Raw genomic sequence first — 250,982 nt, forward strand, 5'->3', positions numbered from 1 at the left:
ACTGGCACAGACTGGGAGCACCCAAAATCAGTGGTGTCCTGGGTACCCAGGCTGTGACTTCTGAGAAGAGAACAGAGCCCAGAATGTATCAGAAATGTAAAACATTTAGACTGATTAAAAAATTATTTCTCAGTGGTTTGACTTCTGTATTCTTCAGTTGTTCATTTTCTTGGACATCACTGTTCTTCCCAAAAGAGACAATTTCAATTTCAGACCAATAAACCAGCACCACCAAGCAGGCAGGACAATGGAGAACCCTCTGCTTACTCCTTTACCAAATAACAAATCAGAAAATGAGTGCAAATTTGCACAAGCAATTTCCAAGTGCAACCCTGATTGTTTTTTTTTTTGATTGCTTTTCTCTTTTAGCTAAATTGTGCTTATCAGCTTGACAGAAAATGCAATGAGTGTTTTTCAGTAGGAATTTTTTACTAATTTAATTGAGTTGTCAGGAGAAATGCTATTATCCTCACCATGTGAAATTAATGTATCAGGAACTTATCTACTGTCTTGCATGTGTGCATGACATTTATATGGATCATTGCAACTAATACATATATATCTCTTCTGCTTTGTAAAATTTCACACAATAAAAAAATCTTCAGGACTAAATTTGTGATTGTTTAAAAGTCCTTGAATTTGGCTGGCTCTGCCACGGAGCTTAGCAGGAGACTTTGCTGGATTTAATCAGCCAGCCAGACCTCAGAAATTCTGCTGGAATTCTTGTTGCTATTAGAAATATGCACTGCCATTTGCTAATTCAGTTCAGAACTGATTCAGAAACTAAAAGCAATAAATCTTCATGCAAGCACTGAGCTCTCTCAAGGATATCCTGGAGCAGTGATTTTTTTTGGAGAGAAGGAATACATAAAGGAATGTAGAGTGTCTAGCCAAAATTTTATTTGAAATACCCTTTTCAATGAATCCAGAGACTTGTCCAAAATAGAAAACCTCTGATTTTTCCCAAATGCATTGACTTGGCTTTTCACTTCCAAGAGACAAGAAAGCAGGGGCAGCAGGAGATGAAACCAGAACACAAACTCTTGGACATCCTCTTTAAGTAAGGAGGATTTTAATCTCTGATATTAAACAGGAGTTTAATCTGCACTGTGAGTCACCAGGACATCTTTCTGTGCCTTAAGAGCTCTGTGGTCTCCTGAAATCTTATAAAACTGCCAGTTTTGAGAAAAACTGCAGGTACTGTGGCAAGGCCTGCCACAATAAGCACATCCTTCATGTTTGCTGGGCTGGGGTTTCATTTATTATTACTCTGGAGTCAAAGGAAAGTGTGAAACAACATTACCCGCAGGTGAAGCCTACCGACACTCCAAAATTCAATGTGTGAAACCTCCAAAATATCCCCAAGAGGCACAAACCCGACCCAGCTGCTGGGGCAGACTCTGACAGAGGCACAGGATGACAACCTGCCAGGACAATGAGCTCCAAAGATGAACTCCTGGCTGCAGAGGAGGGCAGCAGCCTGGGGTTTAACCTCAGCACTCCCAAATGCACAGCCAGGTCACAGGGGGTGTCAGCAGCTGAGCAGCTCAGATCAGAGCTCCTGCTCCCCAAAAACGTGAGTCTGAGGTCACAGCATCACAGAATGGTTTGGGTGGGAAGGGATTTCAAACCTTGTTCCAGCCCCTCTGTCACAGGCAGGGACACCCTGCACCAGACCAGGTTGCTCAGAGCCTCATGCAGCCTAACCTTGGATATCCAGGGATATCCAGAGAGATTCAGCAATAATAAAGTTCAGTAATATGGACGTGATTTAATTCATACAAAATTGTAAAATTAAGACACTTCCTGTGCTGTTTCAGGCTCTTTGCAGAAGTACCTGGTTCTCCATCTCAACATGGATTTGCTGTAAGGAGAAATCAATTTGACATTTAGGAACTGAAGCACTTATAGCATTTACTATTACATTTCCCTGATATATTAATAAAATGCATAAACACAAACTGTTCTTCAACCAAAAAAAAAAAATTTAAAAAGGAAAAAGAAGCCAAAGCTACCTTTTGGTTTTTATAAAAACCATTTCATTTTCTCATGAACAGTATATATGAATTTCTATGCCACTTTGACATCCCTCTCCCTAAGTCAGTGTATCCTCAGGACAAATATGGTGCTGCTGATAATCATTTGGCTCTTGGATTTATTTGTATTTTGCTCTAGTTTGGATGGGCAAGTCAAAACCCTGGCTGGTTGTCTATGACCTTTGCATTCTCCTTTAAATTCCATGCATTTGCAAGAGATGATGGAAGAGCTGATAGTATCTACTGTTTATCAGCCACCAAAATTAGATGAGATACATTTTTGATTGTAAAAATAATCTTGGGATGGATTTTTGTTTCTTATTTTTTTACAGCCTCTATTTCCAACACTTTCAGCAGTGCTCTGAAGATTTTTGAAAGTCTGTGTGCAGGAAGCACTTTGTCTCCTCCAGCTGACAAACTTTTCTGGGGAGAGAGGAAATACGTTTCTCTTCTCTCTGCACTGTCAGCCCCCAGAGCACGAAATCTCCTCTCGTCCCCTTTGCTGCCAGCCCTGGAGAGGCTCAGCTGTCCCTTGCAGCCCCCACACAGCCCTGAGCTCCCCTTCTGCAGCAGCCACAGCCAGGTGATGCTGGGCTGGGCACTCTGGGCTCTGCTGAATGCTCAGCTTCCCTTGATCTTGGTTCAAGGTGCCATTGCTAGAGAGAAAACAAACCAGGGGAAATGACAGCATTTGGCTGGAAATTCAAGCACAGCCACGTTCAGGTTGCCCATATAACTTTCTGCTGTGATGAGCACATTACTTACTTGATGACAATGATGTATTCTTGGAAGCACCTTTTATTTTCTGCTCTCAGCTCTTTCCAGGTGGAGCAGCAGTTCTTACAGAGCTGGCTAATGCTGTGTGCTGTTCTGCACTTTCAATGTGAAATCAAACTGAGAGACAGCTAAAAATGCATCATATCCCCCAGCAGCTGTGTTGGCCTGGGCAAACATTTGCTGCAGTTACCTGAGGAGGGTCATGTAACTCTAAAAGGAGTGATCTGGGCAGTCACTCCTGCCCCCAGTGCCGTGAAGGTTGTGCTCTACATCCCAAGGGAGTTTGGTGCCCTGTTAAGGAAACAGCTGATGTGTTTGGTTATGCTGAAATAGTGCTCAGCACAGATCAGAGAAGGTGAAACCACCACTGCCTCCTTTGCAGTCACATTTCCACCCCCTTGAAGGATCAGCTACTTCCACGCAACAAAAGCAAAAGCACAGCTCCAAAGAAAGGCTCCCAAAACCAAATCTGTGTTCTGTGGCTGGCTTTTACATCACTAATCCTCCATCACAGAGTTTTTTGCCAGTAAAAAGGGGCCAGGATGATTTCTTTATCCTTTCTACCAACACTGTCATGCCAGCTCAGGCTCTCTTTTTCCTGAAGTCTGGAGACACCGAGCCTGGGATCCCCTCACAGGCCTGACAAGGAGCAGAGGCTCCCTCCCTGTGCAGCCCTCCCTTCTGAGGAGGGAAACACCAGGGGAGGTTCTTCTCCCACGGGAACATCTGATGCCTTGTGGAGGCTGCCCTAGAACAGAGACCAGACAGAGCTAAAGAATAAAGTAGGGATTTATTAAGAGGCCTCAATGGATCCACCTTGGGCAGCACAATTCAAAATGGTCACAAAATGGACAACCAGTCATGGGGTCTCACACTTTTACAAGTTTTGGCCTATTAGCATATTTGAGCTAATTATCTAATTACAGCTTTTGGTTATGAAGTCCCATCCTTCTTCTTTTCTCTCTCCAGCCCACGCTGTTTGTGCTCTTGGGCTGAGATTTGGATCATTTGTCCTTGGTCCCCAGCCAAAGCAGGAATTGTTTTGTCTCCCTGCTCTGTGCACAGAGCTCTCCATCCCCTGATATGAAACCCAGACCCACACACTAAAGCAGAATAGAATCTGAAAAATAGAAAAGCTAAAACCTGAGGCATCACATCGAACATCGGCACTGGGGCCTCTGAGCAGACCCCAGGCTGAAGCTCTGCTTCCATCACTTGTGTTTGCATCCTCCTCTGAAACCTAACTCGCCCATGTCAGTCCCACCAGCTGCTTCCAATCTTCTGCACAGGGTTGCTCTGTGCTATAAACTTCAGCTTTCCAAACACAAGCATCATCTGTTAAGCCAGAAGCTTCAGATAGGATTGCTGAACACCAGGCTGGGAGTCCAAGCAGCACAGGGCAAATCTTCCCTGTGTCAGCAGACACCTCGTGTATTTTCAGTGCTGTCAGAAACAAACCACTCCTTGATATTCCAGAGGGGGGGAATGTCTTCTAGAAGTGGTGGTGAAGCTAATATTTTTAAAAGACCCTTCCGAGAACTTTCCAGCCTCCTGGGGGAGCTTGTCAACATCTCCCACATTAAATGAAAGCCACTTTAAAATCCACAGGGGTTTTGAAAAAAGCTGGAATGTATCAAAGCTGCTGGGATGGCAAGCTTCACAACGTGCACAATACATCAACACTTCCAGGCAGTAAATCCTCCCCAGCCTCAGGGGAGCTCTCAGCCCCCCAGAGTAAGCCCTTTCCTAATGTATCTCTCAAATGAACTGCTAATCTCCTCTCTAAACTTGACAGCTGTCCTGCGTGCACTCAAACCCCTCTGTGCTTAAATCCTTCTATCACTCTTGTTAAGTCACTTGTTAGATCATTTTTGCTTTGACACGAAGAAAGAAATCTTTCCTCCAGCCCCAAACAAAGGCCTCACTCACCTGCAGCTGGCACAGCCCCAGATTTCATACATATATAGGTGTGTGTGTGTATTCCCAGGAGCAATCTTGGACCTTACAAATTCCTGTGCCCAGTGGGAGCTCCCCCAAGCAGATTCCTCAGACCCCAGCAGATCTGGTGGCTCAGATCAGCTGGAATTTGTGACACAGTTTCTCTCTGCTCTGAAGGAGCAGAAAACTTTCCCCCTGGCTGGGCAGAGCTTGGTGGTGCTGCTGAATCCACAGTGCCAACAGCTATTTATTTGTCACTTCTGCTCCAGAGGAGAGTGTGCCAGGGTTGCTGTGCAGCCCTGCCACAAGAACTCACAAGAGACACCCCCAAGACAGCTGTGCTCCTACACTGCCCAAGCCCTGACAAGGGGTCCCTAAAGGGGACTTTGGCACAGTCAGAAATAATCCCAACTTCCAGCTGAGGACAAGGCAGTAGTTTCTCAGTGCTGCAAATGTAGAACATTTCAAAGCACACCAAAACACCAATCCTTCCCAGAAGCAGCTGCTTGTCCATTAGCTCTTCTCGACCACTTATTTTGTTTACTGCTTGAAACTGGTGGAGTTTCACCAAGACATTGATTCATTCCAATGTCAACAGTGGGATTCCTTGCTCTGGCACCAGCACGGTGCCTGGGTGACCCCAATCCGCTGGCATGAGCTTGGTGCAAGGCTGACAATGCCTGACAGCTCTGCAGGGACCTGAGTGGAGCTGTTGAGTCTTTGCTCAACACCTGGAACATGCAGGTCCGTGGGCAAAAGTCTGGACAAAGAAAATAATGAAATAACTCCTGTAACACACCCCAAACACTTGGATTGCCAAGGCATGTGAGCTCTGCTGAGCTGTGGGTCAAACAGGGGATGCTGTTACTGCAATGCTGCTGTCCTTCACAATATTTTCCCAGTGAGGATGTTTTTTTATGCTGCTCCAGGTTCTTCATCACTCCCTGCACTGGCAGGGAGGGGAACAGGGCCATTTTCCTCTCTGCCTGTAGCTACACACCCTGCTACAGCAGTGATGTGAAATTATTCACTCTGCCTCCTAAAATGTCTACAGAAGATGAGATACAACAATTGCTCCAGGAGGCGATGCTCGACCACTCTGACTGATCTCCCTGTGCCCTGTCACCCATCTGTCACCTCTGCCATTCCCTGCTGGCTCCAGTGCAAATCAGGCCCTGGAACACTCCAATGAAGAGGGCAAAGGTTTGTCACATAACTGCACCTCAGGGATGAGCTCTGGGCTCAGCCTGACACCCCATAACTGTGAAATGTCCCTGTGGTCACCCAGTGCAGAACCGTGTCCCACACGATGTGGTGTGGAACAGAACTTCCTCTGGGAATGTTCTCAGTACTGAAGGGAGTCCCAGTGAGTTCCAGACAGAGAATTCGTGCTCTGAAACTCTGCTTCCAGCCAGCTCTGCTCCCTGCAGCCATCCCTGTTGTTCCCTGGTCCTTGGCACAGCCACTTCCCAGGCACTTCATGTGGCTGGGGAGGCGGATCCAGCCCCCAGGGAGGGATTCCTGATACCTGAGCTTATGAAACCTGCCCATTCCAGATGCAAACAAAACACACTGGAAAGCTGCTTTACCTGCCAGGGGAGCATCTGTTAGACTGACAAATCAGGGCCGTGCACAGGGGAGATATTTACTCCTGACAAAACCCCACCCACCCTGCTCAGCCCAGCAGCTCTCACCGGGGGCTGGAATTTAAAAGGATCTTTGCATTGTCAACTCCTCTTGCCCAAATGGAAAAGCACACCCGATGCTTCCCAGAGGAGGTTCTGGTTTCTGGGTGGCCTGACAGGATGGGAACCATCAGGGGCAGCAAAGGGGGCTTGCATCTCCCCACCACGGTCCCTTGTCCTGCAGCACAGCACCTGCCCTGCAAGGACTGCCCAGAGGGGTGAGGGCTGGGCCACCAAAGCCTGGGCTCAGCAGGCCCAGCAGTGGGTGCTGAGGGACACTGCTGCCTGTCCTGCTGCCCAGGGTGTCTGTCCATCCTCCCACTGCACACACAGCACACGCCAGGCCCATCCCTTCCTAGGGTTCAGTATTCCAGACTGCTTCCCCACACCTGAGCAGCACTCCGGTGAGGGCTGTAACTCACCTGAGACCCCAGCCACACCTTCTCTAATTTAATTAATTAAAACCCACTTCTGGCAGAGGTGCAAAGAGGAAATCCCCTCTGCCCCACACAACTTATTGGCGCCAGTGGGAAGGCACCTGCTGCGCTATCTCCATGAGCTTACAAGGCTCGCTGGAGCCTCTTTCCCCCGTGCAGCGCTAAACTTGTTCTGTGCCCGCAGCCAGTGTCGGGCCCTGGGAGCGGAACCGCCCGGGCCTGCGCCTTGTCGGGTCCGGCTCGCACGGGCTGCTCCCGGGTCATCCTGCGGCTCCGCTCCCCGTCCCGGTCCCCATCCCCATCCTAGTCCCGATCCCGCCCCCGATTCCGGTGCCGGTGCCAGTCCCGATCTCCATACCCATCTCCGTTCTCGATCTCGATCTCGATCCCCATCCCGGCCCCGGCCCCCGTCCCCCGGTCCCCGGTATCCCGGTTCCCGTCCTCCGGTGTCCCGGTCCCGATCCCCATCCCCATCCTAGTTCCAGTCCCGCTCCTGATTCCAGTCCCAGTCCCAATCCCGATCTCTGTCCCGATCCCACTCCTGATTCCGGTGCCAGTCCCGATCTCCATCCCCGTCCCCCGGTCCCGGTCCCACCGCACCTGCGGGACCGGAGCGCGCCCCGACCGCGGCCGAGCCACGCCCCCTCCGCCGCTCAGCCAATGATCGCGAGGGAGCTCTGGCCGACAGCCAATGGGAGCGCAGCGGCCGCGCCCCCGCCCCCTACTTGAGGCGCTCCGCGCGGCCGCGCGCTCGCAGAGGCGGCGGCGGGAGCGGGGAGCGGGAGCGGCCGCGGAGCGCACGGAGCGCCCGGCGCTGCCCCGCACCGCGCCCGAGGCGGGGCCGCTCCTATGGAGGCATTCCCGGGCACCAAGCTGGAGCAGCACCGGCACCTCCCGCCCGTGGAGTGCCTGCCGGGCGCCCGCTACAGCGGCCGGAGCCACAGCGCCTGCGGGAACGTCTTCAACTCCTGGAACGACTACCTGGGGCTGGCCACGCTCATCACCAAGGCCGTGCGGCCCGGCAAGGGCTTCGGCCCCGAGCCCCCCTCGGTGGTGGTAGCGGCCTCCGTGCCGCCGGCCGAGGAGGAGGAGGAAGAGGAGGAGGAGGAGGAAGAGGCGGCGGGGCCGTACTTCGAGGGCGCGCTGGACTTGCACGACCTGGAGCTGTGCGGGCATCACCACCATCACCACCACCACGGCGAGGGGCTGCTGGAGGAGCGCTTCGCCGAGTTCAGCCCCTTTCCCGGGCGCGGCGGCCCCGCCGCCGTGGTGTTCGACTGCTCGGGGGAGCACCCGGGCCGGGAGGGCTCTGCCCACGCCTGGGGCGGCGTGGTGGTGGCGGGGCGGCTGCCGGCGCACCCGCGGGCCGCCTCCCGCCTGCTCAAGCCCGAGCTGCAGGTCTGCGTCTTCTGCCGGAACAACAAGGAGGCGGTGGCCCTCTACACCACGCACATCCTCAAGGGACCCGACGGCCGCGTCCTGTGCCCGGTGCTGCGGCGCTACACCTGCCCCCTGTGCGGCGCCAGCGGCGACAATGCCCACACCATCAAGTACTGCCCCCTGTCCAAAGTGCCGGCGGCCCGGCAGCTCCGGCACGCCCGGACCGCGCTGGGCAGGAAGGGCCGCTAGCGGCCGGGACCCCCGGGGCTCGCCCCGCGTCCCCCAGCGCTGACACTGCCCCGGACCCTGCCCCGGCCCCGGGGCGGCCGCTGCGCGCTGGAACGCGCGGAGCCCGGCGCCGGGCACGGGCACTGCGAGGCGGAGATGCGCTGTGTTTGTTTATTGTAAGAAAAAATATATCTATATGTGATTTTTATGGAGACGGCGAGGTCTGACTGGGTGGGGGTGCGCGGGGGGTTCGGGGGTTAAACCCGCGGCCGGGGAGGTGGCGGGGTCCCGGTGCCCGTGGCCGGGGGTCCCGGTGCCCGTGGCCGGGGTCCCGGTGCCCGCGGCGGGGCAGCGCCGCCTTCTGCCCCCGCCCGGCCCGAGCGCTCCGTGCGGCTGGAGAGCTGCTCTTCATTGCTAATAGCAGGGTGTTTAATTAGGGTACAACACGCCGGCTTTCAGCTCTTAAAGCAAACAGCCCAGCGGCTTCCTTCGCCGGTATTCAAACCGCTGTGCAGATCGCCATCGAAGCTGCCCTCGGTAATTCGCACCCGCTTCCCGGAATCGCAGCGTCCGAGCGGTCAGCCTTCCTCCCCTGGGCACCGATGGCGCTGGTCTCGCTGGTCCCCGTGTGGAATACGCGGCTTTAGGGAAGGTCTGAGGGGGGAAAAACATCCAAGTGTGTGTTTGAAAACGTGCTGACTCTGGGCTAGAGTGCAAACCGAGCCCTTGCTGCTGACAGAAAGTCAGTGGAGTAAGCTTTGATGCAGCTGTGTTTGTGGTGGAGAATGGGGGAAGCCCGATGGAGAGAGACCCGGACAAAGCAGAAAGCTGTGACCGTAGGAGAATGGAGGAAAGGGAGGTTGTTTGTTTTCAAGAGTTCAGAGAATGTGGCTTTAACTCTTTGCAAGTAAAAGAGATCTACCCATGTGGATAACAAATATCCTTAACTCTACACAGACTGTACAAAGCATAAAGATTAGGCTGAAGTCCTGGACTACTCTGGGTGATGGCAGTTCCTTGGTACTGAATATCAGCTGGGGCTATATCACTTCTAATCCCCGAGTGAAAAAAAAAAAGGGTGGTTTTTTTTGTTGGTTTATCTGTTTGTTGTTGCTGTTTTGTTTTGAGGTTTTTTTTTTGGTTTTTAGTTGGGGGTTTTTGTTTGTTTGTTTTGGGTTTTTTTGTTTGTTTTTGGTTTTAGTTTTTTGGGGGTTCTTTGTTACCCAGAGGTAGAACAAGGAGCAGCAGCAGTTGGGAGTTTGAGTACTCTGGAGCAGAGAGATGGGTGCTGGAGTTTTCAGTGCAGAGGGTCACACTGCTGTGCAGCAGGGAGGTGAAGAGAGCCTTGTGGAGGAACTGCTGGGACATCACCAGGAAGGTGAGAAAGGAGAGGGGACAGAAAAAGGGAACTAGGAAAGTGAGGAGTAATCCACGCTTGTGTGGTTTCCTTTTGAAAAGCTGCTCAGCTGGGTGGCAGATGGGGTCAGGAGAGCAGGACAGTCAAGGATGGAGTCAAAACATGCATGGGATAGGTTGTGGATGAGGACCCAGGGTTCATTAGTCACTGCTGTTGACTCCCAGCCACAGCAATTAGGAGGGAGAATCTGATTTTGTGTGGAAGTGTTCCCTTAAATCTCCATCAGATGGCTCCAAAGATGGTGTCAGGTCTAATTATCAAATGCAGTGGGGTTTGCATTAAATAACACTCAGTGGCTGCAGCCATCCTTGTGCTAAATACATTACGTTTTGTCTCTTGCTCTATGGGGAGTGCACCACAGGCTCTTCTAAGCTGTTAAAGTTAGATGTGTTTGGTTTTGTGATTCCTGGTCCACGTGGGTTTAATCTGTGTCCACCACACATTAGAATCGAGCTCCAGTGTGATGCTGTGGGAAGAGTTTTCTTCTGTACTTTTGTTACCTCCTTGTGGGAAGTTTGAAGATCCTTATATACATTTTAATGCAGTTGACTGTTCCTGGACACAAAAGCAAGAAAGATCAAAGAAAATCTGTCTCGGGTGTTTTCTGAGGGTTAACTGGGCTGGATTGGAGGTGTTTGCCATGAGCCTGCCCCTCCTCTCTGCTCTTTCCATTCAGCTGCTGTGCAGCACCAGCCCTGTAGCAACGCCTGAAATCCCTCAGGATAACAGCAGATCCTGTGTCCTGGATGGCACTGGCCTTCTGCAGAGCCTGTGTGAGAGGAAAACTTGTGTCCACAGCCTGTAGCTCCTGGTTCTGTTCTCCAGAGAGCTGCAGCCTTGCTCTGGAAAGGCCAGGAGCTGCCTGGCCTCACTGCTACCCAGCACTGGGCATCCCATCAAAGGCTTCACAGGTAAAGTGGAAGAGTAACAGCTTCAAGACCAGCTGGGGGTGAGGGAGGTAAAAAAAAACCAAAACCAACAAAAACAAACCTCAAACTACTGCAGAAAGATGACAGGATTCAGCAAAAGCCAGCCTGACAGCAAAGCTCTTCAGTTACCTTATGTAATCATTCAACAGGACAGCTTGCCCTTTAAAGATTAACAAGTGTGAGTCTAACAAAGACTAAACCTTAAAGGATTTTTGATTGGTTTTTTGAAGTGAGCTCCTGTGATTTCTGGCGTACCAGCACACTCCTTGTGGCACTGAGTGAGCAGAAAGATGCTTGTTCTTGGTCACTCTGGAAAGGTTATTGCAATAGACAGTGTTTGTATTGCTACTTTGACTCCTTAAATACAGGGAACTGTTTGCATTAGTAATTTAAATTCTAGGAACAGCAAAGAGCTTAATCTGAAATCTATGAAAAGTGAGATACTTTTTCTAGTCTTCTGCAGGCATTTGCAAATCAAAATATTATGGTCACCTGTTTAAACTTGTGCATGTAAGTCATGGAATCTTTTCTATAGTGATAGTCTGGCAAGAGGAGTGAACACAATATTGGAATATCATCCTCAGTTGAGGATTAAGGTGCTAGTCTTGGCAAAAAGCCAAAAAGCAAGCTACTTTTAATTAGAAACTACTTTCAGGTGTATAGGCAACTTAATTCAGCTGAAGTCAGGTAAGTCTGGGCTCATCTTCAGTGGAAATTCTGTTTGGGCAGGTTGCCGTCAGTCTGCTGACCAGTGCCTCAGGCAGATGCCATAGGACAAAACCACAACAGCTATAAAATGTCCTTTTTTTAAATTTATTTTTAATTTCAGTGCCAGTTTGACCCACCAAATATATAGATTAATTTTTACTGGAGATGAGTTGCTAAGAGTTGCATGAGGAGGAAGATAAAATTCTAAAATGCCTGTTTTCTGGACAAAACAAGTGATTCACTAAAAATGGAACAAGGTTTAGCAAAGCCTGCTGTCCAAGAGAGAAAGGGCTAACAGAACTTAAAAGTGCAGCAAGGGAGGCTTTGATTAGCAAAGTGCAGTGGAACAGTTTGTAAAATCTCCATTCTACTGTAATTAAATGCATTGATTTTAGTTAAGAGGACAACCAGACAAAGTACAGAGCATTTCGGCTCCAGCTGAAAATGGCGAAAAAAGGAAGAATTTAGTGTTTTTGTTACTCCACTTGAGTGCCTACTTCTTGCAATGCTGCAGTAAACCACAGGATGGGCACTAGTGCCCGAATGAGAGGCACATTTTGGATCTTGCATTTCACTGACCCAATGCTTTCCCTTTGTAGCCCAGCACCATTCAGCAGAACCCTTTAGCCACAGGAGGAAAACTTGCTTCATGCAGCAGCCCCTGCCAATGACAGCAGCCCAAGGACAGGGAAATGACAGAGATGTCTTTCATTTACAGCAAGACAAGCCTTCCAGTGCTCTTGGGGTCTGAGATGGCTCCTGGCTGCCCACCAGCCCACCCCAACATCCTCCTGGCCCTGCTCATGGCCTCACTGAGGTCACCAAAGTCATGACATGTCCTGGGCTGCAGTGGTGGCTGTGCCCAGTCAGGAGCAACACCACTGCACCCTGCCAGTTCTCATAAATATGGATTTTGTAAGAAAATATTAGTTTTTATAGGTAAGGCACTCTAGAGATAGCCTAAATATAATGCCAGTTATGTCCCCCTTCTGCTGAAGACCCTGCTGGCCCTGCCCATGGGCTGGGTCAGTGTCTGGAGTGCTCCTGGTGCAGGAAGGAAACAGCACTTTTCATACCTGACACTGCCCTGCTGGAGTTTTATTTTAATCCAACAACATTTGCATCCATTCAAACAGCAGCAGCCTTAAGTTCTGCTTTTTAAATACAGCCTGTCACAGTTTGTGTTCTTCTAATGTTCACTGAAAAATTTAGCTGTTTAAGGGAATGTGATTCAAACAAGGCAAAGATTGACACAGAACTCATTTGGCAACATTTTCAGGTAACCATATTTTGTGTTCATGTTTAATGATGGCAGGAGATGGAGGTTTGAGCTGTTGGATTTGGTCAGCAGGGGTTTTTGATCACTGTCAGTATTGTGTCTAAATGGATCAAGCAATAAAATAAACACACTGACATGCCTGCAAAGCTCACATCTCCCCAGCCTCTTCTCAAGCTGCCCAGCCCTGAGAATGTAACACTCACTGACAACATTACCACAATCTCAAATAATTCAAATTAATAACACAGATTGGGACGCAGCTTTAGCTGGTGCAGGGATGACTAACACTCATCCCTGTGTGAAAGTGTCTTTGTGTGGATACAATTAAAATTGTGCAACTGAAGGTATAATCACTATTTACATATTACAAGGCTGCAGAAAGGCAAATGTTGTGCCTGTCGTTGATAAAAGCCTGAAAGGACCATCTGAGAAAGCACAGGCCACATGGTATCACTTCAGTTCCTGGGAGAATCAGAGGAAATCCTTGCAGAACATCTTTCTGGGGACATGCAGAAGACAACTGGGAACAGCCAGAATGGAATTACTGAGGGTAAGCCATGCCTGGCTCACCTGCCTTCTACAATAAAACATCTTTGTGGATGAGGGAAGGAGCACTGAATGTTCTTCATCTCAGCTTTAACAAGGCTTTCAGCACTCACACGCACTGTCCTTGCACCCAGCTCAGGATGCTGCAGCCCACATAACAAAGGGGGCAGCAAACCTGGCTGGGTGTCCAGGCACAGCACTGTGGGCAGGGGCTGGGCTGGAACCATCCTGCAGGCCTGGAGCAGCCACAGGAGGACACTGAGGTGGGACCCCAGCCCTGGGGACACAGCTGGGACAGGGCTGCTGGCCAAAGGGATGGACAGGAGCCTGCTGAACTCCAGAGGGAGCAGGGCAGGGCCCTGCCCAGCCAAGGAAGGAGCCCTTGCAGTGCCAGGCTGGGGGCACAAACAGGGGAAAAGGGGAGCATCAGCCAGCAGAGCCCAGGCTGTTTGAGCTGGGCACTGAACTGTTCCCAGCCTGCAGAAGGGAAGTGTCCCCCTCAGTTCACCTCATCTCTCCTGCGTGCTCTTTGGGGTTCCATTCCCCCCACACAAGGACGCAGCCAAATGTGAGTTCAGCACAGGACCAACACAGTGCCCAGGGCTGGAGCACACGCCTGGGAGGAAAGGTTAAAGGGACAGGGCTTGTCCAGCCTGGAAAAAGGAACACCTCACAGCAGTCATCCATTTCCCACTAGGAAGTTATCTGGAAAATTCCAGCTTCCCACAGTAGCACACAGTGAGCAGAGACACACAGGGCAGAAGCCAAAAGTGAAAGGTTTAAACTTTTTGAGGGCCACAAAAATGACCAGAGAGCTGGAGCATCTCCCCAGTGAGGAAAGGCTGAGAGCTGGGGTTTTTCAGCCTGGAGAACAGAAAGTTCCACAGAGCCCTAACTGTGGCCTTTGAAGGGGGCCTGTAATGTTGTCATCATATTGCAAAAGTCCCATACCTTCTTGGTGATTTCTCATGGACAGCTCCTCACAACACCGACAACAAACTCCAACTCACTCCTCACCCAGCTCACCCACTCTTTTGTAGCACTCATCATTATTGGACACAGCTGTGGCCTGTTAAGGGCAGGAGGCCTGTTCCTAATCTTTGGTGATTGGTACAGCTGCAACTCCTCAGGTGTGAGACTACCTTCTGCACTATTTTCTTACATTCTACCCCACCCCACTGTAAGAAGGATGGGCACAGATTTTTTGGCAGATTTTGTTGTGATAAGAAAAGGGGTAATGGTTATAAACTGAAGAATGGTTGATTCATATTAGATACAAGAGGTTTTATAACAATGAGGGTGGAAAACACTGGCACACATTGCCCAGAGAAAGGGTGGATGCACCTTCCCTGGAAACATTCAAGCTCTGAGCAACATGACCTAATTGAAGATGTCCCTACTCATTGCAGCTGAAGGTTGGACTGGATGTCCTTTGAGGTCCCCTTCCACCCCAAACCATTCTGTGACACTGATTTTTCACTCTGGAGCAGGCAAGCATTGGAAGAGGCTTCCTAGAACACTTGTGCAGTCCTCAGCCTTGGAGGTCTTCAAAACCACACTGGACAAACACAGTTCTAAGTACCACAGGAATTCCACAGCCAGCAGTGGAGAGAGCTCCTGGCTCCCCTTTAACAGCATCCAGTGACACAGAATGCAAGGACAGCAGGGGGTGGCTGAAGAACAGCAGCACCTCTACTCCAGATCCAGTAAGCACCATAAGTGGATGGCTGCTGGTCTCTAGTTCCATCCTTTTTGGGACTGTATAAAGAACAAAAAATACAGGGTTTTTTTCTTCTTTATGCTTGGAAAACACTACTTGTCTGAAGGAGTCCTGTGACTCAACCAGCAATGACAGGATCCAGAGACACAAAAATCAAGCCCTGAGAAGATGGCTCTCAGAGCAAGTTTTTCCCAAGAAAACTACTGGCCCTGGATAAGCCAGAAGAGGGCAGGAAAAGGACAAGAGGAGTATTACAAGTTCTGTTCACACACCAGGTTTCTCAGGGAGAAACTAGCCCAGGTCTTTTCACCTCCTTCAGCTGGTACAGAACAGATCTGAGAACAGAAAATGGTTGTTAATAGCTGTTCTGCATGAACACATGGTACAGGACTCACCAAAAAGTCAAGACACTGCAGCAGCTAATTCCTTAACTTGTTTATTTATCATTGAAGAAACACACAGCAGCAAGTTCTGTGTTGGCTTCAGTGTGACCAGATTGTTCCTTGTTGTTACTGCACCCCAGCTTTAAAGTCAACACAGCCATTACTACAAATCACTTTTTTGGAAAGGGAAAGAATTGACCCTGAAGACAAAGAATTGGGGGGAAAATTGAACAATTTCTCCAAAACCACACATTTTAAATATGACAATATTTATAAATCCTTGAAAGGCATGAATTATCCAGTAATGGAAAAAGCAGTTGTGATATTGGCAACAGAAAGTACATAGCCATATGCTTACCAAAACACAAATTGTAAAAGCTGCAAGTTTGATTTGTACACTGCAGCAGTGTGTACATTACTGGAACAATGACTGCAAAGTGGCCTCAGAGGCATTATGGATTCAAGTAAATCTACAGAAAATATCCCAGTGTAGCTAATTCACAATGTTTATTGTATTCAATTCAAATTTAAACAACTTACTGAATTTAGATAGTGATAAAATATCTCAGAAACAGTCTGCCCTCAAAAATACCTATGTAAAAGAGGGCTTTTCTACTTTTTGGCTAATTATGCAAATTCTTTTAGCTCTGCTTTTTCAATAATTCCACTGTGTGAACAGAGGCGTTTTCAAATGCGTGTCCTGTGACAATAATCCCCCATTCCAAACTGAGAGAGACTAAAAATAAAAAGGGCAGCCTGTTTTTGGTGCGAAAGAGAAGCTGTACTGAAGACAGCTGTTGGGCTTGCTTCCTTTTATTTTAGCAACAAATGACCCATGAAATAAGCATCATTTGAAATCTCAAAACCTGGCATTCAATTTCCAACCTTCTGCTGTGAGTTTTGTGCATGATCAATCTATATGAGTAAGTAATTCATGCTTTCATGTTACTTCAAAACATTGGTTAAAGAATTCCAATTCAGAATGTTTATAAGCACAAATATAATCTGTGGATTCCATCAAATCAAAGCTAAAACATCGGTTAAACTCTGTGATTCCCACTTAACGTCGTACAGTGGTCCACCCTTCTTCGTCTGTCTCGTTTTTAGTGCGGCGTGCGGGCTCACGCTCCTTCTCTGCTTTCCAGGATCCTTTCTCCTTCTCCCCGTCCCTTTCTCTCTCTTTGGATGCTGCTGGGGGAGCAGCAGCTGGAGGAGCAGCAGGAGCAGGGCCTGAGCGCCGCGCTGGTTCCCGCTCCTCGCCGCGCTCTTCCCTCCTGTCGTCGGCGCGCCGCCACGAGCTCGCTGTGGTGCGGGGAGAAAGAAAAACAACTCAGTCACGCTCCAGCAGCAGCCTGCAAGAGTTCCAACAAACAGCCCCGACCCTGGCAGTGGGATTTACTGATCCTCAGCCCTGCCAACAGGGAATACCATAACAATGGCCAAATACAAGTTTTAATTTTATATAGCAGAACTACTCAAACCTCTTCTCGGGTTTGGGATTGTGGTGAGCAAGCCCAGCGTCATCTCTAAAACACAGTAACTACAACAAGAATGTTCTACTGATGTATGTGGTTTTATGGTGTAGAAATATATTCTTATATTAGCAGAATTAAAATAATGAAAGTGTCTCCTTAGAAATGACTGAACCCTGAAAACAGAAAAATTCTGACTTAACATCTGTGGAAAATTTCACTGTTATTAAAAGAGAGGCAATTGCTCTTCAGCCTACTGGAATCAGAGGTAAAATGGCACTGAATTACATGACTCCACTGGTAACAGCATCCACCACCCTTCACTGTTCCTTTTCACCAAAAGGATGCTAAGAGTGCCACCCTAGCTGTGTGTGAACAAAGCTGTGGCAGATGCCAAGAAGTCAAATCCCAAAACTTCTTGATACATTAAAAAAAAATCTCCACACTGAGAACACTCTGCCTTTCTGCCAGCAGCACTCCTGTGTTTGATGCCATGTTCTGTTCCAGCCTGCTCCCAAGTGCAAGAACACCCACATATTTGGGGCAGAGACAAAATGAGATTCTGAAGAATGCCAGAAATGGAAGATGTGGTGGTCCCTCCAGGCTAAATGGATTTGCTGTTAGCGTATTTTTAGAACACAGCAAAGAATTAATAAATATATGAAATTAATACAGGTCTGTCATCAAAATTAATACTATCACTAGTGCGAAACGCTCATTCAGAAATATTTCTGTCACATTTTAATGGTTTTAAGGAAAGGGTTTTAAGAAATTACTTTCTGGGATGTCTGTCTTGATAACCTGAACACAAGGACTACGTACACCCAGAACACAATCCTATGAGAAGCGCATTCTTGAAATGCTATCCTCCTACTGTAGAAATGAAATGCTACTAAGATAGAAAACAACACAACTACAAATAGTTAAGATTCCCTGAAGAATTCCCTATTGTGCCAAAGGTGCTTTTTATTATTTTGTTTATGGAAAGGCAGATTAAACACAGGCTGAAAATATAACCCATTCCCATGTGAGCCCTCCCCAGCAGCGTCAGGAAGAGGGAGGCTCTGTGCAGGATGCAGGACTTTAGGGACACCAAAAGGAACGTACGCTCTTCCCGCTCGGATCGCAGGGGGATTCCTCTCCTGAGGGGCGGCTCCCTGTCGTCACCACGCCGGTCTCTCATGTCACGGCCACCTCTGTCCCACTCCTCACGGCGACTCGAATCTCTCCAGCTGGAAGTTTCCTCAGCTGGCCCTCTCCTCCAACCGCCTTCATCCCTTTGGCCATGCAAAACGTAAAAACGAAATGTTGGGATTTTTATCTTTGCTATGGAAAGGAGCGGTAATAAATCACAACACGGATATTTACAGACTTAGTGGGTGTCTATTTAACATACTTCCAAAATTGGTTTTGTTTTCCCAGAGCCTAACATGAAATTCTCTTGATAATAGGATAAAAAGAAAAATTTAAAAGCATTTTAAGCATTTTGGAATTCCTCCTGTAAACAGACATCATCCTAAAAATAACAAACCAAAAAGGCCCCAAAATGCCCCTATCCATTTGCTGCCCTAAAGTGCTTAGTTTCACACAAACTAACTCTTGTTCCTTTCACTCAGCAATTCCACGTTATTTCTGTACCAGCAGGGCCCATTTTTCTGTTTGCAGAAACATTCTAGAAGTACTTAAACAGAGCAGTCAGACCTGGGACGCCTGAAACGATCGTCTCGATCAAAATCTCTCTCCCTGTCGAATTCCCGCTCCTTCTCACTTTCATCCCGATCTTTGTCTCGATCCCATTCACGGTCTCCTGAAGGTCTGGAGTCTCGGGGAGGGCCCCAGCTGTCCTCACGAGCCTTCTCTCGTTCTCTCCACCCCCCTGGAAGAAAGAAACACAGTCAAAGGAGTCTGTGACTGACCTCTGATCTCTCTTGTAGACAAAGAACCCTTTACTTCCGTCACAAAAACTGGTTCTTCAAGTTCTGACTCCTGAAGATGCAACTCAAGATGTTTGTAAGAAGTTTGCACGAGGGAGGCACAGAGAAAACACTGTGCAAGCTGCTAAAAGTAAAGCCAGTAATGCACACCTCATGTCAGGGCTGCCTGCAACAATCCAGCAGAGCTGGCTGCACCCCGCAGCTTTCAGCCAGAAACCACAAGGGTCTGGTGCAAACCAAGTGCAAGAAGCAAAGGGTGTAGCCCAGACAGCAGATTCCTTTGTGAAAATCCACAAGTGAGGAGATTTTTAAGGAAGCAGATTTTTAAAGGACTTACTACTTTTTAAAGCGCTACCTTAAAATATTACTTTTGTTACCATCCGCTTAACACCCTGCAATACTGCTCAGTTATTTATGATTGGGAGTTCTTTATTATGTAGCCTGCTTTGGCTTTAAATAGGAAAAACTGGAGTGCAAGTTTTGATATTCACAGTAAGTTTTCTAAAGGTTTGGATTATATTATTAGTGTCTGTGAAAGCTGACATGGTGCCTGCCAATACATAAGTGAAAAGAACCAGGAAATCCAATTCACATCTAACATTAAATGTCATCAACAGTTCTGAAAAGAATCAGAAACAGCTCTAGACACCATCAATGACACTTTAGAAATAAACAATACAAGAATAGGATAATTCATATTTTAAGAGACCTCAGAAGGTCATTTAATCCAAGCTCTGTTCTAAGCAGGAATGTCAGTAAGGGTTAAAAATAAAAAGGGAATGTTAAAAACGTTATCTCTGTACACACAGGAAGGGCTTATCAAAACCACACCTACTTGAATGAAGTATCAAAATCTTCCTTTAGGAGATTAACTTCAGACACATGGAAGTGGTAGGGAAAGAGTCCAAGGTGTGCTAATCTTGTGAGAATGCTCCCAGCAGAGCATTCAACTTGCATATTTTGCTTTTGCACACAGGGAAGTGACCAGTGTTAAGTGTGTGACCATCACGTATCTTCCAGACAAGCAATTTTTTTTAATTAAACCAAATGAAAAGGTTTAATTATGCTAAGTGGAGAGTGTGTAGCCATGATATTTTCTGAAAAATCCTTTCCTTAGGATTTTTTTCTCCTGAGAAACTGAGAGGCCTCAGGAACAAAATGTAAACAATGATTATCTGCTGCTGTGGAATGCAGCAGGTGCATCTGTGATTGGTCTCATGTGGTTGTTTCTAATTAATGGCCAATCATAGTCTGCTGGCTCGGACTCTCTGTCCAAGCCACAAGCTTTTGTTATCATTCCTTCTTCTTCTATTCTTAGCTAGCCTTCTGATGAAATCCTTTCTTCTATTCTTTTAGTATAGTTTTAATAAAATATACATCATAAAATAATAAATCATCCTTATGAAACATGGAGTCAGATCCTCGTCTCTTCCCTCATCCTAAGACCCTTGTGAACACCATCATAGGAGTGTCCACAGAAACCAAATTAATCCAGATGTTTTCAGAGCTGATTCTCCTACCTCTGGCATCAAGTATGTTACACCCACTATCTATGAGGGTACTTTGAAGGGAGGATTATTGTTCATATGTTTTACCTGGTTTACCAAACGGTCTCCAAGGGCCTGGCCTGGAGTCCTCACCGCCACGCCACGGGCCCCTGTCATCATCTCTCCTGGAGAGCCTGTCATCGTCCGCGTTGCGCCAGGGTCCCCTGTCCTCATCCCGCCGGGCCATCCTGTCATCATCCAGCCCACGCCGGGGCCCTCTGTCATCATCCAGCCCGCGCCGGGGCCCCCTGTCGTCATCTGCAGCCCTCCAGCTGCCCCTGTCATCATCCAGGGCACGCCTGGGGGGCCTGTCCTCATCCAGGGCCCGGCGGGGCGGCCGCTCGTCATCCAGCCCGCGCCGGGGCCCTCTGTCATCATCCGCCGCGCGCCAGCTGCCTCTGTCATCGTCCAAGCCGCGCCGGGGGGGCCTGTCGTCATCCAGGGCACGTCTGGGTGGTCTGTCGTCATCCAGGGCACGTCTGGGGGGCCTGTCATCATCCAGAACACGTCTGGGGGGCCTGTCATCATCCAGGACACGTCTGGGACCCCTGTCGTCATCTGCAGCTCGCCAGCTTCCTCTGTCATCATCCAAACCACGCCGGGGCCGCCTGTCCTCATCCAAGCCACGTCTGGGCGGCCTGTCCTCATCCCCTTCTCGCCTCGGGGGCCTGTCCTCGTCCCCTTCCCGTCTAGCTGGCCTGTCTTCTGCTGACTCTGGAGGACGCTCCTTGTCATCTGCAGGACCACGCCTGGGCAGATCGTCCCCTCGCCGAGGCAGATCGTCCCCGCGGCGGAACGGTCGGTCATCGTCTCGTGGATCTCCTCGACGCCAGTCTCTGCAAAACCACAGGGAACGAGTGAAAAGTGGAATGTGATACCCAGGAAAGCTTTGCATCAACAGCAGCAAACCCCTCAAAGCCATTTCTGACTGCACTTGGGGAGTGGCTCCAAACACCAAGTGTGCAGTTTCAAAATGCACCTTTTAATGCCCTTCATTGCTATGGGAAAGCGGAAGGTCACTGTCCCTACAGCTTCAGTAAGGACTCAGCAGTTCATCATCTCATTTCAAACTACAGTTTGGACAGTCCCCTGTTGGTTTTCTGCTGCAACACCACAGAGAAGAGGGCTTGCTTCTACACCAAGCCTAATTTGGCATACTTGACCTAAGACTGAAAGAATCAATGCTAAAAAACCCCACAACCACCAATTAAGTATCCCTCTCTCCAAGCACATGCCAACCCTACACACCATCAAGTCTGCTGTCTACAAGATTTTAAACACACATATAGACCATAAACCCTGGTTTTGTCACCAAATTAGTTTCTTTATTTCAGGAAATTAATCTTCCTCAGAAATAAAAGAAAAAAAATCAAAAAACCAAGAAATAGAACATCACAGAAATGTACTGGTACCTGCTTCTTGGCAGGAGCAGAGAAGCTGCACTGAGGTTGAATCTCATGGATTTAAAAAAACATAAAACCCAAACCAAAACACAACAGAAAGAACACCCCAAGGTTTAGAAATCCACAATCCTACTATAATGTAAACAAAAAACTACCAATGACTTGCTACAAAACAGCAGATGTAGGACTTGAAGAGGTGAGAACAAAGAGACAACAGTTTGTGACAACTCAAGAGTCTCAAGAATTTTGAGGAATTTCAAGCAGTGCATTTCCTGGGTTTGGAAGAATAAGGGAGAATGCAATTATCATTGATCTGTGAGGTAAAAACCAAGACATGGAGATTGTTAATTTCCATTTAGACTCAAATTGGATAATCTTCCCCTTTGAAAAATCTGATTATTTTAACATAAAAGACATGTGGAAGAATGGTTATAATGTTTATCAGATGAACAAGTATTTAATTCATTCAGATACTGTCTCAGTGTCTTAGGATTTTTAAATCTAATTTTAAACGATTACTTTCAAGCTACCTCTACTCTAATCCATCTCTAGGAAAGTTGAATGAGAAATGACTAAGACAAGCTGCATCACTCTGTGTGGAAAAAAACAAATCCATTGAAGCACACAAATAAAATTAAACACTTCACAAAATCACAGAATGGTTTGGGTGGGAAGAGACCTTGAAGATCATCTCATTCCACCCCCTGCCATGGGCAGGGACACCTTCCACTATCCCAGGTTGCTCCAAGCTCTGTCCAACCTGGCCTGGAACATTTCCAGGGATGGGGCACCACAGCTTATGCAATATATTTGCAGTGAAAGACTTCACCCAGCAGTTTCATCCAATTGTTAGATTCTGCAGTTCATGACAAAGTGGATCACTACCAAGAATGGCAACACAGCTTTTAAGGAAATATGGAATTCTGTTTTATTTATAGAGATCATGCCCTTCTAAAACATTATAAGAAATTACTAGAGAGAGAAAGAGTCAATAAACTTGCTTCCACTGGAGTCAGAGTAAGCAGTAATGGATTTAAATTGCTGTACTGGAAATTAGGGTTAGACATTTACAAAAATCTATCTACCTGCAAGGCTAATTAAGCAATAAAACACACTGCCAATTGGAATCAGCAGTGTTATCTCCATCAGCACAGGCTTTTAAGAACAACTAGATGTACACCATCAGAAATATTTTTAGCTACAGTTCATCCTGATGTGAAGCAGAAAAACAGACAAATGTTAAAAATGTTGTTTTCTACAACTGTATAAACAGTTTTCATTATTAGTGAACATATCCAAAATAAATGTAAACAAGTGTGGATTTTTTTAATATTTTTAAAGTTCAAAGTACATTCATAATATTTTTCCTTCAGAAATCTATCCCTCCCTGTTCAATACAGCTCTTCAGAACTTAGTTTAATTTATGACATGTGTTTTCTGCTCTGTTACTTTGGGACTTGCACAGTTACTATCAGTTTTCTAAATGGAAAATCTCAGAATTTCATCATCCAGCAACACTGTACTTGCTTGTCATCCTTCTCCATTCTGTATTTACAGAACTGACACCAATGTTTGAGTGGGAGAGAAGTTGTTAATTTAAAAAGGAATCCAAGGAAGCAAGTTGTTTATCACACACAGAAGGTGTCTGCTTGCCATCACATATCTAAGCCAAATAAAACAGGAATGTTATCTGAGCATGGTTCCAAGATAAAACCTCTCTCTCACTCCGAGAGCCTTACAAAGCAAGTTTTTAATAGAAGGTAACTTTCAGAGATGTAGAGGCATGAGATATTACCCAGTTAATGCAGCTTTAGCACCAAAATGGGAGCCTATATTGATCCCAGAGTAACTGGGGCTTGGTAACCCCTGATTACCTCTCCACTGGTGCTCGACGCCATTCAGATTCCGGCTCCCCTCCTCTCTCTCCAGGAGCTTTCTGACTCCCTGTCACCCCAACGAGATTCCTGCCAAGAGAAATTAGGAACATTCTCTGTGAATGTTTAAAGCAAAGATTTTCAACATATAATTCACTCTTGAGCATGTTATGTCATTAAAAACTCACTTGTCACACTGCAGAACACAGAAATGTCAGGAGTTTGAGTAAATAAATACCAGACTTTATTGTTTTTGCTGCAGTTCAAACAAAAACATGGTTCCTCTTGTGCCACACACTTTACCAGCAGGGTAGGATACATGAAAATACACTAAAACGTATATGAGAAGTGTATGAACAATTGAACAACAGCTACAGTCAGCCACAGCCACTATCTGTTGACACAAAAGAGATGTTCTAACAGTTTCACTTTTCCTGGGCCTTTATAAAACAGGAATGAACTTAAATAATTGTTTGCTTTTGTGCTTTCTGATCTCACCAGGAAATGTAACTGAATACACTGAAAGCTCTCTGTGGCAAGAACAATTTTGTTCCCAATACTTCAGTGCACAGAAGAGGTGAGGTATTAGTGATTCACACAGGTTGCAGGGCAGAGCAATAATCAATCTGTATTTTTTAAAAATACAGTTAAAATGTCTCTCTCCATTGCCAGACAAACATTTAAATGGATTTTTATGCCTTAATTCCACCACACGAAACTAGTTAGCTAAACTATCCAAAATACCTGATTTCACATAATCACACATCCTCTTTATAAGAAGGGTATTCCAGTTTTAAACCCTTCTTTGGAAAGTGTTTTATTTGTCAATATGGGTTAACCAACATCTTGCATATCCACTACTTTATCTCCTTAAATGCTTTTGAAATGACCCCAAATAACAACGGCGAGCAAAGAATTCCAAAACTGCAAATGGAATTTCTGGAGTGGTACAGGTATCTCTCTCAGAACCTGAGTCAGCTTTTCCATGTAATCAAGTGCCCACAGATAGGAGACCTCTTATGTGAAAAATACCCATCATGATTATTTACTTGACAGACTGTCAAAACAATTTATACAAGCTGATAAGTTAACTTCATGGTGTTCCTCAATGAAATATGTATTAAACAAAGAGAAAGGCTGTGGGGGATGAAATTTAAAACTAGCTCTCTTGAAAGGTAAATTCTGAAAAAGTGGGAGTGTAGAAGGCTTATGGTACTTAATTACATTCTTTTAAACCATTAAACATTTCCAAGTAACTTTTGTTGTTTTACTTCCTGTTGAGTTGGGGTAACGAGTTCTCCCAACCCAAGTTATATTTGTAAAGAGAAAGTTGCACACACATCTTGGTTTTATTTTATTGCATATTTCTTATAAAATACAAAACTATGCTTTTATGTTTAATCTGGGGAGGGTTTTCCTTCAATATCCACTTGAATTTCTGAGTTTTGCATGAGTCACTGCACTTGCTTCCAGTAGTTTTCCTTCCTTTTGTATTAAAGAAAATTTTGTCCAATATTAATTTTGGTCCTTATTAATTTAGTTTTTAAACAGCTTGGAGATCTTAGTTTCCAAGTAATTTCTTTATTTTGCTTTATTGCTAAACTAGAGTTTCCAGATCCTGATGCTGAGCTGAAACTAAGTGACAGTAATTTATTATTAATTTAGCCACTCACATTTTAACTTAGGAAATAAATAAATAAACCAACCTATGACTTTGCAATGCTAACACCTTATTTCAAAGAAACTACTGAAGAAGGAGCAGTCAGAAAGAAACAAACCTGCAGGTGTTACCCACCTTCCTTGAGAATGGGTCATCCAGCCCTCTCCTCTCCTCCTCTCGGCGGCGCTCTCTTTCCTCTATCTCCATTTCTCTCTGGCGTTTTTTCTTCTCCAGCTCCTCCAGTTTCTTGACCCTCTCCTGGTACTCCCGCTGCTCCTGCTCGCGCTTCTCGCGCTCGATGCGCTCCTTCTCCTCACGCTCTGCACAGTTGGAAACACACAGAGAACTCGTTACCAACACAATTCCATTGCTTTGCTGCAGCCACAGAAGGGTTCCACAACACAGTGTCTCCCCTTGGACTCTATAAAAAATAAACACTTAAAAATACAAGCATTTTGTATGATGTGTTTAGCTAACCACATCAACCTGTTTTCTGCAAGTTGCCTAACTCAAAAGCAACAGGAAAAGGACCCCTGATACATCCATTAATGAGACATCTTGAACAGTTAGCAAGAAAGAAAGAGTTCCAACACCTGTATGTTAATTCAATGTACAGACCACAACAGTAGCAATTAAAATATAACCAGCTACCTCAAACACGTTAAAGGATCCCTCCCTTAGAAAAGGTCAAAAAAAACCAGCTAACAGTACCAGAGGTTTGATATTCATGGCTGCTTCTGGTTTTGTTTGTTTTTTAAATACTACATTGTGATGAACTCTGATACATAAAATCTTCAACCTCCAATTGACAAATAGGGCAGAAATTCATCCAGCAGTTTGCTAACCACCTCTTCTCCTCTAAAGCCTTGAAACAGGCTATTAGGGCTATCAGACACAACAATTCACAAAGAAAGATGTGAGTCATTTACAATTTTGGAGTTCTTGATCTGACACCAGCGTTCCTTTCTCTTTAAGATGCGCACAAATAAGTGGCCAGAACTGCAACTATAGGCTAAAATCAAAGACTCATTTTTTCATTAGGCTCCCTTACTTTATCTCCTCCTTCACGCATGTCTAGGAGCTACAAAGCTCTACCTTCCTGTCTATGCTGCACAGGTAAGCAAGGAAGGTGCAACAACTGGAAGTTGAAGAGACTTCCTCCAAACTCACGAAACAGGAAAACCAGAGACATAAACTGTGTTACAAAATGGGAAGGCTCAAGGATGCAAAGGATGAAATAGTCACATTCTCAATCCCACCTTTAAGCAGCTGCTCCTCCCGTAGCCTTTGCTCCTCCTCCTCCTTCTCCCTGTAGTAAGTGATGCGTCTCTCCTCTTTGCGCTGCTTCTTGCGTTCCTCCAGACGGTTCCGCCGCTCCTCTGCCAGCCGCTCCTGGAACTGCTTGAGTTTATCCTGAAATACCAACAAGACACCTCAGAACACCACACTGTAATGTCTGAGACCTAGGCAGTTACACAATTGGTAAATAAAGCTACACAGAAACTCAAAACAACTGCAATATTAATTTTGCTCCACTGAAAAATGACCTGTTTGCCATGCCAAACTCTTCTGTAGTTGATTTTGCGTAAGAGAATATACCCAGTGTAGAAGTAAGACACAATCAAATCATCGTGTACAGTACTAGTCCTTCATCTGCTTTTTCAGAAAGGAATTGCCTAAATAATATTTTATCTGTACTTAAAACATATTACCCAAAATTATCCCTATTATTGCAAAGAATCATATGCAGTTACTAAATTATATTTATGTAACATTTCTTCTTCTTTTTTTTGGTAAAGCCAGTCTTTACTGCCACATAGCCAAATACTCAAAGCTATAAACAGGCAGATGCAGCTGCCTGCCTATATGACACCCAGTGATCCCTTACTAACGGCTGTACTGAAATAAACAATTTACCCCTCTTTTATTTTCCATATAAGCTATTCCAGAAACTGTCAAAAATTTTAAGGGATACTACCTAGGAACAGGTGTGAGAAATTTAATTTAAAAGTCAAAGCAGAAAATAAGCAATTCCACAGTTCTGAACAATTTTAAATACTAATTTGTTTCTACTTTGATGAAGAATCAGTTTTAGTTCCCCACTTTAAGGGTGTACTTTGTTAGTAATGCCACATCTCATGTACCTCATAAACTGTTCGTCGTGATGCCTTGAGCCTGGCTTCAAATAAATCTCTATCCTCCAACATCCTGGAGAGTCTGCTCTTGTGCTCAAGGGCTTTCTCACGCTCCAGCTGCAGGGTGGTGATCTGAAAACAGAAAATATACAAAGTATAACTTCACTATACATTTGGATTCAACCTACCCCAGCCACTAGAAGGTGAAATTTTCTCTTCCCCCTTCAAAGCAGACAGAAGAAATTGCTGTCCACTAAAACAGTGATATCACAAAGCTAACAATTTGTGAATTTGTGTGAAGATTTCAATCTTTCTCTTTTGGAAAGAGCTGGGAGAAAGAAAACAGTGCAAACCCCACTATTTTTTATGCATTGCTAAGGTACTTTATCAACTGAACAAAAAAATCTTACCCTTTCTTCTTCCTGTTGCTCCCACAGCTCCATATCATGCACTCTTTGTTCCTCATAGGCAGTCTTTATTAAAGGAATTTCTTCCAAGCGCTTTGCTCTTTCAAAGTAGTCAATCTGAGTAAAGATAACACGTCTTTAGTGTGACATAATGCACACATAAACCCCTGATTTCTGGAGACTTCTCCAATATAGCTGATATATTATGGCAAAATATCAACAATCACACTGGACCATCTAAGGTCAACCTAACCAAGAACCTCCCTCTACACTGGCAACTAAGTGTACTCCCAGGCAAGGATGCAGGAATGGAGACAGGCACATCAAATTCTCTATCAGCATCATCCATTTTCAGCTCCCAGCATTTTCTGCATTGAAAGTATTTTTGTATCTTAAACAGTGAATTTCCTCTCTTGTCCTGAGCTCAAAGCTTTTCATATACAACAATGTACTTTGGAAAGAACTCCTGCATGTCTGTGGCTCACAGCATGAATATCCAACTTCTACCTACAAACAGCTCTGAACACAGCTCCCGCTGGCTTCATTTGATGCTTCTCACTCCACTACCCCTTGCAGGCAGTGCAAGAACAATTGCTCCCACCAGCAGCTCTTACAACAGGTACACTCTTACAGACTGGCACCACATCCTCTCTCTAGAAATCTGACAGAGGGGAACTATTTTACAAAGACAATTCCCCCACAGAAGTTAATCTGCATCATTGATAATTCTTGCTGGCCTCCTGTCAAACTTCCAGTTCAGCCACATCCTTTTAGACATAAAGAGACCAGAATTGCAGACAGTACTCAAAACGCAGAAAAACCACTGCTGGCAAAGAATGTTAAGTTTGAAGCCCATCATTTAATATGCAAAGCCAAAGACTGAGGGATTCTTTCCCCAGCTTTCCCTCTATAAAGTTTTTAAATCTATCTAATTTAAATCTATCTAACCAGAACATAATTCAAAGACTTCCTTTTGTCACACTACTAAGTTGGGTTTTTTTGTGAAGAGCTTTGGAAAAAGCTTTTTTTTGAAATGCAACTTAGTTGCACCCATCAGATCAGCCTTAGTCATATGTTTGCTTTGACAGCTTCAGAAAACTCTAAGAGGAAGCCCTTGCTAACATTCCTTTTACAGAGGCTGTGCTGACTTTCCCAGGTAGATCATATTCACTCAGGTGACTACTAATTCTACTTGTAATGTACTTTCTGCTGCTCTGTCCAGTGTAAGCAACAGCTCTACAGGCCTGCAGTGTCCAAGATCCTCACTGGAACCTTTTTAACTAACCTGCCACCTCCTATTTGCCATTTTTCTTCAAACCAGTTTTAAGTGACCCAAGTCACCAACTGTACCACAGAACCCCTGTTTCATTCCTGAATAGAGCAGGAAGCCCTGGCTGAGTTTCACCTTGCCCAGGTCACGTGTTTCTATTTATTATGACACATTTCTCACACTTTTATAGCTACCCACGTTTCAGACAGATCCTTTTCTATCATCTAGGAGGGCTCTAGCAGTGGAGTTTCCTCTCTTCCAGTGAGGACTAACACCATTAATTAATTTTGCTTCTCCGTAATGGTCTTCTCCTTCTCTGAACATTTAACCTGTTCTGAACATTTTTTAATTACAAGTCTTCCCAACTAAGACTCAGTTCACATCCAGCTTAGGGGTCCTTTTTCAAATCAACTCCATTAATCAGAACACTAATTTTTGCACTGAAACCAGAGACCCAATTGGTATATAACACATTTACCTTTCTTGAGTTTCAAACATTTCCAATACCAGTATTAAATATACATGTGTATGCACATATATGTATCAACACAGATCACATTCACTAAAAAATTCTATGGACATTTTTACCCTTCCTACTTTGTACCTTTTTCTCCTGATTCTTCAGTCGTTCCTGAAGTTCCTTCTTTTCTTTTTCCAGCTGTTCCACTTGTTTAGCCATAATAAAGTCAGGATCCAATTCTTCAAGATCCTACAACCAAGTAAAGTTATCAATACAAAAAGGAGAAAAAACTCCCACAAAAGGTGGTCTTTATTCCCCCAGGTAAAAACGGTCCCATCCAAACCCAGAAGCGAAGTTTACTTAATTGTCTCATTTTTAAGAGAGACTGTAAGATGAGTTGCAGTACAAACCTATGAAACTCAGGCAGCCCAGCAGTGTAACACTGAAATAACAAAATAACTCCCCACTGCAACAATAAATCCCCTACCTCAATATCAATATCTTTAAATGCTTTGGCTCCCAGTTCAGTCTTCTTAATCTGCTCCAAGCGCTCCCGAACAGTTTTCTTTTTGATCTGCTCATGCTCCTGCAGGATCCTCTCCTTCTCCCTCTCCTTTGCCTCCTGGCGCAGCCTCTCCTCCTCAGCTTTCCTCACTTTCTGCAGTTCTGCTTCCCTTTGTTCCAGCTCCTCCTTTTCTCGCTGGATGTTCAAACTTTCCAGGCGCTCCTTTCTCTCCTCTATGGTCTGACGGCGTGCAAGGATACGCTGATGCTCCTTCCTGGAATTTTTTAGGAAGGCAGTGACTGCCAGCTGATGCTGTTCTTCCTTCTCTTGCTGGATTGAAATTGAGAATAAGACAATGATGTAAACAATCCTTCTTTAAAAAGGCAGTAAGCAAAGCAAGTGCTTCTCAAGGAAAAATATGAAGTTAATTCTATTCTGCCAACGTGCCAACTGAATGGAAGTACAGCTGTAGTGGTAAATCTAACCACTCATCCACGTGGCGTCCCAGGCAGTGCCAACTGCCCAGGATCAAGTGCACATGGAGAAAGTTGTCTGTAAAACACAATATTCTGCAACATAGCTTGGGTACGACAGTTGTACTTTTCCTGTCCAAAAATATTGTACACCCAGATGTTATTGATATTGAAATCTCTGACTGGAATGTGTGCATGGGCCAATCTTGTTTGTCTCTGTATGTGTTTACAAGCATATCACCGCAAAGCTGTGATTTTAAATTTTGTTATTTTCCAAACATACCAACAGAAGAAAAATGTATCCTAATTAACACATAACACTACTTGTGAGATGATAAAAAAGTAAGTCAACAACTTAAACACTGTATTTAAAAGCATTTTCATTACCTTATAAAAAACACTAGGATTCTAGACACTAGAACACAGACTGCTCTTTAAGCAGCCTTCCCACCCCCCAGCACTGCCCAGAGCGCCCCACAGTTCTTGGTGGACATTCATGCTGTACACACAAGGAGGTGTCACTGTGCCAGCTCAGGGAGCTGCCCATTTCCATGAGTCCAGCCAAGCACTGCAGCCCAAATCAGCTCCCACACTCCCCCAGCCATGCTACTCCTGAAATGTGAGCACCCACAAGGATATTTTTAGTAGCCTGTCACTTCTAGGGCATTCAGCAAAAACACTGAAACATCCATACTTTGCTGCAGATCTGCACACATTTAAAGCTAAATGGAGGGGCCAGAAACACCACAGTAAAAAGCTTTCGACAAATTTAATGTTTTTGTGAATTATTAGAAATGTGACAAATTAAAAGCTTTTAAGCAATTGACAAAAAGGGAAGGTTTTGACCTGAAGAGTGAAGGAAAAAAGGATATCAACTTGTTCTGTAGCTTCTCTAACCACACAGATTGATATTAACCTTGATACTGTTCTCCAATTTTACAAGTGTAATGACCACTAATGAGTTAAATGAGGACGATTTATGCCTAATTCAGCTACTAACTGCACTTGACATGTCAAGTGCCAAGACTAATTGCCATTTCTATCCATGGATGTATAGTTAAAGCATATTTTTTCTTTCAAAATAACAATCTAATACACATCACAAATCAAATAATTTTAAGGGAAAACCTATATAGAAATATTTTTACCTTAAACACTATGAAACCACTAATATATGTTCAAGTTAACATAAGGAAGGGAGCTTTGAGTGTCATGATACAGTTCTATTTTCTGCATTTAGATTTTAAGAATATCACTTAGTATTTCAGCCTATAGAGAATCTAACATGGACATGTTGCTATCAGCCTTTTTTCCCTATGGAACAAATATCTGCTGTGTCAGCTATGAAATCTTTCATAAACCTGAAACAAATGAAAAAATTACCACTGCTCTAGTAAAAGAAGTAAAGGTTTAATTTGCCATGACCAAAGCATGCTAGAAATTTGAGACTGATTTACACCTTGTTGCTACAGAGCTCTGGAAACCTGAAATATAAGTCTGACCTTGAAGTCAAGAGCCCCAGGGAGGAGGAAAAGAAGTGACAAAGACAGGTCAGTTTTGAGCTGTGGGATGTTTTGTTCTATGAAGCTGCATTCCAGGTTTTTCACAACAGCAGTTTCTCCAGGAAGAATAGATGAAGCAGGCTCTTGGATTTTCAAAAATGCATACAAAACTTTAAACAAATCCGAGTTCTGTAGGCTCACATATGGGACAGTTATTATTTGTTATATCCTAAACCTGCTATTTGCAAGACTCGAAATTTTAAACTCAGGCCTCTTGTGTACATTTTGTCATATTTTGGTTATGACCAGAAACTAACTAGCTGAGTGCTTTTAAGAATGACTTCTTTAAAAGCACAAAAAACTGATTACCACTAAGCTGAAAAAAAGGAAAGTAAAATGTATGTCTAATCTGAGAAAACACATTCATTAAAATATAAGCTTTGTCAACACTCTCTCCTAAGACTTTAAATGACTTACCATTAAGTGAGGAGGCTTAATGACTGCAAGAGCCTTAGCCAGAGCTGAGGACATGGCAGTGAGCTGGTTTCTGATCTGCTCAGAAGGCATGCTCTGCAGCTGAGGGCCCAGGGGAGCATCCTCTCTAGTACAGTAATTCAAATCTGAACCAAAACTCAGTGTCCGGGTTGTGTGATCAAGGCGAACCTTTGCAAAAACACAAAAAGGGCAGAAAAAGGATTGTATTTTTTATTGAACAATTTCTCTGTTGCTCTGCCTATGACCTCCATGAGTCAACAGAGGCTCTAAGCAGAAACTACTTGAAAAAAAATTTTGCTATACCACCCAAATTGTAGGAGAAAAACAGCACTGTCAGTGAAGGTTTGCTTTATTTCTATGATTTAGAAAAAAAACCAACCCTAACAACAACAAAACCAAAATCACTGGAAGAGGCTGAACTTTCAATGACTCAATGAAATGAGCACTGAAAGACAAATCACTCTTGTCTCTTCCTCCACATTGTCAACCAGTTCCTTTTTATCACATGCAATACACATGACCCCAGAAATGACACAAAGTCTTTGTACAGCCCTCACCTGTAGGTCACAATGCCTGGCTGCATCCACGATACAACGCTCCAGCTGGAAAGCATCCACAAAAGGAACCAGGGTGCACAGACGAGCAAACTCAATGCTTTGATAAATCTGGGCCACCTGAATGTAAACAAAAACATCAGGTATTTTCCCTCAATAAAAAGAAGTCAGAAGTAGAAGTTGTTTTAGAAGCCTTAAAGTTAACTCACTAAACTGTCAACAAATGAATGCATACATACGAATGCAGTTGCAAATACTGTATGAGGTTTCTATTTCTGTACTGTATTCAGATTAAACCCCATTCCTGAATGGCTGCTTTGTATGAAGGAGACTGGCAGCAGTAACTACATCCAGCTATGCTGCTAATTAGCCTTCAACTATTTCTTTAGCACACCAGAAATAACACTGCTCATCACTGGTAACGAAAGCAGGTCAATGAAATGTGCATTTTATAAAAAACTTAGATACAAATATAAAAAAAAAAAAAAAGAAACTAAAAACCCAAGTGAAATACTTCCCTCCCCGACCTTACTCCTCTTCAAAGAGAAGTAATGAAGAAAATCTAGAGAAGAGACTACACCACTGTACCCCACTATCAAGCATAGCTACTATAGCTGTATTTAAATTATGCACAAACTGAAGATTATGGGTTATATATTAGAAAAATGTATTTGAAAATCAGTCTTCTATTTGATAGAAAGAAAAATTATTTCAGCATTAAAGTTTTCAACTTAATCTTCCTCCAAAGCATCTTCTAACTTATGTATACTGAGGAACATACACTATCTTTACTCATACCTGCTGCAGAAGGCGAAGGATGGTGTTGTTTTGCAGGTGAGGAATGTACAGCTGCAGCTCAGGTTCCTTTTCAGCTTGGTCCTTCACCCAGTTCAGAACCTATCAAAAGTCTGAAAAGTTACTCTATCTGCATTGACCTGTACAAACTTCACCATTAAAGTTACATTTCTGGTTTACATTCTTAAAACAAGAGCACTTCTGTCCAGATACTGTTTTACTGAAGTGCATCCTTTGATCAGAACACTTACAGTTACAAAGGAGAGCTGACAGTTTTTGTATGAAGGCGACTGACAGTACTGGCAACATTTACCACACTGCTAATTTACCTTCAAGTTTTTTTTAGCACCTCAAATATCTTTGTTCCCACTATCAAAGAAAAAGAACATGATGTGCTTAATCAACTGCAGAATTTACACTAATCTAATCAACAGCTCTCACATTATTCTACCTCCCAACACTCTACCTTTTAATAGTAAAACCAGTCATTGGTTCATCTTTCCACTTAGCATACAACCCACTTGCCAGCATATGCCCACGTGTGCACACAGTATTCTTATTTTGCACCTTTAAACAAAATTAACTCAGTATCATCTCCACCAACAAAACCTTCTGAAACATTCCCAAAACTCTGCACCTTTATGGAGCCCTCTGAATAGCACCCAAAAGACCCGAGTGAATTTTCATTCTATTTCAGCAACCTGTGCACATGCCATGTACATGTCATGGTGATGGAACTTCACCAAATCAAGGCTACTATTGAAAAACCAGGCAACAGAAAAAGCTGGTTGATAATTACCACAAATCAATATTGAAACAACAGACTATTAGTCAAGACCAATTACTACACACACAGAGCTACAAAAAACTTACCTTGCTGACACGGGCACTCAACTTGAGGGGGTGAAAGTCTACTTCAAGCCAATTGTAAAGTTCTTTCACTTCTGGGACAACATATTGCACTACATTGAACCTGACCTACAGTCAACAGAAAAAATCCAAAGATTTCAACATAGATACAGTATTAACCAATAGTTAATGCTTTAAGAATTTCATTTCAACAAGTTAAACAGGAAACAGATGTGGTTTTTAATACAGGAAACTATGTATTTTTCATTACATTCTTAACTGCAGTGACAGTAATTCCACACTACATCACTTAAATGTAGTTAAAAATGGAAAAGTAGACAAAAACAAACAATCTAAACAGACTAGAGTATCATCCTCAGCCATTTCTAAGACACAAGCCAACTACACAAACACAGGCCCACATCCAAACTAAAACCACACATCTCTGTTCATTATTAAATTTCTGAAGCCTTAAATTGTGGGTTTGAGGCAGACTGGAGAGGTGCTGCAAGAGGAATTAATTCAAATTGTAAAATGAGCTTTGAACCTAAATTTTAGATATGAGTGCAAATGACTGCAAGAAATTCAAACATTCTCTGAAAATACTCATTACTTAATGTCTAATTTGTTTATGAGCATTGGGGGAGGTCTGAGGATAGATAAATCTAACATCCCTTCAAATTAAACACAAGGAAGTTTTCATAATCACTTAGATCCATATGGTCCAACATTTGACATCTGGCCTGTGCTTATCCAAAACACACTTAAAACAGAAAAATAAGCACTTGGTTCAGTTAATTACACACTTCAGAGTCAGAAAAAAACCCCAAAGTTCTAGATCACAACATGTTTCAGACCCCCCAGTGTTTCAAATCAGTATTTTTTGCTTGGGTGACATAAAGGACTACGCTGAACTGCACACAAGCGTTCATTATCACTGCCATTTCCAAACACTCCTTGTGAATCTGCAATTAAGTTCCAATTACCCACACAGCTGTTTCAGCTATAAAATTGCCATCCCACAGCTAAGCAGAGTGCTCTAGAAGGAGCAGGACTCAGCATTAAGAAGCTGCTGACTTGACCCCCAGTACCCACCATGTCATTGATGAGGCTGGCCCGGGTAGGGGGGGCCTGCAGCCCCAGCAGGGTGGCCAGGCGCCGCTGCTTCTCCACGATGATTCCGTCCATGTCCAGGAGCCGAGCAATATCAGTTCTCTCTGGAGTTATTGGAATGGACAACGTGGCCAGAAGGACTCGAGTGGACATCCTGGTGACAAAGCAGAAGTGCAGAAAGAATGCTTACTAATTCCTGTTCATGTATGTAGCAACTCAAGAGAGGAATGGGGAGCATCCATGAGGCAAAACTGTGAAAAAACACCAGAAATAACAGAAGAGACACAAACTACAGCATGAGAGGAAATAGTGAAATCTTGTGAGGAAAATACCACCACTCAAAAAAGAAAAAGAAAACAAATCCCCAGATATTTAGTGACTTTCATATCTTCTCAGTAAAGAGAAGGAAGCTTAACTAAGGTGATGCTAATGTTCACAATACTTACACTGCAGCTTTGTAAACATCCTCCTTGCTCTAGATTTCTTTTGAGGCAATTAGTACTGGCCAATTTAGGCAGAACTGCTCATAGCCATACATGTCATCTGCTTCTTTTGAGGTACAATTTAGTTTATTTTTGAACCTAGGGGGTTAAAAGCAGATTCTAAGATCACAGCAAGTATCTTTCCCCACCTCTGCATCTCCTCTTGTGTGAGATTCTTTCGCATTTCTCTTGATAAGTGATAAAGGCGGTGAAGGGTGGATGCGTGAAAAAGAGCATTTCCTGATTTCCAGAAGACAGTTGAAACTTTGTGGTAGTAATTTGCCATCAGCTGTGGTTTGGGTGGCTTCTTAGACAATGCAAATAGTCCATGAATATCTTCAACTGCTTTGAAAGCTTCCTAAAAAACCCCAAAACAACCAAATAGACCATTGTTAGGAAGACTTTTGCAACATCCCAAAAAAAGAAAAATACAAATCTATTAAAGGTTATAAGACTATAAAATATTTAATACTACTGAAAGCTGTGATCTTCAGTTTTGCCAGCTACATGACATTACATACTTCTTTCTTAATAAATTATTTGGACATACTCACTTAAACTATCTGCTTAGAAGTTGGTATTTTTGAAAACTACTTTCATTCCGATTTTCAAGCTACAAACCAAGGTGGGGTGGGGAGCCAAACAAAAAATCTTTCAAAGTTCTACCACCAAAGCTTGGTTTGAAATGCTGCACAGGAACACCAGTCTATGCATTCAATATTCTAGCTACTAAAACTTTATTCTTTAGCTCTTATCCTCTCCTCATCTTGCTGCATGTACCATGAGACATGACAGCTTGGAGAAAATTCTAGAAAGGCTGCAGACCAAGCATGATGGGGAGCCCTGCTGCATACCTGCCACAGCTCCATGCTGATAGCACTGTCCAGCTGCACCAGCCTGGTCTCCAGGTGCATGGACTGGCTGTCAGGGTTGTTGAGGTTGATGGCTGTGCTTTGGTTGTGGTGCCGCTGGATCTGCCCCAGGTGCATGCGCAGGTTATCGCAGAGCTTGCGGAACTCCGCTTTCCGCGTGTACTGCAGGCAGAACTTGAAAGCTGCAAAAAGGAATGATGGAAATGGAAAATGTTCACTAATGGTGACTTCATGGCAGTTCTAAATGGGATTCAAGTATGTAAATCAGTACACTTAAAAAATCTTCATTTGCAGTCAAAAGACATCTCCAACATGATACAATCTGTCACACATAATGAGTAAGTGACAATGCAGCGCATTTTCATCTTGACCTCAAAAGATGAAGATGTTTCCACATAATTAAGATTAAAGAGCAAAGGGAATACTTTAAGTCTCTTTAAAAATGTTCTAATTTATGTAGTGATTCCAGCTTTTAGTCTGAACTAAGAGCACACAGAATCCTGTGAATGGCATGAATTCAGGTTTTGGCTTTGTAAAATGTGGGGGAAAAATTCTTGAGTCATCTAAAGATGGTAAAGTCAAATGAAGCTTTCAAATAACTGGACATTACACAGACAAAACCCCTGTCATTAATCCCATAGTTCTCAAACACCAGTCCTTGTTCTGGTTTCCAGAGATAAGCACAACACAAGTGCAGGAAAGAGGTCAAGAAGAGGGGATGGACTGTAGAGGGGGATCAAGACCACCCAAAACCCTGGAAGGCCTGCAACCCATTTCCAGAAAGGTCCAGAAGAACAGATGGAGCATGAGAACAGATTTGCATAACAAGTGAGAAACTAGTCTATAGAAAGGTCAACCCCGGGTGTGTGCATACCCCAGGACCCTGGACACCCCCATCGGCTAGATCAACACTGGAGTAAGGACTGGTGATTTCTCTCTTTTACCCTCCCATTCTTTCTCTCTAACCCTCTCTTTAATTCAACCCTCTCTTCTTCCATCCTATCCCTTTATCCAAAACCCACTGCCATGTGCTTATACTGGGAGGTCAGGGATTAACACACCAATTTTCATGCCAAGCGTGTCATTCACTACTAAAACTCTGTAAGCTTTTGAGGACCCTCTGATTCTTGTTGTTCCTTTTGACCACATGCACCTACAAATCTTGATGCTCCCCTCCCCTTAGGGGGGACACACCACATCATTATAGTTCAAGTTTCCATCTTTTGCACCTACCTTGCTGTGCAATGTCATGGTACAGGCGTTCTACTCGAGAATTATTTCGGAGAAGATCCAAACACTGTCTATAGGACTCCCACAGAAATTTAACCCAGGGTGTCAAAAGCAGGCGGTCAGTACGATCCTGAGTGTCTTCTCCACTTACAGCACTCAAAAGAACACTTCAGTCAGGGCAGCGGGGTAAGGAAAGAGAAAAAAGAGAAGTGGTTTATTCCCTATAATTCTTTCACATCAATTTTTCTTACCAGGTTCTAATATGAGTCTGGACAAATCTGAACAGCTAATTGCTGCTAAATGGTCTATTGCTTATTTTCAAACTGGTCCCTCAGACTGCTCCCTTTTCCTTTAAAGGATGTAGATAATTATTTCAAAGTTTTAAGTTTCAAACTTTGGCCACTGCATATATGACTGACATGTCCAAGCTCCAGAGGTAAGACATCAGCAACTTGTATCCTTCAAAGGAAACTAACTCCAGGATTTTCACCTTCCCTTTCCTAGCAGGGAGCTGTGTCCTGTACCTCTGTTAGAGTCAAGTATCAGTGCCAATGTAGACACTTTAGTACTTGCTGACACTTCCCTTTTAGTCACCAGCAGTGCTGCCAGAGTTCACTTCATGTTGACATGTGACACAAATGCTGTGTTATGATCTGCACACATCAGAAACCAGAATACTCACATTAGCATTTCAAATCCTTTACAAATTCTGACATGAAAAAGATTATTAAATACATCAGAAGACACAATAATCTTGCATTTAGAGCTTCTCTCATCACAGGAATATAAGATAGGGGAAAGAATTCCCAAGACACTGAGACCAATTAAGCACTATGTCCCACATGGCCCCTTTCTGCTAAGCAACACTCAACATGTTAAACTCACAAAAAACCATTTCCCCCAAGAATTCATTTTCAAAATTCTTTTTGAACTATTTTTAATATAAAGTCTCAACTCTTGTAACTTTTCTGCTACACCATTTGCAGTTCTACTTCGCATCCTTGGGTACTACATATGCTATAAAACACGACACTTCACCAGTGCTTTCTCTAACAGATCAAGAGGAGAATCCAGCAAAAAAGCAGGAGAAGTCTAGAAAACAGGACCTAAAAAACACTAAAGAAACTGTGCTTGTTTAGAGAAGTGTGATTGAAAAGATCCATTCTCTAGTCCTCTGTTATAGAAAGGAGAACAAGGAAAAGAGAGGTCAGTCAATCTTCACTGTTTAACTATAAGTGGATTCCTCTGTAACAATTTCAGGCACTGAAATAACATGAATGGCACTGCCCCCTATTGAAGACATGTCTGTCACCTTCTCTTTTTTGCAACCAACTTCTACTAGAGAGTTTCACTGTTCATATGTAAATACAAAGCCTTCTACTCCAGGTCTTTATGAGTATTATTTGACTACTACAACTCTATTCCTACACAAAACAAATATTCAGTAATTTCTTCCAATTTTTTATCATTTCTATCACCATTCTATGTTCTCATTACCTATCCTATTAATTTTCTCTTGACTGTACTTATCATGTTCTTTCTTCTATTATCTCATCACTTAACCAAGCAAGTATAAAGTAACATTTCCTTCTGTTTGTATGTGCACAATGTGGTCAGAAGAAATGGAGGCTATCACACACAAGAATTACATCACATTACACATTACATCTGATATAATTAACAGCATTTCTATATCAACTAGTAATGATCAGTTTACCATCATAATCTCTCCAAAACCACTACAGATGCAGATCTGAGCAGACACTGGAAAGTGGTGACACAACCCCCAGAACCACTCTCATTGCACCTAGATTTTCTACTCCTTACTGCTTGCTTTCTTTACTCAGGATTTCATCCAACGTAAAATTTCTGCTTTTATCCCTACCTTTAAAACCTCTAGAACACCACTGGTATTTCATTTCAAGTCTACCACATTTATATCTCAGCACTGTGAATGAAATTAGGGATACTTTCTGTGAATTGCTACATTTTAAAGACAGGCTGCATACCTTTCTGGAGTCTGAATGTTATCCAAGTCTTCTATGTCCAGTACCATCTGCTGGGATTCCTCCTTAGCTGCTTCTGTTTTTTCTTCAGCTAATTTTAAATAGGCTCGAACAACATCCTCCAAGGATTTGATGTTAACCTACACCAAAGGCAAAAAAATGGGAAGATGTTTCCACCCACAATAGGCAACATATCTTTTAAAATGTAACTGCTACAAACTCAAGAACATCTAAAAGGCAGATTAATCCTAATTCAGGACAAATCAGTTACTGTTAGATTTTATCAGCTGACAGATACCACGCTTGCTATAAATACATACAATAAAAATTCAAAAGCCATACCTGCTGGCAAATATTCTTGTACTGGTACAATCCTTCTTTTGCCAGGTGACTCTTGCGCAGATCCACGCAGAGCTCCAGGTACTTCAGCATAATTGGCTCGTGGATTTTCTGCCATGTTCGGTGTTTCTTACTTTTCATAACATCATAGAGAACATCAAGGGCAGGCTGCTTTTTGCCAACCTCAAGAAATTCTGAAAGTAAAATCCCAGTTAGCAAAAACTTGCACACTAGAAGATGCATTTTTTTATCCTTAACACAGGAAACATTCAGTATTTAATTAACTCTACCAAGAGTGCATTGATGGTTTGATTTAGTTGGCCAGATCAAAAACGTTGGCAACCCAGTGCCAGTTGTTCAATGACATAACTGGCAAACAAATGTTGACCAGAAAATTTACATGGGAATTTCAGGATAGCAGAGCTTGTCTCTCCATCCATCCAGGCATGACTGAGCACCTCATACACATGAATGTGTATGAATGCACACATCCAGTTTTAACCATCCTGGTTTCATCAAGGACAAGGAATACCCACCAGGAGGCTTGTGGGTACAGCACCCACCAAGGGCATTTAACAAGGTATAAAGCATACCACAAATGTGACTGGAAGTCCTGCTCTCAGGTGAGGGAGGGAGGAAGGCAAAAAACTTCACTCAACAAAGCTGTTCATTTGTCGTTTTTAAATCCTGAGTGGTTTAGCACTTCAGTTTACAGAAGTTACATCAAAAGCTGCAGTTCAGTTGAAGGGTCAGACACTTTTTAGATCATCAGCCTTGCTGCTGAAACCAGTGCCCCATTTATTCAGCCCTAAGCAGCTGCTGTTATTAACAGGAGCTCTCAGCATCACAGCAACTCCCACCTCTGACAGCCCACACATTCTGCCTCACAAAACACAGCAAACCACCCACTGGAAACAATGAAGCAGCAACCCACATACACACAGTCCCTACTCTGAATGTACTCTGCACTGCAGAACAGCAGGAGAAATGAACACACAAGAATGGGAAGCAAACAGGTTTAAAAGATAAGGGAGGTCAAGTACAGCCAGTGGGAAATATGCCTGTTCTTAAAGGATGAGGGGCGGAGTCAGTACTGCCATGAAGTACCTTGGAAAGCACTCCATTCCTAAAGAAATAAATGGCAAAAATTGTTAAAGTAGGGGCCTGCTCCAGGGGCTCAGATGTCATAAGGCTTCCAAGTTTTGGAATCTCAAATGTGAAGTTAAACATGGCAAAAGGTTTAGACTGAAAGCAGCAGAGTGGTTTTAATTTAAGGACCACAACAGCTCATATTCATGGATCAGTTTATGTAAATAATGAGCCGGCAGAAGATGAGCAAGCTCCTTTCTAGAGAAAGCACCATGATACAACTGAAGATAATCAAAGTTACGGTGTGGCAGTACCCAGCAGTACTTTACTCACCACGGGAATTCTAATAAAGCTACCCTCCATCCCATAATTTACACTGCTCTTCTATCTCAGAGCTGCTTTTGAGACAATTACCATTGAGCTTTACACTTTATTTATGAAAATAAACTTGAAAGGCAAGTTTGATCCTGCAACAATGCCAGGGCACTCCAAGCACAGCACTCAGTGGTCGATAACCAACTGGACAAAGCACAAAATTAATTTATGTTGTTTTGAAACTTTTAATTAACTCTGGCCAAGCAGGTTCTTACAAGTAAGTCAAATAATTAAGGCTAATTTAAGAGACACTTCAGCAAAAGCACAAAATGAACGTGAAGAACAAAATACAGCACACAATGCCAAGCTCTGCAGTAGGAACTGTAAGTTATGGAAACTCAGATCTGTAACATGTAAACTGTAAAGCTGAGTCCATAAGTAGCTGTAAGAGTTACCTTCTACTAGTTTTGTTCTTTTATACTATTTAAAATGCTAACAGGTATCCAGAGTAGTAACTGAAGCTGAGTGGTCAAGAACCAGCTGATACACATCAACTCACTGCTGCTAACCCCAAATCCTGAATTAAACTCAGTTTTCAATCTGAGAAAACATGTCACTACAAGAGGTGACAAAGATGTCAAGTGCTTTACAGTATCTCCAAGAGTGAGCAGGCTTAGTATCTGCAACAATAAAACACTCTTTAAGGTTGCATTACATCCCTGAGTACAAAGAAATGCCAAATACTAACAATAGCTGAGGGTTGGCCTTGACCTACATTTATCAATTATAAAAACACTTTTCTTACATATCTGTATATACTTAAAATCCTTCATGCTCTTCGTATCTCCAAACATCACCTCTGTATGTTGAAGTCGCTGAGAACATGAAGTGCTTCTAATGCTCACTTGAGCCTTTCTTATAAAACACACACTGAAAGTCTGGAAACTGCACTGAATGTCCCCATTAAAAATGCCAATTTAACATTAAACTGCTTCCTGCAACACACAATCTGCCTTAGGTACGACCTTCCACCCTTTAATATGCTTGGCTGTGGTAAGATTGAGCCCCTGCAGTTTCTAAGTCTTGACACTGCTTGTCATGTTTTCCATTCAGACCACTGAAATTCAGGATTGCCAGCATCTGTCTGGAGAACACCCCCTTCAACTCCACTCCTTCACTTCAACACACCTTAGCAGACTTGTAGCAGTATAAGAAATGTGAACTTAAATACCAGGAAAGCATCAATAACAATAATAAATGAGCAGTTTAAAGTCAATATTCCAGAAATGTGGACTTGCACATCAAATACCACTTCCTCCAACTCAAGAATTTGCAAAGATAAATAAAATTTATACATTATGGTACATGCATCTTTTCCAGTGAAAGGACTGATACAACACATCCCTGAAAGCTGACTGAAGCTGATTTTATCTTTCATCTTTTTATCTTTGTGGGAAAGATTTTTACAATGAATTTTTGATTAAAAATCTTGAGGATGTGCAGTACTTTCACATTTTCTTGTTATACTAAGTACTTGAATAATGCACAGTCGCCAGACCACACAGCCTCTCCTGCTGTCATTTAAAGACCCATAAATCATCTCTAAGTAGTGGATGTCTTTAAGTGTCATCTTTCGATCAGCCCTGTGACAATGATCAGTCTAAATGGTCTTGCTAAAGGCTTAAAATAGGGTACTATAAAAAACAGAAGCGTCAAAGCCATACGTTTGGCCCGAAATGAGCCAGCTGATAAACATAACCAGTCCAGCTTTTATGTGGCAGTCAGCAAACAACGGCTACAGGGCTGAATTGTCTCCCTTGGTCGGTCTTCCAGGGACAAACCAGTGTTACCAGCCCGTGCAGCACTGAGGGAGTTTTACCATTTGCGTTCTCACCGGAGTCACGCGAAGGACGGGATACAACACACGGAGCCCACAAGGGCCCGGGATCGGCCCGGGTGTGCGCTCACCCCGGCAGGGCAGCGCGCTCCGGCCCGCTCATGCCCAGGCCGGCGGGCTGAGGCCGTGCCAGCCCCGGCCGCCGCGGCTCCCCCTCCGCCCGGAGGCGGCCGTGGAGCCCAGGGGAGCGGGAGGCGGGGCCGGGCCCGCTCCCCGCGCCCGCCGGGCCTCCCTCCCCCTCCGCCATGCGGCGCGGCCGCGCCGGCCCTGCCCGGCCCTTTCCCCGCGCCGCCGCCGCACCGCCCGCTCCCTCCCGGGCGGGTGCTCGCGGGCGGCCTCCGCTCAGCGCCGGGGGATTCCGGGTGGGCTCTCCCGGGCGGGCCCGGCCGCGGGGTCCCGGGGCGGGCGCGGCCGGGAGCCGGGGGAGCGGAGCGGGAGGCGACCCGGCGCTGCGCGTGTGTGTGTGGGCGCGGCCCGCACTGACCGTTCGCCCGCTTCAGGGCGTTCTCGGGCCGCTGGAAGTACACCGGCATGATGGCGGCGGCGGCGGCTCCTCACGGGGGCGGCGGCGGCTCCGAGCTCCAGCCAGGCGGCACGCGCGGCCGGAAAGGGAGGGAGCGCCAGGGGAAGGGGAGGGAAAGGGCCCGCGCGCGCCGCCACGGCCGCGGCGGCGGAAGCGGAAACCCCGCCCCGCGCGCGCGCGGGCCGCCCGGCCGGACCGGCACCGGGACAGGGACCGGAGCCACGGGGCATTGGGATCGGGACCGGGAGGGGATCGTGGGGAAATCGAGGAAAAAGCGGGAGGGTGATTGGGACCAGGACCCTGAAGGGATCGTGAGATGGGGTCATGGGCAGATCGGGCCCGTGAGGGGAGCGCGGGGCGAACTCCACAAAGCCCTCTGCCCGGATGAGCCTTAAACGATACCGGGGGACACAGGGGGTTTGCCAGGGCGGCGGTCGGGTGGCGCTGGGTTCTGCGTGAGTGGTTCGCCTGTCTCGCACACTCTGTTATTAGCATTGTTCTTACTGTACGTTTTCCTATTCTTTATCTGCCTCTAGTAAATTGTTCTTAGTCCAACCTGCGATCTTTCCCTTTTTGTTCTCCATCCTATCACACGGGGAGGTGGGGGGGACGTGAGCGAGTGGTGCGTGGTCTGGGGTATTTCAATGGGAACACTAAATTGGGGAATTCTGTTCCTAAACCATGACAGACGTGTGTTTTAGTACAGTATGCATTAAATACAGTCATCACTAAGGTATTTATAGCGCTGAACAAGTGCTTTTCTTGTGTTCATAAAATTAATTAAAAAGTCTGCCGGGTGACTACTTGAGGTCAGGATGGCAGCTGTGCCCACGTCACCGGAGCCAGTGGCTGTCCCTGCAGCCTTCTCATGGGGGCAGCTGTGCTCTCACGGGAACTGCAGGTGTTCTGCCTGTATTTATTGCAGGGCTTGCTGCTGGGCAGCCCACTCCACGTTTTTGGATCTCTAAAAGCCCTCATGACAATTTTGTATCATCTGTCTTGTGTCTTCCTACTAATGTGTTTACTTGATGACTTCATGAAAATCCTATGGCAAGCTGCCATTTAATGTGTTCCCTAGCCAGGTTGGGACAGGCCTGGCCTCTCCCAGAAATTCACACATTTTTTAGCAGCTTCTGATGCTCCTCTGGTTACATCAGGTATTTCAGAAGTTTCTTCTCCTTATCAATATCATGGTATTCCTAGAAACATTTAGGTTAAAAAAGACCCTTAAAGTCATGGAGTCTAATGTTCAGGTGCCACTGTTCATCCAAACTTGCAAATGAGATCACGTTCTTGCAAATGAGATTTACATTCTCAATAAACTTGCTGGTGCACGGAGTTACTCAGGAATAGTTGTTCAGCTTCCATGACTGTTCCTCACGCCACTCAGTCCCCACTTGGGCAGGAGCCAGCCTTTATCCATGCTGTGTAGAAACACAGGGATGGTTTGGGTTACTAAGGGTACAGCTCCTGGCCGTGACTCCAGGAGGTGGTTGCCAGCAGGGCCACCCTCCTTTTGTGTAACATTTCACATGAACTGTGCCCCATGGCTTACAGAGGGCTGCAGAGATGATGATGGCACTGGAGCTCTTCCCTTTTGGGGAAAGGCTGAGGGAGCTGGGTCTGTTCAGCCTGGAGAAGAGACAGGGGTCTCATCCATGTCTGTCACTATCTGAAGGGAGGTGTTAGATGGACCAGGTGGTGTCCAGCAGTAGGACAAGAGGCAGCAGGCAGAAACACACGGAATTCCATCTGTATTATGCAGTGATCACACACCGAGACACTGCCCATGGAAGGTTTGGAGTCTCCCTCCCTGGAGGCGTCCAGAAGCCGGCTGGACGCGCTCCCGAGTGCCGTGCTCTGGGGACCTGCTTCAGCACGGCGGTGGCACCGGCTGAGCTCCATGGTCCCTTCCAGCCTGAACCACCTAGGGATTCTGTGACGTAAACAACAAAAAACGCCCTTTTTTCCCAGACCCATTCTTTTTTCCCCGGTTCGCGCCGGAGAACGGGCGGGCGGGTCCCTGAGGAGGAAGCCGCCGGGAGCGCTCAGTAAATGGCGGGGGGGGCGGAGCGGGGCCGTGAGGGTGGAGCGGGGCCGGGCGGGCGGGCGGAAGGCGGCGGAGCGAAGATGGCAGAGCCGGAGGCGCAGCTGCTGCGGGCCGTGGGGTTGATCGGTGAGGGCCGGGGCAGCTGGGCCGGGGGAACCGGGCTGGGGCGGTACCGGGGCCCGCCGCGGTACCGGGGCCCGCCCGCCGCGCTGCGGCCGCGGGCCCGGGGGTGCCGGCTCTGCCTGTTGCGGGGTTCAGCCGTGCACAACTCGGCCGAAGTGTCTGAAATTCGCGGCTTCCGAGGTTGCTGTTGCGAAATCAGAAACAGGGAAAATCATAAATGAGCTGGTCGGGGTGTTTGTTCCTCAATACCGTGCTCATGTTGAATGTACATTCAAACTTGATGCTTCTTGGACCTCGTGAAGCAGGTCAAGACTAACATTAAAAAAAATAAAACCCGTGTCAGAATTCCTGCCTTAAGGCTTAAACCGTAATGTCAGAACTGGATGTCTAGGGTCAGGGTAAGGTGGAATTTTAATCTGATTCCAGGAAACAAACCTGATTAACCCATCAATTCACTTCCTTGCTGCTGTTTGGCATTCTCACAGTGAACATCTTTCCACCATAGAAAAAGACACCAACGGAGATGCTTTGTGGGTTTGGTGTTATCCGTCCGTAACAGCGGAACTGAGGACTCTGCTGCTGCGAAAGTGCTGCCTTACAGATGAAAACAAACTGCTCCATACGTTTGTGTTCGGCCAGTATAAAAGGTCTTGGTTCTACATCACAACGGTAGAAGTTCAAGATTCTCCAGCCTTGAAGAAGGTACGGATTGGTGGGGTTTTTCAGTGGAATGCAGGGAGGGCTTCTGCAGAGTTCTCTGTGGGTTAAGCAGTGTTTTCCCATGGAGGGAAATGAGAAGGGATTTGAGGTGTTGTGTGCTCACAGATGCAGCTCTGTCCAGGTGTCCAGCCAATCTGCATTTCATTTGTCACCAGGACATGGAATTGCAGAATGATTGAGATACTCAGTCCCCAATTCTTCGTGTTAACATACAAATGCTATTTCATGCTGCTGTTTGTAGTTAATTTGCATTTCAAGTTCAGCATTTTTTTCTCTCTATGGAGTTTGTTTCATAGTGTCCAGAGTCTTGTTCCCATAGAACCTGCTGCCATTTTTCCCCAAAGGATTGAGTTTTGTGGGTACTTTCTTTTCCACTGCATTATTACTGGAAGACAGCAAATATAGTTGTATGTTCTATCTTTTCCCTGATATAAAAATCATTAAACTGTTGGTTAAGTCTGTTCAGTTTTCATGTTTCATGCTATGTTGTTAAGTAGCAAGATAACATGGTAATTTTGTATGCCCACAGCAGAATGTTGCTTGCCTTTCCTTACTCAAAGTTTATATTTTCCATGAAGTAAAATAAAATTAAATGTCACAGTGCTGTCTTCAATAGGTGCAGTGGGAGATGCTATTTCAGGAGAACACGTGAGCCTGGTCATTGTCTGCAGACTTTTAGTCTTGTACTGTCCCAGCCCACAATCATTTGATTGAGGAAGTTAGAGTAGTTCTGTTTGTGGGCCTGCTGTCTGTGTATTTTTTCCAGTCTCTTTCTAAATATATTGATGCTGTCTGCCTCCACAGCCTCCTTTGGCAACAAATTCTGGAAGTTTCCTCCCTGCTATGGAGAAGGAAAATACCTTTCTGTTTTTCAATAACCTCATGTGGTTAGAGGAAAGCAACTCTTGTGTGTAGGTTAAGCAAAAGATAGTCTGTACTAGAGCTGAGTCACATCAGAAGTCCTCTGTCCAGGCCATTCCTGCAGTTAGGAGCTTGGAGCCTTGACAGTGAAGTGACCAAGGCTGTTCCTGTGGGGTCATTAACTGAGCTCTGTGTGTTTCTGTGCCTGTGTCATGTGCAGGTGACCCACTTCTCCATTGTCCTGACAGCCAAAGACTTCAACCCAGAGAAATATGCAGCCTTCACCAGGATCCTCTGCAGGTCTGTATAAAAGCTGGCCTGAGGTTCTGCATGCTTAGATCTTGCCAAAGCGAAAGGTTCAGTTCACTGTGTTGCATTTGTTCAAAAAATTGCTGGCAACTCAGCCCTACAAAGGAAATCCGATTATAAAAATCCTTGATTTGAGCTGTCATATACAGAAAGTGTTGGGTGAATGTCAGATGTTCATTGGGTTTTAATCTGTATCTTCTCCAGACACACCACCACCACCTTCACACTCATTTTTTCTGAGAGTATATTTTTTAAAAAGTGTAAATGTTTGGGAAGATGTCAGCGCTGGATTTAAAGATCACCCTGTGTATGGTGAATGACTTGTATCCCTCCACAACATCTTTGTAAATGCTGCTCGCAGCTCCTCTGAGCCAAGCACAGCACCCAGGGATGGTTTTTGCTTTTCCTATGGAGAAGTGAGAGCCCTCTTCCAACCAAAAAACCTCTTCTCATTTCCTTCTCCTGTTTACTCACTTCCCTTCATGTCCCCATTCTCTTGCTCTCTCTCTGCTTCTTATTGTGCTTTTCCTTCAGTTTCCAAATTAGTTCAATCCCAGTTCTTGATACCAAGAGTATTCCCTGCGATTTTGCAGCTAATTGGGTGAAATTATGAGGTTATTGTGCTCTTGGGACTTACTATATGTAATGCAGACTTGGAAAAGCTTTCAGACTTACCAGTTCTGCAGGGTACTGAAAAACTGAGATGTGTTCTTTTTTGGTGATTTAGATTCACTGTGGATCATGTTTCTGCTGACTTACCAGCTAATACTTCCTTTCAAATCTAGAATGAATTCTTCTAAGCATGATAATAATTGAGTTTCAAATATGCTGTTGCTTTGTGCTATAGCTACCATGGAAAATGGGTCGTTGACAGCTTCAGTGCTATTCCTGAAATATCTTAACCTTAAAAGAGGTTACAGTGTCTCTGTGCTTCCTGGAAGACAGCTGACAATGCATGGTTCTCTCAGGGTGTGCTTCCTCTGTGTCATTTTGGGGTTTTATTGAGTATCAAGGACATGTTTATATTTTTCTTTCATTATTTAGTAAGAGTACAGAAGAATGGTAAAAGATAGTGCATGTAATAACAGGAGTTACTGTGGTAGTTGCTTTTTCATTAAGCAGACACCTTCCAAGTCTACAAAGAATCCTTTGTCTGGACACCTCCCTACACCTTTGGGGTGTGTTTCTATCTTAGTCCATGCTGGTTCATTCATAAAATAGAAAGCTGAAATAAAAATACTGGGTTATTGTAAGTTCTAAAAGACAGATGTGTTTGTGTGCATGTTGGAAGACTTGCACACAGTCAGGTGTCCAGAATAAGAATTATTGCCAACAATATTGCTATTTGTAATACTGATTTTTAATTTTTAATTTTTTATTACATATATATGTATGTGTGTGCACTGATTGCAGTTAAAATAGCAGACTCTCTCCTTTTCACACAGGATCTACCTGAAGCATGGAAGTCCAGTTAAAATGATGGAGAGTTACATTGCAGTCCTCACAAAGGGCATCTGCCAAAGTGAAGAAAATGGATCTTTCCTCAGCAAGGACTTTGATGCTCGGAAGGCTTACCTTGCTGGCTCCATCAAAGGTTAATCTCTGCCACAGTCTCTACTCTGATTTCTTTCTTGCAGCCTAAAGTACAATCTTGTTTTCATGTATGCTTCAAGTAAGCTGTGCTGGCACTGTTACCTGTGCTGTTATTATTAAGCTTTTTTAAGAACGTGATAATATCAGCATAAATATCTTCTATAAAGTAATTTCCTCTCTTTTCTAGATATAGTGTCTCAGTTTGGAATGGAAACAGTTATTTTATATACTGCACTGATGTTAAAGAAGAGAATTGTAGTGTACCATCCTAGAATAGAAGCTATCCAGGAATTTACCAGGTACTTTATCAGTTCCTTCCTTCCCACCCACCCCCAGAAGTCCAACAAATTTTGAACCTTCATTGAGAAAAAGGCCTGTATTTTAAGGGAAAAAAAATCCATCTGCATCCATCCATTTCTGTTCATAGAAATTCTGCTAAATCCTTCTTAAGGTTTAACTGCATGTTGCTCAACTCAGAGAAATTTAATGGTGAATGACTTGTAGAGTGATAAACTCTACTTGCATTGATAAGTAGAAATTTCTACAATTCATATATAAATAAATAAATAAATACATACACACACCCCTAAATAGGATCTAGTGCTTATTGTTCTTTTTCATGGCATTCAGTTTTTACAGTGAAGCTTTAGTTAGTGTAAGTAAAAATGTACTGTGTCTCAAGTTGCACCCTGATCTCCCTAGGACTTTGCCTGCTTTAGTGTGGCATCGACAAGACTGGTCAATTCTTCATTCATATGTGCATCTAAATGAGGAGGAACTGGAAGCCTTAAAAGCCTGCACAGGTAGAGATGATTTCTTAATCAAAAATACCAGGAAAATTCAATGTCAGCTTCTGTTGCTGCAAAGTTTTGCACCAGGGAACTTTGGAGGGGAAAAAAAGGATATTTTGCTATTAATGCTGTTTATCAAAGTTAAACAGAATTTTCTTTGGAAAAGGCAAATCAGCTAAACAAGTATGTGGGAAGATAATCAGTTAATCTGGTGGCTTTGGGTGGATCCACATCAGTCTATCCCTAATCACAGATGCAAAGCAGCCTTGAGACTTGTTTGATGCTTTGATTGGAGGGATTAAAAGTCTTGTTGTACAGAACCAGCTCACTTAGATAAGCAACATTTTCTTCCCAGCTTCTACACATCACTAGTAAGGGAATGTTGGGGTTTTTTAATTCCTAACTCTGAAGTCCCAGACTTCTGTTTTGATGTCAGTGAAGTCTCAGGCTCCTAATCACAGGTGAACTTTACCTGTAGGAGTTTGGTCTGTGTGGCACGGTGCTGTGTGTGCACAGTGCTTAATGCATAATCCAGGAACAGGCCCAAGCTTTATGCAGAGGTTCCTGTGACACATCATGTGGCCATTAAGAAGCTTCTTTATACAGAATATGAGCAAGGAGACTACTCATCTTCAACATTGCTACAGCTCACTAAGCACCTTCCATGGAGAAAAACTGCTCCAAGTTTGCTCATCTGACGTGCTATAAATAAGCAAATCTGCTGGGTTCATTCCTCTGTTCCAGTCTTATACTGACTTTGTGATAAGAAGCTCCAAAGTGGAGATTTTGAGAATGTAATGAGAAAGTTACAAATGAGTAATTTTAGTAGGAAGGGAGGAAGAGAGTTTAAAATGTCAAATTGGTTACTTGGTGATATTGCTGTAGTGTTAGCAGTTAATCCATGCTCAAGGCAGTTTTAGAAGTTGATTTTTAAGCTCCTTGGAAATGAAGCATCTGCTGAGCACTTGTGGAATGACTGATAATATCAAGAGAGCAACCTCTTGGGTCCATTGGATATTGTGTCAGATGCTCTTAGAACAGACTTTAGGACTGTCATTTTTGATTTTATTTCTGAAGATCCTAATCTTGCTCAATTCTGTGCTCTAGGTTACATTGCTGGATTTACAGACTCTGAAGTGAGCAGTAGATCAGACCTCTATGATGTCTATGTGAATTTGGCAGACAGTGAGATTACAGTTTCGCCTGTAGTAAAAGGTTGGTTCCTCTTTATATCTTGGATTTAGAGGCAGTTTACTCCAGAGTTGACAGTAATTGCTCAACCTTGCTGTAGATCAAACAATCTTGATCCTTCTTCCATCCAGGTTTTGAAAAGTCAGTGTGTAAATTTCTGTCTTCATTTTATTGCCACCCTGGAAGACCGGTTAAAGTTGGAATTTGTACAAAGATGTGCTTTGTTTTCCAACAAATGCACAATTGAGATTTCATAACATCCATGTTAGACATGGAAGAGACTTTTAGCTGAATGGAGAGATATATTACATGAGTTTTTAGAAAAACATGGCACTAAATACTTGAAGACTGGGGGTTATTTGAAAGAAAACCTTGTATGTTGCTTATCATCTTGCTGCTCCTTATCACTGCTTTGGGCCACTTCAGAGGTACTGGCTGTTGATACAAGGTTATTGCCTTTATCAACCGATTTCAAATGGCAGTCATGAAAAGATTCCTCAGTTTGGTGTGTTACTCATATGCATTTCTAGGTATCACAAAAAAGGTGATTTTCTGTGTATTTTTATAATTTTATGTGTTTTGGTTTTTTCCTTACACAGAGGCAATGACAATGGGAAAACTTCACAAAGAAATTGGACAACTAATTGTTCAGTCTGCAGAAGATCCAGATAAATCAGACAGCCAAGTCATTAAGGTTAATATTTTATTTTTAAATCTAATTAACCTCTATTGCTGAATCTTGGCAGAAGGAGGGAGTAGGAGGAAGAGTGGCACTGAGATAGTAGTCTCTTCTACCTTCTGCCTTTTTACAAATGAGCATTTTTATTTATCATGCAGGTTTTTAAGGATAACTTACTTAGTTTATATTATCTCTTGTGTAATTGCATTGCTGAAGAAAGTTCAGAAATTCTATTGATTGTAAGACTGGTTTCCCAGTTTTATTCCACAAGGCATGGATTTTGCTCAATGCTTTGTCAATAGTATTGGCAGTACCTTGAAAAGGTCCTGCTAAATATGGCTTCTTAGCTATAAAACCTGATTTTTATGATGATGGCATTTTATCACTCCCTCCCCCATGTAATATTAGACATTTCACAACTGAGTGACTAAGTCACAGAGCTCAGTAAGGTCAGGAGAGGAGTGGTTGTGCTTCCTTTATCCAAAATGGCACAAGAGCAGGCTGAAGAACTGTTACAAGTGGGGTCTTGGTTGTAAATGAGCTATTTATTTACCATTGCTTCCTTTTTTTGTTCTGTATTGATTGTTTTTTATTGTAAGTGTATGTGAAAACCTTTTAAAACCTAACACTATATTCATGGTTGCTTGTTTTTCTGTTCCTTAAGGACATTTCTCTGAAGACAAAAGAAATCTTGGCTACTTTAGCCTCACTTACTGAAGTTTCTGATGGCAGTGAAAAACCAACCCTTAATGCTGAGGCCCTGAAACAAAAGCGATTTCCACCAGCCACAGAAAACTTCCTTTTTCATTTAGCAGCTGCTGAACAAATGCTCAAAATCTGATTTTGATGCACTGCGGTGTTACGGACCAATTCTGAAAAAGCTGTCTCTGCCATCCAGATAGGTATACCTGGTATTTTTTATGAAAAACTAAAGGTATGAGTCAATGTCCTAGTTACTGATGTAATGCAGAATATTGGAGCTTGACTGGGAACATATGGAGACATATTTGGGAGCATTCCTGGTGTCATTATCTCCCCCAACTCTAACTGTGTACCTATGGCTCCTGTATTTCACCCCACAGAGTGAGTGGATATACAAGTAGCACAGGCCAGTGTGTGCAGGCTCCATCAGTGTAGTGGCTGTTTGTCCTGCACATTCCAGAGGCTGGACTTGTCTGCCTGGGCTCTGGATTACAGCTGCAGCACAGCTGGGATGTGCTGATCTCTGCACAGGACACCCTGAACATGCAGCTGCTCTGAGTGCTCCTTCTGGGCTTCCAGGGATGCCAGCCTGGTGTCAGATGCTGCTCTTGCTCTGGACTGCCTGGTACCTGGAAATCCCAAATAAATGGACAAGTTCTCTCTTTCAACTTGAAAGTGTCTAGGTGTGAATAAAGGATGTCTTGGAAAATCTGATGGGTAGCCTTAGTATGAAAAGGAAGGGATATTTTGAAGCTCAGGTGTGAGTTGAGCACCTTTTTTGGGCCTCTTGCCTTAGAGGTTTTCCCTGTTTCACTCCATCCCATGCCTCTGGTGGAGGGATAAGATACAGGATTACTGTGCTTGGAGTGGGGCTTCCTGGGGGTCATGGACAGGTGCTGCCTTACAGCTGGAGTCACTGGAGAAGCTGTTGGGGCTCTCAGCTGAGAAGAGACCTGGCCATTCATTCCTGATCTACATGACAGAAATTCAGATGAGTCAAAGCCTTATGCACCAGGAAAGCTGAAATGGCCAGGTGCCACAGGAAGAGCAGCAGCTTCTTGAATGACTGGAGCTGGAACACAGGTACTGTCTGATGGTGCTCTGTGTAAATGAAATCTAGATGGAACCTTCTCAAGTCATACTGAAACTGGGAAAGAGTTAAGAGAAAATTAAAATTTGCCTACTTTATCACACCAAATTTTTTTTTATACACCTAAACTGCTTCACAATCTTCTGAGAAGAATTTAGAGTCGGAAATGCTCTGAGCCAAACAATCTGTATTTGTTCAGAAATGTCCACAACAAATCAATCAATTCTGCAGTAGCACTTTGTTACAAGAAAAAAATAACCATTTTTCCTGGCCTTTGTACAGATAGGCTGTAGCATGTGGTTTTACATAGAGATTTTATACTTATGATAAAAACTTTAGTAACCAATATTTATATTATTACATAATTGGATGTTTGCTATTCTGAAACTGGTAGAGCTCATCAATAATTATGTGCAAGCAATATTGATTGGAGAAAGAATTGTCCTTCTGCTATGTATGATACCTTAAGAAAATCTATTTTAGAATGTGATTAAGGAATGTGGCATCTGTGTATACAATGAATGGTTATTACAGTCAGGAAATGAAAGTGTTTCAGAGCAGTCCCCTATTTTCAGGGGTGTAAAATTCTGCTTTAAACACTTAGTCTGAAGTTTAAATTCTGAACACAGTAGCATGTAATTTTAACTTCTGAGAAAAATACTGCAACTGCCTTTGTTTACCTGTAAGTGCTCTACAGCTTTTTTCCCCATTTGCCCATTCATGGTTTTTGTTAATGGTTCTTTAATATTGCTGCTTCTTTAATATTGCTGTTTTGGGGCCTATAAAACAGTCAGATTAGAAGAACTGCAAAACTATGCTGAAAATTCTATTCAGGACCTACTTTAAAGTCCACTGAAATGGAATTCTTTCACCAAGGAAAATCTGAACCTGCTTCAGCCAGCTGTCTTAACACCACAGTGTAACTGAGAAGAAATTCCCATTTTTTTCTTATTAACAAATTGCCTTAAGGCATATCTAGAGACAACCACACAAAGCAGAGGAGCTCAATTGCAAACTAAACCTTGAATGCCTGTTTTGATTTCTGTTCTGGAAATGTTTCAGTTGAAAATCTCAGTGTTGTATTAGATCTCCTGCCGTTTGTGCAACACAGATGAAATACGATTTTGCACTTAAGGAACTGGACTCATAGCATGCTTATGCCTATTAAAAAATTCCTAAACAGTCTGCCCTTTCGTTTATGTAAATTTATTTTTGAATAGTTGTGACCACGGAGCCACAGGCATTAGCTCTTAATTTTGCAATACTGGGATTGAGCTATGGTTTGGGCTTTAGGTTGGAAATGTTCAAACACTTCTGTCATTGCTGATTTTATCATCAGCACTGTACAACATTCATTGGCCTCTCTCAGCTTCAGTGAGTTCAAAGGATTGTCTTAATGTTCTTGCATTTTCTTATTGCCTTTTGACACTGTTTTTTTTCAAAAATGTTTAAAATAAAATAGAAAAATTTGCAAGGTCAGGACAGGAAAATATTTCTACTTATTTCTTGCTTCCCTTTCCCCAGGATGCACACAAGCAGACTGTGGGTGCAGTTGCTCTTTTGCAGTCAGATGACATCCTTTCTTCCTCCTAGAGGCAAAGGCCATTTCAAATGGAATTTTTATTCATACCTTTTCATCTTTTTACCTTTCTGTTCTTGGAGAAATACAAAATGGTGAATGGCTCCTGCACCATAACATCTCCACTATGTTAGCAGAAATTGGAAGGTAAAGGAGTGAGCAGGGCAGAGGCCTGGAAAGGGAAGCAGGATAAACACTCAGTCCCTGCAGCTGAGATTTTGCTGAGTAAATTGGGTTACTTGCTTTACGGCTTTCATCCCTAGGGTTTTAGTTCCTGGTAGGAGCTGCCCTGCCCTGCTTCCCTGCAGGCAAATGTGTGGAGGGGGAATGTTCAATGGAGAGCAGTGTAATGCTGTTCAACCTGGAAAAACTTGACATGGGACATGTTACAGAATCCATCTTAAACATCCTGGCTGCTTCTGCCTTCAGCCTCTGACTGCTCCTGAAATGGCTACAGAGGGTTAGTTCCTTGTGTGGTGTGAGATGTCAGTTGAAGCAGCTCCATTTCTTGATTAAAAACAAGCCATAAAGCTCAGTGCAGGGAGTTCCCAGCTGCCTCTTAGTGCCTTACATCCTTCCCTAGGCAGCTGGCTGCAGTCTGAGTCAGAGCATCTCTGGTCAGGTGAAATCATTCCTTGGAGCTGCTGAGTGATGTGGGATAGGAGACTCCAAAGCTGGGCAGCAGCTCCTTGCTGAGTGCCACGGAGCAGCACGTGGTGTTTGCTGTCTGACGGGGAAGGAGCTGCAGTGCAGGACTCCCTCCCTGTGTCCTTCCTCCTGCCTTCCTTCCTGCCTACCTGCCTGCCTTCCTCCACCCCCAGCATGTGGGGAAAAGGGAAAAGCAGCATGGCTGGGTTACAGGCCTGGGGGAAAAGCAGGGACACAGCTCCAGCTGAGAAAGGCTTTGATCTCAGAATTTCTTAACATGAGAGTGGCTGATTTTTTTAAGCTACATTAAAGGAGCCTGAAAGCCTCACTGGATTTTCCTACATTTCAAGATGACAAGCTGAGTGGGTGAGGCACAGCATCTTGTGCTGTACTAAGACTTCTATTTTCCTTGAAGCTGAAAGCTTCCATCTGTTATTCACCACAACTTAAACTGGTTCCACCACTAATGCACTGTCACTTAACACCAGGGCCAGCTAAGGCAGGATTCAGACCTGCCTTGGGCTGGTGTGTTGTTAATTTATTCCACATTACAAAGGGGAAGGTTTCCTCTTCCCAGGTCCCTCAAACATGCTGCTTTGCTGCTTGTCCCAGTCTTGTATCTCTGGATTACCAGGTGTCTGCTCCTGGCAGTTCTCACCTCAGGGACTGGTTCAAGGCAAGGATGCCAGGGCCCTTTTAGCAATGTCATTTCCCTGCCCTGATTTGGGAAGCAGCTGAGTCAGCCAGACTGACAATTTAAATGGCAGGCACCTGCCCTCCTCTTCTCGAAAATTCTGGTTAGGGCAATAGGAACATTTATGAGAATGAGGGAAAGGGGTATTTAATAACTCTAAGTGAGCTGGGTTTAATATGGCAAATTTCAGCTCAAGTATTCAGTAAGGAGCTGGTGGAGTTTGAGAAGGGGCAGCTGTAATAACAGACTCCATTACCAGACCTATTCCAGAAGCCTTACTCATGGAGTTGTAATGACATCAATTTGCTTAAAACATCCAAGTGTGCTGCCAGTGAATTTATAGCTTGTCTAGTTACCATGACAATCCAAAGTTCACCAATATATTCTCTTCTATTTGTTGGCTTTACTCTACTCTTAGGTTTTGGGGTTTTTGCTTGTTCCCACTGTGGTTCATGTAATTAGCATTTACTTTAGCCATTCTTAAATTATGTTTAAAACAGGAGTGGGGAGAGGTGCAGGTCTTCACTGTAGTGCCAGTTACTGTTTACTGAGAGTGGAATCAGACCCCTCCTGCATTTGCCTTTGGTATGTGACTGAAATAGGAATACAGAAACATCGTTTAGATAATTTAACTGCAGGGTGTTATCTGTACCTCTGCTATTAAAGCTTTGCAAGGAGACAAACACTTCACCCAGAGAGGCAGGCTGAGGCTTAAGCCTGTTCCACCTGACCCTGTGTTAGAATCATGGAATGGTTTGGGCTGGAAGTGACCCTAAAGATCATCTAGTTCTAACCTCCTGCCATGAGCAGGTGACATTTGGTTCAGCAGACCCTTTGGTCTGACACAACACAATTATCTTCTTGACCCTGATGAGATTTTACCACATACTGAAGGACATCACCCTCAGAGGCTGAGTGAGCCAGCAGAGTTCAGCAGGTGTAAACAATCCTTTACGTTTAAAAATTCACCACAATTCTCCAGTGGAGTAGTGCAAGCTCTGCCAATTACGGACAGTATCCATATGGTCTTCCTGGAACAGCTTTACAGCATGTTCCCCTCCACTTCCAGGTCCTTAGGATGTGCTGCTGCTCCTCTCTCCTCTTCCCTTGTCTGACCTTCCCCTCCAGTAAGTTGGTAGAGGAAGGCTCAAAAAAGGCAGAATTCAAATAAGAAATTAAACTCAACCCCCAGCTTCCTGCTTTTGTTCAGTGCCAAAAGCACAGCAGGAATCTCTTCTTGCAAAAGCCCAGGCCTGCTATTTTTCCTTGCTTTGCTCTATGCTGCTCTCTTCCTGTAGGATGGATTGGATTGGGCAACCATTGTTTTCCTCACACTGTGAAAAGAAATCCAATCCTCCAGCAACAGCAGAGCAGTGACCTGTGCATTGTGCCCTAAGTTAAATTATGGCACACTTTGAAGGCTGCACTTGTGATAATCACCTTCACACAAATAATTTTGTACTATTTAGTGCATTTCCATCCTTGTCACACAGCCTTAGCAGCACCTCACATAACTATAGGCAGGAGTTGTAGTAGAGGTAGCTCAAAAATCACTGAAGATGTTGTCACAATTAGAGTATCCTGTAAGCTCTTTCTTCACAGACAGCTGAGGATAATTTCATAGGATCAGCAAAATGTATTACGTTGCTGATCCACATACAAAAATGATGGCACATATCAAAAGAGCTTTCTTTCTTTGGATAAATACAGCCAACCTGCAAAAGTGGAATTCCTCACTGTCCACCACAAGGTCAGAAAGACATGGGATCTCCTCATGGCTTCAGTGTAAAAACCAAGTTCTAAAGCTCAAGGGCCATCAAGCTTCACAACTCCTTCAAGGACGTTTAGAAAAACAGGAATTAACTGGTAGTCAAGTTTGTCACCCATTTCCTGAACACTTTTTAAACAACTAAATTAAACCAATATTCTATTGCCATCAGGGTTGCTTTGTCTAATATCACTTCAAGGGCTGCCTCACTCACATCTCATCCTCAAAAGGAGCATTGTTAGATCACTGAAAACATGAAAGTGTTCTGAGAAGAACCAGCTGGACTTTACCCACAGGAGTACTGATGTCAAAGCCTTCACCAGCTGGGTTCCTGGAAAGAAGCACACCAAAAGTTGAAGCAGCAGAACAAACTTAAGTACTCAGCAGTCATATAATTAAGAAATCAATCATCTGGGGAAGCACAGAACATAGCTTGTGACAAAGGCTGAGTTACAGTGCTTTTCTAGCAATTCTCAGCATCAGCTGAGGTGTGTTTATGTGCCTCCAGGCTGGGCTGGCAAAGCCACATTGCCAAGTTCACCATCGTACACCAGATCTGGCACCTTTGCCACACAGAATCACAATTCAGTCACAAATGCCAGTGGTGCATTCAGGATTCACTTGGATCAGAGCACACACTTCTGTATAAAAGCCAGGCTCTAAATGCCCCTGTTGTAGAAGAACTCTGTTTCTTCTGTAGATGACAGAATTTCTGGTTCAAGGTCTGCTCGCTTTATCTGCAATGTAGGAGAAAAGGGAATCAGCACCACCATGGCCTGGAAAGTGGAGGTTAAGTCCTTGTTACTCCATTGCACTTTGCACAAATTCAAGTACTGCATTCAGGATTTGGGACTTGCTCTTTGTTTATTTGGGGATTTGAGGGAGTTTTCGCTGTTGTTTTGGGGCTTTTTTTCTCCTCCAGCATTTTCTACATGTGCACACATACTGGAAAAAATACTTATTTTTTTAAAATAGTGACATTACCCCTGTTCACTATAGAATCACAGAATCATTTAGGTGTGAAGAGATATCACCAAATCCAGCTGTAAATATATTTGGGTGACACATAGGAGAACTTCTGCTGTGGGATGAGCCATTGGGAAGCCCAAAGGGCATCAACCAGCCCTAATCTCAGTACATAATTCCTCAAAAGTCCCCTCATTTATGTTCAGTTTGCTTTGTTGTAGTAAGAGATGAAGAAATATTAAAAAAACCCAAAAAACTAAAATGCCAGAAAGTTTAGACAAATAAAAGAAACAACTGAAAATTGCAAGAGTTAGTTCTCCTGACCTTGCTTGCTTCAGACTGTTGTGAAAGCCTGATAAATCTACATTGAAAAGTGTAAATATAAATAACACACAATGGAGCTCAGACCTTAAAAGTCCTGTGAGCCTCTGCCTGCTGCACGGGCCTTCACAAGCAGCCTCTCTGCTGCCCCATTTAAGATGTACCACATTAATCCTGTTGATTTTTTTAATATGTGGCCTTCAGAGTGCTGGCCATAGTTCTGAAAGGCTGATTTAATGTCACAATAATCTTAAATCAATTCCTGTGAAAGGACTTACCTCCCCACACTGTGGGAACATACTAAAGGAGACTGGCAGCATCCCTGCTAGGACTGACATAATCACAAACATCCTCACAGGACCCAAAGCACGAGGATTTTTAACAAATCTTCCTCTGTCCAAGACATTGAAAAAAGTATGTCAGTGTATTGAAAACTAATCTGACAGTGACACAAAAAGCATTAGCTATTATTTTACTGAAAGTAGTAATAATCTAGGCTTATGGTTCCTAAACATGTTTCCTTATTGAATTTCCTATGGTCTTACTCTTAACTTCCTGTGCTTTCCCTTTGTTTTGTGCTTGCCTGCAGCATTTTCCAAGCTCAGACTGTCAAGATTAAGAAAAAAAGCAGCAAGAACAAAGTGACAAAAGGAGAGAAAGTACATTCGTGCTTTAAAGTGGCTCAGTTCCTTCATTAAGATTTTTCTTGCATTACCTTCTTTCCTTACACATTCTGTTCCTGTGGGCAGCCCTATTTTACCTTGTGCAAAAATTTTTTACTTGACATATAGATATAAAATTTTATTTTACATCTGCATTTGTCTTCTGGTAACAGGAGTCCCTTAAGCTGATAGGGAATCAATTTAGGCAATACCAAATTACCTGACAGAGACGATCCCCACCTGTATTATTTACATGACAAAAAGCTCAGGGCAGGCTAAGAACCCTCTCATAAAGCATACAATGTATTCTTCTTAGGATACAGGGATTTAAAATGTTGAAAAGCAAGAACATGTTTTACAACAGGTGGAAAACTATTAGGAAGTTGGGATCCAGCTTTAATTGCAAATTCAAGTGCCAAATTACCTCTTCAGAAATACAAACCTAAGCTAAGTGCTGTAAACAACCTTGATACAGACATTGAAACTCAAATCTTAAATTAGGGAACTGGAGGTGGGTAGGTGCTGGAAAAACAGCCTGTCAGGAGAGCACAAACATGTTTGTTTGTGTTTTTACTGCATGGAAGCAGAGAGGAAAACCTCATTCCTACAAACCCTGGAGCATGGGTTAGACATAACCAGATTCACTTAATGATCTCAAAGAATCACAGCAGCTGAACAGCAACTTCCCACATCATCACTTCCACCAAGGCAAGCAATACTGCAAACCCAAGGGAAAACCTGGCAAATGGTGACAGCCAGACTGAAAAGCAGAGTCCCACTGCCCAGGCACCCCAGCCCCTGCAGTGCCTCTCACCTCTGCAGACAGTACATCAGCACTTCTGGCAGGAAGAATGTTGTCCCAAACAAGACTGCTCTGGACAATGCTGTTTCCATAACAGCCTTCAGGGAGAGAGCAAAACAAGTGGTGTCAAAAGAATGTTCTGGGCAGCTTCAAGCACTGCCTGCTGCCCTGACTGCTTTTTTGTCTTACACTCTGGACTTGAAAGCAACAGGTTAATGAGGGATAACAACAATTATTACAGGAATTCTTTCTTAAATGGAAACTCAGAGACAAATACTCTGCTTATGACTGAGAAATTCCTTTAAAATAAGGTGAAACTACTGATGAGATCTCCTGCCATGATAATAATTTTGCTAAGACTGGCTTTTGAAAGTTGTGCTGAACTTCATACAATTGGTTATACCTTCTGGACATCCCAACTAGCCTGTGTTAAATCTTAAGTTCTCTCTCCAGCTGTACCCAAATCCTTATGCTCATGCAGTTCTTTCCACAATACAGGGCTTTTCTCTGAGGTGTCCCTTCAAAAGATCCAAGAGTCTTATCTCCTTCTGGAGGTGACCAGAGCAAACAGAAATGTCTGTGCCAGTGTCTCTGGTCCTTAGTATACTGGTGTGGGGAGGCAGTCAACCCTTGGTGACACTGAAGTTGTGGAACCTGGTTCCAGAGACCTAATCCAAGCCTGCCCAAAGATTCAGCACCTGATGTGGAATTCCTTATTCAATATATCCAACCCTATCTAGTCTCAGCATCACATTCTGCTCTTAGCAGGGAATGAAAGGCAAGTCAAAAAAGTTCTCCACCCCCTCACCTACCTTCTCACCAGCCTTCTTAGACACTCCTATAACCTTGCCATTCCTGTCCATCACTTCTATCCCATTATCAAATTCTGGGCTTCTCACCATCGCCACGGTAAATGCACTTGTCAGACCTGCAGGGGTAAAGGGCACTTTGCTTTAATAGATCCCAAAGGACTGCCTCATAGTAACATTCATAATGATGTGCATTTTACATTTCCAGTTCAACACTTCACATCTGAATAACATGACAGCTGAAAAAATACTGCCCCATGAAAATCTACTCGGGATCTGAATCTCTGTTTCAGAAGCTTGAGAGAGACTGCAAGGCTTCAGACCTAAAAGATGCTTTGTCATTATGGATTCAGAGCTTTAAAATCATTTCCATCCAGCTCAAACCACGAGTGCTTTGTCTTAAGAGAAAGTGGAGGGATTTCTGTTGTGGTTAGGTTTTGTCCTGCTCAGCATAAAATCCAGCACAGAAGACAAAATCCTGAAAGGAACAAACAGCATTTCAGAAAAGGTTGCATCCTGCATTGAAAGGAAGGGCACAGACTGTCAATCTGACCTTGCTTGAAAGAAGAGTTTGCTCTTTTTATTAGTTTTTGGTAGAGCTATTCCATAAAGACATTAGTGTACCAGAGGACACTTTGCAAATGGCTGGACTAACACTAATCAATTACCTTCAGGCTTTTCTCTACATTTAAGAAAATGGAAGCACATTTAACACCTGCTCCAAGGAAACAAGCCAGAAACCTCTAATGTACTTCAGAAAGATCTGAGTAGGCATCTCACATAACTTGAAACAGAGGAGATGATGCATTTTAATTGTATCAATTTTTCCCTAAGAAAGGCAAAAAATTTCTATTATGGCAATAGAAACATAATTAATGACATTAAATAGTTAAACTTGTCCTGGTGCAACTTCACCCTGGCAGCAGAGCTGTTGCAGTAATGAACAGCTCTTTCCTTGTAGGATTAATAACACCCTGCTGGAACAAGTCTCCCTTTCTGCACTCCCAGAGCGATGTTGCACTCTGGTGTCACACATGTGCCACACCAGGTCACGTCAGTGCCACTGCTGCTGCCCTCCTGATGTGTTCAGGTGCTTTCAGGTATGTGTACAAAGCTCACAGGAGTGCTCTGCAGCTCTGAAACTAAAACCAGTAAGAATCCAGTGAGGTCGGGGATGCTGCACAGTGAGAGTTGTCTCCCACAGAAAGGAGGGGACCAGCAAAGGCAGTCAGAGAAGAAACAGAGACCACACCTGTGCAAAAGCAAGAAAACTCTACAGTCAGACAGGAAAATGGTGCACAGTTTGTTCCCACTCACCAAGCAGAGGAGCAGGCAGCAGTTTTCTGACCACAAGCTGCATTAATGAGTTCTTCAACGCGTAACGATTCATGAAGACAAGAGGGAGAGCCTAAGGCATGAAGAGGAAACAGGCCACTGAAAAAATGTGCAGCATTTCAGTGTAACAGGTTAGGAAAATCAATCTGTGACTTGGTTACCATCTATGAAAATAAACAAATGCTTTGGTTTAACATTCCAACAAAATATACAACTTCTCTAGTTAATGAAGGTGCTTGTAATCACTCTTTTAGATAAGAATGCAAAACATTGTGATAAAAAAAGCATTCAACATTATTATGTAGAGGAGAGCAGCAGTGTGAATACAAAGACAGAAAAAAGAAAATTATTACCTCTGACTAATATTCCTTGGACATTCATCCAACTGCATTGTGTCACACATTTCTCTCTCCCCCAAACAGGAAATCTGGTTTACTTCTGTATTTTTCCTGCTTCTCTGCAGTTTCAGCCCAATTCTATATTCCCATAACACACTTGCAGGAAGTTTCATGTAGGAATAAAGGGCCAGGACACCAGCTGACCCTCAGAGACTGCCCTGAAGGACAAAGGGAAGCACTCCCATGATGACCCACAGGCAGGGCTGCCTCCCCAGGTTTCTGTAAGGCCTGAGCAATCCTGGCCAGCTGTTTTGCCCTGCAGTGGGCAGAGGTGAAACTCCTCTAACAGAAGCAAGAACAATCCCATTTTTCTGCCAGAAGCTTATGAAAATCACTGCTTTGTGGTGGGGGGTGAGGAGAGGCATTACAGAGACATCTACACTTGTGATGATTGTCATGATGATTCCTGAGCTCATTCTGATGTAACAAACTCCAGAAACCAAAACCTCCTATTCCAGCAGAGAGTACAGGGTCAGCTCCCTTCTGGAAGACTAATTTCCCTGCATGCAGTGCAGTATTTTTATGGCTATGTTCCTGAGATTTGAGCAAACATTGTCCAGTACTGATGCTTGCAGACCTCACCACTTGTTTGGAGTTAGATCTCTTCCACAGCACCACATGAAAAATCAGCTACAACAGTGGCTCACCCTGTGTTTATGAACACTGGCCAGCTCCTCTCACTCCTCTCACTACCTGTTTGCTAAACTTGCAAAACAACAAAGAAATTGACACAAGAGGAAGCATGAGGGGAAGCCAAGCAAAATAATGGCTGACAGATGATCAGAAAATATTCTTATCCTGAACAGTTCTGTGGCAAGACATCAGAGCAGAACACCAGAGCACAGTCCTGAAGGATATGTGGCACTGTGGATATCCTGAAGGATATCTGGCACTCAGTGCCAACTCCTTCTCAGGAGAGCTTGTAAGGAAAGCAGTCATTGAGCAAATACTTACACCAACACAGGCTGAATAGGAAATGGCTCCCAAGCCAAGCAAGAGCTGCTTTTGCGGAAGTGAGTATTCCTAAGGACAGAAAAACCACACTGCATAAATACATTGTAAAACACTTCAAATCAAGTTCAAAATGGCATCTGCATAATGAAGAGGATTACAAAAATAAAAATCAATACTCACTTCAGCCTTTGGGGTGCCATTTCCATTTACCAGAGTGAATGCTGTGGTGTATGTGTGAAACACAAACTGCAGAAACAAGAGATTGTAAGAAAAGTTGAATTCAGGATTGAGACTAGAAGAGCTGTAAAAGTAGAAAGAAAGAGGCAATTACCTGCCAAAAAAAAGAATGTCTTGCGTGGCGCTGAACAGATGAAACGATGACCTAAGAGGAAAACGCACAAGAAAATGAGGCTTGAAGAGTGTGGAGGTTTTTGGTGCAGGAGCACCAGGAGAACTGCTGAGGTACCACTGGCAGCAGTGCCAAAGGCCATCAGCCCTGGTTCCAGGCTGTAACATTCTCTTGTTCTAGATTTTTGAGGCTGAACAGACCACACCTTGCCTTGCTCTCATTGCTGAGTGATCTCACCTTGCATCAGAAAGCTGTCCTCACACATGAACAGTCTCTTGGAATGCTGCTGGAGAAGGGTAACCAACAGCTTTGGACTTCCAGGGAGATTCTTTAAGAGCTCGATTTCCAGGTTACTTCCCATACAACAGATGTCTTTCAAACAGCTTGTGCTGAAGCTACAATAAAGCCCCAAAACTTCCATTCCCTCCCTCCAACCCCTGGCTATGGACAACGGAAGCCTTGCTGGATGCACACTGGCATCTGTCACTATTACTCACCAAGGGAAGAGTTATGGGCATGAAAGCTAAAAAGAAAGAAAACTTTATTTCAGTAAAAATAACATCTCTGAGTGTAGATGGATGGTCTAGAGCAGAAAATTCCCCTAACTTCATCTCCAAGTAAAACACTGCCCACAAACCCCAGCATCACCATTAACTTCAGCCCTAAGCTTTATCTCTCACTCTTGGCTCAAGGAAGCCACAATCCCTGCTCAGATTTCACAGCCAAAAGGAGCCCTCATGAATTCCCCTCCCCAGGGCTGCTTGGAAACCAAATAACTGAAGACAAGTTCAGCCCTCTGTTCAAAAAGAGAGGTGTAACAAAAGCTGCCACAGTTTTGAGTGGAGATAATAAACAGGAGATAATGAGTACAGAGCCTCAGTGTGGTTCTCTCTGATTAACAGCTGTGCTGCCTAAACAAACCCCAAGCACGCCTGATCTGTCACCAGAATGTAAATTTATCCAGCAGCCATCAAGGGAAAAACTTAAATTACAGCAGACAGTTAAACGTGGAGGGATTTGGGAACTCATTCTGCAGTAACAAGAAGCAGAGACTGATCAGAGTGTTTCCATCTAGATGAGCAGATTATCCCAGGGAGAAATTCCTCAGCAGGACCATAGGAATAAATCAATCTTCCATACATTTAACAATGCAACTAAGAGAAGAGTCTGCTTGCTTTTCTATGTGGAGAAGAGTGTCACTGTGGTATCACAGCAGCTGTTCACCATGAGCTATTCCTCCCTGATGCTTCAGTCACACACATAAAATTAGGGGAACCCACCTGGAGGCCTAAACAAAACAGGAATTATCTTGTCTGTGTCAGGATGTACGCTGGACTTGGAAAGAAAAAAAAAAGCAAATTAGAACATCTTTGCCATACTTGAATAAGGGGAAAAAAATAATCTAAATATTTTGTAAACTTACCAGGCTTAGCAAGAAGGCTTTTTTAGTCTACAACAGTTGGAAAATTAGGTTAATAATTAAATTTCAGAAGAGGCAGGGTAAAATCTTCTTTCTAAAATTATTCTATGTCTTTTTCTAATCACTTCCTTTTATACAAAGTATATTTGTATATATATATATTTGTATAATACATATATTTATATATTCCTTTAATTATATTCTTCCCCTAAAATTTCTTTCCTTATACTCCCTGTTGAATATAAAGCATTCACATCCCATGAGCTGTGTAACAGCACCAAAGCACACACTAGGGCAGAACAGAAGGTTTATTTTAAAAAGGTAAAACTAGTAAACATTTTAAACCATAAAACAACAATTGAATATGGATAAACACTTATGTTAAGACTTTAACTGCAGTCCAAAATACCTGATTATTCTGTATGGGCTCACTTAGGGTCTTCTCATTGAGTAGTATTGATAACCTGGTTCTTTGTATTTCATTCTGTATTTGAGAGAAAAAAATAAAACAAAACAAACAAAACCATCTCAGTTTCAATATTTTAAGTGCAATACATCAGCTATAAAACAAACCTAGAAGCTAATGATGTATCTGTTCCTTGCAGTGAAAGCAAGAACACTCCTAGACACAATGAATTCACGATCACAGATTTTAAACTATTGGGATAATTCAACTGCTGGCACAGCAGGGCTGCTGAGATGGCTGTGCCTAGAAATGTCCCTTGGTTTATGTAATCAGAAGTGCACACCCGTGGGTTTCTGTTTATCCTAGGACTGTGGAATGGTCCGGCTTGGGAGGGACCTTAAAGCCATCCAGTGCCACCCCTGACAAGGGCAGGGACACCTTCCACTGTCCCAGGCTGCTCCCAGCCCTGTCCAGCCTGGCCTTGGGCACTGCAGGGATCCAGGGGCAGCCAGAGCTGCTCTGGGCACCCTGTGCCAGGGCCTGCCACCCTCACAGGGAGGAATTCCTTTCAGCTACACAATCTGAACCTCCTCTGACACTTTAAAGCCATTCCCTTGTCCCAGCACTCCGTGCCCTTGTCCTAAGCCCCTCCCCAGCTCTCTGCAGCCTCTTTAGGCAGCGGAACATGACATCCACCGCTACATTCCTCATGAATTCCCTTCTCCACAGCAGCCCTGCGGTGATCCCATTCCACCCCCGGCCCAGCCACAGCCCCTCAGGCCGCCCGCTCATCTCGACCTTCCCGCGCTACTCACGGAGGACTTGAACAGCAGCAGCGGATCCAAGGCGTCCGCCCAGAGGAGAAACCTCTGGAAGAAAGACTGAGGGAGACACGTTGGAGGCGTTATTCCGGACCGTCCCTAACACGACCCGTGCCCCCTCCCGGCCGCGGTGCCCACCTGCCCCTCCGCCCTCCAGAAGCGCAGGTTGGCGTCCATGGAGCCGCGGCACCGGAAGCGCCGCCGGGCCCGGTCCGGTGCCGCACGCTCCGCCCGGCCGCGGAGCCGCCGCGCCGGGGCCCCGCTCCCCGCAGCGCGCTGGCGAGAGGCCCCACGGGCTTTTCCCTTCCCAGCAGGTTCCCGGGAAGGCAAGGCAAGGCCCCACGGGCTTTTCCCTTCCCAGCGGGTTCCCGGGAAGGCAAGGCAAGGCCCCACGGGCTTTTCCCTTCCCAGCAGGTTCCCGGGAAGGCAAGGCAAGGCCCCACGGGCTTTCCCTTCCCAGCGGGTTCCCGGGAAGGCAAGGCAAGGCCGGGTGAAGGTCGGGGTGTCGCAGCCCCGCAGGCACAACCCGGCCACTTTGGTGCGGCAAATGAAATAAACAGGGCAGGAGATCTTTCTCCTTTTAATGCCTTTATTAAAAATCAGCTCGGGTGGGAAGAACCGACACGGCGCCGCTGCTTCCAGGAGTGGCACGAGGAGGAGGAAAAGTGCAGCTGTGACCGCTGGTCTGCAGGCAGAGCTGGGGCTTCTGTTCCTCACGAGAGCACCAGGAGATTCCACTTTTTCGGTTTGACATTCGAGGTCCTCTTTCCAGCCGACATCTTTTTAGGTTAGGGTGAGGGCTAAAAAGGGTCTTAGCGGACACTGGATTCTGTTCCTCGCGTCTAGACATCGCTTCGATCCCTCAGTTCTGTTGTTTCTAGGGGGTTTTAGCTAGGTTTGGTGAGGGGCCTCTTCATTTGCATGCCAACCCTGATGTCCCCTCCTCTTCACTGTCCTGGGCGCCATCCTCCAGGAAGCAGCAAGGTCTTACTCGACAAAAAAAGGAGAATTCCCAACCATCAACAACAGGTAGTTAACGAAAAACTATTAACAACAGGGACTACAACAACAAACAGTTAGAACTCCACCCTGGCAGCAACTGGCCCAACCTGTGAACTCTGCAATCTTTAAAAAAAAAATGGGCAACTTTTCTACTCATAACACTAAATACCGGGTTAACTGGGAAAAACCCATGGTTACATTCCCAAAACAACCAAACACCCGGACTGAAAAGATTTGCAGCTAGTGGAACCCGGAGCATCAGCACCAGCACCGCTTCAGTCTCAATTTTACATCCTTTGTTACAGCATTGATCCTTGTTATAAAGCTAACTCAGGGCTCAGCCACCTTGTGCTTCTTTGCTCAGAGGGTCAGAAGATGAAAAACAGAAACACACACAGTGTTGTATTGATCTGTGCAGCCCCCCAGGACTTTATGTCCATGGGCTGCTCCCCATGGCACCTGTGAGCTGCTGTCGGAGCTGCTGAGGCAATGAACACATTCAGTTCCTTCCAGAGAGAGAGAAAGAGAAAGAAAAGCAAAGCACCACGCCTGCTGCTAGGCCACGTTAAGATTATTTTATTATAGCTAGAGAGATGCTACATCAGTTTCAAGCAGTACAAGAGTCAAGCAAATTCAAGTGAAAGAAACTTTGCCATTACGCTCCAATAAGTGCACTACGGGGGTTCATGTTTTTACCATCTCCCAAACAAAATTAAAGTTCATGCTTGTTAGTGCTCCTGAGTAGCTGCATTTCTGTTTTAAATGGCACACATTTACATTCTTTCCATGTTTTAGTGCATTTACACACAAAACCAATGATTTTAAAATTACTTTTACTTATTACATTCATCTCTTCCTCTGCAAAAATCATTAAAAACAAACCATGTATCAAAATTCTATCCTTGTATTTTTTCTTTTTTTTTTTTTAACGGACTTTTACGTTGTGTGAGAAAATGAAATGCAGGAATTTTTCTGGTCCAAAACTAGATAAAGGGAAAAGCCAGTGGAAGACAACTGTAACTTGTGTACTCATCACATTCAGGAAGATGATTAATGGTCACAGAAATCCATGAAACTGAAGTTGCAGAAGGCAGGGGGGAAAGCCTTAGTTTTACCCTTTTTAAAGCAAGACAAGGGAGTCAGTAAATATTTCAGCATTTAATTTCTTCTTAAACATGAGAAAATGACAGCTTTTATTTTTATTATTAATTTTTACAATCACAGCTGTTTTCCGAATGTCTTCAGTAGACAAAACTAAAGAATTTTATCCATATATTTGAGTGTTTAGTAATGCACTTTTTCAAAATATTCTTTGGAACCTTCTGGGCTTGGTTTGATCTGTCAAGAAAAGAAAGTTAAGTTATTACTTGGAACAGGTATGATAAAAAAAACACAGATTTGATACTTTATCCAAGAAAATACATGCATACTTTATAAAAACAGTGATCTGTTTATTGATTGGTTGAAAGTTGGTTGGAAGACAAAAGCCTAGATCATGTACAAGTCCTACTTGAAAATTGTAAGTATAAACCACATTTTTCCTCTTAAAGTAAAAAGTAAGTAATTAAGTAATTAAAAACTCTGAACTCAGTTAACGTATAAACCACATTTTTCCTGTTAAATTACAATGCATTAAGTAAATAAAAAATCTCAACTCAGCTAACATATAACCCATGTTTTTCTGTTAAATTACAATGCATTAAGTAAGTAAAATATCTGAACTCACCTAACATATAAACCATGTTTTTCTGTTAAATACAATGCACTAAGTAAGTAAAATATCTGAACTCGGCTAACATATAAACCACATTTTTCTGTTAAATTACAATGCGTTAAGTAAGTAAAAAATTTGAACTCAGTTAATGGAGAGTCCAAGTCAAGTTTGGAGTTTTGAACACAATTTGCATCTCCTAAAAGGAAACCAGTAACTTTCTTCACAGAAATCCCACACTTACTATCAGACAAACAGACTAAACTGGCCCAACCGATAACAGCTTTGTGTTCAGACAACAGGCACAGGCACAGTGAATCACCTCACATCCGAGTGGATCCAGCCCTCCAGACAAGCACCAGTGGCTGTCTTTAGGAGGATGCATTTAGCCCTGAGCAGGCACTCACCGTGGGGGAGTTTGGAATCCAGTCAGCCGGGCACACCTCGCCGTGTGTCTCCACGAACTGGAAGGCCTTGACCAGGCGCAGAGTCTCGTCCACGCTGCGCCCCACGGGCAGGTCATTGACACTCAGGTGCTTGATGATCCCGTTTGGGTCAATGATGAACAGACCTCTGCAATGGAGCAGTTCAGGCAAGGCAAATCAATTTCCCAGGCCAAACACAAGGGACTGGGCGCACAATTTCAGCAGTGACACACGTCAGTTAGGAGGGAACTGCAGCATTTGGTATCTTGTTTGTCAGCAAAGCAATCCACCACTGCTGTGGTACTGGGAAATTACAAAGTATGTATGGAGACTATTCAATCTAGGCAGAGGGAACAAAGGGAGAACTCAGTGTTCCACCTGTACTTCAAAACTGAAAGCTGACATCCTGCCCATGTCTTTTTGGTCAAATCTGTAGGTGCTGAGTGAAGAGCTGCTTGTGCATTATGCTACTAAATTAAATCCCGTTGGTTTTCACAAATGCTTGTATGCAAAGTCCCAATCTTACCATACTAATTAACTTAATCTCTCAGTAAACAAATGCCTAAAGTTCCTGATCCAAAGAGATCAGGAACTGAAGGTCTCCAGAAGACTCCTATCCAATCAACTGTTTCTCAGGGACTACTATGGAAAAAAATTATCAGAAATTGCCCTTCTATGGACATGGAGTTAGGGACATGGAGTTCTCTGGCTTTTCCCTCACACATTTTCAGAGAGGCCTGGAGCCATTCTCAGCTTCATGCCCAAAATGAGCAGGTGGCATCCAGCCTTTCCTCAGGGTGTCATCCAGCCATCCTGCAGCAGAAGACATCTCCCAGTCTTCATCTGCCATTTCCCTGCAGGAGGGGACAGCGTGCCTTATGTTGGTTACACTGGGTTGTGTCCCAGCACAGCAGTCCAGCCTTACCTCAGTGCTATGCCAGGTCCTTCCAGCAGCACCCCATAAGAACGGGAGATCTCCTTTGTGAGGTCTGACAGAACTGGAATATTCATTTTGCCCAAACCGCCGCTCTAGAGGACAGAGAAAGATTTCCCTTGGTTACAAAAAGCTCCATAGGATGATCCTCCCTGAGTGCTGGATTCCATGTTCTTGAGGGCACAGTAACAACAAAACACAACCAAGGCATCTGCTCCATGAAAAGAACCGAGTGTGTGTGGTGTTGCTTGGGTTTGTTTTGTTTGTTTGTTTTAAAGTAGTCAAGAACAGTTTATGTCTTTAGAAAGTGAAAATTTCTCTTGCACTGAGCATTTTAGAATTGCTGATTTTGGTGGTAAGAGGCTACCAATGGCAACAGCCATACATTTCCAGAAAAACTTCCTTTGTATCTTATTCAGGAGCTTTGAATACAAAAATTTCTACTGCATATTTAAGTGTTCAGAATTAAACAGGATGAACATGGTGGGGAGGGAAGGGAAACAAACCTGTGAACAAACAAACTTTGGAGCACACATCTGATGAGGAGCAGCTGAAGATATGTAGCCTGGAGAAAAGGAGACGCAGGAGTGACCTCTACAACTACTTAAAAGTGGGTGTAGCCAGGTAGGGGTAAGCCTATTCTCCCAGGTAACAAGGGACAGGACAAAAGGAAATGATGTCAAATTGCACCAGGGGAGGTTTATATCGAATATTTTCAAAAATTTCTTCACAGAAAGGACTGTCAGGCATTGGAAGAGACTTCCCAGGACATGGGAAAAAAAACATGTGAATGCAACACTTGAGGTCATAGTTAGTGGTGAACATGGTGATGGTGAGTTCATCATCTCTTCATCATCATGAGACTACATGATCCCAGAGGTCTTCTGCAATCTTAAAAATTCTGATTCCAAACACAATGCTCTTACCCACACACTAAGTATGTCAGAGTTCTGCTGCTTTATTCAGTGCATATGGTTATTTTTTGTTTTGCTTCTCACAAATCAATTTAAATACTATTTGAAGAGTCAAGCAAGATTTCTTTCCATTTTGCCACAGACTGAGACTGCAAGAGAGATAAGCTCTCTAACCTTGAAACAAGGCTGGAGTTTATTAGCTTTGCTATTCTTGGCATCATCAGTGAATCACTGTGTAATCTCAGCCACAGACCCAGACCCTGCAAACACTTGTCTGCAACAGAGTTCCCTACACAGAGCTTTGAGCACAGATGTCAGACAAACCAAGGCTTCAGCTTCTCTGGGTTCTCAGTTTCCTGCCTATGCCACCATGGAATTCTTTCCACCCTGTGCAGGGTGTTTTGAGCTGGGCCTTGTGGGTCCCTTTCAACAGTCTGTGCATCTGTAAAACACTGAGCACAAGCGACATATCCTGAACAATTTGGGATAAAGCTGGGAACTCAGGCCACAATTACACTGCTGAGCTTTGAACAAAGCCTGCAGAACAGAAATACTCTTGACAGGCTCAGCCAAGGTGTATTAAATGCAGCAAACTCTCCTCCCTCCCCTGTATGTTCCAGTGGTGCCAGAAGGCACCCAGCCTGCAGCCCTACTGGACAATGCTGTCCATACAGGCTGGGACTGCTGGCACAGGTGCTTCTGTACCTTCCTGGGACAACTGTGGCCCTCTACAACTACCTAAACCAGGGAGATGCTTTATGTCATCAAAAGCAGGTGTTTTTTCATATCTGAAAGAGGCTCCTCTCCAGTAAAAGTCTTTATCACCTTCTTTCCCTAAAGAAAGCCAAAAGCCTCCATTTGTACTGCAAGAGTGGAGCCCTTTCAGCAAATGAGAATTAACGATACAAGTGCTCCAATAAACTGGTGGCTCCTCTGCTTCCAACCTGAAGCCACCACTGTTGGGTAATTGTTAACAGTAACGACTGAACAGCTGCTGCTCCTTTTCTGTGATAGTTTCTGTGCATTATCAGCTGTCACAGGCACTTTGGGACAGTGACATGTAAACTGAGCATTTGTCTTTTGAGATATGTTATCAACAAGGCTATCATCACAGCTAAACAAGTTAAAAACCCAAGCCAGACAATTATGAAAAAGAAAACAAAAGACAGAGGTCAGAATTATGTCATCAAATCTAGAAGTTGATTGCATATGACTTTAGGAAATCTACTAAAAATCAGCGTTGGCACAATTATTTATTCAACTCCTCTTCTCTGGAGCTCTTGTGAAAAGAAACCAAACCAAAAGAGAAAGCCCCAAAAAGATACTCAATTCCTACCCTTCGTGGTGTGTTTATCCATGCCAGATGAGTAAAATGAGAGTCCACTGAAACTGCCACCACTTCACAGTTCACATCACGAAATTCTTTCGCTTTGTTGCTGAAGGCCACAATTTCCGTGGGGCAGACGAAGGTGCTGTGGGAAGACAGATCAGGCTGTAATAATTCTGCCATCTTCTCTAGAGAAGACTCATGTCTGTTTCTAGGCATTTTCTTTAGACTGATAATTTTTTAGCCATGTTTCCTGCTCAAAATTAGTTTCAGTCTCAAACCAACAGTCACAGCCGCACAGCTGGAACACCAGTTACCATCTCCAAGTTCTAGACAGATTCCTTACAAAGATGGAGAAACTGCCTCTGCTAGACACTCTCTGGACAGAGTTTTTGGAAACTATAGCAGAAAAATCTGCAGGTTAAACCCTTCTCCATGTGCCCACATGCACCAAGACACTCTTGGCAATTCAAGTCTTCCGAGCAGACTGACCCCCATCCTATCATGTTTTGCTCTAAAGCAGTCTAGCTGCAGTTCTCCTGGCCTTGTTTCTTCAAGGACAGAGTCTCCAAGGCAGTCCCAAATTGCAAAGCAATGTCCTCAACCCTGGGATCTGAGTGTAACAGGAACCACAGCCAGCTCCTGATGCAGGCCTTGCAGCTAGAAGATGCTCTCCAGCCACCCTATCCACTGCTTTAACACACAATGGCCGCGTGCCCTCAATCTTATCACTCACGCTCTAGAAACAGGCACATCTGCCCTGCAAGACTGGCTCAAATCGAACAAACCCAGAACGACTTGCAGCGCTTGTGATGACCTTCAGCAGGACCTTCAGAAGGCCCATCGGGAAAAGGGAGAAAGCCGCACTCACAAGTCCAGGGGGTAGAAGAACAGAACAAGGTATTTCCCCTTGAAATCATCTAGGCTCAGCTCCTTGAACTCTTCGTTCACGACAGCCGTTCCCTTGAAGGCCGGGGCGTGCTGGGTCACCGCCACAGCGAACCGCGAGGAGCCTGCGGAGGGGAGAACGCAGAGCTGCGGGCCGGGCCCGGGGGCGCTCCCGGGGCGCCTTCCCCAGCCGCCCTCCCGCACTTACCGAGGCTGAAGGGGCGGCGGGCGCAGGCCGGGGGCCGTGCAGTCCCTCTCCTCCCGGCGGCGGCAGCCAGGGGCACCTGCGGGGACAGAGGGGGTCAGGCCGGCGGCGGGGCCGGGCGGGCAGGCCGGCGGGCGGGCCCTCACTCACCGCGGCGCGCAGCAGCCTCCCCAGCGCGGCGGCCATGTCGAACGGCGGGCGGAGCGGGGCGGAGCGGGGCGGAGCGGGGCGGGCCGCCGCGGGCGGGAACCCCGGAGGGGCGGTGAGGGACGCACGGGAATCACGGAATCGATCCGGTTGGGAAAGGCTTCTCGGACCATGGAGTCCGACCTATGGTCGAACACCAGCGGGCAGCCAGACCATGGCACGGAGGGCCACGTCCAGTCTGTCCTTGAAGACCTTCAGGGACCGTGACTCCACCACCTCCCTGGGCAGCCCATTCCAATGTCTAACCACCCTTTCTGCGAAGCAGTGCTTCCTAATGTCCAACCTAAACCTCCCTACGCACAGCTTGAGGCCATGTCTTCTTGTCTTGCCCTTTATTACTTGGGAGCAGAGCCCGACTCCTCCTGTCAAGGAGTTGTGGAGAGTGGTAAGGTTGGCCCTGAGCCTCCTCCAGGCTAAACATCCCTGGCTCCCTCCCCTGCTTCTCACAGGTGCTCCAGACCCTTCCCCAGCTCCGTTCCCTTCTCTGGACCTCCTCCAGCCCCTCAATGTCCTTCCAGAACTGCGGGGCCCAGAACTGGGCACAGCACTCGAGGTGCAGCCTCACCAGTGCCATGTCCCCAGCGCCGTGCCCACTGATACAGCCCAGCTTGTGCTCAGAAACCTTCCCCATACACCCTTACAACTGGCTCTGACTTTGTTGAACTCACTGGGATTACAGTTACAGAATCACAGAATATTCTCAGTTGGAAGGAATACACAAGGGCCATCAAAGTCCATCTCCAGGTCCTGTCCAGGACACCCCCAGAGTCACACCATGTGCCTGAGAGTGTTGTCTAAACACTTCTTGAACTCTGTCAGGCTTGGTGCTGTGTCCACTTCCCTGGGGAGCTTGTTCCAGCACCCAGTCATCCTCTGATTTTTCTAAACCCTGGTGGTTTTTCTAATATACAACCTAAACCTCTCCTGACTCAACTTTAGGCCGTTCCCTCAAGTCCTATCACTGATCACCACAGAGCAGAGATCAGTGTCTGCTCCTCCTCTTCCTCTCACACAGAAATTGTAGACTGCAATGTATTGTCCCTCAGTCTCCTCTTCTCCAGGCTGAACAGGCCAGGTGCCCTCAGCTGCTCCTCATGCAGCATCCCCTCAAGGCCTTTCACCATCTTCGCAGCTCCTAGCTTCATTCTTTGTGTTCCTTCATCTAAACACTTAAACCAAGCTGAACCCAGTTTCCCTTCTGGGTTTTAGTAACTTCTAGTTTCATATATTTATTAATATCCACAACATTTTAGAAAGGGCGGACCTTGTGGACTGGAGAAAAGTCTGGCTCTGGATAAGCTCAGCCATCAGCATCGGGGGGCAAAGCGAAAGGCAGCCTGAGAAATGTCAGCTACCCCTGGGATGAACTCAATGAATGCTAAATCTACGCTTCTGAACTTATTCCTGGTACTGATCCATCTGCATGGTCCAGTCACCTCTGTAATAGTGAACCTCTAAGCCTTCAAAAGAGGGAGGATTGTGTTCAACCTGCCTGTTAGGGTTGATAACTAGCTGGTATTAACTCCCTACTATGCCTGGGAATTGTTTGGGGCAATCTTAGTTGGTGTTGTCCAGAAGTATGCTGAGACCTTTGTAGACATTTAACATAATGGCAAATTTCAGTCACTGGCACCTTGAATTTATTAATTCAGATGTAGCCAATGACAGCTGGAAATGTGGCTCTGAAAATCTTCTCAAAAAGAAAGTAATTCCCAGCAGAGCAGCCAGAAGAATGTTATCTACTCAAAACATGAAAGTGGAAGTGAGTAACCAATTTGTACATTAGAAAGTATGTCAGGTAGATTGTGGGTGAACTGTGCCCCAGCCTGCAGCCTTGGATTAGGAGAGGGAAGGAGCAATTGTGGAGATTGTGACCAGGGTAGAGGTGTGGGAGGTCTTTGTGCTGCTGCTGAGGACTGCAAGCAGAGCAGTGAGCAGTGAAGCTGAGCCTGGGACACCTGTGGAGCTGCAGGTGAAGAGCAGCAAACCCATCAGCCATTAGCTGGGCTGATGCTTTTCAGAGCAGTGCAGGATGGCATGACTGCATTTGTGTCTGAAACCTGGCACATGCCCTCAGACACAGAGATTTGTTTGCCCAGATGAGTGCCCTGGGGCTGGGCAGCAAATTGTGTGCCCAGGGGTGGCTGGGTTCCTTTCCCTCAGGTGTGGGAGCTGCATTGTGGCAGCCAGAAAAGGGCTGTTGCTTGGATTTCCTGAGGATGGCTGTCTCATCCACAGATGATTATTCACAAAACTTCTAAGTTGATGTATTCTAAACCAATGCCCTTCCCCCCATCCCCGGAAAGTTATATTTGTTTAAAACTCTTTGTTTAAACTCTTGGCTTGCAGGTGGGGAAATATTGCTCATGCTTTGTTATGGAGGCAGCGTAATTCAGCTTCTCAGACTTCTGTGCAAAAGCTTGAACTACTGCCATTTAATGGGGAGTATTTTCCATTTTGCTTTTGCAAAATGAGCATCCCTGCAATCTGAAGATGAACCTTGTCACAGCCAAAGTGCACCTGATAAAATTGTTCCTTTTACCTCAGCTCTGTCTCTGGCACAGGCTCAAGCAGCTGCTAAACCTGGTTCTTATTGACATCCAAAGCTCAAAATCAATCTACCGAGTGATACCATTTGCACATCTTTTTCCAAATCTTGTTGGTTGTCTCCTTTGCTGTCTCTAAGTGTGATTCAAATTGACATGTGAAGTTGGTGAAAGACTCTCCAGGGATTTCAGCAGGCTTTAAGGAGAAGTTGCTATACAAGGTGCAGAGTAGTTCATAAGGCACTTGAATAGATAATGGGAGATGTGAATGTTCTTTTTGGTGAGGATACTTATCTGCCTGCTCCCATTTTGTGCCTCTCTTTTCCTATCTGAAAATAGTTAACTATGTCTTTCTGGTGAAAAACTACAGTATGGGTTCATAAAAAATAGAGATAATGCTTGTTATTTCCATTATTGTTTTGTAAGTTAGATTTTAAAGAGCCCTTTGAAAGATATCGTTCACACAACAAAATTTTAGGAGAAAAGTAGCTGTTTCTCTCTAAACTTGATGAAAAGGATAAGCAAATCCCAAATCAGAACTGCTGCTGTGGATCACTGAGTGGCAAATTCTGTGCAGAGTATGGGATACATATGTCTGCTTGTTTAAAAATAAAATCTGCTCAATTTCTAGAAGGTTATGTTATTCCATGTGCTCACATGCTGTAAAAATCATTTGTCCTCTACCTTGAGGAAACAGATAACTGATAAAGAAGCTGGGAAATGGGGAAAAAAAACAACAGAGGCGTAAACGTTTTTATCTAAACCAAAGCAAAAAGTTTGGCTTAGGCAACACGATGCATCACCCCGTGACTGTTGGTAGATGGCAGCCTCTGTCCTTGCACACAGGGGCGCTGGAAAATCTTCCAGCTGCCTGCAAATGCTCTCACAGGCCTGTGTGCTCCCACCTGCTGATACCCAAGCTCAGCAGGAGGAGAAAGAATTTACCCGTTCATAGCAATAAGTTTCAGAAGCGATCCCAAGCACAATCCAGCTTAGGGCTAATCATGAACGGGCTTTACTGCATGAATCAAGTGTTAGAACATGGATTTAGGAGATAGCTGCTGTTAGGGTATGTTTCCAGTTGATAACTATAGGTAAAAGCCTTTCTGACATCTGCTCCACCGGGGGTCTTATCCTTGGCTGTGGAGGCGGCCGTGCTGAGGCCGAGCGGTTTCTCTGGAGCCAGGATAAAACTGGGTGTGTTTGGCTGTGTTTGGCTGGAGCTGTGCGAGCCCACCCTGCCGATGAGTCATCCTTGAGTGGCTCAGAATATCACACTGTGCCTCGCTGCTTCCCTCTTCCTATTACACTGATGCATTTGGGGCTCGCTCGGTGTTGGCGTTTCATTTACAAACCTTGCTTTTCCCATAAAGGAAAGATGGCTGCCAGCCCTGCTTTACCCTGATGTTCAGCACTTTTAGATTTTTAGGAGCCTCTCCTGAATGACTTCAGATGGAAATTTTAAAGCATGTTTTTAAAGCACCTTAGAAAGTACATTCTTCAGAATATGAAATATTTTTGGGTAGCCTCTCCTTTTTTATTTTTTCCTTCCTATACTGGTTGCTTCTGCATATGATTCAGACTAAATTTTCCTTCTGCTCCTTCCAGTGTTGAATTAGGATATTTAGGCCAGGAAAAGAGACCTGTATTCCTTCCCTGCATTCCTTCCCTGCCACCCTGTCTTTGAGTCCATGTATTTCAGCACCATTTTACAAGAGTGAATAGTCAGATAAGTAGTGGAACAGATTTACAGGTCTCCTGTTTCCTTCTCCCTCAGTCACAGACTGTACCATTAAATCAGGTGCAGACATAGCTTGAAATTAAAGGACTGTGTCACCACAAGACAAAATGGATAAAAATAAATCTACCTCTTCCTAATTTTCTTTGTTGGTTTTGTGAACCAGTTGTTCCAGGTGACATGGGAATGAAGATACTGACAGCTGTGAAGCAGTCATGAGGTAAGAGTCCAAATGCTGCAGTGGGTTCTGCAAAAGCCAACTGATGGACTTTCTGTGCAGTGGAAACACATGGGGGCCACGTCCACGAAAGGGGCCATCCATCTCAGGCCTGTGTCATATACCAGGGGTTTAATCAGGCTTTTAAAATGCAGTAGAAAAGAGAGATGCAATGAGGACTAATCACCTTGATCTTGCTTTTCAAAGTAGTGCTAGTGAGTGCTAGTGAGCACACCTCCCTCCATGTCCTAGTGTACCACAGTGAGTCAGATTTATTATAAACAAGGGGGGGTTGTTAGTGAACGTAAGAATATTGAAAAAAACCACCCTGCATTGGTCTTCCCAATAGGCATGGAGTCAGAATGGCTGCTCTCCATGTAGATGTGTAAGTCAGACACACACATTATTGCAGACCCTCAGCAGCCTGCTAGCAGAGCTCAGCCATCCCCACTCCCTGCACTCAGCCATGCAGGAATAACCCCTGTGTCCCAGCAGACTCGCTGCTGCCTGGCTGTCCCTGCTCCTGCAGGAGCTGGAATAACCCTGTGTCCCTGCTCCCACAGGAGCTGGCTGAGCGTGCCTCCCGTTGCCAGGATGGTGAAGCCTGCGGGAGCTGCGCCGCTCACGAACACTAGGTAGCTCCGTGGGATTTCCAAACTCCTGACAGATCTGTCGTAACTCTTTTGATAAATAGGTTTGCCCTTTCAAAACTTAAATATCTGAAACTATACAGGGCAACATCAGCGTGCTGGAGTCATGCTTTTGTGCCACAGGGCAACACTGTGGGTGACTCCACATATCTGGAGGTACATACAGATATGAGATAAGAGGAGCAGTACAGCTGTTGGGTGCACGTGCTGATTTCCGGTGCAACTCATACTTGAGCTCTTCAAGATCTGCCCTCTTCATTCAGGCACCTCTATAAAAATAACTCACCAAACACAGTCAGTGCTCCCTGTGGAGTCTCCCATGAAGGTAAATCCCACTGATCAGTCATCCTGAGGCACAGCAGAAACAGCAATATCTCAGTGCTGCTGCAGTGAGTGGTGCTTCACAAAGTGGGCACTTAGACACATGCCTTCATTTGTCCTCTGGAGAGAGGAGTTGCTTGTAGCATTAAAAACATTCTGCATAATAAAAGTTGTCTTCCACCGACCATCAGCCTTGTTGTGATGTTTGCATTGTCCTTATGATGATCATTAGTGGGAGGCTGGGCAGGGATGTGAAGTGCACTTAGAACTGAGCATAATCTGGTCTGTTTACATCAGTGCTTGCACAGAAGAGTTCAAACAACAAGCAGGGCAGATGCTCCTTAGGAGCCTCATCTCTGTGCTAAGGCTCTGGTTTCCAGGAAGCAATTTCTCCCTCAAGAATTATTTAATCAGAGAAAAATCTTCCGGTACTTACTGACACAACTGCTGCTGTATAGAACTTGTATTACAAAGAAAGGAGCCACAACATGGAATGGCTCTGAAAGCTGAATGTTCTTCTGAAGGTACAGGAGAAAGGCTGTGGAAGATTGTACATAGCAGTGCCACCTGCTATGCAAAATAACTTTCAAAGGTCAAACCTTTGACACTTAATCAGGTACAAAAGGCATTTATTGTAGCAATTTTACCTGCAAGGTATTATTCATTAAATGCATTTCTCATCTATTTCCTATGCTCAGAAAATGTGTTCTAGGCAGTCTGCAAGCTCTGCTATTGCAGGCCATTTCTGTGTGGCTGTGGAAAGAAAAAAATTGGTACAATAAAAAAAAAGAAGAAAAGAGTAGTGTCTATGCTCCACTTACAAGAAGGTGCACGTTAATTTGATTTTCTTCATGTGGATTTAATCAATGCAAATATACATGGAGGAAAAGTGTCAGTGGGAGTAATGGGTCGTTTTTATTTCTCTTTCATTGCTTGACCTGATGAATCGATCTACCCTGTTGCTAGGAAAATCAGAATCATGCTGACATGAGCATCTGTCCTATGTAGACAGGGGAGAGCTTATGTTGTGATCTAGCGCTTAAAATTCACAAACTTTCCACAAGTGGCTGATGCTTCACAGAGTTCCTTACAAGGATGAAAACAATGGTGTGGCGGAGAGATGGGGTTCCCTCGGGTTCTTCTGTAGGGGCTTTTGAGATCCCGAGAAAAGCGAGAAGCCCCAGCCCGAGGAGAAGGGCGGGGGGCAGCAGACGTCTGTCGGGTGTCGGCGACCCCTTCCCACGAGCGTGGGCACCTGCCAGGGGGTGACACGCACAAAGAGCCGGGCCGGGGAGCCCTGGGGACCGCGGGCAGGACAAGCGGAGCCCCGGGCCGCCGCCGCGGGATGGAGCGCGGCACCAGGGCTGCGCCGGGGCCGGGACCGCGGGAGCCCCGAGCATCCCCGGCGGCGAACACGCATCCCCACGGCCCGGGACGCTCTGACCGGCCCCTGTGCGTGCCCCTGTCCGTGCTCCCCCCCTCCCCGAGGCGGACAGTGACCGTCCCTCCCTGGGGACTCTGCGCGGTTGTGGCACCGGCGCCAGGTGCGGCGGGGCCGCCCCAGGACTACACGTCCCGGCGTGCCCGGCCCGGCGGGGCCGGCGCCTGCGCGGGGCTGCGGGGCCGCTCCGCGGTGCCACACCCCCGGGGGAGGGAGGCAGGAGCGCCCGAGCCCTCAAACCACCGGGGGAGCCGGCGGGGCGGAGGATGGAGTAGCGGGGCGCGGCGGAGCCGGCAGTGCGGGGAGCGCCGCCTCCGCCCGGGGAGCGCGGGGGAGCGGGCGGGCAGGCGGGCGGGCGGGGATGATGCGCGGGGGGACAGCGCGCTAGGGGCAGGAGGCGGGTGGTCGCCCGGAGACTCCGCACCTCGGAGTGACGTCCTGCTGCAGTGCCGCTGCCTGCGCTGCCCGAGCTCGTCAATGGAGCTGGAAAACATCGTTGCCAACACCGTTTTGCTGAAAGCCAGGGAAGGTGAGAGAGCGGCGGGAGGGGAGAGGGGGCTGGAGCATCCTTGTCGCAGTCGCCCCTCCGCGGAGCGATGCCCGCGGGATGCGGGCGGGCACCGGTGGGGATGCGCGCCGGTCCCGCCGGCGGCGGCTGTCGGGGTGCCATGTGGCTGTGCCGGCGTTGGAAACGGCTTGTTTGAGACGGAGCCCCGGCGAAAAGGAAAATACCGCTGTTTTTCCCTGTGCGCGGGGGTTTGGGAAAGGAAGTGAATGAGATTGCAGAGATTACAATATTCACCCATCTCTTCCTTCCCCCTTCCCGCCACCCCCCCTCAAATCTGGTCCCACAGATTGTGCTATTTCAGCGTCTATTGTTAAAGGTCAGCTGCAGATGCATTCATTCAAAAGGGCTTAGCAAATCTGCAAATAGCTTTCCGCGCCGTGTGGTGAGACCGGCAGGATCGTATCGCTTCCCCGTACAGTCATTGCCTTATTCGGCGTTATTAGGTGAGATCATGTTGCTGCAAACATGCCCATTGTTGAGAGCGTGTTTGTCCCCGGCCGGAGCCGGCCGGAGGGGCTGGGGGCTGTCCCCCGCCCGCGGCTGGCGCGGGGGTCTCCGAGCGGGGTTTGTCCCCCGCGGCCGCCGCCGCGCTCGGGCAGCACCGGGGATGCTCCGGGCGATGCCGGAGCCGCCGGCGCGGAGCCGCCGCTGCTCGGCGCGGGGCGCCCTCGGCTGCCGGCTGCCCTGGGGGCTCCGGCAGCATCCCCGTCCCGACCCCGAGGGCTCGCAGAAGCGAACCCCGACAGCCGCCGGCGAACCGGGCTCCCGGCGCTTTCATTCCCCCCGTGGGGAGCGGACGCGGTTTCCTCTCCCCGCGCTGGCGGAAATCCTCCCGCGGCCGCGGGGCGCTGGGCACGGCGGGGCCGGGGCTCGGGGTCCCCGCGGAGCCCCGTCCGCCCGGGAGCATCCCTCCGGCTGGAGCGGGAGCGCCACGCACAAGCAACACGTCCTACGGCTGCGGCATCGCTGCCAAGACGCGATCGCCTTCTGTCTGCTCCAGCCCGTTTTTATGTTTGTGTTTATTTACTTGCTTGCTGCTTAAAATAAGGCATTTTTCCAAGCCCTTGGTCTGAGTTTCTTCCCTGAGAGCACTTGCTGGAGCAGGCGTTTCTAGGTGCGGTACAACCTGCAGCCTGTTCTCCGCCGGCGGCCGGAGCGCTGGAGCTGCCTGCCCGCTTGGGTGGGCTTCAGCTCCGGCCGCTCCGAAGCTGTGGAACTGCGAGCAAAGCAGCGTTCATTTTCTAAGAGAGATCATTCAAACAGTCCGCCCCTGGAGCGATCCTTTTGCTGGGAAAATAACTCAAATAGTAAAATAGTGTTTATATAACTCACAGGCTGTTGAACTTTTGAGGCTTAGCTAAAGAGTAAAGTCCTGAGATCCTCCCAAAAAAGCTCCACAAATAATAAGGGCAAAGGTGTTCAGCAAATCAGTGAATTATAACTTTTTGACTTCTGATGGAGATCTTTTATTTTCTGTTGTAATTTTATATGTTGTTTAGGATGCAGTTGTTGCTTCCAGTCATACAATACTGGTTTAGTAGACTTTAGGAATACTTTAAAGGACTGGTATTAATTACAGTTATTGTGTGTTGTTTACAGAGAGCTGATATTTTGCAAGCAATTTTAAATGTGCCGCTCAGTTTTATGGTCCTTTTCTACCATTCTCAGGAAGATGGTTACAGTCATGTTGCTTTATTGTGTTAGAATTGCATTAAAGAAGCTGTTAGCTATAATCCAAATGGCAGAAATTTATCAAGATTTCCTCCAAACTACATTGCAAGTGTTCTTTAAACTATGTATGAAGAATCTCCTACAACATTTTTGGAGGCCTGGTGCTAATTTATTTTAAATTTATTTTATTTGAGGGAATATGAAATTTTTTTAAAGGAAGAACAAGGGCAAATGATGTATCTGACAACAGAGCCACAAGTAGTATTGATGTATGAGATAGGTTGCCATGCGTTAGTTATTGTTGCAGGCTGCTGTGGGTAAAGTTGTTTTAAAATTTGCAGTGAGTAATGTAGGTGGCTTTTATTGCAGATGAAGAAGGCAGACAACATATGTAAGACCAAGAGTAAAAGCAAGTTAATATATTGAAGATTACGGTATCTAAAAATAAGTTTGTTCCAGGTTCTGCAGACTCCATCAACAGATTTAGCTGGGTGAATGTGTAGCCTAAGCCAAGTATGTGCCTGTGTGTTTCCACTGGTGAAATCAAAATCAAAAGCTGCATTAGCTCAATCACATGCTGGTTGGTGTCTGCAGTGTGGTTCTTCATGTCAGGAGGAGAAAAATGATGGAACCACTCCGCAAGTGTTAGTAAAGGCAGAAGTTTTGTCAGAATTGCAAGGGGAGCACAAACCTACTCTCAGTAGCAAAGGGAGTGTCAAGGAGGGGTTTAGGTAGAGCTGCAGTCTGAAATGCAGCAGTGAGGACATTTGAGGGAGTCAGAAGTAGGGCTGAGTGGCCACCACAAATGTTTTATAGCAAATATTGGTTTAAATTTTGCAACTCTTTTGCTCTGGCCTTGGCTTTTTTTTTTTTTTTTTTTTTCCCCTGAAGTCCCTTGTCTAAGTTCCTTCACCCCTGATGTAAAGTGAGCTTTTTAGCTGAAATACCAGGGGGCAAGTTTTATAACTGCTACACAAATACTTGCACTTAAATCCTGATGATCACAATGAGAAGCACACCCAGAATTAACTGGTGCCATGTGATACATGAGTAATCTTATTAGAGCAACAAAAAGAGTAAATGTGGTTCACATACAAAAAATGCATTTCAGTGAATAATTTTGAGCAGAGAATAAATTTCAGGAAATTTTAATATTTTTGCAGAATATGAAGGTTTTGACACAAAATTACACATAAGTTATTTGTTATACTCAGAAGTCTGTCAGTTTGAACATGTAAGAATGGAGATTTACTGCATTTGAAAATCCATTCATTATTTATTAAGAGTAAATTTATGCTTTTTCCTCCACTGTAATTTCTCATTTCTTGAATGCAAAGTCCCATTTCACAAATCACTAATCCCTTTTCAGGCTGAACAGAAAAATACATCTGGTTTAATTATAGGAACCAAATAGGTATTTGGGAACTATCTAGCATTGCCTGGGGAGAAGAATAAGTTAAGAAGGGAAGGCAAGAAAGATGAGAGTCATAAAAAGAAAATCAAAACAATAACAATTACAGTCATTTTGGGTTGAGTAAGAACCCCAGATTATGAGGTGATAAAATATTTATCTGGATCTTCATGGCATCATAGAGTGGTTGGGTGGGAAGGGACCTTAAATCCCATCCAGTGCCACCCCCTGCCAAGGTCAGGGACATCTTCCACTGTCCCAGGGTCCTCCAAGCCCTGTCCAGCCTGGCCTTGGGCACTTCCAGGGATTGGGATCCACAGCTTCTCTGGGCACCCTGTGCCAAGGCCTCACCCTCCTCCCAGGGAACAATTCCTAATTCCCAATATCCCATCCAACCCTGCCCTCTGGCAGTCTAAGCCATTTCACTGCCCTTTCTTTTCATCAGCCTTCGTGTTCCTGAGTCTCAGCAGTGGTGGCACTGGAGATCCACCAGCTGCCAGTCCAGGCTGGGCAGGGAGCCCCAGGTCACCTTCCAAATTTATGATTTGACAGAGGGCATCATCAGAAACAAGGAGCCAGGAGAGACCAAGAACTGAGTCTCCCAAGGTCTCAGAGGAACTTTAACAATCCTAATCCAGAATTTCAGTTGTGTCCACAGAGTCTTGAATCTACCCTTGCCTGTCAAAAGCAATAAGCTGATACAGGACAAGCCTTTCAAAGAGGCTGATAATTAAACCACAGTGTTTGTAATAAAAATCAACAATAGGGTCTGAAAACATGACTGAGGCATGGTGATTACCTGAATACTCTTCCTCATGAACTGTTCCTTCCCAGCCATAAGATCAGCCTTCCCTGGTGTTTCCTGCTGCTTCTGTGGGCATGAGCTTCCTCAGACAACCCGAAACACATTTCAAAACAGAAATATAACTTGACTCTAAAATTGCAAAATCCTTAAAAAATTTGTGCAGACAATTCTCACCACTTTCAAGTTCTCATGATAACTTTGATGTCTAATTTAGTCATTCGTTTTAAAGCAGCCACTTTGGAAGATGAACTGTGGTTTTTTGTCAAACCTAGAGTTTCTGAAGCACAAAGTTTACCACGTAAAGGAAAAATAATCTTCAACCACTGAAACACAATGCAAATGCTTTTTTCCCTTTTTAGGTAGGCTGGAATTCTAAAATAAGCTTAATTATGGCACCCAAGCAGAGCCTCCTATTGGCCTAGACAAAAGGGGCGACCTTTTATACACTCAGTATCTTTTGATGTGTGCACACTGATGCCATATAACATGCAAAATGTTCATAAGTTGCTGTATTTTTAGCTTGCTTTTGCAGGATGATCACAGGAGAGATTGGTGTGTGTCCGTACTGGCAGAGGACAAGCAATAAATCCTAAACATGAAGCGTGATTGCTTTCCAAGAACTTGGCTGAGGAGCAGTTGGAAAAAGGGCAGGAGAACAATGAAAAGCATATTTTGAAGGAAAGAAGGTGGCTGTAGTGGCAGCCAAAACTCTATGGAGAGTATGATTATTGCAACTTCATTAACCAGTGCACTGAATGCAGAATCTAAGGTCCTGTCCTCCATCCCTTGAAGTAAACCCAACATTCCTTGTATGACAAGCATTGTGAGCAGAGGAAGCTTCCATTTAGTGTCTCAGTTTAGTTTTCTTTTTAGAGTTCAAGAGAAGCTCACCACTGTAATAGCTTTCAAAAAAAAAAGTATTTCAAGAATGGAGTCAGCCATTGCTTCAGATGCAACAGGGTGCTTTCAAGCAGTAGTTTAAAAAAATTAGTGTCCTGGAACCATTTCTTCCTGGGGAAAGAAAGGTACCCAGAAGAGGCAAGACTATCTCATTGCATTTTAATTAAGGAAATTCAGAAAAGAGGATTTTTCAGGCCTTTCTGAAAAGTATGTGCAAGTCTGATTCACGTCAAAGGTTCTTTTTAGAGAAGGCAAGCAGTTGAGTAGCCACACCTGGTTTAGGGCAAACGTGTGTACATGTAGAACTGGCTTGAAATATATTTCCTATATTGGTTTTTTTAACATTTTTTCATAGCAGGGCTGATGCAGAGCAAGGTAGAGCTGTAGCTGTGCTCTTGGTGGACACTCTGGGGTTCTCCAGTCTGCAGACATGGGCAGCAGGGCTGGGGATGTGGCAATGTTGGAGAAATCAAGAGCTCTTCCATCCAAACTTTTTCACTGCTCCTTCCTGTGTTGTTGGTGGAACTGTTATGGCCTGATTGCTATCTGTCTTGTTGGGTTTGTAGGCATTTAAAAATATTTAGTAGTGAGCCAGGTTATTAACACAGAGAACCTATTATGTAGTAAAACTTTTAGTACAAATGTTAACTGTGGAGGTTTGAGTGGAACTACTTACATCTGCTCCATTAATCTCATGGGATTGCTTTCCTCAAGTGCAAAATAATAAATCTAAGAAGAGACTGCCTGTCTCTGTTATCAGTATGTTCTTTTTCTAAGAAGGTTTTAACTTGGTGTTGCTGAAATTATCCACTCAGAAAAGAATTTTCAGTACTTATACAAGACATTGACATAACTTTATGACTCTTTTTTTGTCTTAGTTAAGAATACTCTGAGAACTTAGTCAAAAACACCCAAAAGAGGTGGTTTTAGTGATATTCTGCTGAGTGTTGCCAGAGCAGCAGCACGTGGACCAAACCAACCCACGTGTCTTTGTGATAAACAGCTCCAGAATGACAATTTTAAACACAGTCGTGCCCCTAGATGAGCCCTACCTGTCCATGCCTTTGTCCCCAGTGAGCTGGGTTGGCATGAGCTGCCCCATTTTGAAGGAGAAAATGCTTAAAGAGGAATTCAGCAGCTCTGACTTTGCTGCTTTAGGCACTGTGGGTATGTTACATCTGCTTGGTGGCTGATACTGTTTCCTTTTTCCTTTATACCTGTGGGCAGCACAATGTGCTACTCCTGGAAAAAAATACACAACAAAGACCCCACAATTGCATCCTGGCTTGGAAGATGAGCTCCCTTTCCAGGTACTAGCTGAGAGCTGCCAGTGGTCTCTTCCCAGCTCAGAGGATGGAGACCTGTGTGCTGAGGACTTGGATGCTTGCAGGGAAGGGTCTGAAGCCCCAGCTGCATAGTCAGACTTACTGCAGATGTGTTCTGATCCCCACAAACCTCAAATCTGACTGCCAGGATGGGGCAGGGTCTTCCTGCATGGGTAGAGATACCAGTTGTGGTTTTGTTGTTCAGATGACTGATTCTTCTCCCACACTGGTTTTCTGCCAGTGTTACTCTGTGGATGACTTCTGGTTTGTATGGATCCAGGGAAAGCTACAATACCACATCAGGATCCATATTGTTGCACTGAAAAACGTTAAAAGCAGATTGTTTTATCAAAGCAGTTACTGTGCTTATGTAAAAATTCAACCAAATAAACACAGGACAGAAAACTGGGAGTTAGGGATCTAACTCATGCTCATCTGAGATCTTCCCCTGCATCTTTATTTTGAAAATATTCTGTGTGCTGTATGAGTTTTTGTGTGGCAGAGGGGAAGAAAATAATTGGTTACCCCCTATTTTTACTGGCATGTAATCTAAACAATAACAAGATGATATAATCCTAATATTTCTTTAAGACCACAAGATGTGAAATTAAATTAAAAGGCCAGGAAAATAAAGAACCCTGCAGTTTGATTACACTCAGCTGGATTATCTTTGTAATTATTTTCCTTGGAAGATTTAAAAAATGCGTACGGCTTTGTGAAAAAGATTAAGTAGGGAAACCAAAATTAAAGTAAACAATCTAAAGAAAATATTGCAAAGATGATGGGTATTTTACTTAATTTTAAAAAAATGCACCAAGTTGCCTGTTAAAAATGAAAGGATGGAACAAAACACAGGTGAGGAGGAAGATGGATGAGGCTGTTCCACTGGCTCAGCTGCTTCTAGCTCATATAATGTCCTTTCAGACATAGTTAAAAACTGTCAAAAGCAGTTATTTAGGGAAGAAGGGCAGGCTGAAAGGAGCAGAATTACACACAGGTACTCGAGCCTCAATTCAGACCTGGGAGCAAATAATACCAGTAGTGAAGGTTGTCTGTGTTCCAGGATGAGAATAGTTATTCACAGAGAAGTTTCTGGTGGTACAGCCAAGGCTGAAAAATGTCTCTATCCATCATTTCCAGCACCTAGGGATGCGTTTGCTATGCATGAGTAGTCCCATGGACTTCATGGGCTCTGCTTGCTGGTTGGAAATGCAGCTTGTTTGTGCTCAGGGATCTGCCAGCTCTCACTGCAGCAGAGCTGTTCCAGGCAGTAAAACCACATGGATAGAGCTAAGGGGAAACTACTGGAAGCCACTGGGAAAGGCCTGCTACGTCATCTTGTCCCTGGCCTGCCATGTACTTTTTAAGGTATGAAACATTTTGGTGTAAAAATGACTCCATTTATGGGTCCGTCTCTCTAGATTTTTTTTAAATAAGCCCAAGAAATCTTGGTTATATATTTTTTTCTTACTCCCATCTCCTTTACTCATGCAATCCCTTTTGTATAGTTTTCATTTTTCCAGGTACTTTCTGTTCCTCACCAGTTACAGTCTTTGCCAAGTTGAGCAGGATTTGTTGTTTCCTTCTCCCAGCCTGTCAGCTTGGATGGCCCAGCTCAGCTTTTGTGCGTTCAGCACTGGAGTTCCCTGCTGGTGGTGGCTTCCTTGGCCAGGCAGGGAGGCTGAACCTGCTCCTCACCCTGCCCCACCTCAAAACCAGCCAGAACAGCTCCTGTGGTAAGGACAGGCCCTGGGGAAGGGGCAGGACCCCCAGGGTATTTCATCAGGGTATTTCTGGGCAGTTTCTCCCGCTGAGGTTGCTGGTGGAGCTCCCTGTTGTCCCCAGGATGCCGGAGGGGCGGTGAATAAGCTGGAGCAGCTATTTTTTGCCTTGCTTGAGTATTCTCTTGGGTCCCATTGAATGCATGATTTCACTATGAGCCTGGCTTTTCCTGGTAGGCTGAGGTTATGTTGCAAGTTCTAGAAGTTACCGTATTTTTTATACAATACCTCTTTTGCTTCACTACTCAAAGAGACAATCTTTACCTTGTGTGGGTGTGGAGAATGATGACTTTTTGGATGCTATTTGCTGGTTCCCAGTGCTCCTGAACCTATCCCTTTTTCCTAGTGAATAAATTTGGATGATTTTATTTCCTCTCCCTGTTGGAATAGTCCAAACCTTTCTAGACCAAAATTCCCATATTTTGTTCTTCCCACTTCTCTGTGTAGTTTATTTTCCCTGTCTTCTGTTTCTGACACCACCTTTGAATTTGAGAAGTCTTTGATGTACTGTTTAAAACACATTTAATTAGTTTGGATTAAATGTCAGTTTCCTGGCCACATGTAAGGCTTTATGTATTTACACACTCCTATTATCCTCGGTTGCTCTTTGGTCAGTGTTTAGTCTGCGTGACAAGGCTCCTGTCTAAAATTACTGAAACTCTTCTTTTTTCCCTCTCCATGCATGTGTTAGGAGAGACCTTCATGGCTCTATAGGAAGTCTTTATTTACAATGAAAGCTTTAGACTCTGCCTACCTCAGAGTTGTCCCTCAATTTTATCTTGTGTGTCCCAGGAAAGGGCCAACCTGCCAGGAGAATGGAAAAATTCTGTGACATTACAGCGGTGTTCAGTTAGCAGCATCTGCAGAAGGCACTGATGGAAGATCTCCTCTTGTGGGGAGAAAAAATGGTTAAAAAAGGGGAGAAATGCAGCTGGAAGAAGAGGAGCTTCAGAAACAAAGGGAAGATGTCAATGATGCCAAGTGACAACAGCACCAGCGAGTCCTCTGTGACACTTCCGTCAAAATATTCCTGCAGGCAGTGCAGGGGAACTGACACCTTTAACAAGCTGATGAGTTGGAAAGAATGGATGCCAGGCTAAATCATCATTTAGCCAAGGTTGCCAGAATCTCTGTGGAAAATGTAGATATGTGTAGATACATATTCATTCATACTGGTGTTGTTTAATGCTCGTCCTTAGCTTCTTGCTGATTTCATCTTCCTCTTCCCCCTCAGGTTAGATTTGGTTTCTTCCTGGGGATGAAGGTTATATTGGTAATCTCTTTCAGCCAATGTTCTCTCTTCCATCTTCTTCAGTTTTGGTTGTTATAGACATGGTTTCTTTATTTTCCCAGTGCTGTGGGTCTCTGTGAAGGAGGAGAGGTTTTAGTGAAAAGAACTCTGGAAATCGATAGGGTTGCTTTTTGTAGGGGTGATCTTGCTACTTGCTCAGCAAACCTTTCTCCTGCAGCAATCAGTGGAACAACTTGCTTTTCCTCTTTTGTTGCACAAAAATGCAACTCTCACCATGCAAGCTTTGCAGAGGAGATTTTACTTGGCTATCAGTTATGGAAAATTAAGAGAATCTAGACCCTCATCCTTAATCTTACTATGAGAGGAAGGAGAGTTGCCCAGTGCAACATCTGGAAGCTGTGAAAATGCTTACAAATACAGGAGTTTGGACTAATCTATGAATAAACCCTTTCTATCTCCCTCCTTATTCCACATCTACATTCCACCTTTGAATCATGGCTTTGTGTTTTCTGAGAATGCCAAATCACAAACCATACACTAAGTGAGAATTCCTCCTGAAGCACACATCTGGGAAAGTTTGTGCTTTGTTTATTTCAGCAGCAGCAGGGTTTTGGGAAGAACTATGCAGATGATTTACAAATGATGTAAGGTTCTCTCAAGGTTACCATACACCTGTCCTGGAAGCTTTGTGTGTTTAGTGTGCATCTCCTTTCACTCTTTGCTGAGTGAGAGACAAGGAATGGTTCAGGAATGAAAAAAACAACCCACAAAACTTTAGCACTCTGGTTTGGAGAGCTGGTGATAGAGCAGAAAATCATTTGAAGTAAATCTCCTTCTTGTCACATGTCACTGATGGACACTGAACAGCAGCAGGTGCCTGGAAAGGCTTGGATATCACAATCCCTCCTCAGGCTGATTTCTTCAGCCTCCCATTCAAGGGACTTACCGAGCAGAAGGGACCCTGTGGGACTTCACTATCCTTTGTGAATTTATTTAATCCATTTTTTTGGATCACATTTCTGCTTTTGGCCTGAGCAGCTTTCTGTGGTGATGAGTTCCATCATGTAAGAAAAGCATGCAAGCTTCCCCACATGTGTCCTTCATGAGGGACTTGGTCAAGGCATGACTTGTGTTTTGGCAGCCTCAGAAAGCAGTCATTGTGAACACGTGGAAGTGTCTTGGAGGGGGAAGAAAGGGAATTATCCACAAATCAATCAAATATTTCTGGGTTTTTGCTGCATTGGTTTGGTTTTAACTTTTTTTTTAACATGTTGATTTCATTGCTTCTGTGATTTATATTAGACCATCCATGATTTTATAACCTTTTATCATGTCCTCTTATAAGTAATGTATCTCCATTCTGAAAGGTCCAAGTCTGTCATCTCTGCATCTTCTAATTCTGTTTCCTTTTTTTGAATTGGGTGACCAAAACTACCTGGCACTGGTGTGCACTGTGGGCTGTGGCACAGTGATGCTGACCACTTTGCACTTTCTTCTTGTCACCATTTTAACTTGATGTTTGTTTGTGTTTTTTCCCCACTGCCACAAGTATTCATTACTAGGCCTATTGATGGTGACCTCAGAAATTTGTCTCCTGAGCTGCAATGTTTAATTTGGAGCCCATTGTTTGGTGGATATAGCAAGAGTCGTTCTATTCCATGAGCAATACTGTGCTGACACAGAATAAAGCTTTTTGTTTCCTCCTAATTTTCAAGTGATTTAGTACTGCAAAATGCTCCTGCAACTCTTTGCAGGCTGTTTTTGTTACAACTGTCCTGAAGAAATTCATCTTGGCAGCAGGTGCCATCTTGCTATTTATCTCTTTTCCAGACCATTTATAAATACACTGAATAGTCTGAGTCCTGTTGCAGATCTCCGTGGCACCCTGTGAGCAGCCCTGCTCCATTGTCAAATTCTTATCCCTGATTTTCCATCTTGTCAACTGCTATTGACTCACAGCAGGGCCCCCTCTCCAGAAACAGTTTAGTTTCTTAACAATTGTTGGGGAAGATCATGCCAAGAAAATCACTGTTCAAAAGTGTCAAAATCCACCTGCCCAGGCAGCTGTGAGCACAGCCAACTTCTTCCAGAGGTGGGGAGGAAAAGGGAATGAGAAATGTAGGAATTTGCCAGCTGATGGCAGTGTTTGAAGGAGCCATTCCTGAGACAAATGAAGATTGGCAAAGAAATGAGGGTTGCACCAAGGGCTGAGGGACAAGGTCCCAGGTGAACACTTAAAATGGGCACTGTGAAATGCACCCATCAAATCTCTGAGCCTGGTGGAAGGTCAGTGGTCAGCCCTGATGCCCCAGAGGAGTGTGATACTGCCAGTGGGCCACTGGCCACAACACACTGAAAAATGAACCCCCATCCCCAAACCCTGCCAGTCATGGGAACAAAAATAAAAAGAAAATGAAAGGTGTTTTCAGGTAATTAATTTTTAGGATCTGTACACTAAATACTTGCCTCTGTCCATGCATGCATGCACAGGATCAACCTCTTCCATCAGACAGCCTAATCCAAAATCTCTAGCAGGTCTCAGGACATTTGTTATTCTGGCTCATGCAGACCTCCAGCTGCAGAATGTTTATTTGGCTGTCAAAAGTCTATGAAGTAACAATCTTTGATGGATTCAGCATATTGTTTTCTCTTCCTTTTTTGGGATGCTGTTTGCCTCCAGCTCTCCTGGGGAACACATCTCTCTTTTCTGTGTATCATAAATACCAGAGGCCACGAAGGGCTGTGGAGGTGGCACAGGTAGGAGCCTGCACTGCACAGAGCTTGCCTACAAGTAATGCTGTAATCTGACTGCACAACAAGTTAATGTTTAACCTTGCCAGCATTTCAGGTTGCTAATAATTTATCCTTGCTTATTAGCAGCTTATGGCTTGAATAATATCACGGCACTGGGATTGTTCATGGAGGCAAGTGAAGGAAGTAAACTCTGGCTCGTCAGCGTACTTGGGAAAGCAGATAGGGAAATTTATTATTTATTGAGTGACCTCTCCAAGACCTCTGTGTGCTGGTTGATCTAAGCAAACTGGTAATTGCAAAGAGTGAAATAAGTAGGAGGCAGCTTTTAAAAACTTACGGGCGTGCTGTGGAAATGATGCTTCCAAGATGAAGCTCAAGTCTTTATGTTACAAATCTTTTTCAAAGGGATGGTTGGAATATATTTTAAAGCAAACGTTTACCAGCTGTGTGAAGGCATGAAGCTTGCTTAGAAGCCCAGAAATATTTTACAAGGTGAGCACAGAGCATGCTTTTGTTCAGAGTCCCTGGCCTAAATTTTAAGAAATACTTAGGGATTAAAAAAATCCTCACCAACTTTTAGATACAATGAGGTGAGAAGAAATTAAAATAGGGAATTAACTACTGGATATTAAACTCTGTTAAAATGTGCATTCTGTGCAGGGAAGAGGTAAATGTGAGAGGTCTGCCATGTTTCTAGGGCCAGATACCAAGGAGGGCAGGCAGCAAAGCTTTGACCTCTGCCCTTTGTTCATCTCTGCTCTCTGTTATCGCTCAGATCCTGGGATGCCACATCACATCTTAAAGGGGGAATGTAGAAATGCTGCCTGTGAGAACCTGCCAGTGCAGGTGCCAGCTGAAGATGCCATTTTATAAACACTGAAGCAGGTAATAAGTTTCAGATGTGAATAGTTCCATAAGGTGAACAATTTGTTGACAGAGGCAATTTGAGCAGTTGCTCATCAGCGAAATTCTTTACATTCCTGGCTCTTGCCTTCTTGTATTAAAAAAATCACATTTTGTGTTAGTAGTTAGAGGGCCTGATGCCTAATTCCAGCAGATAATTGTGGGAAGACTGGTTTTTAAGGAGCTTTTGCTTTTTTCATTAAAAAGGTGATGAGATTTGCAGGTGCTTTGCTAACATAGATATGCACTATTACTGTTATCTTTTCATCTGGACTGATTGCAAATCACAATTACTGTGTTTAAAAAAACACAAACAAGTGATGTATTAACTCCTCTAATATCTCATTGCAGATGGAGTTCCATTTGATCTTAGTAGATGATGTTCAGCTGGAGGATAAAGCTAAGTTTTAGGATTGCAAAGTTTTGCACAGGAGTGAATTTTGCTTTTTATAAATCTTACTGTTTTCTCTAGGGAGGGGGAAGAGGGAGAGAAATAGCTTGACAGGAATCAGTTGTTTTGATTTTAGATAATGTGAGGAAACGGTATCTTCCAATAAATACAGATTTTATTAAAGTTGAATACTGTGACAAATAGTTTAGACTTAGAACATCAGATTTGGTATGTAAGCAGAGCAACTCCACTGAGATTTGAGAGCATTGCTAAGATTAATGAAATATACTTTGTAAAGAAGGGCAATGATTCACTGAGTAAAAATAGGCAGCATCTTAAAGACCTTGTAAACACAGCTATTAATTTTACAACTAGAATCTTACACTCTTTGTCTTAGTCTGAGAATAATGCCACTGCATTCCCTGACACTATTCAGTGGGTGCAAATGCAGCTCTTAAATAGATTTTAAAACAGATGCTGACTGTGGCCACAGTTGCATGTTTGTTTGCATGCTCTGTCCATGCTTTGGAACAGCTTCATGGTACTTCTGCTGTATAAAATATTAATCTCTTCCCTCTTAAGCCATCACCCACACCACAAATCCTGCTTGATACACTTGCTGCAGACAGTAATGACAATACAAAAGGAGCCACAACTGACATGTCCCTACTTTTCTACCTACTTATTCCAGGATTTAGCAGTCTAGAAAGTACTCCTTGGTGTGAGGCACTAATTCCCATTTTTGATGGTGCTTAATGCTTAGGTTGATGCCATAGTTCACATTTGAGTTGAGGGAGGGGGAATCTCTTCCCCCTTCTCTTCCTCAGGCCTTGTAATTTTTATTCATTCTTTTCAGTATGAGAGAGAAGCTTTCTTTAGCTTGACACACCTTTGTGTTGATCTTTCCAATAGCTCCTGTCTTGATCTTCTGCATGAGGTGTATATTTGTTTTCTTTCAAAAGAAGGAAGCCTCAAAATTTGGGCAGGAGGCAAAGGCTGAATTCATGCTCAATGATATTATTTCTTTTTTAATGGAACATGACAAAGTCACCATCATTTTCCATTGAACCCACTGGCTGTGAGTGTCTTTTTTTTTTTCCTCTAAGCTAAAAAGCACAAGAAGGCATATTTGGTGCCAATTCCTTTAACTTCTGAGAAATAAACCAAAGGCTCAGCTTACTGCTCATGCAGGAATATTAGTAATCACTTTATGTCAATGGAGTAAGCACAGAGATCACAAATAAAATTTACTGAACTCTGTGAATTCTGTAGGGTTTTTAAAATTTCTCCTCACCCTTGTGATTTACTGGTTTTACCATTCTTGCAGGGTCCTGAACCTCTATTTTTAGGCTAAAAGCAAGAATCCAGTAATTCATGTCCATGAAAAAACAGTAACCTGCCTATAGGAAAAATCAGTCCAGTTGATCAGACTGGTATTTGAATATTTTAAATCAAATGCTTAGGCTTTCATGTCAATCTGTGACTACTGGCACAGACCTAAGTGTAATTTGTGCTCTGACTCCACCTTGTTTTTAGCAGTGGAGGAGTGTTATTTGACAAGCAGCTCCTTCTCTGGCCAGGGTAGCCCACATACCAACCACTACAACGTGACCTGTGGTGGTGAACACTGTCATTTGTAAATGTTCCTGTCCGTGGCCATCTACCTCTGCCTGTCCTCTCACTGCACATGCTTTTCATGGAGAAATAACAGTACTTTTTGGGTAAGGTGCAGATCCCTTAGAGGATGCTCTAGCTGGCCTTCTGAGTGGTGGGAATTACCTTCCCCCTGCTGCATCCCAGCTGTGCAGTGCCCTGGGGCTCAGCCCCCTTCCCTGTCTGCCTGGGAAGGGCTCAGGCTATGGCCCCTTCATCCAGCCCCTGGGAGCCAGAAACTTCCAGTCCTGGGAGACACATCAGGGCCTCACAGCTGTTTAAGAGGGGTCTGGGATCAGTTAGAAACTGAGCAATTTTTCTAAGTGTGAGTAAATCCTGCACCTGGAAAGAGGAAAGGACTCAGGAGACTGAAACTGGAGCAGAGCAGGCCACCAAGCACCATTCACAGTTGTGTGTCCCAGCACTGGCATTGAAGATTTTTTTTCCTGCCTTTTAAGTTGTGATGGATGAGGCTGGAGAACGGGAGAATGGTCTCTGCCACCAGTTAACTTGGTGCATCTGAGTCAACTGTTTAATCTTTCATGGTCAAAATCTCTTCTGCAACCGACCTGTGTTCTGTAAAGCAGCTGAACTTAAGGCTCTAATAAAGGAATATTAATGCAGGTGTCTCTGTTCCATGGAAAACAGAGTATGCAATGATATCCCCTTCTGCTGTGGAGCAGCATGTGGTTTTTATTTTCTATGTCTAAATCAGCATATTTTATTTGTTCTGTAGTAATTTGTAATACGTGGATCATGTAAATTCTACAGGAATTTACACTAATTATTCAGGAATGATCCCCTATTTAATTGTTAGGACTAATTTTTCATCCTGGTTCTTCCATTAGCTGTGCCATGTAAGCAAATTTTAAAAAATGCATGTCATCATTAATTATCTTATAGAGAAGTGATGAGTAATGCCACTCTGATGTCTGAGCAGATCAAGGAACATTCCTGTAGCTGACACCCTGGGAACTTTCCCTTTGAAGTCACTGTAGACTTTGGCTGATTGAAAACCTCAGGACTATGTCCAGGTTGATCTGTCTTCACAAGTTAAACCAGGTGAATTCTTTCTGCTTCTTCACGACATTTTTTTTTTGAGATGAGTGCATATCATGTTCCTCCTGAGACACTGAAACCAAGCATACCTCGCATTTTCTTAAGTATCTGTATTTGACCACCAAAATTTGTAATTTTTCTTTGTAGGAATGGCTTAATGAAATTCTTGGAAGTTTTCTGAAAGCTTTTGAAAATCCTGGTTTGCCTTCTCAGTTTTGGGCAGCTCTGTGCTGACATGTGAAAGGGAATATGCACATACCTTAAGGGTGATAGCATTACTCCTGCAAAGTTTATAAGCTTACAGTAAGCTCACATATATTGAATTCAGCAGCAGTTAAAAGCACATAGGTATGGAAAGCCTTATGCAGGCACTTAACCTTTCCTCACAAAGCTGGCTGCTACAGGCTGTGTCGACAGCTCAGTGATTTTACAGAAGTGACCATTAGTGTTTCCTGCCCTCCTTATGAACTTCAAAAATATTCAGTGTTTACCTCTGATGATAGTAGCACTCCAGATGCAGAATCCTGTAGTGCTGCTCAGTACTGGCAAGCACAAGGGAAGAGGATGCAGCCTCTTCCCTGAGCAGCATGAAGCTTTACTTTACTTTTATCCACGGTGGGCAGAGTGCAGAGTGAGGGGCAGCCCCTTGCTTGTGGTCCCACAGAGCTTCTGAGCAGGAGGAAGCAGCAGAATGGCCCTGGAGGCTGTTGATCACTGCACTCACAAATCTCAGCTCCCCACTGCAGCAGCCATTTGCAGCCCATGGGGTTAATTCATCTTGTTTCACCTCACCTCTTGGTTATAACCAGTTGAGAAAGTCATCCTCTCATGCAGCTTCAAATTCTTGCAAGAATTTGAATTTGAAGAATTGCGGGAATAAGAATTTGAAACTGCAAATAATTAAAATAATTCTGCAGCTGGGAGAGCATTTTGCCATAGCTGCCACGAGGGGAAAGTGTGTGTTGGTTGTAGGGCTGCTGGTTTCCTCCAAACAATTTACCCAGGCAGATTAAGATCTGAGATTTTCCAAAGTACAAGTGCAATAAAATCCAGTGGAAAACAAGAGCTCCTGCTATACTGTGGCTACCTGCTGAAGTCACAAGGGAATGGAGACAGCACATGCTGCCCATCCCATCTGACAGCAGTGGGATTCAAATCTTGGTTTGCATCAACAAACTCACAATAAAAACAAAAGAACCACTCTGGAAAGCATTGAAGAAATAACTGCTGTGTGGGAACCCAGAGCTTCTCGGGGGAAGGAGTGGAAAGAAGGAAGAGAAAATCCTGGGGCCTTTGCTCCCAGATGATAAAAGCCAGGACTCCACGTGTTCCCTGCAGGGAGGTTCACTCGTGTTGGGTGCGTGGTGCCAGCGCTCAGGGCAGTGAGTGGGGCTCCCTCTGGCTAAACCAGCTGCAGCTCGGTGTGTGCCGCTGCCACACTGCCTTCCCTGAGGCTGCCTCTAATACCAGCACGCATCAAAAAACCAGTGCTGATAGCAGGTTTTATTTGCAGCCTGCTCTTTTAAAGGGAGTGAAGGTTTTCAGGCAGTTTAGGGCTTGGCTAAGCTTTGCATCCACACAGGTGCCTCCCTGTGATCTGCAGAGGTTGTGAGTGAATGGCTCCCAGCAATAATTGCTGCCAGTGAAATATGGAGCTAATAAATGCCTGCAGTTAGCAGCAAACTGAATAACATATTCTAAATAGTAAGAATAGTGTTTGAACTCCCATAAGTGTAACAACATGTAGCTGTAGACTTTGTTAATGAATAATTACAGTGTAAAATTAAGCATATGGAAAATATTTCCATTTCTGTTTTCTGATTTATAACTTACTTTAAACACTTTGGGACAATGTTCTTTCCTGCAAAGGAAAAATCACTGGTGTATGGACAGGTTATTAAAGATATTTGATTTTCACCTTTGAATATGACTTTATTCCCCAAACCCTTATGTGTGGGGAAATGTGAGTAGCTCATCTTGCTTCAAAGCAGAACACATCTGGCTTCAGAGTCCACCTCTGGAAGGTGACTCAGAAGAAAACCTGTAAGAATTTCAAAAATTCTTCTTAAATCTTTGTATCATTAGGCAGTCATCCCCAAGTCAGTCTGCTTTAAGGTCTAGTCTGGGACCTGTTTCCAAAGTATATGAACACCAGTAGGTTTTGCCAGTTGGCAGCCTGGGACCTGAAATATGTTATTACTTAGTGGAAGTACACCATGCTACAGACTGTGATTTAGAAGGCTGGTGTTTGCAAATAATTTATGAAAACTTTCTTTTGTTTCCTCTTGTAAAATTTTATAATTCAGCTGCTGCCCAGGGTGTTGTTAAGCTTGAGGGTATTAAGTGTTGCAATATTTCTGGTTTAGAATCACAGTTTTAATGCATTTTAGGAGTTTCAAACTCCAAGAGCATTCTCAGAACACGGAACATTTCTCATTACCAAAACTGATGCTGAAATAAACTTTTCTTTTTTTTTTTTTTAAGTGAGTAACCCGGCTCAGTCTGTGGTGTCCTATAAAACCTTTCAACTTGGGGGATGGAGTGTATATGTAAGGAACAGGCTCCCAGGCTTAGGACAAAATGTTTTGAGGCTGCTGATGCTGCAGAGGGAATTCTTTCTTAAATACTTTAACATCAGTGTAACTGGCATTTTGGCATCACTGCCTTACATTGCTCTGTGTCAAGTCAGGGTATTATTTTATTTGGTTTAGGAAATGTGTTTGTGCAGCTCCTGTTTATGAAGGATACCATGGACTGGGCTCTTCAGCCTAAGACAAATACCAGTGGAATCTGGTGGAAAATGCACAGCCTTAATAGATGTGCTGGTATGCCCTGTTGAATTTTGTTGTTGTATTTATTTTGCTCGGAAAGAGAAAACAAGTAATTAGCCAAGAAAGCTCACAGCTGCATAGCACACTCCCCTCTCTCCTATATACACACAGTTTATTGGTATACACAAAACTGGCACTAATGAAACATAAATAGATCCTTTTCCTGTATGGAAAAGACTTTTAGCATTGAAAGGGAATGAAAGCAATGGGATTCTTTGGAAATCCCAGTTGTTTGGGTTCCCAGTTTGGGTGTTAGGCTCTAAAGCCCTCTGTGGTTCCATACATGGTATGAAGTCTTCCTGGGTTTCTTGGGGTTTCTTTTTTTCTGCTTTATGTATTTGTTTAAACCTGTTGGGAGATGGGCTTCTTTTTCTGGATTTCAACAACCACATTATTTGCTGCTTCCAGCAACAGCCCCCTCTTCCAGAATCAAAGCTCCTCCTCTTTGCAAGAGCCATGGAGCCTCCAGCTGTGTTCAATGACTTTCACCCCAAAAACAACAGCCAGGTCCCAGCTTCTTTCACTGTGTTCTGCTCCCATTTTAACTTCTTGCCTCAGCTGCTAAAAGCAGTGCTGTGAGGAGGCTTGGCAGCCCTGAGCAGTGCTGTTCACACCAGGCTGTTCCCCTGCACCTCTCTCTGTCCCAAGCTAAAATAGCCCCACTTGCAGACCTGGCTGAGCACCAGATCTCAGCCACTGGCTGTTTTGTCCTCTCCTGCTTCTCTGAGCAAAATTCCATCACGTCCTCTGTCCTTTCTTCACCTACAGCTCCTCTCAAGATTACTGTTTTGAGAAGCTCAGCAGCAATGTAATGAAGTCATGGCATTTATTTCTAGGCCTCCCTAACATTTCTGGTCAGAGATGCTTCACGTTCCAGGAATAGTAGGGTCTGCACCATGGTACTCTGTGCTCTTCAGGACCTTGAATAAAATTCAAAGAGACCTTCTACATTTTATTTTAAAAGGGGGAAGGGTGATATGGCTTCAAATAAGACAGGTTGGATTCACTTACACAGACTTCATGCAATGTGACAGGATCCTACCCTTCAAAATCCTCCCAGCAGGAACAAGCTAATGAATTCCCCATTACTGTTCTTTTAGAGCAGCTCAGAAGTAGATAGTTTTCTCCTTTAGTGAAACACATTTCCTTTCAAATTCTGTCCTTTTCTTACAATTACTTTTCTGTTCAGGCAGTCCCTTGACATCACTAGAAAACCTCCTCTGAACACCTTAAACCTCCTCTTTGAGAAGTTCATGCAATTGGTTAGGGAGGTGCTAGCCCAAGCTCAGCCCCACCTTTCCTGTTATCTAGCAGAATCCCCTCATTCGGACTTTCTGCATGTTGTGTGGAATTTCCTCTTCTGTCTGCCTGAATTTTTGGAGAGCCTTAAACACTGGCAGTGGCTCTGCAAAATTTTTCTGGGGAGCCTGGTAGAAGCTGAGCTGGAATGGTGAATTATAAGAAGAGTAAAGAAGACAACATCACATAATTCCCCAGGAGACCCAGGTTCTGCTCTCACTTTGCCAGCCTTGTGGCTCTGTGAGCAAACCTGGAGCTGCTGGACCCTCAGCTCCACAGAGCTGCTCTCAGTGTTTCCCTAAGGGCTCTTGAGTCTTAAAAACCCCTCACCTTTGTCTCAGAAAATCTTCCTTTTCCAGAATGTGCACTAGTAGATTGTAGCAGGAAGGTGGAGGGTGGCTTATAGACAAAGATAAATTTTCAAGGGGTTTGTTCTTCCTATAGGCAGAGGTATTGTACACAGGAATAATTTAACTCCCCCCCCAGCTGTTTGTGCTTCATGGTGACAAATTTGAAAGGTACCAGTGACTAAGTTAGATAAACTTTGAAATGCCTAATTGTTCTGTTTTTCGAACGCACCCTCGCAGTAATGTTCAGTGCTTTAATAACAGTTTCCTTAGAAAGTTCAAAATGTTTTATATGTCACGATGCCAGAAAAATCTGCTTGTAGGGAAACAAAACAAATATGTCATTCTTAATGGGAAAGGTCACTTTTCTATCCCTTCCTCCTACCTGCTGAAAAGAGTTATTTAGCTGTGTGTGTTTGGCCATGTGAAGTGGTGCCCCCTCAAGCTTTTCTGCCTGCGCCTCCCTGTTGGTGCGCAGAGTTTCAGCCTCTTATCACGGCCCTTGGCTCCTGTGTGTGTGTGGAAACAGCTGTTGCCACATCTTTATCGTGGAGCCATGAGCAGCCCTGGTGAGCAGCAGCCAGGGCAGCCTCGCTGGCCGCAGCAGATTGCAGCAGATCGTGGGTGAGTCGGTCCCTGCACGGCTCACGGAGCCTTATCTGGCCAGGACCTGGGCCAGGCTGCACCGAGCTCTGCCTTTGTTTTCTCTCCTCACAGGGCTCCTGTCCCCACCAAAAGTGTGGCCCTTGAGTGCAGAGGGCAGTCACGTAAGAAAAAACATCAGGGAATTGCTGGAGCAGGGATAAGAAGAGGACGTAGGCTGGTGATGAGATCTGAATTGTGCGTGCTTGGCGGGCTGATAAGGTGGCTGAGCCTAATCAGAGAGTGGCCAGGCACTGTTCAGGGGGACAATCGGTGTCCCCAGGAACACAATGGGAGGGGAACTACGTCCTCGCACGCACACAGAGGGAGGAAGCCTCCACTTGACAGAGGGGATATTTTAACTGCAGTTATTTTCCCCAGTTTCGCCGCTGCTCATTGGCAAAGAGGCTTCAGATCTCTCTCAAAGCAGTCAGAGGAAGTGAAGTTACAGAAAAAGATGAAAATGGGCAATCACTGGATAGCTGCATTTCCATCCTGTCTTTGTGTGACACATGTTCTTCTTACACCCAGGCACAGGAGTGTGCAGTCAGTGAGTGACAGTTCCAGAGAATTAGTCCTTTTGCACTAATGGCTGAAACCACTCAGAATTTGTGCAGGAGATGCCAACACTTCCTGGCTGTGATTGCTCTCCCTTTGCTGCAGCCTTTCTCAGCTGGCTTTGCTGTGATAAACTCTGGTTCTTACATTTTTATCTCAAGGTCCACAAGCTCTCCTTCACCATCACCCCATGTTTGCCTCATGTACAGTCTGACATGTACATGACCATCATCCCTGGTTTATGTCATTTGTAGCACTCAATTCCCATACAAAACCCCTCGTTCCTTATTTCCCCACAGGAGTCTCTTCAGGGAGTGTTTTTTTATCTTCTACCACTTAATACATTCACAAATTTAAAAGAAAAAAGTGATTTCTTGCAGAATGCTACAGCTACAAAAGGCCAGAAAGCTTTAGGATCTCTTGTAACTGTTTTATGATAAATACTGCTCAGCAGTCCTTTTAGCACACCTGCACTACATCTGGCTCTCCAGTGAAGGCTAAACTTGTTTTCCTGAGTTATTTTAATTTTTAATTACATACATAGTTTGGACTGTTTGTATATTATATTAGGCACTTAAGAATTGTAGGCAATTCTGCCTAAACCAGAGTCACATCTTGGACTGTACTACTGCCCTCTGTAATCTGGATTTTTTTTCTGTGACAGTAACTAGAGCCAGATGACTGAGGGAGGCGTAATGCTTTGACTGTCCCATGATAAAATATTTGGGAAAGGCTTTTTTTGTTGCTAGCCAGGGATCACTGGACAGCTGAAATCTGATGCTTAGCACTGATTTTTGATGTGTTTTGATCCAAGCACCCACGCATGCTTCCACAGGCTTCCTAATAACTTGCTGGAGTCCCAGCTCAGTCCTGCATTTCCCCTCTGAGAAGCTGAACAGCCACACCAAGTGATCTTCTGCAGGCACCTGGACAAAGCAGCTAGAGAAGCAGCTAATCCTATTCTTAGCTCGGCATGCTGGTTATCTGTAAGAGGACAGCCTGCCAGAAATGTCTGGTGACATATTTGTCCAAGGGAGGGAGGTCTGTGCCAAGATGCTGTGGGTGCTGCTGAATGGACTTGAGCTTAGGAGGAGAAAAATCTGTGAAATGTGAACTCAAAAACACAGCTGTTGTTAAAGAAAATGAGAAGCTGTTCCCACCAACACAGATATATTCAAGACACAGATATTTTTAAAAAATTATTTTTTAAGTATCAGGAAATTAAACAGTAAATGCTGCGGTGTCAGCCAAAGTTAACTCTACCTAATACTTTTGGCTTGGCCACCAGAGGTGGCAGCAAGCTGTATGCGCAGCTAAATGCTGGTTTTATTTCATTTCATTTTAAACTTAAAGCCCTTTATGCAGGTTAAACATTCTGGGACTTGTGCTTGAGTGTCACCCAGCAGTTTGGGCTGTGTGTGTGTGTGTAACCCAGCAGTGAGTACGTGTTACAGTCCCACCTCTGTGCCTGCTCTGCAGCACTTACAGATTTGTTCACAGCTCCAGCAGCTCAGCCTGGCTGGCCTTGGGGGTGTCCCTGCAGTGCCTCTGCTTACAGATGCCCATCAGATCCTTGGAAGCCACCAAAGGATCCAAACCAACCCAGCAGTTCCAGAGCAATCGCAGTAGCTGGCAAACAGCTGCTCTCTGTTGTCTGAAATGAGGCCACTCAGTCTGCCCCAGGCACCCACCCCACACTGCTGGGTCCTGCACCAGAGATCCCTGATGGGAAATCTTGTTTGCTTCATGTGCTTCCAACCACCCAAAAGTCAGGTGCTCAAATCAGGAGCCGCCCCTGAGGTGCCTGAGCCCACCTCCCTCTGTCTGGGTGCCAGAGCCTCCTCTGCTTCTCTGGGGTGAGGAGCTCTCCAGTGATAGCTCCATGGCTGGAAATCCTTTTTCTCCTATATTTTTGAATGCCAGGCAGGGTTTAGGCTAAGGCTGTAGTGGTCAGGATGACTTTGATGGGCACTGGAAAGGATTTGGCTCTGGGGAGTCCCTCAGCACTGTCTGGGCTGGGGCTGACCCTGGCAGGATCTGCTCCTGCAGTCCCTCAGTGCTCAAGCTGGAAATCTGCAGGTGCTCCTGCTGCAGACTGGTTGGGATTCCAAGGGTGACACAGCTATTCGGTGCCCTCTGAGAGAGCATCAGTGTGGAGACAAGAAGGGACTGTGGCTTCTGCACTGTTTGCTCTAACCACAGGCAGAGGTGGAAGCTGATCCCTGTGGACAGGTTTCAGCTGTGCTCATCTGTGCCCTTAAGAATAAATTGCTTTGAATTCCTAAAGCCATGAATTTTGTGTGTGAATATAATATAAAAAGTCACTTCAGTTCAGCAGAAAAAATATTGCCCATGAAGCAAGGAATTGTTTTTTTATTATCTGCATCTTGGGTAACAAATCCGTTCTGATAAATGCAGACGATATCAAGTCCATTGTTGTTGGCACCCAAAAATAACAGATAAGTTGTCTTGGGCAGTTCTAGTGGATGATGTCCAAAGATGACAGGCTTTTGCTGCTGATAAGTTCAAAGTAAATGTAGTTTTTAGGTATATAGGAGAATTGTTGTTACCTCTGGGTACTGAGTGTTCCTAGTCCAGTTACGTAAGAGCAAACAGTGACGAAGTTGGCTTGAAGCCTTCTTCAAGGTTTATTTGGATCACAAAGAGAGTTCCCTACTCCTTAAAGAGAGAAAACTGGGTTGATTTCACAGTTGAAGCCATTCACTATGAATGCCTGTAGCAACACCTGGCAGAGGTCCCACTATTACAGAATGAAGGCACCAAACTGTGTATCAAAAATACAAGAAGAGCAAAGCAGCCAGGCAGGACATCTCTGTCAAGGAAATTGACGTCCCATTCATTGAGTCCTACAGTATGTTTTCCTCAGACATCCTGTGCCTCCTTCAGGGTTTTAAAATGGGCCATAACAAGTTGTTCCTGCACACAAAGCCTGGTACTCATTTGTACTTGCCAGGTTAAGCTCTTTTCTTGCACGAGGGCAGAGACCCTCCACTGAATCAGCTTATTGCAGGGAGAGCTTCCCAAGTGAAAGCAGGATTTAAAAACTGCACTCCTGCTAATGTACCAAAATGGAATGTAATGCCAAGTGGTTAGGCTGCACAAGTCACAGTTTGTGCTTATTGATGAGAAGTTTTCAGGCAAGTGGCAGTTTTGTGGTTTACTTTTGTTGTGGTGAGGTCTCATCTAGGGCAGTCATATTGGTGTGTAGGGAAGGGGCTGGGGAGAGACCTGGTTCTGTTTCATTCCCAAACTCCATCAGTTTCCTGCTGAGCCTTGTCACCTGGGCCTCTGTTTCTGTTGATAAATGACGATGAACTCAGTTTCTCACCAGGATGAATGCATCATCAGGCATTTAAGAAGTGCTTTAAGATCTTCGTAGGCAAGCTTTGTTCTACAGAGGAATAAAATGTACTTATTTCTGCATGTGGTTGTTGCTGTGATACATTCTGCAGCTTTGTCTACCTCTCTTGTGCTTTTCCTAGCAATCCCTGCTGGTAGCTGTTTCTCCCGTTTGTGTCCTTGCAGGAAACCGGGCCTTACCACATTGGAAAGTCATTCCCTTCACCTTTATATGCAGTTTAATTCAAATTCAGTTCAACTGTGCATGATCTCTGCTCCCTTCCACTGCGTACTGGTAAGGCAGTGGGAGATGAATGGGAGATGTTTTCATCTGCATGGATTATGAATGGAAACTTCTGAAAGCAGGTGGCCAAAAGTGACAGGGTCAGGAGCAGGTTTGAATCCAGCCATGGCTTGAAGGTTCTTTGTGACACCTCAGAAACAGTAGTTAATAGGCACTTTTGCTCCAGCCTTTGAATTTGCATAACCTAGGGTGCAGAGACTGCTTGCCTGATGTGCTGTGTAAAGAGCTGCAGTGTTTGTGGCCAGCTCTGGTATCCACAGCACCATCCCTCATTCCAGTGTGTGAACATTTTCGGTGACTAGCTGGCAGAGGGAGCCCTGGCTGGCCTCACAGCTCTCCCTTGCTGTTTACTATCATTATAATAAGATATTTGACCCATACAATAACGGCATTAGTGGTGGGTCCAAACCAAAATCTTTGGATTCTAAATGCTCTAAACTTCGGGAAATGGTCAGACCCAAATTTTGTGGCTTGGCACAAACTCTGAATGAAATGAAACCAAACATCCCTAGGATTAGAACTCCTTTAGAGTCAGAAGCCTTACTTTATTTTGAAAGAGTTTGATCTCTGTTGTTTGAAGTGTTTCTTAAGACTTTGCAAAGTCAAGTCAGGTTTCTCTAGAGTTTTTTTTTTCACCCCCAAATCCTTTCATATTTGTGGATTATTTTCATAGACTTCTAATATTATTTTCCCCTTGATTTTGCCTATGTTTTCATCTCTGTAGAGAGAGGAAGAATTAGCAGTTGTAGCCTTGATGTTTTTAGGCTTCAACCTTTTTTTGATGCTATGCAGATAGATGTACACTTTTATATGCCATACTTGGAAAATGTACTGGTAATATGGTTTTAATTTGAAATTGTTCTGACATCTGAAGACAAACATCTTAATTGTCCATCTAATGCTTTCCCTGTGTCCATCTAATGCTTTCCCTTTGGAGACTTGTGTGCTATTGAATCTTTGATACACAGAGTGCCAAACTCATAATGTTACAGAGAAATCCTTGGATTACGTGTAATGCTTAGGGAAAGCTTTGAATGCTACCAGATCTCTAGAGAAGGACTCGAGGACCCTGGGCTGAACTTTTTTGTTTTGACACTGCTTTCTTACTTGACAGATGACAGCCTGATTTTCCTGACTGTTTATTTTCGGGAAGAACATGAGCATTTTCAGTGCTCCTCTCAGCAACTCACTTCTGCCTTCCCGAAAAGTCAGATGGCAGGCATTTCTCTTAACCTTTTTGTTTACTCCCTTTATAAACAAAGATTAAGGAGACCTCCCTGGGAAGTCGATGTTTAAATCCTTTAAGGAGCTCAGAGACTGGATCAGCCCGATGGGGAGGTGATGTGTGCTCACACACCTCAGCGACGTGCGAGGCTGGCACAACAAGGAAATGAATGGGGAGTTGGTTCTCCTTTCTCCTGCTGGCTCTGCTCGTGGTTCCCCTTCCCTCTGCTGAGCAGAGTCTTGTGGGTGCTGTGTGGCTGGCAGAGACCCTGGGGCTGCAGCTGGTGGCCTGTGGGTTGGAGCTGACCTGCAGCGTGGCCTGGCTCTGAGCCCGTTCCTTGGAGAGGATGGGGAATGGGCACAGCAGCCCCACTGCTGCTCATTTGCTGAAGACCTGGCCTGGGTAACTGGAAGGAACACAAAACATTCCTGAGCCTGGAGGGGTTCCACAGCTCAATCTGGGGCTTGGGAGCCTCTCCATATTCTTTATTGCAGTGTTTGTGAGGTTTGGATTTGTATTAACTTCAGCTCAAAAGGAGTGAGTGTGGTTGGTGCTTCTTGTGATGCTGAATCCAGGTGCTCCAACTTCTTGACATTATCAGCGCTGAAATAAAAAAGGAAAAAAAAAGGAAAAATAAGCTGAACCTGGAGTTTGGTACATTGTGTTGATAATGTGAGCGTGGTAGACATCCATAGGCATACATTCTAGACATACATTTATATGTCATGCCTGAGGAGAAAATTATTGTAAAAGTATGCTTCCTAATGCGTCATCCAGACCTTGCAGCCTGAGCAAAACAGTGAAGGCTTACTCAACTAATCTTCTCCTAAAGATAATTCCATGATATTTCACGCCATTTTGGGGTTGTTGTTTTTTTTCCTAGCAAGATCTGTATGCATTTATCATACATTAAAAGGCTAAGGTAAATTATTTTCCTCTGGAAAATGCCAGCTGCAATAAATCCTCCCCCCTCATCACTCCCGTAATGGAGAGCTTGGCATTTTAAAGCTGTTGATTCACCTTGCTTGCAGGAGTCCCAGCCAGCTCACCTTCCCAGCCATCAGCTCCTCTGCTGCTCCACTCTCTCCATCAGTGGTCCTGAGGTGCTTTTCCACATGCCCTTCCTAACCCTTCACATGGGGCTGTGTTCCCATCCCTGTGTTCTCCAGCTGATTCTCACTAGCACCCAAGGGGGGTATCTTGTCACTTACAGCTATTCAGGGGCTCTAATCTGTCCCCCTAATCTTGAGCATCTGTCCCCTCAAACTCCTCTCTCCCTACCTGCAGCCCCTCAAAACCGTCCTTTCAGCTGAATGGTGCCTGTTAGAGGTGCAGGCTGTGCTGTACCCAGAGGGTGCACGGTGTGTGTGTGTACTTTGTGGTATGTGCTGGTTGAGCCTGGCACGCTGCTCTCTGATACTGCTTTATGACAGTAGAAATGTCTGCTTGTGTGCAATGTCACGTCCTAGTTGTCATGTTTATTCTGTGGCCAGCATTGCCAGTGGGATCCAGGCTGTACCTACAGAAAGAAGTGCTTTATGCATTTGTACATTTTAAGAACCGAGGTTCATCGCTGTTTTTCCATGTCCCTACATCTCTGCCCAGGTCTCAGCAGCCAGAGCTCCCTTACACAAAGCTGCCTGGCAATCCAGGCTCATATTCTTTCTCCAGACTGGAAGCAAAATTCCCAACTCCTGTGTTTTGAGCCGCTTGCCTGGTTTCTGTTGCTGCACTGGGTTTGGTAGCGCTTCACGGACTCGCCCTTCCAGCTGTGGCTGGTAGGGACATTTCAGTATTACTTGGGAAAAAAAAGGAAAAAAGGAGTGGGAGTAAAACACTCAAGTTCTGCAGCGAGGCCGCAGTGACAGTTCTAAATGCTTATTTGTGCTTTCTTGTGCGTTAGCACTGGAAAATGAGAATGTGAGGGTGGAGGAGAGCACAGCGTTGTTCAGCGGCACCGCCTCTGCGCAGAGGCGGCTCGAGGGACGGGCACGGCGTGGCCCTGCTGTGGTGGCCCTGCTGTGGTGGCCCTGCTGTGGTGGCCCTGCTGTGGTTTAGCTGCTGGGTGTGAGTGGCTTGGCCACCAGCAGCCCCACGTTATGTAAAGGTCATCTGGGCCAGGGTTAATTCTATTGCCACCAGACTTTGGTGAAAGTAAATACGCAAAACGTTACATAACCCGAGGGGAGAAGGAGGATGAAAATTGTGCTGCCCACAGATTGAGTGGGGAGGGTTGTGGGTGTTGGTAACTAGTAATTTAGAACATCTGCAGACTTTTTATTATTACTTTTTTTTCTTTTTAGTGTTTTACATTTCCCTGCTTTGTGGCAGTACCTTTCTTAAAAGACCTGGAGGCAATGTTGTATCCAGCAGTAGTTGAATTTAAGGGCTTGGGTGACTTTCATTGAGGTTAGTGCTGAAATGCTGTGCTCAGAATCAGAATCCAGATGGTGCTAGGATAATCTCAGCTTGCCAAGTCTATAAAGAAACTTACCCCAGCTCTTCCCAGCACGTCTCCTCCTTGTGTCCCCCAAAACTGGGGTGTTTGTATAGGGAGAGATCTGCCATTTCCCCCATCAGCATAAGCTGGGGAAATGCTGTGTTCTCTGTTCCTTTGTGGGGAAACCACAGTGCAGTCACCCCTTCTACAAACCGGTGTGCTCAGACCCCCAGCTCCCCCAAGGCTCTCTGTTGGTATTTTTCCCCTCCATCCCCATAAGCACAGTAATATTAGTAGCACTTACAGTCTCCTTTCCATCCAGGAGTGCTTTTGGTTTTTATGGGAAAGCTGTAAAAAGAATAATCCTCTGCTTGCAGATATAGATCTTCATGCTAGTCTAGATATATTCCCCATGCTTGGGACAGGGCCAACTGAACCTCTTTAATGTTCAGCTTTCCCCTTTTTCTTTTTTTTTGAAGAACTTATCTTTATGAGATATTTTAGCATTTCATTCCTTTGTTGCTTTATTTCAAGAGAGGAGATATTTCTTCTTCCACATGCTCAGTTTAATCAGAGGGCTGAAAATAGGTGTTTGGGGATTCCAACCTTATTTACTTTTCCCTATTAGGAAATGAGTCACGAGGAAGTGACAACACTGTCTCCAATCAGAGGGAGTCAGAGCTTGTGGATGCCAAGGACTTGTCTGCTAAAGATGACTTTAAACTGCACAGTCTTGCAGCCTTCTCTGAGCCTCAGCCTGTTTCAGGTGTGGCTTTGGCCTTTTATTGTTCTCCTTCCCAGCACACTGAAAAGGACATTTCAGTCTCTGTCAGCGAGCAGACGTCCTGAGAGGTCCTGAGTGCTTTTTCATCCCAGTAAATGGAGGGGTTGTCACAGACAGTCAGCATTGCTCAGCACTCCCTCAAGTACATCACAGAAGCATCTGTTGGCAGAAGCACTCACGAAATTACCCATCAATATCTCTGCATTTCAGCTGTCACATACTCACTGCCCTGATAGAAAGTCACGTGTGTGGGCCAGGCTGGGATGGCTTTACGGGAAAGATGGCTAAAAAGTAATTTCTCTTCCCTGGGAGACAGGGAGTGCTCAGGATATTCTGCTTACAGCCAGGTACTTAAGTCCCATTCAGTTTAACACACCTCTTAAAATGTGTATAAAGTGCTGCCTCAAGAAGGTAAATATGAAAATTGAATGAAGAAAAATCAACTCCTGTTTCATTTGTTGCTCAGGATCTTTTCCTCAGGGTAGTCCTTTTTGTTATGATACTGCTCTGATATGAAGCAGTCTTCTCTCTTCAGTGCTAAAAATTAATTACTTTTAAGAGCAGAATGAACTCTGTATGTTAAAAAGCATTTACTTTCTACATTAAAAAGTACAACTGGCTCTTAAGTCCAGAGGACAATTATATTGGCTTTAAGGGAAAAGAAAATTAATTACAAATAACTGTCTGTGAAGCCAGATAAGATTGGCTGGATTTTGAGGAAAATGTATCTTAATCCCTTGATTTGACAGTCGCCTGGCAGTCAGGACAGGAAAAGAAAGTCACTGAGCTTTTTTTTCCATCTCTGTGAGGTGGGAAATGCACATCCTCCTGCAGAGATAGAAAAGGATCAAATAACTCCACAGGGCAGCATGACAGTCACACACATTATTTTCTGGAGAAACAGCCCATAGTCAGGGTATTCCTGGTTTCCAGTGACAGGAGCGTCACAGGCTCTGCCCGAGTCTCCTCCAGATCTCTCGTGTATGTTTACATAAGTGCTGTGGTGGTAAATTATGGAGATTTTTTGTGTGTGTGTGTGCTGTGTTCATCATAGCTGTCACTCCAAGACCTAAACAAAACTGGAGCCTTGCCATGCTGCTGCTGTGGCAACACAGGAATAAACTGTTCATGACCAAATAGTTTGAAGTCTGAGACAATAAAAAAAAAAACAGGTAGAGGAGAGGGACTGGTTCTGTTCAAGCATCCCTATGTGTGTGCTTTATGTGCATATGGACATGCTTTGTTTGCACAGAGGCACTGGAAATATATTGTTTTTTTCTGATTGTTATTTATTTTTTAATGTTCTTTCATAATCCAATGGCTTGAAACCATGGCAGGGCAAGGTGTGACACTGTTCTCTCTTCAAATCCCAAAGCATTTTATTACCATTCTTGTTTTAGACCAGTTCCTTACTCCCTAACCCCCAAACAGGGGACTGAATTGCTTCCCCCCAGTCCAGGCTACAGGCACTTCCCGATCCTGGATTGCTCCCACAGAATTAACAAACCCACGTGTGTTTGGGGGCTGCAGAGCTAATTGCCACCTCCTAAAGCTTCACTTCCTCTTGTAAAGACTGAGGCTGTGGTCAAACTGTAAAACAACAGCTTGAACAAACATGTTTGAAGTTTTTGATGTGCACAATAGTTGCCTATAGAAACACACCTAAGGAAGACGCAGGTTTCCAAAATTCAGGGTGATTTACCTGGGATGCTTTCCTATGTAGCTGAAGTCCACAGCAGCCTAACCCCATGAAAACAAGTCCCCTGTGGGAAGTTAGAGAAAGGCAGAACTGGGGATGTTCAGATCTGCTTTATGGGAAACAATGAAATGGTGTCTAGCACACATAAAAGCCATAATATATAGCAAATGCAGATGGAGCCACAGGCCAGTGAAGAAAGAGCAAAGGTGTAAAAGCATGTCAGCAAACTTATAAAAATGACCCCAAGGGGATCTGAGTGTGAGGAAAAAACATCAAGAAGAACAGAATATTCCTGCTAGGAGAGGGATGTGGGTGATGGGGGTTCACTGAAACACCCCCAAATGCCTGAATGAAACCTGTGGCCTTGGGCCCCAGAGAGACTGGGAAAGGGAGAAGATAGCACCAGGAAACAGGGTAGAAACTAAGTCTGTGTATATCAGTTCTCACTATGCTAATATGGGTTTTTTTCTGTTATTAAAAAAAATGGAAAAAAATAAATCTTCACTTATACTGATTAGGGTCTTAAGTTATTCTAGCATTAATTATTTATTCTAGTTATTATATATTATTCTAGTTATTATAATATATTCTAATTATTTAGAAATATTTATTTATATAGAAATATAATATCTAATTATCTAGAAATCTTCTAATTATTTATTCAGTTATTCTAGCAATTAATACTTGGCCTTTTGTATATGTATGAGTATATACAGATACATGTATATATATGCATGCATCTGGTGTGCTTCTTCTTTACTGATAACAGAATAATTAATCAGGGGGACATCACCTTTCAAATGAAGGTTTGGGCCGTAGGATTACAGCGTAGAGATGATGAAGGTCCACAGCTTAGTGTCACACACGTCCCACCTAAATTATTCACACGCCCTTCAGGCTGGCCTTGGCTGCCCTCAGGACCCCTGGCCTGAATGCACATGTTGGGTCTCAGGCTGGGATAATGATGTGTGTGACGGCTGCTCGGGGGCAGGGGGGATGTGTGAAAACAAAACAGCCTTGAGTGGCTTCCAAGGAGGCCCTGGGACCACGCTAGGGATGTCTCTGTGCTAAGGCAGAGCAGCTCTCCTAAGGGTGAGATCCAGGTGATGTGTTTGTTTGTGTTTAGAGGGATCAGAGCAAACCCCAGTGTGTCCTGCTGTGGGTGTGAGCTGGGCAATCTGCTTGGCTTTCCTACCAGGTGGGTTACATATTCCCCACCCTAAGGGCTGCTTTGCACAAGGGCAGGCAGCACAGGAGGAGAGGGAGCTTGGCCAGTGCTGTGGGAAGAGGCAGAGCCATGGAAATCCTGTTGGGAATGGGGATCCATCCACACTCGTGGCTGTGGCTGCTGCTGTGTGTCAGACTCTGGCTGTTCTCACTCTCCCACAGCTGAACAGAAAGTGGCACAGGCAGAGAGGCCAGAAGTGCTTCTCCTCCAGCAGGGCTGGGTTTCCATGCTGCTGGCAGGTGGGGACCTGCTCAGGGCCTCCTTCAAGCACGGTGTGACAGCAGAGCTGCTCGCTTTGGAACACAAATGAGCTGGTCGCTCTTCATAATTCCTTCTCTAAGGAATGCTGTGCTGGTTGTGGAGATGATGACAGTCATGGGTGAGAGGTGGAGGTGGCATCTCACACATCTGAGCTTGGGGAGACTGTCTGCATCCCCTTAGGCAGCAGGATAGGACAGCTGGCCCTGGCCACAGTGCTGGGCTTCCCCGGGAGCACAGCTCAGCTTGGAACCAGGCTCCTTCCAAAGCAAGTGGAGAGTTCTCCTTGCCTTCAACACCCACACTTCTGAGCAGGCCTCCTCACTTGGGGCAGCCTGATGCTCCCCTCCAGGGCAGCCTGAAGTGCCTTAGCAAAGCACTCAAGCAAACTTTTAACTGTGGATATTCCCTGCCTTCCCTTTCTCTCACACTTCCAGCTGAGCAGAAGAGTGAAACTCCTGCTGTAGTCCATGGAGCAACATCAGTGCAGCTTCTTAAAATTCCCTGAGGTCTTCATTTGGCTCAAGTCTTGTCCTAGATGGCCATAAAATTTTGATGTTTGATTTTGGACTTTTGCTACTGCCAGATGTTGAGGTTCACAGTGACTCTTGTTCACTTACTATGGTGAATGATAAAAGGAAATAAAAATTCTTGTACTCCAGGCTTTAAAATGTCCTTTAATGCAGGAAGAGAACCTCAGGTACATTTAATGCATTTCATCTACAAGAGGTGCTTTTAGAGGATGACTGCATTAAAAATATTTGCTCAAAATAAAGTAGAGAGCATTGGATATTTATCAACAAATAAAATGGCAAATAAAAGAGGCAGCTGGTTCAGGGTTTATCTCTAAAAATTACTGAAGCATTTACAGAAAGGTTTTGTCAGGTAATTTGCATATTCATGAGTAATTTCTCCAGTTGCTGTATTTAGTTGATAATGCCGTTTTAATACTGTAATTAAAAAATTTTGATCTAGGTTACACTTCAATTGTTTTCTCATATGCACCAGAGCAATTGGTGTTTTGTTTACTTGCTGTTTTAGAAACAGCTATTACCTGTAAAACATCAGTTGCAAGGAAAATTTCCATACCTGACAAATTCCTGGGAGGACCTCCCAGGTACTGAGACTCTGGACAGTGCCATTTGAGAACCCCACAGCTACAGAGATGCTTCTAGGACAGGCAAGGGAAGGATGGAGGAGCAGACACATTGGGAGGGAAAAGAAGGATGAGAGCATGCACCAGGAAAGTTGGCTGCAGCAAAGCCCAGAGCCACTGATAAGTCTGTCAATTCTTCTTTAGCCTTGAGGAAATGAAGATTTATGTTTGTTTGTGAGGGCAGCAAGAGAGAAGTTTCTTCATCAATCCATTCTGCAAACGTCCCTGGCTGATAATGCCACACTCAGGACTCCAGGCTGCTGTCATCTGGCTGGAACTTGGAAATCTTATTCCATGGGCAGCATTGAAGCAAATGAGATCCCAATTAGGACAAGTATAGAAAACTGGGAAATTTCCCATGTGCAATTTCCTTTTAGAAAGGGTTTCTCCTCTCTCATATATTAGTATTCCAGTGAAATATTTCACTGAGACTGAAATTTTTAGCCTTCCACTTCTATCAGCTGGTGTCAAGTTATGTGATTCTATAATAGTATAGAAATCTAAATCATGAAGCTAAGATGATGCATTTTGACCTATCACATAGTAATATTCCAGACCAGTCAAGTCTGAATTACCATTTTTAGTGAAAATGTTGACAAATTGTGTATCTTCTCATGGAACACTTGAGTTTAATGGAAGCATCATTTCCCAGTGGGAAAATGTGCCATTAAACAAAATGTCAACAGCTGCTGGGCTGGAGAACATGCTAGTGGACAATGGGAGGGGAGGAAAAAAAGACACATGTCACTGACACACACAGTTGATGAAATCAATTTCAATTTACTCAAGTTGTTCTAGCATCACTTTCAATTACATATGCCGAGGAGAAAGCTACAGCATCCAGCTGTGGGAATCAACAAGACAATTGTATGGCAGTTGTGAAAAGAACAGTCAGCAGAGAAATTATTTGCATTTGCTTTTCTTGACAGCTGATATTTTCCTGATAAATTGCTGCCCTTTGTTGTTCTAGCTGCTTTGAAGAATCAACCCACTCAAGGGGGTGGTGGCTTTGCCCTCACTCCTGGCTTTCCATCAGCTGGCACAGGTTGGGGAGGAAAGCAGGAGACTGAGACAGGAGGAGGAGGTTGCAGACCCTGTAGCAGAGGTGAAGCTGGAGCAGTGATTAAAGACATGCTGTGGACAGGGTGCTGCTCCAGTGGTGGTGTTGTCCAGAGCTGTGAGTGTTATGGTGGATTTGGGCAGGATTGGTAGTAGGAAAGATGCTTTCAGGGCTTAACATGGGCTGATGACCATCAAAACAAGTAGGCCTGTGAGGCTGCAGGCTGCTGAGAGAGGCAGAGGAACTAAAATCAAACATCTTCTGCCTAAGGAGTGTGGGTTTGTGCCAGTGAGAGAGGAGGACAGGAGAGACTGTCAAGGCAGTTTGCCTTTAAACCCTAAACCATGCAGCTGTGCCATGGGATTTCTTTCCATAGCAAGCCCCAGCAAGGAGGAGGTAGAGGGAAACTTTGGCAGCAGGATGTGCAGAAGGTGCCTGTATCAAATATGCAAAATTGTTCACCCAGGATTTCCCTTCAGTGGGGTCATATTGTTGTTAAATGGATTGTTAAATAGGATTTAAATAGCTTATTAAATGGGGTCCCCAGCTGGGTGGCTCTTAGTGGGCAGACTGTTCCAATTATTCTGGAGTTGCCCTTTTCCTGCAACAGCCCTGCCCTGTCTAATACCAATATTTCAGCAAAATTCACTTTTGCAGGAATGTTATTCTATCCTAGGATCTGGGCCAGGCCTTTATTTCTGCTAATTACAGATCAGTCATTCTTTTTCTTTTCTAAATGTTGAAAAAATGTGTTTTATGTGCAAGAATGGCTGATAAGTGATACACCCACAGGAACATTATATTTTTCTAACATCCGCCTCTGTGTTCTTTCTCTAATTTGCCTGCCACTGTCTTTGTAGAGGATCTGTCCCCTTCCCCTAGCACTGTTCCCTGCCTTTTAGATGCTTTTTCTTCAGCCACCTTTAGTTCCCACCGCTGCAACATCACAGTTCATTGCTTTTTAGTGCTTGATCAGTTGGTGAGTGTGAATTTTCTCTTTGTTTCAGGCATTCTTTGTAAGTCTTCACTAGGTGCTTAATGGTAAAACCTCACCTGCACCATTCTGCTTCATAGTGGGACAAGGGCAGGGCCAAGAGTGACAGAGCAGGAGCACCACAAGTACCATCTAACCCCTTTCAATTGGTGATCCTATTCTTAAAACCTGTTTGTGCTGGGTTTTTTTGGAGAATCTTCTGGATGTCTCCTGTTTATTTCAAAATAACATCTTTAGCCATTGAAAGAGACTGCTATGAAGGCTGAAGCTGTGTTTTCTAAATTAGACTGAGGCAGCTCAGTGGTAAAACAGTGGCTTACCAGTCTCAGCTAGCTTTATACTGGTGAAGATGTTGTGTTTCAGCATGGATGGCCCTGACTCATCCAATAAACTTGGAGGCTTTGGGCAACATTTTCAGAGCACCTCAATAGCCAGGGATCCCACATCCCCTCCTTGTCATCAAGGCTTGAGCTTCAGAGTGCCAGAGCCACCACAAACAGTGACCATTCCACATGTGAGGTGTGTGGAGTGCTCGTGGCCCTTTCCCTTCAGGTTTGTTGTGCTGTGAGGGCTCTCCTAAAACCTTTTGTGTGCTTTTTGTGCAGGAGCACCATGCTGAAATCTCAGCAGGTGTTGAAGGCACCCAGCCTTTGTCTGGGCCCTGTTCCTGCTGCCGTGCAGTAAAATGAGGAGCCAAATTATCTCCTTGGAGTGCTGAATCCCTCAGCAGAGGCTGAGCTGTCTCAACACAGCACAAAGCTTCCATTTCCCCTCAGTCCCAGGGATGGAAACAGAGCTGGGGCACCAGGAGCAGCTTCTCACACTTGAACTTTTCATGTGGGAGCACCACTTTGTTCCTTAGGCCCACCAAACTGGCAGAAGTGAGGTTTCTTGCCCAAGATGGCTGTTGAGAGTGATGTTTTTAGGTTCCATATTTGAAAACCACCTGGGAGGCCTGGAGACGCATCTCTCCGTGGGGTGACACGTGTTTGTTGCACACGTGTGGAGCAAGAGCCGCGGGTGTGCTGTGCTGTGGGTGAGGAGCTGTCTGAGAGGAGCAGTCTTGGCATGCCTGGCCAGGGAGAGGCCTGGAGCCAGCTCCTGACCAGGCACCTCGCTGCTCCTGACAGCAGAGCTGCCAAAAAACCACTGAGGAGTGTGAATTCTGTTTTCTGGGGAAGGAGCTCACACCTGGGGCTAGAAACACGGCTCTCCTTCCCAGTCTTTTGTGGCCAGGGCCCATCACATGTCTGTCTGGACTCGCTGCTGTCCAGCAGGGCCTGTGCCAGTCGCTTCTCCTCCCTCCTGTTTTATCTGGGCTGCAGGGCAAAACCGTCTTAAATTCTTCACTGGGCTCTTTGAGCTTGCTGTGGGAAGTCTCCCTTGCATCTGGCTGCAGTGAGTGTGGTGTGGAGATCAACAGAGTGTGGAAAACTACTGAGAGCTTCTGGGAGGGGATGGTGCACCACTGCTTCCCATAATGTGTGCCTGGAGCCCCACAGAGCTCCCAGCTTCTCTCTTGTCTGTATGTGGTGCCCACATCTCAGAGCACAGGCTGGGGATGGATCCTCTCTGACCATGGTTGGCTGAGGGAGGAGCAGCACCAGAGATGGATATGATGCACAGTGTCATCTCCACACTCAGTAACAAGTAAGACCACAAAAGTTCTCAGAATAGCTCTCCTTGGGTTTGTGTCAGGGTGTCCAGGAGAATGGCAGCCAGGGATAGATTATGGCAGCCTGGAAGCCTCCTCACTTGAACATCCTGCCTGCAGGATACAAAAAGCTCTCAACAGGACATCAGATGATGGCTAATCAAGGATGGACAGGAAAGTACCAGGAGTGCAGTTGTGTTGGCCTGCTGCGTTTCACATAAAGAAAGGTGCTGGTGTGTCAGGTATCTCAGCTGAGGGTTTTTGGATGTACACCTCTGGTTTTGGATGTACATCTCTGCACTGGTCGCTCAGGCACGGCCCCTGGAGCAGGCCCAGGAGGGATGTGGAAGGGGCACTGCCACCTGGAACACGAGCCCTTGGGCAAGGGGCAAGGGATGGGGCATCTGCTGCTTGGAGTTGTGCTTGCCAGAAAAGTCACCACCCCAAATATATTATTTTGTTCTTTTGACCATCACACTCCCAGACACACTGCTGCTTCGCAGGCCATCCCAATGGCTCTGTCCCAGTTCTTGGTGGCATTTGAAGGGTCATCTTTCTCAGGGCGTCCTAATCAAGTTGAGAGAATGCTTGGAAGTACCCAATATAAGCATGATTCTGCACACAGGTCCATCCTGAAGTGCTGTAACTCCTTTTTCCTGAGGCATTTATTTCTTGGTTGGACAGGGCTTTGGTTTATGGCAACAGGAGAGAATGAGTCTGACTTTCAACATCTGGCTTTTGGTGGCCTGAGAAACTCCTGTGATTCACAGAGAGGATTTTCATGATCAATACCTGCTAGTCCCTGAGCAAGACCAGGGGGGCAACTGTGCCCTCTGAAGCTTTTTGTTCTGTGTAGTGGCCGTTCAAAAGTGGCCTTCACTCCTCAGTGGGCACATCTCATGGCACTGGCCAATGTGTGGGGAGAGAAGCTGGGGGAAACCCTGCCAAGAGCTGTGGTTGGAATACAAAAAGTGTAACCAATCAAGCTACTTCTGGGATTTCTTTAAATCAACAAGGACCCCATTTGACACCCTGTCCCTCCAGCCGTCACCATCTGCATAAACAGGATCTCACCTATGATTGAGGGGCTTTTAAAGCAGAAAGAAAATGTGGAGGTGGTTACAACGTGGATTCAAAGCTTCCCTCCGTGGATCTGTGTTATGCTGATCCCTTCCTGAGGAAATAAGCATCCCAAGGGCTGCTGTGCCTGAAGCAGAGGTCTGATGGCCGGGGTGCAAGAAGGGCAGGTGTCAAAGCAACAATGCTGTGCTGCTGTGAAGGCTCTGTGCCCTCCTGAGATCTCCATACACGAGGCGGACTCTGAGACAAGCTAGCTTTTTGGGCAGCTTCTTCCCCTGCAGTGGTGCACACACTGCCCTGCTTCAGGGGCTGGCCCCAGGTTTTGAAATGGTAAAAACATTGGTCTTTTATTTCTATCGCCGCTCAATATTATGGGAAAAGATGTTATCACAGCTAATCCGTGTGGTGTCTCTGGAATTTCTTGGCCTGTGAGGGTTGATGCTGCATTCATGTATTCCATGAATTGGGCGCAGGTTTTGCTTCCGGCAGCAGGAGATTTTTTCAAGGGCATCCCAGTAAGATGAAAGTATGGTCGCTGACAGAAACCACAGTGTCAGACTATGGTCTTGAGGATGTTTTGAATGGCTCTGCATTTTAATTCTTGATTTCCCCTGGCATTTAGACAACCAGCAATTTATTTGAAATCCTAAGGGGAGAGGAAAAAGAAGGAGAACTGGAGGAAATGCCTTAATTTAATTGATCAGAATATTTTGGAAGTTCACATGTGCTCTATTTAAAAAAAAAAAAGACATAACCAGAGAATAGAAAAAATACTGTGGAAAACCATACTGAAACTTTAGCATATTTTTTCTTTGTTTTTTTTTGACTTCTAATTATAATCCTAATATGCTGGGAAGGTATAAAGTGATACCTAATGGCTGAAAAAAATAAAAAATGGACATAGGAACAGTCAACCTGGGGAACTCACTGCTGCAGCCTTTTGGCAGAGGGTCCCATTTCTTGTAGGAAGACTTTGAAAAAGCCTATCACGATTATAAAGTTTGTGGTTTTGTGTAGGAAGAGTAAGAAAAAGAAAATGAGATCTTGAACGTCAGGATATGATCTATCCTTTGTCTCTTCCCCAGCTCCATATTAAACACTTCAGTAGGCATTTTCAAAGGTTGCTGTGTGAAGTATCAAGCAGAAACAATGACCCAGTGTTGTGATCAAGGCTGGGGAACCTTAACCAGTAACTTGCAGCTGCCTGTGTGAGTTATCTGCAAACCACATCAGCATTGTCTTATGTATATCAAAGCTGATCATTTCCTATATTGTTCTAACATACCTGCCCTGCTCTGTTGGGGCTGCAGGAAAACAGCAAAGGAGGAGGGTCTTGGCTGTAAGTGGGTATCTTGTTCTTCCTTTGTGATACCAAAACATTTGTGAATGAGCTTTGACCCTGCAGTAGGCTGAGCTGGTAAGGAAATTCATCATTTTCTGTCCATTCACGTTTCATTCACATTGTTTACCTTTTGTTTAAACAAGGAGGTTTTGTTGGTTGTTGTGTTGTTTTTTGCTTTGCGGAACATGATTGGCCCATAAGCCCAGACACCAGCCCCTCTCCCCAGTCCTTCCATCCTTTGGGCAGGGTGAGCTGTGCTGGGGTGTAACAGCAGAGGTCACACAGAGGATTCACTCAGGCTTTAAATGTACAGTCAATAATATTTCTTAAATTCTGTGAAGTGATACACCATCTGCACAGAGGGGCATCCCTTTCTTCAGGTGTCCTAGCTAGACCTCATGTACAGAAGTTCCCACCACAATGTTCCACCAGGTATAACAGTCCAGCCATGAAGATCACTGCCTGCATTGCTGCCATACTGACAGCATTCCTTTCCCTTCAGATTTTGCTGCAGAAAGTTGGCATCTCGTTATTATGCATGCATCTGTTCAAACCTCTGTTTTCTCTTGCTTGTGACCAAAACTTGCTGTTGATGTGCAGCCATTACCACTTTACAGCTGCCACACCTGCAGAGGTGGCACATGGTAAAGGAAGGTAAAGCATAACCAAGCAGTGCACTGTAAGACAGCACAAAAATAAATGTGAAACAGCCCTGTGCGTGAGAGCAGGGGAAAGCTTGCACACAAATGTAGGATCAGATAATCCTGGTTAAATGTACACCATGGTGTAATCAGATTGTGCTGTTGGTTTGTGTTGTTGTAATGGTATTTGCAGTAAGCAGCTTTGCTCAAAAGCCTGGTGTTCGTGCTGAGGGCTGTCCTCTCTGGGGTGTTTCTCAGGGTGCTGTGGTATGTATAAACAGGGCAGCTCAAGGTTGCTTCCCAGTGCTGGTGTCCCAGAGGACCCAGGAGCCAAGTGAGGCTGGGGAGCTCTGCTGCAGAGGAGGAGCTGGTGGCAGGGGAGGCTGTCAGCCCTTTGCTGATCCTGGGCTGGACTGCACATGGAGCAGAGCATGATCCAAAGGTCCCTGGCCCCACAGCCCAAGTTTGCTGCAGGCATGCGAACAGCAGTGTCATGCTGGAGTGGCCCTGTGCCCAGGTTGGTGGGCAGGGGCTCTCAGCTGGTTCTCCCAGGGATCCTTCCCAGTGTGCCTGCCCTGCCCGTGCTGCCCAGCCTGCCCTGGCTCATCTGCAGGCCTGTGCTGAGCCCCATGGACACCCCATCTTCTCCTTCAGGGAGGGAATGCATAAGGCTGGGTATAACCCCTGCTAATTTAACCCACAGGTCCACATTGCTTAAAATCTGCACCACAAGCAGGATGCAGGTTCTGTAAGAGCCCCTCAGAGCTCACAGGTGTGAGATGCCGTACAGAGAGGCGTCAGCAGCTCCCCTCTGACACGACCCTCTCTACGTCTGACATGATTTTTCAGATAATGGTGGTTTTTGGCTTGCCTGAGCAGCCGGGCAGGGCTAACAGCAGAGAGCCCTGTGTGAGACAGATTCCCAATAGCCAGGGCTCAGCAGCTGAATTTGTGAAATAATCCCGCCGGCTTTAATCAAGAGAGGAGACTGCGAGAGGCTTGTAAATTCCTACAGCAGAATTCTCATTCACGAAGCAGATCCTGCCTCCAGTGTGCTTATCTCCCTCCCTCTGTGTGCAGAGCCCTTGACGTCAATGGAAGATTCGCTCTTTCGGGGAGAGCAGAAGACTGAGGTCACGCTCCTCCCTGCAAACAGCAGAATTATGTCCCTGGCATTGAGGCGAGAAGGCTCTAGGCTTTTGCACAAAAGCAAAAAAAGACTTGAAACAATGGCATGCATAGAAAATTGAAAAGGTAGACCGTGTGCAGGAGAAGCGTTTGGAGCTGTATCAGCAGGCGGTGGAAGGATGCCACTCTCGGTTACATTTAAAAATGAGCTGTTTGGCAGCCATGAATGGTGTGCAGGATTTTCATTCATTCATCCCCCTCTCCAGCTCTGGGAAGGGACATCTGTCAGCCCTGAACCCAGGCAGCAGTCAGGCTGCAGCACGCTGAGCTCATAGCCCAGCACATTTGAATCAGCAACCCAGAGGTTAAACTCCACAGCTCAGCCACTGGTGGCCTCAGTGATATTTATAGATTGCATTACATTTGCTGCAGCTTTTATGAGCAAAAGGTACTCCTCATGGCTAAATTATCAGAGGTTAAGTATGACCAGTTGTAGTTAACCTCATGATGGATGTTGCTATTTTGATTTTTTTCCTTGTATTTGTGAGGACTGAGCATAGGCGTTTAAGAATCTCTGAAAAAAAATTAGATTTATTGTTTTTATCAAATTCCATTTATAAAGATGCTTTTGCTGAGGAAGTGCTCTGCAGAAATTAACATTTTACCTAGCTTAAACTTTGGAATAGTACCCAGCCCATGCAAATTAGACACTGCCATTCCCCTCAAAGAACTGTTTATTTCTTCTCTGCAATAAGGGAAGCGAGTTCCTAACTCCGCAGGGAGCTTATCGCTCTACAGATGAGGTTTGTAGCTGCACAGAAATACAGCATGGTTCACCAAGGCCAAAAGGCAGCTGAGGTGACCAAAGCCAGCAGAGGTGTCCTGGGAGGGAGGAGGGATGTCTTCTGCAGGACACTTTCCTCCCAGGGCTGCGAGTCAATCAACATGTGGCTCACGCCACGAAGCCGGCAGCGTAAACGGGGAGTTTGTGTTGCTTTCATCCCATCTCATGTTCCTGCCGAGGCTGTTATTATTCACCATTTACCTTCTCAAAATATTGAGCCAATTAGAAAAGCAAATCTCTCTTTTGGTGAATGCCCAAGGGTGAAGCTGTAACGATGTGTGTTCTCCGCAAGCCCTAATTGCGGGTGTCGCAGTTGCGCCTGGGACCGCTGGGCTGAGCAAACCCAAATTCCTGTCTGAGATATTTTACACCTTGGCCAAGCCACACTGAGTGGCTGCTTTTGTCCAGCTTCATGAACAGGCTGGTCAGCTCTGGGATGGGAAAAGCAGCTACAGGGAAGGAAGGGATGGCTCCTGGGGAACGTCATCCCAGGCGGATGGCGAGGGAAGGTGCCAGCTGCTGGATCAGGCTCTGCTGCTCACAAACTGAGCTGCCAGTGCATTTTTTGGGATGGGGGCTGTAATCCTGGCTGGGAGATACAGAGAGAAGTCTCTGGGTTTTTCCCTTGTTGATTGTCAGACAGGTGGGGTGTGAGGGTTATTAATCATAATGGAGGCAGGATTACTTCTGTGTGCTGTCAGTTAGATCAGGTATGGATGTAAGGTGTTGAAATCCTATACTTTTCTTATATTTCCTTTCTTGTGGTGAATTGAGTAGCATTCTCTAAAAGTTTGCATGAATGATGGTGTGTGTGTCAGTTGAGGGATTTCAAGCAAAGAAAGATTTCAGTATGGAAGTCCAAGAAGCTGCTGTACTTCCTTTTACATGCCAGGATTTCTGCCCCCGCCTGCATGATGAGAGCAGGGCTAACTTAGTGAATCCCTTTATTAAACTCATCTGATGGCTCAGGCTGCCTGCCATTAGTGCTGTTTCATACATGATAAGTGGTATTGCTAAGCTTTCTAAAATGAGTATAACAATCTAACTGGTGCCCGATGGGATATCCATCTTGTGGCTGACTACAAGGAATAAATTATACTCTCACACAGATAATTGCTCATGCCTGAGTTCAAGGATTACAGTCCTGCAATGCTGATGATTAGAATTGGTCTCCCTTTTTTGTGCACAGATGCTCCCTGTGATCCACTTCAGCGACTGCCTCAGCTTCTCCAAATTGATTGCTCTTTGCAAGAGAAGGAAGACACAATTCTGCAAAAGCCTTGCAGGCAGCTAGGATCTGATTTAAATTCTGACTATAACTTCTGATGTCTTCTAGGTAGTTTAAAGAAGTGTTCTTGGACATTTTTAGTGTTTCTGAAAATGGGGTGGGTCACACAAAAACAGCATTCACAAAGAAATGCCTTCAGAAAATACAGAATTATTGAAAAAAACCCTGTAAAAGTTCATGTAAAAGTAAGTCTGTTCTGAATGGAAGAAGCAGAAATAACTACGAATTTTTTCTCCCTAAAATAAATTCCCCGAGCTCCTTAACAAGACTGGTGACAAAGCAACGTATGAAGTTCTGCTCTACGCTTCACTGCCTATTTTCTCACCCTCAGTTTAAAAATAACAGCACTGTAGCACCTTCTGTTTTCTCATGACGTCTGCACACTCTTTATGAATAATCTTGAGGGGGAACGCTGTGCTTGATCTCTGATTGGGATTTTCCCGTCTTACCCGGTGTTGACTTAACCCTGCTTCCAAGAAGTCAGGAGTAAAACGCCCATTGATTTCGGAGCGAGCAGATTTTGACTTTTCAGAAATGCTCAGCCATATGTGTTCTCGTTTTGGAAGTATCATGTGGTTGCATTTGGCCCATGTCGTGTTTTAGTCACTCAGAAAGAACACGCAGAGCTCCAGCCTGTCCTCACCTGCCCTCACGACTGCAAGAGCTGAGGGCCTTGGGGAGGTTTTGAGGGCCAAAGGTTCTGCTGTTGTCCTGTTTTGGGGTTTTGCTTGTTTGTTTGTTTTCCTTCCCAAATTTCAAGAAAACATTTCTATTCCGAGACAAAGGGAATACAAACATTTCTAATGTGCTGTGAAATAAATCTGAGGAGGAAGACTGTTTGAACTCAGCCTATATGTTTTATTTTATTTATCCTTATTTTTTCTATTCTATTTTATTTGATTCCTTGTGAATAAAGGAATAATATATAATGCAGTATTTTAAAGGGGGTAAAATAGCTCGGAATCAGAAGTTGAAACACTGTTTTAATCTTACTGAGGACCTTTTAAATTTCCTGCATTTAAAAATAACATGTTATCAGAAGTGACACATCTGTGAAACATTTACTTTTGGCTGATGGGTGTTTTCTGAGGGAAAAATGTTTCACTGAAAATTTCTATCAGGCTTTAGGGTTTCTCAGTCTTTCATGTATTTACACCCATCAATATCAAAGGGAGGCTTAGGAAATGCTCTGGGTTTGTGTTATGTGCTGGGAGCTGGCTGGGGGCAAGATGAAGGGCTCAGAGTGGAGATGCTGTGGAGCTTTAGGTGGGATGAGCCTGCAGGCAGAGATCAGAGCCTGTTGGGACAGGGGGAGTTTCAGCAGCTGTGAATCAGGAGCACAGCCCATTAAACCTGCTGTTCTCCAGGGGTGACAGCCCCTGGCTGGGTGAACAGACCTGTGTCTGCTTCAGCCACCTCCTGTGATCACACTTTCACAAGGTGATTACACAGCCCAGCTCTTTGCCTAAAATAACGTGAGAAATCTGTGCTAGAAGAAGGACTTCAAACTAATCCTCCCAGGGTCTGAGGTCAATGTCCTTTCCCCTGGATTGTCTTTCCTGGTGCCATCCCTGTCCTCCTGTCTGCTTAGTCATCTGTAAGGTAGGCTGAGCATGGTAGGGAGAGCTCTTCTCCAGCCAAGGGTGTAAGCAAATTAAGAAGACAAATGCAATTAATCTGTGTTTTCTCTCACATTCCTCGTGCTGTGTCCTGCTGTCACCATGTGTTCCCCACTGTAGCCACTGAGGGATTTTCATTGGACATGGTACAGCTTTTGAGCATGTTTCCTGATCTGGATCTGCTGGTTAAAGGATTTGCTGCTGTCCCCCTCACATGATGATGGCACATACCAGCAAGGTTTCCCATGACTTTGTGAAAAAATAATTGCAGACTTCGTGTCATATGGTTGTTCTGGTTGAAACACACTGGTCTGAGCAATGTGAGTTGGAAGGGGAGTCAGCCTGTGACTTTGAAAATGTGCAAATCACCCAAAAGAAATTTGTCTCAGATGTTTTTATGGTATTTCGGTTGGAGTTCCATGAAAAGTACAAAAAATAACACTTTGTCTAAAAACAAAGTCCCAAAACAAACAAACCCATAATAAAGAAATGCTTGCCAAGAGTCATAAAAATCTTAAACTGTGATTTAATATCCTGTCTCTCTTTGTCTTAGTGGAAAAGGTCATATAGATGAAAGACATCTGCTGTTGTATCTCTCTTGGATTTCAGGACAAGACCAAAATGCTATTCTTGGCTTTTTTTTTTCTTTGTGTGTGTGAGCAAATTGCCATAAATTCCTTCTATTCAGTTGGGTCAGCTCCTGAAGAGGATGAACAGGCCTGTGGCAAGTGATTTCAGATGGAAAATCCCTTGTGTTTTATTCTTCAGAGACTGATGCATGCCTGTTGCAGTCCATTCCTAGAGGCATTTCCCTGAAACGAGGGGAGAGCAAGAGGCTCCCAGCCCCTATTCCCAGAGTTGCTTTCAAGAGTAGGATGGATGTGGAGGGGTAGCAGTCCAGTTTGGAACAGGTCAGAGATAGAAGGTGTCCTCAGAGGCTGATAGTCAACAAGAGGTGAAAAGAGGACACAACTGGAAAATAAAATAAGTAGTTAATGCTAGAAATGTTAGAGATGGGCATAAGACAGAAAGACAAGAAATGTCAGGGTGAAAGTGAGGGGAAACACCTGGTCTGACTTGCTCTTAATTTTTCAATGTTCTTTCCATCATCATGTTTTTATTGAATCTGTTTGAAATGCAGTCAGCTCTGGACAACAGTGCATTTACAGCCCTTGATTGTTCCTGGCAACTTTTAATGTTTTTTCAGTAATACCACCCCATTTTGAAAAATGGGCCTTCCTCAGAAAGCAATTGTGTTGATGAGTGGGAAAACTGTGACCCTCTGAAGCCACAGGGGATGAAATCCTAACCCTTGCTGAAGGCAGAGGCAGCATCCCCAGCGAGTTCAGCATCTCACGGGGAGTGCTTTTGGCTGCTCTACCCAGCTGCAAACTCTTGGAGATGGGATCTGTGTTCATGTGTTGCCTCGTACAACGAGGTCCTGAATTTGTTGGCCCCCAGGCACTGCAGAAAAGCAAATGCTAAGTTGTCCTGTGAGCAGTGGAAGTGATGAAACATCCGCGCCATTGGATCCCCGGTGTCTGGTAAAGGGCGAGTGTCAGGCTGTTCTCAGCAGATCTTTTTGCTGCTTGTTCTCTCAGCTGCAGGAAGGTGCTGTGCAACCCCTGGACAAGTGACCAGCCCTTTGATGGAGGGGATCCACACCTGTGTGTATTCCCTTTCTAGAGCTGGGCAGCTTAAAGCAAATTTAAGAATGCTTTTCCTGCTAGCATCTAGCAGCCCTAGTTTTCTTATGTCTTCTGACAATATCAACTGGAAAACTTTTCAAGAAGAATGGGTCTGGTTTTATTTTGGTTTTGTTTTTCCTAATTAAAGCTGAGCATTTAAACTGCCTGTGATAATTTCTTTTCCCAGTTGCACATGTGGAGCATCTCAACACGACTGTAAAAGTCATGCTAATTTATGTGAGGGCAAGATGAATCTTTAAGCTGGAAAAGCTTCCCTATTTTTGTTTGCAAAATGCTTTTATGTCTTTTAAGTAGAGGGCACTGCTGAAAAGCCAAGGATTGTGTTGGTTTTATTAATTTTATTTATGTACTTTAAAAGCAACTCAGAAATCTTTTACTTGATAATCTGAAGCCAAGGCAGCAAAGTGCAAATGACTTTGTCATCTACTAATGTGGAAAATGTGAAACAGAATAGGTGTACCTTCTGCTGGGATTTTTTGCCCTCCCTCCATAGTTGTTTTTCTGCCTCTGGGAGATAAACATTTCTTTTTTAATAATTTAGAACATTGCCTTTTTAGGCATAAAATACAAATAATTTATTTTTAATTTTACTCTCACTGTAAGCACTCTTCCACATCTCTCATGTTATACTCCCATGAAAAACTTCCATACCAGGAAGCCTTGGAAAACAGCACTTACTTCAGAAATACTCTGCACCTGCAATTTTGTGCAGAGGGCACTCCTCAGTGCAGGTCCTTATCTCTCCCTCTCACAAGGGGCTTGTTGAAGGGCTTGCTGGAATTTGTGGTTCCCCATAAAATCAGCTGGAGTTGTAGGTGCTGGACTTGAGGCTGTTGGGCTTGAGAACTAGTTCTGCTCTTGAGGCAGGTTTTAGGGCAATCACAGCCTGCATTTCAAGAGGATTAACTATAGAAAAGCACAGAAAATAACTGAAGATCCTAGTAAGACTGAGAGTCTAGGCTTTACCTTGAAAAAAATCCCATATCTTCATACCTGTGGAGGCACTTGTATGTTTGCTGGAGACAGAGGGAGGTTGTTAAATCCAGTCATTCCATCACAGGTGGAAAGCACAGCCAGGACAATCCTGCTTCCACCTGCTGCCCTGACACCTGTGCCCTGCTGCTGCTGGGGAGGCTGAGGGTGGCTCTGTGCTGTGCAAGGTGCAGGAGTGTCCCCAGCACCTGGAGAACCTGTGCCAGGAGCCCTGGCCTCCCTGCCTCCTCCTGTTTCTGCATGGTTTTCCCAGAAGCACTGTTTCCAGCTGGGGTCCTGTGTGTGTTGTCATTTTAAAACGTGTTTTGGAATGTTAACTTCAGCCAGCTGAAATTATTTCCTTTTTGCCCCCTTGCTGAGAGGGTTTATAAATATCGAGTTACACAGGAAGCAAATTCTCCTGTTATCAGATTGTTCTGTAGTCACTTTTCTTTTCCTCAAAAGCATAATTGTGAACTTTATCAGTGCTCAGTCCTTTGTTTCCTATTAAACACGAGTGATTAAGATGCTGTTTGGCTCTGTGGGAAGAGTTACTGACCTGTTTTGTCTGTAAATGTATCTTCAAATTAGGAGACACCTGAAGCTGGTAGGAAGTGGGTATTAATTGGGTTCAAGTTCCACAAGCACAGATTGCAGTTTCCCAGTGGGATGTGGTAAATAGCCGTCACCAAGATAATATTAATTACATTATCTCCCAGAATGGTCCCAGGAGGTGCTAAAATAGCACAGGGGCCACTTGGGCTTAGATGCTTAGACACAAAAATCAGTGTTTGCTGCTGTGCTGCTCAGCACAGTGCAGAGCATGTGGCGTCACTGGGGCAGCTGGGTGAGATAAGGAGGCCGGGATTTTCTGCCCAGCTGCTTGGGGTTTTTCTCTCATGAGTTTGAAAATCAGAATTTTATCTAAAGCAATAGCTGTATGTCTTCTCTCTGCCCTGACACCCGACAAGGAATGATGATAGCAAGCCCTAAAAAATGAGTTTCATAAAATACCTGGACAGAAAATGTTTCCTGCTGCAGAGATTGTGACTTCCTTGTAGATCTGTTCAGCTCTAGAGTGACTCCAAGTGCCACACAAGCAGTACACAGACCTCATTTATCAGAATCACGCTCCATGCAATTGACTTTATAGCCAGTCATGCCCCTGGCACTGCAGTGCTGTGCTCTGTGCCATGAACACTGTTACAGGTTGTGTGGGCTGCACCCTGGCCACTGCCCCTCCCAAAACTACAGCTCACAGGCCTTTCAAAAGTCTTGTCAAAAGCCCCTCTCTCAGTTTTGTCTTGTCAAAAGCCCCTCTCTTAGCTTTGCTCAGCTGGAAGGACAGGGGCCATGGGGCATGCAGGGACAGCTGTCTGTCTGGTGCCCATGTGAAGGTCAGACCATCCTCACACTGGAAATGCTGAGCCAGATGCCTCCCTTAGCCCTTGAGGACCATGTTAAGTCTTTTTAGCCTTTGAGGACCCAGCAGCTTTCCTCCCCCAGGTACTGATTAGGGCCAGCAGCAGGAAGCAAACAAATGCACTGTTCAATGATGTCTTGTCATGAACTTCTCCACTGGTAATTGAAGTTCAGCAAGCTGGGTTCATGTGGGATGGAAACTTGGCCTTGGAGATGAATGAACTCTGACCTGATAATCAGACTCTTCTGTCTGGGCTAGAAAAACATGGACCTGGTAAACATGGACCTGGTGGTTTGTTAGGGACATGCTGGCAGACACTTAAGGACAGTGATGCTAAAGGCACCATTATAATTAGCTCAGCCAGAGACTGAGCACATAGATTGACTTAAAAAACAGTGTGGCTGTTCTGCAGTATCATGACCCCTGTAGAAAACACTGCTGAACGAATACTTAGGCTTTAGTCACCTAATTCAGGGTTAGGCATCCTTGTTAACAGTGTTATATGTTACCACTGTTAATTAAAGGTATCAGCATGTCCCCTAATGAGGGGGATTACTTGCCACGTAAGAAGTCACATTATGCTTCTCAAAAACGGACTGGTAGGTTGACACTGTGTTTTTTTTAATATTCAGAAAGTGCTTGTTCCTTGTTTGTGAAGCTTAAATTAAACACCAGAGGGGTTCATGTGCATTCAGATGAAGGGGGAAGATGTGCCCTACAGTCTCTTTCACAACAGCTCAAAGCTAACAGAACCACCTTAAAACAAAGGGAAGCTTTCATCCTTCTTCTTACAGCTACACATGAAAATCTGAATTGCAATGAGATTGAGCAACTGGAAGAAAATAAATAAGTAGACCTCATTCTTCCCTGTGGAAGTTGTTTCAATAGAAAAGTATTAGGCAGCTTCAGAAAATGTCACTAACTGGGTGAAAGTGGTCCCCATGTATTTCCCAGTTTCCTTACTCCTCCCATGATGACAATTTCCACTAAGAGATGCATTGTTGAACCAGGGTTGTGCAGGACGATGAAAGCGGGACATTTTCTGGAGAGGGAAAATGTACAGATTTTTTTTTGCATTTTTTAATATATTCTGGTAATTATTTTTTTTTCCTGTCGCTCTCTATTTTTCTTCAAAATGAGAGGAAACAAGCGCGGGCTGGTTTTTATGGTGCAATTCACACTCCTCTAATTGTAATTTTTTATTTATTTATTTTTTATGCTTGCATAAAAATAAATCTAGATCTGACTTTTTTATTAAACGCAAGCAAACAATGTTTCTTTCCAGAGTGAGCAGGGTAATCTGTGGATGGGCCCAGAAGGTTCTGGTTTGTGCTGGAGTCAGCAGCAGTTCCCTACAGTGACTTCGTTTGACCTGCGCTGCTCCGACAGGCTGGGGCTGGCAACAATCTCAGCCTCAGCCTTCAAAACATTCCTTTGTAGCCAAGTGGGCTTCTGCTTTCTCTGAAATATCTGGTGTCACTTTTAACAAGAGGGGAAACAGACGTTCGTCACCATTAATTCACTGGACAATTAAGCCGCTGATCTCTGACCTCCTGCCATTATTGCCTTTCAGAGCCAGGGTAAGGACCCCACAGATATCTGTTCTCTGTCATTCCCTGAGAGCTGTCCTGGTATTTTATTTACTCAGAGGCTTAGCTGTTGCCCACCACCAGCCAAATGTATATGCTTTGTAATAAAAATTGCTAATAAGCTGTCCCGGGCAGTGACATTAATCTCTGAGTGACGATAACAGCAAGCAAAGGGAGCAGCTGGCTGTCAGGAAAGCATGTGAGTGGGAATCATACATTTATTTAGATTTATGTACATATTAGAAGTGCCCATCCCTGGCTGCAGCTGCTTTTGATGCTTTGGGCTGCCTTGGGCATCCAGACCAGAGGCAGGGGCTTTCCACTGGGAGGTGTGGGATTGCTGCATGGTGCTGTTTATTCTTCTTGCTGCATCTTCCAGGCTATGACAGTACTTAGCTTTTGCTCTCTCCTGGAGTCCCTGGTGGTAGGATCTTTGCTGCTCTCAGGGGGGCTGATGGCCCAAATCAATACCTTGCTTTAGTTCTGGCCCCAGGGCTGCAGTGAGAGCCAGTGGAAGCGCAGGGCTGTGTGGGCCATGAGGAAATAGTTAATGCATGCCTGGCACAGGGCTCTGGTTTGTGTTTACAGAGACAGCCGGGTGGGTGGGTGGGTGGGAGAGGCAGCCGAGCTGGGCCAGCTGCTTGCATCATCTGACGCTTACACCATGCAACCTTCAAGCCTCATTTTTCACTCACTGCTTTTGAAGCACTTCATTAGCTAATCAGAGGAACCCTCTGCCTTTGCTCTGCAAGTTCCCTTGTTTTTTGTCTTCTACCTCCTAATTTTTTCTTTTCTTTTTTCTTTTAGTTCAGCTTTTTGTGTTGAGTCCTTCAACTGGTAGCTATAGTAACACCCCTGAGTGAGTGGCTGTCGTACACTTCTGCAGCCCACTCCCCTCAGGGAAGCTGTGCCAGGCTGTCACACACCTGCAATGCCTTGGCACCCCCTCCTGTAGGGTTTTCTCCAGACAACAGGGACAGTCTTAGCTTGGGAGCCAGCTCCATCCTGCTCTCTATTTGCAGCTGCAGCCCACAGTATATTGTGGCAGAAGGAATGAGTCACTGGCAGAGCAATCTGTTGCATCAGATAATCACAGATTACCTCCATTAACCCAAATCCCTTCTGTAACCTTCTACAGTAATGATCCCAAAAGCTGACGCAGACAATACTGTTACCATCATGGCTTGGGCTGTCTTTAAAAAAAGAGGATGTTTTCTGTGGTTTCAGGGGGGATCTAGCAGCACCATCCACAGAGAGCAGCTGTTGGTACCTTGTTACTGGACAAGATGATGGGGCCAAAGCCAAGCTTTGTAGCTAAGGGAGGGGGAGGTCTCCCCTAAAGCTGGCCATGTCCTTTTGCACCAGTCCTGTGCACCCTCTTACAGCTTTCCCTGGTATCCACACAGAATCTCCTTCCTCCAAATCAATGCTTGTGCCCACACCTTTTCCCTTCTGCCAGTCAGTCACTGCAACTGGCAAATGCTTGTTGTAACCAGGCATTTCAGGGGGGGTTCACCCCCTCTCCACATTGCCCCTATGGTGTCTTTCAAGGCTCCTCATATATCTAGGGTTTAATTTATGTTTTTTGAATATGTCTGAGAAATTGGTGTGTTGCTTGCCCACGGGGAGCAAGGAAGATGGTAGTTATCTGCTTTTGTGGTGAAGAAAAACGTGTCTGGTCCTGATCCCAAATAGAGCATGACCTAGTGTGAGACGTTGTGATGCTGCACTTTCCTTCCTGGCTGACTCTGGAAGCAAAAGGTGTCACAGAAGGGAAATTCCCCTTAAAAAATTCTGGCAGTACAGCCCATACACATGGACTAAGGAGGTTCCCAGCCTAATTTTCACCATTTTTTAACATGTGGATTTCTGGGTTCTTGTCAGAACACCTCGAAGGTTTACCAATTCTACCAGTTTGGTGGAACTGATTAATCAGCCAGGCCTAATAAAACAAGCTATTGTTTTAGTCTCAAGCTGTTAATTTTTCATGATGTCTACAAAAATTCTTTTCTTTAGTCTTGTTGGTAAGTTTATTTAGGTGAGGGTAAAAAACCAGAATAGAACATAATTCTCAGAGCTTGGCTATAGGCTGCTGATAGGAACACTTGAATTCTCACCTCCCATCCAGCTGGATCTCCTCCCCACAGTTCAGAAATGCTCCTTATAAGACTCAAATGTCAGGAACACAGAGGCTAAGTTATTTTTTTAGATACTGCAGAACTATTTGCAGGAGAAAAAGCCCACACGGCTCTTTGACAGGGACAGACAGAACCCACATGGTTTCCTGCTCAGGGCTGGGTTTTTGCATGTTCTCCCTCTGGAACTGGCATCCTATTTTTCAGGGGAGCTGAACCCCATGTATTTGCCTGCACCAGGGTCAGGTTTCCTTGCAATCCTCCTGCCTGTCTCATATTGCACATTGTGCTGTTGTGATGCTAAACATCAGAACTGCACATTATGGATCAGCAGATCAGCAAAGCTTTTTAGGTTTCTCCTCACTTATCTCAGTGTCTAACTAGGATCCAGGAGTCCCTGTAAGGTATTTTGGGTTTAGGGGCCAGCCCTGAGAGAATTTGGGCTGCTTGGGGAGCACTACACACCCCCCTGGGCAGTATCCATGGGCAATGCATGGGCTGTATGTGGGTGATGAGTTCACAGACTCATAAAATATCCTGAATTATAAGGCACCCACAAAGAGCATCATCCTGACCATGCACAGGACCACCCCATGTTGCATTTGCAGGTTTGGGTTTGGAGGCATTGGTTGGTAGCTTGCATGCATGTTGCTAAACAGGGTAATAAATATATAGAACAGGTCATAAGTTTAAAAGCCATTGCTTAAAGAGGAGTTCCTTCCTGGAAAGATGTTATCAAGCCCTATTCAAGCAGGATTTCTGGAGCAGGGGTTTGCATTCTTCCTTTGGAAGAATGGGAAGGAGGTCTCTTACAGTCAGTGCAACTCACAGCTGTGCAAATTAACTCGAGGGAATTGGTAAGAAATGTGGGAATTTAGTCACTCAAACATTCAGCTATGGGGAGACCACGTTCCTTGTTTAATTCTTGTGTACTTCAGAGCATGTGACAGTTGAGAACATTTCTGACAAAAGAATCTTCCTTTCAGGGAATGAAGTTTTGTCAAAAATTAAAGGGTTTGCAGGAAAGTGTCTGCTTAAAAGAAGAGATGATTTGCTTTTTCTACCTTCTTATTGACAATATAGAAACATCATCTTAACAAAGTAAAGAATGTCAATTTACCATACCCATTTTGTTCCAGTGATATCTTAGCACTCTATTTGATGTGTTCTATGATAATGTTTTGACGTTAGAGAACTGAGATGACTCAAATGTTATCACAGTGAAATGGTTTCATGTCTTTACATCAGAATTTTGTAGAACTTTGAAATCCTGTTTTAGCTGCAGTTTGGAGGAAAGGTCCACTGAGAGATTTAATATTTTCAGCAGAGTGATAACCTTGAATATCAACAACTCTGTTCAAAAGCTTGGTCTCCCATAGTAATCATTGATATGGAGGTGTTACAATTTTTTTTCTATTATCCACACTATTGATGAAGAAAACCTCTCAGTAGTCCCCAGACAGTCCCCCAGATATGTTGAATCAGCCAGTACATGGTAGTGCATTCTAAACCCAACAAAAATGCCTGGGTTTGTGCCAGTAGCCTTGTTTACTTTGAGGTCAAGAATAGGAAATTGAAATTTTGAGCTCTTCTCAGTTTTACTGTTTAAGATTATAGCTGGCTTCATTTTTGTTCAATTTACTGTTTGTTTATTTATTAATAGATTGTAAATCTTCCATAGACTTTGTATCTTTTGGATGATTTTTGTTCGTGGCATAAAAGCCAACAATCTCTTTTTGCTCATTTATCAGCTGCAGATAAACACAATGCAGTTAAATGCAAGGTATAAAAGAGAGAGATACCATAATAGACAAACTATAGGTGTTTATGTTGGGGGAAATTAAACTGCATCCAGGGGAATTTGTGACCAAGCAACTCTCTATTAGCATAGCAGTGAAATGTAAACCCAGTATGTGTGAACTGACCCACAAAACCCAAAGAAAACTTGTTCAAATAATCTCAAAGATGCATTAAAAATATCCAGTGGAGGATGTAGGCAGAGTTGTGTGGAGAATGTCACAAACTGGGATGCCTACTTAAGACTTAGAGAAGAAATTAAAGGCTTGATTTTTAAGTTTAGTTAAGTCCTTTCAATGTGCTCTGACCACGCATGCAGGTAGCCTATGCAAAGTCTCCTTTATATTCCTAGGGTAGTAACAAAATGGCCTTGGCATATGATAGTAAAGCCCTGAGGATCAGTCTACAAAGACTAATCCCTTAGCTTTCTCTGTCCCTTCAGGGCAGTAGATGTTACTAAAGCATATAATTATTATAATTAACATAAAAAATGTGTTGTTAAAGTCATGTTTCATCCTCTTATCAGTGTTTGCAATATTACCTGACCTCTTCTTTAAATCATAGGCAGATATTCCTGCAGTAAGTGTTTATCAGCACTGACTTCTGTAAGCCAAGGTTAATGGTGCTTTAGATGCCAGTTGTATGCAAAATATTTTGCCCTCAGATTGCAAAGCCAGCCTGACTCTTGCATGTTCCTCCTCTAAAACTGGCATCATATTTTTGTTTGTGCTTTTGCTTGTGAAATTCTCATCAATGTGGTTCTGGAGGCTTACACAGAAACACATCTGTTCTTCATTCCCAAGAAGCAGTGAGGTGTTTGACACAGTGGTTGTCAGGCTTAGGTATTTGTAGCAGCATTTTGAGCAAATGTGCTGTGGCAGCAGGGGAGATGGGCACAAAACCCTTATCATGGTCTGTGATTCTCCAGAGCCGCGCTCATCAAAAAAGGCTGCGGGAGATAAAACCAGATTAGCGTCGATAACGGGCTGTGTAACAGGATTCTCTTCTGAGGACCTGCAGTGGACTTTTTATTGTATCTGATAAAAGAGACTGATTTGCAGAGGCACTGCACCCCATGGTGGACACCCACCTGCTCTTGGAAATCCAGCCCTCCTACTCATGGCATTTTCCTGGGGGGGAAAGAAAGGGGTTTGAAAAGGGGGGGGGGGGGGGGTTTGGTGGGGGGTGTTTTAAAAACAGAAGAAAAAAGGGGGAAAAAATAATATTTTTTGAAAAAAACAAGGGGGGGGGGGGGGTGGGGCCAAAAAAAAAAAAAAAAAAGAAAAAAAAAAAAAAGGGGGGTTTTTTTAAAAAAAAAAATTTGGTTGGTTGTTGGGGGGGGGGAGGGGAAAAAAAAAAGGAAAAAAAAAAAAAAAAAGGAAAAAGAAGATGCACAAAAAAAAACAAAAAAAAGGGGGGAAAGGGGGTGGGTGGGGGGGGGGGAGGGGGTTATTAAAAAAAAAAAAAAGGGAAAAGGAGGGGGGGGGGGTTGGGTTGGGTTTGTTGTGGTGGGGTAAGGGGAAGAAGGGTATAAAAGAAAAAAAAAAATTATATTATTATCATTATAAAAAAAAAAATTAAGATTATTAATCCTTGTGAACCACACCAGAAATAGGGGGGCAGGCCAGGGAGGGGGGCAGGGCCCAGGCGCAGGTTGAAAAGAATAATCAAAGAACAAAAAAGGAGAGGACATTGATTGGAAGCCATACACCTTCATGTTTTGTTAGCCATATCTAATTAATAGAATATGGAACAAATTTAATGTCTTTCAAACACTTCAGAAACAGATTTCCAGGATCTTCCTCTGAAGCTGCCTGCAGTCCATCCTGTACTGGCCAGACCTTACTCTAATATGGCAATTCCATATAGAACACATAGCTTCAAACACCTCCCTGGGACAGAGCAGGGAAAGGATGGCACGAGGAAGAAAAGAATAAACATAAACATCTTGTGAGTGGAAACAGGACACTAAACATTATTTTTCTGACTTTTAATATTTATGGAGTTTGTTTCACTGCTTTCACTGTGTAATCAAGCCTTGCATTCTGAGGCTACAGAGCTCTCTGCTGTTGTTGGGAAGGCCCTGGGTGACAACCCAGGTACTGTTTTGAAGTGGAAGATAGAAGCTGTAGTCATCCTCCAGTGATCTGTGGATCAACTAGATTGCAGTTAATATAACTGCATTAAATACTTGGCAGTCTTGGATTAGCCAGGCCTGGCAGCATGGGATGTGTTGCTGCCTTATCAGCTTGGCCAAGAATAGAGCAGCAGTAGGAAGCCAGATTGTCCATCCTTAAAATCCACCTTGCATGGTGGCATGAGGCACAAATGGAATATGCTACGGGTGTGGTGCTGGAATAAATTCATCCAACAATATGTTTTACTCTGTGTTGTAAATAATCTTCAGTCATCTGAGCAGGAGCATGGCTCTCTTTAGCAGAATTAACAGGCTCAAAGCCTTGGCTTCTTCAGCTTTATCTTCAGCTCCATCCTGTGTCTCTGATTTCTCATTTAATTTTGACTTAATATCTCACTGGCTTAATAATATGCAGGTGTTTTCGTGTCTCCTCTTGGTGTTAGGAGAATAAGTATATCCTGAATAATGGAGGGGGAAAAAAGGAAGGCGCTTTAGACTAAGGGTAACTCCTACTGGCAGATGTTTTACATGTTGTGCCTCTGGTTATGTCTCTCTCCTCACAAGCAGAGATCAGAGCTAGATTTGCTATGCAGCATCACAAGATGATGTGAAAAATGCCATGTATTTTTCAGTAGGTAGGATGTAGAGCAAATGCTTTTGTTTCCTGCAGGACTGGTTGACATGTTAGAGAATTAGCTTCAACCCTCAGTTTGCAAATGCTGAGTTGTTGAGTGCAGGCAAGGCAGCGGGGCTGAGCTCTTGTGCTGCTGCTGGCAGCTCACCTATGGTAGTCAGCAGCAAAGCAAAATTTTAAAGCAGTCAGGCCCTCCAACACTGCATGATGGAACTTCGATTTTAAACGTGGCATGTCTGTCAAGTCCTGCCCTGAGAGCTGCCTTGAAGAGTGCAAATCCTCCTGTATGGAATAGAGGGTGCAAAGGCAGCAGTCGAGGCAACGTGTGAAAAGCTTCCCTCTGCAACCTGCACCATGACCTGTTCAGAGAAACCTCCCCTTTCAGCTTTTAGCTCTGCCAGACAATTTGCTGTGTGTCTCAGCTGTCTCACTGCATTATGTCCTTCAAACCCCCCCAGAGTTAACGTTTGGAGGCAGCAAACACTGCTGGCTCCACGAGAAGAGCTGGGAGCGGAAAGGTCAGGTCGATTAAAGCACTTGATCAGAATCTTTGACATAAAGACGTCACAAGCAAAGCAGGAACGCTGCTTCACGCTCAGCTAAGAGCAAATGATTCATCAGGCAAGGCTGCTTGTTTTTGGAGGATAGCCACAAAAGAGAAGGGAACATGCTGGCTGTATCGATCACGGTTGTAATGGGGGGCCGCGGAGCCCTTCCCTGGTTTTGATGGGAATTTAATGTCAGGAATACATCATCCCATGTAAATACATCAATACATATGTTACATTGAATGGATTTTAAAGATGTTCTGGCCCAGCTTAGCAGGACCATATCACCTCTGCACAAATCTCTGAGCTGTCATTTAGAACAAAGGGCTGTTCTGCAACTTTGTGTGTTGCTTGATGCTGCTAAAGATGGAGACTTTTGGGGAGGACTTCTGTGAAGGTGGCTGGAGAAGCAGGTGTGCTCTGGAATCTCTAGTGCTTGTGCCTACAAGGCAGACGTTCAGTGGGTGAAGATGTACCAGTGTTGAGCAGATTCAGGCTAAAGGATGGTTTCATCTGGCTGACCCCCATTGCCTCCTGTGTCCAAAAGTGTTTGGAAATGCATCCCTTGAGCAGAGAGCTCCTGCTTGCCCCAAGCAGCATCTCTGTCTGACCCTTGGCAAAGGTGCTGCAGTGGCAGCAGCCAGAAATGAGAGGCACATGAGGTTTAGGTTTGGTACCAGGACAAGGTTTTTCACCCAGAGGGTGGCTGAGCACTGGAACAGGCTTCCCCTCAGGGAAGGGCTCACAGCACCAAACCTGTCTTGAGTTCATAACACATTTGGACAGCACTCTCAGGCACAGGTGTGTTTCTTGAAGTGTCCTGTGCAGGGCCAGGAGTTGGACTCAATTATCTTGATGTGTTCTTTCCACCTCAGAGTATTGTAGGATTCTGTGATTCTAAGATAAATGAGTATGAGGAAAAACACAAAGAGAAGAAAAGTTCAGGCAAGAATGGTTCAGAGAAGAAAATGCAGCCATAGAGAATGACTGGAAGAGAAGGAAGCAGGAGTTCCTGGTGGAAAGATCATTTTCCCAGAGGAGTATGTGAAGGGAGGGTGCAGGGAGAGAAGTGTAAGTACAGTGGGATGAGGCATAAGGGCAGGAGCACAAAGGAAAATGCCCCTGGAAGAGAAGGAAGAGAGGAGCAAGTGGAGATGGCAGCCTGGCATGCAGGAGCCACTGTGCAGATGGCAGGAATGGACTTTTGGGGACATGAACACCAGTGAAGACCGTTAGGGCTGCTGAATCCAACCCCTTGTGGCCACTGGCAGCCAGAGCAGAGCCATCTGGGAGCAGATGTGCTCCAGAAGTTGGTGAACAGATGATCACAGTGCTCACCCCAGCCCACAAAGTGCTCAACAGCACTTTGTAGTTCACCTAAGGCCCTCAGCATGCAAGACCAAGAGAGCAGGACAAGCTCTCTGGTGCTGTGGGCAGAGGGATGGGGGAGGAAATGACCTCAGCAGCAGTGGTTGGGATGCACTGATGGGGGGGTTGAAGCAGAATTAATGACAGACCCAAGGGGTATGTCTGTGTTGCAGAATACTGTGTGATGGGGAGGCAGTCTCAGCTCTCTGTGCTTTGCTGCAGTCTGATTCCTGGAAAGGATAGCAGGGCTGTGCTCCTGAGAGTCCAAACAGGCTGGTTCCTGCAGTGCCAGTGCAGATATCTCAGCTCTCCATTGCATACTGCAGAAATACAATCAGCTCCTAACAATAAGGAGTTTAAAATAATTCAATAATTCAGACTCTATAATGGCAAAACCATTGGCCATCAGAAGCAAAGGAATAAAAGGTGAGACTCAAAAGAAGCTCTCTTGTGGCAAAGGTGTCACTGTGTGATCAGAAATGCCCCACAGAGAGCAATGCTTGTGATTTTTTTTCCGAGGCTCCTGTTTTCTCTCTGGTGGTCTGCTACTTCTTGAGTCAGTGCTCTCCTAATTTAGCCTGTAATGTCATGCAGGACCCAAGACACTCTCAATCTGCAATTGTGACTCTACCAACCCCTCTACAGAATTAACTCAGCTCTGAATTAGTCATTCAGCATGCCAGAGCATGCAAAATAGACTCAAGTGGATCAGATTTTGCGTGCAGGGACTGAATTGCAGTAAATACAGGGACTCAGAGAATCCAAGTCTGCATCTGGGCTCTCTCGTCCAGAGGGATTCTCCTCCTCCATTGGCTGCACAGCCTCTCTAAGCAGAACAGAAAGAAGAACCAATAAATGATTTTTTTTCCTCATGAAGCCATTAATTTTATCCTTCAGTTCTCCTGTGGCAGCAGCAGTGACCAGAGTGTGTAAGAGCAGCAGTAGTGCCGTGGCAGGATATGTAATGTGAGGGTGGGAGGGATGGCAGGAATTGAATTTGAATTTTTCTGTTTTTCAGCACTTTTTTGGGATAGAATCAGGGCTTGTCCCAAAACCAGAAGGGGGATATCTGCATTGAAGAGGTGTGAACTGTAATTTTACAAGATGGTTTGACTTGTGGGAAGTGGCTCTTGGTTGGGGAAGAGGTGATGGTGGAGGTAGCACTGTCATCTCAGCTGGACCTGGTGGGCAACAAGTCCACTAACTTTCAGTGAGCAGATGCCACCTCCTTGGTCTGTTTTGAGTTCAAACAAGTTGAGATTTGATCTGTATCATAGAATCATAGAATGGTTTGGCTTAGAAGGGACCTTAAAGGTCATCTAGTTGCAAACCTCCTGCCATGGGCAGGGATATCTTTTGCTGGACCAGATTGCTCAGAGCCCCGTTCAACCTTTCCTTGAACACTTCCAGGGATCTGCTTGTACATCAACCCACAGGGTCTCAGCTTTAATTATTAATGGTATCCGTAAGAATTGTGACTGGGTAGGTAAACTCTAGGTGGAACTGTGTCCCCAAAGCAATCTAATCCTGGTATTTCTCTCTCTCTCTGCAGGGGGTGGAGGGAAACGCAAAGGCAAAAGCAAAAAGTGGAAGGAAATCCTGAAATTCCCTCACATTAGCCAGTGTGAAGATCTCCGAAGAACAATAGGTAAGAGCTTTTCCCTTCTTTGGAAGCGCAGCATAAATAAAACATTCTATCAGAACTGGCTCATTAGAATGGCATTAAAGGTTCTCATCATTACAGGGAGTCAGTTTACAGGTGGGCATGCAATGCACGTTCCTCCCGTGGTGCTGCCGCGCAAAAAATGCTGATTTTCTGTTCCTGGAAGGGGTTGTGAACCTGGCAGGAGAGGCTGGAATGCTGCACTGGCAGCATGGGGCTGGCAGCATCCAGGCCCTTTGTTTTCCATACCCAGGTTCCAGGACCCAAAGGGGTTTCACAGCTGGACAACACCTGGCATGTGGGACAGGGGCTTTCACTCTGTCCCTGCCAGTGTGGCTGTAGCAGCACATCCAGAAAGGAATCCCCTCATCACATCCTGCATTCCCTTCTAGTAAGTATCTCCTTATCTGGGAGGAAATGAGCCTTGCTGACTGTAAGTTAGTGGTAATTATAGTGTGGATATGATGTTTGAAGCAGCAGCCAGGCTTCTCCCAGGCAGGTTTGCTCAGCAGCACCATTGCCTATTCAACGTAATGGAGCTTTTTTTACAGGACGTGTAAAAAACTTATTTTAACTTAATTTGTTTTATTCGTGTGGGCCAAATGCTGCAGATTTGGCAGGGAGCTTGCAGTGTCCATTTTCCTAGCACTGCATTTCTCCTGCTCATACATGCCAAATTTCAGCATTCCTCTGACTGCTGCCTTGGCAGACATGGCCAGTAGCTATCTGCTTCTGCATTCTCCCCTGGAAAGCCCAGGATTACTGGTCTCACCACAAGAGGTTAACTTCAGCATTTGAGGCTTCTTTTCTCTCCTACATATAAAACCCAGCCACTGGCAAGAAATGAATGAAAGGCAAGAATCTGTAACAACTGAGATAACGGGCAGCATAATTTGTCTAACTTGGGTGAACTCCTGGGGTCTGAGTGACAGTGCCCTGGCACTATTTACATTAGAAATCCACAGCATGTTTACGCAGAGGAAATATGTGGAATGTTTGGAAGACTCTTTTCATGGTCTCCTTCAGTAAAATTTTCTTCCTTCGCCTTCTGTTGTAGCTAAAAGGAGGTAAAGAAAAGAGGGGAGGCAGGAGAATAGGGTGCAGGTTTTCCCCAGTTGACAAACATACAAAGCCTGACCAATTTCTGAAGGTACAGAACCTGCTGGAAGCAAACCTGACTTAATATATTGCAATTTGCAAAGGGAATTCTCCCCATTGTTCTGTCAGCCTTGCTTTCCAAAGGAGAAAATGGCTCCAGATAAAACATTCTCTCTTTACAAAGGTGTACTATCCTAAAATGAGTAGTCTTTAAAAAATTAAGTCTGCCAATTATTTCTGTTTCTGAAATGCTATTTCTGGCAGTTTTTGTGTGTGGCAGCTTCACCCTGATGTAATTTGTTTTGCATTTTTTTGGTGAATGATTTGGTGATGTAACCAGGCAAGAGCCATTGTGGGATCTCTGGGCAGATTTGGTTTCAGTCACTGCAGTGATTACCTGTTAGCTGGGAATTTTAGCAACTGCCTTTTCCACAGTGGGAAATAAGCTCCAAATCCTGGTTCTGTAACTCTGATTTTTGGTGAGTTGAGCTGGATGTGATTACACAAGGAATAAGGCACTGCTCAGCCTGAATAATGTAATTTGTCCTTGCTGGCTCTGCCATTTTCAGTGAATCTCTGAAGTTGAAACACCCCAGATAAAGAGTTGTCTGAGTTTCTCCTGGTTGATACAGGGTGTCTGACACATCTTGGGTGGGTGGGTCTGTAGCATTAAGTCCTTTTCATGTGTGTGCTCAGGCTGGATCCATTGCAGCTCCCTTGCACTGGGCTCTGTGCTCCCTGGACACCCAGGAACCAGCACTGGTCACTGCAGTCTGGCCTTAAATGCCTTCTTTTCCTGCCTCTGCTGAGGAAGAACAATTCCCCTGGCTTTAACCCATTCTTCTTTTGTTATTTTCTGCAAGTCCTTTAAAAGGATCTCAGGATTTCAGACTAGTGTTTGCACAGGTACAGGGAATGTACTGAAACATCTTCCCTGGCCCTTCAGCTGCTCTGGGACTTGCAGGGGATTCAATGTCTTGGGGTGTCTGCACATCAGCCCATGCCCTAACAAATTCTTACCTTTCTAGTTCAGAAAGAGGGAGCCCAGAAAGGCTTTTTCCTCCAAGGCCAGGTTGGATGGGGCTTTTAGTGGAAGGTCTTTTAGGGGGATTGGAATTTGATGATCTTTCCAACCTTCCAAACCATGGTTCTAAACTTTATACAAGGAAAAGGCTACAGCCTAATTCAATTTGTTTAGAGAGCAGGACAAATACAGGCAGGTTCTGCTCATCACAGACCCCTTTGCTGCCTGTCCTCCTCCCAGCATTTTCCATCAGACAGAGTCTTGCCACTTAAAGTTAAGAAAAAAAATCACAGCAAGTCTTGGAGGATTGGATGAGCTGGAGCACTAGGCTGTTGAGGTTTTGTTGTATTCCTCTCTTCTGGATGCTTCCCAAGAGCCTCCTGGGAAAGACTGGAGGCAGGAATGGGATGGACTTTTTGATTTAGAGCAGTCATGGACTGCACAGCTTAGTTTAATGTAGCCATAAGCAATAGGTGGAAAATGCTGCTGTTGAAGTTGTGGCAGTACAGCCTACATGTGTGTGTGGATGCCCACATTCTGGTGTAAAAACGTGTGTGCTTTTGCACCCCGCTAAGATGTACTGAAAAGAGTCTGTGTCTTAAAAAAATACTGTAGTGTGAAAAGAAATCTGTGAAAAACAGGAAGGCTGAAATAAACCAAGGGTCTGCGACCTGTGTTGACACAATTATGAGTCAGTTCATACCTTTTGGTTACCTCTGTGTTTACAGGAGACTCTGTGTTTGACTATCCATCATCTGGTGTCTCACTGAAAGACTTGCTTAGTAAAGCCCTTTTTTTCCCCTCCTTCTTGTGCACAGAAATAAAAATCAAAACACCCGAGAGAAACACTGCTTTTTGATAAATAAACAAACACTGGAAACGTCTTTATTAAATGTGCCATTTAGCCAAGGAGCTATTTTTTTGGACTGGACTTAAAAGCAACTTCTTTTCTCCTTTCTTTTTTGTCCAAAGTACGCAACACCTTTTGCAGGGAAATTCAGTGGCCTTCATTGTGTGCTAATTAAATAAGCAAGGGAAGCAGGGATGCTGCACTTTGCTGGGCTCTGAGAGAGGCTTCTATACTATGAATGGCTAATGCATGTTTCCATTTGCAGCCCTCTTCTTGGCTGTATTTAATTGTATTAAAACAGCCGGCCCTTTCCAGGTTGGAAGATTTCCATATTGGCACCAGAGGCCCAGTCAGTCAATAAAAACTGATTTTTGAGGCATAGCTACCATGACTCATGTGATGGATGCTGCTGTAGATGGGGTTCTGCTATCTTTAAAACTCACAGATGACAGCTTAGCAAAAGAGAGATGTTTCAAGGGAAGAGAAAAAAAATACCAAGGAAAAGCTTTAAAAGTTCCTGTATTTGACATGACATGAAGAGATGCCAAAAGTTAGAGATATCCACCAGTTTAAAGGCCATCAATAAAAAGAAATATAAGAAAAAGTTGCAGTTTGAAAAGCCAGAGTGTCTTTTTGATGATAAGAGATTCTGGATGTCTGTAAATATTTCTGAATGACGCAAAAGGTTCTGTTGGTTAAAAGTGTGGAATTTTTATTTCTTTTGCTCAGACCCATTCTGTGCTTTTTTTCTTGCATAAAAAAACTGCCTGGGTGAAAGAGTTGATTATTCTGATCTTTGGCAAATTTTCATTCACAACTGTCCAAATGCTATATAATAAATCAAGACTTTTTTACCCCATAGATTGAACCTTGTGGGGAAACTGCCACAGAATGTGTCTGTGCTTGTTGCACAGAGTGATTTGCTGCATTATTGCAGACAACTTTTAACTCCTTTGGTAAAGCAGTTTCTGGTTGTGCATGATGCTCAGGTAGAAGAGAACACTGAGGATTTCTCTTGTTAAATATTCTTCTTCAGTGAGATTTCACAGTCAGAAAGATCAACACCATTAATACTAATTTGGCCGTTCTTGGTTTAAAAAAAAAAAAAATCTTTCCTTTGCCATTCAACCTCTTGCATGGCTTTTGCCTTTTACCTGGGGTAAAAGTAGCTCGAGCTTCCAATTTTGGCACATTCTTTTCCGTGTTGTTAAAAATACACTTCTGTGTGAGAAGCACTTTGTAGAGCTGGTGAACAGAGTAAGTGGGACAAAATTGAAGCCACAGAGTCCACATGCTGACTTTTTACAAAAGCTGCCTCTTTTCTCCCCCCATCACTCTCTTGGGTATTGTACTTTTTCAGACATGATCAAGACCTTCACCTACACGATTTTTTTTTTCCCAGTCACTTTGCAGTTTATCTGCCTGGAGGCACAACTGGCAGTACAATGAGATTCAGATGCTTTGAGTATTTTGGAGCTTCCTAGAAATGCTTTGCAGCCTGCACTGAGCTCCATCCTGTGGCAGAAAGCCTCCTGCTGTACCCCTGGTGTCTCATTCAGAGGTGGCTTGGACCTCCCTCTCTGCTGCACGGTGCACATCTTTCATGAATTGCCACCAGGTTTCTTGACTCCATAGGTTTTCCAGCACTACAGAGAGAAGCCCATGGGTGAGGGGTGCTGCAAAAGCAGTGTGAATTTCCAGGCTTGCTGGGGAGTCCCTGAGAGACTGAGTGACAGCATGGCCTGCCATGTTCATTGTGGGGTAACTGTGGCACCCTGCCCCTCTTCACTGGGAAGGGCATCACCTCTGGAGCTGTTTCCCTCAGGGGATGGAGATGTAGGCAGGGAAATGCTCTCCATGTGCAGATCCCAGATCCTGAGGCCCCGTGGTGCTGTCACATATGAAGCTCAGACACTGGAACGGGGAAGGAGAAGGGATCAAAGCCCCGGTCTGATCAAAAACACCAAGCAGCAGCCAGATTTCTCTCCACCAAATTCTTCACCTCTGATGTTTACAGTGATTAAAAAGCATGGTTGGGAAATGTAATCCTGAAGCCAACAAACAGATCAAAGGAAGGAATTGCAGCTTGCCTTCCACTGTAAATAACCAAGCTCAGCTGGTTATAACTTCTCTGATTGTCATGTAGTATTGGTCTGAGTCCTACACCTAAGGCTGGTCTCGTGTTTTTGGATACAACTAGAGTTTTAAGTTTTTGAGAAATATTTTTTGGTAGAAGGCATTAGCTTTCCTTGGAAAAAACCCTTACATTTTAATTGGAAATAGTTTTTCAGCAAGCAGTCAGGATTCCATGGCGTGAAATAACCGCAGGGGGAACCATCTCCTCCTTTCCTTCCAAAAGTGTAGGAATCAGGGTGGCTGTGTTGGGAGTGTGTGTGTACAGCCAGGGCTGAGTACCCAGCACAGAGCTCTACACCGCTTCTGGGAGGAGCTGGAAACCTGGGGAATTAGAACGACTGGAGTAGAAAATGCTGTCTAGTAAAAATATTTACATGAATAAATGAGACAGCATACAGTATTGTTGTTATACTCTTAATGGAAATATATTTCCAGAGAAATTCATATCATTTAAGGCCCAAGCTGGTAAACATGTAGGCTCAAAAAGAATTTTTTAATCACCCAGGGCATCCCTTTAAATTCAGTTGATGCCAGGTTGGGGGGTTTTTAGCAATCGGAATCATGCCCTGTGTGAAAAGCAGGTTTCCCACATTGGTGCCCTTAGGTACCTGCAACATAAGATATATTTCAGTCACTATCAGCTGCAGCAAAGGGATATCTTGCTGCTGTTCTCCCATCACCCAGGGGCCAGCCCCTCAGCTGGGTGTTTGTCCTAGCCCGGGTGTTTGTCCTAGCCCAGGTGCTCAGGGGAGGGAATGGGGCTCTGCTTCACCCCTGGGGTCACCAGGACCTGAGGGCTTCTTGTGGTTGATCCCATGGATGCTGGAGTGGTGCCTGACAGGTCTCCTGGATGAGTTATCCTCCATGGTGGTTGTCTGCAGGGCCAGCACAGAAAGACCAGAGAGAAGAACCCAAGAAGGACTGAAAACAAAGTTGGAAGGACTCCTGAAAGCTCTGGATAGGATTTATTGCTCTGGAAAAAGTTATGCAGATTATTTTGGATTACGTTAATGCAGGAAAAATACATCAAACTAATTCGTTTCTAAAGGAGAAAGAAAGTCCTTCCCCTTCACAGTGCCCACTTCACACACTTCTTTCTTTTTTCCTTTTTCTGCAGCAGACATCCCTTTCCCCTCTCTCCCTTGAGCCAAAAGGTCTCTGTTGCTCCTTCAAAGTACAGCTTATGCAATCTTTCCAGCACAGACCTTCCTGTAGAGTTGCCCTGTCGTTTCTTGGACTTGGTGTGCTGTCCCATATCGTGAACACATCTAAATTAAATTAGATACTCTTCAGGGGCAGGAACTGGCCGCATGATAGAAACTGTTCCAGCTCATGGAATGATATGGCTGACGTCAAAACCATAGTGTTTGTTTACAAACCCACAGTTGGTTCAGTTCCTTTCTTTAAAATCCTTCAGATTCGAGTGTAATTCCATCATAAACATAGGTTTCTAGTGCTCAGATGTGGACAAACAGAGCAATGTTTGGTGCCCTTGCAAGATTAGCTGTATCCAGTTTATAGCTATGGGTGGAATTGAGAAACGTTGGGTTTGGTTTTTTTTTTTTTCCCCTCCTTGTAATTTTTTTAAAATGCCATCACAGAAAATATGTGAAAAACAAGCTGTTTTATGCATCTAGTGAGACTCAAGACTAACACTGGGAGAACAGGCTGCTTGCAGGCTGCTGGTGCTTGACAGCTTCCAGGACGGGAAGGGGACGCAGGGGAAATGAGTTGAAATGATCTCAGCCCACGTTCTATTTACAGAATTTATTTCATAAGACTTAATCCATTGAGTATTACCTTGGCAGGGGCAACCCAGAAAGAAAGCAAGAAAGACTTTGCTATTCCCCATAAAGAACAAATGGGCAGCAAATCCACATCTCCTTACCAAAAAGTGAGCCCCCACCAGTCATCCTTCAACAGAAAGCCTCCTAAGGAACAAATATTATCACTGAACTTCTGCATTTGTGTTTTGTGGCAAAGGCTGTATTAGCCTTTGCAAACCGAGAAGGAAAAAAATGCCACAACTTGCACACTTTTAATTACTTTTCCAACGTTATTATAGGGATATGCAGGAAGGGAATTAGAAGAGAATATCCTTTTACAAGATCTATTTCATCTCTTGCTGAAAATAGAAGTAGATATTGTGAGCTGCAGGGTTTTTTATTATCTCATTAGGTAATATGAGTCATTAAGTCTAATTAATACTTATGCAGTGATTTGTAAAATGCTATAGAAGTGCTCACGGGTCCTGTTAAATAGTAGTACTTGGTTGTTAAGGAAATTTATTTTAAAACCAATTCAGCATTTGCTGGGTATGGGGAATGAGAGGTAGGGCTGCATTTATGGTAAAACCTTGCTCTTATCCCTGCAGGACTCTCTTGTGGCTTTGCTCCTGGTAGTGATGGGAAGGTGGTGGCAGGACAAAGCTTGGCTGGCTCTGCTGGAGTCACAGAGAAAGTTCCCCTTAAATTAAACTGTGCAGGAACCCTCTTATAATGGAAAGAGGGAAGTGCAGGGAGGGGAAAGGGAGAGAAAAGATCTACCAGACCTGCTTTATAAGGATGCTGTGAAGTGAACAGCCTGACATCCTCACCTCTGGGGATACACTCAGGCTTTCAGGGATTGGGTTGGGATTAGCCAAAGTTAATGCTTCTCAAGGAAAATAACTCATTTGGAGTAGTGGTAGAGGAAGTGTTACTTTGACTTGGCTTCTGCTGGTTACTACAGAGGCCTCTAGGATTGTGGCTGGGCTTTGTTTCTGGGTTTTCTGGGAACAGTCATGCACGAGGGAAAGTCTCTTAGTGGAAATATGACCCATTGTTGTCCATGCACTCACAGCTTCCAGCTGTCAAGGAAAAGAGAGGTTGAGTGTTTTTAAGATAGTCCCACACCTATGTTTTAATTCTGATTTCAAGACAGCGTGAGAGAATTCACATGTGGAACGTTCCAAGCCTGATTTTTCAGTGGTTTGGATGAGTCCCTGAAGTCGTTGAGAGATTCCATTTATTTTTCAGGTAATCGCTCTGTGATGCTTTGAAAACACTTGGAGGTGATAATTTGAAATATTTCTCTGTGCTCTGTAGGTCATAAATCAGGGCATGGCCATGAATTCTGCTACATATTGCTGTTGAAATAGACCCTCCACTCGGCAGGATCAAAGCAGGAGCTATGAGGCCATTCCTGAACAGAGCCTCTGGTTGTGCCAGTACTGTTACTTACTTATTAATCACATTTTTACCATGCTAAACTGATTCCAGGGAATTCTAAGACAAGTAAAATAAAATACTGTCTTGCCCTCAACTGCTGTCCCTTAGCTGAACTAATGGAAAGGATGAGTGAAAGTCTAATTTAGGGAAAGGAAATGAAATTATAGAGCAGGATACTGTAATGCAAACTATGAAAAAAACTCCCAAGTTTGGGTAGGATGGTAGACTGATACTTGATTTTGTTGAAGAACCCTGTTGTCCTGGCATTGGTAAAGCCAATGAAAAATGGCTCAACAAATAGTCTGAATTCTTATAATCCTTAAAAATATGTTATGGATCAAGACATTTAAGTTACACTTCAATTTAGTATATTAAGAAAAACATGAAGGGTTTTATCTTTCGAGAAGATTTATTAGTTTCAAAAGATAAGGAGTTCCTGTAGTATTAAATGACCCACAAAAATATAATCTTTGGAGATGATTACAAGCTTCTTTGTACCTGCCAGATTTCACCATCCTCCAGCCCTGCACCAGCTTTATGTTTGTACAGTGGCACTTTGAAGGTCTCTCCACGTCACATTGATTTTCTGAGCTCTCTCTTGGACAAGTTAGGTCAGTGTTGACAGATTGGTGAAGGCTGTTCTCATGAGCAGCAGGACCTGGCTCAACTACATACAAGTATTTGCAATGTTGAAACAGCTCTCTATAAGTAAGTGCTTTCAGGCTTTCATAACTCCTGCTTCAAAATATTTTTGGCATTTGTAAACATGGCTTATGGAGAAACATGGTTTTTGAGCACAGGAAGAATTTGGTGTAAGTCACTTCAGAACTATTCTGATCAGTCCAAACAAACAACATTCAGCACTTTAGCACCAGGTTCCTCACATTTGACCTTTTGGTGTGGGTATAGTTTGTTTCATGAGCAGTGGCTTCAGCACACTGAGCTTCAAGAGAGGTCTAAAAAGGTACAATACTGACTCTATAGTGCAAAAGAGAGAAACACATGGTGGGGAGCTTACTGCATAACAGGGAATATTTCATTTAATGTAGCAAAGTTTGACATGTTTATGCTGATCAGCTCTCCAGCAAGCCAAAGCCAACTGGCAGCCCTGCCACTTCAAGCAAGATCCTTTTCAGATTTCCTTTTCAGATCTCTTCAGCTGAACCTGATAAGCCTGACCATGAGTTCCTAGGTGGGAAATCTTTGGAAAATACCTCTGTGCTGGTGACAGGATGAGCTCCACATGGGAGGGAACAGGTCTGTGCCTGAGGAGGATGGAGAATGGAGAGTGGGAAATAAAAATTACAACCCCTGTAGGTAAATAAAGCCCTTTGTATCATCAGTGGGAGTATTCCCAAGGCTTGTTCTGCCTGTGGGAGAAGAGCCAGCATGAAAAGAGCAGCTGTTAAGCAGCCCCAGTGCTGGGAGTGGACCTCATGACTGTCCTTAGCTCCATGGAGGCTTTCTTCCTCCAAGGTAGAAACTCTTCCCTTCTAAGACTGCTTTCATCCCTGCCCAGGAGACTGTGGGTGTCCATGGGGCACTATAACATCATTATCTTCTATGGAAAAAAAACCCAACCAACTTCTAAAAATATTGTCCATGTCAGTATTGTCTATGCCAGTGTGACTATGAATCAGTGGTCAGAGCTGCAAGGGAGAATTACAGCCTTTTCTCCCTGTTCTTTGCCATGGACAGCCCCAAGTCCTGTGACTGGCACTAATGTCCTTTTTAGAATCTACATCAAAGTCTCCCCAGGGAGCAGGGACCTTTCTTGCGAGTTAAAAATCAGCTTCTTTAGGTGAGATCTCAAGGAGCGAAAGGAGGCAACGCGCAGTTTCAAACTTGAGAGGAGCTGCCAAGGCAAAGGTCACCCAAGGCTGTGGTTACTCCGAGTGTGCTCTGCAAAGGGCTCTGTGCACCAGCACAGGCTGGGATTACAGCAGGGCCAGCACAGAGACAGGGAAGACACGGATCCACCCTGCAGCCATGTGGTTTTCGCAAGTTTTCTGGCACTCACTGGCCTCTGCTCCAAGTCCTGAAGGAGCTCTGATGGAGACCTGCCATCCCTGTTCAAAAAAAGGGATGGGATTTTGTTCCCAACAGCACCATTGAGCTAAGTGGAAAGTAACCATCACCCACAACCAGTTGCCAGTAAAGCACCTATAGACTGAAATCTACAGAGTACTCCCCCTGTAACTCTTAGCATAGGTAGGATATTCCTTTATTTTCTCCTTGTTCATATCAAATGAGAAAACTTGTCCTTCTCCATCCCCAAGGACTGATTATAATTTTTTCCTAAACCCCCATGTTCATTGCAGGGGATTGGACAAGATGACCTTCAAAGATCCCTTCCAACCCAAACTATTCCATGATTCTATGATTTTAGCCTTCTGTCTCACTCGTTGCTGGAGGCTGATGATGCTAAATCACATCTCCCCAAAAGCCTTTATTCTTTGTGTAAATTAGCTGATAGCTTCCTTCTACTGATGCAAGTCAAAACAATGCTTTAGCTGGCAGAATTATGTGGAATTCTGCCTCATCTGTTTTTTGCCTCCCATCAACAAACTCGTATTTCCCTAACAAGTCCTCAGATCTGGCAGTTTTCCAGGGTTTCCCTTTTTGGTAGGCAGCAATGAGGAAGGGAATCTCATCTTGCTGCCAACTCACCCACTTACAGCAGGCATTGGGAAGGGATCAGAAAGCCTTTCCTTTGGCTGCCTCAGAGAGAGGAGACACTGGGAGTTCAGCTGGAGGCTCTGCCTGTGAGATGTGGGTCATCAAGACAAATCAGAGAGCAAATGCACCCCTTTGCTTTTCTTCCTGCCCTTTTTACCCTTCATTTAAGCAAATTTAGGTCCTGGTAATGCACAGACAGCCCTTGAAAGGGAGATATTGTGTGAATCTCCCAGGCAGGTGCAGTCTGACTTCCCTGTGTGTGCTCTGGTGCAGGGTGGAGGTGCAGTGGCAGGAGAGGGAACATTCCAGTGGCCCTTGGCCAGCTCTGCCAGCCTGGGTGCCAGCTGTGGTGGTGGGTTTTGCATAGCTGTGGGTTTGATACCAGGCTAGCTTGCCAACTGGCAGCGTGAGTTGGGTGACTTTCAACTCCACAAATGCCATGCCAGCATCTGTTTCTCATCCTGCAGCATTTTAAATAATGCACATTTCCAGCTGTCTTCCCCTTCCTTCCCAATTCCAGAGCGCAGTTTGCTGGTTTCATGCCTTGCTCTGGGATGCATTTCCAGGCTATGCAGTTGCCATGCAAAAAGCTGCTCAGGGGGCTGCAGGATTTGGTGTGAACTGTCCGTGCCCTCATCCTCCAGAAGGAATCCTCAGCTGTGAGGAGTCCTACAGCTTGTGGAATGCGTTAATTAAACAAGAATCTCTGGAAGAGGTAAAGTGGTGGAGGTCCTCTGCAGATAACTTGGCAGCTCCCTAATGCAGTATTCATGGCTTCAAGTCTCTCAGGGAGAAAAAAACCCCAGCTTTATAAAAGGTTTTTTAGAGGCCTGCTTTCCAGTAGGAATGTGTTTGAAGAACGCAGTGAAGGCTGTGGAATCATGCTGCTCCCAAGCAGAGGAAAGATTAAATTCCAGTGCTTTGTTTGGGGTAAATTGCTGACCTTTGTCTTCAGCATTAAAGCCATCTGAAGAGAACCATTCCTAGCATGCAACGAAATGATTTGCTGGATTTTTTCCTGCATACAGTGTAGTAGTTTAATATGAATATAGCAGGAAACAAGGAAAATTGAAAGCATAATTCATTTTGAATGGCATGATGTAAGAGGTGATTTCTTTTGGGGAGCTAGAAGGCAGAGGGATCAGCACTGAATATTTTACGTAGGCTCTTGGAACAATCCTGTAATGGACTTCCCCATCCCTCTGTCTTCTTAGGACCCTAAGTCCTATGTTTCCTCCTAGTCCTCTTTTTTTATTTATGGACTTTAAGCCTTAATCAGGACAGTTTTACTTATCAGGCTGTAAAAATCCTTTATTTCCTGTCCCAGAAAGTCAATAAGTGTCTGCTTCTTCAGCTCAGTAACAGTTCCCCATTCTGCTTTCTGGGCAGATTTACTCAATATCACTGCAATTTCTACCCACCAAGCCAATGTCTCTAGGCACAAACTCTTCCTGCTGTGTTACAACTAAGCCTTTTCTACAGCAGCCTTACAATTCCCCACATTTCTCCTCCCCTCCAGAGCCTGGGAAAGCAGATGGACCCTGCAGGATGACCTGGGGAGGGGTCATGAAATCCAGGCTGCTGGAGCTGAAATGGGGAAGCACATTCCAGAGGAGACAACCCTTGCACCAGGAGTGTTTGCAGAGCTGCAGCCCACGCTGCTGAGCCGATCTGGAGCTCTCCAAGGCACTGCAGTGACGCGGCCTGGGGCAGGGAACAGCAGATGTCTGCTATTTAGGCTGTTATGGTGTGGGGTTTTCCACTCGGGCTGGAACTCAGCTCCCAGCTAATGACAGCCATGGGAACCCTGTGCAGTGCAGGGCTGAGCAGGAAAAATCCATTGCAAAGCATCCTGCTGCTCTCAGCCGTCTGAAAGGGGAGATGGCATGTGGGGAGCCAGCAGAGGCAGAGTCGCTGCAGGGAGGTACACAGTCAAATGTCAAGCCCACGGTTTCCTCATCAGCCATAAGGAGAAAACCACTTGGCAAATCCAGCCCAGCCCTGAACCTGAGTGACAGAACAGCCTCCTTCAATCTGGCTTCTCGTAAGTGCTGAGTTTTTCATTGTGTTTTAGTAAATCAGTTTTATTCCTCACCTCAGGCTTGAAAGCTCCAGTTAATGCCTCTGCATCCTGTTGGATTGGCCTGTCACTCAGCTGCCCAAGAGGGCATCCAGGGATATCCAGATGTGATGTCCTGTCAGAGCTCTGCATGTGAAATAAAACTGGGGATGGCTTGGATCTCCCATGGAATCCTTGGGGTCAGAGAATCAGAGCTTGGCACTGCTCTGCAGCTTCTGTTGCTGAAGAAGGGGAAGGCCATGCGGTCAGTAATAAATATAGCTGACCTATCTGAGAGCACTACTGTGGGCAAAAAGCTCTCTGTGGCCTGGAGGAGGTTATCAGTCAGCACAAGGAATGTGGACTCTGGGTCGTATTCAGCCCTGGAATCAAACAGATCAGGGTTAAACATCTGAGAGCAACAGAGCTCTGGCCGTAGTAAAAGATCATGCTCTAATTCAAGGAAAAGTGAATACAAAAGCTAATGAATACAAAAGTGAATACAAAATACAAAAGTGAATACAAAGTACAAAAGTGAATACAAAAGCTAACGTCTCAGGCAGCACGAGATGAGTAGGAAAACATTATTGCCACCGTAAAAAAGCCATAAAAAGTTTTAGTTTTCCACCTCTGCAGCAGCAGTAGCAAAGGCGATGCTGTCGCTTTCCTAGTTTTCCATTTCAGAGGTTTCAAGAAGTAAAAGCTCTATTTTAGAGACAACCTTGCTTGCTGATAGCTTCCAGGGAGGAAAACCAACTACATATCCATATAGAGTTGTGTTGGATTGGCATATTTTAATTTGGTTTGTGTGACTTAGAATCCCTGTGTCGCTATGAAATGTTATGATTTCTCCTTAGAAGATGTGGTGGTAGATCTGAAAAGAAATGAGGTTCTAAGTGATAGGTAACGACACCATAAAAAATCCATCATGAAAAGCAAGATCAAATGGAGAAGAGCAAAACCAGCACCACAACAGGCATTCTGGTTTTGGGCTGGTGGAAGTCCTTGTGATCTTTTGGCTGAGTTCACAGAAGCTGTTTGCCCAGGGCCCTTGCCAAGCAGCCCATGAATTACAGGTGTAATGCACATGGTTAATGCAGTGGGCATGGGAAAAGAGTGGCAGCACAGCCTTGGGAAGAGGTAGCAGGAGCATCTAATGTTTCTGAGAGGCTTCCCCCAGCCTGAAGAGGAACGTGCCAGGGTGTTTCATGCTGTTGCCCTTTGCAGCTGGCACAGACTAGCAGGCATTTGTTATTTCAAAGTACATGCACTGTCATTTCATGGTGTTGATCTATGCTGCTTTAAAATAAAATGCTTAGAAAATGGATCGTGCTTGGACCTCCTGGTCTCTAATTTGCAGCAAGTGAAATTTATGCTCCTATTAATTTTAGAGAAAGGTTGTTTTAAGGCATTCTCTCAGGCATTTATTCTTATTATTAATGACCTGCTGTAGTTCTTTGAAATTTCTGCTCTTACCCAGGTCTCAACAACCAACTATTCATGGACAGTGAGGCTTGTGAGATCCAGGAATGAAGTCAATGCCATATAGCTGGACTGATGTAGAGCTGTGAGATGTGATGTGATCCCAGACACAAGTAAAAGGTGGTCTCTGCCTTAACTGTGGGCAGTAAGACAGTTTGTTAATCAGTGATTTCTTACCTTCCCTATTTATTTTTTTTGTCGAACCCAAATATATTCCAACTGAAATGTGAATACCCACATGGAAATTTTAAAGCTCTGGCCTTGCTTACTGAGCTTTTCACAGTCATTGGGCTCCTCTGAGTACATGCTGAAAGACCTTGTCTGTACCAGGTGTTTTCAGTTATTTAATCAGAAAATTATGTGAAGGCTGAAGAACACAGGAAGATCTGATAAAAAACTTAGGAAGATAACAAATTAAAATGTTGTCTCACAAGAATGCTGAATTGGGAAAAAAAGAGAAGCAGGCCATTTCAGTTATATAAATTATCTGACTTGGAGATCTCCACAGTAAAACAGTTCCCATTGAAATCAAGGGACTTTGTATGAATTCCTGGACTATCTTGCAACATGTGTAAGACTTTTCACAATGATGGATGAAGAGGGGAACTATCTGAATAATGTGCTACAGTACTTTCAGTGAGGCTGTGCCAAGGGCAGCACCAGGTGACAGGATGGATGAAATCAGGCTGGTCAACACAGACACCTAAGGCAAAGGGAGCGTTGTCTTGGGCTTGTTCAGTGGAAATATCATTTGTGAGACATGCAAGCAGATTATTCCACACTGGAGCCAGGTCTGGCCACTCTTACTGATCTAATTACTCTCAACTGATGAGAGTTTACCAAAACCAGTTTTCTTAATTGTGCTGGAAATTTTACGTCTTCCTTCTGTCATATTTTTGCTGACTTCCTGCCAGTATTTGCACAAGCCGTTGTCCTTGAACAGTGCAGATTGGTTCTGGGGAAAGTAAGGCAAGTCAGCCATGCTCACCATGTTGACTGTGTGATTCAAAAGTGGTTTGGCCACTCCTAAAAAATGAAGAAAGAAAATTCTCCTGGTCCTTGGCAGAGGATAAGGTGACAACTTTCCAAACACCCTGATTTCCTTTCGCTTAGAGTCCGACATCCAAAAAACGGGGAGGCTGTCGTCACATTTATAAGTTAGTTCATTTGAGAGCACAGTGATCAGTCAAGGGAAGCAGGCCAACAGGACAGGGTGGAAGAGAGACCTCTTGCAGATGGTTGTTTGGTTTTTTTCCCCCAGGGGACTTAGCTAGGACACACCAAGACAAAAGAAGCTTGCTGTCATCCACAGCAAATGTTCTCCAAGTGCTCCACCACATTTGGCAGCTGCAGCCAGGGTCGACTCAACTCTTGATGTTGCCCAGGGCTATAAATTCTGGTCTGTGTAGTTTGTTGTGAGAGGGATTATCAGAGGAGATCTTTTACTTTAGCTTGTCTCTGCTCTGCTTGGACAGTGCAGCCTATATGGAATTTCTTATTTAGAGTAGGATGTTAAATGTAGTGTCCTGGCTAAATTCCAGCCTGGGTGTTTATATTCTGCTCAATTAAATGCCATTGCTGGATCATTATGTGAAAGCAAACTGTGGCGCTTGTCCTTTGCTAGTAATGTATATACCCTTAAGACCTGATTTATGGAGAGGCACATCAACCCTCCTCTGAGGATCACAAAGTCATGATTCACATCAATAATGATAGTGTACACTAGACCAGACCTTGTGGATTCTTTTCCTTGTTTTTTTCTTTGTAATCTCAAGGTTTATTTTCTTGCTCTTGCAGCATTGTTGCTTTTCCTACCATGTTGGTGTCCCTGAGTTATCACATGATGTATCTCCAGCGTGCTGCTGTACCACAGGTCCAGGCAGCAGGGGAAGGATAAAAAGCCAGATCTTTTCAATCAGGGTAGTTTCTCAAATGCATATTTCTTCAAGAGGCTTGTTTAGTCTGTTTCTGTTTCGTGTTTTTAGGAGTCTCCTCCTTTCCCTGTTTAAGTCATGATTCTCTTTCTCTACATCAACACTAGTGGTTGGACCTGAGAAGGCTTGGAAGGTGTCTCTGACAGGCGTCCAAAAGCAATGAATATTTATTTGTATTATCTAAACCTTTCCACTCATCAGGGTAGGACTGCCCTGTTTTCCTGTGTTTATTCAGTGCCTAGCACCATGCTCCCCTCCATATGTTCTTGCTCCTGTGCCATGATTAGCCATTAGCACAGTAAAATCATCTTTATTAGTAATAATGCTACAAATATTACCAGGAAGAGTGAGTGAGGAGATACGAGTTTGCTTTCCCCTGCTTCTTTGGGGGGAGGTGTCTATTCCAGCAAGGTAATTCCGCAGAGGTACAGTAGAGATCTACTCCTGCCTTCTCTTTAAGTCTTGCATCAGAGATATAGCCACGTTTCCCCTCTTCACATGCCAAAACCCAGGTATTTATTTAATTTTTAAAAGTATTGATTGAATTATCTCATTTTCTAGGTGCAAAGAATGGTGGAAATTGTTGAGCTGTAGAGCAATGGTTTGACTCAGCCATATCAGGTGCACTGACCTATTAAAACATAACAAGAGTCCAGGTTTTGCTTGAAAAGGATGTGTGCCGTGAGATGGAGAAGCAGTTGCAGATCTCATTAAGGCCAAGTATATTTATTTTATTTTTACCTGAAGCATAATTAATTCAAGAAGTGAGTTCCACAGGTTATATTTTTAGATACTCTTGGGCTGAGGTGAAAAAGATAAAAGCTGGTCATTTCCTCATAGCTGGGCTGCAGTGAACAGAAAAAGAGAAATGGTTTCTGAGGGGAGACTGATAACTCCAGCCCTCTTCCATAAAGCAGCTGGAGGGTGGAATTCACACATGAAGGACATGTCTTTGAATGTGTTCTGAAAGCAGCACGACAGAAAAGTTGTGCTGTGACTTGTATGACGCGTAGGTCCATTTCCCAGCAGTTTCATGCACACTGTTGCTGGCAGAATCCAAGACCACAACAATGGCAAATTCACATGGGAACTAAACGCGCCCAGCCAACCTCAAGCTGCCTTCAGATCCCTTGACTGAGGAACACTGGAGCTGTTTTTTCTGATTTTCTGTTTCTTTCACACGGGGTTGGCCCCATCCAGAGGGTCAAAGCTGTGTTAAGGATGATGCTGGTCATGCACAGGCAGTAAAATGATCTTGCCCTGCAAGTGCTACTTCCTAAATTTTCTTCTTGACTTCATCTCCACAGATGAGATCAGTGGAAAGGAAGATGGGGAGGGAATAGCATGGAGATTGCAAAACATGCTGGGAGAAATGTACTTTTCCATGCATATCTTGCTTGCTGGACTGCACATTCCACTTTCCCTGATGACAGTATTATGTGCTGGGTTTTGCTGGTAGCTAGGCAGCTACCCAAAGCAACAAATACAGGTGCCAATGAAACTTTCCATCGACTGAAGTGGGTTCAAGGGCAGCAGTAACAACTCACAATTCAGTCTCTTCTGAGGCCACAACACAAGGTCCCATGCAATATTTTTAACTGCAAATTATTCCAAAATCTCTCTCAAAACATAATCTGTACTTCATGCTGCGCATCTGTACCAAGGATTTAGAAGAAAAATGGGTTATTAGTACCTAATTTACATTTTATGTTTTATGCTTCCTGGCAAGTTAAAGCTGTGGTCAATGGTTCGGCCCCAAATGGCCTTTCATTACTCAGGCTGTCCAGACATTCATAACCTTATGAGTCCTTCCCAGAGAGGCTCAGATTTGTGCCAGAAGTATTGGGAGAAGAGAGTGCTCATGTGAAATATGTATAATGTAAGAACTGAATGGAATTCAAGGAGAGAAAGGTGATATTAATCCCTGATAAACTGACAGAGATGCTTAACTATTATAAATCATAAAATTATTCAAAACGTTGCATGAGTCTTATGCAGTCACTCTTATTTTTCTTCATCTTCTGCTGGTTTATGTTTATCTATTTAGGCGAAAACTCTGGGAAAAGAAGCTGCTTGTGTTTTGGTTCCCATATGACCCTCAAAGATAGCATCCTCTGAGAGTTTTGCAGTCAGCTCCAGTGAGGCTCCCAAGTCAAGGTTCCCAAATTGGCCCTGTAACACATGATAAATAATAACAACTCTTCTCCCAAAGCCAAACCTTCTGAATAAGGGTTGCTGTTACTGGTGGGTAGCACCATCCATTATTGAATTTGTCTAATATTGGACATTATAAGATTAAGATCTTGCCAGAATTATGTAGACTGAAATTTTCCATGCTGGATATTTTCTGTGCTACATTTTTTTTTTTTTTTTTTTTTCCTTCTTTTTAATTTTGTTTTATTAAAACTAACAGTCTGAAGGTGGAAGCCAAGATTGATCAGAAAGACGAAGAAGTGTCATCAGTCTGGTGAGGGCATGAGCCCTGGTGAATTAACACCATTATAGCTATTCTTTAAATATCCAGGCTAAGTATGAGATTTATTGCAGTTTCAGAGGAAGTTATTTGCATTGCACACTGCTGAGGGAGCTGACAAAGTTTAACATATATTGCTGCAACTCAGTGATGCTGTTCATCCTCTCAGTCAAAAATGGAAGAGGCCATTTAGGGATTTCAGGGAAGGATCCCATCTTGAGGATCTCTCCATGCTTTTCCCTCCAGTGAGAGAAAGCAGCCACTTCAGACTGAGCCTCAAAGTCTTGCAGATGTCTCCCAAAGGGTGGCACTTGGAGAGCTGCTGCAGAGTTGCTGGTGTGCAGTGAATCCATATCCCACCTGTACTGCTGCACACTGTCAGTGTAGGACAAGTGCTGGGATCAGATTGGGGGCAGAAATTGGCACCACTGTCTAAAGAGATTGAGCGTAGAAATGGAGCAAATCACCTTAGAGGAAGCAGAATGGAGGAGCAGTGCTGCTGCAAAATTAGGATGGGAAGGTGAAAGAAAAAATAGGGCAGTCATGGTCCAGAGAGTCCAGAGAGCCCAGGATGATCAGCCAACACAATTTACAGCTTCTTTCCCAGCACAGACAGATACCCTGACACCTCTGTGTCAGTTCTGCTGGTATGGGTATCACTATGAGTGTCAACATGATGGACTTTCTGTTTCAAAGAAAACTTAGGAAAGAGCTCAAGAAAAGCTGTGTTAAAAGAACATTCTTCAAGTTGCCAACTTTCACATTCTTGAAAGTTCCCAGCCTTTTGTGTAAACTCTTCCAAATGAGCAAGATTTTCTTCACTGGTCCACAGCAGGTTTTGTTCTTCATTTTTTCTTCAGTTCCTTAAAAGCTTAGGAAATTAAGCATGAAAAAAATATGTGTTAAAACAATGAGAACCTAAAATAAATTGTGAATTAAGGCTGCCTATGCAGCTTAAATTAATCATTCAGCATATATATCAAGTAATTAATTTTCTTCCCCAGGAGCCCTAATGCAGTCAGTTCAAAAGCCTGAGTTAGTCTGGGGCTGGAACTGGGTTGTCTAATAAAGGAGCATAGAATGGCTGACTCATTTACTGCATGAGGTAAAAGGTGTGTGATAAATTTAAATGGGGATTTGCAGCATCAAAGGAAATGGTCTCATAGCCAAAGCAATTGAATGGCATACTAAGGAATTGGACAGGGATAGATCTTATGTGATGACAGGCAAGTCACTTAAAATTGGTCTTTCACAGTTGGCCTCTAATTGTGCTTTTTCCATTTTCTGAGTAGTTGCCTTGAGATTTTTGGGTCTTGGTTACAAACGTGTCCAACTGAAGCAAATGGAAGGTTGGCTTTGGACAGAGAGAACAGCATTTAAAGTTAAATACACAGAAAATCAAGTAGCACCAATCAGTGGACACTTTTTACCTTAATCTTCACATGTTTCAGTTCCCCATCTGCAAAACTGGAGTCTCTGTCTCCCAAAGGTGGGGTGCAAATAGATCCATGATACACCTGAGATGTTTAAAGGCTGTGTTGGAGAATGTCACAGAAAGATCCATGGGGAGATGAATCACTGTGTCTCCAGAGCAGGCCTGACTGGTGTGCAGTAAATACAGTCCAGGGCCACACACTGAACCAGAGGAGAGCACCAAACACCAAATAGCTGCTCATTATTAGGCACTGTCTGTCCTGTGTGTTGAATGAGGCGAAGGCCCTGTGGGAAAAGCAGTTTGCAGTGATGTAATTAAAGACTGTACCAGAACGCACACACAGCGAGCAGTGGCATTCAGGCTGCACCAGCAACCTTAATTTAGGTTTTTCCTGGGTCTTGAGGCTGAGCTTTGCAACCTCAATCACGTTCCTTTAATAATTCAGGGTGCGTCGATGTAACGCTGCAGCTGAATTCTTCCTTGTGGGATATTATGTCCTATAAAAAAAGATATTCTGTAATCAAAGTGAATGTCTTGCATTACTTCCTGTTTGCTCCCCATGCTGCTATGGATAATTGCCTCTTTCCTGCGGGTGGAATGAAGACTGTTGAAGTCCAATGGCCTCAACCATGGGCTGCTTATTCGATGTGGCGTGTAAGCAGCAGGGATTTCCTTGTCCCTGGCTGGAGACCTGCATACTTTACCTCTTCCATGCAAGTAGGATGAAATTAATCAGTGTTGGTTTTCTCAGCAAGCAATGAAATTTTAACCACTGCAATGTCAGAGGAGGAAGACTCCTCAGAGGGGACCAGGAGAAAGTGCATGAATGAGAAGTTCCTGCCAAGACATGAACACTACACTTGAGTGTGTCTGAAACGTTGGGCGCAGAGAGTAAATAAGCCCCATGACAGGTCTAGCCTAACTACCCAGCACTTCCATGGCAAGTAGCCCATACTTTCACCAACCTTGGCATCGAGACGAGGATAATATTTTTGCAAGGATGAACTGCAGTCCAACAATGTCTCTAATGTTTCAGTGTCAATGCAAGCATGCTTTCCCTTCAGATCAGCCATGTGGCTCTTCTTTTCCATCTCTTTGCCCCTTTTCCTTTCAGAGAAGTACATTTTATGTGTCTGCTGAAGAGGAAATCCCTGTCTTCTGTGGAGTTCCTGGGCTGAGGACCCAGCAGACAGTGCACCTCAGTCCTGGGAATGGAGCTGTTAAGCCTTAGCTGATGGTTCTCTCCCAGCCTCGTGCACTGTGCTGAGTGTTCCCATGTCCCACTCTCACAGGAGAACCTACCCATCTCCAAAGTGATAATTACACGCTGAATTCCATTTTTAGAGAACTCCAGCAGCTGTTGCACTGACTGATGAGGTGACAGGAGCAGTCTATCCATGCACATGGGACACAGAATGTTGCTTCAAACATCTGTGCACCCAAAAGCCATAACACAGCATCTTCCCTACCCATTCTGGAGGTCAGCATGAAAGCACGAGCACAAGAGGCTACTCTGCTTGGTAGAATTGAAGGGACAACCCAAATCTAAGTGGCTGGCCCATAAAAGTGATCCTTTTCCCCATGCTGAGCATCCCTTCACATTTACAGACTCAGAGGTGATGCTTCACACTGAGGGAAGGTGGTGTCACCCAGCTGAGAAAAGGCAGAGTGAGCACTTTTACAGTTCTTATGCCTGACTTCATCCACCTCACTTCCTCCTGTGCTCTTGACCAGAATAACTTGGGAATGGATTTCTCATGTAGTTGTGAGGCTGCTTTACCACACCAGAGTTACTCCTTGCTGTGTGTCACTCTGGTGTAAAACTTTATGAGATAACCAGATTAGATTTCAGAGTACCAGTTGATAAATTTGAGCAGAGCAATTTCTTGGTGGGTCAGCACCTGGCTGGAAGGATGCTGAAGAAGGCAAGCATTAGGATCTCAGTTTTTCATTTATTTCTTCAGATCCAACATGCTGAAGTATCCTCTTCCAAGTGAGAAGTAAAACGTCTAAATACATTTTCAGCATCTAAATATCCTATCACTGTTTAAGAGGTAGGCAACCCTACTTGAAGTTCCCATTAATTTTGCCTTCTGTTCACTGAAATCTTTTCAGTAACTTTGGACGTGATAGTCTGGGCTTCTTGTTTTGCAGATCTGAAACATTATCTGACACAACACCATTATTTTGTGTTGCTGGATATTTGTATGTTGAAATTTAGGAAACAGAATGGGGAAAAAACACTTCATAAGGGTAAGATGTTTTTCGTATGACAGTGTAAAAATAGACCAAGAAATGACCAGGAAAAAAAAAAGATAAACTGCAAAACTTCACATACTAGAATAACTTTTAAAACTGCAAAAGTTTTCACATATTTTCCCCATGACGATCCAGTTTTCATAAGATTGAAGTTCCCTCTAAAATTGGTTTTTCTTTTTTTGTAGACCTAAGTAAGACTGTTCATGGTTTTTGTGTCTGGACACAAGCTACCACACCCTCTGCATCCATCCCAGTAATTTGGTATGAAGGGATCCCTGGTACTGCAGACTTCTGTCAAAAAGGAGGAAAAAAATGCTTACCACTGGCTATCCCCCTCTTGCACAAGTTACTTTCAGTACATTTGGAGTTTCTAAATGGCTTTAAAACCTCCTTTCCACTCCTCCTATCAATTTTACTTGGCAGCTCAGCTCCTTCACACCCACTCAGAGGGGGCTGTCTCTCAGCAGGCAGTCAAATCAGCCTGTCAATATAAACCAAGGCAAAGTCAGTGTCTGTGTTAATACAAATGAACCACTTGTAGTTGAGCAAAAGATCCAGTTAAGTGGTAATTTAGCAGTGTTGTCATAGGTCAGTGGTACCCCTTAAAAATCGTTGAGGATTGATTATGTTTTTCAGTATATTATTGCCTCTGATTACTTAGGTTGGTGGTTGAGCTTATTGTGCAATTTTTTTAAAGGTTGGGATTGACAAACACTTATAAAATAAGTGGAGTTTTACCAGTGTGGAGTTTTGTTGTACTCGAAGCTTGGGGTTTGAAAACATCAGGAGGAAAAAATGGAAAGAAAAATACCCAAGAAAATTTAGCAGTGAAGTAACAACTAATAGCATCTACTATTCTGTTAAAGGATTCACTAATAAGAGGGCTGGGATGCTTAGGACTTGCAGTGACTATTGAACAGCATGCAGAGTAAGTAATCCCTGTGAATAGTTGTATTATGTGCCTGTCAGTAACGTGTGCTGCTTAAATGTGCACTCACAGAGTGACTGTGCTGGTGGCTCTGTGCACTCTGCCACTTTCTGACCTGGTAAAAGTTTCATCCTGAGAAAGGAAAGCTGCTTTGCTTTCTACCTAGGCTGCTTTAGAAGTCAAAGAGTAGTTCTGCAAAAGTCTTTTCGTCTTAAGAAAGTGATTCACAAGATGTCTGCATTGGTTTCCTGGAATCGAGATGTTTATTTTGTGCTATGTACAACAGCAACAGTTCTGTAGATTTCATAACATTGAACGTTCAAATTGCAACTTCTACTGAAATTTTCTTTCAGCATGCGTTACCCAGAATGTCACCAGGCAGGAGTCTAAATAACAGCACTAGACAGAAAATAAGTTTGGTATTTCAGTTAAAAACTTTCAGTCTGGGCATTAAAGTCCCAACTAAAAAGAAAAAAAAATCTCAGTAGCTACAGTCTTTGAGAGCAAATCATCCAGTTCTGTCATTCCCATCCAAGGCAGAACAAAATGAGAACAACTAAGTGTTTGTTCCCCGAATTTCACAGGGCGTTTCTGAGGTGAGCTTTCATATTTCTTTGAGGGATTTTTTTTCCAGCCCTCTGGCCTTGCGGCAGAGACATTGTTGAAAGCCATTTAAGAAGATAAAGGCAAACTCTTTTTCTAGCCAGGGTGGTGGTGAGGGTTTTGGTGTGGGCAGCCCTTCCCCTGGGGCTGCACCAGTACCACATGAAAGTGCTGGGAAATGTTGGTGGGGCATCTTTTGTGATCAGTGTGAAGCAGTTTGGAAGCCCACCCTGCCCTGAATACCTTTGTGACTGGCCACAGAGGCAACTGTTCAAACACTGTGCTTGGGAAACCTCACCAGAGGCATTGATCCAGGGCCATGTGCTTTTCAAGTGTAATTTATGGGAATGGAAAGCAGCTTACTACTAGTAATGGTAATTTTTTGACTAGAAGTGTAACACACCTGCCCATCTGTCTGTCAGCCAGTCATTCTGTCTCCCTGCTCTTTTTTGCTTTTTGTTCCCTTTCTGTGCACTGTTATTTTAACTGGCAGCCAAATGTAAAAGAAAGGATATGTTCAAGAACATGGTACCTAATAATTTAAGTTAAAAAAAAAAAAATACTTTAAAATATTCCCATTGCACATTCACAGTCCAGATTTCCTAGTGATTAATCCTGGTGCACGCATTTCCACTGTCCTGCTGGTGTTGGTGTGGAACTGAGGAGACAGAGTGAGTGGTTTATTCATGTAAATTGTGCTTGACAGAGGAGAGGTGGGGAAACTAAGGTAGGCTTGATCAAGGAGCTACTGGAATGGATGGGAGTCATTCTTTGCATCCCAGTTGGTTAGAGCATGGTGCTGATAACACCAAGGTTGAGGGTTCAATCCCCATATGAGCTGTTCACTTAAAAGCTGGACTCGATGGTTGGGTCTCTTCCAACTCAGAATATTCTGTGGTTTCAGCAGGTTTAATGAATGTCTTCATTATTAGCAGCAATTATTTGTTGTCTTTCCCTGCACCCCATCATTCACAGAGAGATATTTTTGCTTCTCTGATTGAGAGGCTCAAGCATTAATGGCAAACTCCATCTTCATCTTCTTGAGCTGAGCCTTGACCCCTGCAGTTTCTGCTTTTGAGCACGGGGCTTGCTCAGTGACCCATGTGGAAGGGATGCAGTTGCCTGAGCAAGTAACTTTTACAGGATACCAGAAGTGTTGGGGGAGGGCTGGAATAACTCAGCAGAGTAGGTCAGATTTTGTTAGGATGAGAATTTGTCTTCCACTGGCAAACAGCCTGGTCTCAGGGCAGGGCATTTTCACATTGCCATCTGACTCTGCTCCTGGCACAAGGCTGGATGAGCAAATGTCTCCCTGGTGAGAGCTGAGGGTCCCTCCCCAGGCTCTGGACCCCACTCCTGTTTTCCTGTGCAGTGATTATATTGAGCTCCCAGGATCTTGTTTGATCCTCCTCCTGCTGCTGCTACAAAAAGGGTGGGTGGGTTGTTATCCCTCCTGTCAAAATCTTTGTCCAAAGTCAACAAAGCCACAAACGTGTTCTGGTTCAAGTACTCGTGCAAACATATTTATGCAACTGCTTGTAGGATTTGATTTTCAAATAGAATTCCATGAGCAAAGCTTCAATGCAGCTGCTTTCAAAAAACAAATGAGAAGATCCATATGTATCACTGAAGTGTATTTAACTGTGAGTTTGTTCCAGTATTCTCCAAGCATATTTTCCGTATCAGTCCAGCTGGCCTGTTTCCATCTCCAGTGTAATGCTGCTGTGATGTGTGGAGTTTATCCTTGTAGCCTAATGCCATGAAAAGAGTGGAAATAAGGGAAGTTATACAAAGCAAACACTGTCTGCATCTGAATAATTATGTTAGATGTTCGATGATCAGGAGATTAAATTTTGTTTGTTTTAAAAAAGACAGCTGACAAGCAGAGAAAATTAAGTTGGCACGACTTAAAACCAGTTTGGGGTAATTCCATTGTCTCAAGTAAGCTTGATTGCATTCTTATTTTTAATTAATTAAACTTAGATAGTCAGTGCCAGAATGACTCTTGCTGTAACAGCATAGATGAGGGTCTCCAAGTCTCTTGTAGAAAATCCTAAATTCAAATGGAAAAAAATAAAGGAAGGCCAAAAAAATGTTCTCCCCCAGTACTTCATCTGTTAGGCATAGAGCTTTCCTCAGCAATGAAGGGCTGGTTTGAACTGCAGAGCAGGACAAGCTGCTGTTCAGAATAAGGAATCTATCAGGCCATTATCTTGTCATAGGTTGTAACAATTTCCAAGTTTTATTTAAAAAAAAAACAAAGAAAGCAGATGAAATATTTATGGTTAGAGAGAGTGTGCTTTTGCCACCAGCAGGAGAACTTCATCACAGCCCTTGGCTTCAGAGTTGCTGTCCGGCACCTGCAGGGCTCTGGAGCTGCCAAGACAAACACTCCCTGAGACAGAGGCTGCCTCGTCATTTTTAATCTCTCTGAAGTGCCAGGTGAAGCTCTGGAGCAGTAGAGTGGTTAATGTATAAAAAGGCTCTGCTGTGCTCTCCTGGGCTGAATTTCCTCTGCAGGAGTTTGCGCTGCAGGTGAATAGCCAGGAGCCACGGGGCCAACAGCAGCACTCGGGGCTCCCACACCTCCATGGACCTTTTCTGGCCACACTGCTCAGGGCCAGGCACTGCCATTAGCCCCATTTTATAAATACAGCGTGCTACTGAGGCAGGCACTGCCATTAGCCCCATTTTATAAATACAGCATGCCACTGAGGTCTGCAGGGCACAGAATATTAGCTGTGCTGGTAACTGAATTCCCACGGGAGCCTGGATGCCTGTGTTAGGGTTTTGTAACGTGACTTGCTGCCACAGTTTATAGGAATTTTTGAATGAACTGAGATGTGGCATTTTTATTCCTGTGTTGTGCTCTCTAACCATCTGGATTGCCTCACTTTTTAAATGCATTGCTGGAGACACGGTGAATGGAGAGTCCTCAGCATCTTAACCACAGGTTTCCATTGTAAAACAGCCCCACTCACTCCCCAAACAACAACAACAAAAAAAAAAACAAACCCAACAAACCCCAGAAAATAACAGACAACAAAGACAACAAATCAAAATATTAGATTTTCTCCCCTTTTAATTGAAAGCTGGGGATTTTGACATCAGCAACTCTATTACCTTGTGTTGAGCTTTTCACTTCATCAATAGTAGGTTTTGACAGGTATGAAATTTTGTTAATAGGACTATTTTTCTTAGGCATGGGCTCGGATATTTTTCAGAACCTTACCAAAATATCTGTTTGGGAACCAATAACAAGGAACTTCCCTCCTGTTGCTTCCTCCCATTCCTGCAATACTCCCAAATAGGCACCATGAAAAAGAGATCCCTCTCTATGTGACTGTACAGGTTTTTCATCAGACTCTGCAGTTTAAACAGCAATATCCCAGTTTATTCATCAGAAAAGGTCCCCTATTTTCAGTTTCTCAAAGAGAAAAATCTGATATGTTTGCCACTGCAAGTACCTGGGTTCCCAGCAAGGTTCATGAAGTCCTGACTGGCCATGACATCTCCAGGACTGAAGACCACAGAAAATTAAAAGTAAGATTAAAAAGGTGGTAAGAGGGTCTTCAGATGTGCTAACATGGCCTATCTTGGGGTTTTGCTCTTGAACACAAGGATTATCTTTTGTGTTGAAGCATTTTTATTAGAGATGGAAAACCGCCTTTTGTAGAATGCAAGAGCTAATGTTCCAGCTTTCCAGATCATTCTGAAATACAAGAGCAACACAGACACTGTTAATAATGCAATCAAAGCAATTTAAATCCTTTTAAAACATCCACAAAGGATCCTTTGATAAGAAGCAACTTTCATCAGCCTGAAAGACTAGGCAGTTTAGTGTGTGCTGTTTATTAAGTTTATACATGGACAGTGGTAATTCCACTTTTGGCTGGAGAAGAGCAGCAGTAAATTATAAGACATCTTTATAAGCACCAGTGTTAGACTTGCTGGTTTAAAATGAAAAATGTATTTATATTAATATAGCTCTAAATGGGGTTATTCAGTGCTTAAAGATGCAATTTGTTTTCCATTAGTACTCTGAATGGACACAAAATAATTCTGTGAACCTTAAAGGATTTAGTCCTTTTTTTGACAAAAAGAAGGAAATTGCTACAAGTGCACGATGTATGATGGGCTGTGAAAGTCTGTTTGGTTCAGTTGTGCTGCATATTCTTTAATCTTGCTCTTAGTTCCTGCCTTTGTCCTCCTTTTCACTGTGTGTCTCTGTAAGGAAACGTACATAAAGAAAGCAAAGATGGACAAAAAAAACCAGAAGTGGTTTTATATTTGGGCTGGGTAGAGTAGGATTTCTTGTAGCAGCATCTCCCTGTGTTTGATTGAGGAGGGAGACGTGCGATTTTGGGACATTTTTAGCTGAAATTTCCATCCATCTCACAGATTTTGGGGATCACTTCGACAGGCCCCAGCCCCTTGGAAGAAGAAAGTTTTACTTTTGGTGTGCCAGCATCTTGGGAGCTGACTGCTGCTCCCTCAGGAGATGCTGCCCAGCTTGAGTGTAGGGACTGAGGCATTGAAATGCTTTCTGCCATTAATTTTGGGTGATTTTTGTTATTCTGGGACAAAGCAGGTGAGAGGAAGAGAGCAGCAGACAAATCACAGACTTGCAACAGCATCTGAGTGGTTTTGGTTCACCTTAAAGAAGAAAAAGCAGGAAGGGAAGATGAATTCTGATCTTTGATCACTGAGCATGAAATCAACAATTGAGTCTTCCTACATCCTCTTTGGGGGTTCCAGGTGTTTGTTTGTTGGTTGTTTTGTTTTGTGGGGGCTTTTTTAGGCATCATAATTACTTTGCATTTGGATCTTACTCATTTTTCATCTGATTTAATGCCAAGGATAGCAGGGATCCAGAGGTCAAGTCCAAATGTTCCCATGCAGCAGCATGGTGCATGTCTTCTTGGCAATTCTCCATGCATTCCTTCGGAAAATCTGCTCTTGGGATTCCAGTATGTTGGAAAATAAAATGTTACTTAACAGATAGTACATAAATGCAATCCTTGGCCACACCAATAAATGACCAAAAAGCTGAAAAGATGTTCCTGCCTTTTGTAGACTTTAAAAGTGAGGCTAAAACTGAGCTAATCCCTCCCCACGGACATCTACAGGAGGAAGCCTCACCAGCTGATTGCAGGGCTTGGCTTTGCAGCTCTTCAGAATGAGTTGCAGAAGTGCAGCTTTTATAGCAGTCTTACTTAGGCACTTGCAGTTTACACTGAATATCATAAAAGACTGATTTTCAGCCAAGAGTTATCACACGGTTTTTTAGTTCATCACTAACCCATCAAAACCCACAGGTAGATTGCAAATGTGAGAGAGAAGGGGGGACCTGGTCACTCTTCAGACCAGTTTCTCTCCAAATGGTGATACTTTGAGCCAGCCAAAAAATGAAAGGTATTCAAATGAGAAATTAGGACAAAAAATCTTCACAGTGCACACGAAGGTTTTTATGTAGTTAAAATATTAGATTTTCTCCCCTTTTAATTGAAAGCTGGGGATTTTGACATCAGCAACTCTATTACCTTGTGTTGAGCTTTTCACTTCATCAATGGTAGGTTTTGACAGGTATGAAATTTTGTTAATAGGACTATTTTTCTTAGGCATGGGCTCAGATATTTTTCAGAACCTTACCAAAATATCTGTTTGGGAACAAATTTGGCCATAGGCTTTGAATGGTGACAGCATGACGTGTGCAGGTGCAACTATTTCAGTGTGTTCTTTGTGCTGGCTGCTCCTGAAATTAGTATTTCAATACATAGGCTATGAAGTAAAGGGAAAAATGAGTCAGTAGAATTATGAATAAACATTATTTATCTTTATTTATCTTATGAATGTTAATTATGGCATTTTATATAATACCTTTTCTATATTAATCTGTGTTGTTGTTCTGTTAGGAAGATGGAGAACTCACTTGCATATGTGCGTTGTTTGCCAGTGATATTTTCTAAATAAAAAGTTTGGCGTCAGTGAGAAGTGTCTGCTTTCCCAAGACTTTGACCCACCCAGCCTTTCACCCCATTTTGGGTGACTTTGCAGGTGTTAAACAGGATGGCGCTGAGGCACGAGGGTCTGACTACCAAAGATATCACTCTCAGAGCTGTTTTAGTTACACTTCATCATCATAAGCATATGGTTTCACTTCCAAGTGTTTAACATTTCCATTTCCTCAGGAAATCATTCCTTCTATTTTTTAAACTTTTGAAACTGGATGGATGTTTTTGCTGGCAGGCAGAACAAGAGCGACACAAGGCTCAGCCCCAGCCCAGGAGAGCCCCTGGCTGCGGTGCCCACCTGCCTCCCCATCCTGCAGCAGCTCCTGAGCACGGCTCGGGGTGCTCCAGCCCCATCTCTGGGGTGCAGCACGCTGCTGAAACACTTCTTGCTGTAATAAAACCATCCACTCCTTTTTCAGCTTTAGCTCAGACGTGTTTTTCTTTCTTAGTCCGCTCCGGGCCCATGCATCCCAAGAATTAGTTGAGTGCAGATTCCTTTAGCTGACTTGGTGAGGCCAACAGCAAGATCAGGGCCTAAGAAAATAGTTTGTGTCACCTACAAGGAATGAAAGCATTTTTGTCGTGTGTTTATTGTCTGTGTTGGTACATCCAGCAGTGCAACGCACATGACGGAGCCGTGGATGGCTCCAGGGAGCTGCTCTGGCTGTTGCATTTTCAGAGATTATTTCTGGTATTTCCTTTTTCCTCGTTACCAGTGGGTCACCCTTCTCACGTGCTGGCCAAGTTCTGTAGGGTAGGAAGAAGTCTGTGCTCATGTCTTATTTATGTTGTGTTTATCTGTGTATATCTATCTGCTTATTTATATATTCTTGGTTTTATATATTCTTTATATATAAAAATATATATATAAAGAATATATAAAATATATTAAAAAGAATTAAAAGAAACCAGCATCAGGCAGATGTAGTTCAACCTCCAAACCTCCCAGGAGAGCTCACTTGGGCTGCTGAGCCTTTGGCCTCTGGGATGTTGTGAGGACTGTTTTTCTGATCCACTCTCCTGACTCCTTCACTTCCCTTAGTGCTGTACATGTCTGCACATCCCTCCAGCAGTTACTCACTAAAAATGCCACTTGGTCAAGCAGCACAAGCTGGTCGCACCCACAAGGACACCCCAAGGCTGCTCCTTGTCCCAGGGATCCCGCTGCTTTTCCCACCACACCTCAGTGCCATGGTGTTCCATGCTGAAGGCTCCAGCTCAGGCAAACAAACCACTGCCAGGGGGTGGCTGCTGATAATTAGATTGACTGGAGGTCAGGTTAGGATTTACACAGTGATTTTGATCCAGTTTTGCTTGCAAGAGAGCATCAAAACATTGCAGTTTTCTCAGTAGATTGAGTGATATCCTGATCCAAAATGGAATGGCAGTGCCAGCGAAAAAATGCTGCTGGCATGTTGTTCCCAGCTGCTTCAGAAGACCAGACCAGAGCAGGACCAGACTGAATTAAAGCACATCTCAGCTATCCTCAGCCCATGTCTCTAGTGACCACTAGACCAAGTTCCTGACCAAGTGCTTCAGGAATCAGTTCCTGAAGTAGAGCCAGGTGCAGCACAGGGCAGGCTCTCCCCTTCCCCTTAGGAGAGGCAGCCTTGGCTGCTCCTGCCTGCTGTCACCCAGCTACAGGGCAGAGGTCCAACACCTCAAACAGCATTTTCTGTTCAAGACAAATGTCCCCAGAGGGTGGGGAGGCCCTGGCATGGGCTGCCCAGAGAAGATGTGGGTGCCTCATCACTGGAAGTGTCCAAGGCCAGTTTGGTTGGAGCAGCCTGGGATAGTGGAAGGTGTCTCTGCCCATGGCAGGGGATGTGTAATTAGGTGATCTTTAGGATCCCTTCCAACCCAAACCAGTTCATGATTCTATGGCAATTCTGGTTTTGCAGAACGTGGTCCCCAGGGCACAAGCTGAGTTGAGCAGGGCCTTCAGCTGGGTGCCTCAATGGCAAAGGGGAGCTTTGGATGCCTGCGTCCATGGAATGGGAAGAGCTGAAGGGCATGGGGGCCAAAGCAGAGGGGGAATCAAAGACATTTCAGGAGCAACTACAGGCCCAAGAGAGAAATAGCCAAGGCACTGACAACTTGTGTGGGTTTGGTATGTCTGTTTGCAGCGCTGTGTTATGTGTTTAGAAGCTGGTTGTTTCCATAATAACAGCAAGTGCCATATGGCAGCGAGGAGGGTGGTGAGAAGAATGCCTAAGGAAACACAGTATGTTGTTTGACATGTGTGTACTTGTAGAGGAATAACGTGTCTCAAGCAAGTATTGCTGCTCCAAGCAGGCTGGGCGATTTTCTGCTCTCACCAGAAAAATATCCAAAGCCCTTGGCATTTGTGCTGGTGCCATGCCAGTTAATGATGCTGATATTCTCCTGCTGATAGCCCTTGTGATGGGCAAAGGACCTTTTGCTGTACTGTGAGTGATGGTTGTGGATGCACCAGCACAGAGGAATGCCATTTAAACATGGCTTTTAAGGGGAAATGCAGTTCTGTAAGGAATGCTGTGTTAAACTGAAATGAGCCAGATGCCATATGCTCTATCCATTCCTTAATGCTCAGCAATTAAATAGCAGAAATTTTGAAACCTTTGAAAATGCATAGTTTACTATAATTGTTTAACAGAAAATAGGCTAAGCATTTCCAGAGATATGGGTACTTTAGTGCATATCTAGGAAGCATCCAGGAAGGACTGCACAAATTCCAGCTTTTTCTGCCCTTTAATGTATGACTCATATTTCAAGGACTTGTAATTTGCTCCCCACATTCCCACCAGTACCACCAATCTGAGCTGTACCTTTGCATACATTTCCACCACAGAAAAATATGAAATTATTTTTTTCATAATAACTGAATGGCTTTTGCTTGACCTTTACCAACACCAGCCCTACAAAATTCAGCCTCTCTTAATTGAGTCCTAAAGCCATTAATTACATTTGTATATGGATATCTGAAACGTGGTGGCAGGGAGACGGAGGTTGTTGTGATTTGGGGTTGTAGCCCTGCACTCACTTGCAATGCATGAGCAACCCAAAAGGCTGAGCTCTTCTCATTCTCATGCTTCTGTTCTTCTCTTTCTTGCCTCCAGAGAGAGATTACTGCAGCATATGTGAAAAGCAGCCCATTGGAAGGCTCCTCTTTCGGCAGTTCTGTGAGACCCGGCCCGAGCTCGAGTGCTGCATTAGGTTCCTTGACTCGGTGGTAAGTCAGTTCTTGTGGTATTTTGGGGTGCTTTGCAATGTTCCCCGACAGAGGAGACTCCTCTGACCCCAAGAAGTCGCTGTTTTGTGGGATTTTGTGTCTGAAGTGCTGGGGCAGGCAGTGGGCAGGGCTGGCACCACTGGTGGCACGGGGACACTCAGGGACATGAGCCACCAGAGAGGGTAAGGACAGTCACGCCCAGAGTGCTGCTGTGACCTCCCTCCATGTGAACACCTGAGCAGCTGAGCTGCTGTGAGCACTGCCTGCTGATGGGGGTGAAGCCTGCCCTGCTGGGAGGCACTGGGAGGAAAGGGAAGTTGAGAATGGGCTGACAAGAGAGGATGGGGAATGTAATAATCCTAATATCCCTTACCAAGGCTTTTCATCCACAGAGTTCAGGATGGTTCACAAAGGACATCCTGATAACCACTCTGGTTTTTGCAAATAGGAGAACAGAGGCACAAGGTACAGAAATAACTTGACTGAGGTCGCTGAGAAACAAATCTGCTCCATTTTCCACCCCAGTGAGCCATCAGTTAACCCAGCCACTGAGCATCACCCCCAAGCCCTGGGGGACCTGACGCTCTTTCCCAGTCTGGCAGCACTTGGCCATGTGTCCTGCCAGCTGTTCACAGTGGAAAAGTCTCTCAGTGACTTCTTTTGCTGGGAACCTGTGGAAGGGGAGGGTGTTGATCAGCCAAAAGGTGAAATGGTACCAAAGAACAAGATGAACTTGTCACTTGTGAGTGCCCACAGGGTCTTGCTCCCTGGCTGACACTGACAGAAGCAAAACAATGCACACCAACAGGAATAAAATTGTTTTGTTTGCACCGTGGTGAAGCTACTCTGAAGTATAGGGAAATGTGAGGATTGCCCTGAAGCTGTAAAAGTAACAGTCTGGAGAGGACATGTGGTCTCTTAAAGTTTATGTTACTCCTGCAGTAACAACAGCAAATCTGCAGCATCACAAAAAGTGTTGGATAAAGTCTGAATCAGTTTTTAAAAATTTGAAATCAATAAACAAAGGAGAATGCTGTTAATTTTTAAATTTTCAAATATTATTGATTTCAAATATAATTATTCTGTATAAGCTTGCTCCCAGCCCATGAAAATCCCTGCATTAGGCAAAATTAAGGTCAAGCAGCACAGCCCTTTGCCATTAAATTGGATGATTGCTACTGAAATTTGCCCAGTGGGGTCACACTGTGTTTAGTGAGTAGTGGGATTTAAGCCAAGCCCTATGTTAGGCAAAAAAAGGCCCTATAATGAGACCAGAAGTCTGAGTTTACAGCCCTAATCTGAGACCACCAGGAATGGGAAACCTTTTCTAGACCACCTGCTGTAACAAGCAGGAAAGGCCAAGAGCCTTCATTTTCTTTTGTCTTAGTTATTTTTCTAACACGAGATGCAAAAATAATATTTTGTTTAATGTCAAATAAAGGGAAAAGATAAAAGGGGATAATATTTAAGAGGGAAAAGACAAAAGGGGATAATATTTAGCTGTTCTTGAGGGACTCACAGAGCTTTTTGCACACTGAAAGGGAGGACCACCTCTCTTTTTCAGTGCCCATCAAAGTGACTTTACCAGGTGACACAGTAAGACACTGGCAGAAGCCAGTACTTGATGCCTCCCAATATTTTATTCAGTTTTTCAACCCATGCACTCAACTGTCTGCAAGGAAAGAAGTGACTGAGGCTTCTGGGAGAAAACCAGAAGCTGAGTCAGACATTTAACAACCTCTCACCATCCTTGTGAGAGACTGAGCTCTCTCACACCTTTGCTTCCAAAGGCTGGTGGAATCATCCAGACCTGCAGACCAGAATATGCAAAGAGACAAAAAAAATCCTCTCTTGACTGGACATTTCATGTCAGCTGTTGTGTGAAATAACTAACCTGGTCTGATGTAGTCTCCTGCAAATGTAATTATGGCAGGATTTGGGGATTTCTTTTTTCTGTTAAACAGTTGTTAAGCTGCCTTCTGAAGAAAAAGGATTTGTATCACTGAATTCTGCATGCATGTAGGCGTGTAGCTGTCAGCTCCCTCTGAGACCTGTGAATACCTTGGCCAATTTCAACCAGTACTTGAGAGGAAAGTGCTCAGAGGCATAAAGTCTCTCCATGTTTTGTGAGAGCCGTGTTTGGGTAATCAGTCACAATCGATTGTAGCTCAGACTAACACGACATGTGGTTTGTAAGCAGCAGGCCCCAACTTTAGATGATAACAGTGATAAGAACTAAGAGATGCAGAGCTCTGCAGCACAGCACTGGTGGAGCTGTGGGTGTTTGGCTCCCACTGCTGCTGTGGGACCTGTCAGTGTGTCTGTCTGTCTGTCTGTCTGGGAAATGGAGCAACAGCAGCCCCTTCTCCCAGCTGGCAGGAGGGCTGTAAGGACAGACAGCCACCTCTTGCTGCAGATATTGTGCAAACAAGCTCATGGCAGAGGTCCTGATTGCTGAGATGAAATATCCAGCGAGCTCCCGTGGGGCTCTGGAGGCATCAGTGCTGGTCTGGAACCACAGAGCTCTCCCTGGATGGCTCAGCAAAGCCTGGTGGAGCCATTCACATGGTGGAAGTGTGTGAGCACAAGCTGTTATCTTTGGATGGAGATGGTTTGTGATTACATGGGCTCCTCTAGAAGCCCTCAGCCAAGGAGTCACGCACAGCCCTGAAGCGCGCTTCGCTCTGCTTACAAATATTTCAGCAACATTGGAGCTGTTGGAGGAGAGCCATCAAAATAAAGTGTGAGGGGCAATGTTTCCTGTGCTAAAAGGCAGATCAGTGAGCAGGCAAGGGGCTAGCAGGATGTGTTTGCTTCTCCACAGCCAGTGCCTCCAGCACAAGAAGGTGGCCGTTCAGTTCAGCAGGGACCTCCTGCTCCTGTCCCCTTCTCATCAGCACATTCCCTGACACTTCCTTCTCCTCTCCTGTGATTTTTATGTGTCATTAAAATGAAGGTTTTAGCTTCTAAACTGCCTTTCCTGCTTCATCTACTCACATTCATAATGTTTTTTTTCCAAGAGAAGGCTTTTAACAATTTAATGTGGACCAGATTTAGGTTGACTGGAGGAGAACGTGGTTATTATTTTGGTCATTATTTTCTCTCTACTGTGAACAAGGTTACTTTTTTTGCACTGAGTCGCACAAAAATACATCCTCTGGAGGACAATAGTCCTGTTGCCTCTCCAGGTTGTTTCTGCTTGTGATATTTGGGGTCAGGGGCCAGGGTGAGAGGCACAATCTCCTCGGGTGGACTTTTCAGCCTAATGCTTCACTAGACATGGCACTTACCTGGGGTGAAAGGATGAGTGAGCACCCATTTAATGCCATTTGTAAAAACCCAGCCTTGCTGTTAGGGAGATTTCATTTGGTTAAGTCCCTTTTGTGGTATATAAACCATCTGTGTGTGTGTGTCTTAAAGCTGTTCAAGGCTTTTCCCATCAGAAATGCCAGTTTGTTGGTATCAACAAACTCATTAACTCAAAAAGTGTTTTCAAACAGTTGAAAGGGCTCTCTTTGCCCTGCCTTTAAATATGAAAAATATGGTTTCAAGTTGACTTTTAATTTAGAAATGTGAGTTATTATGAATCCCAGCTGTTTGGGGTTTGCCTTCCAGTTTTCAGTCACAGATTTTAAATCTCCAGCAGAGGCAAGTGCAAGGACAGGCACTGAGGACAGGGCAATAACAGGGCAGAGCCTGGAGTCTGAGAAAGGACTGAGCAGAGAGATATTCTCAGATCACAGAGGAGGGAGCTGAGAAAGTGCAGGTGAAAAATTGGCACTGAAATGCCAGTAACCTCCTGCAGATGCTCAAAAGGTGATTCCACTGTTCCTGACTTTTACCAAGAAGCCAGAACTGCTCTGGGGGAGTGTCTGTTCCCATTTCCATCTTCTGGTGGGTACAGGGGGTGATGATTCCCTCGGCCATGCCATGCTGCTGTGGGAAAACATCCTCTGAGATGTGCAGGGAGATCTCTTTGGATATTTTTTTCCATTTTCACATATTTTTAGCCATGCAGTTTCAGGAGCTCAAATAATATCAAGGTGAAAATCAGATACTGCATAAATTGGTGTGTGAGAATCAATGTGAGCCCCTGTGGGGTGCCTGTGTCACTGCCCTGGTAGCTCTCCATCCATCACAGGCAGCCTCCAGCCCCCAGACCTGAGCTGTCCCTGAGCCTGTGGCTGTCCCATCCCACAACCAGGCTAGATGTTGCTCCCTTTCCCAGCTGAAGAGCATTTTTCCATCTGATCTCAGCCCATCCTCAGGGCAGCTGCTCCAAAGGGGAGGACACTTTGCACTCCCATTCCCCCATCCAGCCACGGCTGCTTCCATGGAAGAAGGAGCCACCAGCATGACTGCTGCCTCCAGAAGAGCAGCCAGAAGAAAAGCTAACAGCAGACAGTGGCCAGCCCACATCCTCTCACCATTTGGGCTGGAGGATCTGTGCCTGCCCACAGAAAGAGCCTTCCCTGCAGCTTGTCCCACGGAGTCAGGGTGATCGTAAATCCTCCCCTCATTTATGGGCTATGAATAGGGCCCTGTCTGACCTAACCAGGGCATGGAGAAGCTATTAGACTTCAGAGCAGGAGCCTCGAAACACATGCCTGGATTCATCAAAGGAATAACGGAAAATAGTTTGTTCCACGGATTATAAGAAATGATGTTATTTCTAGCAATTAGGGATTTGCAAACTGTGCTTTTGAATATTGGGAAAGAAGGGGAGGTATCTTGTGATTTAAGCACAAGACCAGGAGTTGAGGACCTTGGTGGCTTCCCAGGCAGGTGGCAGAGAGAGCATGGGCACACCCCTGTCTATCTGCTGTAATAACAGGTCATGGCTGGAAGTGCACCAGGGTCTGTTGCTGAATAGCTCAAAGATGGCACTGAAGGGAGAAATAATAATGAGCTTAGGAACAAAATGGAACAGGTTTCTAGTGCAGACCTGCAGTGGAATGAACACTGTGCACAGTTGGAGCTCGTGGTTCCTTCTCACATTCTCACTTGTCTGTCACTTCCCACCTTCGCCACCGCCATGTCACATTTCCTGGCAATGTCAAATGCAAGTGTAATTAAACTTTCCTTTTATTCTTTGCTGTCTGTCTTGAGGCAGAATGAGATCCTCTGTACATGTATAGGTGTGCATTTAACTCTGCAAATGTTGGATCCCATTTCCCATGTTGGAATCGCATTTCAAGACATCCAGTTCTTGCTGAGTTTCTGCCTTCTGGTCTGTCCTGATTTGTTTCCTGTTGTACAGCTCTGATGGGATGTAACTGTTAGAGGTTGTGTGTGACAAAAAAGACAACAAATTTTTCAGCAGCTCCCTGGTTCACTTCAAATAGGAGATGATGACTTATAATCAGGTTTCACTTGCTAGGGATATATTATCAGAGTTTGAAAGCAAATGAAGGAGAGAGAAATCATGGAGAAAAATGCTGCTAAGATGCTCTAAGCATTTCAGAGTTTCTCTGCTTTAAGAGCTGAAATGACCCATACTCAGATACCATCTAAAAGGACAGGAAATTAGATAAAAAATTTTTTTTAAACCCTTGAATTAAGTTTTATGAAAACCTAATCAGTTTCATCCCCAAAAGTGTCACTTAAAAAGAAGCACTGTACTTGTGGGTTTTAGTTTTTGGTTGTTTTTTCATCATTTTTATTTGTGGCCATTATCATTTCCCAAACCAAATCAGATCATAATTCCAGATTGTTCAAGCAACCTGCCATGCCTGTGTGTAAATATGCAGCTCTAGCCCTGAGCTGCAATAGCTAAATGAGCCCTGGCCAGATAGAAGGGGAATAGCATTATTACTACATTGTGGTTTCCATGTCATTCCTGGGTTTGCTTAGCTGGGGTATCCATTACAGCCAGCCTGCAGATTTATTGCATCCAGCCTGGAGCAGCACATACATCTTCCAGTGGGCAATAGTTCTGAAATTTCTTCTTCCAAGTGTTTGCCAGTTCAGTCTGATTTACCTTTTTTTTTTTTTTTTAAGCTTCCTCCTCATTTATCATCACAGACAGCTTGTATTGGACCAGGTTATTTAATTGGCTTGGCAGGATTTTCTGGGATCCTTTTTTTAATACAGTCCTGAAAGCTGTTAGGCTGTCGTCTTCTTTTTTTTTTATTTTTTATTTAATTCTGGAAAATATTTTGACCTGAAGGCTAAAGCTTCATATCCCAAGCATTGCCAAGCAGTAAGGTCCCTAAGGACTTGTTGTCATTTAGCCACTGGGGTCCCCTGCAGCACGTGTTTCCTTCAAATGCCTGCCATGGATCCAAAAAGTTGAAGTGATTAATATCTTCATGGAACACACATTGTGCTTCTTTTGCTTCTAACATAAACAAAACTCATCAAAAGTCACTAATGCTTCAATACCTAGAGCAGTCAGGATTTTAAAATGTAGGTAGACTTTGTGTGTGAGGATGGGGTGCTCCCTTTTTTAGTGCACTAGGGAAGCCAAAGAGAATTTTGCTTTGGTGCCTATTCCTCTAAGTGGTCTCTCTTGTTTCCTCTTGGTCCTAAGAAATCTGCCTAAGAAATCAGGAAGGGCTGAGCCAAAGGTCACTAATAGTGGTGGGCAGGTCTCTCTGCTTTGCATAGGTATTGTTAGACCAAGGTAAAGGCATAAATGCATAGAAAAGACACATTAAACAAAAAAAGACAATATATAGAATTATATATATATATATATATATATATGTATTTTTTTTTTCATCTGGCACTTCAAACACCACTGTGGCAAGGGTTAACAATCATTCACTTTCTCTACTACTCAGAGAAATAATTTTACCTTCTGTGTCCACCTTCCTTTTGAGCAAAACCAAATGAAGCCGATGTCTCTTGTCACTGAATGCTTTCTGAAAGCAGGCTTTGCAAGGTTAAAAAATATAAATTAATTAAATGGCATTGGTGTTAATTAAGAGACAAAGCCCCAGAAGATGCACCGCTAGGGTCTGGCAAAATATAGTGGAAGGTTTTTAATAAGACTGTGTGTACAGGTTTTACTTCCACCAGAAAATGATATTTGTCCTTCAGATTTTTCATACAGAGTGTTCTGTTAAGGCCACATCCAAAATGAAGTTATAATGGTGAAATATGAGTGCAAATATTGACTTTTATTTTTTATATGTCTGTTCCAGGCAGAATATGAAATTGCTCCAGATGAAAAGCTGGGAGAGAAAGGAAAGGAAATCATGATGAAATACCTCACCCCAGAGGTAAGGGGCAGCCAAAGTGGCATTACTGAAGGAATTCTGCAAGGCACACCTTTACTAAAGAAGGTTGTTACAAGCTTTGTAAGCCAGACTCCTAAAATTTATGGTGGCAATCTCCAGTGAATAAACCTGCAAGTCTTACACAAACAGTCAGCAAGAAAAAAAAATTATAATGTAATCCAGAAATGGACTTCTAAGGATGAACTTGACTTACCAGGGGCTTAATTCATCTGTGGGTGAGCAGAGAGCTTCTCTGGTCTCTTCTCAGTGTACAAAGCTCTGCTTTGGGGGTGTAATACAAGAGACCTGTTACCAACAGATGCCCCAATTATTTCCTATCCAGCTCAGAAGTGGTGGTGGCATTTCATATTCTGTTGTGTAGAAAGCACAGGAGAAAATGGTCTTTCATAGCAGAGACTGTATTTTGGTACAGAAATTCCCATTTCTCCCCCAGCCCCATTTTCCCCAGGCTGGGCAGGGACACGCAGGACATGCAGGGGACAGAGGGGTTGGGAGCTCAGAGGTGCTGTCACCCATCCTTGTGCCCAGGGTGGGTCCTGAGTGTTGCCTCTGTGGCTGTGGGAAGGAGAGGAGCTCCTGGGAGCAGCAGTCCACAGGGTGGCACTCCAAACAGAGACACAGGATGTGCTGCTGGAATTTGGGATGGGCTGCTCTGGGACCAACCCTTCTGGGGGGGTTACAATCATTTCCTGACCACATTTCACCTTTGCTACACAAGTCACTGCCAGTAAGCAGTAAACATCCATCTTCAAACACAAGAGCAGCTTCAAACACAAGAGCCATCCTGGGATTTTTCCTAAGTTGCTTTCGTAAGAGTAATCAAAGACGTACAACTGCTGCTTCAACTATTTTACAAAAGTAATACATTTGACCTTCAGGAGAATTAATCACATTTTTGGCAGATGTCTTTCTAGAGGGTTTAAATGGTACAATATGTTTTGGAGGTGCAGGGGCAGAGCAGACCACTCTTTTTCCACTCAGTCATTTTCCTACAATAAACTTTGATGCATACTTTCAGTTATCTCAGGCTGCATTTTGGGATCTGGTTTCATTTACTGGGCCTGGCTAGTTTCATGTGCAGCCACTGAGCACTGCCAGTATGAGTTCCTGCTGCCCATTCATTAGGGGCATGAAGTTCCACTGCTTTTTAAATCCACCAAAATGACCTTTTGTCTTAAAATTCCTGTCAACAGAGCAACAAACTCTGCGGGAAGTATTTCCCACTGCTCCAGCTCCCATCTGGAAAGGGAGAAAGTAAAGTAAAGGAGAAAGGAAAGTAAAGGGAGCAAGTAAAGGGAGAAAGCAGAGCTAGTAAAGTGAGGGGAGGATAGCATTGCTTCGCTTCAGCCAGTCTTTCTGCATGTTTCCAAAAGCCCTTCACTGCTGTCCACTGGCTCTCCTGCCATCCATGGTGCAGCCAGAAGCACATGGAATAATTTAGTGAACGTGCAGTGAAGACCAAGCTGAAAACTGCTGCTTCTTCATCAACAAAGAACGGTGGTGTTGCAGGAAGGAAAAATACTGGGACTCCAGAGCTGGACTTCTTATTTGACCTGTGTACCTGGTTTCTCAGTATGTAAAATTGGCACAGCATATTTACAGTCTGTCCTGAGACTTTTCTGGTATTTGCAAGTTAACTTAACAACTCTGAGCAAAAGGAAACTGGATGACCTCCAGTGGTCCCTTCCAACATCACCCATTTTGTGATCCTGTGAAACACAGAGCTACTCTCCTTCACTTGTAATCTAAAACTGCCTCCCTGCTGGAGGTGCTTTAATGTCTGCATTGGTCTTGCTGCACTTTTGTTCCTTAATGAGAAACTTCTGCTTCTTCCCAGAGGGATGTGGAAACCCTGCATAGCAGAAAATACCTCCTGGAGGCAACGGTGACTGTGCTGTAACAATGGGTTGAATACTAGACTTTCTGATAGGTGCTCCATGCAAGAAATACTTTAAAAACTAGAGGAAGGCCTGGATTGATTTAATTTCATTTTAGACACCTAACTAAAGTAGTCAGGTTAGGAGTGCAGATGGCCTACTGTCCTTTCCTGTCAAGAAAGAGAAATAACGATCTCCAAAGGACACATTTGAAGGCATTAGAAGTCAATGATTGAAAGGACTGATGTCTGCAGTCCAAGCAGATGAATCTGGACCCAAATGTCCTAATGGAACATCATCCTGGCCAGCAAAGAAACCTTCTTTTCATTGGAATCAGCATTTCTCTATTTAATTATCAGTCCCTTGAAAGGTACAAATTGCTGCTGTTTCTGGAGTCTTCTGCTTTCAGCTGAAAGCTTCTTTTAAGTAGGTGTGTGTCTGTGCTTCAAAGAACATGATTGTCTTGATACAAAAAAAGCGTGACATACAGCCTGACTGATAGAATAAAATTACAGGTTTAGTTCTTGGACCAATAATTCAGTCTTATAATGTGAGGAGTGTTTTTCCCAGAGTGCAGGATCAGAAACACAGTGAAAACAAAAAGTAGACTTCTTGCTCTTTAATATTTATAAATGATTTTTAGTTCTTGCTTCAGTTTTTAAAGGGCATACATATTTAACATAAAACGTGTCAGTGTATCACCGTTCCAAAGGGCGCTCATTTGCATAGGGAACATGCACTTTATTTAATAAAACATACACTTCTTGCACAGCAGAAAGGAGGAGAAGGCACTTTCCCAGATGAGCAGACATCCCAGCAGGGCTCCCAGCCCCGTGTGACTCACAAAGTCACAGCCTGTGAGACGTCTGCCCTGAGGCCACTCGACAAACCCTGCACTTGCCAGGATGCTACAGCAAGGAGGAACTTTGTCAAGTGATCACAACTCAGGCTCCCCACAGCTTTGGCATCCTGAACAGCCCCTACCTGCTTGTTGGAAAATTGAAATCTTACTCCTGGTGGACGAGCAGGTCGGGCTTCCACTGTGTCCCTGACCTACAGGCAGGAGCAGTGACAAATCCTGACAAATGCTGGCACCTGGAAGGAAATGTGGATGGTTAGGTGGAAGGAAACGTGGGTGGTTTAGGTGGGAGGAAACATGGATGGTTTAGGTGGAAGGAAATGCGGGTGGTTTAGGTGGAAGGAAACGTGGGTGGTTTAGGTGGAAGGAAATGTGGGTGGTTTAGGCCTCTCAAAGAAGTACATAGAGCAACCTCCCTAAGGGTGTGGAGGAGTCCTCATCACTGGAGGTTTTCACGATGCTGTTGGGCACTGGATCATCTTATCTAAGCTCCCTTTCCCATGAAATCTTCAAAGGTCCCTTCCACACTGAGCTGTCCCAGGATCCTGTGTACTCAGGCCCTAGGAAGTCAGTAGCATTCCCTCTCTCGCGCCTGAAGTTCGCTGAAACAGCCACATCCAACAGCCTGTTCTGAGCTCTTTGGTGGGAGGGAAATGTAAGATTTCTGCACGAGGAACACCAAAATATGAGTGTTTTCATGGCTTCTGCAGCAGCTTCCCTTGAGGGGTGAGCAGGAGGGCAAAAAACCCACAGGAAGGGTGTCCTGTAGCTGAGGGAAACATTCTCTGAAGAATTATTCCTCCTCCGTGCACAGGAGCAGCACAATGGTTGTCACACCAGCCAGGTCAAGGTTTCCTGACTAGAGTCTTGCTTCTTTAAAAAAGGCTTTAACAATTTCCATGAAAAAGACACTTAAAGCTGCCTTCTTGACTTCATAAGCCCCTAGGGCAGAAGTCCAAGCCACAGGAAGTCTGAAATTTCTGAGGTTGTGAAATATGATGGTAAAATGAATTGGTCAGAAATATTTCTTCCCTGTTTTTTTCCTAATCTCAGCAGTTGAGTGGAAAAGGTTCAGTTTTAGGTCCAGTTCCATCTGTAAATGGCTCCATGGAACTGTTGAATTAAACTGAGCCCAACCTGGCTTCATTACCTGGCTGCTTCTTGTACTGGAAGAGCAAAGAGATATATTTACCTTTGTACTGCTTTTAAATTAGAGTTTTACGTCTCCATGCAGCATTTTTTCCTTCCTGCCTGACAGCTGCCATGCCTTACTCCACTAAATCACTATCCCACTATTTGCTTTTTCACTGTAAATCACCTTGAGAGACTTGAAGAGACGCTATATAAAACCAAATTGATTTGAAATGGCTCTTAAGACAGTCTCCATATGCCATTATAGTTTATATTTGGACTCAGCTGGGTACTAAAAATGTTACTGAACAGGATGTCTAATGTGTATTGTTATCCCCATTAAAATACTTCACAGAATATGAAGAACAGCAACAACATGAATTTTCTTATCTGAATTCCTGTCCAGTACCCTTTCCTCCAGGAAATGCACAGAATAAAGGCCATGTTTGCACTTTCTTTGCTGCAAGAGGTTAGCTGGGCACAGCAATAACCTCCTTACACCAGTCTGAGGCTATCGGTGGGGATTTTGGTAAACAAAACTATGCCTTTGTTTTTATGAACAATTATAGGATAAGGAAGGGAGGGAAAAGTCCCTTGAAAGGGCCTCTGGCTGATCAGCAGTGCCTGGCCTTCCACTTGTCTAATGGCTAAAATGTGCCCTTCTGTCAAACCAGTTGTTTATGGAGAAGAAAACATCTCCATAAGGTGGGTGAGATGAAATTCAAATTACACATGAGGCTTTCTGCTGGGCCAGGCCACGTGGCTGAGCCAGACTCCTGCTCACAGACACCTCTCCCATCTCTGTGCACCATCCTCTGATAGTCTCCTTTTGGCCATTGCTTTGATCTTGACAACAAGGACCTTTGCCTCTCTCCTTGGGATTTCTTCCCCTCCTTCCCATTTCCAGCCCCAAAATGAAGGCAAACTTCAGCACTTGTGCTTCTGGGTGAGTCATCTTTCCTGATCAGTGAAGTTTCATCCATCACTTCTTAATGATTCTGGCTGAATCCTGCCGGTCACACCATACCAAGAATTGGATTCAAGTCCTGAGACCTCTCCCTCTACCTGTTTAATTTTACTAAATGCCTCCTAGGGAACATGTTATAATTAGTTTTTGGGACGACCAGAACAAAAGCTGAATGCCACTCCAAGGGAGGCAGTGGAAGATAGAAACATTAAGCTTCTGTAAAGCAATCTGCAGAGTTTAATGCAGGACAGAGGCTCTGTGTTTTGAAAGGTGAGCCTTCAGGGCCTGTTTTCTACATTGTTATCTTTCTCCAGCAAACTCAGCTTGTGTCACTTACATCCAGCAAGTCATCTCTGTGCTCCTGCAGGCTCATTATCTTGCTGATAAAAGGCCAACACAGTATCTCTTTGCACTGGCTGCACTGGATGGCCCCTTCAGGCTTGGTCCAGGAGTTATCTCCACAGCTACTTTTCAAATTTTTCTAAACCCTATGCATTTCATTAATGACCCAATTGAAGTAAGCAATGAATGAGGTGCCTGTCTGTCCACAGTGTGTTACATGGACTAGGGATGGGCCAGAATTATTTACTTGCTCAAAGCGTTGTTCACTGCATCCTTTGGGCTCCTATTAGGGGACTTTTCAGGATGCAAAATGCTTAAGTAGAAATCCTGGCATCACTTGAGCCAGGAGAATTTTGCCATTTAATTAATTACCCTGGGACTTTGCCCTTTGCCTCAATGGATTTCTCATCTCCCCTTTCTATTGACTTCACTACTCTACGAGCACCATTTTAGCCAGACATGATAGCATTACTTAGGCTCTGCTTTGCAGCTCACATAATCAATACATAATCCAGTCTCCAGAGAAATCAATGGATAATTCCTGTTGTTGCTGCAGAGACAGCACGATCAATATCTCTGCTGATCACTGTGTCTGAGCCCAGGAAAGTACCTTCTCAGCGGGCTCTCTGGAAAAGCTCATCTTTCCCAAATTCAGTTCTGGGAAAATATCTGGGTGGCAGAATGGCAACTGTGTTACTCAAATTAATGCTTTCTAGTCAGGATTTATTTTAATAAACATTTGTCTGTCACTGAGGCCAGGCTGTAATGTAGTGTGGTAGGGAATCTGAAAAATCACAGTGTTGCCTTGATTGGGAGTCCCTTTGCTGTGGTCTCAGGCAAAAAGGCTTTTTTCTCACGGTTTGCTCAAGCCCTATTTCCTCATCCTTTACCCACTGTTTATAATACAAATGTTAGTTAACTAAACACTTACTGAGGGCTTCTGTCTCCTGCAGTGGTGCCAAACTTGCAGGAGAGCCTGTGGAAACAACTTGGAGCCTGCCCTGAGCTGATGATGCTGCCCCAGAATAGGTCCTTGGGTGGTCCTGTGTCCTGTCCTTGCAATGCCTTTGCTCAGACTGGTAGAAGACCTGGCCTGGAGTCATCAACTCCTCTGGTTTTGTGCTCATCAGAGCTATTGAAGCCCTGCTTCTCTTTCCCTGTTCTTCTGGAGAGGTTACACCCCCCAGTGCACATGCCTCCTGACTGTTTGTCATTTTTGGTCAGGAAAAGCACTGGGATGCTTTGCTCATTGAGAAGAAGCCTTCTGGCTTCCCTGTGTTTGCTGGAATTGCTCTGGCTTGACCCTCTGGACAATGGAAACTCGATTCCACTAATGGATGTCAACCACACGTGTGAACCTGGCTTACATCTCCTGTGAGGCAGGGCAGGCACCCAGGCTGCTCCAGCTCCTCCCAGAGAGCAGCCAGCCCATCCAAAGGGACTCTGCAAACAAAGAGCAGATCTGCTCAGGATTCTCTGGCAGCTCTATTTGCCTCCCCTTGGCTAATGAATATGCTAATTATAGTTTACTCCTCACTGTTTCTGGGGTAATCTTTTCCCTATCCCCTCTGCACGCCTCTCATGACTTATATTTGGTTTGTATGGATTATCCAGTGGCCAGGGAAGTTAACTCTGAAAGACTTTCAGGTCCATTCAGCTTTCCCAGAAACAGCCTCTTCTGCCTGAAAACTTTGCTCACATGGGAAAAAAGGAATCAGCCTTTTCCAGCTGTCTGGAACACTGACTTGCAAAACATCCAGGAATCTGCAGGAGATGGCTTTTGTGTGTTTGCACAGGATGACATTAAAATAGACCTCTGGTGAGCCCAGCCTCTTGCATTCCCAGCACTCAGCCTTGGAGGCATCTGGATGGGAGAGATGAGATGACTCTTTCTGCCCACGGGCTACAGTGAGCCTGGGCAGACTATGAGTGCCTCAGCTTTTAGGTGATTAAAGTGCGATGAGGTGAATTCCATGCTAGGTGTCATGCAGAATACATTAAATTACCTTCCATGGCATATCCACCCAGGTTTCTGTGTACAATTTCTCAGTGGTTCAGGAGTCCTTTGAAGACCTGACCTACCCAGCCCATCCATTCCCCCACTTGCTGCAACTTTGCTGGTTGGTTCAGTTTCAGATTTCTGGAACTTAAAATACAATGGATCAACTAAAATCTCCCTGAGCTCAGGATTCCTTGTGCTAAACTCAGAAGCAGTAACAGGGAACCCCAACAAAGCAGAGAATGAAAAGGCACATGGTGAGGATGGAAGTTAATCATACCTTACTTCTAACCTGGTTCCCTTGTAATAGGAAATTAGGATTCTGGAAAAGCATCTGGAGCCTTCAGCATCTGAGCAGCCTCACAAGAACAGGTCAGGCAGATTCCAGTGAGATGCCTGAGGCTGACACCTTTGGCTGGGATGATGCAACTAGAATAATCAGTAAGCTGTTAGACTGTGCTATTTTAACTTGGAACCAGGAATCACAGGGTTTTAAATTTCACAGGAAAAAATATATTTCATTTCCTTAAAATATTGCTTGATAAGTGTAAAAAGTGAGATATTTAAAAAGTCTTTTTTTTACAATTTGTTTTAGAAATAATCAGCATACTTAAATTGTGCATAAATGACACTTCAAGCTATTCATGTTTATTTTTCCCCACTAATCCAACAACATTGAAAAAAGTCATTTAACTTGCTTGCCAAGATTTAGCTTGTATGCTAATTTATTTTTTTTAACCAAGTCAGACTCTGACCTGAGTCAAAAATCAAACATATAGCAAGTTTATTATCCTTGCACTGATGTTGTTTGTCCAACAAGCAAAAGTGAGGAAGAGTGGAATATGCCACTGCAAACAGCATGTCATTCCCTACAATAAATGTCTTCCCTCCCAGTTCCTTGCAGATGGCTGTTACCATCTGATTGCTAATGGATTGTGTGGTCCAGGTGATGTGGGAATGCCCTGTTTCCAGCAGGGATTTTGTTTGCCTTCCTGGGTGTTTCCAGTCTTTCTGTGAGTGGGCCACTGGCTCCTGCCTGATGTTTGTTTCATTTGTTTCCTAATTCTTTTCAAGGCCTTCCCGGACTCTCTTTTGGATTTTCATTTTTTTCATTCAAATGTTTCCTCAGGATTTTGACCTGGTAATGGAAAAAGATGAGATGAAGGTAAATTCTATAGAATCCCCCCTGCAAGTGATGGCACAACATCAGCTCAGTGTGGCTCAGGCTTCAGCCTGCATGGGAAGGGTTACTCCTGTTTACAGCCTTGTGTCTCAGGAGTGAATTGAAGCAGGGATCTGTTTGTTTTCCTGCAAGAAAGCCATTCAGTAATGTTGAGGTTGTAAGTGAGTATTTATCTGTTTAGGGGTTGTTGTTTTTTTGGTTTTTTTGTGTTTTTTAAATGGAACAAATGACATTTGGTTTACCAGAGGAAGCCAAGCTATGACTATTGCAACATAAGGTTGCTTGCTAATGTTTAGGCCATCCATCAGTGCAGGAGGATGTTAAAAGGTAGGAAGGTCCTGATAAGAGGCTGGACACTGGATGTTGTCCAAACCTAGCAAGAACATGTGACAAGAGAAAAAAAACTTCCTGAGAAGAGAAGCTTTCAGAATTGTCCTGTCATGTTTGCTGCTAGTAATAGTGGGAATACATTGTTCTCCCAAAAAGCTTTATCAAATATCTGGCTGCTTGTGGCCATGGCTCTGTTGGGTTGCTAACAAAAGTGGTTCTGTGACACTCCAAAGGATTGTGAGCAGCCTCACTGTGGGGTGGACAGAAAATCCTGCTTGATAAAAACCTTCTTTTCTCTGTTCCTCAAGCTGCCCTCCTCATCCTGCTGACAGGTTATTTCATCTGTTTCCATTCTTTAATCTGGGTGCAAAATGCTTTTAAGGCAGAAAAAGGGCAACAACAAGCAAACCAAAACTTTCCCTTCCCCTGCTTTAAAAACAAATTCATTTAAAACTATTTCAGCTGGCTCGTTTATGAGCACCCCTCCACCAATAAACCTATTGTCTACAGAAAGGAGGAATAATGTGCTTCTTTGGTGAAGAAACCTCTATGAGCATGTCTACAAAAAGGAGGAAAAATGTGTTTCTTGGGTGAAGAAACCTCTATGAGCATGTTTCTAAAGAATCATTTTAAAAGTATGGGTAGGGAAGGACTAGGGTTTGAAGATCCAGGAAAATATCCTGCCAAGCACTTCTTGTGAGGCCCAGTTTCTCACTAATTGAAGTCAAAAGCATATCTTCTGTTCTGACCAGTCTAGAGCCTTAAAACAAGCTGTACCAAAAACCCCATAGCTGGTCGGGATTGTGGTGAGTGTTTCTGTTTAATTGAAGAGCATAAAGTCTGCAGCTGATTCACTGGACTTGCAAAAGGAGATGATGAAGCAACTAAATTTTGTCTCATGGGACAATTTGTTATTTCAAAATTACTTTCTATGGGGCTTTGGGTGTCTAAGCTCTGGTCACCAATAGGAGCCAGGAAGAATTTTCTCCTTTTTGAGCCTAGGCAGTCTTTTCCTTTGTTGCTCCAAAACTCCTGTTGTGGTTATGCCCCCAGATTTCTCTGAATCAAACAAGTCAACATTCCAAGGAAACCACACTTTGGACAGACGAGCTGTATGTAGGAAACATGTTGACTCACACCACTTGCATGGCAGTTGCTTGTTTGCCACTATCGGGAGCAGAAATGCGGTTTCTAGAAAGGAGCAGCTACAAAAATGTCTGCTGGGAAGAGGAAAAATGAGGTATAACCAGATAGCAGGCCCTGTTGCTGACTAACAGGAGAGCCAAAAAATAATTCATATACTTCCTATGCACTTGTCAGAAGGGAAACCTCAGAGGCTGCTGCTGTTTTCCCAAGGAAGGGCACGGTTCTAGACTGCAGCTTGTATCCCACTCCAAAGAGGAAGGATGCTGGGGACCCAGGGAGGAAACTTCTCCTTTTTCTGCTGCTGGGCTTGCTGAGGCACAAGAGGTAACCTGAGGAGTCCAGGGCGGGTGAGGGAGCCTGAAGCTACTCCAGATCTAGCAGCAGAGCTGAGGTGGTAGCGTGGCCCTTAGTGCAGTGTTGGTACAACCCCTCCAGGCTAGAACGTGCTCTGCTGCTGGCTGAGGGCTCTGCTGTCTCCACTCATTGTATTTCTCTGTGTGTCAACATGTGTTTTGATAGTTTAGTAGCATATGAGGGAAAACAGATTTGTCATGACTCCAGATCAGCTTGCAGCTACAAAACAAACCCCACAGCTGACAGGCACTGATGATTTGCTTCACTCAGATACAGCAAGCGATCCTGCCCTGGGTATTGGGATTGGGCTCAGTATTTTCTCTGCCATTGACCCTCTCTGTAATCCTGATGAGATATTTCATATCTTTGGCCCCTGTTCCCACTCCCAGGGCTGGTGGGATTGGTTTGCTTTGGAAGGCTCTGGCTCCCATGACATGTCTATAATGCCTGGCACTATGGGTCCCCATTCTTAGGTGTCATGTCTACACACTTGTAATAGATAAATTGCTGCTAATAACACAGCTGCCTTCCATGCTTCCTGTCAACCCCACTGCCAATTCCTACATCTGTCCTCTCAAAGCAAATATCCTGGAATTATGAAGCCTTTTGCTTTACTGGTTCGCTTCACACAGACCCAAAGGACTGTGGCAAGGAAAAAAGAAATAAGTAAAAAGAAAATGCAGAAGTTGATTAGTTAAAGTGTTGCAGCTGCTCCTGATGTAGAATTGGCTGTTTACCACACATACAGCTCAGACTGAATAGATAAGATCAGACACAGGGAAAGGCAAAAGAATGTTCCAAGATTTCTTTGTGTAACACCAAAAGGCCTCAGGAGACTGCGTGTGCTGTGGCAGTGCTGGGATCCTTTCTCTCACCAGGAATGCCCAGCCTTGATTCCCCAAAATCTAAATACAACCAAGACATTCCATTTCCTCATCTGCTGCTCTCCTCTGAATTTCTTGACGGGACTCAGTGATCTTAAAGGTCTTTCCCAACCTAAAAGAACTTTGGATTCCCCCTGTCAGTCCCTTCACACTTTCCCTCAGTCAGTCTCTGGCTGCATGGTTGGAACTTCCCTGGCTGGAGCTTAGACTGCTGGATAAAGCCAGAATTTCCAGGTTTTTGTGTATGAACTGTTCTTGTCTGATCATGCATCATCTCACACAAAAAGTTCATTTTAGCCTGTTTCTGTCATAGTTTTGAGGTCTCCACTAGTAGCAAATCTGTGTGGAGATTTTCAAACAGATTATATGTGGAACATTGCTGTCAACATCTGAAAACACACATACCATGAAGACAAATGCTTGGAAGGCAATTTGAGAGGCAGCTCAAGAAAAGTTACAGCTTGAACTTTTGTCCATTGACTGAAAGGTTTTTAATTGTTTTAAGCCAGTTTGTTGTGGAATGTTTTCATAACCTGAAACATAACATATGCTGCACGTTATTTATTTTACGCAAGTGACTTTTAAAATAACTCATCATGTTTCAGTATCAGCTGCATGCCTGAAACTTGCCAGGAAAGCAGTTGTGTTTGTGACAGAAGTTTGCATCAGGTCTATTCAACCTAAAGAGTGTGGAATCTTTCTGGTTCATATCTTTCTGCAGTGCTGAACAGTTGTGCTGTAAGACACCCTGATGACTCACATCCACTGGCAGGAGCTGGTATGGAATGAAAGCCTGTACTTCTAGGTTTCTATTCTTTATTCACTAATTGCAAGGGACAATTGGACTGATTTGAGGGATCTGAGCATCTGTAGCTTCCATTTATCTCAGTGCGACTTCTTTGATTTCAGCCACAGGTGATGATCAAATCTTCTGCAAAACGCATCTCTCAACCTCCTGTGCACTCTTCTGTAAAAGATTGTGAGATTGCCACCTAGCTCATGAAGACTTAATCCTGCACTGAAGATTTAATATTTTAAGGTTCTCAGATGAAAGTCATTGTGTAAGGATGAAGAATTACCTCCAAACTGTGGACCTGCTCTGTTTCTTACAAAGTCAGTCTGGCCAGACTCAATGCTTTCCCTTTTTCTGGTCTGAACTTCAGGGATCTGCAAGCCACGTCATTTATTTTTTTAGGAGACAGTGATGATTGAGACAAGTCTTTGAAGCAGGATTGCTAATTTGCAGAGAAGATTCTTATTCCTTTACTCAGAGCTACAGGTTTTCTTTAATGAGCACGCAGCAAACAAACTCCCTTCCTCATCTGTTCTCATGGCCATGCCATGTGCCTGTGCTTTATGAAGCCCAGTGTTTTGCAAAATCATTGGTACAAAGGACTGGGAAAGGGCTCAAGAGCCTCTTGCATTGAACAGAGATCAAATACACTTAGATGATCAACAGATGTCTGAGTGCCCTTGGAGGCCTTTCAGACCTCTGAGAACAGATTCCACAGTATTCATAGGCCTGTTCTTCTGCTTCCCTGTGTGAAAAATTAGAATAAAAAGCCTTCATATCCAATTAAGTGGATTTCTTCACATCATTCCCCCAGAGCAGAGCAGAATATGCAGAATAATTGATCCCTGCCCTTTTTATTAAAAACATTTCTATATTAAAAGACCTTTATCAAGTTTCACTCTTGTTTTTCCAGCTAAACAGATTCTAAGATTCCTCAATGCTTTCCTCTGGGCTTTTTTTCCTAAGCATGTTTCTCAGCACTCCAGGCACTTGGTGCTCTTGTCAGCTCTCTATAGGTTTCTCAAATGGTGGTGACCACAGCTGGACATGTCTTTAGCTGGATCCTCAACACATCAGACCACTCTCAGTCCACTTTGTCGTTTGGGCACTTTTCCCACGGGAACACCAGTGTTACACACAATGAGCCAGCTCTGCCCACGCAGGTTTGCATTGTGTGTGCATCTGCTCTGGGAATAACTGGGGACACCTGCTTCCCACCTCACCCCAGCTCCACAGGGGTGAACCCCAGCTGCTGGGCTGCCAGAAAAATGCTTCTGTTCCTTGAAAGTGCCAGTCTGTGCTTGCTGGCTGCCTGCTTTCGCTCCCACAGGCGAGGAGGCGACGCTTGTAGCGCACCACGTCTTGACCGAGGTCACGCACAGTAAATGTTTGGAAATGTATCTCATAAGAAAAGCTAGAACAAATGACACATCTTCATGAAAAAGTAAAAGAGAAGGTCTTCTGAATGCCTCCCTTGGTACTGCCAGCACTTCAGCTTGTTTGATAAAGAGTTTGATTTGCTGATAGATCAACAAAAGGCCGGATATCCCTCACACAGTCACAGGGGAAGCACTGAGAGATGCTGTGAGTGGCTTGGCAAACAAATAGAGATGACTTTAGGAGAAGGTTTTTTGATGGCTGTGCTGTTCAGTGAACTCAGCAAAGACTGGGTCTTGGAGGTCTGAGTGAAATAGCCTGTAGCAAAACTTACAGAGCTGTCAGAAGAGGAGAGGCCACATTTTAAAGAGTAGCGATGCAACACGACATTCACAATAGCAGATGATGGGGAGTCACAGAGCCTGGAAGCTTTCATTGATCTGAATCAGGCTTTCCTACTCTTCAGTACTTCAGTGGGGTGCCAGGCCATGGGCAGCACCAGACACTGCTGCTGGACAGGGCTCTGCTGGCATCCAGACTTTTTGTGGGCATGAACACAACTAACCCTGAGCAAGTGAAACGTATATCAGCTGTTCTCATGCCATAAATGGAAAGGGAAGAGCATCTGAGAGGAACTCTTTTATAAACACAAAAAAACCCCAAAACTTTAAAAGTGGAGACTTTTCTCAGGGTGGGCTAATGGCACTCAGAAGTAACTGAATATCCATTTCTTGTTTCTCAAATAACCACTAAGACAATTCCTAGTTGCATTCTTTTCATAAAAATTAAATGGGAGAGTATCATAAAACAGAGCTATTGCTGTGCCAGCAAAATATTTGTAGAGAGGTTTTCAGTTTCTGGCCATAAAAGAGAAGGTACAGGAGGTAGGAGATTTTGGTTAAAACCTGGTAAAATATTGTAGACTTTTGGACTATTATTAAAAGGTCTGATCAATAAGGATAATGTAATGAGAGAAATTTTCATTGTAGGATCAACTTCAGCACATCTTGTGCTGCCATGAATCTGGTTTCATTTCCATCAGCTTTACCCTAGTGTTAATCAGTTGGTTTGACTGGCATAATTTCTGATTACATTATTGTAAGTGAGATCAAGAATCTCCTTCTTTGCCTTCAGGAAACAGAAGAGCCATTAGGGGAAATATGGAACTATACTTGTAACTCCCCAGTGTTCTGTTTTGAATGCAAGAAGGTGTAACTGGTTTCTGCAGGTGTTTCTCAAGAGTTAGCAGAATATTCTTTGTCACAAGCTCAGATGTAATGGTCTTAATCACGGTGTATGGCTCTCCTAGCTGCCACAGGACATTTAATATGCTGGAAAACATGTCTCTGTTCCCTTGTAAAAGCCAAATTTGCTTTTACAGCCATTGCCCATAGTGCAGCAGGAGAATGGTGTTAATAACCATTTCATTGTGGCTGCAGAAATCTTCTGCACCTCTCCCGGGAAGGAGCAACTTTTTCATCTGTAAATGGCCACAGTGTTACCTTTGGAAGCTTTCACTCTTGGGATCCAAAGGCTTCCTTGCACGCATAACCTGTGCTACCTTATGGTTCTCCAGGGGAGCAGAAGTAGGTAGGTGGGTTGGGTTTTGGGTTGTAATTGTTTCTGGCTTTGTTTAAACTTCTGAAGGCTGTGGGTATGCGCAGCATTCACACAGGGAAAGTGGCAGCCATGGCTGTTTAATGAGAGCAGTGGGAACTGGGAAGTCTCAAGGAGATTCTCAGGAAGGATCCTACAAAGGCTCCCTGGAGCTGCAGGCAGAGTTGGGAAGGATTGGGTATGTTCTTCCCAGGCATGCGGTGCCCTGAACTCTGTGAAGGGCTGTAGAACATCACAAGATGCTTTGGTGGGTCTACAGAAGCTTTGGAAATGATCAGGCTTTGGAAAAAAAACAACCTCTATTCCTTATTATAGAAAATGGAGTGGTCTAGGGAAGTGTTTGCACTGTACTCGAAGGCTTTAGTGCATCCATGGGATTCCAGTGTGTTCATGTCTTTGCCTACCTTGATATTGTTACCTTGCTCAAGTTTGTGCAGAGGAAATAAAGACTCAGAGGTCAGCAATGAGTGGTTTTGAAAAACCAAGTGGTGACTGTTTCTCCCACAAACTTGGAGAGAGGAATCACAGTTTGTGTCATTTGTAAATACTTCCCACATTGTCTTACTTACTATTTCTTTTGCTCATTCTTCCCCCCTTTCACTACAAGAATTTAATTTCCTTTTTATGAATAAAAGTTAGCTGATGCTTATAATTTATTTTTAAGTGTACTTTGATCTCAGACAAAGTTTGATGGGATTAGTACTCGAGTAATGTGTCATGGGCATGATCTTCAACGCTAACCTCAAGGCAGTTTACCTTCCGCTGGGAAATTAATTCCCAATGGGAGATGAAGTTGCCTGGCATGAGTAAGAATCAGGTCACTTGGTCTAAATGACTAATTATCCAGTTTAGTACTTAGCTTTTGGATTCCTGTTTTGACCTCTAAAGGCAGAACAAGTTCCAGATGTACTCAGTAGTAACTTCAGTTAGAGGCCTCGGTACAGATTTTACTGAACTGCTGCTCCATTCACATCAAAAACACTCCTGGTCCACAGCAGCCCCAAAACTGTGGAGTTCAAGGGTGTTTCTGTTCCCTGTAAATCAGGGAGATGATCATCTTGAACCAGGGCTTGGACCACTGGATTCACACATCCACCAACTTTGGGCCACCAGCGAGCATGTGTGTGCAAATGTGTATCCACTGAGTGCATAAATTGTAAATTAAAGGTATTCATTCATCTGGTTTCTAGCCAAAATCAACTGAAAAACTGCTAATCATTAGGCTTTTGTTCATATCTGAATATTGCTTTAAAAGCTTTTGGTTTAATCTGCTTCCCTGTCTCTCCCCCAGTAGTTTTGGTGCTGTAGGACTGGAAAACAGGAGGTTTTTTTGTACTTTCATTGCTTCCCTCTTACCTCTACTTACTCTCTTGAACCAAAACTGGGACTTAGATTTTGTTGTGGGCATGTGTAGTTACCTCAGTGGTCAATCAAGCTGACAGAATCTGGCTTTGTCTTATTTTACCTTTTAGATGTTAACATGAGGGGCTGATCTACCTCTCAAAAAACGATGAGATTTCTTAATTATTAGTAATCTACTCTGTCTGTGATTAAAAGTGAGTGTTGCCTAGATATCTTTTGCTGAGGAGATGGAGGAATATACTGGGGGAATGAGGAAACATTTCAGTGAGGTCAGAGGTGTCCCCAGCACGTTCTGCAGATTGTCAGTCAAGGCTGGGCAGTGAGAGTGCATTGCACAGTGTGCACAGACAGTTCTGTAAACCATGTTCCTATTTAAAAACATTCAAGTGGAACAAACTTACTTTTTCATGTCACAACCAGGATCATATTCACATTTCAGCAGTGGGAAGGAAAAGATAAAAGACTTAATTCAGCTTTCAGCATGCTGGAGATTTTCTGTGGCTCCACCTCTGCCCCTTCCTCTGTCCTCATTCCCAGTGTTTTTGAACTCTGCCTGCAATGCATTTCAGGGCTTGCCAAGATATCTCTGACTAGGGGTGAGTTAATGAGAACATCTGGCCAGGAATGAGGGATGATGCTCTGTGCCCCACCCACTCAGCACATCTGGTGGCTGTGGGCATGGACTTACTGGGGGACCTTAGTGAGCATTAAGGCTTCTGCAAGGAGAGAGGATTTTACCATCTATGGCTGAGTTTATTGAAAATACCCAAATCCAATTGGTTATATAAAGGGACTTTCATGTACATGGGAGAAATGCCTATAAGTAGGTGCACACATACACAAATATACACCTTGTAATATAATTACAGTATACAGTCAATGTGTAAGGATGTGGACTGCCTAAAAAACTGTCTTTTTAGGTAATTAGTCCCAAAAGTCCTAAACTGGTTAACCATCAAGGCATATTGCAAGAGACCTCTCTTTGGTAAGGTTTGCAGGGTTGAATACACATTCTCTCCAAAGGGAGGAGAGGATGAAAAGAGTATATGTGGTTGGTTGGCTAAGTTCCTTTCTGAAATTATTCTTTTAAAGCTGCTGCATTATTTTTGTCTAAGGATGAATTAAGGTGTCCAGATACTTTTGTGAACATCTTTTTTATGTATAGAAGGATGTAGATCTATATCAATAAGTACCAATACTCTGCTCTTGTTTTGCTTTGCTGGTAAAAAAAAAAAGAAGAAGAAAAAAACAAAAAAGATGGATTTTTCAGACAGCACAATGAATCACCCATGAAGTGAAAATACTGGGCAAATTCTCTTTTGTTTAATAGAATGGGCTGTACACAGCTCAGGCCAGCACATTTTTCATGGGATGCAAGGGAGCAGTTCAAAGAATTGGCAAGGAGTGGGTCCTGCATATTCATGAGGCTGGGCAAGGAGGTGAAAGCACCGGAGAAGGCAGAAAAGCAATGTGAGGATAGAGTGGAATGTGGAGCGAGTTGCCACGGTATCCTATTTTACTGCTCTTTGACGCAAAGCTCCTTTGCTTTTACACAACCGCTGGAATTGAATGGAAGCAGCTCGGGGGCATAAATAATGAATGTGCCTCTCACACGTTGGGAGAGCAGAATCTGCACCTCTCGGAGAGTTAATGTGCCCCTCTCTTCTCTCCCCAGTCTCCAGCCTATGTTCCCGAAGTCAGTCAAGAACTTATCCAGCAGACAGAGGAGAGACTGGAAAACAGCCCCTGCAAGGAGCTGTTCTCTCCCTGTACAAAGTAAGTATCACACGACACCCCAAGATGCCAGGGCTGCAGCCAGCAGCTCGTGAGGAATGTGGCAGGTAGGGACATTCCAGCCTGAACCTGAGGCTCACATCTTTGCTCACACTCCTTGAGGCAGGGCTGACAAGCGGTGAAGTCATTTCATCTGAACAAAATGTAATAAATATTTCCATGCCATTATATACCATGCACACAGGCGCTTACTGTTTCAGGTATTTGACAGAGTGTTCCAGCCAAGTAAGCCAGCCGTGGATTTCATGCTGTGTGAAAAGAGCTACAATGATAATGTATCCAAAGAAAACATCTCTGTTTCAAAGTGAATAAAAATTAAGTGGCTATACAGTCCATTTAGACAGAGGAATGTGCAAACTTGCTCTGCATGGCTTTTCCAGAAAATCTTCACCAGGAGAACGGGGCTTTTTTAATGCTTTTTGTCTGCCCATGGCGTTCAAACCAACGTGCATTATTTCCCCCTTTGTCTGGGAAAAGGCTTATCAGTTTCTGCAGCCATTTGTGCCATTTTGTGCTAAAGCTCCAGGTATGCAATCTGCCTTTGCAAACCCTGCCCTGAGTGCATGCACACCAGTAGATCATAAACCAATAGAAATATGAAAGGAGGGCTCGTGGCACGCGGGCCCGTGTGGTTGCTGGCTGAGCGCGGTTTGTTTTCCCTGGGTGATGTAATGGGGATTTGTAAAATTTGCTCCGCTGTCATTCATTGTTTTGACTCATTTCATTGACCTTTTCTGGTTCCAGTTATTCTTTGAGTTGGTAGGAGCTGTGGGTTATTTCTGGCCTTCCCTTGTAGCACAGGCAGTTTCCCTCCATGGTGTCCTGTAGAGATGCTCTGTGACTTGCACCAGTTGTGGGTGCCAGTCCCAGCGACAAAGGCAGAGCTGTGCTGCACACAAACCCCCCTGGTGCCTGTTTCCAGCTCTCAAATGGGTTTGAAAGCTGACAGTTCCCTCTAAAATGCACTTTGTTGTTGCCAAAGAGGGGAACTAAAAAGCAAACAAGTGCTGAAAGGCAGCTATTGTTCTTTTAAAATACGTGCAGCTTTTAATTAACTGAATGGAAAGGGTGAGCATTGGGCACCACTTAATGCAGGCTCCTTCCTTCATCCCAGCTGAAACTCAGGAATGAGCCAGGTTTGGGACCTTGTTAATAAATATGCTGATCATCTCACACGGATTAAAATGAGGTCAAAAGGAAGTTTTAAAAAATTGCTGTTGGTATTTACTGGTGCTGAATGATGTTACTTTTGGAAGGGTTCACAGCCAGACCAGGAAAGGGAGGCATACATACAAATATGAAGCCTGCTGTCCTGAAGGAGCAGGGATGGGATGAGTTCCATTCACTTCTTCATAGATAAAAATCAGTCTGCAAGAAAAGTGCATGCATGTAACTTCTGCTTTTAGCTTTAATATTTTGACTGTCTGCTCCTGCCCTCCTCCAACATCACCTAGAATTCTGATGTTGAATTTGGACATTTGTTAAAGTAAATTAAGACTTACTTTTAATTTCATTTTGTAATCTTAAATCCATTAAGGGAAACTGTTATGATCTGTGTCCAGTCAAAGCTAATGAAGACAGCAACAATTTGACTTGTGCATACTGAATATGTGCAATCACCCGCCTTCTCCAAATTGATAGTGCAAGAATTACAAAAAATAATAGCATTGTAACAGCTGAGAAATTCCAAAAATACTAGCTCATGAACGGGGAGGAACTGAACTGAGGAGACACATTACTTATGGTGACTTGTTTGCTCAGAGAACTGCCCCAGGGTAAGACACAGACTATCCATCCCCAGACTAGAGCAGTCATTCAGAGAGGATTTCCTCCTTCCAGCAAGATCTTGTGATGTGTCTGAATGCCCTCAGACACAGATACAAATGTGTCTATACACACCCAGACAGAAATGCTCATTTCTTTGGGCACTTTTCACCCAAACCCAGCTTGTGTCCTGCCAGTGCTGCCAGCAGAGGTGGCTGCAGGAGCCCCAGTAAGCAAAGCAAGAGCCAGCACCAGCAGTTGTTAAACAACCTGACCACCTTCATTTTAGACAGCTCCCAGCTCAGCCCATGTTTTCTTAGTTCCTAGCCTTTGGCCTTTCTGATGGGATGCCTGATGCTCTCTGGCTGTTTGCTGCCTGCCACAAGCAACAGACTTTCTTCTCACATTTGCAGACTGACCTTTTTATTCCTGTATTCTTTCCATTATGTAAAAGGCTCCATCCACTGCGTGAGCCCCAAAATTCTTTTCTTGGTCCAGAAGCAAATCCACATGCCTGTTCAGACTTTTCTTTCCTCTATTTTACTGTACAAAGCACAAATCTGTTAGGAAATCCCCTTTGACTTCAGTCACGTGTACTAATTCTTCTATATAGCAGGAATTGAAACTGATCTTTTTGCTCAAAATGATGCCTCAGATGTCTCTTTTTGATAAAAATGGGCTTCAGCCAGGAATTTTCTATCCAGATGTAAACATCTCTCAAAGTTTAGGAGCTCAGTTCCTGAGCATGTTGTTTCAGTTTACTAACAGAGGCAAAGACATTCACTCTGTGGTGGCTAACAACCTCTGTGAAAGTCCATTAAAGCCAGTGGGAGTTGCCCTGATAATTTTCTGCAAGCATCACCAGTATTCAGCTTGTATGAGGCCTCCTGTTATGAAATACATCAAGCACATCACTTTGTTTCTATGTTGAAACAGCGAGCAAAATAAAGTACAAAATAAAGTAGAAATAACATAATCCTGCCTTCTGGACTTTTCTCCTCTTGTTTTATTTCTCTTTTGCTCAAAGTTCAGGATTATAAAATGCTTATATATCCTTTTCATCTGAGATAGATCTGTCCTTGACCACCTCAGTGGGGAACCATTCCAAGAGTACCTAAACAGCATGTACTTCGACAGGTTCCTCCAGTGGAAGTGGTTGGAAAGGTAAGTGTCACAAGACTTTTTTTAAAAATAAAAATAAATAAAAATGTTTATTTTTACTTTGCATGCAAAGTCTGTCGAATATGCTCAAAATCTGACTGTTGAGATAATGTTTGCTTCTACAGCTCACGTGTTGCACCATTTAATGGGCTTAGGTACATTAAACATATTAGGTATGATTAATGTACATTCAGCAACTTCAGCTGTCTTTCTGTTTAGCTGCCCTCTGAATGTGGTGACTTTTTGTCTGGACCAGTTGTCACTGTTACTAAATCACTCTAAAGAGAGGGAAAATGTGGCGTATAGGTCCTCTCACTGTATTTATTGGCTGGACATTCCTGAGCACATTTAATAACCAGGCAGCCTTGGTGGGTATTAATTTGCAAGGAAAGTGCCTTTCCCCTGTCAGGGAGCGCTGCACAGACGGTCACTGCTGGGTGACAGTGACCTTGGGCTGGGAGAAGCCCCATTTTGCACAAATGGCATTAATTACGGCGGGTGAGCCAGCGCCGGATCCGTGAGCGCTGTGTGGCAGCAGGACGCCTCCAGATCAAAGCAGCTCTGCCAGTTCCTCTCCCTGGAAAGCTACAAAGCTGCTGCTCAGGAGGGGTGGGCACAGGGAAGAGCCATTTCATGCCAAGACATGCTCCACATGCCATCTTTACTGAGGCCAGCATTTACTCTTCCATTTCAATTAAAAAAACATCGGATGATTCATCTCTAGCCAGGCTATTTCCTATCTGTTTTCACATTAGGGATAAGGAATTTTCTGCAATGCTTTGAGGATTTTTTTTTCCATTCCTCCAACAAGTGTGACGAGCTATTGGATATGCCTGGCTTAAGAAGCTGGGAGAATTGTTTTTAGGATTAGCAAAGAGATGTTAGTAGCATGGAGTGATCAACAGCTCCAAAGGAGTAGTCACAGAGTCCATTTTTTCCAGGGACATTGCTGAACATGTAGCTATCACCACAAATTGATGCTTTTAACCTTAAAAGCATTTGCAGCAGCCTCACAGAATACTGAAAATAACATCTCTTCCTCTTCTAGTTTTTTACTGTCTGCATACTATTTTCCCCCTAGTTTGGAAAACAATAAAGGGCATTAATGAAGGGATTCAGTTCAGCATTTATTCTTCATTGTCATCAGCCTCATCATCCCTGTGGTGGGGACAGCCACGTTCCTGTGCTCCCTCTGCAGGCTGGCTGCCTGCCAGAGGGGAGCAAGGAGAGCAGCGATGTTCATGTCCACTGCTGGGATCCCTGTGAAACCTTGGTGCTGGAAACAAAATAGGATCTCCCTGGAATTCTTCCTCTGTCATGTTATAAAACTTCTACAGGAGCAAAGTAAAAGTTTGGTGCAGAGTTGGAGCAGTTCTGGTGGAGATTTTTGGGGCAGATTTTGTGGGAAGCCTGGGAGGTGGTGTAGGGATCATGTCAAGTGATGTCAAGGGAGCACTCTGCCCTCAAGGACAGACTTATTTAACCTTAATTTTGCTCTTGATCCCTGCTTGCCCTTGGTGCTCCCCCAGGAAGCAGGTAGCCCAGAGGGAATGGACTGGCTTGGATCTTGTCATCCTGCTCTCCCAGCCTGCGAATGTCACACAAATCCTCCTGCTCCCAGGATTGTTTCTGCCTTTCATTCATGAGTTTCATGTTTTGTTTAACACAACAGAAGTATTTTCTGGTGGTTTGAATTTTGGATCTCTTTTTCCCATCTTGCTGGCCAAGCAAAGCAATGTGTTAGCCCACCCTATATGTCATGGGAATTAATGGGAATCTTACTGGAGGATCTCAGGCTTCCTCTTTGCTTAACAAAGGCCAAAGCTGTATAATGGAGATTCAGAACCCTCCTTGGTCCTAAGATGCTAGCAGAAATTATACTGATGACTCACTAATGTGTTGTATTTTATTACAACTTAATATGTTGGAATTGAAAAGTTCAAGCCATACATAGTATTGAAGTAATGTAATTATGTAATTATATATTATATTATATAATACAATTACCTTGAAATAATGGGATTATATAATATTTATCTATTTTGCTTTTCAGAAGTATGCTCTGAAATAAATAAATCACAGACAGTGCATTAAACATAGTGTGGTGGGGGGTTTATTTATTTATTTGTTTTTCTTCCAGGCAACCAGTAACAAAAAACACATTTAGGCAGTACAGGGTGCTGGGGAAAGGCGGCTTTGGGGAGGTGAGTAATTCTGAAATTTTCTGTTAAGAGTGTTTCTTACTTTTTAGACACTGCAGGTACAGGAGCCTGATGTGACAGGGGCTGATTTACATTAATTGCTGACAGCTCTACTTAACCCCTCATGACACCGTAATCTCAAAAGGACACTTTGGAGAGTTATTTTGTGTTCAGCTGTTGTGTTCACGGTGGAATTGGGGGTCACACCCTTATTTGTATTTTCCTCGTGTCTGGAGGTGGCAGCAGAGGCAGGGGAGGTGCAGACTGAGAGATTAAAATCTGCACAGACAAAAGGAGGTGGGAGAGGAAGCAGGCGGAGGAAAGTGAACTAATTAAACCAATATTCCACAGCAGGTTTGGAAACAGCAGTTGATCCCCCAGCTGCCCCCGCCTAGGCCTGGCTCACTGAGCCTCCATCTCTGGCCTTAAAAGGACTGAAGCAGAGGAGATGTGAGGAGTGAAGCGCAGCCCAGACACAGCTGGGTTTGCTTTGAGTCACCCACAATTGTTGTGCTCCGTTCGCAGGTCTGCGCCTGCCAAGTGCGGGCCACGGGGAAGATGTACGCCTGCAAGAGGCTAGAGAAGAAGAGGATCAAGAAGAGGAAAGGCGAATCCATGGCACTCAATGAGAAGCAGATTTTAGAGAAAGTCAATAGTCAGTTTGTAGTGAGTATTGCTTGAGCTCCATGGTTCCCTGCTCACCTGCTCTGGTTGAATCCAGCGCCTCCTCCATCTCCTGCTCCTGGAGAGGTGCCAGGAGCTGAATCCCTTTGCTTTTCACCTTAGCCCTGCTCTGGGTACCTTTGCAGAGTCTCATTTTAGTCTCTGGTCCATGAGAAGTGCAGCAGGGAAGGGGCCTGTGCCTGCCGTGGGAGCAGGATGTGTTTCACAGCCTTGGCTTGCATCAGGATGAGCTGTTCTTATCCAGTGTGATCACCTGAATTCCCAGGGTCTGGGAGAGAGGTGCTTGGAGGAGACTGAGGGAGATCCAACCCAATCAGATCAGATGAGACTGGCTTGCAGAAGCATCTGAGCAGTGAGGTGGAGCTGGTTGGCCTGATGCAGGGCTCTCCTGAGTCACACCAGCTCTTGTGCCTCCTTTAAAACTTGCCTTAGATTATTTTGAAAAAGGAAAAAGGTGTTATCTCAGCATCTGTCATGTTCTTTATACTTATTTCAGGAAACACTGTGTATACAACAGAGGCAAGGTGTTTCCTTACATGTTTACCTGCCTCTGCCAGAGGATGGCATGTATTTAAAAGTGATGGGTAGATTTTGGCTGGTCTGATTTTTCCTTGGGCACCCACCAGAGCCCGCAGGGATGGTGCTGACCTTCACATCTCTGTGATGGTCCATTTGATCACCCCAGGACTGGGATATCTGGGCCTTCCAGGGAACTCACTGAGATGCAAAACAGGGCAGCAGGAGGTGTAGATTCCCTTGATTACTAAGATTTCTCATACATGGGAAAATATGCCTGGAATTAGTATGTTTGTCCAGCCTCTGAAGCCATCTGAGCCTTGAGGGTTTCTGGTGATAAATGGGCTGGATTCCACAAATTAATCTGTAGAATCCTATCACCTGATTTTTCCATACTTTTAAAATACATGTTAGCCATTGTAAGAAAGCCCATACCAAATTCAGTCAATGTATTTTTTTTCATTTTCTGGAGAAAATCTTTAATGAAGAGCTAGCACTTCCTTCTTAGCAGCCATCTGAACTGTCACAACTGTGCTGCAAATGTTTTTCTAGGTCAATTTAGCCTATGCCTATGAAACAAAGGACGCACTGTGTTTAGTTCTGACCATAATGAATGGAGGTGACCTGAAGTTTCATATCTACAACATGGGAAACCCAGGCTTCGAGGAGGAAAGAGCTTTGTTTTATGCAGCAGAGATTCTTTGTGGCTTGGAAGACCTTCACAGAGAAAATACTGTGTACAGGTAAGCACTCTCTAGAGTCTCAGGATGTCTTTTCTGGGTGGGAAAGGATTGTCTGCTTCCTCCCTTCTTATTGTGCACAGCTGAGATGCCTGAGTGCTTTGGCTGAAATTTTGCAGAGCCCTGTATGAATCCAGCATGATACAGTAATCATGGAAGGAAGTAGTTGCTTCCCTAAATACATCCTGTCTAAATTATCCCCAAACCCTACCTCAGTGTGCCCTGGGCAACGTAAGAAAATGATGGAAGTTCCTTTAAAGGGATTTCATTTAGGAGTTGAGTTCCTAGTTGGGATGAAATAGAGATCATTCCATCCAAGCCTCTATTTTAATTAGTTAGATTATGATGCACAAGGGGCTGCAGCACATCAGGTGTGGGAGAACTTCTATTGCAGAGGGCAAGCAGTCCCAAGAGGGTGTCTGAGACAGAGGGCATGGATTTCCACTGGTGTGAGTGTGATTAGCTGGATGGCATCCTGGTGATCCTGGCGTGCCAGCCATGGAAGGGGGCCCATTCCCAGGCACACCACAGAGGCATCCTGCTGGCAGCATCCCACCCTCCCTGGGTGCAGCCAGCGGGCACAGCGCTGCCCGGCGCCGCCAGTTCCAGGAGGGCAGATCCCACGTTCTCAGCTTCCACTTTGGCTTCCAGCTCTACACAAGCACTTTTCCAGGGCAGGCTGGATAAGCAAGCAGAGTGCAGACAGAGTTCTTGTGACTCCACGAGGATTTTTTTTTTTTAATCAACAGCCACTGTAGTTGTAAACAACGGTTCTTGTTTGTCTTCATCATCCCCGCTTGTGAAATCATCATTGCCGGCATTCACAGCAGAAGAGGGCCTGTAAATTGATGAAAGAACTTCCAAGGACAATGATTAATAGACAATAAGATGCTATTTTTAAAAGCCAAGCCACACTTTAAATCATTTTATATGCCTGGGTGTACTACATATGATGCATGCGCTTGTATGCTTAGAAATTGCAATATTGTTGTTCCTTGGAGATCTCTAACAAACTGACACTTGGTTGCCTTAGATCTTGCTAGCTGGCACACAGAGGGCAGACAGATAACATGCTGATTTAGTTGGTGCTCACCCAAGAAAGAAGTTTTTTCTTTCCCCAAGGAACAAAATGGTACTAAATGTCTAACATCAATTGAAAAATCAAATCATAAGTGAAGTGTCTGGCTTCCTTTTCCCTTAGAAAACCTCCTACCACATTTTCAAACATTTTAGGAGGTAGTGTAGTGTTTCACAATCATATTTTATTGAAAAAAATGACTGGTGCATTCATAACATGGTTGGTAAAATGCCATACTAATTCCATTTTCTAATAGAACAAATCAGATCCGGCCACATAAAATAGCGCGTGGCTCTGAGAGAAATGGCACCTACTTCCTTAAGCAGGAGTTTTCATGCTACTCTTAAAAGAGCTGCTACTTTACACCTCAGATGGCACATTCATTTTAGTGATGAATGATACTACATCCATGTAGGTGACATTTTCTAGCAGTATGTCAGGAGCATCTGCAGAGACCCCTCATTTGTAACAGCGCAGCGTGTTGTGGGACCCGTGAGAAGTGCTATATAGGTCAATAAAAAATAGCAGCTAAATGCCACTGCCTTCTCAAGGCGAATAATTCATCACAAAACACTTCTTCTTCAGACTTAATTTCATTTTCTTTAAACAAAATGCTCCTGAGTAAATCACAGCTTTGGAAAATGCATCCCCATCTCCTGGGCCGCTGCTGACGCACGCTGCAGACGTGACCTGGGAGAACAACCAGGCTCAGAGTCAGATTTATCTCATTCAGAATTCCCTTGTCAAACATGGCACTTGTGCTACATCTCTCAACTGCAGCATGTTAGTAAAGGTCAATGGGTTGGTTGTTCGTGGAAAGCAAATGTAAAAAGCTGCTGGTTCTCCTCAAATTATTTCTATATATGTATTATTCATTTTTATTCATTTCTGTTTCATAATTTATATTATGTATTTATATTTTTATTTTATATATATATTATTTATATATATTTATATAACTTTTTTGTTTATATAAATATTTTTTAAGTATGTAATTTTTTAAATTTATATCATAGCCATGCCTGGAAGCTCCAGTCAGCATCAAACTCACATTGTCCCAGGCATTGCACAAATACATGGTAAAGCCTTGTCCAAAGTGATTAATTGAGTTGTTTAGGCTGTCCTGCACAGCCAAACAATTGCCTTTTGAGCATGGGCACAGTGCCAGCAGTTTATGTTTCAGTATGTTTGGGCAAGGCTAATTTACAAATGGGAAGCTGAGCCTTTGGGAAGTACATTTATGTGTCAGTGTGTCCACCAGGGAGTTTTATTCCTCCTGGACATTCCAGTCATGAACCCTTGGAAGTGCTGGCCATGCATGGGAAGCCAGCCTTGATCCTGAGGAACCAGAAGCCTGAAAACAGGAATGACAGCTGATGCCTGGGAGGGGAGGAAAGCTTCCTCAGATTGCCCTGAATCACAGAGGACCCCAAGAACTGGACTGGTGTTCTCAGAGTCCTTGGGACGTCTCCCATTTTCTCATTCAGAGACAACAATTTCCCAATTTGCACATAAGATTCTTATCACTGGCCCCCAGTGAGAGTTTTAAGTGGGACTAATAACTGCTGAGCAGAAGATGAAATAACTGATGAAGGCTGAGTTCTTCAAGGGAATGATTCTTACAGGATTCAGAACCTATTTTCAAAAATAAATAGACAATGCCCTTGACCATGCTGCTCCAGCATTGGAAACCTTCTGCTGATTGGCAGGGAAAGCCCACAGTGGTATGATAAACAAAATCACAGCTTCTCCTCAGCTGCCCTTCACATATTTCAGCATTGTTTGTTTGAAAAGAGGCTTGGTACCGCTGGGCACTGGGTGAGATTTATCTGGGAGGTCAGGAAGGTCTGAAGCAAGAAAAAGAGATTACTCAGAGAGCTCTGTGTTCTTCTTGAAATCATAAATAAAAACAAGGCATGTTTCAAAATTCCAACTTTGGCATTGTCAAAGCTATAAAGTACCCCTCTTCATACTCAGGAAAATTCATGATACTGGAGTGGTGCAGCTGGAGAGGTGGGGTGGGCACCTGCCCAGGCTCTGTGCTCTGCCCTGTGCCCTGGTGCAAGGCTTTCTCTTGCCCACACCCTCTCTCTGCTCTTTGCACAGAAATGCCTCTTGCTGGCCAGTTACCAGAACCAAGCTGCTTCACAGATGCAAGGAGGCCTTACAAAAAAGAAGAGGCCAAGCAGGGCTTGGATTTGCACCAGGCCAAGCACTGTCTTTAGATAAAAGCCAGGGCATGATGTGGTGAATTGAAGCAATGCTGTTGGCCCTGCCTCACCCAGCTGCTGGTGCCTCATTCATTCAGGCTGAGGCCAGCACAGCCCAGTCCTGGGGCACTGCTGGGACACTCCCTGCCCAGCATGTCCATCTCCTTCCTCTGATACCTCTGGTCCCACCTCTGGGCTGGCTTCAGTCCCCTCTGCACGAGCAGGATGGGAAGGAGCCTGCCTGGCTCCCACCTGAATAGCAGCTGCAGAGTTGTGCTGGGCTTGGAAAGGTTTGGGAAACAGCCTTGGTCAAGGAGGGGACAGCGTGCCTGGGCTGGGAAGCATCTCAAAGCAGCAGCTGGTGGAGGAGGTTTTGTGCAGACAAATCTTTCAGAAGAATGATCTGCCCAGGCTCTGCTAAATATATGAAAACTGAGATTATTTACTTCAGAAGTTTATACCTTGCCCAGATCTGGGGATTTTTTTGTTTTCTTTTTCTCAGGAACAGTAAAAGGCACATCTTTGACATCAGATTGACCACCTTGCCCATTTTCATGGCATTGCTCAAAACCACACAGGCACTAGAGTTTCACAAATGCTTGTAAGAATAATCTTAATCTGGATGCAGCATTCCCCCCTCTGGCCTGCATCTTCCAAACTCAACAAAATTATTGCACATGTGTGCAAGTGCATGGACACACACTCACATATTTGGTCTGACTCAGATGGCAGACAGAAAATTTGAGCCCAGCAGATTGCTATTTCCATTTTCACATGCAAATATAGTATTTTAAAGCCTATTTTTTAACATAAGATTTTACAACAGAAAACGTTAGAGAGATTTTACAACACACAGGGCTATAGGGGTTCGTTTACAGGGCTTACAGAACTAGATGGATGAGTCCATTATAGGGTAGATTAGGAACTAAAAGCTTGGCTTAGTGAAAAATTATAACTCCAGTTTAGAAAATACATATGGTTTCAGTCTATCTGTGAAGTGAGTTGTAAAAGGTTGTATTGGTTTCAGGAGTTCCTTGCTGTTTGAGTTGACACTCAATTGGTTTATTGCAAGTAATAAATGCCCTCACACAGTTGTATGGTTATGTTATCAAAACCAGCTTCATACCCATAACTGCTATCTTTCATTTCCAGAGACCTGAAGCCAGAAAATATCCTGCTGGATGATTATGGTAAGTCTCGGAGCTTTACAGAGATGCTTTCACAGTAAAGTAGATTAAGTTAGTTTCAGGATATATATTGCACAAAGACAAATAATGCTCTGAAGTGATTAAGAGGCTCAGCATACACTAATATTCCTGTCTAGGGGTGGCTGAGCTGCTGGAGCTCTCTGCACAGATGGAAGGAAGCAGCCGTGCCCTCAGCAGGGGCTGTTCTTGAGAGCTCGGCATTGCTGGGGCTCTCTTGTTGTTTTTCCATCCTTGTTGCAAGGCTGGTGTAACACAAAGGGTGTTCTAATTTCTAAATCTGTGCTTCCCTCTCCAGTTTTGAAAGTACTTTCACCCTCTGCTGAGCCAAGTCTGGTTTTATGCAAACCCAGGTACCCGTTCCTTGCTGGAGGCAGCGATAATCGAATCTCGTGCTGACTTGCAGACCAGATGTGGCCTCTTCAGCCATCACAGAGTTACAGAATCGTGTCAGCCCATCCATCCTCTGTGATCAGTTCAAGATACTTCCCCACAGCATGCTCCTCTCTGCTTTTTTTCATTGGTTTTAAAATACCTGATGCAATCCGCTGCAGTCCACAGCCTTACTGTTAACATTTACTTCACTGTGTTGTAGTGCCCTTAATAATTCCTCTTTTCCAAATCAATGAAACTGCTCCAATCCAGTGATTCAGAACACTCTTTTTCTAAAATGTCTGAGCTGTAAATTGCAGGAGTAGTTTAGCAATGACCACAGTTGTGAGTTTTGGAGTAATTTGGGTCAGGTTATTATATCTGCTTTGTGTTGTTTTGTTTCTTTTTTCCTTCCAGGCCATATTAGAATATCTGATTTGGGTCTAGCTGTTAAAATCCCTGAGGGTGAATCAATCCGTGGAAGAGTAGGAACAGTAGGGTATATGGGTAAGTCTTCCACAGCTCATCTTTTTAAAAATTTACCAAGGTTACTTGAGTTTTAGAGATACTTCCGCCAAGAAAGCTTAAGAAAAAGAATAAAAAATATTCACATTCAGCTGGGTCCAGTTTCATGCAGCAACTCCTACAGAAATCCTGATAGTGAAAATCAGAAGAGGGTGAAAGGCTGGACCTCTACAGCTCTCAGTGAGGCTGGTCTATAACCTTAAATCAGCAAAAAAAATTGAAAGGGGAGACAGCAACTGGGATTCTAGTGATTTTAGTGTAGATTTATCTTAGGAGGGTTATGTGCCAAAATAGAGGTTTCTTTCTAGTTGCTGCTTTGTATAGGAGTTACAATGTATTTGCATGGTTATGATAAAATGGGTAAGTCACACCTATGGTCATCTTGACCAGGGTCAGCTTGAGCTTTCCTCTATGTGCAGGGGAGGATTTGCACAAAAGACAAGTAGACATTGGTTAAAAAAAAAAAAAAAAAAACCAAAAGCTACACTCCCTTATTTAACTAGATCTGTTTTCTAAACTCAATGTAATTATTTTCATGCATTCTCTGGGTGGGCATATTTTTTTGGAGTAAAAATTGCTTATGCTTATTTGACTGAATAGAAACTAGCTGATGTGAGCCACTGTTACACCATATGGAGACTTTAATGAAAGCAAGCAAATCAGTTGTCATGTCTAAATTTTGTTATCTCAGTGTAAGTTTGCGTGCACACCAAGGCTCTGTGCTTGTGAGCACGTGGGGATGTGTGTTTGTACCCCTGCATGGAGGTGAGGGTGCCTGCAAGACATTGACTCTCTGCCCAAAAGCATTGTCTGTGGTTGCAACACAAAATTAATGGGTTGGAGTTTCTTAAAAGGGGAAAAATAAAAGCTATGAATTGACCAAAGAGACAGAATTTTCTTTTGAAGAAATGTCACGGCTGTTTACAGGATGTGTGTTTGCATTTCCTTTTTTCCCTAAGTGGAGAAGTCTGGAGGAACTTTTGAAATTAGGTCTCTTCTTAATATTTAGACCCAACTTCTTTTGTGATTTTTTTTTTTTAATTGGACTGAGTTGGTAGAGAAGTCAGAAGACAGCATGCACAAGGCATGTAGCATGTAGAGAGAACACCATGGCATGTAGCATGCTGCATCTCCTGTAATGCCCTCAACTGCGATCAGGAGGTATTTCTGTATTTTACCCTCCATTCTCTGTGCATGTGTATTCAGTCACCAAAATGAAACTTTGAGGCATTTAAGTGCTGTGCCTGTGTAAATACCAAGCATTTCCACAAGGCATCTCACTCTCCTCCACAGCTCCAGAGGTGCTGAACAACCAGAGATACACACTCAGCCCTGACTACTGGGGGTTAGGCTGTCTCATTTATGAAATGATTGCTGGGCAATCGCCGTTCCGTGGGAGGAAAGAGAAGGTGAAGAGGGAAGAAGTGGACAGAAGAGTGCTGGAGACAGAGGAGGTGTACTCCCATAAGTTCTCTGAGGAGGCCAAGTCCATCTGTAAAATGGTAAGGGGCTGGAAGGCTCAGTGGGGCAGCTTCACTAACCGGCTGTGTCTGACACAGTCTGAGCAGTAACAGGGGGCCATGGAGGGGCTGCAGAAACAAGGACTAACCAAGCTCATCTGTGGATGGGATGACTGCACTCTCTATTCATTCAAACTCTGTTTACTTGGGCTTGTTTCTCCGTGAGATTCATCATGGTCATCCCAAGCCCTCTCCAAAGTTTTATGGCTGAGGGAGCAGTGTCTATTCTCATGAGACTTTGAATGTTAGTTTGCAGTCAAGAATGCATCTCTGTCTTTTATAAACTTGTAGAAAAAAAGAAAAAGGACTCGATGATGCAAGAATCTGATTGTCTCCTGCAAGGAACTGCAAACCCCACGCTTCCATTGTCTTTGGTGAGAGCTGGGGGTAAGCAGGACAAAGATTATGCAATGAAATTATTGTGACACTCAAATGTTGTCCCGGCCCATCTCACTAACTTTGTTAGCAGCTTTTCCCCCGGGGTGTCAGGGTATCCAGCTTTTCTTAATACTGTTGAGTTGTTCTTCAAAATGTTTTCTCACTCCTTCAGCTGGGAGTCATTTTCGTAGCACAATAGCCATGTCTGACAATGGAAATCCTCAATCCCTCTGAGAAATCTCAAAGCTGCGTCTGAATTCATCAATGTCTTGTTGACATCCATCTTTAGAGGGCTGAATTGTAATTTGGAAAAGGATGTGGCCTTTTTCTGGGTGTTGTTTGCTAACGAGTGAAGTCTCCTTTGGAGACAATGACCTATCTGTGTTTGCTGGTGGAGGGAGAACGAAGGGGAGGAAAGGTGAACAAATAGGTAGGGAGGGTTTCACCAATGCCTTGTGCAACAGGCAAGCAAAGAGCAGATCCACAACACTCTGGTTGGCTGGCTGCATGAAGAGACACTGAAGTCTCCTTGCAAAATAATAATGGTAGCACTGCCAAGAGTCATGCCTGGAAGTCATTAACTCACAGTGCACCGAGTCATTCCTGAATCCTCGGGGTGGTGTTTAACTGACATCACTCTTGAGAGATGCGCTGGGCCCTTCACTGCCCTTAACTGGTGATGCAGAGCCCCCAGTGAAGCTGACATGGAGGACCTGGGGCAGCCATGGGCTCTCACAGAGCATCCCATGTGCCCCAGCTGGCTGCCCTCTCTCCTCAGGCAGCATCTCAGCTCTCACCAGGTGAGGAGCAGCGTCTGCTGGAGTGGCAGGGAATTTGTGTGTGTGTCCTGCTGTTAATCTGAAATGGAGATGTGAGGCCAAAATTTTACCTTGCTGCTTGAGGCACAGAATCAGGATAGTTTGGGTTGAAAGGGACCTTTAAAGATCACATAATCCAACCCCCCTTTTCTGGCTGGCATACCTGTAGAAGCCCTTCTTGTTACTCTTTATTTCCCTTGCATAACAGAATGAACATACACTTTGAAAATAACCATGAGAACTTAAAGCTGAGAAGAATTAAACATAGCATTGATGGGATAGTGCTGTAGATACCTACCACATTCCCAGGGCAGCAGACAGTCATGACACTGTAGTGGTCATTTTCATCTTCCAGCCATGGAGATTCTGGTTTCAGGGAGTCAGGACCTCAGGAGATTATATAGCTCTTTCTCTTGCCTCAGGGGAGCTTGGACTATATATAAATTACTCCTGAATACTTGATCACTTCTGCTTCCCTGTCCAATCATGTGGCATGTTTATTGAGGTGGTTTGTGCAAACTATTAATAGATCCAAAGATAAGCTTTCCTCTTCTGAGCATTATTATCTTGAGGCAGGAAGAGTCTGAGTCCTGATACTGAGTGTGATGGCCTTTGTGGTTTCTCATCCAAAAGTAATTTATTTTATCAAGTGATGTTTTTTATTTTTAAATCCATTATTCAAATTCATATTTTCTCAATTTCTTTTTGCTTTTTGTATTGAAAGCCAGAACTTTGTTGCTTTGCATCAGCATCTTAACGAGGAAACAAAAGAGTCATAAAGTACCCATCATGTCTGCAGAATTAAGCAAAAAGTTGCAATACATAAATGAAACTTCATCCTTCTTGAAGATCCAACACAAAAGGCTTTCCCATAGTGGACTCTTCAGGGCAGGAGTGAGGAAATGTTTCCCACCATGTTGCCCAGCCTTCTCTTCAGAGCTTTCTTCATGAGCTAATAGGATCACCACCAGGAAATACATTGTCTTTGTTCATTTACTCATAGGAAAACCCTCTGGTGTCACCCCACGTCAGCCTTCCCCTCCTGGATGTTTGTGCCCTTTTGCATTTTTGCAGGCACATATCATAGCTTCCATTAATCATCGTCCATCCCATGTTTCCATGTTTCATTTTGTAAGTAATTTCCCATAAATCAGACCTCATTTTGGACTGAAACAGAGATGAATAACAAATAATTAGGAACAGGGGCAGCTGGCTTTCTGGGAAGATCCCCAACCCATAGTTCCCATATAACATAGCTGCTCCTGGTGTGTTTTTTCTGTGAAAAAATCCAGTCTTTCTAGGAAATGCTCCGTGTTTGTTGTGGTTATGCCTCGTACTCCATGATGTTCATGCCGGTTTTCCCTGACAAGTGCAGTCATGCATCCAGAGATGTGACTTGAAGTGCATTCAAGTCAGCAGTGTTGGATGGGCCCTCATTGCTGTGCTCCTCTGTCACTCTGTCAGTGCCCTGCTTGTCTGCATTTCCCACAGACTTGCCTTCCCTGATGCCTTTTATCCCTGCAGCTCCCATTTTGCCCTGCCCAGGGGGTCTCTGGTGGGATGGTGTAAAGGAGACAGAGCCAAACTCTTGGTTGTGTGTCCCGTAACAGGACAGGAAGCAAGGGAAACAAACTGAGGCACAGAAGCTGTTCTGTTCCCTCTGAACATTAAGAAACATTTTTCCATGGTGAGGGTAGCCAAACAGTGGAACAGGTTGCCAAAGAGGCTGTGCAGTCTCACACTTGGGAGATACCCAAAACCCAGCAAGGACAAGGTCTGGAACAACCTGCCCTAGGAACCTCTGCTTTGAACTAGGATAGAGATTGGAGGGATTGGACTAGACCATGTCCAGATGTGGCTTCCAGCCTGAGCTGTTCCATGTTTCTGACCTCCATTCCCTTTTCAAAGTGTCACCCCAACCAACTAAAAGATAACAGGTTCTGTTTTCCTTAAAAGCAATTTTTTCCTGTTCTTCACTTGCCATCAGGAGCTCTGTCAACATACAGCTACTCCTGCCTACTGCCATCCCTCCTTTCCGCTTTCATCCCAAGAAAATCAGCATTATGACACCTTAAAGTTTAGCAGTGCCCAAGAATAACTGCTCTTTCATCTCTCTGCTCTCATTTAGTAATTGACCATAGTATTGCTTTTCTGTTCTCTAAAAATTGCTTAAAATATGTTTACTTCAGTATCAGGGCTGAACTTTAGCTAGGTGATTCCTTAAACTGCTTGATCAGCTGAGTCAATGAAGTGGTTTTAGCCTTCCCCTTGTCTCCTTTCATGAGTGGCAATTTTTTTGTTTTCCTTACTCCTATAATTTTAGGAACAACATCTTAGAACTTGGAATTATTTATTACATGGTGTGGTCTGGAGAGAACTGACTGATCACATGAAGATAAAACAGTGCTTTGGGGACTTTTGGCTTTTTTTAGCAATCCTCACAACTTTTGTAAAGGAAGCAAAACAAAGTCATGGAAAAAAGTCTCAGACATTGCAGAGTTTGAATCCCCAGTGGGGATCAAATGAGTGACATGAAAGTATCAGAGAGCTCTTTGTATCAAGATCTTGATGGAGCGTTACTGCTGCTACTCAAGACTCTCTTGGAAAGTCCTGTTCTAGTCATGGTCTGCCCATGAACTCTGCAGACTAAATCCTAAATGTCCAGTGTCAACTGGAGCCTTTTTTACCAGAACTCACAGCTCTGCTGTCTGGCATTAGCTTCATGCATGGTTGGGTGGCCCAGGCCATCTCCAGATTTGAAACTGTGAATTATCAGCAGGCTCTACTGTAGAATTACATTTAAATTACATTTGATGGGGTCCCTTGCACTGCTGTCCCAGGAGGGCTTGTCATCAGCCTGATGGAGTTGCTTTTGTTCTGCTCTCTATTCATATTAAACAAACCCTTTGAAGATGAATTAAACAAAAGTGTAGAGATGACTTATAACATACGGTTGTTCTCTCTTTTCCATGTCAGATTCCCAAATGGGATGCATATTTCAGGCTCTTGCACAGGTTTACTATTGCAGAAAGCTTCTGGGGCTACAGGAAATGGTGAAATACTAATTATTCCTTGGTGAAAGGAAAGATTCTGCCTTCTGGAAAATATTCTAGTCCATGCTATGTCTTGATATCCACAACAGAAGCAAGGAAGAATGTCTGGTTTCACCTGTTGCCATCTCTAGAGCTGGCTGCATCTACAGCTTTTCAAGTTCCATTTATTTCTAGCATTTTTCTCCATTGTGACTCTCCTGGGACTCTCAGGAGACTGTAGCTCCCCTGCAGCAGGGTTTTGCAGGAGAATCCTCTCCTCTCCCTGTTCTTTCAGTCCCCAGGCCTGTTCCCTTTTGTGTCTTTCAGCCAGCAGTGGCCAAGCCACCCACAACCAACTGCATTCATGCTCCAGAAACTTCCTTCTTGCATCTGAAGTTACTGAATACTCCCTTGTTTGTCATGGAGGAACCCAGGAATTCCCAGGCAGCTTTTTCTGTCCTCAGCTACCCTTTTCTCTGACCGCACACTCCAAACATCCTACAGGCTGACAAGGGCAAATTCACAGACCAGCCTGGTCTCCCCACTAAGCCCAGAACCCAGACTGCAGAGGTGGGAAATAAGCCCCTTTTCATCCCTTCAGAGCTGACTTGAGGGCAGAGACTGCAGAGATCTCCTGTATCATCTCCAGAAAGGTCCAAATCTATCCCTTCCTACCTCCACTTGCTCCTCAGCTGCTCCTCAAAGGTCCAAGGTATCATTTCCAAAACTATACCAGAGCCATGGGTACTAAAAATGGTCTTTCTGCTTTCAGATTCTTCTTTACAACTGTCAGGAAAGTCCTACTGACATGAGAATAAAAGATTAAATGAAGTTTTGATTTCTTTGCCCAACCAGAATAGAGTAAACCTGATTCTGACTGGGAATTCCAAAGCGATCATCTTCAAATAGGCTAGAGCGTAAAACTGTTGAGATTTTAAAAAAAACCAAAATCTAAAACAACCCAAAAACAACCCCAAAAAACTCCTCACAACAAAAATTTTAGTCTCAGGACCATGAGAACTCGAAGTCTAAGGCAATTATTCGAAAGCAAAGCATCGCTCTTTCCTTCTAGCAGGGAAAGCAAAGTCCAGAGAAGTGCTCTGAGACAGATCTTCTGCAGTGAGTCAGATGGATGTGCTACAGTATCATGTGAATCTCTCTGCTCAGGGAATGGCAAGGCATACAGATGTTTCCTCAAGTCTTTTTACATTTATGGATCAGCCAGTTGTGATCTGTCAGCCCAGATGTCACCAGCTTGGCAGCATCGGAGGCAAAGTGTGGGGAAGAAAGGGCTGTTGCTATTTGGAAGCTGAATGTTGCTACTGTGGCCAGCAGCAGTGGCTTTAAACCCATTCCTGTGAGCATTCAGCCTCCTGTTATTGCTGCTGCTGGGGCAGAAAGACCTGAGCAGAAAATGTGAAGGGGCTTATGTCTATGTAAGCTCCTTCACCACCATTTCTGGCTTAGCTGCTGCCACTGCAGCTTGCTCAGGGTGGCCTCTGCACCTTGGGGCACAGGGATTGCCAAAGCCATTTGCCATCTCAGGCTGGAAATGAGGCCCCCAGCAGCACAGGAGCAGAACTGAGGTGGCTGTTGGAAGTCAGATCAGAAAAACCACCAATGCCCAGGCGGCAGAAATGTCCAGTGGTAGCAAAGCCTGAGGAGCTGTGACACTGTAAACCCCTGATAAGGACAAGAAACCCCAGCTCCAGCCAGGCACCAGAGGAAAGAGCACAACATGACATTAGCAACAAACAATTCCCAAGTTTCCCTTCAGTGAGATGAGGCAGCTGAGCTGGGCTGGGCTGCTGCCTCGGTGAGATGAGGCAGAAGGTGCTGGGCACACAAGCCCTGAGCTGGGCACACAAGCCCTGAGCTGGGCACACAGCCCCGAGCTGGGCATACCATCAGCATCCCCAGGCAGCCTTGCCCTGGTGGGAAACCCGCCTGGCTCCCTCTCCTGCCCCTGCGGGGATGCACCCGAGAGCGCGGGACTCCTCCCCAGCCTTCCCAAAGGCGTTTGCGTCCCATCCCCCGCACGTGGGACGGCCCCGGGGATCTCCCGGGGGTGCTCCCGGTGCCTGCCCGGGCTCAGAGAGCCCAGCCCAGCCCCAGCTCCTGTCCCGCTTGCCGCCGAGCCCGCTGGGCTTTGCGGGTGCTTTGCTGTGCTTTGCTGTGCTTTGCTGGTGCTTTCGGTGCCATCACCGAGCGCAGCCCACCCGGGCAGGGCTGAGCGCTGCTTCTGGCCCGGCTGCGGGCCAATAAAGCCGGGGCCAGCGGCGGAGGAGCGGCGGCAGCGCTCCCATGTCCCCGTGTCCCGTCCCCGGGCCGCGCTCCCTCCGCTGCCCTTTCCTCTGCTGCCTCCCGGCGGCACCGCCCGAGCGGCTCAGCAGCACCCAGGGAACCGCAGGAAGGTTTGTCTCGGAGGGATCCTTAACTCCATCCAGTCTAACCCTCTGCCATGGGCAGGGACACCTTCCCCTGCGCAGGCTGCTCCAAGCCCCAGTGTCCAGCCAGGAGTTGGGCACTGCCAGGGATCCAGGGCAGCCACAGCTTCTCTGGGCACCCTGTGCCAGGGCTTCATCAGCCTCAGGGAAGAATTTCTTTCTAATATGCTATCTAAACCTGCCCTCCTTCAGTTTAAAGCCATTCCCCTTTGTCTATTTGTGAGATGCCCTTATCCAAGGTCCCTCTCCAGCTCTCTTGCACTGGAAGGTGCTGCTGAGTCTCCGCTGTTGACTCTCTCCTGTATCTATATCATGTTGTATGTATATCCCTGTTGAATCTCTCCTGTAAATATATCACAGCGTTTCTGTTCATGGACTTGTTCGTCTGATACTCCAAAGATGCTGAGTTCACTTGGTGGGCATCACTCCATTATGGGTACCCAGGAAACAGGCAGGACTTGCTGTAGCAGGTAGAGGCTGTGCACTGCCCTTCTCTGAAAACAAACAAGGCAGAGCTGCGGATAATTACTGGGCACTGGCTCCATGAATGGAGCTCACCTTGAGAAGCCCATGATTGTAAAGGGTTGGTTCAATGTGTCATGTGATGCTCTGGAATATAGTGCAACGGGTGAGGGAAATACAATTTGGTATTTTTGGCTTTTCCTAAGCACCTGTTCTTCTGAGGGAAAATTATTCTTAAAAACATAAAAAACAAAACCAAAAAAACTGAGACAAAGCACATGGAACTTACGAATGTGCATCTTTATATGTCAGTAACATATAAGAAAGATATAACATCTTTATGTGTTACTATGGGTATGTCAGATCTCCTCTTGAAAGTGTTCACTGAAAGCAGGCAAAAGAAATGGTCTCTATTTTGACTGTAAATACTTTACAGCAGGTGATTTTCTGAGGATTTCACCAGCATGTAGAACAGCGCACTCCTAATCCATTTAACTTCAGCTTTTAAGCAACAGGCAGTTGCAACTCCCCTCTGTACATCCCTATGGGCACATTCAAAAACAAGTGGAGATAAAAATATCTTTGTGGAGCTCTTGCCTTTCTGACAGCCTCCCCATTCCTGTTGGCACGTTTCAGCTCCTCACCAAAGACGTGAAGCAGCGGCTGGGATGTCAGGGGGAAGGGGCAGCAGAGGTGAAGAGACACCCCTTTTTCAAGAGCATGAATTTCAAGCGGTTAGAAGCAGGAATGCTGGATCCTCCCTTTGTGCCTGATGTAAGTACAATAGCAAGAACCCCCAGTGGCCTCTTTTAAGAGGTTTGTTTCTAAAATAGCTTCTCTGTCTCAGGGTTATCATCGCTCTCTGCACAGGGAGCTACCCCAGGAAGGTGTAATAAGTGGTGGGGATGGAGTGGGGAGGCTGGGAGGAAGAGGAGAGAAGGTTCTGTTGGCATGTGGATGTAATCTGGGGTTTGATCCATTCCCACTCCTTTTACCAAAGCATTCCTGCACGGCGCTGGAGGCACTGGGAGCCCTCACCCCTGGCATTACTGTGAAAATAAGTGTGCTCGGAACCAGGTGGTGCTTGGGACATTCAGCAGTGAAAGCCAAATGTGTGCATGCACGTTTATAGAGGTGAAACCAGAAACACAAAGTCCAGGGCTCTGTGGAGCTGGATCATCATGAGAACAGTCATTTGCTACAGAGAGTCTGAGCCAGGCTCAGCTATCAAGTGTCACCTCAAGCAGAGAAGGTGACTTGGACCTTGGAGAGCATTTGGAGCTTTTTGGGGCACAGAACCCAACTGAGTCCTTGCTCAGATTTACACACCAGGCTCACACATACTGAAAGGCTTTGTTGCACTGGCACCAACAAAACTTTTTCCACCCTTTTGTGGTATCGGTTTCTAGCCCAGTGCGCAGAGTTATCTGATTATTTCCGTCCTGCAGGGCTCTCTTTCTGGCTGGAGCTTCCATCCTTAAAGTCCCCATATGGTTCTAAGTAAACACTGCCATTTTAACATATTAAAGAAAGTAACATCTTGGCAGCTCCCATTCCCCTTGCTGCAGGCTCAACCAAACCAAAGTGGTTTGAACGCTACAAAAGTTTACTTTAGTTGCTCTGGTTTTGCTTTACATTTTACTATGCAGCCTAGTTATTCCTGCCAATTAGCCTGTGGTGTTACGACCTGCTTTAGCGGGAAGAAATAAGAGACAAGCTACTATTTCTTTCTGATGTAGAAAATTATAAAATTCTGGGCTCAAATTTGGGATCCACCAGAGCGCATAAAAACTGTGGCACGTAAGGCCTAGAAGGCACCTCTTGGAGACATATTTGCAAAAGCAAAGGCACATAAATCTTTATGGCTCTTTATTGGGAGCTCGAGAGCTGCCCCTAATTTAATTTATTTGGCACTTCATCCATAGATCTCCCAGTCTTTACTGAAGGCAGCTGAATCACCCAAAGCTATATAGCCAATGGCAAAAGTTGTTATCCAAGCCATGTCTCTCCATCCTCTCTTACAAAAATGTTGTGGATTGCAGCTGTCAGGAGTGCAGAGGGATACAGCCTTCAGCAAACAGGACTTCTGTCAGGAATTAGGTCAGTTTGTTTGGTCACAGTGCTCAGATCCAGATCAATAAAGTGCTGCACAGACCCCTGGCTGTGCAGTCCTGGAACCAGGGACAGACAGCGGGATTCCACAAGGGCTGGGGTTCAGGCTGGTCCCACAAGCCACCCCTCAGTTATCCCTGCGCAGCAAAGGGTGGCTGTGCTGCTGATGGGAGATCCCTGGGCACACACACTGCCTGTGACAGGCAGCCACTGGTGGCTCTTTCTGCTCCCTGGGGCTGACTGCTTGAGTACGAGCTGGAAGTTCCATCACTGCAGAGAGTTTGGTCTCTGTCACCCCAGAAAACTGAGTAGTTCAAAAAGGCAAAGCTGTTTGACTGTTCCTTTGAAGAAATGCAGCCAAGTTAAAAGAGTTAATAGAGGTAATTCTGGGCAGCTTCCAGCAGCTGAGCTATTAATAAAAACAATGGAAAAATGCCAAACCTCCTCTGTTTTCTTTAGCAATTAGGATACATTCCTTTAAACTTCCAAGCTGCAAACTCCACAGCTATCTGGGCAGGAGGGCACTTCTATCTGAGGCCTCTTTCCAGGGCTCTCTCTAGTGTGCCACTGGTAAACATTCTGGTTTTCTGTTGTTCCCTCTCTAAATGAAAAGACTGCTGAAGGCTTCCATTTTTCTTTTCTGGCTCTTTCTGTCCTTCTCCTCTCACCTCTTAACCAGATGGCACATGGATGACTAAAACCCACTTTGACTGATGCTTTGAGGACTTTGGAATAGGAAGCTTAATGTGCTTAAAGTGAAGTCAGCCTTTGATGATAAACATGCAGGCAGAGCAAGCCTGGAGAAGGAGGATGCAGACGCACACTTGTTAGACATTCTCACTTGACTGAATCTGTGAATGAAAGCACATGGTCCGACTCAGAAATATTTTTCCTCTTGTCATTTCTCCTTTTTTTTCCTGCTGACATAGCCCAGAGCAGTGTACTGCAAGGATGTGTTAGACATTGAGCAGTTCTCCACAGTGAAAGGAGTTAACCTGGACCAAACAGATGACGATTTCTATTCCAAGTTTTCCACAGGATCAGTGTCTATTCCATGGCAAAATGAGGTAAGGATGTATCATAGCAAAATTACTGCAATAAACCCCGTAACACAGACGATTTAAGAGGAGCTCTATGTTCCAGTAATATATAGCTACTGGACAACTTGCCAGACTCTAATGCTTTCATGAGTTACAAATGGCCTCTTTCAAGATCTGTAATGTAGCACAGATGTCAGGTTCAGGTGACTGTATCTGTTGGCTCTGTGTGCTTGTGTAAATTGGCAAGGATCCTACTGTACTTCCTCCTCCTGGATTTCTGCAGAGGTGTTTGGACAGCTCTCAGCACCTTCTGTGGTTCTGCTGGAAATCCTTAAGGATCCTCCACTGGTGACCCTGCTGTCACCCACTGTCTGCAGCCAGTCCCAGCTGCAGCAGATCACTCTGGACCCTGAGCTCCTCCAGCATTTCCATGTCTGGGTCTTTGTTTCTGCTTGGCATCAAAACACAGCCAACAGTGGATTTCAGAATCCAGCTCTGCATCAAACAGCAGATCCACTTAGCTGCTAATAACTGGGATTTTGTGAGTGTGCCTGTCTTTGCCTGGTATTCTCTGCAATGCTGGAGGAAAGAACAGAAAGTCTTGTGGGGCAGCTTATGACAAGCCTGATGTGCAAACACACAGAGCAGACTCAGCCTCTGGTTTTCATACTCTCTATTTGCCCTCAAATACACCAGCAGGAATCCAACTGTTAACTCTCCTCACACACTGCTGACTTTGAAGAACCTAGCACTACTGGAATTTATTTAGTGCAGATGAATAATTCCTTTTTTTCTCTCTCTCTCTATATTTCACTAGATGATAGAAACAGAGTGCTTCAAGGAGCTGAATGTATTTGGACCAAATGGTACTATTTCACCAGACCTAAACAAAAGCTACCCCCCAGAGCCACCCAAGAAAGGATTGCTACAGAGAATATTTAAGCGACAGGTGAGATCTTTTAACTAAGATCAGGAAACTCCTGTAGATGCCTGTTTTCACAGCCCTGTTCTGGTGATATTTGTGCTAGGAGAAAGGCAGTTCATCTTAGAGAGGGCTGGCTCTCACATTTTCCTCCATATCTCAAGTTTTTCGTCTACCTTGTATGATTGTTTTTGCCACCAGTGTTGCTCATGAGTTTTGTTTCCAGCTGTTGAAAACTTCTCACCCAACCTGTTTTTCAGTGGTATGCTGAAATGCCTTTTGAAACTGTTCTATGGTTTTAAGAAGTTCCTTGTGAAAATCCTTGATTTATGTGTTTAAAAAATAAAAAGGAAAACGCACATTTTGAGGGAGGTAGTTGTGTCAGGAAAGTAAGATAATAAAGAAGAGAGCAGCCTGGATGAAACATGATGTGCAGTTTTCATGAGACACCAAGGCACCACTTGCAAATGTCAATAACATTCTTAGGTTGGGTTTTTTCTGTAGGGTTAAAGCCATGCCTGAGCATTGGCAGGTACTCTCTGTATTCAGATTTAGCAGATACTGACATTTTGCGCTGAATTGATTTGGCTCCTGGAGCTGGAGTGAGTCTTCTTTGCTGCATTGCTCAAGAACTGCCATGGTTCTGCTGACCTAGAGAGACTACAAAATGAAGAATATTTTGCATCTGAAGATCTTCAAGCAAGAATTTTGCAGTCCAGCCAGTACCATAAAATGAAAGGTGCTGGATTTAAAATAAAACCGTAGCATATTATGGAAATCTAATTGTCATTTTCTTCCTCTTCCTACAGCATCAGAACAATTCAAAGAGTTCTCCAAATTCAAAGGCCAGTTTAAATCATCACATAAATTCAAATCACGTAAGTTCAAACTCCACTGGAAGCAGCTAGTTCCAGCTCAGTCCCATGAAACAACATGTTGCATCCTTCCACTATAATCTCTGGAGCTTCTGTGGATGAGAGAGCCTCCACCGTTGAGTGAAAAGAAAGCAAATCTGGATCTCCCAAAATGGAGATTTTCTATCCATTCCTTCCAGTGGAGCCTCACATTTTAAGAAGAAATTTCCACTCAGGTCTGTTTTTGGAGGTGGCACTCAAGACTGTGTGAATCAAATTTGTCTCTTTAGAACATTGCAATAGAAATTCAATGAACATGACTACTTGCACGTATTTAAATAGCATCATACTAGAACTGAATTTTGTCTTTATTATTTTTAAAGAAAAGTTTTGTAAATTTCTCTATTGTCTCAGTTTACATTTTGTACATTTGTATTTAAATGAAAGTCAGACTTTGGAGGTGTATATTTTCCAAGCAGCAGCTGTAAAGCCATGTGTTTTAAGACATTTTTTTAAAAGAAACAAAATGTGACTCAAGACTTCCAGAGCCTCAAATGAGAAATCATTCTTTTTAGCAATTCTAGAAAATTCTTCATAAATCACTTTATCAGACGGGGGTTTATTGACATGCATTTTTATGGAACAGTTTATTCTTAATTATTTTACATCTGTATATTTGGTTTACAGCAACACTGCATACATTTCTCCTCTTCATTAGTTTGTAATGTCTCGCATTAAATGCTAAAAGACAAGATTTTGATGCATTCAAAAACGCTACTTGCTATGCTGATGGTTTGTGATGTCTTGGGACCAGCACAGCTGAGATTTGCACTTATGTTGTTGTTCCATCAAAGGCTTTTTTGTTAGAAAGGGAGCCCTGTTTTAAGCTCTTTTCCTTCACTAGTGTTTGTGCTGTTTCTGGCAACAGGCAGAACAAAGCTGAGGGAGAGGTGACCAGGATAGCAAATGTCCATTTCTTTTTCTAGGACTTCAAACCTGCACCTGCTGAAAAGAGAGCAAAACTCAAACTGTTCTCCATACTGCAGTGAAAAGCCCAAGGTCCTTCCACGGCTGCCCACATCAAAGAGGCAGCAGGAGGGAAGTTCAGCAGTCTGGTTTGTGCCAACCATGAGATTTGTGACAGCTTTGTGGAGCTGAGCTGTGGAGGCTCAGAGTGGGATCTGAGCTTCTTTTGGGCAGTAGCAGAACCCACAGGCTGTGCCTGCACTTAAAATACTTCCATGTGTCATGCAAACACCCCCTGAGACATCCCCTCGATTAGATCCTCAACTGAATGAAATGCCAGTGTGAAATAATAACTCCCACTCCCAGCTCCATCGTTCTTTGTCCGGGATCCTCTAACCATTGACAAAAACCTCTGCCCCACTAGGATAAGCAGATCAGGCAGGATCAGTAGCAGTGCCTCAGGCATCAGGAATCAGGCTTTTCTCAAGTATTTCACTGTTATTGTTAAGAACACCAGACCAAAAATATGGTTACTTCCACAGGAAATAGAAAATTTTTGTGCCCACAACTGCAGCCCAAAGTGTTCTGCAGAGTGTGTTGGTTCCCCACACTCTTTACAATGTTGGCTAGACTATACTGATTTTTCTAAACCTTTGGATCATCAGGAGCATCTGAAAGCCACCCTGGTGTGTCTAAAATCCTGTTAGCCAGCAGTGGAGCTACCCCAGGGTCCAAGGAAGTGATGTTCCAGTGGGAGTGTTAATAGCCAAAATTCATTAGACTGCCATGTGCATGTTCTGTGTGGCCAGTGCTGAGGGAAAATAGGATGAAGGTTAGTGGTGGCAAATCCCTGAGTGAGAAGCACACAGGAATGACACAGCAAAGCAGTTTGAAGCTGTGAGACAGAGACAGAACAGGGACTTGCATAGAGCAGCTGACAGAGAAGAGTCAAGACAGGGAGATGAGGCTTCAGCCATTCTCCCATGTCAGATGGTGGCATTGCAGATCTTATAGAAGATGCAGGATTTTAGAGATGTTGCTAATTTGGCATGTGAAGACTAAAATCTTCATTGTTCACCATCTCCCAGTACTGAGAAATACCAGCAAATCCCTTTCTGAAAGCTGGTGAAGAAATTGCAAATGTTGATTATACCTTTTAGATGCTCCCAGCCTTAAAGCCTTAACCTGTGGTGGATGACGTTTTAGGGACAGCAGTGAATGACAGCATTTGTGCCTTGTGCTGCTCTCCTTTCAGCCAGGACAGTGCTCACTCAGCAGCTCTGGGACTCTGGCAGAGTCCTGGAAGGGTGAAAGCATTCATTCTCCCTGGGTACCTGCAGGGTGTGATGCTAGGGCTGGATATCCGGAATTCTCATGGCACGGAAGAAGGATGCTGCTGTGCACCTGGAGGCATCAGGCCTGGGATGGAGCCCCTCTGAATCCCACCTCCTTGGAGCAGTGAGAGAGGAAGGGGAGAGACACGAAACACCACCAGCAGACAGAGATTTCATCCCTGCAGTGTCTCTACAAACTACAAACAGTATTACCATGCTGGGGCAGCAGAACCTTTCAGCACCAGCCCTGGAAGGCTTAAAATCCATCAGAAGTGCTAATGACCAGTCCTAGGGATCTCCTTGTCATGGTTTGCCTACAACAACAAAACCTGCAGGATTTCTTTTTTATTCCTTCTTATTTTTGTTGGGATTTTTTTTTTTTTAATTTTTCAGCTTACCTTGCACTCAGAGCTGGAGTAGGAGCACAGTCCTTGCACTTCCATTGTGTGACCAGGTGCAGTTTGGGCCCAGAACTCAGGGCTGAAGCCCTGTCCAGGCAGTGCCCTGCACAGCCAGGCTTCCACAGGCATTTGGCTGTTGGCTCCATGGAGTCAAATTTAGAAACCACTGGGAACTTTGAAAAACACAAAAGTAGTTTTGTCATACAACCTTGGAGAGAATTTGCAATAAGGTTTTTAGTATTTTGATCCAGGTGAATTTTGAGATTGGTTTGCAGGTAACAAAGGAGTTGAAAGGAGTAGTTCTGTAATAGCTTTCCAGACTGATTCATTTCCTTTATCTCGTCTTCAGTTACCATCCAAATTCTTTCCAAAAAATGCATATGCTCAGATCTGGTTGCTTGTTTTAAATAGACAGATGAGCAAACTTAGCTCTTTTTAAGAATCAGAAATCATTTGCAATCTGATCCTGAATTATGCAAGCATGCCTTTTATTTTTAAATCTTTGTTGAGGAGTCTGATGAACACTAATTAGTTGACAGACTTTCATGAGTCAGGTGTTTGCTATTCATTTCCTACAGTGTCTCAAGGTTCATTTGAGTCTTGTAGCATTTTTTTCTCCCACTGTTGGATGTGAGGCTTTTTTTAAACAAATGAATAATGAAGGAAACAAAAAATAACAAACTCTTAGATGTGCACTCTTGACCTGGATTATCTAAAAAGAGGTTTTTCTCAAGAATGGCCATGACTCAGATGTTGTTTCTGAACAAAAACCTGCTTGTGAAGCTGGGAAAGGTGTGAAGATAATCAAACCAAGCAGGTAGTGCAGATCAAAGTGAGTGTCAGGGAGCTGCAGAATTCAATATCACAGTGTTCACCTGGCCCTGCTGGTTCCTGCCAGCTCAGAGACAAAACAGCTCTCCATAGACACAGCTTGGTTCCACCTCAATTTGCAGTCACCCCAGAAACTACAGCTGAGTGCCATCAGCAGTAGGAATCAAACTTGGCTGACCCAGTAAAGCACCAGATTTGGAAGACACAGATTCTTAAGGTCACTCACCCAAACCTCTGGATCCAGCTTGAATTCTCTGCTCACGTTACAAATCCAGCTGACCTTTTTCAGTGGCCATGCCTCAACTGAAAGAACCAGCAGGAAATGAACTTGCATTCGTGGTAAAACCGCAGGCAGGGTGAGGAAGACACAGAAACTGTGAGCTCTGGAGGACAGGCTGTGAAGTCCCACGGTGTGTGAATCTTCAGCAGGGGTGCAGTGGCCCCACACTGCTGCACTTTCTTCCTTGGGGTCACCATGTGCTGGTCAGAGTTCCTGCAGTGACCTGGGGGTTGCACACAAAAGGGCTGGCCCATGTTTCAAAGACAATATTGTCCCTCTGAGGGTCAGAGGGGACAGCTGGATGAGGCAAGCAGGAATCCCCCAGCCTGCATGGACAGCATCAGCCTGCTCTGTGCACCCAGCCTCAGCCAGGAGCTCTCTGCACAGGCTGCTCTGGAAGAGCAATAAATGCACAATCCCAGAGCACAGCTGCTGCTCCTCACCAACATCCATGGGACAGGAACAGGCTCCATTGTGAACAAGATGTTGGTGTTTTCACCCCTGCTCCACAATTAGTTGTGATCGTTGATTTGTTCAGTTAATATTTGTCACATTCACTGAAGTTACTCACTGCAGAGGAGATCATTTGTCAGGCATTTCCCATACAGTCTTTGGAAAGACTGGATTTTTCTTTGGAGGAACATCCTTTCTGTCTCTTGGCATGTGGGCCATCTTCCATCATGTGGAAGCCTGCAGGAGCTCTGGAAGTCCTCCCTTCAAGGCTCTCCTGCCCAAGGATGGGCCCAGTCTGTCTCAGGTTGCGGGGAGGTTCATTTGGCAGTGAATTTTGGAAGAATCACTCTGTTCAGTGGCTCCATGGAAATCAGGACGTTCCAGAGTTGTCTTTCTCAAGCCTTTCACAAATATGACCTTTAACTTAAAATACTACTAAAGATTTAGGGTAAGGAGAATAATTACTAACACCCTCATGTAAAGTTAAGAGAAAGTCTACATCAATTTAAAACATCTCTTCTGTGTGCTGGACAGGACACACTTCCTTTTATACTAAATAATATTAAAGTGCTGGCTGGTAATAATTGTCTTTCCTTAAATGCAAAACTGAAAAGATAAAGACATTGGTTCAGAGAATTTTAAAATTATTTCCTTTGGGGAAAAGAAAAAATTTCATCAAAGAAGGTGAAAGCCAACAATATGCTACAGTATTATGGGCTGACCTCCCCCAAATGTCTCTGTGATAATACAAATACAATCTGCTGCAGTTGGATCAGCTAAGCTGGTGTACTGACAAATGGGCTTTATGAAAGAAGCAATTTTAAACAGATTGCTGCCTATTCATTAACATGGATATTACTGCTGGCACATATGTATTCTCCTTGCTTTATGTACTGGAGCCAGGAGTGATGGTTTGTATTCCTCTTCTGGCTGTGTTTTTCTTCACTGCCCTGGGCCAACCTCGGTGCAGTTTTGTTTTCCCATTCCCAAACACGGAGGGATGCTCTCTGTCTGTCAATGGAAAGCACTTTGGAGTCTGTGCATAAACCAGATCAGTATCAAGTCTTTGTATTATTATTTAAATGAAGTAGGCTCAGTGTAGCTGCTCTTTCTTTACATGACTAGTGAGACACTCTCCTAAATTAGGACTCTTTTATTATTGGTTTGTCTTAGCTCCTTAGAGATATGAAACAGAACAAACTGCACTTCTGTAAGACATCTCCAGCAGACAAAGTGGTGGCAGTGCAAATGTTTTAAGGATTCATTTCTTGCTGAAGATCTGGCCAGTAAGTGTGGCATCCACATGGAAACACTTCCTCTGATTTTAGAATGGAGATAAATAGTTATGGGGAAGGGAGCAAAGCAACATTCATTAGTTCAACTCTTTTGGCCAAGCCTGCAGAGGATTCCCTAGGCACCCACGGAGTGAGGTGCTGTGTGAGGTCCCAAACGTGGATCTGGGGCAGATTGGGTCTGGAAGCAAGAGGCAAAAAGAGCAGAAGTGCCTGGGGTCAGTGGGCTCCAGAGGGGAACTCCAGGATTTCTGGAGTGGTCCTGCAGAGAAGATTCACTCCCAGAGAAGAAACACCTCAGGTAGTGGCTGGATGGCAAATGTGTTTTCCTTTCTCATCACCCCACGTGCAGCTGTTGGATATGTTAATTAGCAAGCTCAAACGAGTTGTTTCATGTGTATTGAATGCGGTCTCCCTTAATTGCATTTCTTTTAAACACTGGACACTCTTCTAAAAGACTGAACATTTTAGCCTTTTGAAGCTGAAAGCTGTAAAAACTTTATTTTGTGTTTCTGAGCAATGTAGATAGACCTAAAGATTTCATGAACTATCATGTGGTTGCCCATATCTGACTAATAATTAAATTGTAAAATTGCAGTTTCATATTAGGGTTAGTCTTTTCACCTGCTTTAAAAATTAAAACTCATATTTGGTATATAAACACACACAGAATATCCTTCTGATTGAATTTCAAGAGCATATCCAGGAGTAAATGTTTTTAAGCACTTCTAATACTGTAGTCTATAAGAGGAGCAGACACTTCTAAAGCAATGTTAAAAGTTGTCTTTCATAACTGAGTCAACAGATCATTTTTGTAATAAATTAAAGCAAGTGTTCTCAATTAGAAGAGCTAGTGGCTGTTGATATTGTACAAAAAAAAGTCATTCTAATATCCAGAGGGTTAGGGGCGGGGAGGGTCTGTTTGGTTTTGTTTCTCTTTCCAGGGAGATCTTTAACATTGTTTGATGAAGCTAGTTTCATTTTGAGATTGTTACTGAAGATAAAGGCTTCTGTGTTCTATGGCTGCTTGGATTCTTCGTACATAATGTCCTAGTAATGTCACAGTGCTGCTGTATTTAGATCAAACCACTGTTTTGATTGGGTTTTTTGGCTTTTTTTTAATAAATTCCTTAATTTAAATATATGGAAACCATATGTTTTGCTTTAATGAGGCACCTAATCAAGCAGAGATCCCTCAGGTGCTTTGGATCCTGAAGATGGTTGCAGCAAGAGTGGGGTGCAGCCCAACTCTTCCTGGGTGGCTTTGTGGTTTCTGTCCCACCACAAAGGTTGAGGGACCCAACCTGAGGTTGGACCTCGTTTTGTGCAGGTTCTGTTCTCATCAGGTTGTGTTTGCCCTTCCCTTCCCTTCCCCTTCCCTTCCCCTTCCCCTTCCCCTTCCCCTTCCCCTTCCCCAGCAGCCAACACAACTTTTGCAGCTTTTGGGGCAAGTTCAGGGAGAAGGTGACAAAATCCCAGCAGGAACACGAGCTGCAGGAGGTTTGAGCTCTGCTTTAAGAGAAGTGAGCACTGCCTGATTTATGAGGCCCTGCTTTGCCTAAGCTCCAGCCAGACAGAGAGAATAAATCTACAGGAGGAAAACAACAACCAGCCAGGGGTGCTGTGCAGAGTTCCACACAGGAACATCTGAAACAGAGATAAAGGGTGCCTGCAAAATCACCAGCAGGACAGTGATGGTGCACTGCTTTTCCTTTAAGAGGAGAAAGAAGAACTTTTCAAAGAGGCATAAAGAATATTTTTATGAGACTACTAATGGCAAGCAGTGTCTGCACCAAGTTGCAAGGAAGAACACTGAGAAAACAGATTATCTGCATGAAAGAAGCAGCTACATCCAACAGCTAAGATCAGTAAAACCCAAGGTAATAGACTATATAAATTCAGGTCATGCATATTATCACTTTCCAAACAAACCCAAGCCATTTTTTCACAAGGTTTTAACAATCTGAGAGGCTGTGAGATGAAATTTTATTTCTTCTCTTAACAGCTCTTGGTGTTTTGTTGGGTTTTTGGGGTTTTTTTATCTGTAACTTCATGTCTTTTCTGTGCAGCAACATCTAGATATGTTCCCTCCAGGGAGATTTAGTCTTCTTAGACTTTTCCACTATCTCTGACATGGGATGTGCAGCTTCTCAGAGGAAAGTCATGACACTATTTTGAAGGAAATCCAATTTAAAAGGCACGTCAACTTTTTGTAATTCCTCAGGGTGCCTTACAGATGAAAAATTCCATAAATGGGCCTGACTGTGAAATTTCAGGTCTATGGGGTCCTTCTGGGGGAGGAAACATTGCAAGTTTCTGCCAAGTCAGAGTCTCTTTTTTGGGGTTTTGAAATTCTGTTTCACATTTGGCATTCAGTAAAAGTAAAAAATAAAATTTAAATATGGCCTGTTAAGAACTGATGCTCTGAATTGTCTTGAGTGGAGAAGAGGAACTGCCCAGAGGCTGAGCAGCTTGAATAACCCATTTACAGATGCTTGGGTAAATCACAGAACCATAGAATCATTAAGGTTGGAAAAGACTTCCAAGATCATCAGGTCAAACGTTTGACCAAACACCACCTTGTCCACTAAACCATAGCATTAAGTCATTTCTGGAACATTTCCAGGGACTCCACCACCCTCCCTGGGCAACCCATTCCAAAGCCTCACCACTCTTTCAGAGAAGAGAATTCCTGGTTTTCTGGTTTCTTTTTAATTGCAGCTTATTGCTGCTAATTTTTTTCTTAAGGGAGCTTTGTTTTCCTTTGCTGTCAGCAAATGTCAGTCTCACCCTAGCAGTGCAAGTCTCCACATACCTCTGTTAATTCAAATGGCAGAGATCTGCAGAGAGGCTCAGGATGCTCCAGACCTGCTAATCTGGGGTTATTGCAGTGTGACAGTCATTAAAATATCAGGAGCAAAAAGGCAGGCAGTTTCCCTTTTCTGAAAACCTTGTAGATGGGAAATGACTCGCAAAACCAAACTTCAAAAGGACGCATCCAAGTGTGCAAAGCCACATGTTTAAGAAATGAAAGAATTAAGGTTGCCTGTGTCCCATTAATAGTGTTCCTCATGCACTGTTATTATTATGCCCTCACATAATACCATGTTATTATTGTGCATCCACTCCTAGAGGAGAAACTAACCTCTGGCAAACTCACAATGAAAACCAGATGCATCCCTTCAATGGCATCTGCTAATACATTATGAGTTTCAGACTTCCATTTAGATCTTTAAAAATAAAAATATTTTCCTGCAGGGAAAATCTCACCTAATTGGCTGCTCCCTGCATTTGCAGCAGGAAGACAATTGGGAATTCAGAAAAATTCATTTGCCCTAAATATTTAGTGTTTTCTCCCACAAACAAAGGACTGAGAGCTCTCAGTATCCTATCTTGTTTCCCTTAGATTATCTTGATCCCAGGATGGGGAAAAGGATGTGGAATGAGTCTTCCATGTTTCCCTTCCCCTTTTTTAAGGGGGAAACTCTTGGTTGTTTCCTGAGGGATGTGAGAAGTTCCTTTATCTGCCCTCCCCTTCCCTGGTCTCTTCAAAGTGTGAAAAACACAAACGTGAGGCCAAGAGCTGAGGAGGCAATGCAGAAGAAATATTTCTGCAAGTTGGTGTTGGGAAGAAGGAAAATGTGATCTGCACAAGGGACAAGAAAACTTGAGGCAAGTTTCACCAGGGCTGAAGAAACAGAGGAACAAGGAGGGAAAAGTGATGGTGAGGAGTCAGATTAGAAGGGGCTGGGTACAGCCAGGGCCATGGTTTACTTGTTAAATCACATTAAAACAAGTCTGAAAGCAAAGAGAGAGACATCCGTTCAAACCACAACTATAATGAGGAATTTATTGCTGATGATACCACAGGCAGTAATAGATCTTTCTGGAAGCTTAAAATCATTGCTTCATTTGGGTCTGATATTCACTGTGGAATTAAACATTGACATTTCCCATAGTAAAAGGATTCAGCTGCAGCTGACATTTTATACTTACATGACCACGATAAACATTAAAATACAATAAACAATTTGAAGTTCAGATTACATTAGGAATTCCCTATGTGGTTCTTGTATTTACAGAAGGAAAGAGGGAAGGAGCCTTCTTTCATACTTAATTCCATCATCCTAACTTAAATCCAGCATTTTTTCCTCTTTGCCCCTGCTGTGGTTTTTGAGTCAAGGCGTTTTGAGTCTGCAAATAAAACCATAATGGCTGATCATATTTAAAAGTAGATCTTATGTCTGTGTTTGCCTCTTCATGCATCAGACTCTTGCAGTGATCCACCTCATAATTACATGGCAATGACTGAAAATCAGTAATTTCTCATCAACTATTTGCATCTGTGTCAGAAATAAGTCACAGTAAGAACATAAATCTGTTGGGCCACAGTGACATCATAAAAGCAAGGGGCTTAAAACAAGTGAAATAAAGAGGCAGAATACAACAGCCTTTCCTCAGATTAATTAACACAAACTGCACAGCAGGAAACAAGCTACTCCTCTGACATTAATCAGCTTTTTTGAAGGCAACTTAAGTATTCTAGTAATACATGCATGTATGTACTGCACCTATGGCTCAATCATGCTGATTCTTTCCAGGAAATAACTGAAAACAAATACATGCAATGTTAATCAAGAACAATCCCAAAACAAGCCCCTGAGCTAAAATCAATGTGGTGCAGAGCAGGAACAACTCTTCCAGGGCTGCACGAAAACCTGTGACCAGCTCCAGCATCACTTCTCCTGCACCAACGCTTCTAGAGGAGCAGTGATGGGCACTGTCAAAAGCTCCAAGAAGTCACCAGAGTAGACCTTTAGGATGTTGTGGATCTCCTGCTGAGCCTTGCTCTGCATGCCCCTGTGGCTGTGCTGCTGTGCTGGGCTGCAGGGCTGCTCTCCCTCCTGGCCCAGCGCCCGCGCGGCGCCACAGCCGCTCCTGCGCCGGCTCTGGCTCCTCTCTGCAAAACCCCTGCATCTCCTGCTGCACCCCTTGCTCTCGCAGCTCCCCAGCTCCATCAGCCTCTCGTTGAAATACTCCTGCAGGGGTTTGTCCTGGAAGCCAGGGCTGGTGGGCTGGTGGCCTCTCAAGCAGCCTCCAGAGGAGCCCCCCAGGCCATGGGGGAAGGAGCCCCTCCTTGGGAGGTCACTGAGCTTCTTCCCTCTTTCCAGGTCCTGGAACGTTTGGTTGAAGGCAGGAGTTGCCAAATAACTTTTTGATATCTGTTTTAAAGAGAGGGGGGAGGAAAAAGAAGAAGGAAATCTGAATTAAGATATGTTGGCTTAAGCAGAAATAGGATCTAAGGGATAAGGTTCCATACAATAAACAGCTGTTGAGATGTTTGAGATTCTTAATCCAAATTGCCTGAAGACCAAGCAGTTTGGTACCAATCCCTCTCTGGAACAGAAGTCCAGGGGGCTGAGGTCAATGCTGAGCATTTTTACCTCCAGCTGAGTGTGACACAATTTGTGTTGTCTCTGTGAAATTCTAACTTTTAAAATTTCTCACTTGTCTGTATTAACAGAACTTTAGGTTTACCTTTTTCAAATCCCATTAGCTTGTAGCTGCTGTTTCCCAAGGCAAAACTTGATCCTGCTTCTAAGAGATTCATTTTCCCTCCACCTTCTTTAATCCCAGGTAACTGCTGAACTCAGTGTATTTTTACAAAAATTGCAATTTTCACGTTCAATATACATTCATTTCTACATCCTAAAACTATGAACTATTCAATATACATTCATTTCTACATCTTCAAACTATGGCGTTTATTATTATTATTTTCATCATCATCATCAATATGCATATTTTTTCTCCTCTTTTCCCATTGCAGAATGCTTCTCTCCTTTCCAACCAGCCAAATCAATACTCAAATTATTTAAATAGTAAAAAGAAAAACCTGGCCCAGCCCCCATTGATACACTCGGGCACCTTTAGGTTGATTTCAGGGGAACATCCATGTGATAAGTCCTTTTATTGACTGGGAGGTAAAATTTTGGCAGAAACCCCCCATGTAAAAGGTTGCCTTCCCACACTTAAGTGTCCTCTGTGTTTTCAAAGTCCCTGCTCTGCCATTCCCACCTTTCTCCCAGGCACTCCAAGACACCCTGGCTTGTCTCAAGCTACCAGGAGCAGCAGCTGGTTTCTGTACAAGCCATGGCCTTTTTCTCTGAAAACCTCAGCAGTCTGGCTTGAGAGAAGAACTGTTTTATATTATATTACTGTTTCTAATCAATAAAAAGAAAGACTATACTGTATGTAGATGACAGCCACAGCGGGGTCGTGGAACATTTTGCAATCATTTATTACTCCTGACAATGCCTTTGGTATTAAAAAAAAAAAAAAAGCCATCACTCATGCAGTTTCTGACAATCTCTAATTAAGTCTAGATCCTCACTAAGGGTCCAGCCACAAATCTGGTTTGAGAGCCCAGCAATGTCTCAGTGGGGCACTCCATCATCAGCCCCTGGCACGCTGCCTGCTCCTAACGAATGAGCAACATTGAGCTCAAATGAGCAATAGTGGGTTGGACATGCCATGTAAACTGAAAAGCAATCGAGGTTTTGATTTCCCACTATTCCATCACACTTCATTCTGGAGGGGACCCAGCAAATCTGATGTCCCTGCCTGCAGTGGTTGTACTTTTGGAGTAAGTTAGGTAATTGGACACTTAAACCAGACCAAAGCAGTCTTCCTAACTCAAACTTTTAAAAATGGTTTTAAAAACAAAATCAACCTAAAAATAATAATCAGCTTTTAAAACGTAGCAGAATAAAAGCCTTTCAAGTTAAGTTTTTCTACACCAAACCACAGCTCAGACTTTATTATCATATCAAACATCAGCTTCCCAGAACATAAGGGAGCTATTCATCCAGCAGAAGAATAGGTAGTAGTCACCATATATTGCAAAGAGAGTTTTGGCATGCAAACCTTGACATCCTGGAAGCCTGGATATTCTGGGATGATGGGCAGGGCACACTTGCTGACTCTGTTTGAGCACTGTTGTTTCACAATCCTACGAGAGCACCTGCAGCTCCTGGAGAGGGGGGTTTGCCCCAGCTCAGGTGGATTTTCAGCAATGCCAAGCACTCTGCAGTGTTTTATGTAGCAAGTTCTCAGCGTCGAGGCAGGGCCCTCCATTTCAGCAGGATGCAGAGGAGCTTGGAAGCTGTGTGTATTCCAAACTTTCTCCCAGGAGTTTGCAGCCAGGAGCTTGGAAGCTGTGTGTGTGTGTATCTCCCAGAATTGGAACTGTGTGTATTCCAGAATAACTCTCTCTCCCAGGAGTTTGGAAGCTGTGTGTATTCCAGAGCAACTCTCTCTCCCAGCTCTCCTCTACTGCATTCCCTGGTCCCAGGGCACAGCCTGTGGTGCTGAGTGCCAGCAGCACAAACAGATCCCAGCAGGAGATGCCTGTGCTGAGGTCTGAGACCCTCAAACCATTAATGCTGCTTTTATCCCCTGAAAACTCCCCACAGAAGGTCGGCAGATCTGAAGCAAGAACACAGAAGGCTCAGGTGAGAGGGAATTTGCAGGGATTACAGTGTCCCATGTCATCTCAGCCAGCCTGATGTGGCTGCTGACGTGGTGGCAGCAATTAGGGAGGATCAGCAGCCACAGCAGGAGTCGTCACTCAGCCTATTTGGAGCAGGCAGATCACTGCCCTTGCGACTGACAGGGATTCCTGACACCAAAACCTTCAGGGCTTTAGCTCAGCAAGGTGAAAGATGAGTTAAGTCAACACAATGAACAAACAGTGTAGGAAGCTGTAGTAAAAAATTCCTCCCAAGAAATCCTGTGCCTCTTGGCTTCCTCCGTGTGGTTGGAGATGGGCTCCAGCCCTGGAGATCCAAGGAGACCCGAACTGCCTCACTGTGTGTGTCAGCAGAGGGATGCTCTGCCCTCAGACAGCCCAGCACCGGGGCAAGTTTGGCAAGAGATTGTGGAAACAGCAGGATTCCTTTCAGCCAAAGCTGAGCAAATGCTCCCAGCAAGAAGCCATAGCTGCCCTGAGCAGCTCACAGCCCACACCTGGCAGGGGAAGGGCAGCCAGGGAGCAGCTCCACAGCTTGGATTTGGAGATGCCTTGGTGGAATCATCAGCTGGAATGTATGCAGCTGCCACAGTTGGCACAGCATGAGCTCTGGCAGCACAGGGCTCCTTTTTGTCCCCAGTGACAGGGGACACCCCCAGTCACTGCCCCACTGGGGCCGCTGCATGCAGAGCTTTGGCCCTGGGGCATGAATTGCCTCTTCTCCATCACACATCATGGAGTAATTACTGTGCTCACTGCTGCTTGTGGAAGGAATACAGAGGGGATTTGCAATCCCCTCACCCTCCAAGGCTTCTCATTTATTCGAAGCATTCACAAATGTTTGCCCGCTCTGAATACATTCATGCAAATATTTGCAGGTGCCCTGGATGAGCTAGAGCTCCTTATCAATCCAGGGTATCCACCAACACTTGCATGCACGTATTCAGAGCCCTGACTGTGAGCTAAAGAGCTTGGGGTGTGATCCATGAGGCCATCAGCTGGATCCAGGTTAGTGCTTTAGGCTCTCTGGCAGATGGCAGCAGGGCAGGACCCTCAGCACCCCCCTGGCTGCTGGAGCAGCACGTCAGGAGTGGGGCGGGACCCATGGAAACATTTCCACCCAGCCCTTCACTGTCCAGCTGCAAAGCTGCAACACTCCTTTTTTTACCTGCTCTGTCATTTTTTCATTTGAGAGTAAAACAATTCTCAGGCAGATAACAAATCTCTTCATGGGAGTGGCCATTGCAGCTGCACCCCCAGCAGCCCTCATGGGTCAGGATCTGTGTCCACAGCTCTGTATGAGCCACACACATTCAAATGTGAGGCTGGCAGTAACAATCTGCATGCAGAGGTGCCACGATGCTCACAAAGTAATGGAGCTGTGAGTCATCCCTGCTGCTGCAGCCCTGATGGTTTGTAGTGCTGTTGTGTACATAATGGATCCTTCATATAGAAATACAATGTGGCCTTGCTAGGAGTACCTGAGAAAAATTTTTAAAAGCAAAAAGGTTTTTGTTTAATCAAAAGATTTCCTGGAAAGGAATTTTCCCTGAAAAGGCTTTCCTTGTCCCATTTGGCAGGGGGAAAAAAATTAATTTTTTTACTAGTCATCCTTCCAAAATTTTTCAGCTACTCCCTGGGCCACAGTTTTTTTGTGTGGTGTTTGTGAAGTCCCCAGGACGAGGTGAGAGATGAAAATTTGACTCCATGTTCCCAGAAGGCTGATTTATTATTTTATGAAATATTCTATTCTATTCTATTCTATTCTATTCTATTCTATTCTATTCTACTCTATTATGCTATACTAAAACTATACTAAAGAAAGAGAAAGGATACATCAGAAATCTTAGCAAAAAATGATAATGAAAGCGCGTGACTGACTCCTCAGAGTCTGACACAGCTGGATGGTGATTGGTCATTAATTAAAAACAATTCACATGGAACCAATCAAACACTCACCTGTTGGTAAACAATGTCCAAGCCACATTCCAAAGCAGCAAACACAGGAGCAGCAATCAGGTATAATTATTATTTTCATTCCTCTCTGAGGCTTCTCAGCTTCCCAGGGGAAAATCCTGGGCAAAGAGGATTTTTCAGAGAATATCATGGTGACAGCTTTAGGGGTATGTTCCAGGCAAACCTGGATCAGTAAGTCCCTGCAGACGAGCAGGAGCTGGGTGTTGTCAGTGAGTGTTCAGAGCAGGTCACTGCCTCCAGGTACAAATGTGCTGCCCAGAAAAAGGTACCCGGACATCCATAACTCTTTGTCTCTATTGTCTTGTATTGTCCTAATTCAATTTGTCCAAAGTTTTATTACTCTAACTGTATTACTATTTTTATAACCATTTTATTACTATTAAACTTTTAAAATTTTAAAAACAAGTGATTGGCGTTTTTCACAAAGGTTGTTTATTTTATCTATTAAATTCTTTCTCTGACCCGCTGAGGTCTGTCCAGCAGGTTGGTTTGAGGCACACTGACCGCCCTTGGGGTGGTGTTAGTCTTTTATATTAAGAACTACGTGTACTTTATTTACAATAATTTTCCAATACCTATCAGCTGTGTTCGACAGTCTGTCTCTACTCTAAACCAAGCCAGCATCCCAGCAGAAGATGGAGGACAGGAACAAAAAGAAGGACAGAGCCCGAGCAATGTGCGCTGCAGAGCTGCCTTGCCCTGCCCAGGGGGACAGAAAACAGCAGCAGGAGCCCAGCTGGTTTCACTGAGGGTTCTTCTGTTCCACAGGTCAGGTACCCGCGGTGCTGCCCACGTTTTGTCCTGGCTCAAAGGAGAGCTGTGTGAGACAGCTGCTGCTGCTGCCACGCGTAAAGATTTCCCTCTTTCCATTCAAACCTGCAGCCTGAAACCTCTCCTTATCAAACCCTGCTGGCCCCCAAAGCGTTTCCCCGGTTCAAGTGAGACACCAGCAGCTTTTCGCCTGTAATTGCGGATTGTGCTCCATGGATGTGCGAGCGCTACACAGGGTGGGTGAATTCCTGGAGCTGGGACAACCAACCCCACATTCCTGCTTTAATGGGAGCTTCTGGTTCTACTCCCACAGCCTGAAACTGGAGTTTTGCTCTTTGCCGTGCTCCTTCCTGTGCCATGGTCTCAGGTTTTGTGTTGCTAGAATGGCCCCCGAGGTATTAAAGAGGTTTTTTTCCCAGCAACCGAACAAGAAGTCGAAATTCCTTGGCTCTGGTTTTTAATGTGTGAAAATGCATATTTTATGATTGGCTTTTCGCAAATATTAAAATGAATATTATATGTGTTGTGTTATGAAGTAATGCTATCTTAATTATCTCAAGTAGTGAGTTACATACAGTTTTAGGTTATAACAAAATAGAAACTATGCTATGTAGGACACTTTCTTTAAAAAGAAAGGACTCACACCGAGATAGCAGCCACAGGACACCTGAATCTTTCTGAGAAAGAGAATTTATTGCCCCATTATCAGGAGAAATGAACTTCTTCCTGCCTCGCTTGGGCAGGATGACGCCTTTAGGGTTCAGAGGAAGACGTTGATGATGACCAGACAGAATCCTGTGTTTGAATGGAATTTATGCATCATGGATGAGGTGTATGAATATGTAACAGGTTATTGTTTTAAGGATTAATCCTCTGTTAATTTGTGTCCTTTTTCGGGCTCATGCTGCCCAGTAAAATGTACCTGGACACCCATAACTCTTTGTCTCTATTATCTCATATTGTTCTAATCCAAACTGTCCTAATTATTATCACTCTAATTGTATTACTATTTTTATAACCATTTTATTACTATTAAACTTTTAAAATTTAAAAACCAAATGATTGGTGTTTTTCACAAAGGTTGTTTATTTTCTCTTATTTATCACATTCTTTCTCTGACCCGCTGAGGTCTGTCCGGCAGGTTGGTTTGAGGCACACTGACTGCCCTTGGGGTGGTGTTAGTTTTTTATACTAAAACTTACGTGTACTTTATTTACAATAATTTTCCAATACCTATCATCTATGTTAGACAGTTTGTCTGTACTCTAAACCAATCCAAAAGTGTGACCATTACAGCAGAAGATGGAGGACAAGAAGAAGAAGAAGAAGACAGGACACACTCAGATTCCTCCATCTTGCCTCTTGAACCCCCATTCTAAATCCCCAAAATTCTGTTTTTCCACCCTGTGGCAAATTCACTATCATTCTACTCAAACCCTTGCGGCTTGTAACTCCCCACACAAAGTTGGTAATTGTTTCCATGGGCTAAAATCGAAGGCACAGGTGTCTTTGCCTCTGTGCCAAGGTCTCTGAGCCCCTTGCCGGGGTCTCAGGTCCTCCAGGGCAGCCAGAGGGATGGCCTGGGTTCTGACACCATGTCATTACTGCCTGCAGTGGGGCCAAGGCAGTTCTCTCTTCAGCAAAACTCTCCATCCTGTTTAATACACGACTTTGCATTATCCTGGGATCCTCCAGGCAGAGGAAACATGATTTTCAGTAATGTGTAGGCTTCACTAGTTACCCACCTTATCTGCCGACCTTTAGATTCTTTCAAAAAGAATTTTTTGATAGTTTGGGGGATGGTCACACCCCTGATGTCAGATGAGGTGCTCAGGATGTGCACAGCCTGCACCAAAACCCAGAAGGATGCTCTCCTGCAAGACTGAGTGCATGAGCAGACTGGAACAAACACTCACAGCAAGAACAGAGTGAATTGCACAGCAAATCTCTTCCTCTGTGCTGTTCAGGGGATGCCAGTGCTCCAGCACACCGTCCTGTGCTAGAAACAGTCCAGAGTGTGCCAGGACACAGCAGCAGTCCTGCTACAGCACGCAGAGCTCAGCAAATCCTCTCTGAGCTGCCTCAGTGCCCACAGAGCAGGCTCCCCTCCAGCCAGCAAATCCTGGACCCAGTGTGGTGTAAAGCCTTTAAACCTTATGTGTGATGTAAAGCATTTGTGTATGATGTAAAGCTTTAAAAAGGGAGTTCTTGTGAAACTGGGGTAAGTGCTGGCTTGTAACACCCAAGAACAGAGACAGAGAAGTCAGTCCCAAATCCCTGACAAGCCAGAGCCAGGCAGGGGAGCCCAGCAGAGCTGAGGCTCCTCTGGCAGCCCAGGGCTCTGGAACAGCTCAGAGGTGGAGAGATGAGCATGGACACACCAACCCCATTGCTGCTGACCACAGGAGCACAGTGTGTCCTGAAGAGAGAGGCAAGGAGCTGTTTCTGGCACAGAGCACGGCCCTGGTCCCTGCTCCAGGGATTGGGGGTGGGAGCAGAAGTAGAATTGCAAAAAGCTGAGTCAAAATTTTGTGTTCTGATGTTGCTCAGTTCCTCATTTAGACAAGGCCTTGGTCTGGCCCTAAAAAGAAGGCTGGGCTGTATGATTGCCTGTGCACCCCAAGTTCCCCCAAATCTATCTGCAGGTGTGACTTCATGTCACCTGCAATTATCTTCGCCCCAGTTCCCAAGAAGAGCTGGGGGGGTATAGGAATGTGCTTTTTGTTGGTGGAGAGACAAAACTATCTTTTGTCCCCTCAAAAAGGAAAGAAGCCCAGAAGTTTTTCTCCTTGATTAAGTGAAAAAGCCATCTCATAGGCCTAAGGGACTTCACCTTAAGCTTAAAGACAGCTGATTGGACAGAAGCCAAAAAGTCCTGCTTGGGCAGTTCACTAGAAAATGAAGTGAACAAAGAAACTGATGGCTTTTGTGATGTGTTTTAATAGGAGCAAGAACTTCTTGCGCTTGGCTCAGTTTTTCTCTGTTTGTTATTTTGCCTTTTAATTCAATCTTTTTGTTTCCAACACTGCAACAGAAGCTGTTTTGCTGATTTGATGCCTCCAAAGGTAGCTGAGATATCTTGGGTGTGTTATAGACTTTTAAGAGCTTATGAGACCTTAGATAGATATTCACCTTGTGGGTGAATCTATCCCCCATTTTACTTTGCAATCACAAACCCCTGATCTCACTCACACTCTTCTGACCTCAGACCAAGTTTCATGCATCTCTTTTCCTGGTTTAGACAGTTAATGCTCTTACAGGGAGAGACAGATGGCACCCATTTGCAGATGTCAAACGCTTGCCTCACGTGGCACCTTCGCTATTGGATTTCACCAGGGGCTCGTGGCCCAGATAGTGAGAATTCAGTCATAATCATCAGCTTGAAACGTGAAACAAACACTCCCTGACCAGGTCTGGCCACAGTTACATCACTCACTGCTTCTGATTCTTTTAAAAATCATTTATGGAGTATAGCAGAGGGATTAAATGCCTGGAGTGCAGGAGGAAGAATACTGGAAGTGGGCGCTAAAGAAGAGATGGAAAAAGAGTAAAAAATTGTCACTGCTTCATGCATGAGAGGGAAAGGGCAGAGCTGCAGGACAGGACCCACATTTCTCAGTACATGTGAAGCTGATTTGGCAGCAATGCCATGGGTGTTTGTGATGAATACTCTGATTTACACTCTGATTTACACTTGGCCCTCCTTCCATGCACACTTCCCCAGGTGAGCAGTGGAGCGGGCAGGTGTGACCCTTCTTGGCACAGAACAAAGCAGCTGTGAAGTTCCCTGCTGCATCCCTCAGAACTCAGCTCCTGGGGCTTCTGTTCCTTTGTTTCTTTTCCTGTTTTTGAGCCCAGGTTCCTGAGCCTCCTGGAGGGTGGCTGGAAGCTCAGGGAATGTGCTGTTTGTTCCCTCTGGGAGAGCAGTGGTGGCTCCCTGTCTCTGCTCACAGCTGCTCCCTGTCAGGAATGAATCCACCTGGGCCTGCTCAGCCCTGGGGCACTTGGACAACATTGCCCATCTCCAGGGAAAATGCTCTGTTAGGTACTAAAGCAACCTCCTCCCTCCTAATTCTGGAAACTAAAGGGGAACACAATTGTGATGGTGTTCACAGGGGTCCCAGGATGAGGGAAGAGACGAGGATCTGACTCCATGTTTCAGAAGGCTGATTTATTATTTTATTATATATATTATATTAAAACTATACTAAAATAATAGAAGAAAAGGTTTCATCAGAAGGCTAGCTAAGAATAAAAAAAGAAAGAATGATAACAAAGGCTTGTGACTGACCAGAGAGTCCGAGCCAGCTGGACTGTGATTGGCCATTAATTAGAAACAACCACATGAGACCAATCACAGATGCACCTGTTGCATCCCACAGCAGCAGATAACCATTGTTTACATTTTGTTCCTGAGGCCTCTCAGCTTCTCAGGAGAAAAACCCTAAGGAAAGGATTTTTCAGAAAATGTCATGGCTACACACAACCACAGTGCTGACACTGCCACGTGTTTTGGGCACATTAAGCCAGTGTGGTTATTCCAAAGTGCCTCACCTGCCCACTTCCATGCCATGGCAGCTTCCAAAGCACAGGGAGCCATTAGCAAATGCACAGCTGAGCATCCAGGGCGCAGCAAAAATACCACAAAATTCAAATTAAATATCATAAACAAGGTGGCTGCTGGTCAGGCTCAGAAATGGTCAGATTCCCTCCACAGACACACTCATTCTGTCTGTGCTCAGTGCCTGAGCAGTGCTGCTGACCATGCAGGTGAGCCACACTGGAGCACAGGGACAGCAAGGGAGCTCCCCCGGCTCACCTGGTGCCTCAGCAGGCTCAGGATCCCACTTTTCTGTCCCTCTGCCCTCAGCAGGGACAGGGGGTACCTGGGGTCCTCCTGGGGACCAGCTGAGCTGCCAAACCCTGAGATAGCACAGGGCAATCTCCACTAATCAGTGTTTGCACATCCGTGATTTCAGCTCTTCTCAGTGC

The 250,982-nt window shown here is 44.4% G+C and overlaps 6 protein-coding genes and 2 non-coding genes across 10 annotated transcripts; 3 read left to right on the forward strand and 5 right to left on the reverse strand.

Annotated features, from left to right (window-relative positions):
* Window positions 1–7,639: 7,639 nt before the first annotated feature.
* NANOS1 (nanos C2HC-type zinc finger 1) lies at window positions 7,640–8,677 on the forward strand. Its single transcript, XM_030951302.1, has one exon. The coding sequence runs from the start codon at window positions 7,723–7,725 to the stop codon at window positions 8,500–8,502; it is 780 nt and encodes a 259-aa protein (XP_030807162.1). The 5' UTR covers window positions 7,640–7,722; the 3' UTR covers window positions 8,503–8,677.
* A 6,823-nt stretch (window positions 8,678–15,500) lies between these two features.
* EIF3A (eukaryotic translation initiation factor 3 subunit A) lies at window positions 15,501–44,768 on the reverse strand. Its single transcript, XM_030950964.1, is given in 23 exon segments — window positions 15,501–16,765; window positions 18,043–18,212; window positions 18,637–18,811; window positions 20,465–21,252; window positions 23,694–23,740; window positions 23,742–23,783; window positions 25,489–25,673; window positions 26,613–26,766; window positions 27,498–27,620; window positions 27,899–28,012; window positions 29,770–29,874; window positions 30,113–30,460; window positions 32,583–32,768; window positions 33,158–33,274; window positions 33,953–34,051; window positions 34,823–34,927; window positions 35,894–36,065; window positions 36,543–36,751; window positions 37,248–37,447; window positions 38,499–38,662; window positions 40,505–40,641; window positions 40,844–41,034; window positions 44,626–44,768. Coding segments are annotated over 23 exon segments (4,122 nt in total). The 5' UTR covers window positions 44,675–44,768; the 3' UTR covers window positions 15,501–16,523.
* LOC115905477 lies at window positions 33,470–33,602 on the reverse strand. Its single transcript, XR_004060862.1, has one exon. It is a non-coding gene; the product is annotated as a small nucleolar RNA SNORA19 (small nucleolar RNA).
* On the reverse strand, window positions 34,224–34,347 carry LOC115905478. The gene has a single exon (XR_004060863.1). It is a non-coding gene; the product is annotated as a small nucleolar RNA SNORA19 (small nucleolar RNA).
* A 2,007-nt stretch (window positions 44,769–46,775) lies between the features above and the next one.
* On the forward strand, window positions 46,776–53,937 carry DENND10 (DENN domain containing 10). Its single transcript, XM_030951080.1, has 9 exons — window positions 46,776–46,840; window positions 47,343–47,539; window positions 48,639–48,718; window positions 50,173–50,321; window positions 50,508–50,619; window positions 51,023–51,123; window positions 52,219–52,326; window positions 52,902–52,996; window positions 53,646–53,937. The coding sequence occupies exons 1-9, from the start codon at window positions 46,795–46,797 to the stop codon at window positions 53,820–53,822; spliced, it is 1,065 nt and encodes a 354-aa protein (XP_030806940.1). The 5' UTR covers window positions 46,776–46,794; the 3' UTR covers window positions 53,823–53,937.
* Window positions 53,938–59,834: 5,897 nt separating this feature from the next.
* SFXN4 (sideroflexin 4) lies at window positions 59,835–68,953 on the reverse strand. The gene is made up of 14 exons (XM_030951687.1): window positions 68,844–68,953; window positions 68,700–68,765; window positions 67,888–67,962; window positions 67,482–67,508; window positions 67,339–67,393; window positions 66,556–66,581; window positions 66,041–66,091; window positions 65,890–65,955; window positions 65,710–65,778; window positions 64,340–64,430; window positions 63,026–63,141; window positions 62,226–62,311; window positions 61,028–61,142; window positions 59,835–60,199 (listed from the first exon to the last, which is right to left on the reverse strand). The coding sequence occupies exons 1-14, from the start codon at window positions 68,880–68,882 to the stop codon at window positions 60,122–60,124; spliced, it is 960 nt and encodes a 319-aa protein (XP_030807547.1). The 5' UTR covers window positions 68,883–68,953; the 3' UTR covers window positions 59,835–60,121.
* A 1,310-nt stretch (window positions 68,954–70,263) lies between these two features.
* PRDX3 (peroxiredoxin 3) lies at window positions 70,264–76,317 on the reverse strand. Its single transcript, XM_030951654.1, has 7 exons — window positions 76,262–76,317; window positions 76,115–76,190; window positions 75,890–76,031; window positions 75,028–75,163; window positions 72,769–72,872; window positions 71,826–71,991; window positions 70,264–71,045 (listed from the first exon to the last, which is right to left on the reverse strand). Exons 1-7 carry the CDS (start codon window positions 76,295–76,297, stop codon window positions 70,992–70,994), a joined length of 714 nt encoding a protein of 237 aa, XP_030807514.1. The 5' UTR covers window positions 76,298–76,317; the 3' UTR covers window positions 70,264–70,991.
* A 7,286-nt stretch (window positions 76,318–83,603) lies between these two features.
* On the forward strand, window positions 83,604–236,851 carry GRK5 (G protein-coupled receptor kinase 5). Of its 3 annotated transcripts, XR_004060824.1 has the most exons (17): window positions 83,604–83,760; window positions 145,350–145,445; window positions 178,742–178,854; window positions 186,003–186,080; window positions 203,995–204,095; window positions 206,949–207,041; window positions 209,179–209,242; window positions 209,765–209,905; window positions 210,992–211,182; window positions 215,620–215,657; window positions 216,462–216,551; window positions 217,863–218,071; window positions 225,863–226,000; window positions 228,268–228,405; window positions 229,196–229,327; window positions 230,110–230,390; window positions 231,141–236,851. XR_004060824.1 is itself a non-coding variant. In XM_030950760.1 (16 exons), exons 1-16 carry the CDS (start codon window positions 83,709–83,711, stop codon window positions 230,206–230,208), a joined length of 1,773 nt encoding a protein of 590 aa, XP_030806620.1. In that variant the 5' UTR covers window positions 83,604–83,708; the 3' UTR covers window positions 230,209–236,851. The 3 variants fall into 3 exon arrangements, 2 of the variants coding, with proteins under 2 accessions (XP_030806620.1, XP_030806621.1); XM_030950760.1 differs by having other exon boundaries at window positions 230,110–236,851; XM_030950761.1 differs by lacking the exons at window positions 83,604–83,760; window positions 145,350–145,445 and having other exon boundaries at window positions 178,799–178,854; window positions 206,945–207,041; window positions 230,110–236,851.
* The last annotated feature ends 14,131 nt before the right edge of the window (window positions 236,852–250,982 follow it).

The sequence above is a fragment of the Camarhynchus parvulus genome, chromosome 6 (genome assembly GCF_901933205.1).
Source record: "Camarhynchus parvulus chromosome 6, STF_HiC, whole genome shotgun sequence".
Lineage (NCBI taxonomy): Eukaryota > Metazoa > Chordata > Aves > Passeriformes > Thraupidae > Camarhynchus > Camarhynchus parvulus.

Excerpts from the sequence above, each read along its gene's own strand:
- NANOS1 (XM_030951302.1), top strand. The coding sequence starts at position 7,723 with ATGGAGGCATTCCCGGGCACCAAGCTGGAGCAGCACCGGCACCTCCCG.
- DENND10 (XM_030951080.1), top strand. The coding sequence starts at position 46,795 with ATGGCAGAGCCGGAGGCGCAGCTGCTGCGGGCCGTGGGGTTGATCG. Across the intron at positions 50,322-50,507 it reads CCTTGCTGGCTCCATCAAAG|ATATAGTGTCTCAGTTTGGA; the intron begins GTTAATCTCTGC and ends TCTCTTTTCTAG. Across the intron at positions 52,327-52,901 it reads AGTTTCGCCTGTAGTAAAAG|AGGCAATGACAATGGGAAAA; the intron begins GTTGGTTCCTCT and ends TTCCTTACACAG.
- SFXN4 (XM_030951687.1), bottom strand. The coding sequence starts at position 68,882 with ATGGACGCCAACCTGCGCTTCTGGAGGGCGGAGGGGCAG. Across the intron at positions 66,582-67,338 it reads TGTTTTGTTTAGGCCTCCAG|CTTTCATGCCCATAACTCTT; the intron begins GTGGGTTCCCCT and ends CTTTCTTTTTAG. Across the intron at positions 60,200-61,027 it reads TGTTCCCACAGTGTGGGGAG|ATAAAGCGAGCAGACCTTGA; the intron begins GTAAGTCCTTTC and ends CCTACATTGCAG.
- PRDX3 (XM_030951654.1), bottom strand. The coding sequence starts at position 76,297 with ATGGCCGCCGCGCTGGGGAGGCTGCTGCGCGCCGCG. Across the intron at positions 76,032-76,114 it reads CCGCCGCCCCTTCAGCCTCG|GCTCCTCGCGGTTCGCTGTG; the intron begins GTAAGTGCGGGA and ends TCCCCTCCGCAG. Across the intron at positions 71,992-72,768 it reads GGACCTGGCATAGCACTGAG|AGGTCTGTTCATCATTGACC; the intron begins GTAAGGCTGGAC and ends GCTCCATTGCAG.
- GRK5 (XM_030950760.1), top strand. The coding sequence starts at position 83,709 with ATGGAGCTGGAAAACATCGTTGCCAACACCGTTTTGCTGAAAGCCAGG. Across the intron at positions 209,243-209,764 it reads GGAAAGGCGGCTTTGGGGAG|GTCTGCGCCTGCCAAGTGCG; the intron begins GTGAGTAATTCT and ends CTCCGTTCGCAG. Across the intron at positions 228,406-229,195 it reads CTATTCCATGGCAAAATGAG|ATGATAGAAACAGAGTGCTT; the intron begins GTAAGGATGTAT and ends ATATTTCACTAG.